Genomic DNA, 288,358 nt, shown 5'->3' on the forward strand with positions numbered 1-288,358 from the left:
AATTATATTTGTATTGTACTTGTATTTTATTTAAATTATATGTTAATTATCTTTAAGGGTAATCATAACAACGTATTAAATTTGAGCAATATTTTAATGAATTCATTGATTGTGAGATTAGTAATTGTTGTTAATTATTTTATATTTTTATTTTATTTTTTGCTTTATTGCTTATGCTAGAATTTCGAGTGAGCTATGTATGTAAATCTGTGAGAGTTGTGCTGGTTGAGGTGTTTAATCTATTATTTGTATTATCATTACTAAATACATCAAAATAAATATTATTATATTAAATTATTATTATTATTATTATTATTATTATTATTATTATTATTATTATTATTATTATTATTATTATTATTATTATTATTATTATTATTATTATTATTATTATTATTATTATAAGTTAAAATTAAGCATTTAAATTAGAATTATCTACGAACGAAAAAATCGCGTATTTCCGCTATTTGTGTCAATCATTCATACATTTAAATTCAACGAAAACAATCACATTTAACTTTATTATATATATGTATGTATATTTTTATAGTATATAGTAAAAAACATATACATTTCCGCTCGACATGCCATACAAATGAGCAATAAAAATCTTTTATTTAATTATGCATTTTATGCGAAAATTAGCGCTAATTGCTGGCGAATTCAATAGGATTTCAGCTCTGGGCACGATCTCATCCTTGCATATTGGCTAAGAGCCAAAATCGATTCATTAGTCAAAAACTGTTTTGATTTGTGGCCATTTAGCTGGTTGCCCTCGGGCAAGCCATAAATTTGATATTGGAGTTCGTCTCGATCTGGCCATGGATCAGTCCGCTGGCAACCTGGCTTATGTGGATCAGGTTAATTAGTTACCCCAAGCTGCAGCTTCAGCTTCAGCTGGCAATCATCTGAGTCGAAGAAAAGAAACAAGAAACATTCAATTTGTGATCGCTTCGACAGCAAAAATATAGTTGGTCGTCAAAATGGATGGCTATAAGTTATTTTTGTGCGGTTCGTAAAAGATTTGTGATAATTGCTTAATTTAGTTAATCAACTTTACAATGGGAACTCATGCAATAAGCGCATAAATCACTTAATTAACTATGCCGATCCCTGCGACCTCTGCATCATCACAGATTCATAGAGCGTCATATAAATGTGATTAGCATTTGTCTGTGGCTACAATCACGGATCCGGCGACAGCCTCCCCCACGTCACATCAACAAGCTGCTAACTCACCCCAGCCCAACCCACTCCAGTCCACCCCACTCCACTCCACTCCACTCACATTTCACCCCAATTACCTTATCGGCAGCGCGGCACTTAATTTAGAATGTTTAACATGAATGCGCCGCAATGCCTGCCCAATGTTCCATCCATACCTGGGAAATCCACCCTGTTTGCTGCATATTTGTGGCTCATAGCGAACACCACCAAGCATTCCTACCACCATCATCAGCGCTGGCCGAGATTAACGGCTAAAGTCAGCGCCTCTGCCTCAGTTCTACCCCTGCCTCAGTCTCAGCCTCTGGCCTCCTCTGCCTCTGGCTTCGACTCCGTCCTGTAGTCCAACCTAGGCAATTTTTCGGTTGGCGTTTAAGTGTTCCCCAGGGTGAGATACATTTTCGTCGGTAACAACAACAACAACAGCAGCAGCATCAGCACCAACAACAACAACAATAGCAACGAGAACGACTTTACATCATTTTCATGGTCGCTTCCATTTTGTTGTTGCGGTTAGAGAGAGAGAGGGAGAGAGAGAGAGAGATGGCGCGAGCAAGCATGCCGTCTCTATGCTGCGCTCTGTCAAATATTAAATTACGCTTGTTAAATTGTCTTGTTAAAATCAACTCCGTAAAATAGACGCAATTTATCATATTTTAATGGGGTTCACTTCAGGAAAATTGCTGCTTATCGCCAAGTACTGGCTGAACAAGCTATCCGGGAATTGAGAACAGTGCGCTCGATGCTCAGCTCCCTCCTCGACCTCCTCGTCCGCTCATCTCTGCCACTCGAACTGTTAGATGTGGCTGATAATAATGTTGCTTGGGAACCTCTCTCTAACACATACACACACACACACAGCCCTGGCTGGTCGGCACCGCATGTCGATGAGCAATGAGTTGTTGATTCCATTTGTAATGGACTTTTATTTCATTCGCCCAACGCAGCTGTATAATTTTGGGGAGCTACTCGCCCGCCTGCTCGTCCACATCCACATCCACATCCACATCCACGTCCATGTCCATGTCGCTCCTCGTCTGCACCTAATAATTGAGCAATTGAGTTGCAACACGAAAAGCGTCTTAACATTTGAACCTAGCCACAGCTCCACTTGGTCCACTTGGACCACTTGGACCACTCTCCGCCTGATCCGAAATTCGGTTCTGGGTTGCAAAATTTCCGCAGGATATCAGCGCATGCTTATTATCACATTACGGCCATATAAATTATTCATAGACAGCACCAGCAGCGGCAGCAGCAGCAGCAGCGGCAGCAGCAGCAGCAGCGGCAGCGGGACAGGAAGAGCTTCGCTTATTGCAACTTTATGGCAGCACGATAAACGCCAGTTCCGCCCAAAAATTAGACGAATTATGAGTATGCGAACTGGCTGTGCAAAGATAGAGAGCTAAAACGATATAGTTAGGGTTAACGATGTGGCATACTTTCCCTACCCAGTGGCTCTCATTAAACAGAAAGTAAACTAACGCTAAAACCACATGCAAAGCAGCAAGATACAAAGGAAAAACTATGTTAAAAGACGCAAAATAGAAAGAGAAATTATACTATCTGGGATATTTATTGAGAAGCTGAATAGGGCTATAGTATGTGAGTAGACCAAACATCACAGTCTAAATATCATAGTCAAGGCAAAATAGTGTTTATATTGAGCTAAAGTGAATTGATTCTGCATTTTATTATACTTTTACTTTTTTATGTGCCTTAAATATATGACATAAAAATATACTTGATATAATAATTATGGGAATCCCAATAATCTGAGCATGGGACTTCTAAATAATCTAGTGGATTCCGATTTAAAGCTTGACTTAATTATTTTTAGAGTTAATTGTGATATCGTCATCGTGTATATATATTATATATGATTTACTATGTATATACATAGAAACTAACAAATTGGCAAATCAACAGCAGCTGCTTATTTTATTTATTTTTTCTTTTATTTCTTTTAATTTTAAGGTATGCCAACAGTGCTTTATTGAATTATTGCGCTTAATTTACTTGCAATATCTTTATCGCCAAATATACGAGGCAAATCGGCAGTTCAATAAGAATCACCCCCATTACCAATGGACTGGCTACGCCCCTGTATATTATAATATGTAAATCATTTGCGAATAATACTATAATTCCTCTTTATAACAAGATCTTACACTGATAAAATGCGTATTTGCAAGGACTGTCCCACATTTTAAATGATTGAGACCATAAATCTGAATAAAATAAAAAAATATATATTTTTTATCCTATTCGCTCATCATTCTATTCACATTTTGTTATATTTTTACAAGTCCTATTATTTTTACCATTTCATAGTATATATGTTTACCTTCCCTGCCTAAGCCTTGCATATTTATAGCTCTGCACATCCAGGACTGTGTTGACATCAATTTATTGGAACTAAAGAGTTTGCTTTGGTAGCTCCCATGTCAATCATTATTTGGCCATCAACATTTCCACACTCTGGCCAGACTCCAAAAAGAGAAAAAAACGCGCCAGACTTGGGCATATTTAAATGGCTCTTGGGGTATTCGCATATATAATTTGAAGACCTTCCACTTGAGGCACGCAAAGTCTAATTTGGCTGCTGAAATTTTATGCTTCTCGGTTCGATTTTGCATCTTTCGTCTTTTTGCTGTTTATTGACGACAAATTATAATTAATTGCATTGATCACGAGATGGAGCTCGAGCAGCCTGCAGACACATTTCAGCAGGCGCAATTTGTACCTGTACTGCAGGTGTGAATAGACCACGCCATGGCCGCAGGGCAGCCGGTTGCAGGATTCGGCTGGAGGCTGCCTGCCTGCCGAAAAGTGCAACAAACGCCAGAAAATGCCTTAAGACAAAAAAAAAAAAAAAAAAAGAGAAAAATGAAATGGCAAATATGCTGTATACAAAACATGCAACTGCCCAGCCCGTTGAGCTGGGGGCTGAGGATTGGGCACTGGGGAGCTGAGGCTGGGCGAGTGTGGACGACATGCCGGTCACAGCAGGACTCTTCGCAATTCAGAGTTTGGCCAGGCAAACGCTGCACAAAATTATTAACACGATTTAAAACACTTTTATGGCATCGCCCGCTGTGAATGAAGTTGTTATGCATTTTATCGCGAGATTTCGCTGAAACATTATACATAGTTGGTGGCGGTCGCATTCGAGGGGTCGGGGCGGGGGACAGGAGCCAGAACCCGTTTCTCTATGCATATGCACATTTGTATATAGCTGTCTGGCATGCAAATCCAAATGAAATTAACGCCCTGTCCGGCAGTTTTAGCAGCATTTATTTAGCCATTTCGCAGCCACGGCCAGGGCGTGCAAATCAATTTTGCCAATCGACTTTGTCTCTATACAGAGAAACACGCTTTGTAGTGAGAGAGGGGTAGAGGAAGGCTACCCTATTGACTTTTGTGAGTGCGGCTTGTTATGACTGGCGCATTTGACGCTTTAATTCCATAGAAATCGCACCCCGAGCTGCGAAACAATAAGGACGAGCACCAGCACAGGCTGGCAAACAGGATCATTTGGCAGGACAATGGCGAGGCATTCAATTCGAAAATTTGTTTTAATTGTTTAGCTATTATGCGAGTGTTTTTCTTTAGTTGGTTTTTTGTTGACGCGCCAAACAAAATGTGCGAAACCAAAGCCGTCAGCTCGCTTCCAGCGAACCAAACAAAGAGCTCAAGCACTTTGGATGAGCCGGCCACAATTTTCGTTCTTTTTCTCTTCTTTTATTTTCATTTTCGATTTTTCGTGTGAAATCAAAGCGAGGTACGAGAAAAAAAGGTGGCAATGGCAAGGCAATAATTGAGATATAGTCACCAGCAGGAGGAGCCGTGGACAAAGGGCCGCCTGCCAAAGCACGCGTGAATATTTGTTATAAATTTGTCAAGCGGCAGCCAGACAATGCAGGCCACTGCTCCTTAGCCACCGATGGCAGCTGCAGGAGTCGAGCCGAGACTCGAGAGCCGAGAGCCGAGAGCCGAGAACTGACAGAGATCCCAAACACGGATAGCACAGGAGGTAAGAAGTCATTGCATTTCCATTAATTAAAGCGAGTCAACTTTATTGGGCATAGAGCTGTGCTGGTTGCGTGCCACGCCCACAGTTGTCGCATTGTTGAGCCTTTGTTGGCCGCCATTGTTCGCCTAAGTGGACATCGTTTATTGCACTTTTGTTGGGCCTCCATTGAAAATTAGTTGCGCTATTCACTCACACACACACACACGCACGCACACACGGACAAATCGAACTGCAACTGCAACTGCGTCTGCGCAACTGCAGCGCTGTAAATTACCCAGCCGCTTATCCACTTCAGATGTTGATTGCACCCACACGCTCCATTGTCCATTGTCATGCCGGGCCATGCCTGCCATGCCATGTGTGCTCCCTCGCAATGTGCCCAGGATTGCCATCGCCTCTGCGTCTGCATTTGGCACATGCGTTCTGTCCCCTCGTTTAGCAGCTGTTGCCATCGTCGCATCGACCTCGCTCTGGTAGCGAAATTATGTTAAATGACTTCATTTATTATGTTTGCTTTTCCGTTTGCCAAAAATGAAAAAAAAAAAAGAAAAGACTCAACCGAGGGAGGCGACGAGTAATCCAATTGTAATACGATTCGGCTGCGGCATTCGTGTGATACTCTCGCAACATGTCACTTGAGGCTCGCGTGAGTCTCTGTGTGTAACTGTCTGATTAATTAACAAATTTATATACTTGCACCGCAGTTGATAAGCTGAATATACTACACAGCCGACTGCTGTGCTAAGCAGAGGTAAACCAGTTTTGAGCCAACATGGAAAGTGAATAGAGCTCCCATTTAATTCTTTCCCTAAACGGAATGTTTAATGAGACCTGTTGCAAGGAGCAACAATACATATATGAACTGATCTGAAAATAGTCATTTCATTTATAAATTCAAATTGTAATCAGTAGTGGGGTATTGGACAGAACAAGTTGAAAGTATGTATAGACATTATATTATATTCAGAATATATTAGTATATATTATTATATTAGTATAATTTATGCTGATTCAAGACTATTTTCCATATTGGGGTCTTCAACGTAAGTTGATTTCAATGTTGTACTGTTGTACTATTTCATAATTTTAAACATTACCTATGATACATTATAAGAGCTATCATAGGGTGACACACCAAAGAGAAAAAATTTCTAATAATTTCTAATATTCTAAAATTTCTAATAATTTCTATAGAATATTTACATTTTTAAATTGCCTTGCCATGACTCAATAGTCTAATCATCAATGAATTATCAAATTAAATTATATGAAACGAGCGTTTCCTTATATTCAATTCAATTCATATATTATGATATTCTTATAGTCACTCTTATAAGCTTATATTCATTGGATACTCTGGTATTCTAAAAGTCTTATATTCTTAAATTCTTCCATTCTTTTACTTTTATAGTCTTGTAGTCTAATATCCTTTTTTATGAAATTGTTATAATCTTCAGTTACTATATCCTTATATCCTTATTTTATTATGTATAATCTTTTATGCTTATAATCTTAGGCTTTTTTATTCGTATAATCAAACTTTACCCAATGGAACACAACGATCAATTTATAATTGCCATAACCCCTAATACCAGACCTTGGATTTCTTTGCATTGAGCATCGGGCACGTTATCTGCAATATCATTAAGCGCGAATGCGCCAATTTCCTTACAATGTTTCAGCAACGGAACGCACCTGGCGGCCAGGCCGAAAACAACTGGCGTGTCTTCGAGCAAATCCCCGCCAGATCGCCGTGGCTCATTTCCCCATTGGCAGCGGCGGGCAACAAGTTACCAAGTTACAAGTTGTCAGGCCATTAAGCTGATTGAGTTGAGTTTTCGAGCACATTTCCCCATTACAAGTTGATCAGTTTTTGTTCAGACTGTGGCACTTGGGGCACCAAGGGGACGAGGAGCGAGCGCCGCATCGCTTTAATTTTACTGCTTGTTTGCTTTCACACTCTTATTACAACAACAACAACAACAGCAGCTGAAGCAGGAGTAGCAGCGGCAGCAGCAGAAGAGCGAACGGCAGATCAAGATCCAGATCGAGTGCCTGCTCCACTTTTGAGTGCAGCCCTAGCAATCGCCTCTACCTCACTCACTCACTCTCTCTCTCCATCTCTCACTCTCACACACTCTTTTCTTCCTCTTTCTGTCTACCTGTTGCGACAGCTTCCAGCTCCGACCTCGACTCCAACTCCGCTTTCCCCCAAACGCATTTCCCGTTCGCAATTTTCACTCGCTGCCCGTCTGATTATTATATTGTACGCACATGTTCCGCCATTATGGAGTTATTATGATCAATAAGACAACTTAAATGCTGCAATTAAGTGGGACCAGCGTTTTTTGTATATATATTTTTTTTGTTGATCGTTTTTGTTTTCGTATTTTTTGTTGTTGCCTTTTGGTCTGCTTCTTCTTTCTGATCGCGTCCCAAATTTGAGAGTTTGCTGCGCCAATGGCAACGGCAACATATTTTTTCCTTTGCTGCGCGTAATTGGCGCTTAATTCTCCTGCGGGATCATTTAATTTTACGAGCCCGGCCAATTGATTATAATGGACGCCATCAGACTTTTACAACATGCTAAATGCGCGCGTAAACAGCGCGACCAGGTAGAGCAGACGAGGGGGGGGGGGGGGGCAGGCAGCAGGCAGGAGGCAGTAGACTGAAGCTTGAGGCAGGATCGGTGGCAGACAGAGTGAGAGGGAGAGACACAGAGAAGCCTTGGACCACAGATCGTCTCTCTGTCAATCAGCCAGACCAGATTGAAGATCAAGATGCGTCCAGCCTCTGGACAGCAACTGGAGCAGGAGAGCAGCAGAGCAGGAGCCCAGCAAGCGCTCAGCGTTTGTGTTGAGTGGCCGTCGCCATTAGGCAAATTCAGCGATCGATTGTGGTCTTGCGGCAGCAACGCGGATGCGTCGCGAACGCTGCGCGGCTGCTGCCACCAATTTGAGTTTTATCGACGGCAGCAATTTGCAGTTACTTGTGAACTACCTGAGAAGCCGTTGCCAAACCTGGCCAGAGCCACGATCTTCACAGAGGCAGAGCCAGAGCCAGACACGCATTTGCAGTGCCAGACTTGGTCTCGAGTCCTGGTTCCCGTTGCAATGCGCGGCCTCCGTATTAATAACCACAAAAAATAACGATCGATTGCGGTTATTAGAGGCAATTTGGAAAAACAAGATTTTGGTCTGGGCTGCGTTTTGAATTTTTTGATAAATTGCACCAAATTTATTGGTTAATTAAATGTTATTGCACTCGCGCCTAAGTGGTTAATGATAGGCATGAGCGTCCATCGGAAATCTTAACCGATGCACTACAACAACAGCAGCAGCAACAACAACAATGACAAGCGATAAAGCCATGACCATCGCTAGCCGTTTGGCTCGTTGGCTCTAAGATGGCAACGAATTTGATTTTAATTGACAAACACGTCAAACGAGTTGCAAACAAATTGGCCCACTCGATCCTCGATCCTCGATCGTTGAGCGCTGATCGCTGATCGCCGATCGCTGATCGCCGATCGCTGATTGTCGACGATCGTCGCTACAACTTTATCATCTCAACACACACAGACACACAGTGATACACATCTTCGACAGATCGGGAATATCTGGCGCTATGGGCGGCATCCTAGCTCCATTAGCCAGCCGAGTGACGGCCTCAAGCTGCGCCCGCGCTGCATCTAAGTGTTACCGAATGGGCCAGAAGCTGTTGCCAACTGCCAGCTGCTGTCCTCCCTCTCCCTCTATGCACATATCTCCCTCTCTCACTCACACTTCTTGACTGCCTTAATGACACTTAAATGATCGCCGTGTCTGTCCGCTGAGGGGTTGCATCGTTGCATTTGCAAAACTGGCCAAGCGAGCTGACAATCGAGAGCAGACAGAGCCTAGTTCAATTTCAAAGTGCTGCACACTTCAGTTTTTGTCGGCTTGTCGCCGCTTGACCGCTGCTCGTCCCATTGCTGGGGTGTCAAAGGCAACCTTTTGACATTTATACCCAATGACAATGGCCACTCATTTATTAAGCAAACAATGCGAACCCAATTGCCATTCCCAATGCCATTGCCAGTTCCAATGCCAGCCGCTAGCCCGAGGACTCTTAACAAGTTCTTCAACAACGGCAGCAACAGCAACAGCAGCTGAGCAGCAGCAGTCGAGCATATTCAATAGGATCTCTTGAGGTATTTAAATATAGTTTAGCCTAGAAGTGTGAAATTTGTGGCAGTACTTTGTCTGACAATTGAGAGATAAACAGAATTTCAGGTATGTTCAAGTGTTATGCATAAGAGATTAACAAGAGTAACTCCTAGATTAACAACTCTAGCTCAATAAATTTTAATAAATAATAATAATAAGGGTTTCTTGTACAAAAGAAGAATTGTTTATTAAAAATTATTATTATTTTTATTTTTAATATTTTATATTGTTATTAAAACTTTGTAGGATTTCTTTAGCAATTTAATATTATTTTCATTCGCATTTACAATATTTTTATTTTAATATATATTTTATTATTAGTTTTTTATTTATTTACTTTTTTTGTTAATTTAATTTCTAACTAACTTTTTATATTTTCTTAAGAAAGTTTCTTATTTATTATTATTTTTTATTTTGAGCTTTTTTAATTAAATTTTCAGCAAGTTAGTGTGATTATTATTATTATTATTATTATTATTATTATTTTTTTTTTTTTTTTTTTTTTGCTTTAAACTTTATCAAGATTTCTTAAAAGTGATCATTTTTATTTAATTTTGTTTTAATATTTTGTTATTTTTTTATATATATTAAAAATTTGTATAATATCTTTAGCAAGTTTTCTGCCTTACTTAGTTTATGTGTTCTGCCATCAGCTGCAAGCAGAAATGATCAAAAATGATAGAGTAATCAATATTTTATATATTGAAAAAGTAACATTTTTACAACATTAAAAAAAATACTTAGAATTAATATTTAGTATATGCAGAAGGTATATTATTTACAATATTTACAAAAATCAATATTTACAAATCAAGGGTTCTTATAGGAACATCGAATATAGAAAAACTTGCGAAGAATTATTATTGAGAATAAGTGCTTACATAGATACATAAATGTTAAGTATTATGCATTTGCTCACGTCTGGCCAAAAGACCTGTTTCTCGTGGCGATCATTTGGGATCGTGTCGGTAAATACATTACACAAATTAGGCCCGAACCCGAATTATAACTGCAAGCAGGCGAAGCTTTCCCTTATTGAAGTCCATGAAAACTTATTGACAGGCCGACGCAATTACAATTACCCAAAGAGCTGGCCGAGCCCGTTGGCGAGCACGCACCGAGAAGCTGGACGAAGAGGCAATTCAGATTTGTTGTTTCTCTTGGGTTTGGGTAGCTCATTAAACTGCATTTAACGAGTGAGGCAACGTGCTGGCAATTGCCAGTTGCCGGTTGGTAATTGACAATGACTTCGATTTATGAACGCTAAAGTGAAGCTCAGCAAAAAAACAAAAATATAAGGGTGGCCCACGAAGCACAAACTGGGCTAATGAAAGCGTTAATTCAGCCTGACTGAAGCGATGGCAGAGATATGAATATCAGAGTCCACATATGTACATACATATGTATGTGAGCCTGGTTTGAGATGTGGATGTGAATGTGGATATCGAGGACTGTCTGCTATTTGTTTTAAATCATTTGGCCAAATGCCAGGCATATTTCATGCTCGAATATGGTGCATACGCCTCCATGTGCCACGTAACTCACGGCCAGTGCCAAGTTTCGTTTCGTTTCGTTTTGGGGCCATGTCTGCTGCGCGAGGAATTTGAATTTGAACGCCAGACATTTGGGCGTTGCACGGTTGTAAATTCATTTGTTAAACGATGCGCTCATAAAATTTGCGCCCTTTTTACGGTGCTGGCAGACGGGCGGCTCTCGGCTCTCGGCACTCGGCTCTTGGCCGCGACCTCGATCTCCACTGGACTCTGCGCTCTGTGCTCTGTGCTCTGTGCTCTGCAGCTTAGGAGCTTGAGAGCTTGCCAGCAATTGCCCAGGACACCAAGGGGCGTGTCTCGCAATCGACTCTCAAGTCCAACTCTGTCAGCTCTTGGCAGTGCCATTCGCTCTGGCCATTCTGCCCAACCTCCGCTCCTCCAACCCGGAGGCACTGAAAGTTCAACAGCAGCGCGATTTATTTGCCAGCCGCAGACGGCGCCAGCTGAGCCCCTTTAGTCCGGTAGGGGCTTACGCTTACCACAAAAACTCAACGCTAATTATATGTTTTGCACTCTCAAACACACACACATACTCATGCATGTATATATACATCAAATGCAAATTGTGCTGAGCTAAAAGAAATTTCAGCTAATTTGCCAAGCATTTAAATACAAACAGCGCTTAGCCGTGCATGTGGTTGCCCCATAAGGTTGATGTTGTTCTTACGGTTGCTGTTGCTGTTAATCCACATTCACTGACCGATCGCAGCTGCCTCACATCCACATCTACATCCACATCCAAAGCAACAGCAACAGCATCTGAGCGTGTTAATTCGACATGTTTTTCGCCAAAAACCATTTAGGGCCAAGTATTTGCACTGCGTGCGGCTGCTGCTGCTGCTGCTGCTGCATCCTTATGTGAAGCTTATGTGGATTTCATGGAATAAAAACGCGCGTAAAAAACGTCAAATTGCAACACCTCGAGGGCAAAAACAGCGCACAGCTAAAGCCACAGTCAGAGCCTCAGTCAGAGCTAAGCTCAAGCCGAATGTCCAGAACCAGAACAGAGGCAGCAGCAGCAGCAGGAGCAGCAGGCAGGGTCCGTCTGCAGGCAGAGCTGAACTGACTGGACAGTCCATAAGTCAGGGGCAGTGCACGTTTCTCTTGCCCTGCGCCTGGCCCTGTCTGCCCTCATAATAATTGCGTATCTGGCAGATGCAATTTATCCGTGAATTTGTTTTTAATTTTCAACACATTCGCTAATTTGATTTTTAACTTCGTTTCGAACACTGCCTCGGTCTCAATCACAGGCAGCCCGTCCAAATTGCTACACCTAATCGTGGACGTGGATGCTGCTGGGATGCTGCGCTGCCACATTGCGATGCTGTTCGCCTGTGAACGGCGTCCAACACCCGCTTTCATTTATAATTTTCTGCAACTCACTTTGACCAGAGCTGAGCTCTGCAGTGCACGGCCATTGCAGCCAGTTCCCAAGTGCCCAGCCGAGCCGCTCCGAGTCTGGCTGAGCCTCAGCCTGAGCCTGAGCTTTGTATCTTTTTTAGCTCTCGGCCAAGTTGGCATTGGCTGGCTGCACGGGGCGCTGCTTGTTAGTCGCGTAATTTATGTTCCAGCAGATACTCGTTGGCGTTGGCTTGAACCATTTCGCCGTCGTGCCTCAGCGCCTGTCTCTGTCCCTGTTCCCCGTTCCCCACTCCCCGTCCGCCTGTCCAGCGTCTGTGTCCCTTTTGGTGTCTTTGCTTATTTTCTTATCCGTTCTTATCCAGGGGCCGCGTTGTTTGCGCAGGCGCAACCCAAACAAATCGATTTTCAACGCAATGCGACGTCCCTCGTTACCCATTCCCGCTCCCGATGCAGTTGCCATTCTTCATGCCTGGCTGTCTGACTGGGCTGGCCGGGCAGGCTGGCTCTCGGTCTCGGCCTGTGCAAATGCACAGTGAGCGTGAAAGGATTAGCGATTATTAGTGGCAAAGACAAAACTGTGGCATATGCGAAATTGGGCAACTCCACTTAAAAGCCAGCTAAATTTTCAGTACTAGATCTAATCTAATATGATCTGATCTGATCAGCTTCTATGTGCACTTTATCTCTATGTGGAGTATTATTTCGCTTAGCCACAAAGCATCTCCATCACTCGGTATTCGCAGTGGCCAACTGGCTAAGCTACCAGCCAACTATAATCCACACCTTGGCTTTATTGCCAATAATTTTTAGCATCGGCCGCAAGAACACGAACCGGAAACATAACAAATCATAAATTAAACCCTCGTTAAGCGAACTTATTGCACTTGCGGCCCATGCCGGGCGTCTCGCCCATGCGCCAGAGCCATGGAACCGGACCAACTCCAGGCCGACCAGGCCAACTCGGCCCTGGCAGCATTTGCCGCTTTTTTTTATGCCTTATGCCTTTCAATGCGTTGCTGTGAGTTTTATTTTATGTTACTACTTGTTTAAATTATATTGCGCTATTAAGCGAATTTAATGAAAACGCTGCAAGGCGAGCGTGCGAAAGGCTGAAACCCAAAAGCATAAGAAAGACAGAGAGAGGGAGAGGGAGAGTGGCGGCTCACCTGTGCTAGAATGAGACGGGCGTTTTATGGCGGACAGGGTAGGTGTAAAATAAAATAAAATTTCAGCAAATCAAGCTGCTGAACGAGGGCTGGGGAGGGGGCGGTCAATTGTTTAACCAAAACGAAGAGAAGAAGAAGGAGAAGAAAAAGAAAAGGGAGCTCTAGAGTGGAATTCGGTGAGTGGCACGGATCAGTGAGACCCGCTGCATGCCCCATGCGGAATGCCGCATACCGCACAAATTGCGCTTAATCCATTGGCATTTCATTATTAAGCAATTTTCTGGGCTCGCCGCGAAAATCAAAAACTTTTGCTGGCCAATTTAAATTTTTATGCAATTTGTACAAAAATGCTGTTACTTTTGTGCAAAAGCAGCATAATTATTTCCGAGAACAGGCTCTGCCAAAAAATAAATAAAATAAAAATAAGAAGAGAAGAGAAGAGACAAAAACCAAAACATGTCAACCAAAATCATTGCAGACGACACATTATCCTCACGGCGAAATGATGCTAATCCATCACAGACCCACGTCCCGCAAAATGTCACTTAAGCATGCGAGCTGAGGGCTGAGAGCTGAGCGCTGAGAGCGGTCAGTGAATCGATTCTCCAAGGGATATCATTTAAAAGGCGAATTTGTGTTCGCGGCGAGCCGGACAAGCTGATATCCCATTGTACTCTGCCTTGTATGGAGCGTTAACCAAGTGCGATCGACGATCAGTTATGAGATTTGAACAAAAGAACTTAACTGTAAACGAGGGCACAGATCAGACAGAGCGAACAGAGTAAACGAAGCGAGCCCAGATAAGAGGCTGGAGCCCTAGCACGACGCAAAGTCTGGCAAAACGTGAACGCTGATCGCTGAATACTGAATCGATCTCGTACTCGATCGGTGAATTATGCGCGACATCATTTTAAATCGTTGTAGCGACGTCAAAGCTAAACACCGATCAGGTCAGCAAAAACAAAATCGCAATGCCCATTGTCTGCTGAGTTGGCAGTCGTCGGGCTACCGCCCTAATTGATGCAGCACGGCCATAAATTGTGATCTGGCTCAACGATCGTTGAGCGGAGCATCGCTGCTCGTTCCGACTTCACCCAGATCGACGTGTTGGCCTTTAATGCGAACTGCCCAAAGAACGCCCAAATATTGCCATGAATACATCAGACATCAGACAACAGACATCGGGACATCGGGCATCAGACATCAGTCTCAGGATTCGCCCCAGCATTTACCCTTTATTAAGTACAATGTTTTACTTGCTTTACTTGACTGCCCATATGCCCAGAGAGAACTCGACGCCGCGCGGTGCAAAGTAGCCAAGGATCACGTCCAGCCGTCCAAACAGAAGCTGTTGTTCCTTGATCACCAGGGGGTCGTCCTTCAGAAATAGGATTGTTTGCATCATGTACGTCCTGGGCGCGTTTGGCGCAATCGAGAACAGCTTCTGCAGCTGGCCCTTGGCATTTCTAGCGGATATGTCAAAGTAGAGCACGCACCCAGACATCTTTCCACTTTGCTTGGACTTCATTTTGATCTCGGCTCTCTGGCATTCAATGTCATCTTGAATCGAACTGAGGTCCACAGATAGCACCAGGCACTTCTCTGTCATCAACGATTTCTGATTCACATAGTCGTCCCACAATAGCACGTTTTTCTCAACGGCCAGCTCTCGATCTAGGGATATGCCCTGTATATAAAGATTGGCCGCACTGGGAAAGATTAGGCCATTCTTCACCAGCCACTTATCACGCGCGTATAGCACCTGGCAGAATAGGGAGTCCGCAAATAGGGCATGCCTTCAATAGATAATAACTGAAACAACTGTAATTGATATCTATAAGACAAGAATTCCTACCCCATCCACTCGGAGACTATTATATCCACTTTCCTCAGTCCACAGGGCAATACGACCTGGGTAATGCAGCCAGTCAGCGGCTCAAAAACCTCCGCCTTCTCTCCATTCTCCAAGACTTTCGAAATACCTTTGGCACTTTGCATGTTGCCAATGGCAAAGACCTTCACAGCACCGGCCTCAACAGCCAAGATGCTCAGCAGGCCACTACGACAGCCCACATCCAGCACAATCTGAGGAAATTTTTTATGAGAACTGTTTTCTCTCAAAAGACTTTAAAAGACCTTATCCTTGAATAGCATTTGATTCTGCTGGAAAAACTGGTTGTAGACATTGGACACGAGCACATCCGATAGCATGGCTTCTTGAATATTCCAAGAGTCCTCCATTGTCCTCTGCAGAAGTTCTATTTATTACTAGAGTATTACGACTTAACAGCAAACATAATTTTAATTCGTAAGCAACACAGGGTGATTCATCAAATTGCTAGAGTTGGGAGTAAAACAAAATATGCGCTACTTGTCACGAGCTATCGGTACACACACAAGCTCGTAAATAATAAATAATAAATTTTATAGATGTAATAAATAAAAGTAACACTAAGTAATAAATATTAAAATTAAAAATATAATATATAAAAATAAAAATTAAATATTATATATTCTTTCATATTGAAATAAAATATAATTGATATTATGAATAATATAGAATGAAAATAGATGTAGGAATGAATATTTAGACTTAATCTATAAATCTTCAAAAACATTCCCCAAGCAATTTGTAGTAATAAATACACATGTATTTATTAAGTGCTACATCCCCAAGGAACATGCATCCAAATAACATCTTATCAGTTTCCCAGGATATTGGAGCTGACAACAATTAGTTATGAGCCAGTGAATGGCTTTGATAACGCGCGATCTTGAGCTGTTTTATCAGCAGCACTTGTTCCCAGATGTTCCACACACTCACCGACTATCTAACAAGCCCTTTATTTATGAAAGACCTGACAAATGCCAGCAATTCGATACCCAAAAAACTGGAACAAGACTAAGGATAACAATGTACAAATTGAAATGTTCTGGGCTGTCCGCTCGGCAGGCTGCTTCAATGGCTTTGCCATTGTTTTGAAGTTGGTTAATGTGCGCCACAGGGTGTGCATAGGTGTTTGGTGTTGACCAATATCAAAGATTGGATCGGTCTAGGGCTCATTTGGGTCGCCTTTGTCTGCGCTAGATACTCCCCAATATATTATAATAATGTCCAATATTGTTGTGCATATTAATATCATGGTCTTATAAAGCGATTTTATGGCATTTTAAAAACGGCCATTAACAAGATACATACCATGCACAAACACAAAGAGAGCTGACACCAAACTACCAGGGAGAGAGAAAAGAAAGAGAGAGAGACAGATACAAACAAGCTGAATGTCCAAAATTATAAATAGAGTTATAAGCGCATAGAAGGCGTTCATTGTGGACACCAAGGCGATGGCTTTCACAATTTTTGTATGGGTCTATCAATTAATTGGTGGATCAGACGCGACAGTCACGTTAACAGTTTCACTCGACTCAACTGAACTTTGAAAATCCATCTAGCTATCTATCATGTCAAGACTTGCCGAAGCCCAGGCCCAGACCCAGACCCAGACCTAAACCCGAAATGCCGAATGCGTGCCGAAATGAATTTGTTAAGAATGCTGTTAACATTCACAAATTTTATGTCCACTTTCTAAGACGGCTGTTTTTGGATGCCTCGGGCCATAATTCGATTGCCATTTTACGAGCTGTTTTATGTTAGTTATTAGAGATATTTCAACGCATTTTATAGCACTCAGCCATAATATATGCATTTGTTTATACGACCATGCTATTGAGTGTTCAACACGCAAATGATTGCTGTTAACTATTCAGGTATTGCCCATTATAGTTGTTCTGAATTAATACGATCCGAAGTCATGTGAATACCGTTAACAGCTAAGAGAAACATCCGTAGCTACCATGAGGTCGACACACTAAAATTTTACAAATTATATTATTAAATTATTATTATTTTATAAATAAAAACTGAACAGAAATAAAGAAATGAATATACATAATTGAGTAATATTTTATTATTTTACTGTTTTAATCCCTTTTATGAGTTGAGTTTTGAGTGCGATCATAAAAAGTTTTCGATTATGCCGCCCATATACCAAAGTGTTAAACAATAGCTCCGCCTAAACTGTAATATTTATGGTCTAAATTTAATGACTCCCAAAAACCACTTTCACTGTCAGTCCAAAATATAAAATAATAAAAAATAAATAAAAACAAAAATATACAAACATGAATTGCGCAAGTTTGGCCGCAATATTCAAAGTTCAGGCAAGCAAGATTCATTTAATAATTCCGGATATTTCTCTGAGTGTATCATAAAAATTCTCCGTATGCTATCGACACAAATAAATGAGTTCATTAATCAATTTTGTCACAAAGTAACCATAAAAAAGAGCACCTCAGATGTCAATATATGAGCATAATAAAGTGAATATCATTTTTAATGTTGCAAACTTTTATGTTAATTTGCCATTTGGGGCATAACTTAATTAGCCGAGGGGACGGGGGCGCGACGCACGGCCTAAAAAGTTGTTCGGCTTTTGGCACAAATCAATTAATGTTTACAGCCAGCAAAGTATCCAACGGAATGGGAATGGGACAAAGACTGTGTCCCATTGTTGATGCCACCCACTGTGCGCACGAGTGCAAATAAAAATCGTAGACGCTTTGCATATTGAATTCGTTATTTCTCGTTGGTGTGGCATGTTTTTGATGGCAAGCCTTTGCTTGACCAAACATCCAATTATGAATGATGACATCGAATCGTGTCGTTTTCACCTGCTGACCCATAGAAATTTACGACTTAACTGCAATGTGGCCCGACGTGGAATCGATTGCGTCTGTGACACATTACATGACAGTTATGAATTGTAACAAGCGAACAATGGGCACTCAGGGGAGGGTAGATCCCCATTCATTTCCAATAGGGGTTGGCTTCCTGTAACCGCTAATAATCGCATGTGTGTATGGCCGTCAAAAAGGCGCAAAATTAAGTTCCTGATTGACCTATCAAATTTGTTGTAGTTTATTATGCTGCGAGTGGTTACACTGTACAACAAAACAGGGGATTGGCTGGAAATTAGCTGATGGCAAATGTTTTCAGTATGCAAACAGTGTTGCATAGTGCGCCATAAAATAGGGATGTGTAATATTTTGAATTTACCTATCGTTGACTACCAATAGTCGCTTATTAAAGACTATCGATTAATCTTAATTATACTATTTATTTATTTGGTCATTAAATGTATTTTAAATTTTATTTATGGCTATTTTTTATTGTTATGCTGCCCAGTGTTCAATTCACTATAGAATTAATATTTCGAATCCACCCAACTTTATCCAATTAGTTATCGTGTTTGTTTTCCCCCGAGTCTGCATTCTGCGATCTCTAATCCAGGCAAATTTAATTGCCAAAATTTGATAAATGTTCGAGGACCAAATGAACCTGCAAACACTTGGGAATTTTAATTAAAATGCTATTGTTTTGCTATCATTTATCGAGCCACCCAATTATGCGATAAAACAAATATACATACACATTCACATGTACATTTGTGTATGTATGCACAGGCTTCCGTTTGCATGTATTGTATGTACATACATACATATACATATGTATAAATTCTTATATTCGCACAAATTAGCTGTCCATGTTGGTACGATTGGAAAACGTCTGATAAATTAGCAAATTTTAATTTGATTTCCTAAGCAAATTTCCGCCAAGAGGCTTTTGGCATCTGGGCCGTTTCGTTTGGTTTTCCGTGGTCGCCGTGCGGCTGCAACGAATAAACAAAGTAAATTTATGGCCTCGGGCTGTAAGGCACACGTGTGCGACATGCCCACACATTGACACCTTTTGGTGGCCAGATCTGGCTGCCCCTGGCCCCTGGACCCTGGCAGCGCTTTCCTGCTCCACGTCCGCCGCACCGTGGTCAGCCACCTGCCATCCAGTTTTCTACAGTTGCAGGTCCCTTGGCGCGCTTTGTTTTTGTTTATGCTGGGCAGGCACAAGCTGACAATGCTCCATCATGTCCAGCGTACGTGCGGCCAAACAAATTACAGGGGCACTGCGTCACCTGCAGGAATTTCCAAGTCTACATTGTCAAATGCCATCAAAAGTTGTTGGACATGTCGTAACATTAATTTGACATTTTACTGCCCTGGACGTGGGCCAAGGGATCGTGCGAATGAAAATCCATAGCCAAAAAACAAAAAAAAAATACCGAAAGGAGAGTGGAACGAATTATGCGTAAATAGTCAACTCCTTAAGAAATCTGTCCAGGCATCGTCATGCCCCCAGGCGCCCGACCGCAACGACACAGGACAGCTGTCAAGGATGCTGCAGACTGCGAAACATATCGCAGGCAGATGATGCAAGCTGTTGGACGCACTAAAAGCTCCACAGCATAGCTGTTGTTGCTGCCAAATCTCGTTGCAGAGCTAGTGAATCTGATTTGCGGTCAACTGCAACAGCAGTTGCAGCCACAGCATCCGCCTTGTTAACCCAAATATATATCTGGCGAAGCTGCCACCACAGATGCTGGCAATGTAACAACTGCGCAGCGATTAATTTGCTGCGGTTCAGATAATTTGTTAATATTAAACACAAGGAACACAGCAGCAACTGCTGCCCCTCGCCCTTAAATTCAGCACGGATCTGGCTGCTTGATGGCCAGCGCACTTTTTACGATAGCCATTAAGCTAAACTATGCCCGCTCTGCAGGCTGAAGCCCCTGTCCACAGGGTGACTCGGACTCTGCTGATGGCGCACAATTTAATGCGTTGCCATTTGGGCGGGAATCGAAACGTGTATCAGACGCTTTTTGATTAACTGTGCAGCGCACACACACACACACAGATTCTCTTTGTTTGCGTCACGCAGCGGCCATTACGGGCGCAAACACGCCCACGCGATAAACGCAACAGCCCCGAAATCCTTAATTGCCACGTGACGCCGGATCGCCACAAAATTGCCACGAAGCTGCTGCAATTACCGAAAAAAGAACAGAAAACAAAAGAACACAAAAATAAACTGAAAACATGTCCATCTGTATGTATTTGATAAATTCCATTTCAACTTTGTGCAAACTTAAAACAGCGTAATTCAGGCGCTCTAGTCCGAGTCGCCGGTTATATGTGTGAAGGGCACAATCGCATCGTCCGTCTTCTTCTTCCTGGACCTGGTGGATGCGGTGGCCTGATTGCGGGCGCTCTCCACCTTCGCCTTGAAGTAGCCGTCATCCTCACGTGGCCGCGCCAGCGACTTCTCTGCATGCTCCATGGCCTCCCGAAATCCGCCGTATTGCTTCTGCTTCAGCTGGCCAAAGCGCACTTTGTTCGCCTCGAAGTCGAACAGCTGCGAGCCGCGCACCCTGGCGACGTTGCAAGTGCCGTAGAAATACACCTGGTAGATGTTGCCGTCCTCCTGCAGCACACGCGCCGGCCAGGCGCGAAAGCCACGCACCTTGGCGAACACAAAGTCGCCCACTTTGATCTGCTTCGGCTCCTTTGTCTTCTTGCGACCCATTTCAGTGCGAATCAATTGTGGCGTGGGGCAGAAGCACGTGAACTTGCGCGTTGCATAAATCTAATTGCGTATCGCCGGCTTCTGCTTCTGCTTCTGCGTAGGCGTTGCCAGACAGCTGACTCGCATGCACTGAGGCATTTTTAAGCTTTTTTCTCATCTGCTCTGGATTTTTTAAGATCCGACTGCGGCAAAAATTCGAAAAGAGTGGCAAGCTTTCAGAATTGAAATGGCTATTTTTCAGGCTTTTTTTCAAAATTTTTTTTAATTTCTGTATGTTTACAATTAATAGAAAAAAATTACAATTAAATATAATCGAGCACAAAGAAAGTTTAACAAATTTACAAATGCTTATTTACTATGCATTTATTACATACAACGATTTAGCCTTTTTTGCTTGCCTTTCGAGCCAGATCTGGCCTTCTGTATGCTGGAAAACATGGCAGCACTGCTCGCATGCTTTCGGCCAGTGTTGGTAAGCGCACGCCAGCTCGAAATTTGTATGCCAACCGAAATTTGGGTCAAGCCGAGTTAATGTTTTCTTAATAAGCTGATCAAGCCACAGCAAACAGGCAACAGGCATTGCATTCGCATTCGCATTCGCATTCGCATTTGCATTAGCGTCTATTTGCGCACACATGCGTCGGAATCGCTGGGCTGGACAATTCTGTTTAAGGTTTTCGCTCACGTTTCCCGTATTATGTGCAAATTGGCTTTTTAAATTGTCGACTTGGCTAAGCCAAACGCAACTACACTTTATGGCCGGGCTTCGTGCTGCATTTTAAACCATGCGAAAATTTCCGCAAAAACCTAAAACCGAGCTAGCCCCATAACTACATAGACCCTTCAACGGTCGCCCCCTGCCCGGCGGCTTGTTAACTCAATTATAATTGTTGTTATGGCAAAATTGCATTATTTAACAGGCGTAATTGGCACTCTATTAAGTATGTAGATTAAACTGTAGCTAGGCGAGAAGAAAGCACTCAAATGATTAAGACTTTTCAGCTAATGAGCACGATTCGCATTAATATTTAGTTTTATAATCGACTGACTGATAATGATTATTCATTCACAGCTGCCGCTGCTGCTGCTGCTGCTGCTGCTGCTGCATCTGAAATCCATTCTTGCACGGCCGAGGCAGAGGCCCACACCCACTTGACTGTCACTCGGCGTGACAGTGCCCAGAATTCAATTAGGAAAAGCAATTTACGACCCAGCCACGGGACATAATACTAATACCAGCAGCGACGACGGACACCGTGCCGGCTGGACATGAGCCCAGTCGTAGCCCGCCACAAAGCACATTAAGCAAACAAGCTGAAGGCGGCACGGGGGCATAAGCTACGCATGTAATTTGTAAGTAATTTTTTCAACTATCAACGTCCCAGACAAACGACGACAACGACAACGACGTCGACGACGTCGACGACGTCGACGACGATGACGGCCACGCATTGTGGCAGCCATAACGCATTACAAGCCAGGGTGGGGCAGAGCTGGGGGCATGATTCAGGCAGGCAGCGAGGCAGGCAGGCACAAGCCAGTACGCCAAGTTGAAAAAATGAAGTAACGAAAGCATTGAATGACCAACTGAATGACTCTGGCAATGCGTATGGGAACGGGAATGGCCATGGCCATGGCCATGGCAGGGACAGCCACAAAGCTAGGCATAAATTATGAATCATTTAGACGCTTCCTTATGACACCAAACCGAAGAAGCCACCAGGCTCTTGCGTCGTGGCCAAGGCAATTGCCCAGCTAGGCGAGCAGGTGATTAACAGACGACTGCAGCTCCAGCTCTGCTCCTCACCTCGCTAGAGGGGCTAACGCATATTTATGGCATCGCCTCGTGCCTAGAGACCCCTTGCTTCAGTTCTCTGCCATTTCATTGGCCTGGCCATACTCAAATTGATATCAGAGTCTAAATAGATGTATTCCCAATCAGCAATAGTCTATATTCATATTCTTAGTAAAGTTCTGCTATTCAGCAGCTAGAGGATTGTTTTTACTAACGTATTTTCAGGCACCTTGCAACAAAAGACTTAAGACACGAACTTGGCCCGCAAGTCACATTTCCTGCGCGGCACGCAAAGTGCGCGAACTGCGAACACCTTCTGCATAAATTGCAATAACTGCAACTAAAGACAATTAAAAAACTCTCTAATTAAGTGATTAAAACCGCACACAGACATCATATTATGGAAATATGCGAGTCAATAAAACGCACACACACACATACACAGACGGCCACTACACACCGCCTGCCCCTCTCTGCACCCTACGCCCTGCTTATGGGCCATATGTGCTTGCAGTTTTTCCAGGAACAAACACGCTTTTGCATTTTAATGCCATACAAATGAGGCGACGAGCGGGCATGGCAAACGAGCCGCAGCGGCTCAAATGTGTGTCGGCCATGTGGAGGTGTCGCTGTGCGCGTGTGTGCAGGTGAGTGTAGCCAGCACGCACACACACACACACACACATGCGCACACGCATTGGCATTGGCTTGTTTCTGACTAATAAATGCCTTTTTAATGAATAAATCACTCAGAGATAAGCATCTCTTAATAACGTTCATTTAAAGCAGCGAAAACAAAACACACTCCAACAAATAAACAAGCCACGCACACACACTCACACACACAGTGACACAGCTGCTTATGTGAATCGAAAGCAGCGCCCAAAGACTTGACTTGGCGTTGACTCTCAGCATTTACTTTGAGCTACTTAGAGAGATTGGCGCTAGAGACGCAAGACCTCGCTCGCTCTATCTCTCTCTCCCTCTTTCTCTTGCACAGTGACTGCTGTAAGTCACCCACTGCTGGTGTCTGCAAGTGCCACAAATTTATTTGTATGTCTTCTTCATGTCAGTCCACTGGCAACTAGCGACAAGGACTAGATGAGTAGGCCTGACATAGGCAGCTCGGCTGTCACAGTGCTCCGATATGATTTTTAATAATTTCTAGCCATGCGGAGCACATTGCCATGCCGAGCACGCTGCACAGGTAGCCAGGCAGCCGTTCTCAGAGTTGTCCGCTGCCGCAATCATCAATGTCAATTAAATGTTAATGCCAAATCGGAGAAGCGCGCTGCGTGTGGGTGTTGAGCAGGATATGGGCATTGGAATGCAAGGTGTCTGCAGCAAATGAAGCTATCGCCATTCCAGCAATATACTATATGCGCATGTACACATATGGACAGGGTCAGGACCCCGGGCCTTGTCTATGGAAAGGCTGCCACAATTCACAATTCATTGGCCGGCGCGTAAATCTTCAACTAACGCCTCCCCAATGCAGAAATCTACATATTAACGCCACAGCGAGGCTGGAGCCGGAGCCGGCTCAATGGCAATGGACAGCGCCACAATTGCCACAGACTGGCCGGGGCCAGGTCTGCGACCCAAAACGACGATCATTTACTTTATGATCACTTGAAAACCAATCAAGCATAATAAATAATATCGGCGAGTGGGCCAAGTGGGGCGCGGGACAGGCAGCTGGATTGGAAATTGCACTCACACACAGCAAGAGGCAGCCAGAAAAAGAAAGAGATAGATAGAGTGAGAGAGACAGACACAAACATATTAAATTATATTCACACTCTGGCCCCCAGAAAATGAAATGGTTTTAAATATGGTGGAAAGCCAAACAAGCCAGAGTCATGAAGCTGATCGCGCCGAGATCAGCAAACAGTGCAACAACGTCAATGGTCAAAAAAGGAGGCAGGATGCGTTCTGGCCACAATCCCATCCACAGGCCATTAAGCATGCCTCTGCATTGGCAGACACACAGACCCCAGACCCAGGCCCAGACCCAGTCCCCAACCCAAACACAGACCCCACTCTCTCCACTCTGCACTCTCCAGCCATCCACAGCTCCGGCCAGAGGTGAGACCTGAACTTGCTCTCGCTCCGCGGGCAGCCTCAGCCCAGCACGTTCGACATGGTCCGTGCAACGCTCGCTCGCTTATCATCATAACAATAATGTTAAAGTGGCAAAATGGCAAACGTTGCGTAAAATCCATAAAATTTATTTACACTCGCCCGAGAATCACATTTGTATCCCCACACGATTGTACTTCCGCTCGATATGCGATCAACTGTTAGGATAATGCGCACGGCCCAGGCTCGGCAGCATAAGCTAATTTCAATTCTCTGCCTGTCAAATATATTGGGAATGAAGCGGCTTAGGGCTAAGTATTTATCGTTATAATTATGTTGATACTCATAGATGCATGCATATACATGATGATGATTGATATGTAAACCATAACTACAAACATACAAAATTATAAAAAATGTATATAAAGAGTCTCGCTGTATAAGAGAGATCTGATTTGAGTGAAAAACAAGGAATGAGAGAGAGAGAGAGAGAGAGAGAGAGAGAGAGAGAGAGAGAGAGAGAGAGAGAGAGAGAGAGAGAGAGAGAGAATGTGCTACAAAAGTACCTTTCTTATAAATTAAAGTAGATTTATTATGACCCTCTACAAATAATATGTATTGTATATGTAGACTTATACTTATAATGGAAAGGAACTACAAATAATGTGTATATGAAGATATGCAAAGATTCTCCAAATCAATAGATTAAAAATATTCAGTCATATAACATAACCTAGAAACTTTTATCTAAGATTTAACTACTTTAAATTGTTAGCTTTAACAGTGCCGATATTTCTTGCGTTAATACAGAGAAGTGGAGACAATATAAAACTCTTCTTTTTGCTTACTATTTTTTAACCTATGAAAATTAAATTGTTTGTATGGTATAAAAAGAAACAATAAACTATTTTATTTATTATTACTATTTTATTTAGCAATTGGAAGCAATTTTTAAATGAAATCAATCAGTAAATGTAAACTTTTCCATTAAAAATATTAAAAAAGTAGTGGATAAAAACAGCGATTTATGGACTTCAACCAACGCTATAGAAGATATCAATTCAATATAAAATATGTATAACTAATGTAATGTAATAAAAATAAAAAACAAACTAAAATCCTTTAAAGGAAAGGCGAAGCATTTGTCCATATCAAATCAGGTTGTTATTAAAACCCATAAGCAGAGGCAAGCTAGTGTAATAATTATAAATTTCATTGAAGCAACGTAACCTTTCTCAATTGCAATGCCTGGTCCACGGCTCAGATACTGCCACTGCCACTGCTCTGCTGCTGCTGCGAGTGGGTGCTGGGCTCCCACCAGATGTGGAGCCAGTTGGCAATTGCGCCAATCGAAAACTGGTAAAGACAAGTTCTATGTTCAATGGGTAGACATTTTGCAGCAGACTCTAGATGCCGTCTGGCTCTCTCGCTCTGGCATGCAGCGCTAACTTTGCGGGCCAGCAAGACTTTTTATTGTCACCAAGCGTTTGCAGGTTGCAGACTACTTGGCTAATTAATGGAGACGTGGCGCAGTTCGCTGGCCTCTTGAATTGGCAACGCCCCCAAGTCAGAGTGGCAAAATTAAGATATTAAAGGCAGTTATCAACATTGTCAGTTTTGTTGTGGCATCTATTTAATAATCCAGTTAGCATCAAGGCGAAAACCACACAGAGATGATCAAAGCCAAGCAAACTTGTAGAAACAAAATTATTCAAACTCGTTTGGAACACCTCAGGGGAGGAGCCGTCGCAGCTTGGCCATAACAGAAATCAAGTCACAACTAATTTAAATATTTATACACAAGGCAAGATGCGACGACTGGCTTATATTTCGTTTTTGGCGATTAATTAAAGACTCATTAAGAATTTGTTTAACTCAAGCGATTAATTAAAAGGCTGTTAGACTAGGCAAAGGGTACACAAAGCATTCGAACAGAGCCACGGCCCCAAACATGTGTAGCCATGTGTAGCATATCTCAGACAGCCCTAATGAATAGATTTGTTTGAAATTCGCTTTCGTTATTTGAATAGGCGCTGCCCTCTTGTCCAAAGTAAAACAAAAGACTTTGGCGACAAACTTGCTGCGGCAATTACAGCAACGCCAACATTAGCATATGTTTGTTAATACCCTTCTCGAGAGCCTTTTAACTCTATTATGAAATATGTTGCTAATAGAAGTTGAATTCGCTAATAGCGTAGAGTATATGTATGTGTATTCAGTATGCAAATCAAGACTTAAGAAGTTCTATTGGAATGTTTCTTAAATTCCTTCATTCCTAATTTTATTGTTGAGTTGACAGCCGAATTCTTCCCAGTGTTTTTTATGGCAATATAATATTATAAATTGACGAGATTGAATTTTTATATCCGAATTTCTGCATTAGCACAATCTTACATAATACATATAAATATTCGAGTTTATAAAAATATATGTATAAAGCGTTCAAATTTAAGTCCAATGAACACAAAAGCACAAGTATGATAGGGATTTTTATAAAATGTTAAGGAATTTCATGATTACATTAATTTAAGATTATATTAATTTAAGATGCATAAGGAATACAAATCGTTTGCTTTATAAGAGTTCATTAGACTTAACTTGGTCTGAGCGATTTTCACATACATCTCATCTAAATCAAACATATTTTAATATTCTCTATGTTTAAATGGACACATAATCCATTTTATTTGACTTATATAAAGATATGTGGTATAAGAAATATAGATTACTTATTATTTTGAGCAAGCCAACTTAATATACAGTTAACTTAAGTCCGTGAAGATGACGAATACTTCAGCTCGGAGCTGCATGAAATGAACAAGGCTTGAAAAATCGTTTGCCAAAAAGTTGAAGCAGCGAAAGAAATTGAAATGTCAAAAAGAGTTAAAAAGTTGTCCAAAAAGAAAAACGACATATGTTGCAGCGATTGTTGTTGTTGGTGCTGTTGTAGCAACCCGCATAAATATTAACACATTATAAGCAACGCGTGCGTTTGAGTGAAAAATTAGCTCAGAGAGAATCCTACATGGTTGTTGTTGTTCTTGCTTCGGCTGCTGTTGCTGCTGCAGTCGCTGCGTGGCGTAAATTATGCAAAGTCATCAAGTCAACGTTATCCAAACATCAATTGCTCGGCCTGGACTCTGTATGCGGCTGCTGCCTGGGAAAATTAGCATAAGCCAAGCGATACACGAATAACTTGGCCCGTAGGGCACTCAATTCTGTTGCAGTTCAAGCGGGGCGTGGCATGGGGCAAGGGAAGCTGGCATTGCAAGAATGCGTAGTCGTTGCCACATTGATGCAGTCACTTTGATAGCGCGACATTAGCAGCAATTTATATGCAAATGCGCCAATGCAGGCGCTGGGATGCGGCTGGAGAGCTGATTGATGATCCCATTTCATAAGATGATAGCGGAATGAGTGAGCGAACGAGACAGAGCATCATTAATGCGAATCATTAGCGGTGCTCGGCGATAAGATCGGGTGCAAATTGAGCAGCGGCAGCAGCTATGGCTGCAGCATCATCATCAGCACCAGTCGTAACAGCGCTCGTTCTTCTTATTCCGCCTCGAACGTGATTTATAAATTAGCCTGCACTCGCTAAATGGGGCGGTGAGTGCGTAATTATTAATTGCCAATTAAAATTGGTTCAATAAAGATGTGATTGCCACGACAGATCCTTGGACACAACTGAATATTTAGCCTTGGCATTTAAAACTGCGTTACGTAAAATATTATTAATATTATCATTGCATCCTATGGTGCACATTTATACAACTATTTTTATGCATTCGATCTTATTAATTTACTCACAAAATTAATATTCAAATAAAGTTACCACGAGTTGGCAGTGCCGAAACTATCGTATGATATCGATATATTTAGTTACATTGTGGCGGCCGTCGATGCCCGATATACCACAAATACCAGTTGTCCGTCTGCATCTGAAGTGAAACCTTAAAAGCGAACAAAAACGATAAAAGTATGCAATAATAATTAAGTTACTTATAGAGATGACGGAGAACATCAACTTGCTTCGAGTTTTAATGAACTGTGCAGAAAAGGCAGCAAATATTGCCCGCGTCTGTCGTTCCAATGAAGATTTATTAGCGCTGCTCGTTCAGGAGAAAACTGGAGCCGAGGCCAACCAACGTTTCGAGCATGATTTTAAGACACTGGCCGATGTGTTAATCCAGGAAACTATAAGGCATGAGGTTGGCAAACTGATCCCAGAGATGCGCGAAGCTATTCTTGGCGAAGAATCGACACACTTCACCAACAAACTTGGCCAGGAAATAGTAATAGCCGTGGGCGACACAGCAGTCGAAACTGCTGCCGGCCTGGAAGCGGTACTTGATGGCCATACGAAAGCAGCCGAAGCATTGGCGGCCGAGGTGCATCGGAACGTCGACTACGATTCAACCCTGGAAAACATTCCGGACCTACCTGAAACACTCGACTATAGTAATTTAGGCATTTGGATAGATCCTATTGGTATGGTAAATATTTTAGCCCCTCCCACAGTGTTAATAACAATTGTTCAATTTCAGATGCCACTGCCGAGTACATTTCCGGCGACTCCATATTTACTGACTTCCCTGGCATCACTTCCACAGGCTTGGACTGCGTTACCGTATTAATTGGCGTCTATGAGCGTGATAGCGGTGTGCCTATAATTGGCATAGTCTCTCAACCATTTGGGCAGAAGTTGAAGGAAAACGTGTACAGTTCCTCCTTAAATTGGGGAGTCTGCTTGCCCACTCTGAAGTCCCACAACTGCAAGTCAGACTCAAGCGAACGTCGCGCGAATAGAAAAATTGGCATATTCTCCACATCCGAGAAGGCCGAAATATTACAACACTTTCTCGATTTAAATTATGAGCTGGCCTTTTCAGCGGGGGCTGGCCACAAAGCGCTAAAAGTGATCTGCAATGAAGCGGACATCTATCTACTCAGCAAAGGTTCTACATTCCGCTGGGATACCTGCGGTCCCCAAGCTATTCTTCGCGCACTTGGAGGCGATGTGCTCGACTACGTTGCCAGCATCAAGCAGCAGCTACCTGTGCCAATAAACTACATCGACAAATCAGAATCAGACGCAGATTGGAAGCGTAACTCAAACGGGTTGATAGCCGTGCGAGATTTGGCGATCTTAAATGAAATCCTTAACAAATTTGCTGAGAACTGAGTGTTGTTATCAATGTTTATCCTCTTTGATATTGTTGTTGTAATTGAGCTGTTGATGTTTGTACCTTATAAAAGCTAAAACTGGAATGCTGTTCAGTTATCGCAAACGGCAGAATTTAACTATCTATACTTGTTGCCCCATAAATGGGTGGATTTAACGCATTCTATATACAGACTTATTTATTTTATTTACCAACCTGTTTTAATTTATGATACATTAAACCATACTATAGATGTACATACGACATATGTACATAAATTATACGCAAAATTTTATAGTCAAAAAATAAAAATGTATATTTTCTTTGAAGTTTCTCAGAAACAAAAGTATCGATACTTTCCAGTTACTTATATTATAAACATAATTAAGGCTTTTCCATAGCATCCATAAGATAAGTTTGTAAGATAGATACGGAGTAGTTTAAATCAGCTCCTTCGACAATATTTCATTCAATATCGGAATTTTAAGGGTGCGTGAGTTTGGCTCCGGTCCTTCGAGCACATCACACAAAATCTTATTTGCATCGGCTAGATACTTCTCAAGATGCACAAAAGGTTTGTCCTTATCGAAACCTATAAATAAACGGGTATTCGATTATTGAATATTGGTTGATTGATAAGAGCAACGGAAACTCCGTTTTGAATATCATTTACCATCGATGAAACATTTTGTGGCATACACACAGTGAAGAAGTTCGCTTGAAATTGGTTTGATCTGTTCTACGGGAACCAGTTCTACGTTTCCAAAGTCACAATACAAAATAGAAGCTTTTTTCCCAGTAATCCGCTTGCAAATACCTCGGTACCAGGAATTGTCTTCTGAATACAAGGTAAGACACAACTCACCAACCCTGTTCGAAAGAGACCAATTGAAATAATTGATCAGCTGGCTACATTGCATAACTTACTCAGGTAAAAAGCCAGGCTTCAGTTTATCGTCGTCACTTCCAAGCTGGGCAACAAGATTAAGAAAGTTCTGCAGACGTTCAGCCTCCTCCTCGCTGTCGAAGAAACAAGCTGTAACGTATCCCAAGTTTTCCAATCCAACAGCATTTAAAATTATAACTTCCATATTCTCGCCCAGGGGCAAGAGACGACGTTCCAGGTCATTGAAGTAATACCGTTGGACCTGCTTAGGGGACTTCTCACTATTCTCACTCTTGTCAGTCGGTGGTGAAGTTGGTGGTGAAAGTGGCAACGGAGGTAGACTAGCCACCTCAACATTTTGAGTAACTGACGATTTGAGTAGCTCTCGCTCAATTGCAGACACCTCAGGAAAGTCCTCATTCAAAGTGGCTGAGGATTTCATTAGGTCTTGCTCCATAGTGGATAAACCTGGTAAGGCCTCAGCCGGGTTTAGCTCGACTGCAGTAGGAGTAAACAACACTGGAAGCATGCGAGTCATCAATGAATGCGGCTCGGCCGTTAAATCAATCAAATCGACAGTATTTCTATCGGAAATATCAAATTTCACAAGCATTTCCATATTATTTTCATACAGCCTCTTCAGTATCTGTAGGGCAACTGAATTCGGCGGCACTGCTTCTGGCGGTATGTTGCAGATGGTTTTAATTTTGACTCGGCAGTGGCTAACAGGTAGATTCTCAACAAATCGACAAGGCCTGCGTAGATTGGCGCCTACCACGAGATGCATGGAGCCAGTGTCGATGTTTCGAACACCAAACTTAGTGTTGTCTAAAGAAACAATCTGCAATATATAATACAAATGTTGGATCGAATACAAATTGAGAAATGTTGTTATTTTTAACTTGCCTCGGCCCGGTAGTTGCAACGACTGGTGCATACAACAAGTACAACGTCTCCAATGCGTATCTCTTTAAAGTCGTCGACTGGCAGACATTTGGTTTCCACGCTATTGAATATATTTCCGTATTGCTTGCAGTGCACAGAGCTAATGCAGACCTCCTTGTAGTTAACAATGTGCGAGATATACACCAAGTCGTCATTTTCAATGGGCTGCCGCCAATACTTGAGTCCGATTAGGTTTATTAGGCCCAGGAAGGACCTTGCGCGCACCGCGCACACCTGCTTATTCTTCGAGTACAGCGCTGCCCTTGCAGTGCGCAGCTTGTCTTTCTCCTTCCCCATCAGGCTGTCATTGTTAAACTTAATAGATAGATCCGGACCGCACTGCTTTAAGTGATTTTCTAAGGTGCCTGCCTGGTTATCTTCGAGGGTGACGGAAAACACGCGCAATGGTAGGCCGACTAACTTACTGGGAATGTGGCACACCTCGCTAGTCAAAGAAATGCATCCCTCGTCCATCTCGTAAACCAAAAACAACCTAGGCTCCTCGATATGGTCTATCAGTAGAGCACGCCGATAGCCTTGATTAGTGCGAGCTGCCATATGGATGGTCGACGCGTTCTGTGAAGGGATTTCCTTAAATACCTCGCCAGGCAAATTCTTCAGGCTGGCGTTTAGCTCATCATTTATATTACTCATTGCTTTGAGTTGCAGCAAAGCTACTTGCGGTTCCTCGAGCAATACGTTACGCTGAAGAATCTTTACGACCCTCACTGCCGGTTCCACAGCCATCAATTCAAAGGGTAAGCAAAGGGGAACCATCAATTTCTGCTTCAGTTCTGCCTGCTCTATACCATCGACTGTCTTCCTACCCAGCAAACGCAAAGTCAGATTCTTGTTGATCTGCACGCCCTTGTTGTTGGGCAGTTTAACCCGGAATGAATGAGCTTTGTATTGCGACATTCGCTGCACTGCCCGATAAATGTTCTGCGACATGCAAGAAACCACTGTGCCGTAGTCTATGAGACGCACGTCAGCATATTCAGCGGACACATTCACCTTCAACACCTCAGCCCTATACATTTTGTGGTCAACAGCGGCGCCAACCAAGATGCCTGTAGATAGATCGTGAATTGAGAACGATTTCTGCTGTTGCATGCTTCGCGCAATGTTGTTGGTCAGACGCTCCAGGCTGTCAATATTGGCCACATCCATTACCCAAATGGGCCCTTCCGGTTCCATGCAAGTGACGCGACACTCGAAGAAATCATTTGTTGACGGCATCATAGAATTACGCCATTCTTGACTCCACTGACTTCCGCTTGATTCTCCAAATGACAATTTCCTTACCATAGATGCCAACTGTTCATTGGGATATTCCTTTGGAATCATTACGTTGTGGGCAGCAGCCATATCGTGCGCCACAGTCGCCATTGGTTTGATGGGCCTTATGCTCACTAAAGCGCTACAAAAAATCAGAAACATTAGCATTAGTTTAAACTTTAAAGATGGTAATATTGAATTATTTAATATTTTAATAATGTGGGATTAGCTCATCTGCAGTTGTGGGTATAAAGTATAACGTTTCTAATTTCTATTACAGTAATAAATTACTCATTCCTTGCTATTCCAGGAAAAGTAGTTAAGATTAACATTTCTAGAATTGCATACATACATATGTTTGTTTGCATATGTATGTATTTTGAATGAATTTTTTTCACTTACGGCATCAAGGTGCAAATATACTTATGACGCTGCCAATCTTTGCGCTGGCACACGTCGTTGCAGTAGGGCTCTCCGCAACGCTGGCACATTAAATTTGCAGAAATGCCGCAAATTGTGCACAGCAGTTTATTAATGTCTATATCCATGATGGTTGCGAATACCCGTGATGCACAGAGAGAACGTTTCTGAAGTAAGAGACAAAGAAGACGTAGAAAAAGAATATGGCCGATATAACGGTTGTTCACGTGACACAAGCCCGAAAAAATATGTATGAAATTGGAAGCAAATATCACGATGGACAGAAATTGTAGAATGTGCACTACGCACTGTATTTTGAGTAACTGCACTCAGTTATATTTTAATTTAAATGCAATTTCTGAATTTTCGACAATCGGTGAATACAGAGACGCAGAAAAAGAATATGGCTGATATAACGGTTGTTCACTTGATGCGAGCCCGAAAATTAATATTTATGAAATTGAAAGCAATTATCAACATGGACACAAACTATAGAATATGGACTGTCCACTGTGTATTTAGTTATATTTTATTTTAAATATTTAAATGTAAGTTCTGACTTTTTCACGGTATCAGATAATTTATTAAATTGCCGCAACGCTTCTTCTGTAGCTTTGAAGCATTTAAAGCGTAAGTAATAATGGCAAAGTATCGATACTCTCATTTTTTCGCCCGCAATCTTTATACATAACATTTTACTCAACTGGCACTGTTTTAGACAGCTAACTGTTAGCGGATTCTGTTATGTTATAATTCCGCCGAATTATTAACTATGGTTAGTAGCAGAATGTAGGTATTTTAAAATGCCACTGTAAATGATGATTTTTAATTATGTATAATTAATAATTAGTATTAATTTGCATTATTTAAAGTTTAAGTTTCTATGACGAATTATATTAAAATAACTTTACTTGTTTTACGCACACTCAATAAAACTTTTTGGATTGTAAAGCTCGAATGCTTGCTAATAAAAGCATCTGGCAACTCTTGAATTGCAACGGCTGATACAATTGCTTTGGAAGTGCTTTAAGTTTTCAATTCAAATCAGACTTACACTCCCCTCTGTTATTCATAACTGGTCAACCTAGTAACGGGTATATGAAAGCCACAAGTTAATTTGGCTCTTCTTAATTGCCTGATGGAAAGGAAGCGAAAAAGAGAGCGTGATTGTGTGAGTGAAATGCTGTCAGGATATTGTGTTGTTTAAGCTCTGTGTTCCTCTACAATTAAGGCTGTTCCAGTGGTGACAAATTGTTTTTGGTGGAAGCAGTCAACAAATAAGTAATTTATGAACACACATGCGCATACATACATCTGCACATGTATAGTCGATGATAATTGCAGGCATAAGCCTGGTGCATGTCAAATTAACAGAAAACTGTTGTGCATATGCGTTATTTCTTAGGTATGTATGTGTGCGGTGTTTACAGTATGCGTAATTATTCATGCATACTAAAATTACATTTATATAAATGTGTGTGTGTGTGTATGTATGCATTGAATTCGAATCCCTGCATTCCTACATATAAGCACACGAATAGCTGGACAAAGTGTTATTAAGTAGCTTTCCATTGGTTACAGCAACAATGCGCTAATGATCTGTACAAACCGCGTGAGCTGTAGAGCTGCAAGAGTTGATAAAGCCTTCGGTTAACTTAAAGCCGAGCACACAAATACACATGCACGCACACGCTCATGCACACCGACACGATGGTACACACACACACACACACACACACACACATACACGCACGCACAAAGTCGCAAACAAACAATACACGTAGTGGCTTTAATTGCCCTGCCTCTGAGCAGGCTGTGGCACTGACTGCGCCAGCGGGGTGGGGAGCTGGCGCTGCCTGTCTCGTTCGGCGTCGCACGTTTAGCAGGCACTGTTGCTTGGATGGGATTTATGTTTGCTTTACATGCATGTTGTACAAACAATTTACTGTAACTGTGACATTCAAATACTAACACACACACAGAACCATACACACATACATATACGAGCACCCAATTGGCGACCTCCATTTAACACCAAACGTGTCATTTGTGGCCATTTGCTCGTTGATGGTCCTTTCTTTTCCCCGCCTTCTCTGTCTCTTTTTTTTAGCATTTGCTTTACGGAGTTTTGCAGCTTTTGCGGTCTATTAAGTGGGCCGCAAGAGTAAATCAAAATGTGTACTGCATAATCTTTTTGTGGCCTGTGCAGCACTCGACGTATGGGTTATTTGAAGCTCATTATGTTGCCCCGAGTGTGCAACAAGCGTTCGTATAACATTTTCTGCTCAACTTTCACAAAGTGCTAACAAACAGATTTATGACCTTTAAGCAAGCAATATAAACTGAAGTTCGTTATAACTATAGGAAAGGAGCGGGAAGCGACTCTCACAGCAGCCAAAGGACATGCAACAGTGCCAGCAACAGATACCAACGCTACATTGGACAAACACACAAAGTAAACTATGGCCAGAGTATAAGTTTTATAGAGTTACAGGTTGATAAATGAGCTATATATATGTTATGTACAAGCAAACTTTCTTTTGCTGCAGATTATCGAGTATTATTATTTGAAATTTAAAGCATTTTTATATGATCACATTATGATAATTCAGTTTATTATACCTTGATAATTTTTACAGTGCATCCGGACACGGGCAAGAAATTGTTCATATACATTGGACTAAAGCAACAGGAAGCCGCAAGGACAAACAATTACACAAACACACACATATATGTATGTAGACAGTCATGTGTGTGTGTGAATGGATAGGTTAGGATGCGTGCCGCAGTGCATAAAGCTGTCTATCTAAGACTCTCTGCCTGTGTGTGTGAGTGTGTGCGTGTTCGTGACTTTGTTCGTTGGGATATGGGATGCTGAGCTCGTATTAAAAGCCCATAAAAAGTAACGTTTAAAAACCAACGTGGAAAGGAGCATCGCGACGCGCAAATAAACAAATTAATAAAAGCCAAATAAAAAAAAAAATACACAAAAGCACGACAAACAGAACTGAGGAAAACACACAAGAAAAACACGAGTCATAAATTAAATAGAAACAACGAAAATTACTTACCCAAAAAGAGGCCGCCCAGCAACAAATGTGTCCCCTTTGCTTTGGCTGTCAATTTTTTGTAGCATACACACAGGCGCGCTTCAAAAGGAGTGGGCGCCGGTGCTGCAGGGGGCGTGGCGGGACGGTGCGCCGACTGGCTGCGGCAATGGGTGCCAGCACGAATAATCTACTAGCGATTTATTTGTTGCTGCCATCGCAGTCAACGTCGACATCGCTGCCATAGCCGCTGCTATTTTTGTTACTTCTCTTTCATATTTTTACTTACTTTCAACTAATGCCAAACGACGCTGTGGCAATGGGCCATAAAGCAACTGCTGCTGCTGCTATCGCTGCTGTCGCTGCTGCTGCTGCTGCTGCTGCTGCTGTGGCCGCCTTTGCTGATGCTTTAGGTATTCGGCTTTTCTAGCTCGTCACCATCAGCGTTGGCGTCGGCGTCGGCGTTGGCTTTAACGTTGGCGTTGGCGTCGTCGTCCTCATCGGCGCCGTCGTCGTCGTCGTCGTTCTCGTCGGCGTCGTCATTGTCGCTGTTCGTGTGGCACAGTCGTGCGTTATCCTTTGCTCCTATCGGTTGTGCACGGTTGTGCTTGGCAGCTGCCTGGGCGCCTACTACTCGCCAATTTGCTAACTTGGACGCGCGACACGTCCAGCGCGCACACCTGTGCGCGCCACTAGCTGCTGTTGCTCCGCCAGCTACTCGCACGGCACAAGACATTTTTAATTTGCACCCAAACTGCTCGCAGCTCGAAGTTATCTGCACCAAATTTGGCACGCGCGAAGTTTCTGTGTTGTTGTTGTTGTTGTTGCCCTCTGCCCGCGGACTCTGCTGCTTTTGTTGCCGCCGCTGCTGCTGCTGCTGCTGTCGAGTGATTTTTTGCTTGAAGGAAGGGGCAGAAAAATACAAAAAATCTCAGCTAAGTGTTTTACAACTTGAAGGCATTAAGTTGCCCCGTTCAGTGTCCTGCGGCCACGCTACAAATCTTGGTAAGCATTTCTGTGTTCTTCTCTGGCCCAGAGCCCTTTAATTGTTCAAAACTTTTTGGTTTGAAATAAAATTTTCATTGTTTACATGAAATATTAAGCGTTTATTAAACACTTGATACACAAAACTCGGCGTGTAAGCACTTAAATAAGTTTTCGCTGTGCGGTTTGATGGCTCGCATATACATATATAAATATATATTGTATATAAGTAAGTTTGTACAATATATATATATATAGGCTGCAGCCTAATCTTAAAATCTATTTTGGTGCTCTCTACTCAAGTATGTGGTTGGGATTTGTGAAATTCATCCCTCGAGCTAACGATTTGCTGCCTTTAAGAAACTCCAAAGTATCCGAACTGACTTCCACGAGGCGTCACCTTGTGGCACCTGCTTGCTACCTTGCGGCGACGACAGCATTAACATGTTCCTTTGCTAAGCGCCTGCTGCTCGGTGCGTGGGTGTAGGCCGCTATCCCCGCTCTGTCTTTCCACATTCAAAGCAGTTCCGTTCATTAGGGCGGCTCCTGTTGTTCTTTCTCATTTCCCCGCATAAATTTTAATAGTTTTCCTATGCTTTAAATGGCCCGCAAACATAATGTCAGTCTCTGTCTCGCTCTCTTGCTCTCTTTTTCTCTCTTTCTCTGTCTGTGTGTCTGTCTATCCACATTATTTGCCCTGTGTACTGTCTGCTTTGAAGCTTGCCCACTTTAGCTGTCAGTAAGTTTATATTGTGGTCAGTGCCTAAAAATAGCACACGCCATGCACTTATCCTTGAAATGGAATGGAAATTTAAAAATAAAGCATATACAATTCAAAATGCCAAAAATAGACACGTGTAACCACACTTATACACACATATATAGGTCACAAAACGAAACCAAAGGAACAGATAAGGCGGAGAACATGAATTACATTTGATAACTTTGTTTACTTTTACGAATAATTTCTGTATAGATTAAAGTTTAAAATAAAATAAAATAAAAGCTGTATAGAAAAAATGTATAGAAAAGTGTAAGGAAAGAGAGCGAGAGTGAGAGAGCTGAGGATAAGAAGAGCATAATGTATACCAAGAGCCAAGAAGGAATAGCTAATGAACAACTAATTCTAAAAATGAATGAACAACTATAATGAACAACTAATTATAAAAAGCACTAGAAAATTAAGAGCCTCACTTTGAACGCAATTATGTATATTTAATTAAACTCCTCCTGTGGTCACTTTAAAAAATAAATAATTATTGTAAAAGGCCATAAAAAGGGCATAGTGCATAGTGTTTCTTAATTTAGGTCTGAATTAAAATATTTATCCACATAAAACCAATATTAATAATTTGCTAATGCAAAATTCACTGCCTGAAAAAAAAAGAATTACAAATATATGCATCATTATATTGAACTCTTTACCGTTGAACGCGGTTGTCAAATAGAAATATGTTTACACATATAACGCATATAACGTAAGACACATGATATAACAAGCACTTAGTATGTTATTACCAGTATAAAATAATACCCATTGTCAGCAATTCCAATCAGATTTTCCTCCACTAATCAGCTTTTGTAATTTATGTAGTAAACGCTTCTATTCGTGCGCCTCGAAGTGTGTGACGTGCTTATCACTTCATAATTGGCTGCTTGTGTGTGTGTGTGTGTGTGTGTGTACGAGTGAGTTTTCCATTAGTACTTTTCATTTTAATTAATCTGGCAAGTGTTTTTGCACTTTCGTTCGATTTATTTTGCATTACGATTAAGCAACGTGCTCTAATTCCACGCATCCCTCTCTCCCTCTTTTCCCCTCTCTCTCTCTCTCTCTCTCGCACTTATTGAATTTTATTTGAATGTTATTTACCTGTGCTCATCGACAGACCAAAAGGTTGTTGAAAACCTTAACAAACTTTGTAGTTTTTCGGGCAATTGACTGCCGCTTAGCCCAGCAAACATACTCACACACACATACTCACACACACGTACTCACAGACATATACACACGCACACAAACTGGGAAATTCAACTGCAAAATTGTTCGCCCACCTGTCTGCGTGCTCTACCGCAACCGTGCTCCACTTTTGTTGTTGTTGCTAAACAACCTGAGAACCTGCAAATGTATTTGACACGATTCGGTTGTGTTGGTCAAAATTCAAGTTTGAAGCAAACAATATTTTGTTTATCCACTTGCAAATTTACCGACAATTGCATCCAAATGCATCCACTTATACGAATTTTCCAAACTCTATTTAAATGAGCTTTATCGAAATTTATATTTACAAACATTTGCTTGTTATCGCCACTTCGATTTATATATGTATTTATTTAATCTACCGGTTGACGTTGTCAGAAAATCATATAAAAGCAAATATCAAGTTACGGTTAAGTCTTAGAAGTTTTTTACCGTTTAAATGCTATGAAGTGTAGAATCTGTATATAATTTTTTTTTTCACATCACATTTTATATAATTTAACAGTATCTGCTAAAATTGCTTTGAATTAACATAAACACTAAAAAAGAAATATAAATAAATAAACACTAAACTAAAACAATAAACACTAAAAAAGAAGTTAAGATAATTTCATATTGTATTTTAACTGTAGGCAACAATTAATCATTTTATAAATTGCTCATTGATTTTATTTAAACTTGACTTTCGTTTTGTTTATTTTTAATAGTCTGAGAGTATATATAATAATATGATAAAAGTCAGTGTTTCTTAAGAGCTACAAGATCGGCACATGATCTGATATTAAAAGCTTATACTAGGGGAAGCTCTTAGAAGAAATATATGTGTTCAATAGTGAACCCCGTTGCTGCCTAGGCGATTGTTTATCTTTACTCATGTATGTATATAAGCTTCTGCGAATTGTTTGAAGCAGAAAAGATCAACTATACAATATAAATGGGCAGTCCTATTTCATAAAGTTGATATCCATCAATCTTAAAAAAATAAGTTTCATAAGTTACAGCTATCTAATCTATATGTAAAACTTACTGTTATAGAACAGTACAGTTTAAGTCAGCTATTTGACTTTGTCTGACACCTTTATTACACTAATGAAGATATTATGAGAAGGAAGAAGCATAATGGGTTGCCCAGTTAAGCTGGATTTGTTTGAGTTGCTGCTGCCAATTGTTGGCTCTGAAGTAGTTAATTAAGTGATTGGCTGATTGACGACTCGCCAGTCATTCCCTGGCGAATCGAGCAGAAAACGAGGATGTCTACGTCAGCACGAGTTGCTGATTTGATTTTCATTGTATCGAGTATTTAGTAATTAGTTCGTCTTCCTTGGGTTTTTAATTGGCCACAACATGAAAGAGGAAGCGCTCTAACAAAGCTATTAGCCAGCAGCGAAACAGCAAAAACAACTTAAAGCTGTCGATCCAGGGGACTTACGAGTGAAGTGCTCTGTCGACTGCAAGTGCCAGGGTCAATTGGGAGACCCATAACGAAATTAGCCTTGATAAGTGTGCACTGCAATGAGTGTAAAATATGCAGTGGCAGGAGCAGGACAGCCGAGGAACAAGCAGCTAGCAGCCAGCAGCCAGCAGCCAACAGTGGCTGCAATAAATGTGCTCCCTTCTTTGATTGATGGCCGAGCCAAGTGCAAAATATGACAAGGATAACAAGGTTACTTGGGGCACAGCGCTGCACATATTGTTGGACTTGTGCGTCGTTTAATTCAATATTATGCTCCAGCTATAAATAGACACAAATGTTTATTCAATAAACATGCAGCGTACATCGTACGTACATACAAACATCGTATAGCTAGCGAACATTCCTTAGTGGTCAAGTGCACTGGAATGGTGCTCATAGAAGACTGCGTTCTTTGGCCCTAACTAATCTATTTATTGTCCAATTACATTAAATTGTTACTAACTGAACTAAATAATTGTTGGCAGGAGTAAGACGTATAAAGCACTCTAGCTTATAAACAAGAAAGCACATATTGAAAATCTTAACCCGTGAAATCTTTATAGTAAACATTGAGTCAAAGCAGAATATTCTATCCTCAGATATAATTTTGATTTTATGTTTTTAGGACAAAAAAAGGTTTCCAAAATGTTGTCATAAAACGTGCAAATAATCGTTAGCTCGGGTTAATATTGATTTTCATGAATATCTGGCAAAAGCAAACTTAACATTCACGTGCTGTCTGTTATGAGCAGACAGACAGAGGAACGGACAGGGGAGTCACACTCAGCTCAGGGCGAGGTCTTCTGCCTATTACAAAATACCCCGAATTCCCTGAGAATGCTTTGATGGTAAACATTCCGAAGCTTAAGCTAAGTAATCTTCCTAAAAGCAAGCCGAAATATATAATTTTCTCAAATATATCTCTATTAAGCTAGAGTCTTAAGCCAAGTGAATAATTTTTCAAAATGCAATGCGAATCAATCAAGGCAGCTTGATAAGTCTGCTGGCTAATTAGTAAAACAGTCATTTCTGCATTTTCATCAGACAACTGACGAAGTTCCCACAGACCAAAATCGTGCTCTTAGTACATACATAATTCAGAGCTCATTTCGCATAACTCATACGCACGGCAGTCCACGACATTTCGGTTGGCATTCTTAATGTCGCACGGGCGCAGACAGAGGCGCAGCCTACAAAATGGCTGGATGATAAGCAGAGAGGGGGGAAGGCACAGAATGTGAACAATGCGATACTCGGAACCCATTGTAAATGTGTCGCCATGGGCGTCCGTGTCGTATGGCCTCTTATGGCTGCGCAGCCAATGGTTTGTCAGTTTGAATTTGGTTAGTCAAACGTTTTGCAACATTTGCTGCACGTTTCGGTTTTTGCGTCGATGTGCTGGCTCCTGGCTGCTGGCTGTTGGCTAAAAATACAAGGCCATGGCGCCATCATGTTTGTGTATCTGTGAGAAACACTTCATCATCGTAGCTAACCTGGCGTATGAATGAATAGCTCGACGGGCTACCGTGCCTGAGTAAAGAGATAACTAGAGCAGCGATCTGCTGTCGCATTGTGAGTAGCAGCTGGTTGACTACGAGACTGACTGACTGACGGACTGGGTAACTGACTGACTGATTGAGCAGCAGCGTTCCTACTGCTGCGCTTATCTAATTATAGCTTCATTAAGGCAGCTGTGATGAACTTAACGAGCAAATGGAGCGAGCCTTCGTAGGTAGCTGAGCTCAGCCAGCCATTCTCGACAGGCTGTTGTTGCTGTTGTTGTTGTTATAATGGGGCTGGCTATGAAGCTCGACGACATGTTGCTAGCACTAGCTACCGACTCGACTCTGGTAACTAGGCAGTTTATTTATTTTCACCGTTATTGCTGGCAATATGACAGCAAGATAGTTTTATCCCAGCTCTGACATGCATACCCATTTCACTGTATGATATGATGCTGATGACATTCTAATGATATTGTAATCAGGCTTAGCCTCAGCCCCAATTGCTGTGCCACACAAATAGTCAAATAATACTCATTAAATAATAAGTCCATACTTATAGTTGTCAGTCAACATAAATTGGCTTCGTTACCTTATGTGTCTGTGCTTTGTGTGTGTGTGTGTGTAGTTGTGTGTGAGTGTGTATATATATTTTGTTGCCATTGAAATTTCGATGTCATAAGTATTTGCAGTCAGCCATCAACAGCATCAAATTGAAAGCTTTTTCTCACCTTGGCTACATTGGCAACTGGCAGCTCAAATGACGGCTGACAGCGCATACAAACACACATGCACACACCCACGTACCCACCCACACTCACACACACCTGCAATCGCTTGTACTTGTGATATATTTTTTCCGTTCTTTTCGTGCTTTATTTTATTTGATTCACTCTCATATATCACAGACTCAGCTGCTCAGCTGCTCAGCTTTTGGCTTTTATTGTTAAATCGTTGGTTCAATTTTATTTGTAGCTTTATTCGTCTTTTATTTTTTTTTGGGTTTTGGCGCCTCGCTTGACGCTGATTGAATACAAATACAAATGCAAATAGGAATACAAATATAAACAAATGTCGCCCACCTGCATGCAAATATAAACAACATCTTTAATATGCCATCAACAGCAACGACAACAGCAGCAGCAGCAGCAGCAGCAGCAACAGCAACAGCAGCAATGGCATGTCTGGGAGCTGCTGTTTCTTCACCTAAACAAGCGATGCGAGCAAATTCGATTTTCAATAATTTTCCGCTTTTTTCCCCACTTTGCTCATGTTGTCTTTGTTGTTGTTTTTGTTGTTGTCTGGATGGTGCCATCATCTGATTTTGCTATACTCTGCACCCAAAATTCAAAACAAAATACTTAATGGCTCGTTGACAGCTTCTGCTGAAAATACCCTTTAAAAAGACAACTTAAAGCTTACCTTCACATTTTATGCAAAATAAATTTATATCGTATATTCGATATTCTGACTGAATTCCCTTTAAATTTCACTTAGTTTTTCAATATTCTCAAAAATTTCTCATTATTTTTAATCAATAAAACAAAGCACTTAGCTGTTGTGTGCTCAATGAACTGTTCTTAGAAATGGAGTATGCAATTTACATTGAAATTATAGGGTATTTCATTGTAATAGTTGTGGGGAAAGCTCTTGGTCCTCGGGCGTTTGGCCAACTCAACAGTCATTACCTTGAAATTCCCCATGGAGCATTTGACTTTAATGGCGTTGGGAGTTAAAGTATATTGACATGTTATGATGCGTGGCCAAAACAGCGGGTGTTTGCCCAGCCCATACCCCACACATGCACACGCACACACTCAGACACAAGAACACTAACACACACATACGTTGATTGTGTGGCGCGTGTGTTGCAGACATTTTACAAGCGCTGCGTGCGTTGCTTTCTAACGGTCGCTCAGCTCCATGGTGCGACCCATTGATCTGGTTTTTAGTCAGTTGGTCACATTTTGCTTTTCTTTTTTCTGTCTCAATATTAATTTAATCACTTTAGTTTCACAAGCCATTTTACGCCACGTGCATTCATCTCGCTCTTCTCTTTCTGTTTCTTTAAGGCAACTTCCATATCTCAATTTGCGGTTTTGATTTATTTTGTAACAGGAAATAGCGAGCGCCAATCGAATAGCAGAGAAAAGACATCAGCCCAGCGGGTCTCCTGCTCGCCTGATATATGTTTGTATTGACGTGTATTGTTCGCTTTGCAGCTGAGAATAACGTGATTTTTTTCTTGAAGCTCATCGTTGCCATCAGCCATCAGCCATCAGCGTGGCCTGTCAGCCAAATAACAAATATGTATGTATTCTCCTCTTACAAGCATTTTGCACAAATGCTGCTCTGTCTGCGCTCAATATGCTTGCCAGACCTTGCAAGGTCGAAACAAATAGAGTACGGGCGAGTGAGGCGGTGCGGTGGTGAGGCGGTGGAGTAAGTTAGGCATGACCTTTGCTGACAATCCGAGACCGAATCATATTATATACATATACGGAGCGCCAATAAAAGTTAAATTGTGCGCCGTATACCGAGCATTCAATATGGGATTTCATATTTGTGTCCTTAATATTTCATCAGGGCCGTGAAAAGGGTAGTTACCGAACACCGAACACTGAACACCGAACACCGGACACCGGGCACCGGGCACCGGACATATCGAAAGTTCAAATTGCTTTCCCCTCATGGACAATAGACACCAAATTAGATTGAGCTCGGACCACACAAAGAATTCAACTCACAAAATTGTTTTGCTTATTGAATTTGTTCAATCTTTATGGCATTGAAACTGCCCATATTTTGTTACATATCGGATAGACTCTTGCGCATTCCAATAAATTTTGAAAAGTGTATAATAATTTTTTATATGCATTTTGGCAACAGTCGTGGTATAAATTTCAATATTGATTTCAAGTGCAGAAGTTCAGTTTTCGTTTGGCTTTATATTACTTTTCAAATTATAAATAGAGGCAAGGAAGAACTTTTTGGGTCTGAGCGGAGCTGTTGGATACTTTCTATATGTCATATAGAAATAAAATTTAATATACATATATATTAACATGAGTAGGCTATAAATTATTAAAATTGATGCAGGAAAATAAAATAATAATAATTTCAACAGAGAATAAAAACTGGCGTAATGAAAAACTTTTTTCTTATTAAATCCAACAGCTATACGATATAAACGAAATGCGACAAAGAAAGAAAATTCATAAAAAAAAGCTATAAAACTTTTCCAGACAGTTGCTGACAGAAAATTAGCAAAAAATAAATCCCATATTTTAATGCTCCATCTTAATGCTTAATATATTTGGGAATCTGATACAAGCATATCAATATTATTTATTATTATTTCATTATATCATTATATAACCAAATAGTCTTTTCATTATTTCTATAAATTATTCAATTCACATTTGTATTTATTTTTATTTATGTCAACGTTTTATCTGGCAATGGCAAACAAGTTTATTATAGCTTGATACACTGACATTGACATTAAGCTCACATGTCTTAGCCAGAAACAAGTAGACAAATTGAGATAGAATAATCCGTTTTTATTTATGTTTGCTATTTTATTGCTGAAGCGCAGTGCAATTGATGCTGTTATGCTTTTAAATATGAGATATAATTTTATAGAAATTGAGTAATCTGTAAATATATATATGTAAGAAACTTCTTGCAGAAAGATGAAGGATAAATTTCAATATATATTTATAGTATGCGTATTTATATATAAATTTATTGTATACGGGTTTATATTTATATACTTTATAATTTTGACAATTATATATATGGTAAAATCTTTCAATTTTACCTTGGTGAACTAAAATTAGAAAATTTGAATTTCCTTCATAAATTTCCATATTGGTTAAACACTTCTCTGATAATAAATTGTATAACTTCGTTAGTAAAACAATTAAGAGCATTTAAACATTTTTAGCTGATGGAAAACGTTTTTTGGAAAACTCATCAACTGCAAATTTAATAGACACAGTTTAGGTCAGGCTCTTTTATTATTTGTTCGCTTTTTTACTTTCGCTTAGTCAGCATTTTTGGCTTATTAAATATGCTATTTATGTGTAAACTGCGTGGGCTGTGCTTATTGGCTCTGGTCATAGTACGAAACACACTCTAATATAATCAAAAACATACAGATATTTACGCACACACACACACCTGCATATATATTGGTATTTATAGGTATGTAAGTACTCAAGTCGATAATGTGCTCAATTTGGCAGAGCCAAAATAGTCGAAGGCGGCGTATAGGCGCTTCTATTTAGCTGCCAGTGGGCTTGAATAAAAAATTAAATATTTATTGAAGCGAAAGAGCCGTAATCAAATTCGATTCTCTGAAAAATACGTAATTGCCGCTAATGGCGGCAGACCGAAAAGCAAGAAGAATCAAATAAAAAGGAAAGAGGCAGCAGTGTGAGGGCGGCAAAATCAGCTTCCAATCAGACATTCATATATGAACATACTTGGCATATGCGAGCGCTCGTATGAGTGCGCGTGTAAGTAAATAAAATAAGTATAAAATTGCAGTCATATTAGGCATCAAAATGCCATAAAATGTGCCGGAGTTCACACACTCGAGTGTACTGAGCTACGTTCCGCAACAGCCATAAAAAGGCCATTGCGGAAAGAACAAAAGGGCTCCCAAGCTGGGTCGAGCCAAGGCGCACAGGGCATACGTTTTATTTTTGTTTTTTTTTTTGGTGGAAAAGGGAGGGGAGGGGAGGGGTGTAGCTCACTTACATTTATAACATATATATAGTATATATATAAGCGTATTTGATGTGCAATGCAAATGGCAATTGACATTCCTTTCGACCGGCAGGGGAACAATGTCAAACCCAATCGAAGCCGAAGGTCGCGTGCCCTTGCCGCCATCTGATTGACTTGAAACGAAATCCAGACCGTTTCGTGTACGTGATGCCTCGATAATCATAGTGCCGCTGTAGCTTAGCTGCATCAACAGCTCGGCAAAGTTTTGCGAAGCCAGAACAAACCAGGACAAGCCATGTGGCGAGCCAGCACTCCGCACTATTTGTCTGCTTTGTGGTTGTCTGCAATTTTTCGCTTCGTTTGTCAATGTCGTCGCGGTAACTTTGTCCTCGCGTTTGCCTTCTTTGGGGCATGTAATCAATTAACACTAATGAAGCTGAGCATGCTGTAGCTGTGTCTGTGTTAAAGTTCTTGTTTGTATTGCATTTGTATTTGTATTTGAGGCACTGCAATCAGCTGCAGACCGTCTAAGCAGCGCCGGCACTGAAGGTCGTGGTCTTGGGCAAAAAACAAAAGCCAAAAAGTGTGTGCGCCTGATAGGCGCCCGTTCTCGGTCACGTGGCACAGGTGGCACAGCTGCAGTCAGGTAAGCATTCCGTCTGCAGCAGCAGCAAGACCAACCACTCGTCGCTTCCTCTATATACGCTACCTATGTACCTCTACATGCACTCTCACACAGACACACACGCACACACACACACTCGTACACACAATCAGCAGCAAAGTAACAACAATTGAGAAAAGTACTTTCCTGTCCTAGCTAGAGCTGTTTCGCTCTGCCATTGCCAGAGATCCGCCCACATAATAAGAGCAACAGAGACTGCGACTGCGACTGCCGCTGTTGCTGCTGCTGCTGCTGCTGCTGCTGCCTCAGTGTGCAATTGTTTGTGTCCTTGATGCGGATGCTTCTTTTCTATTGTTAGCATGGCATTTAAAACAAAATGCTTTCTCTTTGGTATTCACATTCAAACCCAGCGGCTTTTAAAGTACGAACAGGTCTGCCTTGCCTGGCTCCGCCCATCGCCTCTGACTGCACCAGTGCATTTAAAAATACAAAATCATGCGGAAGGCAGAGTCAGTGTGGCGGACACATTGAGCAGGGCCAGCTGCTGTTTTGTTGCCCTTGTGGCCGTGTATCTGACATATGTATGTACATATACATATACATAACCATATATATGGGAATCCGTGTTAATATTCAGATGTGACCCTCACGTGGCCAAATGATCCGTCATCCGATTGCCGCTGAAATATTTCCGAGGCATTCACACTGAGCACACAGCACTGCGGAGAACGTTTCTGCAGTCGCTGGAATATCATAATTTCCAGCGCTCATCATCATTTAATGCAAGTAATTTCCTATGCATTAAATTTCACAAAATAAACCTTCGTGCGTGCGCGCGTACGTGCGTAAATTTTGTGGTCATAGACGAAGCGTGCTGTTCAACACAACAACAACAATAACATCAACAAAATGCAAACAATACAAAAAGGGAGGAGCCGTAATACTAAATTAAACATTGGCATTACAGCACAACAACAACGACACGGAAGGTGTACAAACACCTGTACCTGACACAGTGTCCGGCGTCGACTTCTTTGCACTTTAACATTTGTCAAATAAACTATGAATGCCGCCGCTGGCCGCTAAATATGTATTATACAAATTACAATGGCAAACAACAAACAACACACTGAGGTGGCCCAACAGCTCTGGGAAACGCGTTCGCGCTGTCCAGTGTACTGGACCCACACACTCAGCATAAAAACTGCAAACAAGCTGAAATATTCAACAGCTTGCGCGTTGGCACAGAAACGCCGCCCTCGAAAGTATGCTACGAAAAAAGCTAACGGCCCCGGATAGAGTCCATGCGACGTATGCGCAATTTTCCAGAGTTGGCCAAAGTTTGTGCTGGCACACGTTACACGGCACACGGTGCACGATATTTCACTTACCTACCTTACTTTTACTTTTACTTAATAAACATTTATTTTTCGAGTAGAAAAATATTTCTCTTCTTTTCGCCTGCACGCATTTATATGAATATTCTGCTCATCTCTAACAGAGATGTGGGCTCCAAAATGTTTTGGTGTGGCTGCAACAGGCGATATTAATTAAAAATTGCACAAGTGGCATTTTGTTTAATATTTAATATTAGTTTAAAAAGGACAGTGCAGGTCAACCACGCACGACTTTAAGTTGTCCTTTCGCAGAGCTTTGTTAAAAATTCAATAGCATTTTTGCAATTGACAGCGAGTAAAATTTTCACGTTTGTATAAATATTGTTAAACCTTTGACTATAAACAATTTTCTGTCAGCTCAGCCATGCCTTGAGCTGATTAATTATGCCATGTAACAATACGGACTATAAAGAGAAATGTCATTTGGATTTACACAACTGCTAATATTTGTTAAATTTTTATTGAGAATAAAATTACTACGCTACTTTCTTTGGCATAACCCATAAAAAGTCGTTGTCATGCGAATAATGTATACTTTATAAATATTTAAATATTTATTTATTTTAGTCTGGCTGTCGTTGCTGTTCTTTGATGCGTTTCAAATGTGCATATAGACGATAAAATAAGTCAATCCAATTTGTTATGCTAAATACTAGGTGGACAGCTTTTTAAAAGAAATAAAAAGTGGTACTCAATGCCTATACTTCTTCAAAATGCAAAAAGGGTAGATTAGTTTTATATAAAATATACACATATATTTTTTTTAAGATTATCCTGATGAAGTTACAAACTGGATCGAATGACCTAATTCATTTTTTAAAAGACCTATTACTGTTTCATTTTGGGCTTCATTTTGAAAATAAACTTTAAACCCTCGTTAAAAATACATATGTAACTGTAGAGTGGATATGAAATGAGATAATATTTAAGTTTATTTAGTGTAGTTGTACGTAAAGAGTACAGCTATAACCCAATTTTGCTTTTCCATATACAAATGAGTTCATATCATCTACCTCTCGCCCTTCAATTGAGATGTAAGAGTTTTCAGCATGCGCTCATTTCTCGCTCTTCAATTTAAATTCAAGTGTTTCCCTTTTATGCACAGCTTTAAATATCTTGTTTATTTAATCCTCTGGTCCTTGAATCCTTTTTCTTAGCATTAAACGAGCATTATGCAGTCGATAGGGAGCGACTGCAACGTTGCTGCTGACTTTTTGTTTGTATTTTGTTTTTGTTCCTCTGCTGAAAGCCTCTTCTACTTGCGATTGGTTCTGTGATGCTTGTTAAGCATCGACACGTGGGCTCGTTCATGCGTAGCAAGTTCAAATGTCACATTCACAGACACATTTGCCAACTGTAGAGCGAAACTGATTTGAATTCGCTGTTAGCTTTGCGAATGAACTTTACCTTCAATAATTGTCGAGCCTGAAATCAATCATACGTAGAATAACCTAAAGCCAAAACGGGTTGGCACAGCAAAAGTTTTGCCCTTTGCAGCAGTAGGGATTCTCCTTAGGTCCTTATAATATATATCATATTGTACATTAATGCTCAGCTGACATTTGATTTGTCAACTGTCTGATGTCACTAAAATATATATGTGTATTTAGCTAAAGAAACAATCTCCTGGAAAAGGTAGTTTGGTTTTCTATACTAAATATATATATTTTTTAATACATTTGTCATATACATACATGGTGTCCTTTGTGCCTTCCTGTCACAGTGAGAAACAGGACTCACTGCAGGACTTTGTGCTGCTTTCGTTGTCATCAGACATGCGATAGTGCTAAGCCACTGAAATATTTGCCTCAAAATGTTTCAATGTCTTGTTCAGCACTGTGGATTTGTGCGTGTGTGTGTGCATGTGAGTGTGTGTGTGAGTTATGTAAACTAAATTCAAATTGTGTACAAAAAATGTTACCCAGAAATTTGTAACGCGTCCTTGAGGCCATTTTGCTGGCAAATGCAAATATACCTATTGCTGCAATTTAAAATGTAAATGCCCGAGGCCAAGGAGATGGCCAATTTGCAGTTGGTCAGCAATCTGCATGCTTGTGTGCGTGCCGTAGATGCCGTGCCCCATGTTGCATGCGGCCCCGTCATAATCATGCAAAGCAGCACAAACAAAAAAAAAATAACAACTGCTGAAGGGTAGATGAATAATTGAACTGCTACTTCCGCACTGGCAGCTGATTGCCCGATCCAGTTCGCAGCACTCGCAAGGTCAAGCGGCACACACTCCCACACACACAGATAGAGAGCAACACATACGCCATGTGCTGTAATTCTTGTATTTCATGGGCAGCCCCAAGTCTCGCTGTTCCCTTTTCAATTTGATTTATCAAATGGTCGCCATAAACCGAAATTTCTTCAACTTGTTCTCTTTGGCTGCCGCGACCTTTCGGTCCGCTGACCACAGCGGCTTTATCTTTACATATTTCAAGGCGCCCAATTAGTTTCGATTCGTTGGCATTCGATTTGTTTACGCTTTCGGTTCGATTTGCTGTCGTTGGTAAGCAAAAATGTTCGCTTGATTTCATCTGTCCTTCTGCTCGTCCTTTTATCTGGCCTCGCCCTTTGTCTTTGCCATTTTTAGCACTCAATTAATTCGAATCTGGACAAAGACTTGCACAATATATTTGAATTTGTGTGCCCCCGTTCCTCTTGCTGTCGCCCACATTAATTCAGCTGTGATAAATGACCCCAGTTCGAGGGCTCTGGGCGCACAGCTTGATCAGTACTTGGGTACTTTGCCAAATCGGTCTGTCAGCTAAGCCCCACTTTTGGAGTAAAATCAATTAGCGTAAGCAAAATCAGACAAGAGAAATGGGAAATTCCCTCAAAAATCTTGTGGTCTACATAAATAAAAAGTTAATTAAAATTGTCGAAAAGTATTTTTAAGAACCCAAAGACATCGACACAAAGAAAGTAATTAAAGCCTAATATAGAGCCGACCAAAAGCGTTTCGGTATCTTTGAATATTTCTCGAGTGGATCTGAAGATACGCGTGTGTATGTGTGTGTTTGTGGGTGTCTGTGTTTAAGAGAATTGCGCCTGATATCCAACGCAAACAGCTGCTTCGCCCAATGCTCACCTGTAAATAAACACCGGCATATTCAAATAAGCAAGAATAAGTACGAATAAATAACTTATAAGCCAGCACGAAAAAGAATATCCAACAATTGTGGCGCAGGTACCCACCCAGGTATCCATTCAGGCAGCCAGCCATTCGGCCAACCAGCGAGTCATTCTCCATTGCACCACAACAATGGGCAGCCCGTGCCGCAGTCGGAGCCCAAGTGAAATGAATCACTTCCCGTCACAATATGAATGGCGCTTCGTGTGAACGACCCACTGACCCACCACTGCCCAAAAACTCAAGAAAAACCCAACACTCGGGGCAAAAAAAAAACTAAATTAGTTGTAAAACTAAACGTATAATATATTAATATAAACTAGTGGATATTTACAATATGTTAGGGTAATTATTTATTATTAAATAGAGATTACTACACTTAAAAAATAAAAATAATAATATTAGAGATTGACGTCGAAATAAAAATTATTATTAAAATAATTTAGAAGAGGATCCCATTTAGTCCCTTTGGTGGTCACACATATGTTTTAACTATGAAAAAAAAAAAAAAAAATGCTGCTGTACTTATTTATATCTTATGCAGCTAATATTATCCTAGTCTGCACTAAAAAATACTTATCTGTGCCATTGTACATTGACCTTCTATACATGGAATGAATGAATCCCTAAAGCAAACAAGCTCTGCCAAATCCCAGATACTTTAACAACAAATAAAACACGAAAAGTAAAAAAAAAAGGAAGGAATGGAAAAGAGAAAGAAAAAGAAAAGAAAGCGTAAAAAGCGTTCGCGAGTTGGCCAACAATCTGGACTAGGACTGGGACAGCGACTGGGACCACGGCCACGGAGTGAGTTGGCTGAGTCGAGCTGGTAACTGTGACTGTGGTATATCCTTACCTTGGGCACTCATGTTGGTGTTGTATGCCCAGGTCTGGGCCTGCGAACGGCAACCAATCTCCATCGACTTCATATATATTCCATTCCTCCGGCGACAACTCGCCTCTCCTCCAGATCCACTGGGCACTTCTGAGGCAGCTGCAGCTATTATGTTGTTCTTCCCGTATTGTTGTGAAGCATTGTCATGTGGTTGACAAAAGCACTTGGCAAACCACAGAGCACCACCGCGTGACATATTTCAAGATTTTCATTTCGGTACTTTTTTCTTTTTTTTCCTTTTTTTGTTATTGATTTAAAGTTCACTTCAGATGGGGAAATGGGAAATGGAAAATGAAAAGCGTGCGCGCGCGCTTTTGTGTGCAAGTGTCCTTGTATGCGTGTCGATACGAAACTCATTTACCTAAAGGTAGCAAGCACCCAAAACACATAACGCATTCCCATCAGCTTTATACTTTGTTAGCTAACAAACACAGACACACACACACAGACACACACTCCGAGTCTGTCCTGTTTGTTAAACTTCAGGGAGTTCCAAGTCAAAGCCACAAATGTTTGCTTAACCGGAAGTAAATCAAAAGATACCCCACAAAAGCACACACATACACATGCACGCACTAAATCACTTTTGTAGATGGCAACACTTTAGCCAAGAGCAATAGGATATTTATCTAAGAGGGTCTTGTCGGCCTACAACTTGGCCTTCTTAGTCCCTAATAACTTTTCTTGTATGTTTTATTTAAAAACCAACCAAAAATCACGCATTTCCTCGATTTTATCGCTTCAAAAACACATCACATTAAATTTAAAGGGTGAGTCGCAAATTGAATACATATTAGTCAAATTGTCAAGCAAATTCCGGATGTAGATTGAGACTTATATTTTTCAAAATATAAAATATAAAATATGAAATATGATAAATTATAAAATGTAAAATAAAAAATAAAATAAAAATATAAAATATAAAATATAAAACATAAAATATAAAAAATGGGAAATAAAAAATTAAATATAAAATATGAAATAAAAAATTATTGCGTCTAATTACTTTTCTTTATTAAGCATTAAAATAATAAGCGTGCTATACAAGTAATGCGGAGTTTAATTTTATGATCTACTACAATTCACACCTTAAGCTAATTTCATTTCATTTAATTGCGTTACATACTAATTCATCGTTTCATTCTTCAATTTTGTGGGAATTGCTGGCAAAATTAAATTATTCATATTTCGCTCCCCATTCCCTGGCGGAATTTAGAAATTTCGCAGAATTGATTACAAGCCAGACGCTTGGCGAATTGCAAAAGTTTACATACGAGTCAGAGAGTTGAAGTACGAGTATGGTAGATAATTTGAAAGTTGACGCACGCTAATGATAAGGATAAAATATTGACAGGCAACAGCTGTCGGTAAGCGGTAAGCGGAAGGAAGTGAAATTCGGTCGCTTTTGCTGGCGCCACACAGAATGCTGCTGCCAGCAGACACATTGGCGCTATTTATGGCAAATTAAGCCAATTGAGTTGAGAGAGATTACGCTGGGCGTTTGTAGACCACGCCAGCTTCGACAATTTGAGATCTTTGTGTAGGTAGGAATTTCATTGGCTGCTCTCAGCCGAGGCTGAGCTCGGCTCAGCTCAAGTATTTTTTCCATTTTTTTTCTTCTTCTTTTTCGTCTCGTGTTGTCGCTGTTGTTGTGTGCGAATTGGGTAGAGAAATGCCCGGGGGGCTATAGAATTTACACAATGCCATCAAAGGCACAAGGTGTTTATGGGGCTGGTGTACCATTTGCATGTTTCTACAAATTGTGGGCGTCTCGCCAAGTTCCCTGCGCGATAAATTGTTGGCACGATGTGCTTCATTAAACTGGCACAACAAATGCCAAATTGATACAAATCGAATGAGGATAGTACAAACGTAGAATTCACTGAGGAAATAAATGAAATATGAGCACTAATAAATCGTTGATATCATTTCAATTGCAGACTTGCCAAGCGAACTTCTCTGTCAGCAATAAAAGGCAACAACGACAAATGACAGTTACAATCAGCATGTCCTGCGCAGCGAGCGCCCCTTACTCTGTGTATGCCATAGGGCAACGAGTCATCGGTGAATGGCAGGCCAATAATTGCATTGCATCCAAGGACTAAGCTCGGCCCCAACACCAGCCAGGCGACAGCCACAATAACGACTTGCCCCACACCATGACACTCATACGCAGGCTAACGGCGACGGCTTCGACGGCGGCAAGGACGCTGCTCGAGGATGCGGGCGCAGGGACGAAGTCACAGCCCGTTTACATGCCGCTGCTCCTGGAGGCAACGGCCACGCTGCCCTCAGCAGCGAGATCAACCTCGGCGGCTGCGGCAGCGGCAGCAGCGGCGGCTGCTGCTGCGGCTTCCCATGCGAGTTATTTGAATTTCGTTGCCGATGGACTCATCGATGTGGACGATGTGGACGGCAACGGTGGCAGCAGCTCAGTTTCCCTGGAAAATATTGCCGGCGGCCAGGCGCCGGACAATGGCAGCTCGGCCGCGACTGCCGCCGAAACGGGCAGCGCGCACCTGACATTCGTCATCGTCAAGTGTTTCATTATTGGTTTCATCATACTGGCCGCCATACTAGGCAACATGCTGGTGATTGTCTCCGTCATGCGGCACAGGAAACTGCGGTGAGTTGTAATCACATAGCCATAGCCAGGTGTTCACAATCACAATCACAAGTCTGATAGCTGTACTCAAAGTTCTCTATACTGCGAGTAGGTGGTTGCCTACTTTATGTAGGAGTAATTCCTTGAAGAACTTAAAATTATGGAATTGAAGGCCAAAGTTGCGAGATGTGGGCGAGAAATGGCAATCCTCAAAATATTGGATTTGCCTGACTTATTGGGATTGACTTGAACCCCTTCAACCGAACTGTTGCTCAGAAATTCTGAGTCAGAATATTATATTTAGTTTTCTTTCAATCTTACAGGCGAACACACACACAAGCATTAATACATGCACACACACACACCCACATATGCAAAGCCCGCAGTCTTATAGGTAATGAATATTTAAGTGATTTCAGTGTCCCTTGCCCGATCTTCATGAAATATTCCGAAATCAGTCGAATGACAAAAGGTATAGTTTTGTTCGAAAATCTTCAGTCAATGTTATAAAAAAAGAAAAGAAAATATCTATCTATTGTATATCTGTCTATACATATGTATCTATCTCTATACATTTTAATCTCTGCTGTCTTTTCGTTATTCCTGTTGTAACATTGTTAAATGCACACGCTATTATTATTGAAAAAATTTGCGGGTTATACAATGTACCTATTCAAATTATCTTTAAGTTGTTTTTCGTCTTATAATTAATAATAATACTTAACATAATAATTGAGGTAATTTCGATTTCATGTCTGATTAAGCACAATTGACTATATCTAACAAATAAATGGAACTATATTATCAATCTATGGATAATATTACTTCCTTAGCCTCTGCACACTGTTAATAGACTCATGGCTTGGTCGACTGTGCTGTTGTCCAGCCTGGCAACTATAATATATTCTATAATGCTCAGCTTCCTCTGTGAAGAGTGAATCGAGGTAGCACAATAGCAGCAACAATACAATCCATTCTCGAGCGTGTTTTATTCATTTCCTTTTTCAATGGTTCGACTAGCTCGAGGCGCGCTTTTCAATACTCGTTTGCTTCAATCGAACAGGGTATATTCGTTTAGTTGTTTGCTCGCTTTTACGTCTGCTCAGGCTGGGCTAGAAAGTCTATATATATGAAATAATATATATATATGAAAATAGTATAAGTTCTGTTCACTTTTATAGCTGCAATAAATTCGAACGAGTATGGCGGCGTCAATGGCACCCGTTAGTAACGTGCTTCCACGTTTATCATTGAATTGTTGGCCACAAAGCGCCATTGTCATCATTGTCAGCGCGCGTATCAAGGACATGGCCAGGAATTTGTGTCTATGTTGCCTTTTTCGCACAGCCTTTGACCGCCGTCAGGGCGTTAATCCTGTGCGCCTTAGCGTCCATTAGTTTGCCATCATTTATCATATTTGGGCGGTTGCGTTGCGTTGCGTGTCAAGAAATTTGTCAACTTTTCTGCTATGGCTCGCACCCATTACCATTCCCATGCCATTCCCATTGCCCTTACCCATATGCTGGCTGACTGGGCTGGTGTCTGCTTTATAACTGAACCGCCCACCCGTTGGCATACTTCTGTGCGGCACTGTCAAATGTCGAAAACGTGCGTAATTACATCGAATATGTTAATAAGATGAACGCATTTAAATATTGTGGCCTTCTTAAAAGGGCGCTCAGACAGACGTTGCCGGGTTTGGCATTTTATTTACGACGGTCCATATACATTTGGTTTTTTTTTTTTTTTTTTTTTTTTGGCAGCTCCAAAAAGCCCCAATAAATAAGAGGAGAGTGTAGACGACTAAGAGTTTCGCTAAATGCAGTAGACTTTACATAAGCAGCGTGTAAATAATTCTACAAAATTTAGTTATTGATTTTATTTATTATTTGAATAATTGTAGAAAATTTAAAATTTCATTCTACGTATAATATACGATAATATAAATTTAAATGTATATGTGTATTTCTAGTATGGAAAATAAGGAAAACTAAAAAATTATATTTACAAAATCGAAGTCGAAGAAAGTATCAATACTAATGTATAATAAATAAACAAATATTTAAATAATTATAAAATATTTTTAACACATAAACTACGCATCATACACTCACATCTCCTCATTTATTGAGATCAGGGTATTTTAACAACAATACTTACTCAACACTCTCTCATACAGTTGAAGATGTCACCCTGTGTGTGTGTGTATGTGTAAGTGTGTGAATGTGTGGGTTACGACAGTTCTTCATAATTTCGTACGTGTTTCAGGCGCAAATTCATATGCTGTATTTGGCTGGCATTTAAGCTACATAAAGCGCACACACACTCACAGTCACACTCACACCCGCATACCCACTGAACGGTCACGCTCACAACCACGCCCACACAAGAAGCCTTAGGGCGCTCAATGTCAAGGCATAAACCTTTTAAAGCAGCCCAGGAAAACGCTCACCTTGGCGACAGCCCAAGCAGACAGACAGAGAAACAGACAGAGAGACAGACAGCCACCTGACATTTAAGGGGCTCATTTAACTTTCGTAGCCTGCGAAGCTGCGTAAATGCTGTTGCCAGGCGAAATGCTGGTGTAGGAACTGAATGAAGGTAACGAAGCTCCCGAATGACTATTATTGCTAGCTGCATAAAAATTTGTATCTTCCCTGATGCTGTGCCTATGACCCATTTCAACTGTTTTGCGCCGCTGCGCAGTTTAAATCATTATGGCAAATTAGGCCTAATTATGCTTGACATGCATTCCTACTTTATCCTCTCGCCAGTGTAAATGTGTGAGTGTGTGCGTGTGTGTGTGAGCGTCTGTGCAAATCTCAGGTGTGTGTCCAACTCAAGGCTCGCATTAAGCAAATTTTCATGCGATAATTTGAGCCTCATTTAACTCAGCCCCCACCTGTGTCGGACTCCGCTCGTAGCTCAGCCTTTCCCAAATAGATGGACGATTGTGCGTGCGCGCCCGGCTGACTTAATATCCGGTCCACTAATTGAACCAACTTTCGCACAGCCCATTAAGGTGGAGCCAACTAAAAGTTCAGCTTGTCGAAATAAGTCCATATAAGTTATGTGCAGCGCCAAGATAGAACGCACCCCAATATATTCTAATTACCATCGTGGTCTGACTGCGCTACAGAATTTATGCCTAAATTCACTAATTATTATTAAATATATATGAAATACTTTATACTAATCAAGCAAAGCCTAATCCTTTGTCATTATTGTCTATAATCTTAGCAATTCATTATAAGAAAATTTCTATAAATAATTGTTTAGCAGCTTAAAACAAATTACTTTCACCATTCAATACAGTTTACTTTGTTGCAGTCTTGCCTCTGGTATGAAGCCATTCACAGTTCACAAATTATCAACAATAAACTCAATATGAAAGCAAAATATGAGCAGGCTCTAAGCTAGTTGACGTTGACAGTCATAACAAGTTTCCCCATCAATGTCTGTGTTTGGCTAATGGCCAATAACAGTGTGTACTTTGGCATTTTAAAGAGCCACGTTAAAGTGCTGAAGCTCTGAAGCTCTGACAAGCTCATAAATCTAATTAAACTTGTCATCTATCGGAATCGACATGGCTCCGTTTGCAACTCTTCTGGGCTGCCCTCGTCTCCTCTTGGGTTTTAATCGGATTTAAAGCGACGCCTCTCTTTGCTACTTATATTTTCAGTTCTGTTGTTGACGCTGATGTTTTGCCTTATGCCTGGCCTGGCACATTTCTGTGGTGGTTAAGGCTTGCCAACAACTGTCCGTTACTTGCCATGGCACTGCCCTCGTCCCGCACTCACCCTCCATGCACTCAGCCATCCCTGCCTTCCGAATTCTGGCATCACGGCTGCGGCTGGTTCCTGTGGGTTGTAATTAAGTTTGTGCCGGTTTGAACGTGAAGCTGGTTCATTGGCCTAGTGTAAATTGTGAGATATGAAAATGTAATTGCCTCTCGCTTCAAGTTCTGCCCATTAAAGCTGCAATGAGTTTTAGAGTTGCGCATACGCCATGTGTGCGTAATTGAGTTGAGCCTGGAGTCTGTGGGAAGAGTTTGTGGCATTCCGGCGCAAATAAAGCATATTATCAATTAATGCATTAAACTCCGACTGCACTCGCATGTTGCCTACATATGTGTGTGTGTGTGTATGTGCGAGCAGAAGTTTCTGCCTCATAGCCACACAGACGAGCTATTAAGCCGATAAGCTGTGCATGTGTATAATACTGACATAAATGTGCATTGCGCCAGGCTGATGATTTGCAAAAGTTTTCAACAATTTGTCAACATTTCCCGCTGGCATCCGCTGCTGAAGTTAGTCATGCTCGTCTCTCATTTACAGCATCATTACCAACTATTTTGTGGTTTCACTGGCGGTGGCCGACATGCTCGTTGCGCTTTGTGCAATGACTTTCAATGCTTCCGTCGAGATATCTGGCAGATGGATGTTCGGGTCGGTAATGTGCGATATCTGGAACAGTTTCGATGTCTACTTCTCCACCGCCAGCATCATGCATCTGTGCTGCATTTCGGTGGACAGGTGAGGCGGCAATTAGTTAAATATCATTTGGCAGACATTCGCCAAATTATTCTCATCTCATTTCAGGTACTATGCCATAGTCCAGCCACTGGACTATCCACTCATAATGACGCATCGTCGGGTCTTTATCATGCTCCTAATGGTCTGGCTATCACCGGCGCTGCTCTCGTTCCTACCCATCTGCTCGGGCTGGTACACCACGAACGAGAACTGGAAATATCTCAAGTCCAATCCCCATGTAAGCTGACAATATATTTTCTTAATTTTCAACTGCATCACAATTCAACATTTCAACAGTTTCTACTATCTATGTGTGCGTGTGGGCGTGTGTCTGCATGTGTGTGTGCGTGTTTGCCAGAGGCTGGCATGCCAGACATGCAGTTTGCTTGCCTCTACCACACATTGGCCACAAGGTGTGCCATAAATTCGTGCCAACAGCTGCAAGTGAAGCTGGCACATTGACTTTGGTTTAGATCCCAGACTAGAGCTGAGCACGTGCCCAAATCTCCTTAACACGAGACAACGCGCAGCAGCTTAATACTAAATAGTTAATCAGGTAGTTGGACATACATAGAGATATACACATATATACATACATATATTTTGAGTAATACCACAAGCTAAATATTGACATTTACATCACAACTTTATATAGACGGTGGCAAGATAGTGGAATTTATAATTGAAAATTATATGAATCCCCTGAAACATATGAATAGAATCTTCTCATGCTCTTGCAAGTTCATTTACCATTAACACTTCTTCTCCTTCCATCTGCATACTTATAAGAGTCCAACTTGCACTTTTGCCATATCGCATACTTCCATTACGTAAGTCTATAATTTATACTTTTTTATCTCCGCTTCATCCCAGCCATCCTCTCAACGCATGCCAATTAATTCACTCTCATACTCTTTTCTAGTGTTTTTCTATTCATCTCTTGCACAATTCTTTTAATATTTTTCTCCGTCATTGTTTTTAAGCTCTCTTCTGAATGAAACCCTTAATAATAAATGTATGTTTAGTAAAAAAAAATGACTTGGCATCTGTTGAGTTAACAGGAATATTTCAGAATTTATTCTATCACAAGAAAACGACTTAATCCATTAGTATATTCATTTATTCCATTTAGATCCTATCGATGAATTCGCAGAAAGTGAGAGCAAAAGACAATGTATATGTATAATCAATCTAGGTAGCTTTTAGATCTTTCGACTCAAGTGCATTTGCACCAATCAAACGATTGTTAGTTTCTCCTTTCTAGCACTAAATCTCTTAAAATGCGAATCTCTTGAGTCAATTTCTTGCAATGCTAGACGCAGCATTGGCTGTTGAGCTCCCCAGTCGCAGTAGTAGATATATGAGAGTATAGCATATTTATGATTTATTTTATTTATTTATTACACTTAATTTTAAATTAAAAGTAAGTTAAGATAAAAGACTCACAGTAGCTAGTAGCTCCAGTAGGGGCCTTCCTTCGCCAATACGGCGTATGTTATTACAATACAAAATGGAATATAGCCCCACGTAGGAGTAATCAAGGGTCTCATGAAAGTGCTCTAGCAATCTCGTAGCAATGTTCAAAACTTGTGAATCCAATTCAACTATAATCTTACCATATTCTTTTACCACTTTATCAATGACAGTTCAGGAATTCAGCTACTATTTTAGCATATCTATTTCATTTGAAAGCACTTCTAATCCTTGTCTGCCAGAGTATTTAGTTATAAATGAGCTGAACCTGGACCTGGTTCAGTCGAGCGTAACTCTATTTGCCTCACAAATGTTTCACATTCAACTCAAATAACATTTACACGCCAGACACGGCACGACACGGCGTCCAGCTCTGTTAGCTTAGACTAGGAGACTAGGAGTCGCTGCAAGGAAAATTGATTTATGGGGGGTGGGGGGCAAAGGCATCTGTGGTGTTTTTACGCCTTTTTAGGTGCTCAGTTGGCATATTTATTACCGGGTCTGCTTTATTGGCCATTTTGCGACATGAGCACGTCCTGGACCAGCTAACATATTTGTTAAGTTTTCAAGCAGCGCCATGAACGTGAAATGAACGTGGCTCAATACCTGGCGCTGCTCCTGCTGCCCCTTCTGCTGCTGCTGCTGCTGCAGCGGCGTCTGCCTAACAACTGTTGCCAGCTGCTGATGTTGTTGCTGTGCGTTGTTATTGCGCAATACAAATGCTAATGTATAAATAAATGTAATTATATTTGCGTTTGCGGTGCCTGGTCCTGCTGTCTTGGGCTTGTGCTTGAGCTTGGGTATGAGCCAGTGCCAATGCCAGTGCCAGCGCCTTTCCTCTGCCTTGCCTCTGCCTTTCCTTCTGTCACTGCCTCTGCCTCTGCCTCTGCCTCTGCCAGGGATTGTGCCGCCTGTGCATAATTTTCGACTTCACACAAAGCGTCGACTCATTGAAAGCCCTTTGCATACATTAGGCATTCAAGTTGAGCTTTAATTAGTTTAACTTAATGTGGTTGTCATTGTGCTTGTTGATGTTGCTGTTGTTGTGGGTGGTTGTTGTTGCTGATTTTGTTGTTGTTGTTGTTTTTCATAACTGACGGCGACAGCACCGCGTCAACTCTCACATAAATCTGATTAGATGGCCTTGAGACAACGTTAAGTGCCTGGGGGCGTGGCAGCCTGTCATATCATAGCTTTAATGCATGCCATAATTGCTTCGCTTTTTATTGCTCTCGCTTCAGTACAATAATCGTATTACGCATACGCAACGTTGCCACAAATTTTACCATTGTCTGTGCCATTCCAGTTGCACTCGCAGTTGCAGTTGCATTTACAGTTAATTGACTGCACTTTGCATATTATCACATATCACATACATTCTAGTGCTTATGGCTGACGGCTGCTGGCTGTTGGCAGCCCCATCAATTTGCCGCCGTTGTTTTATTTTATGAGCTTAACCATGTATTTAATGTGATTTATTTGATGAAATTACACCGTTTGAATTTCAATTGCCGCACTCAATAACAATGGGCGTACCGTAATCTAATTGAATTGCAGATATGTGAGTTCAAAGTGAACAAGGCCTACGCCATTGTGAGCTCGTCGATGAGCTTTTGGATACCGGGAATCGTCATGCTGTCCATGTACTATCGCATTTACCAGGAGGCCGACCGGCAGGAGCGTCTGGTGTACAGGTAAACCAATTAATTTGTTTGCCGCAATTCACGCTAATTACATGCTCCACGCAGATCCAAAGTAGCCGCCCTGCTGCTGGAGAAGCACCTGCAGATTAGCCAAATACCCAAGCCGCGGCCCAGCATACAGGTGGAGCAGTCAACCATAACGACAATGAGACGCGAGCGGAAGGCAGCCCGCACACTGGGCATCATAATGAGCGCCTTTCTGCTCTGCTGGCTGCCCTTCTTCTTATGGTGCGTACCGGATGTCAGCAGCTTGCGAAGATTTCCCAAATACAAATACATACATATATACATAAAGAAACAAGCAATTTAAATATCGAGCCTCATGCGAAGTCCTCTACAGCTCTTTCTAATCAGCAATTACACCTGCAACTCACATTTTTAATTTATGTGCTCATTGCCTCAGGTTATGCGACTCTAAAACTGTGTTGCTTTTTCTGTTTCGCCTAAACTTATGCAACGTTTTTTTTTCTCGCTTTCTTCTTAGCCAAGTCAAGAAAAGTAGCAAAGCAAAAGTTGCCAAGAAAAGTTGCTCGGTTCGGCTTTATGAGTTCGCAATTATAAGCTAACTGGCCATTGGCAGGGCAAGGTTACTTAATAACTTGAAAGATAAAAGAAAGGAACTAAGAATACACTATGCATATTAAAGGCCCTCTGAGTGTCTTTCTGTGTAAGTGGAAAGCCGTTGTTTGATCCGGGCTGCTGCCTCTGCGAACAGAATATAAATTATTTCTGTTTAATATAGAATAATACAGTATGAAATAATAACTTTCACGAATAATTATATAAATAATAATTATATTGAAAGTCGCTGCAGATGGCAACGAAATTTTACTAGGAATTCGTCTAATAGATGTGCTATCAAAGGTCAAAGGGCACATATTGCTGCCGTTTTAATTTACGTCTGCCAAGTTTTCTTTTTATATAAACTTTTACTTTCCAACTTTATTATTTTGTTTCTCGAAACTTATTTTGCTTTAAGGGCAGTGAGCGGAAAGTCTTAAATTTTCTTATTAGATTTATAATTATATCTACAATATATTTATTCCCCTTTCAGGTACATCACATTCACTCTCTGCGACAGCTGCAAAACACCGCGAATCGTGGTCGGCATATTGTTCTGGATTGGCTATTTCAACTCGGCGCTGAATCCAATAATTTATGCATATTTCAATCGCGATTTCAGGGCCGCTTTCAAAAAGACGCTCAAGGTAAGCTCACTGGGGTGGGGGCAATTGGTCCTATTTATATATTGATTGGTCGGGAGCTCTGTGTTAGTTGGCCATAGTCAAGTAAGACCTCTTATCAATACATATTGCTTTTAAATCAACCTTCGAACGAAATACCCAAATGCCGCTCGCCGTTCGTCTTTCGCCCCTCGCCCAAACTTAGTGAAAATCAGCTACGGCAGCAATGGGAAGCACAAGTGCAACGGCAGCAGCAACAGCAACAACAATAAACACAGCTGCAACTGCAACTGCAACTATACAGCGCCAGCATTCAGAGAGACTTAAGCCAGACTGCGCATACTTTGGTAGCTATATGAGTTTACTTTGAGCTGCATTGGCAACTAGTGCCACTTAGCTGTAGCTTGAGCAACTAAAACTAATACGTAGCATACATATTAGCTGACTGAGTCGACAGCCAACTTTAAACTGTCAACTGCAACTGCAACTGCAATTGCAACAGCTATTGCTTGTCATGTCCTTGCCACATTTTTTCATTGCTGCGAAATTAGATAATGCCTGATGAAGATTTCTATGCACGACCTGCTTGCCTGAGCTATCTATGTATGCCCCTCTGCTCTCTCAACTGTCTTCTATCTCTCTTAAAGCAATTCCATATATATATATACATATATCTCTATCAGTTTCTCGGACGTATCTAATGTACATACTTACATATAATGTAAATTGGTTTTCTATCTCTCTATCTTTAATCTCATCTATTCATCTTTTCCATGCACAGCTGGCTTTTGCCCTTCTAAAACGTTGCCTAACGCTCAACAAATGCTAAGAATGCCAAAATAAAAAATAAAATATTAAAACAAAAACATGCAAACAAAAATGTAATATTCAAATTGAAAAGCTTTTGGCTGATATAAGTATATCATACATAATATGTACATATCCAAATGTGAGTGTGTATGTATCATACTCTTTCACACACACACACACATTGCCCACACAGAGCACCTGTTACGAAACGGTCGCCACACAAACAACAACAAACACTTACGAATGCGCATATTTTGATGCTCCGAGTTTGTTTTGGGTAAAATGTGGGCTTTGTTTCATTCCCTTTTTTTCTGTATTTCACAGACTACTCTTTAACATCGCACACACTCGCACTCACATCCACACGGGGAGTCCTACTTGTTAAATGAATGCGCCATTTTATTTTGTATTTCACTTGGAATTTTCCCTTTTTTTTTATTTTCGTATTTTTGCATTTTTTTATTTTTTGTCGTTTGTTTTCCGCAAATAAACTTGCCAAAGACATGTGCCCAGCCGACCACAGCCACAACAGAACACGCCCCACACAGCCTCAGCCCCCAACCTCCAAGTATGTGCAACTTTGTCTCTCTGTCTATCTATTTATCTCGCTCGCTGTGTCTGTCCCCGACGTCGTTTAAATACTGCCTAACCTTTGACTACGTAGCTAGCATTCTCTCTACGCCTATTTACACTCATTTGGCTCTTGTTTATATATGTGCCCGTTGTCTTTTTCTGTTTTTCTATTTTTTCTCCTGCAGAGCTGTTGCCCCAATGCGCTCATCAATTGTCGCACCAGTTTCCGGGCAGCTGGAGGCGGCCACGGTATAGGCGGCGGCCAGAGGAGAGCCAATGGTGCCCGGAACGGATCCGCTGAGCTGCCCAACTGTATGAACTCGACGGCCTCGTCGGAGATACAGATGAACGTGATGCGTGCTCGACAGTATGCGGCTGGCACGCCCACAACGACCGGCGGGGATCCGCTGCAGCTGCATCCGCTCTACACTAATTAAAGCATTTGAGCCCTATTCGCTCTATCAGCTCTTCTTCAGCTAAGTGTGTGCGTGTGCAGATGCTCAACCCAATCCATGCCTAAAGGCAAATAGGTATTCCGTATATGTTTTACTAATCTATGCCCGAAAACTATGACCACGCTAAGCTACAGTAAAAATGGGTTCGAAACGAACACGACAATCCCACAGTAAAAATTGAGCCTTCAAAAGAAAACAAAACAAAACAAAACAAAAGAAAAATTAATGTGCAAATATATATATATATATAGATATATACATATAAACTAAAAGGAATATGAAATATAAAATATGAACACGTACAATAAAGACAACAAATTGAAATATTTACAAATTGAATTTAAAGCAAAATTGTTGGGCAATACCATTGAAAGAAGAGAATTGCAAATTCCTAGAATTGCCAGCAACGATTTCAAAAGCAACATTTGATTGGCATTTAGTGCAGTGTTTATATATAGTTTACCTACCTATTTAATATAAATATATATAAATAAATATATATATATATATATATACATACATACATAGTGTATTGAATGTTTGATATACGTATTGCTATTTGATGTCCCATAAATATTGATACATACGTGTAAAATGAATTAGATAAGCGAAGAATGTCTTCTAACAGTACATGATGTTAACTAACTGTTCCCAAGTGAAGCTTAAATATACGGAAATCGGGATAGTGCATGTACTAAATATATAGATATATACATAAGTACTACATACATATATATATATATATATGTATACAATACCATATTTGTATGAGTAACATATCCACTGGGTCTATTAGCCACTGTACTTGTAGTCTCTGACAAAAACAAATATATATATAAAGTGTGACTTAAAGTCTCATCAAAACAAAGCTGTTAAAAAATATATATACATATATATATATATATATATATATATATATATTTGAGCATGTCGCATTTTTGAGCGCATTAGTTAATTGTTGTAGAATAGTAGCGCTCAAATACTAAATTAGTAAACCTTTAGCAGTTAAGTATATAAGTACCAGACGGCAGACAACTGTCGATACTCTACTGCAGGCTATTTACATTCCGTTTAACAACTCGTTTCTTAAGCAATTTGCAAATATTAATTTAATTGCAATTTTTTTCTACAGCAAGTTTTTCTATCAATTTACGTATACACTCGTATACTTCATATCTTAAACATAAAATTATGTATATACATAAAAATAATTAATTTCTTATAGTTGTACTAATATTCTTTTTTATATATGTAATCAAAAAATTTATAAATTCATTTTATAATTTTTTTTTTAAATTATTTTATTATTAATTTTATATTTTTTTAATGATTATTTTAAATAATAAAATATTTTTGTAGGCATATACAATTTATAAAAGAAATTAGAAAACATTAAAATTTCTATCATTTTATTTTTGCTCACCTGCTAAAATATATTATTTTTTTATTTTATACAGAAAATAGGTATTTTAAATATTTTATATTATTTTTTGGATTTAATTTTATTGTTTGTATTATTTTGGGTTTTAGTAATCTATTTATATTTTATTTTGTATTTTTCACTTCTATATCGAAAAATATTTGCAATGCCCAGACAATCTTATCTATATATATTTTAGATTATCAACAAAAATTTAAGAAGGTGGTGAACTTCATTTCATTTCTCTTGCGGCTCTCCTTCTCGCTTGGCTTTCATTTTCAACTGGCAGTCGCGTTCGCTTAGACCAAGCAAAGCAATTATTTACACAGTTAGGCTTATCAAAAACTCGCTTTGTTTGCCTTAAATATCAGATTGCTGTTGGTGTGTTATATAGATTTAATGCATGTACATTCAAATGTATATACCCACTTATATATCGTGTATATATATATATATATATATATATATATATATATATATATATATATATATATATATATATATATATATATATCTTTGGCAAATCATTGTCATTATCTAAAGCGCCAGATTAACGGCTCAACGCAATAGACAAATGAGTCTCCCATCCACCCCTGCCGTCCTCTTCTCTGCTGTCCGCGTGCCTGTTTGAATACTTTAGTCAATATTTATTTTATTTAACTTTGACACTTTGATTAAACATAGAGCCACCCATTCGACCTGTTATTTCGTTAAAAAATTAAATCGAACGTCAACTAAATAAATGTTTGCAATAAATTCAAACTCTGACTAATTGAATGGTGTCAATTCAATTAAAAGTGCAAAAAAAAAAAACATATTGCTTTAACTATTTATCTATTACACATATTATTTTAAATTGATTTATACTCGTAAACAATGATTTGCAATTTTCAAATTACCAAACTGCAGCCAAATTTCAGCTAATTTTTTTTAATTGGCCCGTCAACTGCTATTATTAACTAACTATTGACTAAGTATTGACTAACTATTGTATTGTGTAACTATGCATATATCAACCACAGCAGATGTTTATCAATTATATAATTTCCACTTATTTCCACTTGCCTAAATCTGACATTATTTATTATTATTTATGCATATATATAAATTTTACGAAATGTTTTTATAATTTATGGCAAATGGCAGTTAAAATTTACTTACTTAAGCTTAGCAGCTCCTTTATCCTAACACAGAAGTAAAGCTATGTATTATAGTATCCGGCTGCGCTTCCAACTTATGACTTCAATTAAGTCTCTTTGTTTGCCTGCAAACAATTACTCATCTAATAAGCTCTCTTAAGTTTTTCAGCTCTTCAACTTTATGTACCCAAACACAGAAGAAAACATATGTATGCTCTCACTACTTGTGACTTATATTTATTGCCTTTGTCTGTCTGTTCAAACATTGTCTCCAAACGCTCAGCAGCTTTGTTATCTTTCCCCCTACAGCTTTACTTTTTCCTACAACAACAGTATTATTATTATTAATATTCACTTTACATGAAAAAGAAAAAGCAATCTTAGTGCCATAGCATATGCAAATATTTTATATAATATAAAAAATTATTGATTATCCCATTTCTCCAAAAACTCTTTCGTATTTCTTGAAGACCAGCTGCTGCTGCTGCTGCTGCTGCTGCTGCTGCTGCTGCTGCTGCTGACCTTAAATTTAACGCATTGGCCCCTATATTTGCTTTGGACAAAGTAGGAGGACTCTCGACGCTCAAGCGCATTGGCAAACACTTTAAATTTGAAAAGTCGATTCACGTGCTTATGATATCAGCTTTACACAGCTTTTTCACAAAGAGAGAAAGGGAGAGGGACTAAACATTAGCGAGCACTAAAACCCTTATATTAATGTCCAGTTTTAGTAGTCAGCGTTTATTACCCGATTATCATTAATTTGCTCGAGTAGAGGGTATACCTAACGCTGTACATTAATTATTCACATGCAAAAGTGCAGATGTTTGTTTCCGTCTCTCAAAATACCCAACACAGGCCCTGATAACTGTTATCCGCTGCAAAAAAAAAAGCGTTCTCTAAATGGATTTCAACAGCAAAAAACAAAACTCGTTTTGAGTGACACATAACTGAGAATTTAATGCAATACTCTGAGCAATTGCATAATCCACGACGAAGCCGATTGCGTGGAGCAAAGACGGTAAAACATGCGTGTGCTCATTCTTATTCTATTGATCGAATCAGCTGGTTAATAGCAGCAATAACAAAGACAACAACAACAATGATAGAAACAACAATAACAACTGTCACAACAATATTATTCTTATTGTTTGTTGGCATGTTAGCTGACAGTTGCGCATGTGACTTTCAGTTATAAATAAAATATTTTGTGCAAATATGAGGGCAAATAACTGAGTTATGGCAAACACACACATACACACACACAACTAACATACACTGTGAATCGATCACAGTAAAGCTAAAAAGTATGCGCGCCGTCAGTCAATTGATAAGCACTGTCATACACTTTTCCTTGCTTTCAAAAACAATTATGTTAAGCCTTATGTTAACTATATAAATATTTTTCTGTTTTTTTTTTTTTTTTTTTTTAAGTTATTAGCATTTGTATGCCCTTATCATTATCGTTGTCATTACCAGTATCAATATTATTTTAGGCTAAACTAGAATTTTGCAAAGATCACATGCTGGTTTATCACAGCTACGCGGGCAGCTGGAGTTTGATTCATGGCAAATTTTAAAGGGAATTTCCTTATCCCATTGCCCTTATATACTCTCAGTGTCAACCGCTATGGAAGCATACACAAAAAAAAATCAAGAAATAAAATACGAAGAGAGAAAACTAAGCCAAATGCAGTCGTAAATGTCCAATAGCTTACGTGCAGCATAGATTAAAAAAAAAAAAAATAAATAAATAAATAAAAAAAATTAAAAAGTAATATAATTACCAAATACGGAAAGAAATAAAAAAAAAAAAATTGTTAAATGTGTTTATTGTGCAGAATTGATGATAAACAGCCGAATATGTATATGAAGAATTTATATTAAACAAAAATGAGAACAAATGAAAAATGTTGAAATAATGAAAACTGTAAACAGAAATCTTAATCATGTAAAAAAGCAAACAAACAAACAAACAGAGAAACTTACCACATCAGGTCAAAGTCAAATACATATAGAATTTGTAAATGTTTACAGGAGCAGCAGGAGTAGGTCTCAGTTGTGTAGTAGCATCGGTCAATTTGGGAATTGCGATATGGTCGAGTTTTAGATAAACATAGGAGAAGGTATTGAAAATAAGTGTCTAGCGCCTAGCTGTAAGATAAATGTGTTAAAACGTGCGTTTCTCTCAGTGTATAATTGATGTTGATACTCGGATAATGCAAAACATTGTGTGTATGTATTGTATTTGTATATAAATATTATTTATGTATGTATATCAAATACATATGATACAAACTAAAGAAATGAAGCAATTACAATCGTATATTATATAATAATAAAATAAAAAGTTCAAAACATCAAGTGTATTATCGATGTTAAAAACTCTTTTGATATAAGTACGACGTTAGCTCTCCCCACAGGCTGATGAGAGGATGACAGAGTGGCAGGAGTAGAGATGATGATCTTGGCGACTGGCGACTACGTGACGCAACGGCATTACGAGTGATTGCCATTGGTGTAAGTTTCTTTAAACTTTTTCTGTATTAGCTGATACGCGTTGTACACACTTTATATATATTGATAGATTTACGGCCGGCGCAGTGTGATAACAGCAAATGAATCCAAACAAAGCGGGCCCATAAAAGAAATCAAAGTTTAGTTAAATTTCACAAGCAACGAGATTACGAGTGTGATCAAAGCTTACCGCTCTTTCGCCGCCTTGAAGGACTTCTTGCGCTGTTTGAGACACGTCGCGTTCTGCTCGGTATCGGTTTGAGGCAGATCGTTGGGAGATATCATTGTAATATTGTCTGGATGGCAGAAGAATGCAATCGAGTGCCGCCCACGGGAGCGTATGTGCTCCTGCTCGGGTATGACGACGCGGTGTTGCTGCAATTGGAATCAAAAGAGTTCATTTAATTGAGCTGGCATATTCGTGCAGAGCTGTTGGCTTACCAGTGCGGGATATCGTTCCCTTGTCCATATGGACAAGATCTCGCCACAGTTGACTAATATGGCACCCGGCAAGTGACCCACACGAGTCCACTTTTCGCTGCCCGGCAGCTTCACCTCCAGGCCGCCCTCAGAGTCCTGCGCCAGCAGCGTGAAGGTGCCGTAGTCGACGTGTGCGCCACAGCGGATCACCTCGCCGTTGGGCAGCTTGTGCTCGGCAATCTCGCCATCTTTGCCATTGGTTTGCACGTTGTCCGCTTCGTCCTCCAGGGGATTGCGCTCGGGCCGGAAGTCTGGCTGATCTGATAAGCAACGCTGGTAGCTGTACTGGCAACGGCCCTTGATGACCTCGTTCTGGCCATGGCCAGGCTCGTCGTCCACTATGGGCGGATAATAGAGCATGCGCAGAGTGGTCATGTTGTCGTGATCGCCGGACATCATGCGTGAATGCTTTTCGAGGAAGAATGTGGGCGGAATGTCCAGCGAGACGGCCAGCGCCTGCAGTATAAAGCTGGCCAGGGCCTTAAAGTCATTGGCCAGTGCGCTTATATGATCCGTAAAACCGGGCAATGGCTCCTCCGGCAGATTCTGGACATTCAGCGTGCAAATGTTGAATGCATGTCGCAGTTCCGGTGTTTTGCCATCGAAACGCTCGTTGCCCGGACTCACATAGCCGTGATTGTCGCCATCGCTGCGTATGTAGAGCTGCTTGACATCCGCTTCCAGGTCGACAAAGTCATCCAAATGGTCCCAAGCCGTTTTCAGCTAAAGAGAGTCAGACAGAGTCAGATTAAGCATGACTGAAGCAACTAAGAATTGTAGCCACCTTTTCGTCGGAGATGCCATGGTTGACCAGCAGAGCCATGCCCTTCTCGGACAAGGCCTTCTGCAGCTGATGGCCCACGCGATTCACCACCGATTTGACGGGCACCTCCTCGGTACCTGTAATTGTGCAAATCCCATTAGAATCATGAGTTCAAAGCGTGTACGAATTGGGGGCGAAATTGCACTTCCCTGAACAAACTCGTTGGCTTTATTTTTAGATGATTAGCGTGAATAATTTCGTAGAATTTTTAAAACTAATAACAATAACAGCTAAAGCTTCGGCCAGCTGCTGACAATAACCATAAATAAAATTCTCGCACATCGCCAACGGTTTTATGATCCCCCATTAAAGAACAAAAAAACTCAAACGTATTAGGACTATATGACGAGCCCCAATAAATACATTTACCAAGTGCCACACGCCCAGTAACGAGCAATCCACGTGCCAGCACAATAATCGCTAATTCGAATTTGTAATTAAGTCTTACTGCGCGATAAACAGAACGAACGAAAGGCTGACGGCTGGCATAATGGAATCAATATAATATAAATGCGATTCAAGCAATCGAACGAATAGTTGAGTTCATGCATCACACTCAATGCGGGCAAATGCAATACGAGCAAATGCAATAAAGGTAAATGCAATCAATTTCAATGCCGCTGCAGCGACAGCGACTTGGTTTTTCCAGGCGGAAAATCATGGAGAAAAATAAAACTGCCTTTCATAACAACCGGATATCTGCGGCACGTCGAATCAGCAATACCCTTTAATATTTTAGAAATACTCGATTATGTATTACATTATATGAACATTTCTATAGGAGAGGAAAGTTAGAATATTTGAGATGACTGTCAAGCCTTTAAAGAATCTAGAATCTGTATAGGATTGCCTTAATTTATGAATGATGGATGACATGACATGAGCTCTCTCCACTTATAGTACATATAGAGAGAGTATAGAGTATATATATTTTCAGCTAGCTCGCTCATAATACGTAACAAAAAAGTTTTCTCCGACAAAAAGGTATAAAAATGAGCAAACTCGAGAGCGGAAATCAAGTGGAGGGGATTCTTTATAAAGAGAATAAACTCAAGAGCTTCAGGCAGTCGAGCAAACACTGTTCAGCAGCTTAGAGTCCAAAGTTAATGCTAAATCTTATCTCATTATACAACAAAAGAAACAACAGCAATCAGATATGAGGAGATATTTTGAATTTTAAAATTTCTATGTACATATATATAGTCAGATAGTGAAATTGAGATAGGGAGTGGGAGAGAGAGAGAGATAGGGAGAGAGTAATACAGCAATATGCTAATTGCTCATTCAGCGCCATGAATGAATATTAACAATTGAGAATATATTTCCACACGTTCACGTTGGCGCACACGGCGTATGAGCAATCTATAAATAAATAATTGTCAATTTCAGTTGAACGCACAGCGCCGCCGCCGCCCGCCCACTCGACAACCCGAACAGCCCAATCAGCCCATCCAGCCCAACCACCTCGACCAGCTCGACCACCCAGCTGGCCTAAGCCCCTAACGTAAGCCCCACAGCACCCTAATCAACACCATGACGCACTGTTTTTCAGCTGATAAGCAGCAGGAGAATTCACGGTTAATAGTAATTACGTTGTATGCCAGAGTTATCAGTGCGTGTCGTGCCTCACTTTGGCAGAAAACAGATTTCTGTCACCAGGCGACAAATACGTACAGTAGTACATTTTAGTACATTCCATGGAACTTTTATTCAGTTCGACTTACATTCATGTACTACATGATGATGAGATAGCTATGCGAGAGGTCGTCAGGCAGGCAGCGTGTTGAATGGAATCAATTGAAGCGTAACGACGCCTTTCGATTTCATTTGATTAGATGTACAGAAGTGTATATACACACATACATATATGTGTATATAAGTACATATACAGACCAGGCAGCGACACAGTCATTGGGGCCGACATTTGTTGTTTGCATGCACTTCAATTAGGCGCCAACTGTATTGTAGGCGCTTTTCAATTTGCGGCTGTTGGCTGTTTGCAATTTTACAATTTCGTACAGCTCACATGCTAGTAGCTAACTTGCTGCTAATTTATCTATATTGAGGCTAATTAATTGAGTCAGCAGTCGGTAGTCGACAGACAACACTGAGCTTTTGGCAGGAGGCCGCTTGAAGATCATCGCATTGCCACATGAGGCAATAGGATTTTTGATTTAGCTGGCTTTGAATTTCTATTTCTAAACACTTGATTGGCATTAGAGTTCGATCGGTTGCCAAATTGTTTGTGTTTACAAATTGCTATATGCCATAAGCATTTTCGATATTTATGGTCTTTCAATTCGCTTCGATCTATAAACAAATGTCGATGCGTTTCGCTTTGTTTTCCACACTCAGATTATTTTGTTTGTTATTTGCGGAATTTCTATTGGCAACGCGCCGGCTGTTTTTAACAGATACCCATTGCAGGCCGCTTTAGTAAAGGGTATATACATCTATTTATATATATATATAATTATATGTTTGTATACTTAATGACTCTGGCATGAGATATTTCTCTGCAGAGTTTACCTGAATAGATTCATTTGATTTTATGTGTGCCACTTTACTGGGTATCTGGCATTTGGTCAATTGAAAAGCTAAAAATTGATTAGCTTCGTGTCTATTTTCAATACACGCATTTAATTAAAAATATATGCTTGTATACAGCGCAATTTTATATGTATACCCTCAAATGTCTGCACACAGCTAAATAGAATCGATTCAGTCGAGGGGGAAAACCACATACACACAACTCTGACGATACTTATAAAATATTTAAATGGACACAAAAGTTTGAATTAGTCGAAATAATGATGGCCAAATAGCCGAGAGTGGGTAAAAAAAATGATATGAAATATTATGCCTTGATTCACTGAAAAATGAACTAAATCAAATGTATAATGGCAAAAAAAAAGGAATCGCTAGATCAATTATTTATTTAATTAATTAATGCAAAAAACAAATCTCTACCAAATGGATTTCGAGCATTATTTTTTAATATTTCCTACAGCGCTTTGGTGCTCAGAGCCAATATCGATACTTCGTATAAATATTTAAAGTGTTTGCTTAAAAACGCTGAACACAGCGAGCATAAAGAATATTCTGCGTAGAAAATTTGAAAAAGAAATACATAAAATTTATTTCAATTTAAAAACGAAAAACAGATTCTATTTTCAAACATTTCAAAATTATAAAATCGAATTTTTGACGTATTTGATTGTTAGATAAGACACAGACAGATATGCCAAGCCTTTCAAAGTCTTGTCCAGCATTGATATAACATTTTGGCATCTGTTAGGCAACATATGGTTATTGCATTCCAGGCAATTTTTTATCTTTCAGAGAAGCCAAATGTCTAAATACGAAAGTTGTTAAAATTTTTTTGCACGTTGGCGATTTTTTTTTTTTTTTTTTTTTAAGGACAAACCATTTTGTCATTATTTTTTATAGGCGTTTGCAACATTTTATCTATCGTTGCTGATAACATTCTGCTGCTGTCATATGATAAATACCCCATTAAAAATATTTATTTGAATTGCTCAGCAAGTACATCCGAACTAGACCTTTCTATGAATAGGCATATCTATAAGGGGCTTTCAAAAAGTTCACTTTCAAAAATTTAGATCAGTTCTGAAAGTCTTTTTATATTAACTAAATCATTTGCTCATATCGTGCAGCACATTAACCTTCTTCGCTTATGCGAAAGTTCTGCCAACAGCTGTTTAACAATTGGCCGAAGTGAAATAAATTTCATTCAACAGCTGCCCAATGGCTACAGAGATAAAGTTGCTTAGTTAATCAAGAATACAGGTTAAAGCTAGATTTATTTGGATTTGAAGCGCGGCGTTAATAAAACGACCAGTTTGTTGTTCATATTATCGTTGTTGTTGCTGTTGTTGTTGTTGCTATGGTTGTTACTTGTGATGTGTTTGCCTGGTACTCAGCTGTTGTGACGATGCCGCATGTTTCAATTAAGTTGACAATGGACAGTGTGGACGCGGGCTTGGTGACGCAGCTGGGGATTCACTTGCCAAATGCGTCACTTTTCCGCTGACGTCGTTTGAAACGAGCAGCGGGCTTGTTTGTCAGTTTGTTACGCAGCTTGTCTTGAGCACTGTGTAAATATATAGCAGTCTAAACAACAATTCGAACAATGCTGTCAAACCACTGCACCGACCGAACGACCGCACGACCGTCCGACCGAACGAATGCCCTCCCAGCCCCTACCCACTGGCAGTAAGTAAATGCAGTGAAAATCGCATTCAGATATACTATATAAATATGTCAACACAAAATAATCAATTCAACGACTGCCAAGTCGAAAGCTAAATACGCTCGCTAGCAATCTGATAAGAAGATAAGTTTGAACGAAGACTTTAATCGACACATTTTGAGCATTCTAAATGTGCTGGGTGAATCATAAAGCTGTAATCTTCCGACAGCCAATAATTAATTTTAAAAATAGCAAAACTTTCCATGAGAAACTTTTCATTTATTGATTTTTCCATATAAACATAGCACGAATTATTTATTTATTTACATCTCCATGAACAAATATACATATAAGTAAAATACTTAATGCAAGCTGATTGAGATTTAAGAGTAAACAAAAATAATTTTGAAAACAATAATTGGGATTGTTTAGGTATGGAAATATTTGAAGTTGATATGCAAGTTGATTGCATGATATATAAGCTCAGCTCCCCTAAATCAATATACGTTTTAGTGGATTACAAATATTTTCCATACGCGTTACACAGTGCACGACAAAAGTTAGGTACCCTTAACAAGTGCTTAATAAATATAAATATAAATGCAAATAAAAAAACCAAAGAAATCAAGTTTCCCAAATCAAATCGTAATAAAACTTGAATGTAAATATTGTGATGCAGCTTGTTTTAGTTTCCGCACAGTTCGAACGAAGTTAAATTTGATTGCATTGGCATTGACTAAACTATGGGGACTACTTGATATGTCTTATGCATAGTTCAAAAACCTCTCAAGCTCGAAAGCAATTTAAGTTCCGTTGACACAACTGCGCTGCGACTGACTATTTACTCGCTTTTTTTTTTGGGGTCAATGGCTGAAATGTTTGGAAACAACGACGTCGCGAGAAGGTCAAGTGCTAAGCCCAAGGTCAACTGGGCATCGCTTGGGCATGGCGCGGATGGGAGCTGCGTGTATAGCTCCCCCAAGCACATAAGCTGTCAATTTGTCTAGCAAAGAATGCGTTGGACGTGGCAGCACCCAATGTGCTAAATACATGCTCAAATCGAACAGATAACTTATGTGTTAACAATACCAATTGGCGTGCTATCCACCTGTAATAAGTGACACCCAGATATAAAGCATATTTATGTATATAATTTTTCTTATTGGGACTCGAAATATGCGTCAGTTTCTTCCATCAATTAGGCGTCAAATCATTTTATATCACTATCTGTCAAATAACACTTGAGATGTCAGCTTGAAATTCTTCAATTAATCTTTGATTAATTTGATTTTTATACTCTGGAAATGGAAATAACAGGCAGAAGGAGGCGTGATAGACCCTATAAAGTATATATATTCTGGCATCTGACATCGATTCACTCCGTCCGTTATCTCCACATATAATACTGATACATGATATATATTTGAGCAATAGCAATATGTATTTATAACCTCTTTGGTAATTACAAAATATCAACACAAAAAAAGATAAAAAAAAAAATTTCCTGGCATTAAATTTATACACAAATTATAGTAGTTGTATAGCCGTTGGATGATATAGTATATCATATACGTGCTACATATTTATGATAATATTCCTAGATAATATGTTATTTGTTGTCCACATTAATCACCGACTATCAAAATTCACCAGCCATGACATAAAAATAATTGTGAGCCATTAACATGCTAAAGCCGCTTTAGTGCCCCATAAAGGTTTTGTGACTTACTATTTTATCGCCTTTATCACTAAGCCTTCTGATAAACATTTGCAAACTTATGAATAAAATGTTGATTAGTCATTCCAACAAAACAAAATATTGATGTTAAATATTTTGTTTTGTTATGTTACTTTAACATTGACTTAACATGCGGCATAAATTGTTGTGAGGTTTCAGGTGGCAGTTGCTCAAGTTAATAAATAAACCTGACTGCAATCAGTAGAAGCGTTGAACAAATTTAGCAACTGCAATTACTAGATACAGAGATCATTACGAAAGAATCTCAACCGCAACAGCAGTTGCTAATTATCCAGCAATGAGCAATGAGTCAGAGGGCAAGCCATTCATTGTTGGAGCTGCTGGAGCGTGCTTAGCAACAACAAATTTCGAGGAGATGATTAGAGCGCATTGTAAATTTAAGTACATGGTTAATTGCCATGGGTGAGTCGCACTTACCGCAATGCGCCAGATCGATGATAGGCACTGCAGATCTCGAGAGCAGCGTATCCAGCTTATCGTCGCTTGTTTTTGTTTTCAACATTTTGCCTTTCTGTGTGTGTGTGTGTGTTTTATTTATTTATTTTATTAAGATGTCAAAATCTTGCAGTTCTTTGGTTTGGGATTTCCCGCTGAATAGCTCTAGGCGCAGTTTGTGGTTCACTTTATCACTAATTTTGCTCGATTCTTTTCGATCAACTTTTATTGTGTCTTGCTCTCGCTTTGATTATTATGGTCTATGTCTTTGACTACCGAGCAACTGTAGTTTTACTATAATAATTTTAATGGTTATTACTATAATTATTAATATTTTTATTATTGTTGTTGGTCTTGTTGTTGTTTTGTATACGCCTCGCGTGGCTGTTGGCCAGCCTCACGTCAAGAGTTGGCAATATTTATGATATAGATAAATTTATATATACATATAAATATATATTTTCAAGAGGCTGATATCAAAACGAAAATAAATCCAAGCCAATCGTAACGTATGGCTATCAAATCCAATTGGAAATGAGCGAGGGGCGGGGGCGGGAGCGGTAATGGGAACGCGTATCGTACGCCTCGTGAAAAATCGCGCGTGTTTGCTGTGAACGACGCCAAAACGAATATCAACGTTGCGCTCACGACGCGTTTCTCTGCTCAACTGATCAGGTATAAAACCGAGTTGGCGTTTTCTTGAACATTCCCCCAAGTTGCTGCGTCGCAGTCGCTCTGTCTCTGCCTCTGTCTCTGTCTCTGGCTGTGCTTATCGCACCTTTTGCTTTGCTGCTGAGAGAGAACCTTTTGATGAGAAATATGTGTGTGTGTGTTGTACTCTTGCATGTGCGCCGTAAGTAGATAAAATTTAATCAAATCAAAATTGTGATAAGTAAATTAGCACCTGCCATTTGTGCAATGCGGACGGCGGAAAACAGACGGCAGACAGTGCGGCGGGCGAGGTGTGCATTGGCTAAGCACGATATTTGCACTGAGATTCGCATTGCCGAAACCACAAGCAGCAGCGAGTGGCCTCAGAGTCTCATGTCGCATCAACAGGTAGCTGACAACTAGCTTGCGAATCGCGCTACTCAGGTACGCGCACACACACATTTGAATGCTCAAGCACACACACACACATACACAATGGGCGTGTGTGTGTGAGAATGAGTTTCTTTGTGTATTTCTTTTTGTGATATTTATTCGTATGGCAATACAGATACTATTGTCAAGGTGTGTGTGTGTGTGCGTGCTCATGTGTGTGGTTCGCTAACACTGATGCAAATGTATCTGACAGATCTCGTTTAACGGCACTCGCACACTTGGACTCAGGTGCTGCTGCTGCTGCTGCTGCCCCTTGGCGGCGACCAGCTGAGCTCAAAACACCAAGCGTCGTGCCTTTTGGCTCTGATTTTGTTTGTGCTTTTGCTTTTGCTTGTGTTTTTGTTTTCGTTTGTGTAGCGTCCATATGTGTGGCTCAGCTTGGTCTGGCTGTTGCCAGGCGGCATCACAGGAAACGCCAGATGAGCAGATGAAACGGCTATGCAAAGTCTGCAACGGTTGCATCTAGAGGGTTGGCAGCAGAGACAGAGGGAAAACTCCTCTGATGTGTGTGAGTGTGTAAGTCTCGCTATATGTATGTGTGCATTTGTGCATGAGTAAGCGTTTCTTTATCATTCGTGTTATATGAATACACAAAATTTATACAAATATATATTTAAAAAAAATCTATTTATAAACAAAACTCATACACTCATTCATATACGAATGGGCTGATTTGTTTGGGAGTTGTTTATTTATTTTTTTTTTTTTCAACAAAAACGCTTTCTTTTTCGCACAGATTTCATTTAACTGGTTCCAACGTCACCAAAACAATACAAAGCAATTCGATAGCAATGTTTTTGTTTTGTTTTTATTTCAGGTCTGAGCATGTGTGTGTCTCTGTGTGTGTGTGTGTGTGTGTTTCTTTTTTAATGTGTTTTACTTTTCACACACTTTCCAACATTTTGTAACACACACGCGAACGCGAATTTAACCTAAATACAGTACAATAAAATGCGCACGCCAAAAGTTGAGCCAAACGAAAACCTATATACTACCTGGCAACAGCAGCCAGACCAGCAACAACAACAGCAACCGCAAGAGTAATAGCAACAACAACAACAACAACGTTGTGTCACTTACAACAAACAAAACGCAAACGACAACGCGCCAACGAGCGGAAGGGACGCGTCTGTACTTCACCACATTTTCGCCAACACTGCGAGGCGAGTTTTAGTTTGAAATACAATTTGCCTGCAACTTCAACATACATACAGATAGATACGTACAATTGTAAATACATATATATACATATTTACCATGTATCATACATACATATATTCAGATAAATAATTTTGCTGGCATACTTTTAGTCTGTCAATGAAATGGGCTCTATGGCTATGAAACGGAATAGAAATATATATAGATCGAAATATAATTAATCAATTAATCAGTATAATTAATTTAAAAAATGCTCAAAATTTATATTTAAAAAATATCTTACGATAATGGATGCTATAAAAATGAAATTCATTCCTTTTTGTTATAAAATACTTTTCTCCAAATGTCTGCTGTATTATTCCACCATAAAAACAAAAACATTTAAAGTTTAACGCGTGTTGTTTTGTGCATTAAAAATAAACTCTTTTCTCAGAAAATTAAATTTAAATACTTATACAAAAATCCCATCATAAAACTCGAAGCAGTTTTTTAAACTGGCTCAGCTACACACGCACACGCCATCTAGCGAGAATATTCAATACTAGCTGCACATCCTTGAATATCGTGTAGCATACTTTCAGGCATGCAGAAATGCATACGATTTGATTAAATTTTTTTTATTGTTTTAAAATCTATACATATTGTCATATTTTACACAATTAAAAAGTTTCTCAATGTACAATTATATATTATTATTTAAAAAATGGCAAATAAAATTGCTGATAGTGACAATTTGGTGTAATGCCATCTGCTGTATGTCTTAGAGTTTTATTGCACGCCAATCAATAAAATAAAAACTACATACGTTTCGATGAACTAATCTACAATATTTGGTTCTATTATACTTGGCCAATACGTCGCGTGCCTTGTGATTGCACTGCGCAATGGCGACTGTACAAAGACTGTTCACATTCTCATACTTGACTTTAAATACTACGACGAAACGAAACTTAAGAGCTAGAAAATGTAATATCCAATGTACAGACACCCAACTTGATCTACGATATACCCAAAAAGGGTGTGAGCTATGCCCCTTGAAATGGATCTCTTCACAGTAGACGTGTACAGGCTATAAACCTAACTAACGATTGCCGCATTCGCATTTGGTGATCGTGATATTAAGGCAAAAAAATAAAAGCATCAACTGTAATCCTTTCTCTAATCCTGCTTGGCCGCCAGCTTGGCCTGTGCCGCCAGCTTGGCCTGTGCCGCCTGCTTGGCCTCCTTCTTGTAGTTGTGCACATAGAAGGAGCTGAACATGTAGGTGAAGAGGCCGGCATTGAAGGTCAGTAGGGCTGCAATCGATTTGGGGAAGTTGCAGTTTGGCTGGAACTGGATCTGCAGCGTGTGCACAAAGATGATGAGGAATTGCACCTGGTAAGCGGGGGAAGCGAATATGGTTAATAAAAAACATATACTTATTCAAAGCTAGAAGCTTACAATCTGGAGGATGGTGATGTACTTCTTCCACCACAGATACTTCTGCACTTTGGGTCCCATGGCCGAGAGCAGATAATAGGCATACATGATGATGTGGATGAAGGAGTTGATGAAGCCCAGCAAGGTGCCGTGGCCTCCGGCAAAGTACTTGACGCCGATGAAAGCGCAGACAGGCATCAGGGTGTGATGGTACAGATGCAGGAACGAGATCTGACGATCCTTCTTGCGCAGCACAAAGAACACCGTGTCCAGCAGCTCCGTGATCTTGGCAATGTAGTACAGCCAGACAGCACGCGCCATCTAAATAGAAACCGAGGATTCAGTCTATGACAACTAACTAAATAGCTCAATAAGAGCTTACTCTCATGGAGATGGGATCCGTGGCATAGGTGACGGGCTGGCACCTGAAGTTGTAGTGACCGCCCCAGCCGCCCTTGTAGCCCTCGTAGAAGAGCACCCAGCTGAGCAGCACCTGGACCGCATTGTAGATGAGCAGCGTGTTCTTCAGCTCGAACGGCTTGCGATCGCGCATATAACGCGGTCCGGCATACAGGCAGAAGTACAGGTAAGCGCCGAGAATCATGAACAGCGGTCCAGGTGCATTCGAGAGGAACCAGCTCTGTAATAAAAAAAAAAAACAAAAAAGAAATATATATATATATTAAAGTTTTCAACTTATCCATTCAACGACTTTTACAGACCTTTGTGCGCAGATCCTCGTGCTCCACGAAGAAGTTGACCATCTTGTCAACAATGGTTTGTGTCTCGTTCAGTCTGACCGACATATTGCCAACTGCAAGTACGATATGGGAAACACAAATATCATCAGACAATTCTGCTTAGGATTAGCTAACTTATGCAAATACCGAGTGCTGTAATATTAGCACCTGAACTGTCTTTGAATCTATTTGATAAACTGATATACAGCGGACTAGCACGTTAATCATAAAGGTATACAAAAGTCTGACAGCCAAGGCGAAGCCGCGCCCTCGCTTAGCCCATGCGGCGCTATTAATGGGATGTTTGCTATAAATAAGCATCATAGAAATATCAATACATATAAATGTTTATGATATATAAATATGTGTTTACTGCACTTGAGTGCACATTTTCTAGCTAATAAACGTACATGTAAATTAGGCAAAACGTGGCCAAGTTTTGTGGCATTAACCTTACTTGATTTGTGCTTAATCAGTCCTTTTTATTTAATTTTTTTTTTTTTTATACACTTTACACTCTACGTCTGTCTCAGCATTATAAATGAATTCTGTTTTCCCATACATTGACAATGTTTAAAAGCTTTTTTGTGGTTGTGGGTAAAGACTAAAGTTACACGCTGCCGGGAATGCAAGCTGAACAAAACCAATGAAACATTCAAGAATATGGAGCTATACTCGGCAGAGCGACGGGCCAATACCCTGGCTTTGAATAGTTATAATGCCTATAATACTCATGGCTTCGAATAGTTATAATGGCTATAATACTCCTTCTAATACTATATATATAATACTATAATACTCCTATAATACTATTGCTGTTGCTGAAGATAATTGATGGGGATTTGATGGCATGACTTATGCCGCGAGCCATTCAACCCTTTTGTCATAACTACTGGGTATATACACATAAGTTCATGTATATAGCTCGAAACTGGTTTGCACTCGTATGCCAAATTATCATTGTTGCTGCTGGACGTCGATTTTTATTGTCATCTAGTTTTTGTGTAAGCTGGGGATATTCCAGAAAAGCCCGCCAATCGTGGCAGAAGCTGCTGTCAGGAGCAGGATAGTTCAAGGACAGACAAGCTGGAGGCATTGTTCCCAGCGAGAGTGAGAGACAGATAGAGGAAGAGAAAGACGGATGGGGAAACCAGTTAGTGGCACATCTATATGTGGCAGAAGGGGCACGATAATTATAAGCTAGCTAGATGCAAGATAAGAGCTCAAACAGGTCCTTTGTCTCGCTGACTCAACTGCTTTGATTGCCTGCAGTTTTGCACGCACTGCGGTTAGCGGCCAGCCTGGCAATTTGCGGTGGCAGAGCTGCAATCGGGCAACCAAAATTGAGCTTACCACAGCCTTGAACTGTTTACTCATTTTGGTTTTTTTTTTTTTTTTTTCATTTTTTTTTTTTTTTTTTGTTCTTTGGAGTCGCACTTTGCATACCATGCCATGGCGCAATAGCTGCACACACACTCAACAATTGCCATGTATCTTTGGTAAACAGCAGCTATGACAAGTCTTTATTATATTTGCTGAGAAATTATCATGCTGATGCCTGCTGCCTGGTGCCCGATGCATGGGGCTGCTGCTGTTTGCCGTTCTAATTACGCGGCACGCTCATTTGCCGCCTGCAACTCGGCTCTTGACACTCGGCAGGCGATTCATGCAAATCTGCCCGTCATTCTGCACTAACTGAAACGTATCAGACCGTAGCCCAATCGAAACGAGTTGGCCCCCATTTTTGTGTCCAGTCATCGTTTGTTTGGCAAGCCGCGAGAACTTTGTTTTCGTACGCTCTCAGCCCGACCCGACACGTGCATTGTGTCTGCATTTCGCCTGCTGCCACAATGGCGTTTGGTCTTCCATCGGATATCGACAGAATTAAGCAGCCTATATCGAATCAAATTTGCTGCGCTGCAAGCACCTCGCGGCTGGCCCACAGTTCAAATCATGTTTGGCAAGAGTTAATCGATAATCAGTTAAGTGTTGCGAAAATACCCATTCACAAGAGAACACGCCTCTATGTATTAATAGCTGTCGACTTTTTGGACAGTGTGACATATGTGTGCTATCATAGGCAAACCGGAATACGGATTAAGCATTGTCTTCAAGCTGTTTTTATGCTTCTACATTAAAAACAGGCGTGGCTGTGGCTGTTCTCACATTTGATCTTTAGCTCATTTCACTGCATTATAAAGAACAAATAAGATGAACTGAAATGAAGGAAATAACTGAAGAAATGAAGAAATTAAATAAAAGCATTATTTAAATCTTGGTGTTAACTGTTCTAAATAGAAGTTAATCATTCGTAAACTGTGCTTTAATCAATTTACATATTATCTCCGTTATGTTAAATACGTTCATGTTATCTGTTCACATTTCACGACTGCCAATTAGAGTAAATGCGAATCTTTACTTGGACAGCAGGATGATAAAATAAGGTTGGCAATTAGTAGGATATAAGTATACTAATTATTGCATTATCCATAAATACGTATTATTTATGTTAATTCAGTTATCATAATATATCATTTAGTATTTGCCAAACTTGTTTTACCTAAAATCCAAACAAAAAAAGTAAAGGGTTCTTTTTATTGTAGATTGCACATCTGTGCAATGGAGTTTATTATTTTCCAGAAAATTGTATTTTCTTTATTACTCTTTTTACTTTATTTCTCCTATAAAAAAATGCTATACTGACTGAAGGCGTATCTTTAACAAATATTTAATAAAAAGGGAGAAAGAGAGAGAGGCCTAGTATTTACTCGATAAATTGCCTTAATAGGTATTGATATTGAATACATATGGGTAATTCTCTAGTGGCGAATGTGACATTCGTACGCTTTTGAGTTAAAAAAAAAAAAAAAAGAATGCCAAAACATTTTTTTATTTTGACGAATAGTGAATCCTGTAGCTCTTGATTAGCTCTATAATTGGTGCTAAATCTGATTTTAGGCAAATGTTAGTTTTCAAGATAATCACAAAAAACCAAAAGGTTCGCAGGCTACAAAAAACGTAAGTCGCTTATTAAATGAAACCTGAGACAATTAATATTTTTAAATTTAATTTTAAATTATTAGAAATTGGCACATCTTTGCAATATTTTTTATTTGATTCAAAAATATTGAAGAGTTTTTTTTTTTTTTTTTTTTTTTAATAATAAGAATGTCAAATGATGATTGCACAATAAAACCGAGAATGCTAAATCTCATTGATTGCCAAAAGCTTCCAGGCGTTACCATTTTGCACATGCAAAGCTGACCGTTTTCGGGAGTGGACCTGTCTTGACTTGCCTTTCAGCTCTTTAAAGGCATCGTCTAAGCTATCATTGTATAAATCAAGTCTAAACCTGTCCACACACAGGTACATATGTGTGTATACATATTTACTGCACACATTTGTTGGTAAATATACAAAATGATGGCTCATTCTAGGCAAACACCTCCGACAACTTATGCTGTAAATTTTGCATATTTATTTATTTGGCTATTAATTTCCTAAACCTGAGCAACGTTCACATGCAAATTAGTTTCCATGTGTGTATGTGTGTGTATTTGTGTGTGTACGTTTGTGTTTGTGTGTGTTTGTGCGTCGTTCCCGAATACTTAAACGCCTCAAAATAGTTAAAGCTGCTGCTTTGCATATGAATTCTATACTTTGCTCATCCCGATAAATGATCGAAAGGTGGTACCTAGGGTACATGCGCTAGCCCGCCCACCACACCATGCTCTATAAATATTTGCAGGTGCTTTGCATAATGTTGCAAACAAGCCACGAGGTGATCGCGGCCTAGAGATTGGTCCGTCAATTAGCGTGGCTATTGCCTAATCTTGAAAATGTAAGTAAATAGGAATTTTGTTCGATACCAATCTGCTCGTGCTCGCTACTGTTGCTGCGGCTGCTGACGTCATCAGCGACGTTTCTTATTATGCGATAACCAGCCGGGCTTGATACCGAGCGATAAATTCTAGACACGCATTCGCACAAAAGAACCAAACCTATATTAATATTCCGATTTTTTCCTCGTTTTCTCGGACTTTTATGTACACTCAAAGCGTGCTGCCAGCTTTGGAAGTGGCGCACATGTCATATGGCTTTCAGCCATTCAGCTCTGATGGCGGCCCAATGCTCAAACCATTCAATTGATAAGAGGTCGAAACGAAGGCTGCATAGCTGTTACATGCGTCGCTCTCTATTGATACAAAAACTCGTCAAGTCATTGGGAGTCGATTTTTTGAATAACATTAACAATAACAACACTGAGTATGTGTGAGCTGAAGATACCCAGTAATTAGCGTTTTGTGGAAGTCTTATATAGTAAATTATTATGAGACGAAAGATACATAGGGTGTTGACTAGGCAGAGAAGATATCAGAGATGCTGCTATACACTGAATACGCTCTGCTTACCATTTGTACAGGGTATAACACAACAATCAACAAAATGAACAAGTGCAACGCATAAAATTAATCAGCAGACACAATGTCAGTGTCGGCTCCAGCAACATATGAAACGATCAAGAGGCCAGCCAAAGATTGGTGCTGCTGCTGTTGCCGTTGCTGCTGCTGCTGCTGCCATGCTGCTATGGGCAACAGCAGCAACATCAACAGCCGCACCAGCAATGGCAACGCACTAAAAATCGACCACAAGGTCGTACATTTTTGAGGAAACAAAACATAATCGAGACTAACTGATCTGTGTATATGTCTCCCCTTGATGATGTGTGGCCAATGGTCGTTTGCCAAAGATAGCTCCATCGTTAAGATCTCCCTTTAGCCATTATTATTGATATTTCTATTATTTACAACATCGTTTTAAGCCATATTGCAGCAGCCTACAAAGAGAATCCAAATTTATTGACAACGGCTCTATGCAAATTTTTGACGTCTTATTGAAACTTGATTTTTATAGCATTTACTATATAGAGTAGTTTGATTTTTTCTCTTTTTTTTTCTCTATTTTTATTGTAGCGCGCTGACGTCGCCTTGAACTAGTGCGTATACGTTGACTAAAACTAGTATAATAAATAATAATGAATTAAGCAAATACCAACATATCTTTCACTCATATATCAGTCCATAAACGATGTCAAGTGTTAACACTTCCGTGTGGGGTTAAGCAAATGCAACAATCTAATCGTATTTTTTAGCCAAGTAAGTATCTACTACATACGCTCTAAATGGTATTTATAATGAGCAGGAAAAAATTCCTAATAGATGCAAGGTCTCTCAGCTGTTCAGTCAGCGTTTAAATATGTTATTTATTCATGTTTCACTAAGTGCCTTATATGGCTAATTCAGTAGAACGAAGATTTTATTGTTGCCGGCTACGGTAATCTAATTTGCCTTTTATTTATTTGGCTAAATTTTACAGCTACCCATCGTCTCCCCAAAAATTGAAATTTATGCAAGGAAACTGACGAAATGTCCTCCAATCGACTGACGACATTGAGTTCTCACTTCCGCCTTCCAGTCTGTTTTTATTAAAGCTAGTTTGAAGCCTATATCATAAAGCTGTCAATCGAACGATCGGCTACAAATCCAGTTTTTACAATACATTTTACAGAATATATTTCAGAATAATTTATGTATGTTCTTATCAAAATCTGAATATAAATGACAAATCTTGAATATATTTTTTTTTTACAGAAAATTAGCTTAATTATTAACCCACTGATCTACATAAGTCGCAATTGAGAAAAATCTGTTGAAATTCCTCAACTCTTAATAGAGATCTCCAATCTTTGGCCTGCCAAATTTTTATTATATTTTATTTATTTATCTTTGCTCCCTGGCTTTGTGCTTCACTGTAATTAAAAGCAATTTGTTAATAATGTTTGTCACCTTCAAAATGAATTAAAATGTTAATTTGCATTCATTATTTATAAAGTGAGCCCCGTTAAATACAAATATTTTATGCCCGATTTTCAACCTATTAAAAATTGAAGACGTCTCGTTTGATAAAAAAAAAAGACAATAATTATAGAACCTTATTAATTTTGAATCATTGCTTAAAATTTAAAAAACTTTCTATTCTCAAAAATATATTACGCCTTTCATTAATATCCAATCAATTAACATTATGGACATTGCGCATTCTCAACAAGTTCAGAGTTCGTTGCCTCAGTCTTTCGTTTAATATTGGCTAGTTGTAAATTTGCATAAGTTAACAGTAAATAGCTGTTAATTGCGACACAACTAAAGGCAAACATCTAGAACCTACAACCTACAATCAATTATCGCACCGGCACTCAAACAGCAGAGATGTGCCTGAGGCAAGTATCAAAATAAAACACAATTATTAGATGCTCTAAAGGGACTGCGAATGCAAAGGCAAATCGCAGCCATAATCAAAAGGTGGCTTTAATGAACAGTCATCCATCTGCTGGCGACATCATCACCATCAACTCTTATTATTATTATTGTTTAATATTATTGCAATGGCAGTTGGCAGTTGGGGTTTTGCAGTTGCATTTTGACAAATCATTTGCTCAATACCAAGGGTGTAGCGATTGACCGAGTCATGCGCAGTACGTAGCTAAATCAAAGGGGGTGGGGGGTAATGTCAATATATAAATAAATATATATTAATATATGCTTTAGACATTAGCCAAACTTCTGGCCTCCAATTTTTGGCGCTGTCATCGTTGCCGTGACGTTCTGCCCAGCCAGCTTCCCTTGCTCTCTTTGGGTGTTTCACCTTGCCATTATTGTCAAAATGTTGAGCGACGACCGTGGCCACTTAAGCAAATGAAGTCAAATTTGAAAATCAGCCGGGCACAATAAAAAAATGAATTGAGAAACACAAACATAGTTGAAATGCAGATGATTTCTGCGCGAAGGTGTGACCGACCACGCATGTGACCCCAATTGGACGCAAAATTAAAAATACTATGTCACAGAGTCGGAGCCAGACCCAGAGCCAGAGCCAGAGCCAGAGTCGGAGCCAGATGTCACCAAAAAGACCACAAGCTACACATAAGAAACTGTGTCGCCCAGCGCTGTACTTGGCCAACGTGCGAACGGATGTGCAGCACAAATCTTGGCTGTTAGCTATTTGTTTTCGTTTTCGGTTTCTCTAGCTCCCTCTCCCTCTCTCTCTCTCTCTCTCTCTCTCTCTTTCTGGGAGTCTTTCTCTCTGTCTCACCCTCTCTGCTTGATAGTAAGATAATTTAACTAGCCCGGCAGGTTGACGGTCGTGCTGTTTGCGCCAAGACAACAGCTATAAAATCATAAATAAATAAATTGCGCGCATGCGTTACCAACGCGACGTCAGCGCTGAAGCTGAAGCTGAAGCTGAAGCAGAAACTGAAGGGCACTCGGCCGATTTTACAAATATGAGAAATTGGTTACAGTCCGGCCAAAAAGTTTCGATTTCATATGGGGGTACAGACAAGACATTCACGCATTTATTTGCGTACTGAGTAAACAGTGTATCTTGCCGTTTAGCACTTGCTGGCCGCCTTTTCACAAACCTCGACCAGATTGCTCCCAAAAGAAAGATATATACCCACATATATACATATTTTGTCGCTTTTCACGATGATATAATGAATGAAATGAAATTTGCATCTGCCCAAATTATGTGTAGTATGTATTTACAACATTAACATCAAGTTGTTACTGTTGCGTGGTTGCATCGAGATAAGTCAACAATCGACGATCGACGATTAACGATCATCTGCCGCAGCTCATTTCGGTTGATCAATCACCGTAAAGAAAAAGAAAATCATTTACATATCAGTGATTGACTTCAGTGATTGACTCGGCTGCAGCTCACGACTCGGGCCCCATATGTATTACAACTAAAACTTTAGTTCATGTTGTAATCTGGTTTCGGTGATGCCCAAGCTGTGTTATTTTTGTTGTTTCTCTTTTGTATACAATACATTTTCATGGGAGCTCGAAATTGGTCCACAAACACGCGCGACTCTTTCGCAATGAACCAAAGAAAACAAAACTGGCTCAGTTTTGAAACATTGTTGATATGAAATTTCGATTTAAACGCATCTCGTATTCATATTAAATTCATATTTTGTAAAAATTAATATAAATATTTTAGGTTTTTCTTTGTAAGTTCTGCACTTGCCTTTTGCTGTATTCGGATTATTAATATTATAGACTATATATGTGTATATCGATTTATATATAGTGGCACGACACTGCACACGGCACTATTTGAGAGCACAGAGAATCCTTAAGCGCGCGTTTCGTTATCCTCGCACAATATTATATAAATTTGTTATATCTATTCTAAATTCTATGGAACACGCGGCGCTTCACAACAACAGCAGCAATATGAGGGAATTAGTTTTGCCAGTGGGGCCAACTTCACGCTTTTGCGCTTACTTTGCGGTTAAAGCGCCGGCAACAAACTAAGCGACATCCGGACGCGACAAGCCGTCTTCTATGCGCCGCTGCAAACACAGACACACAGCCACAGGTGCACACACATACACGCACACACATACAGACTCGATCGATCGGACACGAGACGAGTGCCGAAGCCGATCGCCGATCTGTACCAGCTCGTTAATTTAGCCACAAGAATGTATGTGGCGATCGCGTCAGTTCTGTATAAGCGAACAGGTAATCATTCGTGTGTATGTGTGTGTGTGTGTATGATTGTATAATAGCTCATGTGTGTGTGTGTGTGTCTTTGGTTATGCTATTGGCATTGCATGTTTTTGAGGGCATGTGTTCTAGGATTTTATAATATTAATCGATCGGACCCTAAGCTGCACACAGTATTATAAGGTAATTATCGATCGGTGATTAGCGTTAAGTATATGCACATACATAAGTTATTATTAGAAAGCAATAATTTCTATCTATTGTTGTCGAACATTGTAATTATCAACGCCTTCAATGAGTCTGTTTTTTTGTTTTTTGTTTTTTTCGTATAATTTTATTGCAATTTTGCTGGCGTTTGACTGATTGGGTATGGCATAACTTTGTCATATATCTTCGCTGACAAAGTAGCAGCAGCCAGCTTCCGAGCCCTACTCTTGGGCTGGAGTCGAGTGGCCCAGGCAGCGCCCACAGGCGACCCATATGACGCTAAGTGTGCAAATTATTGTGCAATTTAATGGCACCAAGAGGCCTCAACCACAAGACCAAGCCAAGCTGACGCGACTAGGTGAAACCGCAGACAAGGCAATCCAAAAACTTCCAGTGGCCACTTGCAACTTTAAGCAACGTCATCATCAAGCTGGGCCACGGTGTCATTATGTAGGCGCTGGCATGAATATGACTGCGACTCGAAGTGCTCAGGCCCTGCCCATTAGAAGCTAGCACACTAGAAACAAAGAGAAGTCCACAATGGCTGGCATTTGCCACCAGCCAAAGAGCCAGACCCACAATGCGGCGCATGCTGCAATTCGGCACTTGCCGGAGTTGCCTTGGTACCCGTTGGTGTTAATAACTCAGAGAGCTCAGAGCGGCTGCTAATTGATGTGATGTGTCGACTTCACAAATAAGAATTTGAATGCATTACTTTTAATTTCGATTTCATTAACGATTCATTCATAGATTTTTGAGCAGCGCCCAAATCGGATTTTGGTTACGTTTCAGCTTCCGCAATTTTGAAGGTGAAGCCCGAGTTAATTATGCCAGGCGCGTGTGTGTTGTTTTGCTAGTAAGTGTCTGTGTGTTTGCCTAGCTCAGGGAGGAGGGGGGTGGTTCGTTGGCGTTGTACATGCGTTTCATTTCAATTACCAAACAGCTGCTGGTCACACTTTTGTCGTCAATGTGCGCATAATACCATATAGAGGTGAACGAATTTTGACGCGTGCCTCAGCTGCTTAATCAGTGCGCCTAAGCTTAAAGTGTGCCGCTAGTAGCATCACTAGACCAATAATAATATCATATAAGCCTGATTGAATCATCTAAACTGGTCTATGGCAACTCGAATTGGTTTAAAATCGAAAATCGCTTACAGCATTTGCATATGTTGTGCTCTTATCGAGCATCAATTAAATCAGTTTTCAACTCAATGTCACACGTTGGAAACAAAAGACTTAAGACACAAACTTGTGTACAAGCTACCATGTGTGTGTACCATGTGTGTGTGTTTTTTTATGTGTGTGTGTTTGTGTTTTTTGTACCCCGCTATAACGACTCATACGATTAGTGAGTTTTTTTAGTTTATTTAAATAAACACACACACATACAAACATGTGTGTACACCCATATATCTTATAGCATCTTTACAAAACATCGAATCGGACCAAAATTGGCAGTCCGCAAGCTGCCAAGCTCAAAGCAGCTCCGAGGCGTTTTCTTTTTACTGCTCCGTCCGTCTATTATACGCTTTTAATGTTTTTGAACTTGAACCATAACTTGACTTCTTTCCCATTTGATAATATGAGCTCACTAATTGAGATTATATTAAAAATCTATTTATGAGCCATATTAAATGGCGGGATTCAGTGGAGTGAAAAAAAAAAAAATAATAATAATAATAGAGAAAAAAGTAACTCGCAATTGTCACGCTGATTAGAAGTCTCACACACACACACACACACAGGCACGCATGCAACGACTTTGGGGTCTATTCAGCCTTGACCATAACACTTATACGCCAAAAACCTTGAAAGACACAAGTTGATTACCGTTGCCTCTGACTGTCTGTATTATTGATTTAGACGCATGAAATCGGCTGAAGAAAACCCATTAATAAAATCATAAAATCAATAAAATTCAGAGGGTCTTGAACTCCATGCACAGATACCGACATTGAAGATCAATGGAGCTTCCGAGTTGCTCAGAAAGCATATTCAATATAAAAAATCAATTAGAATTAAATACACCGAATATGCAATACCCTGACTGAATAAAAGACCATAAAAGATAGAAGTAAAACATTGGGAGAAAATTGATATGATTCAATTGACAATTGATATGCTTGGGTGCCTAGACCTGCTAATTGAGTTACTAATCGACCTGCTAATGGATTTGGTCATCAAAAACATCTGAAGTCATCTTGATTCAAATTTCATCCCATTCACATTTTCAAGTTACACGCATCCAGCATGTCTAGCTCTTGCTACCCAATGCTAGGTCTATATAATGATCCCATTTGATTGTCGCATTAAATATAATGAACAAAATTATAGCTCACGCGTATCACGTACAACTTAATTGAAAGTGAAAGCCCAAAATTGTTGGCGATTGCCATGTGTTACAACTTACAACATGGACCAGCACGAGATTTACAATACAATAGTGAGCTACAACTATTATAGCTATAAGAGACCGAGAACAAGTTCGCCCTTCGCCGCAGGCGATGTCCCAGATAAGATCAAACACGACTCTAAGTTTAGCCTCATGTTTGACCTGTATGTAAAACCGAAAAGAAATACCTAAACGCCAAAACGAAAATGTTTTATGCATTTATAAAGCTAATCGTTTGCAAAAATTTTAATCGGATGAAATAACTGTAATTTGTAAACAAATCTCATATATGTATATGAATAAGCATTCAGCATCTGTTTTCTCTATTTCTCTTGAATAATTTATACTGAACTTGAAATATAAAAGAAATACAAACTAAATTCTTTAATACATAAGTAGCTGTTACTAAGACATTAATAATTGCATAATTAAGAATGGGGCTTAAAAAAAAATTATATATATATATATGTATATATGCTTAATGATCTATCATAGTGTCAATATAGACAAGAAACTTGAAGTAGAACCAAAAAGAGCTGAATAATAACAGACTGGCAAGTCAGATCTAACGCAGTCGATCGAGTCGATCCGGCGGGTCAAAGTCAACTCTTGAGCCAAATTTCTGCCAGTCATTAGCAAGCAGCGCGTTGCCCTCGCTGTCTAACCCAAGACCAAAACAAACAAACCGCCAGTATATGAACTAAACTAGTAACCCGGTCGCACTTGCCGCCAAAGATTTCGATATGACGAAGCTGGAAGGTGCGCATTAAACTGAAGTAATGAAGAGCATCAATTAAGAACATCAGCATTAGATGAGGAAACTCGCCTGCGTTCTGGCCCGTTGCGATTTCACGTGAGCCAATATGTTTGCCAACACATCAGGGCCTACTTCACCTTGAGAGCCTAAGCGACTTCAGTTAGAAGCAAAACCGAACAAAGCAAACCAGCTTTTAGTCAAAACTCTTTTAATGCATGCAGAACGCAATATTTCCATGCGAGTTATACTGACAATAGATAATAGAATGGCATGGAATAGAATCTAATCAGACACATTGATAATAAATAAGCAACGCCTTTTATAACAATGTTTATTACTTTATATTTTGATTCACGGAAATACTATTGCTTCAAATATGATTTTTTTTTTTTTTAATTTCTGAATTTGAAGGCTTAAAGTTAAGTTGCTAGCTTGATAATATTTATACCCCTGACCGCAACGCATGTTTAAATGCTTTCTTAAATTTTCTTTGCGATATCTCCAAATTGAAAAAGAAAAGTAAAATATCAAATTACAGCATTATCAGCAATGTGTACGAAATATTCAAAGATTATCGTATAATTCTAAAAAATAATATGTAAAAGATAAATTTTATAAATAATTATATTAAGCTACTGCAGATTTCATTCGATTATAATAAATGTGGTTTTTCTAAGTATTTAATAACGTAAGTTTTGCAATCACCATTCCGGAAATAGATTATTCTTCATCCATCATGAATGTTGGCTTTTTGTATGAATCCAATTAACAAAGAACAAATGCGTACCGAACGCTAAAATGGTTGCATTGTCAAACGGCGCTACGTCTCTCATTTTTGGTGCCTGTATGTGCAGATGGTTTGCTTTCTCGCGAGTGCGCATGTATGATTGTATGTGAAGATTGTAGTTTTTGTAGTTGCTAGATTCTTTAGAATGTTATAGGCTCGATTGGCACGGTGCATTCGCCGACTGTGACACGATACATAGCCATTTCCGAGATGCCATGGTAATGCACAAAGGCTGCCGCTATTACGAGCACATGGAAAATTTGATGTGACTGAAACTGTTAAAGGAAATTCATTCGTGAAACTATCAATTAATATATATAAAACAAAATAGAAAAGAAAGCACACATACCCAAATATCAAACTTGCCGGGGAACCAGCGCTCAGGGACGCGAAGAGCATATAATAATGCACCCAGTATATAAAGCAGGCCTGAAATCAAACAAAGAATTGAGTAAACACATTAAAGAGTTACCATTTCTATTACTTACCCATTAGTATAAGCCAGCCAAGACTAGCTCGGCTAATTTGGCTAAGCCAGCCCTCCATGATGCTATAGTGAATGGCCGGAATGACGCCAGACAACCCAAAACTCATGAATACTCCAGCACGTAGCGGACGCAAAGCGGGCTCCGAAAACTTATCCCACAGCGAGACAATGATAGACAGGCAGCCGAGCACACAAACAACAGACAAGTATATCACCTTTGGCTGGTAGTGACAATAAAAGCCATAGTAAAGCCACGGTACAAAGGAGCCCATTATGAGTAACGCAATTCCACAATAGTCCAGTCTTAAAATTAGAAATTAAATTTCAATTAATAAATATTAATAGATAAGCGAATGTCTCTGGGGCTTACTTGGAAAACAGTCTTCCAATCTCTACAGAATGGCAACTTAATGTATGAAAAGCGAACGAGAATCCCAAGCAAATAATGGCGCCCATAAAGAATGTGCCGAATACCAATTTTTCTTGAAATTGTATCTCAACCGTGGGACGAGACACAAAGTAGAGTGCGACGCCAATGAAAGCAATGCAACCAAGCAGATGTGTCCAGATGTTGCCAGTCTCTGTGTGGACACGGAATATTGATTTGAAGCATGCGCGGAACGAGGGTAATGGCGGACGGTGACCGCGATGCAGGAAATCATTGTCCTGCAACCATTTGGGCAAGTTCCTGTAGTGGCAAACCTTCCAGCTGGCTTCCCAGACCTGCGAACAAGCAAAATGTTTATGAGCATCACGAAATTGCATTGCAAAAAATATATTTATATAATTGATTTATACTTATTAAGCCAATAAGACTGAAATAAATGAGAACAATTTGTTAACAAAGATATTAGTATATTTATTTAAAAATTATGTGAGCTTGCGTTAGTTCCATGTGTAGATACATGATGATTTAAATATACATTTGAAATGAAATGAAACAATAAACAGCCAGTTTTTATTTGGTTTAGCCTTCAGCTTACCTTGCGCACAAACTCTTCGGCCTGCTCGGCGGCATTGTGGGCCAGCGCACCCAGATCGATCTCATCTGAGAGTACGCCTGCCTTTAAGACTTCGGTCATCTAAAAAATAAATGAATGTGATTAAGTTCTAGCACGATCGGAGACTGATTAAAAGCCTTAAAATTAAATACATTTAGCAATTCGACTAACATTGATTTCGCTTGATTTTAATTCATTCGAGTCTTCATAGGGTTCTTGCTCAATTGATTCAGACTCCTGCGTTCCGCTCACGTTAATGACAGCATCAAATTCAGCCCGCGACTGTGCCATTTGGCAACCAATAAAATTTGATTCGAAATAATGAATAGAATATAATTTGCACAAAAAGGCAAGTTTGTACTTTGACGCGCTTCTCGCTCGCCTACTGTTTTTTAAATATTGTGAACAAACTTAAAGCGGAACCAGAGAAATGCGAACGAGGGACGCGATAAGATAAGAGTGAGCAAAATTGATAGATGAACGCAAAATTCTTATCTGCGTCATATTTGTTTTTGTATAGCTTTTTTACGTTTCTGTTTTTAGCTTTTTTGTACCTTGTCGGCAACGAGCGCCCAAATCTAGCGCTCGTAGCCCAATGCGCACCTGAACCCGCAAGGCGTGCAGACAGCAATAAGTTATAAATATATATATTTGTTAACTGTATATACAGGTGTGGGTGGGTGTTTCGTCGAAGAGAACACACAGGTGGCTGCCTGGCGAGTTCAACGATATGATAAGCTCGGTCGCGGCACTCAAAGTGCGAGCAATCGATTGCAATGCGAATGCTCAAATACATACGTATGTATATTGTTATATATTATATATATTTTGTATAGGCAACAGTGGCCACTGGGTCAGACGGAGATAACAGAGCGCGTGCTGGGGCAATTTAGTTTTGCATACAGCTGATTGTGGCTGTGACATTTAACTTACCTCGGCCTCTATCAGCTGAGTGTCCTCTGGCGTCGAGGGCAGCGGGCAACCGGCATCATCTTCTTCAACGAGCTCATCGTCATCCTCGAGCAAATCCAGATCAAGACCACTGGGACTGAGAGAATCCTGTGGTCCCCAGCCACGTCGTTTGCGCAGTATCATTGTCACCTGTTCAAAAATATCCTCATCCACATCATCGCCAGCGGCGCTCTGCGCCACAGGTGTATTCGTCATCTCTGCCGACGAGGCCAAACCAGAATCTTGATCGTTGCCGCTGGGATTGATGCTGTTGCTGGCCGTCTCCTTATCGCTGCCAGTGCTAATGCGCTCCAGCAGATTTGTAGAGGATTCCATCACAATTGTCTTAGCCTCTAAACGAATGAGCTGAAGGAAAAACAAAAAATTATACAAATATAGGTATTATTAAAATTTAAGACAAACTTTTAAATGGAAAATTTTTTTTTTTTGAAATTCGTATACACAGAACACACATATAAAATTTACAATAATATCAACAGACTAAAATTTACATCTTACAAATATCCGACTAATTCGACCTTTGTTCCGCATATAATTAGTCTCATCCGTGAATATGTATGTATGTATGTATACCAGTGCACGTGTATGTGTGTATACACCTGTATTGTTGTTAGTTGAACATTTAAAATGTGGTCGGGGCGGGCAGGAAAGTGGAGTGCGATATGGCGAAAGCAACAAAGCACAAAAGCTATACTGTTGTAAGCAGTAGCACTTAAGTGGCAATTAAAATGTTTAAACCTTTATATAAGACCCTCAATTTTCATCGCCAAATGCGTCAGGTGGGCAAAGAAAATTTTAGGATGAATAGAATCACCATTACTGGCTCGAAATGTATCCACTTTTGTTAACGTCATTTAATTAATATTCATTAAATTTTTTCATCTCATATGCATATTTTCAAGGTTTTTGTGTGGATACTGGATATTTTTATCACGTTAAGGGAAACTTCGTCGACTTCAAACCTGAGCTCTGTCTTAATACTTGAGCTTATTGATAGAGTAACGTTTATGTGTTTTTCATCAACTTACCTTTTTCCTCACTATCAAATATGAAGGGCTAATCCGTGGGTGAAACGATCCGTATGGAGTGCAAACGGAAAGTTTTATTAAAAAATTAGGCCAATTTACGTTTTTCTCCTTCTACAATATAACAAAGAGTGTGGCCATACATCAGTATCTGGTGCAGCTTATTTATTTCGACTTCAACTTATCGATGGTCGGTCGGTATCTACTAAGCCTTTTCCATTCTGAACTAAATTTGTTTTATACACCTTATATGCCATGCAAATTATGAGCAAAACCTGAACTTGAAAGCAAATATTATGAATTTAATATTAAATAATTTACACCGCATTGCCTTTCAGTGTTGGGAAGTCTAATGAATGTTTTCGGTATTTTCCACGTTCCAGTTTGCGGCCCTACTCAGCTCAAAGAAAAACAAAGTGGCTAAAAATAAGATATACTACATAACAAATCGTACTTCCTAACTTATGTGATAATCTTGTAAAATATGATAGCATCAAATAAAGTCATCAAACACATATGTAATTTACTCTTTGTTAATTTATCGATTTTTATTTAATATGCTAATTGTTAATCGAACAGCTGTTACCAACAACCAAAACAAACATTAAAATTTCCGCCATTTCAAAGAGAGTTCCCGCTCTTTTACTATTTTCGATACGGATCGTGATCGGTCGGAGGCGTGTTAGTTCGGGAAATCTGTCTTACTGTACAGCAGCTGCATTTCGTTATTTTTGCAATTTCACGAATAGCTTCGTTTGAAGATCTGCATATAGATTTACTTATAGAATACATATATTTTTAACGCACAGATTCTAGTTTGGCAGCGATGATGGCCACAGCAAAAGGAAGCGCATCCAATGGCCGAAAGTTCGCTGAGGGCACGCAGCCTTTCACAGTGCTAATTGAGGGAAATATTGGCAGCGGCAAGACGACATTCTTGAACCACTTTCAGAAATATGAGAAAGACGTCTGCCTGATCACAGAGCCCGTTGAGAAGTGGCGTAATGTGAACGGTGTTAATTTGCTTGAAAAAATGTACAAAGATCCACAGAAATGGGCCATGCCCTTTCAGTCATACGTCACACTAACGATGCTTCAAGCCCACACGGCAGCCACTGACAAAAAATTGAAAATCATCGAGCGCTCCATTTTCAGTTCACGGTAGTCCGAAAATGATTAACTCTAATTTGAATTCCAACTAACTTTATTTTATTGTGGCAGGTATTGTTTTGTTGAGAATATGTATCGCAATGGATCCCTGGAGCTTGGCATGTACAATACGCTGCAGGAGTGGTACAAATTCATTGCCGAGTCGATACACGTGCAAGCTGATCTGATTATTTATTTGCGCACTTCGCCTGAGGTTGCATACGAACGCATACGACAGCGTGCACGCTCCGAGGAGAGCTGCGTACCCCTAAAGTATTTACAAGAATTGCACGAGCTGCACGAGGATTGGCTAATACACCAGCGCCGTCCACAACAGTGCAAGGTTTATTAGAGACGAATTTATTCACGTGGTCTTAAGAGTTTCTAAATGGCTTCTATTTTTCTAGGTCCTTGTGCTGAATGCGGATCTTAATCTAGAGAACATAGGCACCGAATATCAGCGCTCTGAGACGAGCATTTTTGACGCAATCTCTGGTGCGCAACAGAACCAGCCGGCAGCTGTGCTCGTGTCGCCCAGCAAACGCCAAAGGTTATCCAGTTAACCAATGATTTAACACGAGTTGGCTAATGACTCCATTTTAATTTGTTAGACCGCGATAAGTTAAATGCTAGTAAATGGAATCGTAGCTGAAATTCACCGATTCTTTCAACGTAGAACGTAACTTTCCTATTTCACATTTATTTGTAATTCCAATATACATACATATGTACGTTTCAATGTGTGTGTGTGTGCACGCAGAAGATAGTTTAATTTGTAATTCAATTTATGACGCCTGCAAACCTGCTTCGCTATACGAATATGTAACAACTGTATGTTTTATAAAACTAAACTCTAGTCTAAGCTAAACTATTTAATAAAAATATATTCGCCTATTAATTAAGGTCTATGTATCTTTATGTTATCACAAAATGTATCTCAATTAGCTGCATCTATTTAACAATCGATCTCTGCGCCGCCGTTTTTTAGAACTGCCTCCACACGCCATGCCATCGTCTCGTATAGCTGCTCAATCTTGTTGACCAGCTCCTGATCGCTGTGCCAGATGTCGTAGAGCACCGATCGAAATTCGTTGACATTTTGAGGTGCCTGATCCTGTATTTTGGGCTGTATTATGTTCATTAGTTGCTCCAACAGATTCAAATCTTTGCAATCACCGCAGTCTGGGCCCAGCAATGTGTCCACATATATTTCCTTGGGCATTGTGCCCATCGTAGACTTGTGATCGTCCATATTGAAGATATTGCGCCAGTCCTGCACAGTCCACTCCGCATGAGCGCGCGCCCATTCCAAGCGCCGTTGCCGAACTGTCGCACTCAAAGTCCCGTTCTTTGCCGGAGACTGGCGCGCCCTAATCTCACTGATGCGTCGTTGTAGAGTGCGCCGACTGACCTCAATGCCAAATTGATTCATAAGCTCGCGCTGCACATCTATGGACGTGTAGTGTGGATGCTCACTCAGCATCTTCTCCACCAATTTGCGATTCTCGAACACCTTCGGCCGTCCCACCTCTCGTCTATTCTGTAAATCCGGCAACGGCCGCAGCTTTAGCTTTGGCATTTTGCTATTGCTTAGCTCCGTCTCCGTAATGCAGCTGACGACGCTCTCCACATCACACTCCAGCATTTGTGCGATTTCCTCGTAGCTATAGTTATCCTTCAATGACTTTACAATGTTCCTCGTCACAGTATCGAGCACCATCGCGACTTGTTGGTCGTGCCAAAATCAAAGATCGACTGCGTTAGCTTCAGACTCAGCGGCATCTTTATATATACATACATACATATATCTGTTTGTAGTTGCAGGTAAATTTAAGTTTAACATGCATCTGCTCGGGTTTATGACGTGCAAGCTGTCGAGGATTAACTACATGTTTTATGACCCACATTTGCAAGCAGGTATTAACGGTTTCTACTTGACCCAGCTAACGCATACGATTTTTCAGAGGTCCGAAACTTGGACAATATTTTTGTCCAGATTATTTTTGGACCCTTGTATTTTCTGCCCAAAATCAACGATTAGATGTTTAAGTCTTCCATCAAATCAATTATCTCCTTAGAGAAAATCAGCATAATATTAACGATCGAAGTGTAACTACATATATCTTACTCAACAACATTCTTGCCTGATTCATACAAAAAGACTCAGATTTGGAATTTCTTTTCCGTACTTGCCATTTAATGTGAAGACGATTTCATGTTGACGTATTCGTAGAATTACAAAAATAAATGTAAAAAACTTGTACATGTGAGTTAGTTATTTCTACAATAGGAAATGCATCACTGCCAAATGTCAAATATTTTTAAAAATATATATATATATGTGTATATATGTATGCATGTAGGCCAGTTATGTCTTTTTATATTCACACATTCATTTGCGACGAATGCCATGCGAAGTACTACTATTCATATTGTGCCAAAGGCCTCAAGGCCTTTATAGAACGTATAACATAGGGGGAGGGCTGGCTTTTAGCTGGGCACTAGTGTGTGTTTAAATATAAATGGAGGAAAGGCAACCACATAAGCTCTTAGTGAGCCCATCTATATGCCAATGGGTGTTTGGGTGAGGATTGTTAGGGTTAGTAGCGGTAGCTCGATTGGAATTATACAATTTAATAAATAACGATAAAGTATGCCTAATTGGATTCCTACATTCATGTGGCTAGGTTTTGATTTGTTTTTGTTGTTTTGTTGTTTTTTTTTTTTTTTTTTTGATTGTTTTTGTCCCGGCGCAACCAAGTACCAAGCAGCTGTGTTTGATAATATTTTGTCGTTTGTTGTGGGCGCCACGTTAGTCATCAAGATCAATATCGGAATCATCGGAGTCATAGCCGCCGCGTATTGTCTTTTGTGCGCGATTTATGAACGGTTTGCGCTTAACATCTGGTGGTTGCATTAAGTCACCTTTGTACTCAATGGCGCCTGAGTGGGCGATGCGCCATTCAAGCATCTCTGTGGAAAAGTCATCGCAGTTACCCAAATCAGTGAAGCCTACGATGAAGTCCTTGGTTTTACTATCCTTAACCAAAGCTATTGTTGGCAGCACTTTGATGCGTAGACGTTGTGTCAAGAATGGAGTCTTCTCGGCGTTCACCTTGCAGAATTTGGCCTCTATATGCTTGGCAGCGAGTATTTTCAGATGCATGTCGACAATGCGACTGCGTTCAGAGCTATCTCTATAAAAGTGACACACAATATTTGGCGACTTCTTGGAAACCTCGAAGAACTCCTTCTCATCGGCTAGCTCAGAATAGGTCCCGTGACCCTAAAACAAACATAAAATTAAAATTAAAAACAATGAGATGGGATTCTTTTAGACTCACGTTTCTTAACCACTCCTGCTTTTTATTGTTTAACTTTTTCATTTCCTGTATGCGCTTCTCTCGCAGGGCTTTCAAATCATCCGAGTCAAAGCTGTCCAGACGATCGATCTCCTGATCCAACTGTTGCTCAATCGCTTGCGCCGCAGCAAACAATTGATTTTCCACTATTTGCGCCATGTCTCCAATGTGTGTTCGACTGTGTAGGAGGTGCACTTGCTGCTGCTGCTGCTGGTGGCGACTATTTTGTATCTATTTTGACTGCTGATGCCTGCTTGTGCTTGTTTGTGTGTGGTTCTGAGCAGTACGCACTGCGTGTTTACGTGTGCGAGTGTTTTACAAATGTTGTTTGGTGTATGCGTGTGCATGTGTGTTCATGTGTGTTCATGTGTGTGTGTGTGCGTGTGTGTCCGGCATAAATGAAAGGCGTATCCAAATGCAGATGCGTCATGTTTTGTTGAAAATTCAATAAAGTAACCAACATTAATACAAAAGAACATTGTTTGTGAGCTGAGGTTGCCATAAATCATACACGGAGCAAATACTTACATTAATTTCACACTGATTTCATTGATTTTTAGAGAAAATTCGAATAGCTTATTTATTAGCTGTGTGGGATGTCGATTGTACAAGTGAATCGATTATCTTCACAATCGGTGTGGCTGCATTCTGAAAACATAAAAATGTCCAATTAGTTGTATGACAAACAAGAAGTATTTAGCAGTTAAAGACGGAATAAATATGTCATGCCAGCCCAATCTTCATGTTGTTTTACACCAAAAATTAAGCAGCTAAACAGCTATTAGAAATTTAAAAAAAAAAAAAAATAATAATAATAATAAAAACGAAAAGCACTAACCGCACCAAACAAAAAATGGATTTGATATGAGCTCACTAATATTTGCCGATTTAAGACGACTTGATGATTGTTTCTTTATGCCGGTGACACAAATCTCCCTTTGAATTTAAACATGACCTATTTGAAAATAAAACTTGGTATTTTTATATACATTGCATGAATATAATAATAAATTACTGCACATTTAGTACGGTAAATACAAATACATTACGAATATGTATAATTTTAATTTTTCAACCGTTACCCATTTGAATGTCAAAAATTCGAAAATTACATTAGTCCTAGTTTTTTCACGTAAGCTCAAATCGGGGTGCCGACTGGAATCTTAGAATAATTGTCTAACTTTAATAATTGTTGATCACTTGCACATAAAATTGCAATTTTATTTTATTATTTATTCCATTCGCTTGGTCAACTTGTCTAAAGACACTTTAAGCCCGATTGACTGATAGAAGGTCTGTTGAGTTAATAGCGAGACGCATTTTTTAGTGCGCGTTTTATTTAAATTTGTATAAAAATGAATCACGTTGATAAAATGATTAAAAATTAATCCCATTTATGAAACTTTGTCAAAGTACAAGTATTTATATATTTTTTCTTCCATTTAATCAAATATAATATATATAGGTTACAGTTAAGTATAAATTGTTTGATGTATTGTATTCGAATGGGGATGCGATTGGATTGTCTACTCACTCTCCTCATTATCTTCTACAGACCGCTCCAAGCGATTGGCTAATTTAAAATAAAAATTAATAAATTAATAATGAATACATATAACTAATTTTAATTATTTTTCATACTAAATGAGTTTGTTATATCCTCACGAATGGCATCTGTTAAATTGGTAGCTGCTGCGGTAAGTTTATCGATCACAGCTGAAATACAATTCAACATATCGTTTCGTTGATGTTCAGTCAATTCTGAAAATAAATTTAGTTTCGAGTCCCAGAAATATAAAAGTTTTCCATTCTTGCCATTCGGTGCCAAACAATTCTCCAGCTCTCTGAACATCTGCAGAAAAAGAATGAATTTGAAAAAGTATATGTATATTTAGTGATATGTGTATAATCCTCACATCGATCAATATTTCATGGAGTTGTTTGGTTTTCCAATAATTTTTTGGCCTCGCATCTATTTGCCAGAGTAGTATGGTTTTGATGTAGTAGCTCTTCATGGTGCTGATATTTTGCTTTGAGTCGCGGAACTTCTTCATAAGCCTGATAACGTCCTTTAGTTTATAATTGCCTTTCAGCATGGCGCATTCGGCCTCATCGTAAGAAGCCCTAAAAAACACATTGTTGTTCTGGAATTGCTTTAAGGGCTTCGGAATCGCGCTCCAATGGGAGATATTTCGAAAATATTTCCTACGCTCTTGGGCCAAAACATTTTGCTCTGCTTTCAGCCTGATGGCTGGCACAAAGTCCACAGAGTACTTCATATTGCGCTCATTAATGAACAGCGTAAATGCCGGTCCACATCGCCTATAGACGAGTGGCGTCACTTTACCATCGACTTCGATTTGTTTATTCATCTTATTCAAAGCTCGCGTCACAGCGCCGTTTATCAAGTCCTGCAACTTGTTCTCGACCAGAAAATTTTGACGACTCACGATGTTCTTCAAATTCACGAGGGTGACTTCATTATGACGTTGCTTGTGCAGCGCTTTCAGCACATTCGTCATGTCCAGGATTACATGGCCAGCTCTAGTGTTGTTCTTTCTCACAATAATCTTGTCATTCTCTGGAAATGTCAAGTGCAATACCAAATCAAACTCATCGGGCTTGGTCACTTTCAAGTTATCTGCGTAACTTCCTGTGTGTGAAATACATAGAGGAGACATAAGGTTAAGGATAAGACGAGAAGGTCATCAAGAGATGATAAACGTTTCTATAGACCACGCACCACCTAGCTTATGTCCGCATAACCATTTCCCCAGTGGCTCCTCCTGCCTTAGCATGGAATAAAGCTGATCACGTAGCCTGCCATAGTGATGGGTGTACGATCTTCGATTTGCGTCAATATTTATAAACTTGGCGTTCAATAGCTGTAGATGTTGCTCCAGATTGGCCATTTTTGACACGCCGATTGCCTATATCGATCCTCACTTGAACAAAGCCAAATGCGGACTAAGCGCGGCTGGTAAACAAAACAAGAGAAGTATCAAATATGAGTGCTCTATTCGAGACTGCTCGACTGTGAGCCTTGCTTGCATAGTAAACAACAAATACGCAGATCGATTGACTTTCATGCCCTGTTCAACATTATTTATACTTCATGGGGTCTGTTTCGTCTTCCTTCCTTCTCCAATTTGGCATACATTTTCATAAACCCTATACCCTGATTCCCATTTTGAATGGGTTCGGCGTATAAGAGCAGTTATTGTTTACATACGACATAAAAGCTATGAAATGAATATAGCTTGCTTGAGCTTCACTGGAAATATTAACAAACATAACAGAAATATGAATAACAATTTTAAATAGTAAACATTGAGTATGAAAATCAGAGGCTACAACGGTAAAATCTGTTGATGGCTAATTGGGAATCCCACCAGTTCTGTTGAGCTTCAATACGCCTCTGTCAGTCATTGATTCACTCAGTCAGTCAATCAGTTTTTTTCATTTTCAATATATTATTGATCGAGTTCATTCACAAGAAAAGCAAAAGCCAATGCAAATACAAGAAATGCTTTTGAAATCTGATAATTGATAAGAGTATGAAAAAAACAACAGATGCGTATATACACACATGCATGTATGTATTCACATACATATATCTCTGATAAGCCCATTGATCTGTTGAGGCCCCCCAGAAAGTACTTGAAGATGTTTATAAATAAAAATGTTTCAAATTCTTTGCATACAGTTGACATTTTTATGAGCGCTCTTTACGATGCCAATTAGAGATGCTTATCCGGGCTTTGAGCGGATTTCGCTGGCATAGACTCCCCGTCGCAGTGGTCCCCAAAATAAACAAATTAATGTTATTATTATTTGCGTATACATGGGCTGCGTGTTGCCCTCAAAATGATAACGTACGTTGGGTGGCAGCTGAAGAGCTGTCGTAAAACTCTCCGTTCGATAATCGGGATCCAGATAATGGAGCGGCCTGGGAAATATAAGGCCTGCACACAGCCTGGGGTGCACATAGTGAAAGTGAAATTGACGAAATGATGAAGTACCTGCTAAGCGCCGTACTCCTTCTGGCCATCGGTCTGCAGCAGATCGAGGCGCACGGCATGATGCTGAGCCCGCCGAGTCGGTCCTCGCGCTGGCGCTTCGACGGATCTGCGCCACAGAACTACAACGACAACGAGCTCTTCTGCGGTGGCTTATATGTGGGTCACGCAACCAGCCGGATAAATGCTCCCTGCCCAAAACTCACAGTCTCTACTTTTCACTTCATCCATGCAGACCCAGGCAAACAATGGCGGCAGATGCGGCCTGTGCGGCGACAACTTCTCGGCTGCACAACCGCGCCCCAACGAGATCGGCGGCCAGATTGGCGGCAATGGTGTCATTACCAAGAGCTATCCAGCTGCCAATGCCATCACAGTTGGCGTCAAGATCACCACGAACCACCTGGGCCACTTTGAGTTCCATCTGTGCAACTTGGATGCCTTTGGGGGGGAGTCCGAGGAGTGCTTCAATCAGCATCGCCTGCGCTTTCCCGACGGCAGCGATCGACTTGAGATCGGCACCAAGGCTGGCGAGTTCGATGTGACCGTCATCCTGCCTGAGGGTCTCACCTGTCACCACTGCGTGCTCCGCTGGACTTACGTGGGTGGTAAGTGTGCTGCTCTGCTGCAGCTATATCATAGATATACATATTTGTCCATTGAACATCTGTGCAGCCAACAACTGGGGCAACTGTGGCGATGGCACTGGCGCCCTGGGATGTGGTCCCCAGGAGACCTTCAAGAACTGCGCCGATGTGAGCATCTACTGGGGCCGCAACATGCTAAAGGAAATGGCCCGTTCCGCTCCCGTTCCTGCCGTGCCAGAGGAGATCGACTCCGTAGAGGCTTGAGCAAGGCCAATGCCTGAACATTTTGTACTGAAACGAAGCCAAATATTCAATTAAACCAAAGTCGTTCACGGCCAGGCTACATATATTTAAACAAACTAATTAAGATGATAAACGACTTATCCAAGACATGAACCGGAACATCAATTGGTACATTGACCTAAATGTTGGTATTTTATTTATACCTTAGAGTTCAATTGATTACCCCAGACATCCACCGGAATTCTAGATTCGACCTATCTGTCGTTCTTTATACCTAAAATTTAACTTGCATTGAACTGCTTTCTTGCGTAGCCAAGACACACACCCTAATTATTGTATAAGCAAACTTGCTTATCCAAGACATAAATCAATCATACGTTCAAGGACAAGCTTAATAGAATGTCCTGACTCTTTATTTATACCTAAATTTGCTGATTTCTTCAGGTACCCAAGGCATACACCAGAATATAAATTGAAATTGGAGTAAACGAATTTATTGCTTCTATTTCCTCCAATTATTTCTTCTAAATATTTCTTCAAAGTATTTCATCTAAGAATTTCTTCTGAGAATTTCCTCTTTGATGCTTAGCTGAACGGACATTGAATAGTTGCCTACACTTCACTTCACTTCACTTCACTTAACTTTACTGCACTGTACAAATGACCCCCACCAGACCTGGGCAACTGAAGAAATGCTGCCGCTGCAGCCCTTTATATAGGGAGACTTTCACTCAAACACTAAGTCGACTTCAAATGTTGAGCCCGGTGCCAGTTCGGGTTCGTTGCAGCCGAGCCTTAAGTGACCAATGGGAACACGCTCTCCGGCTGCTAGCAGTTCGTTTTACTTAAATATAAATACGAAACAAATACAGCAGCACATTTCTGTAGTCCTTCTGTGCCTCTTTGTTTTATTAGCCAGAGAGAGAGAGAGAGGGAGGGAGAGAGAGAGAGAGGGAGAGAGAGAGAGGGAGAGAGAGAGAGTGAGAGAGAGAGTGAGAGAGAGAGTGAGAGAGAGAGGGAGAGAGAGAGAGAGGGAGAGAGAGAGAGGGTGAGAGAGAGAGGGAGAGAGAGAGAGAGGGGGAGAGGGAGACGGAGAGAGAGAGAGAAAAAAAAACGGAGAGCCAAACTGTGAGATGGACAGGGAGACAGCCAGAGAGTCAGATATGCAGACAGACATACGAACAGATCATAGAGATCAGCTTTAAGTGACCAATGGGAACACTCTCTGCTGCTGTGAGCATTCTAGCTTTGTTATACTTAAATATAAATACGAAATTAATACTGCCGCATACATATAGACAACTTGAATGATCGTCTTTAGTTCTTCTGCGTCCCTTTCCTTTGATAGGCAGACAGAGAGAGAGAGAGCGACTTTTGTAGAGTTCATCAAATACTTCTTTACATGATGAGCAAAGAGACGCAAAGCTTTACCTCTATGCGTGTGCACACATACACTCAAACAAGCATGGGCCGCTTTCCATGTTGGTATGCGTGCATTCTAGCAAATTCCACGAATCACAAATGATATTGAATATTATTTGTATTTGCCACTGCATTAGTTTCTTGTTCCCTTGTCAAGCACCCCGACTAGAATTTTCTTACTTTTTTTTTATTATTATTAATTTATGATATATATAAATATCATATATGTAAAGGGGAAGATGATCAAGCGACTCAATTCGCAAATGGGGCAAAGCCATAATGATTTCTTATTCATATGTATGTATATAATGAAATCACAGTTATAACTCGCTTATCGACATTGGTGGCAATTAACTGTGAATATTGCTTGAAAACATCAATAAAGAGTTATAAACTAAACTCTTATCTCAGGGTCAGTTATATAACTCTGCGAACTTTCGCTGAAGCCTTGAACCGAAGACAATATAGCCATTTAGTAAAGCCAAGGCAAATTAAGGTCATATACCTCATTTTTAATTTATCAGCAAGAGGGTACAGTAAAGACTCGCATGGATAATAGGCTGGAGTTGGATAAAATCTTTGAATGAAATAAGTTTTTGAAATTCAGAAATAATATTAGTTAAAATATGAATTATATCAATAACAATTTCTTCTCTCGAATATCCACTGTACCTAATATAACCCAAGGCTCTCCTATATTAAAGCAATTCGAAAATGTGAAATCATGTCGCAAATATTTATTTTGTTTATATGTGTCATCGTTGTTTTGGAATGGTTCCTGTTCCCAGATATTACGATTCTGCAAAAATTGGGCGATTGTAAAAGCCGATAGAAGACACCGATAAGTGGCCAATAACGGTTATACGATCGCTTTGACGGTTGATAACAGGTGTACCAATTAGAATCAGAAGTCTTCACAGACGATAAGGCCTAGAAATGTGCAGATATATAAGACTCGGTCACTGGGACTCGGAGACCAGTGAAAAGAAAAGTTGAAAGTGAAAAGAAATGATAAGCCCCAAACTGATTTCCACTGTCGCGTTGATGGCGTTGCTCAGTTGCCTGGTGAGGCAGGCCGAGGGACATGGCATGATGCTGAGTCCAGTGGGTCGATCCTCTCGCTGGCGCTACGACTCCTCAGCGCCCAAGAATTATGACGACAGCGCCTTGTACTGTGGCGGCTTTTGGGTAAGTGGACCTCAGCTCTGCTCCAGCGCCAGCTATAGATTCCCTTTTACAGAAACAAACCGAAAACAATGGCAACTGCGGCCTGTGCGGCGACGACTACAGCTTGTCCCCCCCACGCCCCAACGAACTGGGCGGCAAGTTCGGTGCTGGGGTCATAGTGAAGAGCTACATCGGCGGCGGCGTCATTGAGATAAACGTGCTGATCACGGCCAACCATCTGGGCCACTTCAGCTTCCACCTGTGCAGCCTGGACGAGTTCGGCGCCGAGTCGGAGCGCTGCTTCGACAAGTATCCCCTCCAGTTCCCCGATGGCAGCACCAAGTACTACATTGGCTCAAAGACCGGCAGTTACGATCTGAGCGTTCGGCTGCCCAGCGGCCTCAGCTGCAAGCATTGCGTGCTCCGCTGGACCTATACGGCGGGTAAGAGTTGCCATTCACATGTAGAGATATAGACCTTCTTCTTCTTCAATTCTTCTTTTATATGTTTTCAATATTTGTTCGTCTTTCTTTAATCTTTAATCTTTAGGCAACAACTGGGGCATCTGCGAGGACGGCAGCGGCGCCATGGGCTGTGGTGCCCAGGAGAACTTCAAGAACTGCGCTGATATCACCATCTTGAGCTCAGCTCGAGGCATCATTGAGGACTTGGCGCTGCCAGTCATAGTGCCTGAGGCTGAGCCAGAGCCAGTGCTAGTGCCAGAGTCTGTGGCATAGCCAGCTGCTGCAGCCATATTAGAACTGTAAAATCTCAAAAAGTTGTTAAGTTTCTTATATGTATATAGAGAGGGATAGACCTTTGTTATGAATGCATTTATCATTTTATTCAATAAATCTTTTTTTATAATATATGTATGTATATATATACTATGTATAAACTTTGTTGCATGTGAATTTGTTTCTGTTACTGAGTTCGTCTGTGTGTGTGTGTGTGTGTGTGTGTATGTAGGTGTCTGTGTGTGTGTATGTGATTGGCTTATGCGAGCCGTTTTTGTTAATTTATAAATTTTGTTACTCATTTTGGCGGCTAACCCGTGCATCTAATGACTGCAGCCTGTTCCTGTTCCTGTTCAAATGCAAATATCCTGCATCATTTTGTTGTACATGAGAATTGTGAATGGGAGGAGCTTGGAAAGTGTGCAAAGGTCGCAGAGGGCACTTGGCTCTCACTCTCTGCCTCTGCACTAAATATTCAATATGAAATATCCGTATGTATGCTAATGCATAGTAGATGTACATGTATGTATATATATGCCATTGTATATATGTATATGTATATATGCATATGTATATGTATATGTGTGTGTATGCAATACTTGTAACTTGTTTGCTCGCTTACAACTAGGTTCACAATAACTGCTTAGTAATTAGGTTCACAAATAAGTTCTGTAAATGTTAATGTTAATGTTAATGTTAATTCTTTCTTACAAAGCGTTCAGGTCGTTGGCAAATCAAAGAATCAATTATCCATAATATCCATTAATTCAATTAAGTAATTTCGCTACTGTCGCATCCTCGACTCGAGTGCCTCTGCTTAAGAATTGTGCAATCATTCACTTAATATAAGCACACGTCTGCGGCTAAATATATTTGTTTAACAATTAACCAAACAAATCGCAAACAACATTTTGCAAAGTTTCTCTCTTGGGTCTATTCACTATTATTATTTTTTTTTTTTTCATTTTTTTTTTTTAATATTGTATTTTATCGTTTAAGGATTGCCACTAGTAATTTCATCAAAGTGTTAGCTCTATGTAGATTAATGTTTGTTAAAAACTCTTGTAACCCCAAAAAACTACTTAAGTACATATACATTTCCAGATTGTTAAAAACTATCAAAACAGCTCGGCTCGTATTTTATTCTCTCCTCAACTTATCTTCATTGAAACTGTGCGAATTGTTCACAACTGAATTATTTTTACTTATTTCTCTCTCTTCCTTTCTTTCATAATATTTGTTGTTGTTTTGGTTACGAATGTTCTTAAAAGCCCTTTTAAAATACAGTTTTTGTTTTTGAAAAAATATAGTACATATACATACGTATGATTTATACACATCCAAATCTGGTTTCTACAATAATTTTTGTTGTTGTAAAAGCACGTTGTAAATTTTGAACAAGCTTATGTATAGTTTACTCACATTTTCTTCTTATTCATTTTTATGTTTTTTTTTTTTGTGATTTTTCTTTTTTATAAATAGTTAAATATTTTATATTGTTTTTTAAAAAATTTAACATTATACAACACTATTTGTTTTTCTTTTATACCTGAATTTTAGAATTTTGTATCCGAAACGCCATTTTTGCTTTGAGTGTGTATGTGTGTGTGTTTGTGGGTCAACTTCAAGTTTTGTTACTTTGTGTATTTTCTGGTAAACTTCTTCTTAAAAAATTTTGTCAGGTCGAAATTGTTGGTTGCCAAAAGTTTCTATTTATTCCTTGTATACTTTATGCCTTGTATTGTATAAGTTCTCTTCTTCTTATTCTTCATATTGTTGTTGTAAACTAGAGCGTGTCAAAAGTTGATTGGTTGTGATTTATTTATTTTACTTTCGTTTGTTTCTTTTACATTTTGCGAATTGCCAAAATATTTGCGGCTTGCACTTATCATAATTGACGAATTTCAATGCCGACAGAGTTCTGGAAGGATGTTGATTGGATTATCCGTAGGTTGCTTAATTCTTTTTCCTTTTTTCCTTTTTTTGTGGATTGGCTCTATTAAAATAGCTGGTTTGTATTTTACGTATTAAGTTTTAAGTTGTATTTTGTATACATATATATATACATATGTATATATATTTGATAATATTTAATCATTGGCACAAATTCGCTATCTGAGTTGCTGTTTAGCAGTTGCTTGTTCATTAGCCTGGGATTATGTATATTGCAAAGTTTTAACAAAATTATTCAAATTATCTTGCATATATTTCGTGTTTTTTAGTTTGTTTTCGCCAATACGAAACACAAAGTGTAAGCAATATATTTGATGTTGTTGTTGTTGCAGCTGCTGTTTCACTGTAATAATTCACACGTCTCGTTTGATAAAAACTTTGTTTTATTTGTTTGTTTTGTTTTGCTTTTTTTTTATATAAACATTAACACACTAAAATTTAATTATTTTATCATATAAAATTTTGTTTTCAACTATATTCATAAAAAAAACATAAAAGCTAAACGAAACTAATTTGTAAATTATAAGTAAGTGCGGCTTTAAAAATTTGTAAATCAATTCAAATTGGATTTTAACCTTTCTTCTCTTTTTTTATATATATATATATATTTTTAATAACTAACTATTACACAAATAAGAAAGTGTGTGTGTGTGTGTGTGAGTGTTGTGAGTTGACTGTCAAATTGAAAGAACTGATGCAATAACTAAAGCAGAAGACTTTCATTGTAAATATAATTATGCTCTACATAAGATTGCAACCGAAAGGCGCAAATTATCCCGTGACAGTTGCAACAGACACAGCACGATAAGTTGAATGCACACACACCAGATAATACAAAGTTGCTGGCATTTTGCGTCTCATAAGGTTGGGCCATTTGAATTGTGATTTGTTTAAAGCTTGTCTACGAACTAATTTTACAAACTAAACAGATGTTGGTATTGGTATTTGTTTCTGTTTTTTGCTTTTTGCTTTAGTTTTCGTCTCTGTTGAAAGCCAGATGAATATTTAAAATTAATTGCAGTCACACACTCTATTTATAAAATAATATTAAATAAGCGACGCTACACGGACAACTAAATTTAAACATATAATTAATAGTAATGGTAATCATAAAAACAATTAAAACATTCATAATTCAAGTGTATATAGATATATATATATATATTGCAGCAACAGTGGAAGACAGTTTTCTCTTGCTTTTGCTTTTCCATTTTGTTTGTTTCTTTTCTTCATTCAAGTTTATCAATTTGTTGATTTCTGTTTCATTATTGCTTTTTGCTTTTGCTGTTATTCTTGTTGTTGTTGTTGTGGTTGTTCTTCAATATTTATTTTCTGTGTACAATTTAAACATATAAATTTCATGTAAATCATAAAGAAACAACGATCTAAACTAAGCTAATTAATTATATAAATTAGATTTGTTTATTCAAAATTAAATAGACAACAGTGTAAAAAAATAGGGCCAGATTAATAGTAGAATAATGTACATACAATTTAAAAAATGAAATGTTTCCATGAAAAAAAGCTGACAATTTAAAAGCATTTTTACGTGCGGTTTTTGTTTCTCTCGAAAACCTTTAAGACTAATTAAATATATATATATATATATACATATACATATATATATACATATATATATTTTGTATAAATATATAAGTATGGTACAATACAACTACAATTTCGCCACACCGCTTACAAATTGTGTTTTGTTATCGATTTGTGTGTTTTGAGTTCATTTTTATACAATTCTTTGTTTTTTTTTTGTTTTTTTGTTTTTTTTTTTTGACTTGTGCTAAATACACTTCAAAATTAATGTGCAATTCGTATTGGGTTTGTTTTTTGTTCTTAATAATATTATTTCTTTTTGCTTATATTCATTGTGTTTGCTTGTTTATTGTTGTTGTTGTAGTTGTTTGTTGCTTGTTTGCCTGTAAATTAATAACTAAGCCATTATACAATAATGTTTCCATACGGTATGTACTTCATATATTCTTCAAAAAGTTCTATCTTCCAACTGGTAACCTCTTCAATTCTGGATTTATTAAGCTGCTTAATAAATTCATTCCTACTCTCTCTCTTTCCTTCTCTAGTGTCTCTCTGTCTCTGTTACGCTTGTAGTAAAAATGCCTATTGCAATTAAAAATTTTAATATATATTATTTTGTTTTTTGTTTTTTTGTTTTTTTCATCTCTTCGATTTTGCTTTGCTTCAATATAAACTATTTCTGTTGTTTTTTTTGTTTGTTTTGTTTTTCTTTCACATGTATCTCATACATGCGCAGTATCTATGTTTGTGTGTGTGTGTGTTTGGATTATTTGTGTGTGTGTGTGTGCGCTGCTGCAATTATAAATTTTGTTATTCCTATTTCGTTTACTAATTTCAAGTAATTTGTCACTCGCAGCTCGTTCCACTCAGATCCTGTTATCCTGCTAAGCACCGACCTTTGAGCTCCTTTAAACGCTTCCTGTGTTGCAGACAAGTTTATGGCTGTGGTTGCTGTTTCTATTGTTGTTGTTGTAGTTGTTGCTCCGAGCGTCGTTGTTGCTGTTGATGTTGCCTTTGTTGTTTCTATTAGTGTGGCTGGTGCATACCTGTCGCATAATAATACGAAAAAACATCTATACAATGTTTTCAGAATAGAAAAGGGGAATTCAAATTAACAATTTACAATCCAAATCCAAATGGAGAGGGCAACGTTAAATGAGGAAGAAAACTGGGCTAAGTTGGGAATACTTTTTAAACGTTTTTTTTTTTTTAAATTGTGATATAATTTTGATTTATACAGAAAGATTTAAAGAAAGGAAAAAAATCTATCTGAACTGTCTTCATTGATAAGAATATTCATATTAAGGCATCTATCCACAAATTGAAATGAAAATCGTGTAAAAAGTAAGTTGAAAGGATATTGAGATTAAGGAATCTATTAACAAAACAGAGTTTGAAGAGTAAGTTGAAAATGTTGGCATGTCATATAGATAGAACTATATACATATAGTTAAAAGATAATTGATATATTCAAATATTACATTATTTGCAGCAGATAATGAGTAATAAATAATAATAAACTACTATCTATATTCTGTTCCTTCAACTGTTCCTTGACTATGAATATTACATTCTCTAGTGCTCACAGATCTTTATATTCGTTTACATGCACTCTCTCAGTGCTCAGGTGCAGCATTTCGTCAATTACCTGCAGACCCTCCAACGTTTGTTTGGCTGTTCAGATTGGCGCTCAGCGTGGCTGATGAGGGATTGTTGTCGGATGGCGTGTTGGGACCGGCCGAGTGCGGCGTCCTGGGCGGATGGCCCATGTTCTTCTGGCGCACCTCGCGTATCTTTAGCTGCAGGTCCTGCTTGCGTGGGAACACATCAATGTGTTTGGTCTGTAAGAGATTCGCAGCTTTAGCATGAGATACAAATGGTATTTCTCTAGTTACACACCTGAAAAGCAATGGTTGCCTGAGCGGATGGGAAGACGCCGTGCTCGTTGAACAGCTGCATGACCAGATTGCGACGCGTTTCGAGGACCTTGCGGTGTCCCTTTTCGCTGACATCGGAGCGTGCGCTCTGCAACGGCGTTTTGGGTGTGCGCGGCGAACGGCCCGCTTGATCGCCGGTCTCCAGTTCTGCAGCAAATGGATGATTAGTTCCGGTTGCGTTTGTGTAAATGTGCGGACTACTTGGTCTTAGTTTACCTCTCAGATCATTGTTGAAGTCGGCGCCAAAGAAACGCTGTGTGGTTGTCGGCGGCGCCGATGCAGGCTCATCAATCGAATCATCCTCGCCAGCTGAACGATTCAAAATTTGTATTAGAATATGCATATATGACTATATAAGAGAAGTCTTCCTAGCGCATACGTACTTAGTTTCTGCACCGGTGCCTGCACGGCATTCTTTTTGCGATAGTTCGTGCCGTAGACACGCGGCGGCGACGGCACAGCAATGGCGCTGGGCGATTGGCAGTCCTCCGGCTTGAACTGCGGCAGCGCCTTGTACTTCTTCTCAAAGTCCAGCAGCACACTTCAAAAGGAAAGGTTCAAGGCTTAGTTTAACGTATAATGCAATGGGCGTGGCCTAGCTTACTTGTTAACTTCATCGCTCTTCTTCTTGCGCGACACCACGGCGGGTGCAGAGGCCGGCACGCTCCTAATGGGCGACTTGGCAGCCTGACTGCTCACATTGTTGCCGTGGACCGGGGGCGACAGCGGCTGCTGCTCGTCGCTGTTGGGCGTTGTCGTCGATGAGGTGGGCGTGGGCAGGGCGGAGCTGAGGCTGCTGCTGTTCACCTCCATCATTGTGGGCGAGTGCAGCTTGCGTCCAATGTGCTGGCCATTGCTGACGCCTCCATAGCCGCCCGTGCTGCTGACCACGTTATCCGACTTGCTTTGAGCTGCATTTATGGACAGAATTGGATTACAATGGTCATTCAATAGAAATATCCAGCTGCTGGCACTTACATAAGTTCTTGCGCCGCTGCAGCGGAGCACATCCCAGCTGCGCTGGCGTCGGCGCCAGCACGAATTGCTGCTGGCCATCGGTGTCCACCTCGACATCCACGTCGGCGTCTTCGGCAGCCTCACTGCTGCCGCTGCGCTTGCCCGACGAGTCCGGCTGGGCACTGTGATGATATGTCGCCGATTTGGGCGTCGAGGGCATCGACTTGAACGAGGGCGAGCTAGCCGGCTGCTGCTCCTGGCCGTGGCCACTGGCCGGGTAGCCGTGCAGGCGCAGCGTCGTCTGTGCCACGACCGATGGCAGTGGCGGCGCACCCTGCACTCCCAGGCCGCTGTTGTGCTTCTTGAAGAGGTAGCCAGGTGCAAATGCCTCCAGCTGCAGGTGCTCCAGACCGGTCGAGCCCTGCTGGTGCGGCGGCGGCAGCAATGGATACTAAGGATAATGCAATTGAAATTCAAGGTTAGTCAACGGGCACGAGAATTAAGTCAACCTGCTGCACTTACCGGATGGCCCATGGTGAAGAACATTTTCTGAGGTGGCGCCGGGCCGCCAGAGCCAAGAATTTGCGCTGGCGCCGAGGCGGGCGGCGTGGCAATGCTGGCGGCATGCCCCAGGCTGACGGCCGCCGGCGAGTTGGGCACACAGGCCTGATGGGCTGCGGATGAGTTGGAGTTGATCATAAGAATGGTGGTGGCATCGTTGTTAATGCTATTGTTGTTGTTGTTGTTGCTATTGTTGTTGTTAATGCGTTTACTATGATTATTATTATTATTATTGTTGTTGTTGTTGTTGCTGTTGTTGCCGCTATCGACAGTTGCTGTTATGGTTAGTTCATTGGCTTTATTAGTACTATGATTTGTGGCCCCCGCTGCCCCCGCCGCCTTGGTTAGCACCGTCAGCGTGGGCGTGGTCATGGTAGCCGTTGTGCTCAATATCCGCGTATTGGCCGGCAGCGTGATCTTGTTGCACGCATTGATGCTGATGAACGACAACGGGCGCAATGTTGCCCCCGACGTGGACGCCGCAACATGTGTCTGATTGTAGCTGTTGACGTCGGTGATTAGCAACATTGTTGCTGGCTGCTGCTGTTGCTGCTGCTGCTGCTGCTGCACAGTTGTCGCCTTTATGGACACTTGTTGCTGTCGTTGTTGCTCCATCGCATGCTCAGCACTGTTGTCGTTGTCGTTGTCGCCGCCCTCGTCATCATCGTCGTCGTCCTCGTCGTTGCCGTGCAGCGTGTCCAGCACCAAGGCGTCGTACAGTATGGCTGCTCGTCCGGTGGCCTTGTTGCCATCTTGCAGTGTCAACAGTTTGCGTATTATAGACGTTGTTGTTGTTGTTGTTGTTGGTGGTGGTGGTGGATGGGTATTAGTATTGTTTGTTGTTGTTGTTGTTGCCGTTGTTGTTGCAGCAGCAGCATTATTGAAATTATTGGGAAATTGAATAAGTTGCTCGTTACAGTGACTAGTTGTTGTTGTTGTTGTCGATGATGTTGTTGTGGTGTTGATGGTGTTGGTGTTGGTGGTTGTTATTGAACTTGCTGTTGTTGTTGTTGTTGTTATTATTGATGGAGATGGGGTTAATGCTAATGTTGATGTCTGAGCTTTTGAGCTCTTGAAAAACAATGGCGGCGGTGTGGTGTGCTGTGGTGTAACGGTTCTTTGTTGTGTGCGTATGATGGTAAAATGATTTCGCGGCAGCGACGCAGCCGTCGCAATGATCGTGGACGTCGGCGTCGACGTTGGCGTCAGCGTCGGTGTTGGCACGCGCGTTATAACCGTTGGCGGCGTCTCGACGCGCCGCTGATGCAGATGCTTCAGCTGCTGGTGTGGTGAGTTCGCCGGCTGCAGCGGCGTCAGCGAGCGCACTATGGTGAATTGCTTGCGCTTGAGCACAGACGGCAGCACCGTGGGCATGGGAGTGACTGCCTTGGGAATCGCATACGGAGCAATGTCATCGAGATCTGACGTGACGCTGGCCAACTCTGCCATAAATTGCTCATCGTCTTCATCATCATCATCGTCGTCGTCGTCGTCGTTGTCGTTATCTTCTTCGTCTTCGTCGTTGTTATTGTTGTCTTCGTGGATCTCTTCATTGGCTGCTGCAGCGTCCTCGTCCGTTGCTAGATCGGTGCTGGGATTGATTATGTCTTGTTCTTGTTTTGGTTCGAGTTCAGTGGATTTTCGAGATTCTTTCGATGAAATGTGCGAGAGACAGAGCAGAGAAGCGGGCGATGTGTATGTGTATAGGTGACAAAGTGGACGTACGTGTGTTTGTGTGTGTGTGTGAGAGGATTATGCAAGCGTTTTGGAGAAATAGAGAGAAAGATGTTATGCATAAGGCTTTCGTTATAAACCAAAAACTAGAACCTCTTAACATGAGCGTCAGTCGGATGCGAAATGGGCGAGGTGAGGGGCGGCAGGTGGTTGGGTTGAATTTTGTCTTTGGCATACAATATATAAAAATTGTACTCAAATCATATAACAATATTTATAGCACACAAATCATAGTCGAAAATAAAGCCAATATTTCTGGTAAATACGAAACTAAGCAGAAACAACAACAAAAGGACTTCAACGGACTTCATTAACAAATAATAATAATAATAATAATAGTCAAATAATAATTAAAATTAATAGACAACTAAAATCGCATTTCGTCATCTAAATCTTGCTCTAGCTGGAAACTCACCTCTCACGTCTGTGGGACTGCACAGAGTGTGCGGCAAGGGATAATGGTATTGCTTCTGGCTGAGGGCCGTCGCTATTGGCACATTGAAATTGAAGATGGCGCTGCTGGGCGGCGGTGCGCTAATCACGCCCCCAGTGGGCGCGCCAGCGCCGCCCCCATTCAGCTTGTATGGCGATGGCGGCTCCTGCTTGATGTCCTCCTGCTTAATGTGCGCCTGCAGCTGCTGCTCATCCGATTTGCAGCCGGAAGAGCTGCTGCCCTTGGGACTGATGGGCATCGATTTGAAGGCGCCGCCTAATTTATTGCAAAAAAAAAAAAGAGGAGAAGAAAAAAACAGAGTACAATGAGCAACTGTCGCTTGGTCAAGAGATTTGTCTTTGTGCTTGCTCGCCTGTGGGTTGGAATGGTGTTACACCGATTGGATTCTTGGGACTAGTGTAGTGCGTGTACATGGGCATCTGCGGATACGGCAGCATGGTGCTCTCCAGTCCCGGATGCGCCTTGATGGCCTTCGGCTTCAATGTGATCTCGCGCTCTGCGCTAGACGACGGAGCGGACATTGTCTGGCCATTGCAGAGGTTTGCATGGTCTTCCTGAGTGCGCTGCAAAAGGAGAAGACAATATGAATATAAAGAATATACAAATGGAGGAAGGGGTCTATCTCACCTGTTCCGCATCCGTTTGGTGCTGTTGTTGCTGTTGCTTGCGATAGTCGTAGGGCGTGTCGTCCATGTCCAAGTCGTTGACTCGCTCGAGGCACTGCAGATCCAATTTCTTAGCCGGCTGCTCGTCCTCAACAACGACCATTTGCTCGTCCTCGTCGGACTGCAGCTCGTTCTTCAGCTGCTTGGCCTTGCAGTTGCCCTGTGCCTGGCCAGCAATGGTCGTGGGCGTCTCGTCGCACGCAATGTTATACGTATCGATGGTCAGTGGGATGATGTCGCCCTGCAGCTCCGTAGCGTGGGCGCCGCCACTGCCGCTGCCACCGGGCGTGGAGGGGCACATATCATCCAGCGAATCGGAGCCATCCACCGAGACGAGACGCTGCTTGCTATCGGCTGTGCTGGCATTGCCCGCGGCAGCGGCGTTGCCCTTGCCACCCGATGTTGAGGACTTGCGGCGATCCTTGGAGCACCATTTCCAGTCCGGATGCTGCTGGAAATGCTCATCCTTCATCGCTTTGGCCAGCTCATGATATTGGGCCTTCTCGTCCGGCTTCAGTGCGTACCACCATTCGCCCAGTATTTTGCTAACCGTTCGATTGTCCTGGTTGGGATGCTTCTTGTGCACCACCTTGCGATGCTTCTTCGAGAAAATCATAAAGGCGTTCATCGGTCGACGTATCTTCTTGCCAGCCGCTGCCGTGGACTGCTGAGGTTGCTGTTGCTGCTGCTGTTGCTGTTGCTGCTGCTGCTGCTGCTGCAGCGCACTGAGCGACTGACTACGTCGCTTGGCCGCCGACGTCGCCGGCGCACCGCCAGCACCATCGCTGGAATCATGGCATTCCTCCAATTTGCGTATGTTGCTGTTGTATGTGGGCAGTCGCATCGTTGCCGTCGCTCCCTTCTTGCCATTCGAAATAGCTGGCGCAGAGGGCGTGCTCTCGAACACATCGTCGTCCAGCTGCTCATCGGGCTCCTCAGCCTCGTCCGTTGCACTGGTCGAAGCGGTTGCTGCTGCTGCTGCTGCAGCCGCCGCTGCCGCTGCGGCCACCTTGGCATCGTTGATGGAGCAGTTGAGTGGCTTGCCAGGCGACGACAGCGGCGCGGGCACAACCAAATGATTGTTGTTGTGATTAAGTGGCGAGTGTTGCTGTTGCTGTGTTGATGATGTGGTCGACGACAACTGCTGAGGATGCTGCTGCTGCTGTTGCTGTTGTTGTTGCTGCTGCTGCTGTTGCTGTTGATGGTGCAGCATGGCCACGCTGTAGTTGCTGTTTGTAGTTGTCGTTGTCACGGCAGTCGACGGAGTTGCTTTGGTCACGGCTGGCATCTGCGGCAGTAGCTTTTGCCATGGACAGCTAGCCGCATTGTAGCCTGCAAGGACATGAAACGATAGCAGATCCATGAAAATATTATAATTGCGGAAAAGACTTTATTATAATAAGGGTCAGTCATCAGCTCTAATGCAAACATTAAAACTATGGGTCTAAATATTCTTCGGTATTTAGAGATTTGCACATTAAATATTCTAAGAAATTCTTAAAGTTTTAAAAGTATACTTAAAGTCAACAACTACCTATAGTTTTCTAAAAATATTTAAGTTTACATTATTATAAATTATATATGTAGAATTTTGGTTGGAATTCCTTAGATAAGTTCAAAATCTTAAGAGAAAATCTAAGAAATTTGCACTAAAAAAAATATTAGAAATAAATAATTTTAGATGAACATATACTTTTTATATTTTTAGTTAAACTAAAATTTTAATTTTAATTTACTCAAAATATTTTAAAAATATTTTTGTTTAATTTTTATGATAATTATTATTAACTTTAATTTACTCAAAATATTTTACAAATATTTTTGTTTAATTTTTATGATTATTATTATTAATATTTAATATATAATCAAATATTTTTAGTTAAAAATTTTGGAAAATGTTCTTAGCTTAGCTAAAACAAAAACTAAATAAATAATTTACTATATTTTGAATTTATTTATTTTTTGAGCTATAAATTATATAAATTAAATTTATATCATTTAGTCTCAGTCTCACTCAAAACATTAGCACAAACATTTAGGGAAACCCAAGATAAATTATGTATGAAATATTATTATTTCATCAAAATATATATTTTTCTTATGTAAATATGCATATATTTAAAAAAATCCCAAATATCGAAATTTAATCGATAATTATATATTGGTAACAAGGGGAAAAACAACTTTCTTATCGATCGAAATTGTATCGCCCTACTTTAATCAGTCGACAAGTTCTAGTTAAGAGTCTATTGGGCACTTACCGTTTTTTGGCAATGACTTGTCCTGTGCCGTCGTCCCAGCCACTGCTACGGATGTGGGCGTGGTTGGCGGATGTGAATGAAATGCGACCGATGTGGGTGGCAGCGGCGGCGGTGGTTGCTGTTGCTGTTGCTGTTGCTGCTGCTGCTGATGCTGTATCGGTTGTTGCTGCTGCCCAACGGAAACAGCCAATGAATTCTGCGAATGAATGTGCGACTGTTGGGCAGCATTCACAATGACAGGATGAAACGTTTGATGGCCGGCTGTGGATACTACAACATGTTGTTGTTGTTGCTGCTGCTGTTGTTGTTGTTGTTGTTGTTGTTGCTGGCTGCTGGAGATGCGTATGACGCTGGTCGCATGACCGAGACTGCTGCTGGGCGGCGCTGGTGGCGCTGGCAGCGCATTGAGATGAGCGGCAGGTGGTTGTTGTTGTTGCTGTTGTTGCTGTGGCGGCGGTGCATGCATTACCAGCGAAACGGCCGCCGTTTGTGGCGGTGGCGGTGGCGGTTGTTGACTGCTCTCCCAGCCATTGTTGTTGTTGTTGTTGTTTGCGTTGTACAATACCGGACTGGGTGTTGTCTTCCATTTGCTATCCAGCGGCACAGCAGCAACTGCTGTCACATGCTGTTGCTGTTGTTGCTGTTGCGACTGATTCGCAATGGGCGTAAAGAAATTTTGCCTATGATTAGACACGTTGACCGGGGAGTGGGCGATGGCGTTCAGCGGCGAGGCGCCGGCATGATTCACGGGTGATGTATACGATGGCGTTGCAGAGCGCGAGCTGCTCAGTGACACTGCAGAGTGAGAGAGTAGAAGGCACAAAGTGAAAGAGATAGAAAGAGTGGAAGACAGGGAAAGGGAGAGGGGTAACTGTTAGACATTTGTTGCAAGCACAAAAGTTTTCATTTATAGTTATTATTACATAAGCACTGTAAATATAATTTAGCGCCCAGCTCAAAATCCTGGAACGCATTCATATTCGCTGCTGCTGCTGCTGCTGCTGCTGCTCCTCCTCCTCCTCGTGCTCCTGCTGTTCCTGTCTACTGCGACTGCCGCCTGCCGTTGCTCAGTTAAGAACAAACACTTTGATTGGCATCACTTTCGGCACATATTTTCATTTTCTGTATTTAATTTGCTTGAAAACTTTTTGTCGTCGTTGTCACATTCGTTTTGTCTGCTGCATTCGCATCGGTATTCACTTTTTTCTTCTTTTTTTTTTTTTTGTATTTTATTTTATTTTATTTTTTGCTTTTGCGCCGCGTTCTGTCTTCTTGCCTTGCCTTTGACAGTTTTCAACATAAAATGCGACGACGGCGACGACGACGACGTCAAAAGAACAACCAGCAAGCACTTCAACTGAGCGGCCAGCGGCAGCATAAACTGAGCGCCGCTCTCTTTCTCTCTCTCTCTCTCTCGCAATCGTTAGTTGTGTTCGTTGGCTACGCTCTCAAGCACTCACTCGGTTTTTGGGCTCTTTGGGATCACGCTCACACTCACGCTCTTGTCGTCCATGTTTGTTTACCTGTTGTGTCGGTCTGTGCTTTGACTGTGTGGGTGCTGCTGCTTGTCTGTGTGTCTCTCTCGTGCGTGTGAGCGTGTGTTTACATGTGTGTGTGTGTGTATGCGTGCGTGTGAGCGCGCTCTCTCAAGTGCATTTTTGTTTAGGTAAAAACGAATCAAAGGCAGGGCAAATAACGAGAAAAGAAGAATCTGTTGCGATCCGCACGCAGCGCGCTTTTGTTTCGGCTGCGCAGCATTGTTCGTTTCAAGTGGCTGCGACGCTGACGTCGCGTCGCTGCTTCGATCGCATGCAGGTGCATTGGAATGCGTGCGCGTCGCTGTTGCTGTCCACGTCGGCGTCGACGTCGCTGCGTCTGCATTTTACGCTTGCGTGTAAATCACGCTGCGGTCACACTTTCAAGTGGCTAGCTAACGTTGTTGTTATTATTATTGCTATTGCTGTTGCTGTTGTTGCTGCACGCACACCTCAAACAATAGCACCCCTGATCAGCCACGGCCCCGAGAACACCTTAACAAAACCAACGACCTTTGTCCAGAGCGCTGTGCGTGTGTGTGGGTTTACGTATGCATGTATATGAAATGGTCAGCAGCGGCGCTGCCATAATAAAACTTTATGATAGGCATTTTTATAGAGAATTCGAAATGCATTCGAAACAATGTGAAAGTCTAGGCAACACCGACTGCTTCATTGCGCTACAAACTAGTTTGAGGTCTTACAAATTTTTAGTTTTCTATACCTTTCGAAAGTAAATCGAAATTGTTGTGATTTAAGTTAGAAAATAAATTTAAAATCTATCAATTAGTCATTAGTATTTGCTCAATTTGAGTTATAAACATTTTTTCCATTATTTATATTCTGGAATATGATATATGATGAATACGTTTTATATTCTATATAATAGATATATCTAATAACAAAAATTTGCTTTTATAAATTACATACAAATTTAAAATGTTTTCTTTTATATATAAGGTATTTATCATATATTGGATTTGTATTATTTTGTGTATTATATAAAAACATCTATTTTAATATATATACATATTTCTATAGAAATGTTTACAAATCAAATTGAGCAACCATTGCTTAGTTGATTTTATTTCAAATTTTAATTAATTCTTTAGTTGCATTACAGCGCATTTGAAAGTCGCTCGTGCCGGAGCTAAACGCATATCTGTAGAAGCCGTGGAAAGCAGGCCAGAGAACAGCCTAGATGCAGCGAGAGGCTGCGCTACACAGTGATCTTAACTGTTTTGCAGCTGTGTGGGTAATTGCGTGAACACAGGCAGATTAACAGCTAAAGCTGGCGCTCATTTGGACATTGAGAAGGAAACTCAGCTCAGGCTGGGAAAGCCAGCCTTGAAAATGAATGCGAGCTAACTATGAATAAATTTCAACAAAAAGAACAAAATAATGTAAACGTGTTGCTTTTATGATTCCAGTTCGAATGAGTAGTAGGAGGAGGCGGAGTAGGAGGAGAGTCGACAGCGACGGCGCAGCGGTGTCATAAAAAGTCAAGAGGTGTGAGTTGCACGTACCTAACATGGCGGCCACATCGGTCTCTTCCTGATCATACCGACCCGTGACCCGATAGTTGGGCGATGTTTCCGAATCGCGAGAGTTGTCCTCATCGTTTTGGGTTTTGCTGCTCGAACGGCTATCACTAAAGAGAGAGAGAGAGGTAGAGATAGATAAAGAGAGAGTCATGTTAAATATATAGAGAGAAACAGAGGGAGAGAACAGCAGCAATAGCTGAGCTGGTAAAGCTGTTAGGTTTATAGCCGCACCTGAGAAAACGACCCGGCCCCGTTGATGAGGGCAGCGCATTGTTGCCCTTCTGATTCAAATGTCTGGAACAAAAGCCGCGCCGCTGAGATTCTTTCATGCACAGCGTGCAGAGACGTCGCCATTGCTTGCCATTGTACTTCTTGCGCACTCCGGATTCCGATTCCACAATGTCGCCCTTCTTGAAGCGATGCGGCGTCGTTGCCTGAGATCTGTCAACGAAAATATTCTCCTTAATACACGTACATACACTCTCACACATTGATATCCACACACATACACCGTAGATTTGTATATGTATGTGTGCTTGTATGTAATTAATAAAATTGCGTTAAGGCAATGCTCAAAATACTTTAGCCAACGGGCTACAACCGCAGACAGCGCAGTCGACGCCAGCAGCGCTTATAGACATGCCACTCTTAATAACAAAACTCAAGAGAACATTGGCAAAAATTCTAAATATAACGGGAGTATTATTTATAGATTAATATGATTGCGGTGCGCACAGGTGCAGAGCCGCTAATACCCTGCAGCTAATGAAAATTAAGCGAAAGCTGGATTATAAAGAGATTGCGAATAAATATAGTCAAGGAAATAACAGTTTCCACAGTAGACTCAAGAGTATAGTAAATAGAAAATCATATTGGTTAATGGATATATAAAAGTATATTAAATATAGAGTGGCTCCATTCGTTAAATGATATATTCAAAGAATATTAAATATATATTTATCTATGAAAAATTCAAATCGTTGAATAAAATGTAAATATACTGAAATAATATTATAGAGGAATATTATTGAGTTCATAAAACTGTTAATGAAAAGAGTGTCAGAAACTATTCAGAATATTCTCTGTATACTAAGAAGTTACAAATGCACTTTTATAATGTTCAGTGGTAAAATAAATATTAGTGGTTTCTTCCAAGAAGTAAGATAACTAACTTCATGATAAGCATGAAATATTATGCAAATGAAACATATAAAAATATCGAAATAATAATTCACAAATTCATTTCTAGGAAACTTTCTTTAGTACAAGAGTCAAACTCTTTGCCCTTCTCAACATTACCCGCTTACCTTGGTGTTGCTGGATGAGATCGTGGTGTCAGCCTCTGATCGATTAAGCTGGATGTGCTGCCTCGACTCTGCATGCTGCTGCGCTTGCTGCAAGCGCTCATCTTCTCGGCATCCACGTCCCCGGCAGCCGGGGAGTAGTCGATGCCGACGCGCTTCAGCTCGTCATCGGAGTCGTAGTCGTCGTAGCCGCGCTGCTGCTGCTGTTGTTGTTGTTGCTGCTGCTGCTGCTGTTGCGCTGGCGATGGCACATGCATTTTCAGTTGTTGGTGGTGGTGGTGCTGCTGCTGCTGTCCATTGCTGCCCGGCGAGATCACAATGTCGGGCAGTCCATTGGCCTGCTGGTGCTCCACATGGCTCAGAGGCAGCGGCGGCGGTGGCACTGCGCCGCCCTGGAACGGCGACGTTGCAGCCGCTCGATAATACTCATGTTTCTGCAGTCCTCCATGACCAGCTGGGGGCGTGCTCGTGGGCAGCTTGCCATCGTAGCGTGTTGCCACAAAGGCCTTGGAATAGACGCCGCCGGTGGCCGGCTCCGATTTGCGTTTACCGCTCACACTCGGCGTTGCCGCTGGCGCCAGCTCGTTCAGCTCATCCCACCAGGGCGGCAGCAGCAGGCGCAAATCAGCTCGACGCACAACTCTCGTATTGGGCTGTAAGAGAAGAGCCATGAAAGGACAATAGAAAATACAGGTACTGCATATATATGTATGTATGTAGCATATATACGTATATGTAATAATATATATATAATCCATTGATATCAGTGAATCGTTTGGGTTTCTTACCAATTCCTCATTGATCAATTGCACGGTATATTGCTTGGTTCCCTGGTTGATATCCATAATGATGCCCTCCACATAGACGAAGTCGACGGTGCGTCCCTCGAGACTTTGGCGCACACAGACCCGGGCGTCCAGCGTGATCTGTGGGAGGCGGGGAGGATGCATTAGCAGTTGGTCTTGAAGTGTGTGAGTGTGGGTGAGTTTAGTACTTACATCTGCCATGGGTGGGCTGGCGTCTAGTATCACATTGTAGCGTCCCTGCTGCAGCACATCCTGATACAGTTGCTGACCAAATTCGGAGGCATCGAATTTCACGAGTATTGAGGGGGGCGTTGTCGTGGGCGTGGCTGTGCCCTCGTGCACTTGCTGTATTTTGCCAGGTGCATAGCACTTACCAACTTTGGCCAGGACACGCGTATTAGTCCATTCGCTGAGATCAAGTAGAGCAACAGGTTCGTGTTGTTGCTGTTGCTGCTGCTGCTGTTGTTGCTGCTGCTGCTGCTGTTCCTGTACATGTTGCTGATTGTGTGAGTTAAAGCTAAAACGATGTTGCCCCTGTTGGTGGTGCTGTTGATAGTAGACGGGCGTGTGTGTGCGCGAATGGTTGATTGCTGCATGACTATTGCTGCTGCCGCTGCTGTTGCTGTTGCTACCGACAACATGTTGCTTGTAAGTACTGGGCGCATGTTGCAGCGGTGAGGCGATTATAATACGTTGCTGCTGCTGCTGCTGCTGTTGTTGTTGCTGCTGTCTGATCTCATTGCTGTTGCCGGCGCCTGCACCTGTACCAGCACCTCCACAATTCATTGCTGACGGTGGACTGACAATCATATTGCGCAAAGCTAACGTATTTTGCTGCACGGCAGCAATATTGCCATTGGACAGCGCATCGCTGTTGCCATTCGTCTCGGCGGGTTTCTGTTGCTTGTACAACGTATGCTGTTGCTGTTGCTGCTGCTGTTGTTGCTGTTGCTGCTGTTGCTGCTGTTGTTGCTGCTGCTGCTGCTGTTGGTGTTGCTCATCTTTGTCCAGCTCAGCTGGATCAAATTTGCGCTTCTTGGGATGTTGGCGCGGCTGTGTGGGCTGCTGAGGTGTTGCTGCTGCTGCTGTCTGCAGCTGTAACTGTGGCTGGAACAACACATGTTGCTGCTGCTGTTGCTGAGGCTGCTGCGGCTGCTGCTGCTGTGTATCAACTGTTGCTGCTGTAGTTGTTGCTGCTGTTGTTGTTGTTGCTGTTGGTATACCGGCGGCTGCAGTCGTTGGTATAACCATTGTATTGGCGGCAACAACGAAATGTTGCTGCTGCTGCTGATGGAGGTGTTTATTTGTTATGACATAAGTTTCGCCAGCGGCAACTGCTGCTGCTGCTGCTCCGGTGTGTGTTGCTGTTGCTGCTGTTCCATTAGCAGCGCTGAGCATCGTAGTTGCTGTTGCTCTCCTCGTTGTGGTCGTTCCAATTGTAGCAGCAACATGTGTGTGGCTTCTTTTTGTTGCTGGCGTCTCGTTGCGTTTGTTCCTAATATTGGCTAGTGTTGGTCGGCTTATTGCTCTCGCTAATACAATAGTTGTTGTCGCAATTGCTGTTCTTGTTGCAATTATTGTTATTGTTGTGCAACAATGGCGCTCGCAGCATTCGCAACATCATTTGGCATCACCGTCTGCAAATGGAAAACACAAATTGTTCATTAATCATGTGAAGTACTGTGGCAGCCATCCGACTGGCCGAAAACCCATTTCATAATTAGTGCAATTCACATCCTGACAATTCTCTGACATCCTTCGACCATTGGCGCCTGTTGCCGGGTCAATAAATTTCAATCTCTGACCAAAAATACGCTGCGATACATACAAATATACATACACATGTATAACTTGCTATGCCTATGTTGGTGTATGCGTGTGCAAGTCATTGTGTGTGTGTGTGTGTGCGCGCGCTACGTCGACAACGGAAACATTTTAATTTACACAGTCGTCCAGGCGTGGTTGGGATCCTGGCGTAGGACCCAGTAGGCGTTTTTTTCCTCTCGCGCAAAGAGTAAAAATAAAATGCTCGTATAAATGATACTTGAAACATTTTATACCAATGCCCATCAAAACGCCCATACACACGTACACACACACACCCACACACACACACAGACTCATCTGCACAACAGCTCAGTACAGTTGCATACAAAGTCCAAATCATCTGGCAACCCCGCACAAAAAGAAGCAAACAGCTAAAAAGCTCGACAAACCAACTTGCCAGACAGTCAGACGTTGCGGACGACGTCAAGTACAATGGACCATTTGGTGGTATTTTTGTATAAAATATATAAAATTTGTGACTTGCAGTTAAGCATAGGAAGATATATTTTACATACCGATAATAGATGTATTTATATATTCACAATCAATCAATAATAATCGATAATTATTTTCAATCTATTTTCAAATATATTTTCGATTTTAGCTAATATTTTTTAACTTTTCATATTATATATATATTAGGGATTTCGATATATTCATATAAAATTATATATATATCTATGATGATATCGTGTTTTTCGACTAATATTTTATATAACGTAAATAATTTCAGCAACAACGCAAGCTCAAATAATTTATGTCTTAATTCGAATAGTTAGCCCCACTGTGCTTCGCTGCTGCAGCCTCGACTTTGACGAACTTGTGCGTCAGACCTTCGACGAAACGCCAACCACCGCCCACCGCCTACCGCCCACCTGCCGGGTAAAGAGTGGGTCGACAGAGGCCGGTCGACTTATATTTAGATTATTCGGTTGCACACGCCGACGCCGATGTCGATGCCGATGCCGACGGCGACGCCGACGCACAGAGTTACCAAGGAGGAAAAACGAATTGTGGTTTTCACATAAAAGAATATGTTCAATAGAGGCAGAATGCCAGTAATCAGTGTGCCGATAAGAAACTAGTTATTCAAGAACAAATCGAAAGGACAGGCGCGTAACTACTTGATTGACTATTTGTTGCTATTTGCTGACTTAAACAGCAGCCATTATTAAAATTCATTTGAATTAATATGATATAATAAAGTGGATATCATTGAATATCCCTGCCTATCTAACTTTTTCACCACACACTCACACATTTAAATACGAATATCTGTTGCATACTCCCAGGCTGTACGTAAATATCTCCCACTGCACGTGCATGCATGCATGTGTGTGTGTGTGTGTGTGTGCATGGACCTTACGTAAGCTGCTCGTTAGACAACTGCAGCGTTACCGTATTTTCTCAAAACCTGTGCAAATCGGTTTATCATTCACTTCACTCAAAACATTCAATCTTTCTCTCGCTCTATCACACTCGCCGCTGAGCTGTGTGTGTCGGCGTAATTGACGGAAATAACTGCCACGCCCATTGTGGGCGATGTGAATCAGCACGGTAACAAGGTGAAAAAAGTGTTATACAAAAATATAGATGGAAAATGTAACATGGCAACAGGATCTATCGCAAGACGTTGTTGCTGCTGCTGCTGCGGCTGTTGCTGCTGTTGCTGCTGTGAGGGACAAGTGCAATGATTGCTTTATTTTTATTTCATTTCTCTCTTTGGCTTTTTACAACTTTTCTTTTCATTACTGTTGGTTGCCAGGCTCAATCGCCTTGCAGCTGTGTGGGTGCATAAGAGAGAACGAGCCAGATAGAGAAAGAGAGAGCGTTTCTTATGCTGCGACTGCTTTTCATTCTCATTCTCTCTCCGTCTCCCTCTTCGTCTCCCTCTCTCTCTCTCTCTCTTTCGCTCTGCCTTTATTATTGTGTTTTGCATCAGCTATGAAGAAGCTTCTCCGTTTTATTGGTCAGCTTTCATAGTAAGAACAGCAATCTCTGTTGATTTTCCATGCCTGGGCGGGAGTTTGCTCTGCTTTGCACTGCAACCGATGCGTGCTTAAGTAAATCTACCGTACGCCCGACTGGCTATTTGGTGTGACCTGCCCGGCTGCACTCCGCCGCCTTCTTTTCGAATGTGTTCAGTGCAACCCAGCCCGCTCGTCTGCCAATCATTCTGGGCTTTGCGTTAGCCCAGCTTCTGATACACTGCCGTCCAGACAGAGTTGACCCGCCCCCTAACTGTTTGCACACGCTGAGCGAGTGTATTGCATTTTAATAAAAAAGCCTCTGGAGGAGCCCATGTTTGGCCTGCATTTAACGATTTCATTGTGGCCCCCCAAACCATTCTATGTGCGTAATAATTGAGGAATGATATACGTGTGTGTACATACAAAGCATGCTTATTTATTTGGCCACTTCTGTGCCTGTTTGTGGCTGTGGGTCACTCACAGTGCGCTCTATTCATTTCATGTTTTGACCACAGACCAAATTGTGATTTTGTCTGTGTGTATTATTACAATTATCTATTCATTGTGCTTGGCGCCAGTCCAAAAAACCTGCGCTTGTCAATGTAAGTCGCTTCTATGCTCTGTAATTACCTAATATGATGACTGGATGATTGGAAGATTTCCTCCGTGGTAGAGAGAATCAAAGAAATCAAGCAGCGCGTATTGAATACTCCATGAATATTAATATTCATTTGATTTCAACTAAGTAAAAGCAAATGTAGAGTATACAGGGTATCTTACAGCACGGCATACTTTACTGTTATAGCATTCACAGTCATTATACAACTGCAGTTGACATGGGTTCTTTGTTGCTTTTGCTGTTGTTGTCTATAGACATATTCAGATTTATGATATATAAATGCACTCACGCTCGTTACGAATGTGCGATTGATCTCAATGCAGTCATGATAAATTCTAAGCAAAGCAATTGCAGACGAAGCACACGCTTACACACACACTCACGTACACGTGCATATGTGTGCACACATTGTGTGTGATATTAATTTGTTATGAGTCGTATGAGTCGTAATTAGACTAGAGAGTTCTTTGAACCTTAACGGTAGTTGTTTTCGCATCTTGTTTTGGCGCCAAACGAAAGCGAAGCGAAGAGCAAAAGTGTAAATTGCACTCAGATAGACGCACAGACGGAGAGACGCAATCGCTGCGCAAAAGAAAAACCAAAGCAGAGCCAAAAAATGCGAGCCGCAAATTAAATGCAGACGAAGCGGAGCGTGCGTTGTAGGCGCTGCTGCTATCGCTCCTTGCGTCCATCCTCCTCCCCATTTACACACTGCATTCGCCGCTAACGTCGCTGCGCGCACGCACTTACATTGACATCCGTGTGTATGTGTGCATACATGCATAAGCACACACTCACATACATGCATACGCGCGTGCACACGTACAGGCAGAGCAACGGTAGCAGTCTGCCCTGTGCTTGGCTGCTGCAAAGTCAGTAACCCCACTCGTTGACAGCGGCAGCAAACAGCAACAGCAACAACAACAATGGCAATGGGAGCAGCAGCAGCAGCACTAGCCGAAAGCGCGAGAGTGGGGCAGACAATAGCAGAAGCGGGAGGAAGTCAGAGAGAGAGAGAGAGGGATAGAGAGAGAGCGCGAGAGCAAGAGCGAACGCTCAGTTAGCATGCGAATTTGTGTGCTGTGATTTTTATGTTGTTGCCAACTCGTCAGAAGTCCTCCCATTCTCCATACAAACGACTGACGTAGCAACAAGACTCTTAGTCATTCAAAGCATAGCAAAATGGAAAAACTGCAGCGCAGCAGCAGCATTATCAAGTGAGAGTGAGATGATGATGATGATGTTGATGTGCTCAAATGTTTTTGAGGGACGGCGAGGGAGATCATCTACAGGCGCCGACCAAAACACACACCACGCTCGCCCACTCTCCGCATCTACACCACCACCTTCAGCTCCTCCACGAAATCCCCCTCCCAGCATCAGCAGAGCACACCCCACCCTTGAAAACAGAAAAGCGACAACACCGACGCCGCTCATTTGCGTAGAGTAAATGCAAACAAGTCGTGTATTATTCGTCCCATACGAGAGCCACACACATGCCCACATACACACGCGCACGCATGAATGCAATCCGCGGCGGCGGCGGCACAGCGAGAGAGATAGGGAGAGAGAGAGAGAGAGAAGTTACTTTGGCGCGTGTAATGTTATGGTTACAAACAGTAGCTGTGAAAAAATAGTGTATATGCAAAATCAGAGTGTTGTGGTAATCAATATTCAGATTAGCCATACTCCTAAGTGATGTACGTCCAAACTGTTATTGGGCCCGTAAACTCTTCACATATTGTAATTTTAACACAATTAAGTCGTCACAGCGGACACAAATATGTCGACACGTTTTGTTAGCCATCAGTGTAGGTCAACTCGTTGCCTGTGAGCATGCAGTGTTATTATTGCTGCCGCTGCTGCTGCTGCAGCAGCCTTTTACTCATTTTTAGCTTTTTGCCATTGCATAGCGTAAATTATTCGTATGCGCTGTGTTTGAGCTTATGTTGTAGTTGTTGTTGGCAAGTGCGGGCGTACAAGTCGAAAAACAGAGGGAAAAAATTGGAAAAAAAAATAAAGCTGTATAGAAGAATGAAGACTGCCAGGGCGGAATGCGACGCTGATTAGAGGAGCAGTTTGGGGGTCGCAGTGCACACACAGCCGGTGCATGTATGTGTGCACATGTATGCGTGCACAAGCGCATATGTATGTATAGGCGTGAGGGCTATTTTGCGTGTGTGTGCGCTGGTCGGCTTTGCCTGCCTGGTAACGAGAACCGCGAGGAAAGTTAAGTAAAACTTGACGACAACGAATATGGCCGTATGGGAGACGTACGCGAAGTGCGATTTGTACAACCAGCCAAGGATTGTGAGCGGACAAAGGCAACGACGACGACGACGATGACGATGGCATTTGAAGGTGTGCTGTGCGAGTTTGCTGATTGCAATGGCTAAAGATGAGATGATAAGGAGAGAAATGCAAAAGAAAATGTCATTCGTGGAATACTCAACAATTGAGCAGACTAGAGATACCCATTGCTAATTGCCTACATATCAAATATATTTTTAAAATAAAAATCTGCAAAATAGTGTGCAATAGTTTATTAATCATGTTTTAGTAAAATTTGTAGTGATAAACCAAATAAAAGCGTATATAGTTTTACTGTATATAAATATTGTTATATAATCATTGAATTTCTAATCTGTTTTTTTTTTTTTTTTTTTTTTTTTTTTTTTTTTTTTTTATATAATATATATAATTAAATAATATGACTACACTTTTATTTTGATAATTTATTTTCGCTTTATATATCCTACAAAGACATTATTGATATACTGTTTTTCTGTATATTCTAACAACTCTAACTAACTCATCGTAAAAACAGGGTATTTCTATGAGCGTACTCGCAATCGCGCGTATATGAGAACTTTAACGGTAGCGATGTCTACTCACAAATTCTCTGAATCTTGATTACAATTACAGCAATGCGGAGAACAACAACTAAAATAGCAACAACAACAAGAAATCGTTGCCGTGGCGCTTGCTTGTTCATCCCCGTCTTCCCCTTCTGCTTCTGCTTCTTCTTCTTGCTGATGCTGCCCGTTCGTTGCTCTAATTGGCTTTAATGCATTTCGATTAATTTGCGCTGATGTAGCTCGAAACTGTAGCGCACATACTAATTAAAATTGTTGTCCTAGCGCGCAAAAAAAAAAGAAGCAAAAAATCATTCTTAATAGCAGATCGCATTGTGTATTGCCTCTCATGACCGTCTGCCGCCCGCTCCATCCCTAGATATTTCCAGTTAATTGCAGGCAATGCCATTTGGTACATTAAAACCCAAACAGCACTTGAGAATTATCACACTTGAATTGTCGCAACTTGGCTATGGATCATAGAGCTATAAATTTTTTATAGCTGCACATTTATTCGCAAGTATATACAAATGCATGTGTGTATATGTGTTTGTAAATATGTTTTTGACATTTATGATAAGTATTTAATAAGAGATTGCAACATGTTCACTGGTTCGTCTTCTTTGATAGGATGGAGCTCTTAATTTGAAAAAAATACACAGTTGTTACATTGAATAGTAAAGAAATACATAACCAAATATATATTAATATACTCATAGTTTTTATGTAAAAACTGTTTGTTTTTATATAAAAAGTAATACATAATTTATATATATTATAATTACAAGTTATAAATAAATGATTATAGGTAGAATTGAAATTTTTAATAAAACTATTATTATTCTTATTGTTTACTGTACTAAAAAAAAAAAAAAATAAAGTGAAAAAATATTTACAATTTTAAGAATACAGCTCTCAAATTATTATTAACGTAAAACTTTAAGCGCAATTCCAAATTAGGAACAAGTGATTTTAATGGTCCATTAATAAATATTAAGGCATCTTAAGTATGCACTTTATAAACACTTCTAAGCCACAAAGAGAAAATAAGTCCATAGCGTTGCGAAATGCATTAAAGAAAATAAGAAATTGAATTAATGACGATGCGAAAGGCGGACAGGAAGAATGTCAGACGATGATGCAGATGACGATTTATGCTGTACGTTCGTATATATAAAGGTTTATAAATTTAAAGTGGGAAGAGCGAGAGAGCAAAATATGGCGCATAAAATTTGCATTAAATCATTTCATATGCCTTAAACTGAAACGTCAAACGGTAGCCAAAGCCAAAGAGCTCCACAAATTGGAATGTGTTGCAAATTTCAATGCAGTAAAAGCCCATGCCGCGGCGATGAGTCGAAAGAGAGGAGCAAAAAATGCGAAAGAGTTGAGCGCAAAAAAAAAAAGTATAAAGATAAACAAAATAAAATGAGTTCGACAAGAATAAACATAGTTGCGCCGTTTTGCTTTTGCTTCAGCTTTTGCAGTCGCCGTCGACGCCGCCGCTGCTGCTGCCGCCGTTGACTGGTCTGTTGACGTACTGAGCGAGCAGCTACTGTTATGGATGCTAGTGTGCTGCTTACCGTATGCCTCTCTGCCGCCGCAGGCATCGACGCGACGTAACGTTGACGCTGTCAATAGCTGAGCCACAAAGCACAACTGGAGCTGTGCTTGAGCTCAGAAGGAGCGAGTGAGAGCAACAGAGAGAGGGAATGAATAAAAAAAAACTTTGTTTGCAGGCGACAACCATAGAAGCAGCAGAGCAGCAGAAACAACAACAGTGCAAACAAATGCATTAACTGTCCAAGTTTCGCATTGTTGTTGCTGCAGTTGCTTTATGCTGTTTTCTGCTGATGAAATTGATTTTAAATAGGACACAAAACGGATCAATTTTCCATTAGCCCAAGAGACAGCAAACAATAATCAATAATATAGCCGAGATATTCTGCCTGCCCGAGATACAATCACCTGTGCTTAATTCAAATCTGGCTAAATATGAAAACGTGCCTCATTGGAGAGTTACGTTAATACTGAATAAAAGACATAAAAAGAAGATAAACAGCTTGATCTTATTTTGAGCTGCAAATTCAGCTGAAACGAATGCTAAATTATATATTTGTTAAACTTAAGCTCTATATTTGACTGGCATTTCAAGGCATAGCCATAACTCATTGTCAATCTGAAATGTTTGGATAGTTTCAATGGCTTTGGAGTAGTAACTGGAAGAAATTCATTTAGAATTAAAATTGGTCTTAACTACGGCAAAATGTGCAGGCACTTAAATAATTTCCCAGCCATTTACGTTCAGGTGACTAGGGAGGGAGAACCTATACAATTACAATTAATTATAATGCTAGGAATCGGGAGTTCAAAATCGATAGCTGACGAACAAATGTAGTCGAGTCGATTGGCTCCCACGCGTTGTGGGTGTGAAATGTGACTGGTAATCTCAGGTATTATGGCTACTAGTGTTTAAATTATTAACATGGTTGTTTTTAACCGGGGTGGCAGCTCTGGTCAATTCTGTTAGCACTCTTGCATTTTAGCAGCACACTTATGCAATGCCATTAAATATTTATGAAAAACAAGAAAAAAATAAAACAAAAAAGAATACAAGCCCGCAAAGTTTAAAATAAATGCGTTTCGTATATGATTTTTTTTTTCACTGCTCGTTTTTTACAACATGCAAATTGCATTTGATTGAGCTCTAAATGCAAATTTCTTGCGCTGCTGTGTTTTGATTTCATTGTTATAAACGCGTGCGCGCTTTAAATGAATGTGCAGCAGCAACAACAACAACAACAACAGCAACAGCAGCATACGGGTATTTATTTAGTTTTTATTTCTCCTATTCTGTTTGTATTTTTATTTTTTACTTCATTTCCTCTCTCTAATATTTTGCATTGTATAGAAAATGTGGCCACGCCATATCTGTGTGGCTATATGTATAAATAAACGAACGGGCGGATGGACAGACGTGTTTAGATGGCTCGCTGGCTGATGGGCTGGATGATGCCATATGGATGACTAAACGAACAAGCGAATATACACGCCGAGGCTTTTATCGCACACATCGATTGCACACGAAAAGCGCCGTTTAAACTCAAAGTGCAAAATACTGAAACGAAAAGCCTAGGCGATTTAAAAGGTTCTAATGAGTCAGATGGAGAGAGAGGGAAAGGGAAAGAGACAGAGAGAGAGAGAGACAAAAAGAGGTAGAGAGAGGAGAGGGAAAGGAAGAGAGAGAGAGAGAGAGAGAAATAAAGAAAATAGAGAAAGAAAAAGTGGAGACAGAGAAGAAAGTGTAGGGACACACGAAGATAGAGAAGAGAAAAAGAAGGGACAGAGAGGGATAGAGAGAGAGAGAGAGAGAGAGAGCAAGTAATGCATTGAATATATATAAGTACATATACAAGTTCTTCTTCTGTAATAATACAAAATTAAATTAAAAATTAAAATATTCAGTCATTTAATTATATTTAATGTTTTATAAACATAAAAACAAAATAATAATTACATAATGAGTTAACATTATACAGATATATACTTGTATATATATATTTGTGATAATAACAAAAATGACAGGAACAATTCTTTTCTCTTCTCTTAATGTCAAAATGAATTCCTAGAAAACTTTGGAATTTAGTTTATGAAATTTTTTAGATATGGCATTTAAAGAGTAAGAGAATAGTTTTGGAATTGGTTAATTTGTTTGCATTTTATGAAGGGAAGAAGGAAGGTTTTAAACATATTAAGCGTTGCGTATATATAAAGTTGAGGGAAGAATATAAAGGGGCACCCTAGAGCTATTTTACTTCAGCACAAAGTGTACAGAGGAAAATGGTCAGGCTTCCATATATTCATAATTTTTACCAAAAACTTCATACAAGATTTTGTAATTCTTTCTGTTAAAGTTATATTTAAATAGATGTCGAGTCAATTATATTTTATCGAATGCGAAAGAGTTATCAACGATTTGATATTAGAAGAGGTGGCCAATAATAGAAATATATATTTATCTCCCATTTTCAGGTTATAAAATATATATTTATAAAAATATGTTAATTCACTTAACAAAAATAAATAAGTAATGTATTTAAAAAGATTTAAATACAAATACAATACAAACAATTAGAAGTTAAGTATGGCCAAGTTCATATTTATTGCTAGAGACAACTTTCAGAATCATGAAGTACTGTGGAAACTCTCGCATTCGTATACATATAAATATTAAAACATCTTGTCTCCACGCCTTAAATACTGGCAGGATGCTCAGTTTCGTCTCGCCCTCGGGAACATTCCAGATGTCCACGAGCATTTGCATAAAATTGATTTTTTTGTTAGCAAATTAGAGAAGCAAATTGCTAACAGGATGGCTCTGGACCAATGCGCCCCCGTTTGGGACCTGTCAACGGGAGCCAGCAGCAACTTGGCAGCTGACTGGCCTGGCTTAAGAGCTTTCGCATTGTCTGTATTGTCTGAGCTGTATTGCGATTGTGGCTCCATTGAAATATTTTAATAATTGGATTGACTTATTCAATTTGGCAGCGACATGCTCAACGGCCTATAAACTTTTCTTCACCGCCGCCCACCGATCGGTTTACGGCTGCATATGTTTCAATTTACGCTCAATAAATAAATCAATAAACCCTCTAGCCAAATCCGGCACAAGCCAAGCCACGCCCCCGCAACGAGTCACGGCTACACTTTATTAAAGTTAAAGTTCGATAGACAATGCTAATGAGGCGCATGGAAAGAAAAGTTGCGTCAGAAACTTTCAAATTATCGAACAGAGGCGTCGAGCATTGTTTATGTGTTTGGCTTTATTTCTATGTATCTGTGTGCAAAGGTGCGTGCCAGCTGCCCTATAAGCTCGTAATACAAAAAGTTGCTGCCTAACAAATTGTTGGTTAAGCAACACTGGACTATAATTATTTTGCCACTACTGAAAAGTGATATGATTCGAAGACGTAAAGTTTTAACAAAGAAGGCTTTTGCACTTAGATAATTTCAATTATAGTTGGATTAGACATATAGAAGAACATAAACGCCAATTCAGCTTTAATGTAGCCTTGGTTTTAGCACGAAGTAAATATAATCATTCTATATCTATTATTTTACATTCTTCTGCTTTCATATGTTCTAGATTATGGTCAATCTCTATTTATTTAAGTTCAAGTAATTTTAATAGCCAGTTTTTGTGGTTTTAGTTAGATATTAAAGCAAAAAATAAATAAAGTATTATAGTGGGAATATAGTAAAAGTATCTATTATAAGGATTACAAAATTATACTACCTTATCAATCAAAGAAACCAAAATATATGATGTATTTCTTATTTCAATAAAAATTATATTATCATAAAGTTTATATTAAGACAAACATTACTGGGAATCATATTATATTCCTATCATAATGTTCATATGTATTAAGACTAACATTACTGGGAAGGGAATACTAATAAATAATCAACAGATTAAATTAGCAATTCGAATTAGAGTACTAATGATAATAATATAAATTTAAGTAGCAAATCTGGCCGAAAGTTAGGAGGGACATTTTTCAATAAAAAGATAATAAAAATCAATAAAATCAATTTTTTATATTTTTTTTATGGTATCCTTCTTGCTTTTACAGATAAATAACGAGTTTCAATGCCTCTGCACAAGCTTTTCAGCATTCTAGCAAATTACAAATATAACTTAATGTTGCACATAAATATTTACTATTTAGTTGCCTGTTTAGAGCCTAAATAGGATTCGAAAGTAATTTGTATTGATTAATAGTGACTGACTGGCTAAGCATATTAAATCGAACTTAATATTTAATAATATCGCCTATGCCCATTTAGTGGGTATTTATGTTGGGGCTCAAAATGGTTTCTGGCTTTGACAAAATATTAATGCGCAATAGCCTTAAATATAAATCAAACCCTCTCTCACCAGCTAAAGAGCGTGAAACCCTCCAAGAACACGCCGCAACATCAAACAACCCACATACACACACACACGCACACACCCATAGTGGTTGCATATATATATGTACATTCCTCGCGCACACACTGACATGAGAATCATGCGACAAAACATTTTATGAGGCCTATATATAAATATATATACACACACACATTTATATATATATATATATATGGAAAAATGTCAAACTTGATATGTACATAACAAAATTGTTGTTGGGGCAGCTCTGAAATGCGAAAAAGGAAGCAAAAAGCATTTCAATTGGCAAGAACAACTAACAAGCACACAGACAAAGGCGACGAGGGCGAGGTAGAGTAAGGAGGCAAAAGGTATCTTTAGAATTCTTTCTTAAGTAACCGCATAAAACGCTTACACAGCAGCCGTCTAAAGCGATGGGCTGGCTGCAAAAGCTTGAAACCATTTGCAATGATTAGGGTTACCATCGCACATCGCCCATCGCCCATCGCCCATCGCCCATCGTCATAGCCCCTGGATGGTTGCTTGTCGAGACAAGTGTTAAAGGCAGGCGACAGCCCCAGTGCACATTGGGGGAATGAACTATGAACTACTTTGCACTCTTCTGTTCACATTAGGGAACCCTTGGAACCCTTTCGCAATTGATTTACATAGCACATGCTTTAGCACAAGCCTGGCAGTGGATGATTATGTAGCGGGTAGTTTTTACTAATCACACATGCATATAGATCAATTTCTTTTCAAATTTATTTAGAGCACGTGCTAAATTGGGAAAAGAAGAAGCTGAATAGTTAGCAATAAATATCTGTTCAAGTATTGAGGGTCTTATTCTCTAAGGAGAATCATACTTCATTATCTATGACTAAGAATTAGACTCATACTTCATTATTTATTATTATTATTATTAATAATAATAGCTACGCTTCAATGTTCAGCTCGCTGATTACTCAAAAACTAGAAATATATATAGGGAAAAATCCAATTGATCATTTATAACCTTTTTTGCCCTTAACCTCTCTGAAAAAACGAAGTTAGCAAATTTCCGCAAGCACCTTTAATGTGTTAATTGCCTTAATGTTGCTGCGCCTGCATGGCTAGGGGCAGGAGCATTCTCAAGGTCCTGCTACTAACATCCGGCCATTGACAGTTCTTGTGGGTATGAGTGTGTGTGTGTGCGTGGTAGGTAACTAAGTTACCGTTATAATTGCCACAGTGGACAGGCATAGTGCCAGTTGCAATTAGCTATAAATAACGCACACGACGGGTCCAGAAACTTGGCGAGGGTTTGGTTCAAATGCTACTTAAAAAAAAAATAAATACACAATTATGAAGTAACCTAATTAAATAGGACCATAGACCAGTAGCCTTGGGCAGAAATTTGCTCCAGTGAGTGATGCGAAAAACAATTTCAAAGTATGTAAACGTATTATAAGTGGCTAACGAACAAAATATTTTATGCAGCTGGAACATAAACTAATATGCTTCAACTTCATTAATTCAAGCTTCCGCATTCAAAAAACAAATAGATTTAAAAACCGTTAATTCTCGCACATTCGATATGTAATTATACGAAAATCTAGATAACAAAATATTCTATATATTGATACTTATATGCTTTGTATGTTTAGAGATTACATTGCCATTACTCAGAGGTCTATCTCTCTCACTCTCTCTCTTTCTCCCTTGTGCAAGGGCAGCTAGAAAGCTACAGTGAAGCAGCGCTCAAAAGTCAAAGTGTGTAAAGGTAAATAGAAAATCGAAATATAATATCATGTAAATATTTGACACCACTTAGCAAATGCGTGTGCGCACTTTGTTCGTTTTGTTTTTGTGCACATTAGTATACCCTTGACTCCAGAGAGAGTGCGAGAGAGAGAGAAAAGAGGTTTATGTAGAGAGTATTCGAATCTTAACTCGAAAAAGTTGTATACGTATTTCTAAAGCGTAAATTTCTGTTTTACAATTTCAGTTTTAAGCTCTATTTCAGCAAGGGTATTTAGACTTCGGTGTGGCAAATTAAGCTAGTTCTTTTGTATGTTACTTTTTGTTTTGTTTTTGGTTTTGTCTTGATGATCTATGGAAGATACATATAAAACTGGGCGAAACAACAAGGAAAACATAAAAACAAATTGACGCAAAACCTGTCACTGTGTGTGTGTGTTATGTGTGTTGTTGATCCAACTTTTTGTGTGTTCGCTGCTGCTATTTGGAGGAGCTGTTTCCCTGGGGCTTGTCAGTCTATATATTTTACCACAATGAAGTGAGAGGTGAGCCTCGTGTGATGCCTCGCAGTTGTTGTTGTTGTTGCTGTTTCTATGTCTGTTTCGGTTTCTGTTTATATAGCCACTAATTGATTGTGCCTTATCTTGAATTTCAGATCGGAGCACGAGGCACTAAAAGTGTTTGCTGCTGCTGATTTCGTTCAAATGATGCGTCGAAAAACGAAAAGAGTTCAGCTACAAAATAATAAATAAGTCAATCGGGTGTACAATTCACAAATAGGGAAGTATTATTGCCTTTTCCGTTTGTTTTGCTAAGAAAAATAAAACAAATAGTTTAAGCACCCGTCACAACGTGATATACATAATAATCTCTAGCTCAGCTATTTAAGTGCTATAAGAATGTCAAGCAGATCCCTTCAAATATAAATGGACTATAGATTTTTAGAAATCTCTGCCATTTTTTAAAGGTATTTGTATATGCTGAGTTCTGAGTAGATATCCGAATGTTAAACAGCACAATTCAAATATTTTTTTTTTTATAAGAAAAAGTTTCATCTATAGATATTTTATCTCAGTTTTTACGTTTGTTATCAGAAATCGTTTCTAAAAGATATTTTACTGATGGCTCAAAACTCAGATTGAGTCGATATATAATAGAGCAATGAGATTAGATTTTCGTTTAAATAGAATATAATTATTACAAACATTTCTTGGATAGAATAAACATATATGTTTTTAATAATTCAGCAAAAGCATATACTACTACATACTTTAATTAATTTTTATAGGTATTTTTTAAATTTGCTTAAAAAATTTTTTACTTTATTTTATCTACCAAAAATTTGCTTAAAATGATTTTCTTACTTTAACAATTTATATATTTAAGCTGTACCATTTTATTTTTTTTAGTTTATTGGATGACCCCAGGAAAAGGCCTAAGCAAATAAACGCGTCGAAATGGAAAAGTCAAAGAAAAATACATACACACTATATATTTGTATACAAGCTTCCCTTGGAGTTAATATTTTGTGAGGTTTTGCTCTTTTCTGGCTGAAGTTGATAATGTCAAAGGCCCATAGAAAGTTGGCCATGAAGGACGTTGAAAAGGTCAAAGGATAGCTCATTTGATTTGCGCAATTTCGACACTTGTACTAAACGGCCGACATTATAATTGTCAGTTAGTAAACTTGATTTGAGTCACGCCAAGTCTCGATTACACAAAAGACCTTTTTGACATCGTGCAATAGGTGAAAAACTTGTTCCACACGTGGGTGAGTCAGTTAGCCAGTTAATCTTGGCCAGCCATTGTGGATGGAGCCCAGACGCTCCAGCCAAACGTCGCGACGCGTTTCGATTTCACAATCTCTGGAAATTGAAATTGAGCTGCTGTTCAAATCGAGTGGGTTACGATACGATAAAAGTATGTTGAAATTGCTTTGCTGATTGAATCGAATGAATACATTATCACAGACCTTGACAAAGAGGACTAATCAATTATGAGAGATGTATATATTTACCTATGAGAGCAGTAGAGTATCTGTATACTTCGTGTAAGTAGTATGAATACAGCTGTCAAAATTACATGTCGAATGAGTTGTAAATTTGTTTTTGAATATATTGGCAAAGTGAGTTAGAGTAAGTCATAAAAATCCAATTCATTTATGCATACTCAGATGATGCTAGAATTAACCCAAAGTATTTGAATTTTAGGTAAATAACTAATTTTGTATGTTTTGTAATCACGTTCTAAAATATTGGTAAAACTTATTTTATATAAGTTTTAGACTAATGGGAATATCAAAATCTCTTCAAAATTTTGTATAAAGGCTGAAACTATATCTCTAAACTTGTTATAAAATATCCACATTAGCAAAGCAAAGTAAGTACAAATTTTAATCAGACCTGAAACACACTAAAATATTTATATAAAATATGATTTTGGCTCCAATTTTTTCATTTTTATACGATTAACTCTTAATTAATTTGAACTGTAAGAAAGTATAATTATTATTGGAAGTGGTTGAAAGTAATGTACTTCATTTAAAAACGGTCGTTGATAAATGATTCTCCTGTTCAGCCACGATTATACTTTTTATTTTTGTTGATGAAAACTAAATGTATTTAGTTAATAGCTTCTAATTAAGAGCTTAATTAATTATGCAGATTTTGTTGTGTAAGAGCATATGCATAATAAAAATGAGCCAAGTCATAAGCAGATTTTCAGATTAGCCTTAGGTCATTCGATCCCTTTTCCCAAATTCGCTCACCCAAAACAATAAAACGTTAACTCCAAAAACCTGCGCATACTTATGTATGTCAATGTGTGTGTGTGTGTAAATGTATGAGTAAATCAGCTTCTGCTGCTGCCACTGTTGCTGTTAGCCCTGATGGAGGCACTTGTCTGGAGCCCACGCTTGAAGCGCAACTAAGCACTAATTAATTTCATTGAATTTAATTTCTTAAGCTCTCATGGCATTGTGCTAATAGCATAGATGATTCCACTCCCCTAGCCTGCCCCACCACGCCCCCAACCGGCTTACTATGCCACGTATACCCTGTTTGTCGTGTCATAGTCACAACATTTTGTGTAGGCTGCTCTCGGCGCGCCTCAATCTTTGGCTTGGCTTGGCTTGCTCTGGGCTCGGTTTGGGTTTGGATCTGGGCCTGTCCGGGGTACCGGTTCATGTGCATGCGTGGGCCGGCCGGTTCATATATTAAATTACAACAAACGCATACACATAATATATATGTATATGTACACACATATATATTTATTCTCTCGAGAGAATTGTGCATGGGGCCACATACTACAAACGTAGTAAATTAAAAGTGCAATCACGAAACCCAAGCACGCCGCTGGCAATGCTATAGTAACTGATTAGCTGGTTAAAAAAATGTGCATGTGAAAAAAAAATAAAGCAACAGAAAATATTGTTGATGCATGTGAAAAATACAATAAAAAAGAATGCAAAAATAAATCTGACCGAAAAGCAAAAAAAGAAAATAATGTAAAAAAAAAATGAGCAAAAAAAATAGAGTCAACAAAATGTGCACGGAAAATCAAGGTTGCACTTGAGCCACATAAGGAACGTGCCTATGTAACTCCCCAAAGTTCACATAACTTTAACTGAAGTTCCACAAATTGTATCCGAAAGATAGAAAAAAGTAAACTCTTAAAGCTCTTCAATTGCAAAGATTCTAAATATGAGGCAATAGATATGCATGTCTAATCGAATTGTAAACATTAAAATATAATTTTAAATAATATTTTAATACAATTTGTTCGGGTATATAATACCTATAATATATGGTTATATATAGCGAATGTAAATTTTAATAAAAAATTATTATTCGCATGCTATTTGATTAGATTACGTGTAAACTTCAGACCTGGATTTAGTAAATCTGCTCATCGAGATTTCTCGACTAGCCAGTCTGCTCTGTCTATATATTTTATATATATATATATACACGTATATATTTATTTTCAGTTCAGCTTATATAAATGAACTTAGCTCTATATTCTAGACGAATAATTGATTAATAAGCATTTGCTTTATTTTCTTTATATTTTTTATACATTTGTTTTCATTTTTAATCGAAAAAGTTTAATCATCAGCAGATTGAGCTCACTGAGCATCTGAAAATAAGCGTGTCTTTCTTTAAAAACCAATTAATTCACATTTGCCGCAATTGAGTAAGAGTAGAAACCAGACTCTGCTGCTTGTCTTGGTAACCTAATATAAATATATTAGAGCCAACGATTCCAGCTTGAAGAAAATTGAATTTTGCAGAATGTTTTTAAATTAGCAATACATAAAAAACTAAAAATAATCTACAATAGCATACAAGCATTAGAACCATTTCAAAAACTACATAAATGAAGCTAATCTTAAGTATTTTTAATTTATGAGTAGCAAAAATTGTATAGCGTTTTACTCTCAATTTTTACTAGCGATAAAATACATAGATATAGGCATCGTTTTAGATCAGATAATCCTCTATCGATGCAAACCCACAAGTTCCGGTTCAGAGTATATTTTAAAAGAGCATTAAAAACATCGTTTTTTCGATTTGTGAACAATAATATAATTGTTTTATAGTTAAATCTTTGATCTGTCCGCTGACAATCAATTCCCATACAAAAATTCATTGAATTTCCAAATAATATTAAGTATACTCAACCCACTCTCTTGGTTTATCCAAAAACAGCTCGAAAATGTCATTAAGTTTTTCAATAAATTACCTGAAAAATAAAAGAAAAATATATTAATTAGTAATTTATGGCACATATAGTTCACAATGCGCTGGAATGACCAGCAATAGCTTAACAGTTCGACATATTGTTAATTATACTACTACAGCACAAGAGTAGTAAATTGAAAAGACAAAGTTGTTTTTATTGGTGACATTCTGGCGGCAATATTTATATATTTATGTATGTATATATACGTTTTCTTTTCCTTGGCTGGCCATCAAAACAAACCGCAAAATACCTTTTAAGGCATGTTTTGTATGGACTTCCAAGAAATTTGCAAAATGACTTTTGCCGCTTATAATTACAGGCTGTGTTGATTTAAATACTTATGTATGCATATACACATATTGTATTTATGTATGTGCAAATGTATATGTATGTATATATAGTTATATTTTGTAGATTTTTGCATACTTCTCATATAATAAGGCAGCAGCTGTGGCTGGCATATCGTGTGCCTGAGTGAAACTTAACACAGCTAAATTTGGTCAAAAGACATTTGACGGGTACAACAACAACAACAACAACAACAACGGCAACAGCAACAAGAACGAGTACAACTATGTTATAGATATGTATGTCCGATACATATATTTAATCTTTATATAAGTTATGCATACACACACACATGCAATGCAAATATGAACTCTGACTGATGGCGACAAAATGACGCCTTCTCACTAGTAGTGTAATTGAGTGGCGCCAACAATGTATAGCGTGTAAAAATTATTATTCACAAATCCCACAAGTTGTAAAAGACTGTATTTTATTACACAACCAAAAAAAAAAAAACAAAACAATTTAATTTTTATTGCTTTTTCAGGCAACCAAAAAGAAAAAGTGGAAAAATATGTTTCAAGTATTCATAAATAGCCAGAATACAAATATTTTTACCACTCACTGACTGACCAACTTTCAGATAAATACCAATGTAACCATAAACATGAAAGTAAAAATAAAAATTCCTCAATGTTTACTCTCCATAGAATCATTTCGTTCAATCTGATTTACTCTGATTTATGAATTTCGCAACAATATTTAGACATCAAATTTAAATTTTGTTTTGTTTTTAATATTGACATATGATAGCGTATATTTTGATATCTGGGTCGGTAATAAAAGTGCAACAAATATGATCTTTTTTTTCACTTGACTGTGAGAAAATGAAATTTATATTTGGGAATTTTAGTACACAATTACTATATATTTTTGATTATTATTACTATATATTTTAAATATTTAATTTTGCAATAGTGAACTACATTGTATACACAGGTTCATGGGATATTTACAATTCAGTTTGTCATAAACAATTCTGATTGGTCACTTGTTTATGATCGACTGCTGAATAGGTCTCAATATTATACATGTGTATATTCATAGCAGAACAGCTGATCAACTCAATAGAACGAGTCGTTTATAAACGTCTGAATAAAACAAATCGTTCATGAACGATTGAATAGTACGCAATTAATATTATTCGTGATCGACCTAATCATTCACGGATTATCGAACAGGTTCAATGGTTTATAAAAGTCTATAGGAAGTTAATTTAAATATATTTCAAATATTATATCAATTATTTATGTTGGAAAACTTTGCATTCTGAGCCAAACAGAAATAAAAATTTAATTAAATTGCAAATCAATCAATTATTGAATTTAAAGTACATTTTGTGTTAATAATGCTATAATGGCTAAGTAGTTCATGAAAGGAATTAAATAGGAATTTTGTATACTCGCGTTGAGTTATTTTTCCGGTATACAAAAATATTTATTTTCATCAAAAGAAACCAATATTCAAATGAGGGAGAACAAAAAAAACCCTAATTCAAGCGAAATAAAGAATGAAAATATTTATGTATTAATTTATTTATTTATTTTCTTGTATCGCTTGCCTTAATTTGTGTCGGAGAGAGAGAGAGAGAGAGAGAGAGAGAGAGAAAGAGAGAGAGAGCGTGGGGTCGCGGCAATTGTTTCGTTGGCATTATTTACGCAGCATTAAAATGTATTAAGAATTTTGCTTAAATATGTACCCACCAGGTGGGTGGGCGGTGTTCGGTGGTGCCGCTCCGCGAGTGTTGACGCGTGTAGCGCGCACAGCGCACCATCAAAAACAGACGTCAAAGGAAGGCAAAAAGTGTGTAAATTCTCGCATATGTAGCTATGCACACACAAATATCGGCTGTTTTCAGTGAAAATATATATACATACATACATCATATGTATATATGTGTGTATATATGTGTAAATACTCGCATTTGTGCAAAGATATTGAAATGTTTCGTCCAGCGATTAGCGCATGAATGAAAAATCACACGATCATTGCTCGCACCGAGTGTTTCGGCTTTGATTCTACTGTTGCTGCAGCCTTAGCGATAACGCTAAAAAGCGTAGATATGAATGGCTACAGACATACACAAATACATACATATATAGGCCAGCTATATCATTAACAGTTTTGCTATTACTTTTCTAGTTTCGTTTCTTGGTTGCTATTCGACTATGAGCGAGTATTACGCTGTCGGTTGCACCTGTTCGGCAACGTTTCTGCTTTTAATTATTTCATCGCAAATTTTCTTTATACATTCACTGATTATGTGCTTGGCGTAAAAATAAAATCAATATACGCTATACGGAGACATAAAATAGAATTGAAAATGATTCAAGATAAAATGCATTTGTTGCTGTTGTTGATTATTTAGTTGTTTTTTTTTTCGTTTTTGTTTTTAGCAAATTTATAGATAGACACACGGCTCGCCGGCTGGCGTAGATACATATAGTCATTAAGAGAGTGTGTGTTTGGCTATATCAAAACAAATATAGTTATAAACAAACGAATATGCCATATGCCATACACAAATGTGTGTGTGTGTGTGTGTGTGTTGTTTGTATACATATAGAAAACCCACACACATACAGATACCACCGTATATATAACTATGTGGCTCTATGTATATTTTGTAAAAATGTTTTATTTTTCAGTTGCTATTTTATTTTTGTCGTCGTCGTCGTCGTCTGGCAGCTTGAAATAAGTTTCATGAATTAAAAATGAACGAAACGTGTTGTACGTTCCAGATATACACATTAAATATATATAAATACGTATATATTATTTATTTATTTTATTTATATTTTGCACGTACATTTTCGTAAATCGACAATATTATTGAGAATATTTATTATTTATTTTGTTATTATGTGACTGTCATATATTTATTTTACTTAACGAATTTGTTATTTTTATAAGACTTCAGTTAATTTGTTAATTTAATTAATAAAAATTACTGTTAATTATAATTTGCACACATTGATTATAATTCAATTCATAAAATGTTGAACCAAAAGGTTTTTTTTAATTTATTTGGCATATTCATTAGCTTTACATAACTTATTATATTTACTTTAAGAACACTGTAAGCTTTTCCCCTTTATTCTGATACAGTTTATTTACGATTCGAATACTGCGATAATAGCCATAATTGATTAGTTTAGTTGTGTTTCGTTCTACCTTAACGGCTACCACAATTCGTCATGCTGATCGTCGAAAAATTTCTTGAATTTCTTGGCTTTCTGTGCAATTCATAAATAAATAAGTTTTAAAACCGGTTGCACACATACACACACATATATATTTTCAGGCAAAGAACGCGTCGTATCAACTAAATCAAACTACGAGAGAGCCGAATCAAAGAAATGCCGGATGACGTTGTTCCTGTTGATGTCTCTGGTGGACTGACTGACTGCACAATTGTTGGCAATAACAAAACAATTTTTATATAAGTATTACGATAAAATGTGTGAGCATGTGTGTGGTGTGTGTCTGTATGTGTCTGTGTGTGTGTGTGTGTATCGACTCTCATTCCTTTAACACATCACGCTCACGCAGACACAACTCTTTGCAGTGCTTTTCAGGTTTGCTTTTACGTTTTACGCGCGCGCTTCTAAAAGAATTTTTACGCATACGCTGCCGACGATAATGATGATGTTGATGGCGATGATGATGATGATGATGCGAACGAAAATGATGGTGGCAACAACAGATCCCAGTGCCAGTCCAGAATCGTGGAGCTTCTCCACATTGCCGCCACGCCCCCCAGAGCCACAACGAGGCGTTGTGGATGCGTTGCGACGCGCATGTATCTAGATAAGCAGACAGGGCAGCGTGCCACAGCGAAGCAAGCAAAAGAAAAAAAAAAAAAAAAAAAAACATTGAGCAGTTGTAGACGGCAATGACTGACTAGCAGCTACCCTGGATGCAAAGGGTATATACATATATTTGTAATACACGCGAATACATATAGAAATATCAGATACCATATTATTCGACATTTTTACTGTAAAGATTGTTTAATTTAATGCTTGCAGAATCTGCATATCTATAGGATTTTATTGACTTTCTTTAAAACGTAATTCCTACAGCAACTATTGTGTTTTTTTTTTCCACATTTCTAAAACTATTTTGCCAATAATATTATAGTTTGAAAATATGGCTATATATTGAGACATAGCCGGCCGATCTGACAAAGAAAATAGCACTATTATGCTATTATTAACATATATTTCTGTTTCTATTTCTGCTATAACCTTAATTTCGCCTTGTTAATGTATTTTAAATAAATAAATAAATTTTTTTTAATTAGAGAATAAAAATAGATTATACTTTTACAAAATAGATTATCATATTATTATCGAACATTTAAGGGAAGGATTTTTTCTCTCATGTTTGCTTCACAACAAAAAATTCCCTTCATTGACATAATTTCTAGGGTATCACAGCAACAGCAAACGACGGGTTGCTTGGGTCCACTAACAACACTAACGATGCCTGCCTTCTGCTTCTTGTTGTTGTTTCATTAATACATTTTTTCCTCTTATGTTGTTGTTGTTGTTATTATACGTTGGCTTCTTCATTTTCTTCTTATGCTTCTTACCAGGCAACCAATTTTTGCTGGCCGTGTGTATTTTTTACGCGCATTTGTTTACTATAGATACACAACAAACAACACACAGACTATACACATGGACAGCGATATACACACAAATGGCCAAAGTTTTCGATGCGCTACTTAATATATGTACACACACACTTGCACACATGCACACGTATATACCTGTATACATTAAGCTTAAATAATACCAATATAAATAATGGTTGAGCACAAATAACAACAAGAGCACTGAAGAAGAAGAAGAAGTACAAGTAGTAGAAGAAGTAAAAGAAGAAGAATTGTATGATTTTGTTGTTAGTTAAAAAACAAAAATCCCCCCCCAAAAAAAAAGTATCTAAACATGTTGCAATCGTTCTTCAGCAGATACTTTGGAGTATTTACTGCCGCATTTAAGTGAGTTTTGTGTCCATTACATAAAACCGAAAGTTAAAGGCCAACTACGATAATAGCCAAGGGGTACGCTATGCGCGCGTATATGTGTGTGTGTGTGCGTAGTTGCTACCGTTTCGAGAAAAAGTACACACACGGCTGCAGTTGGTTTCGAATGGAGTGGGAGGCTGGTCGGCACATGGGCTTATTTACCTTTCAAGTGGAAAAGCAGGAGGTGGTAACTGTATATATGTGTGTCCACATACACTCGTATGTGTGTGAGTGTGTTCACTTAAGTGTTCCTCATGCTTATTGTTTACCTTACGATTTAACAGGTAGCCCGAAGCAGTAAATTGTGTGTGTGTGTGTGCACTACTACCCAAAAACCCCCAACTGACGGGTTCATGCTAAGGAACTTAAGTCCATACCCTAATTAGATGTATAAACCTTACAAATGTCGACGGCATATGGCTACTGAGTTGGCATGGAATGTGCAGTCAATCGTAAAAGTGCTCTAAATGGAATTAACACTAACCTTTGGATAGAATAACAAAGTATATTTCTTATCAAAATACACAAATCGAATCAGATGTCGTGTACAACTATTGGGTGTTATCTCTAATCTTAAACTGTCATAGTGCCGATCATCTTTCTTATATAAGATGTATCATAGAGGGGTTTTATATTCTTTGATAATTCCATTAGTAACTTAATATTACGAGAAATCTCAGAGGTTAAGTAAGCTGTAATAGGTCAACAAGTTGTTAATTTAATAGCTTCAAGTTTATGTACTCAGCGTTTCGAAAAATTCCCTTATTCACCCACACACCCAAGCAACAAGATAATCTTATATAGATTTCATTTTCATTACTAAGATGTGTACGAAAAAATATTGGAAGCCGAAAATGTAAAGCAGAAACGTGTCTATTATTATTGGTGCTTAGCTTTGGGTTGACACCACTTTGTCTTGATATAAAGTAATTTATTATATGATTTATTGGCCACTTGATTGATGAAGTCGTTTCGAGTTGATTGCACGATAATTTTATTGCTCGACTCATGCATTACTCTGTTTGCGTTCGAAACCAACACGGCTACAGCCAAGACCCGATACCTAATATATAGTTCGCTAGCTCAGCTCAGCCCAGAGTGATTAATATTGGGAGATTACTTAGAATCAGCAAGCGCTTAGAGAAATAGTAAACAAATGTGTGTAGCAGAATATTGCATACGAGTTAAGTGGATGCTCCTATATATAACTTCATTTGTGAAAATCGAAATGTTAATAAGTAAACTTAATTAAAGAAATTGTTTAAAATAAATAATAAGAATATTTCATTAATTCCGATTGGCTAGAAAATAAATATATTTATTTTTAACCTTTTAATGATAAACATATCTTACATATAATATTAAAAATATACATCTTTGTTTTATTATGATTTAAGACTCTTCAACTCTATAAAAAAAACCCCTTTATATAGAGTACAATGAACTTTTTATCAGTGTACAATTATAGCTGCAGCAAGAAAGCAATGCAATTATAGTTTTCAACCTCAAGAAATTGATTGCAACGCATTCAACTAAATAATTATAATATTTCTATGTTTAGAACTCAATGCAAGTTCTTGGTAGACATAAATAAAATTAATATCGAAAAAGAGCTTGCTATAATAAATAAAAATACTAAAGTAAATAGATAATCGTTATAGAAGTTCAATAACAAAGTTGAAATTAGCTCTTAGTTTTTGCTTTTGTATCTACAATTGTTTATATACAGATTATCTTACTATATGTATACATTGTAATCTATATAAACACCGTTATATGATATTCCCTAACTACATACATAATTTTGGGCGAATGCCATACTCATTAATACCCTAAAAATGTTATGAAATTATCAGAAAGTCATTAAATAAATTCTAAAAAGAAAAAAAAAAAAAGAAAAAACCAAAAATGCTTTTTTTATTTCTGTTTAATTTTACGCTTTAAAAATACATTCAGTTATGGAAGTGACAATCAGCCTATAAATATATTTAGAACCATAGAAAACCACACCTGATTTATGTAGATTGTCATGTTAGAACGGAAATCAATAAAAATGAATGGGCGGCGAGGGGCGTGTGCTTGAAAAAGCCGTAATTCTAATTGTTGTTAAACGTATTTATTGCCATCAAATCGAAAAGAATAAAAAAAGAAAAACTTGAATATGGCGTGAAGTGGGGGAATACAATCGAGAACTCATAATAGAGCCAGTGCTGCATACACACAAACACACATACACACATACAGACACACACACAAAGTTTTGCAATTTTCATAATGATGCACAATTTGCATAAGTGAATTTGAAATAGTTTAGTCACCGCGTAAGAAATGTTGTTCGATATCTTTAGAAATTGCATGTGTTGTGCACACACAAACATTTAACATGTGTATACTTTGAGCACTCACTGTATAACAATTGACATCCAAACAACTTATTAATGAATAACTGGCTGCCACAACTCGACTACAGCGACAGTTTAAAGCTTATTACCGAGCAAAATAATGTACAACTACTGCCGGCACTATAATGGCTTTTATATATACTTATTTATTAATACGTACAACAGCCCGTACTCTAACATATGTATATACGAATGTATATAGCAAATATATACATACAAATAATATATATATTATATATCTCATGAGTGTGCACAGCACTTGAAATGGCAAATGAATGACACCGCTGCGTACAAATGAGCGACCAAGTGACTGACTGACTGACTGACTGACTGATTGACTGGCTGAATGACTGACTAACTGACTGACTGTTCGTCCAATCAGACGCCACGCCGCACGACAGACGGACGAGTTAAGACTAATCAGGCCCCCGCGCCATATATGTATTTATAATACTATGATATGGCAAGGCAACAACAGCAACAATAATGCTTTAAATGCCATATCAGCAAAGAGTATTGCTGACTACAAATTATACACTGGCGAGGGCTGTTTAGCAAGTTATGATTAAAGCAATTACTGGCACAATCTAATCTAGTTGACAACGAAAACAACAACAACAACAACTGAGACTATCGAATTTTTACTGATTGAGATTCATCGCAAGAGATTTCGTAATTCAAATTAGTGTAATTAAATTATCGAGCTGAGTATTTTGTGGGCTTGTTCAATACAATCTGTGGAATTGTATTGAACTTGTATTATACGTATTAGTATATATGTATATATATTAAAAGAACAGTTTTATTTCCGCAAAATGCCATTTAGGATATTCTGAAATTAAATTAATATTAGTTATTTTTTTGGAATACTGTTATTTGAGTATAATATGATGGTCAAATAAATTAAATTCATATAAAAATGTGTCTAACTTATTTGCATTGATTAGGAATTTATGCAAACTAAATGATTTAAAGAAAGTTTACTTAAAGCAAAACGGAATAATATTTAAAGTAAATATATTTGTATATAAATATAAAAACTTGACTTTAGGTATGCGAAAAAAAAGAATTGACACTAAATCCATTTGATTCATGACTTAGTGATCCACACATCAGTAGGACAAAACGTACCGCTACTCAGTTCAGACAAACACACACACATACTCTCTGTCACCATTAACCGCACTTTTATAGATAAAGTAACAGCCGATTCTCAACGGCACCCAACAACAAAAAAAAAAAAATTAAAATAAAAAAAAAAAAAATATATATATATATATATATATATATATATATACACATACATACATATCTACACATACACACACACGGCAAGATACTCACAAACAATCACACAACGATAATCGAGCAAAGTTGTTGTCAACAAGTTTACGAGGCAACCGCTGGAGTCTTTACCGAATTAGCCATCTCCCCCGCCCAATCACCCCCAATCGAGCCCCATGGCCCATAACCATGTGCGAGTTTCTTTTGCTTTTTAAGCATATCTTAATTTCGAGTTATCGCTGAAGCTTCGTTTGTATTTAGTTTTCGTTTCGTTTCGTTTTCGTGTCTCTGCGTGTGTATTTTAATATTTTATTTATATTTGTTGTGACGTGCCGTGAGTAATAAGTATAGATATGCTATATGAACCAATATCCATATACATATATATATATATATTCTATACACAAATATAAATATAAATATATATATATATGCATGTATGTATGCATGCATACCTGTATGAAACGTGTAGAAACCCGTATACAATTTTTTTTTTTTAGCACTGTGGCGCTTTATAGCACGCACAACTCGGCCAAGACGCCAAAATAGTCAAGGAAATCGCTTAAGCGCTCTGTAAGCTAGATATACATATAGATATATATAGATATCTGTTTCTTTATATTTATATATCTGGGCATTTGTATGCACAAAACTGATGATCAGTCACTAACGAGCAAAGTTACCATCGAAATCATTGAGGTTACTTTTGTACAGCATTTTATTGACTCTTTGCATGGCTAATGCGTAAACGCCTTATTAGAATTTCAATTTAGTTTAAGGCATTTGCTGATTTATAATCTTTGTTGAATTTTATTATATTTTTGCTTGCAATTGAATTCTTCATTCGCAATTAGAGATAGAAACACAATTGACTAGATTTTCTTTAAGATCTTGAAGTCCATTTCGAGTTGTTTAAATTAATCTATTATGAAATTAATCTGACTATAAATTATGTTCGTTTCATTGGAATCATTAAATTATCATATAGTCTTCTTAGAAGCTTTCAATCTCAGATTTGCATACCTCAATTAATTTAATTTGATTTGGAATTAAAACTATATACATTTTGACATCAACTAACATTTGCCAATATTTTCCTCATTTATATACAAATTTGTATATATAAAATTTAATTTGATCTCCGATCTTTGACTTAAAAATATATACATTTTACCATTAATAGATTTTGTCGCATTTTCATCTAGATCACACGAATTTCTTAATATATTCAATCTAAATTCACTTCAGCTGAGTGCAAAAGCAGATTGGATATGAGAGTCGACGAATCTAATTTGCCTGAACGAATTATTGATTAAATAATGAAAACTTGTTTCAACAATTCTAGAGATTCGTATAAAATATTTACCAATTCCACAGTTTTAATGAATTTTCATTAGCAATTGTCTAGCAAAATGTGTTTATTATGAAAAGAAAAGGTTAGATAATTTAATTGCATGTCTTACTAAATGATTAAATCATTTTTCTATTGCAATCCTGATTTATGAATCCTTTTAACAAATGGAATATAAAACTTGCAATTCAATTGGTGAAATCGTTTTCAAGTGTTTGATGTAGGTGCAAATGTTTAATTGTATTAATAGGCGTTTATCTATATATAGGACAGAATACACTTAATACTTGAAAATGGAATTTGCCGTCTCTGTTCAGAGTTGAAAAACTACTGAAAACAATAAATTTTATGACCCGAGCGCCTTTCATTCATTCCGCTACAGAGCAGATAAAACGTTATAATAAATATATGTATATAAGCACACACATACACACATATTTATCAGTAGATGTGAGCATGTGTGTGTGCATTTATATATATATACAAGCGAGTGAATGATGTGCTTTTCATTAAGAATGAATGCATCGCATGTGTGTCTATATGCTTAGGTTTGTTTGCATTTGCTAACATAGATACAAATGTATACACGTTTATATATATATATATATATATCAAATATATATATTTATATGGCAGGGTATAGAGTTAAAGAAGTTGAATTATATTTATAGACAGAGAGCGCAATTCACTTACCCCAACACTTGGAGCTTAATCACATTAGAATTTGCTGAAATATATACGAATCTTTGTATCTTAATTCTATGTAACATGTGTGTTGGAGTTGGCATGGGGTGAGAAATGCAACCAGATACAGCCATGTCAACGTATTTCAATTCAGAGACTCTGATAGCAGAAACCAAATTGATTGACTGATTGACAGAATGACAAACAATGTGCCAGTATTAACTTGATTTTCCGTCTGTCTTCAATTGAGCATCGTAGTCAATAAAAATCGTTGTACACACGGAACACGCGTCCATACATACGTGTGTATATATACATATATACTTATCTTTATACATACACTATACCTATGGCACATATGTATGTATGTATATACATACATACCTACTCAAAGTGTTTGTGTACCGGCAGCTTATCACTATAAAATACAAATTTAAATTACATACGAACTTATCAGCGTGTTTTCTTTCGATTGTTTCATTTGCTGCCTCTATATAATTCTTGATTATTTCATTTCATTTCACCAGTTTTTTTTACCTCTTCTTTTTGATTTGTATTCATTGAACATATGCCATATACACATATGTATGTAAATATGTATATGTAGTATATATTTGCATAATGAGCCTTTAAGGCAATATTTGTTTGTGCGTATTTCTTTCGCCCAGGCGAAATCTCTATAATCGAACAAAACAAACATCTGCTAATCTGTAAAACTATTTGCCAAATCGCAGAAGTGTGTATACTATAATTAATTGGGTGTGTAATTGAATGCCTTGAAATAAGTACCTCGTAGTGGTTTATTTGCTTTTTTTCAGAATTGTGAAAACTTGCGAAGTCACAGACTCGTTAATGAGTTTTCTATCCACCTTCTGTCGGTCCTTAAACCGGTTTAATTGATTTTGCTGATGAAAGTGTTAATAATATTTAATGGTTTAACTCGGCTTTATACAATTGCATGCAATATAATATTAAATATGTATATTCTTTTGCAATTCATATAGCTCAGAAATAATTGATGCCTTTTTTTCGACTGATACGAACCAAACTGCTCAAATTTAATAAAATGTTTAAAATTTTGTGCACATATATAATATTCAAAAATATATCATAAATTGGAGAATATATAATAACTGAAGATAAAATCTTTCAAGTTGAGAGTTGTACGAAATAATAAAAGAAATAATGCATCAGTTAATACTTTACTTACATATACATATATCTAGAATAGCAACTTACTGATTAATTAAAAACCATTTAAAAATGAACATTTTCTGCTTAGCTTATGAATAATTCAAGGCAATTTAAATTAGAGATATAGCTGAATATGAAGTTCTTATTCTACTTTCTTTACTTTCTACTGTCTTTACAAGGGAAAAATTAGAATATAAATTTAAATATTGACATGGGTATTTAATGTAAAAAAAAATTTAATTATATCCATTTTAGTTTTCATTTTTATATATTTGTTCAACTTAATTTGTTTCCCCTTCAATAAATTTAAAATTTAATAATAATAATAATAATAATAATAATAATAATAATAATAATAATAATAATAATAATAATAATAATAATAATAATAATAATAATAATAATAATAATAATAATAAAAACTATACTCAAAGTTCCTTTATTTTAAATGCAGAATAATTATTCTATAGCTTTCATCAATTTAAATCACAATCCAGAAATTAATGTAAAAAATTTATTAATGAAATGCTTATTTAGTATTTTACCACTTGTAGTTATCGATTACCAATTTTATAAGCCAAAAAATGGTGTTCATATTTAAGGCATAACCTGAAAGCCTCTACCCAAATTTTGTTGTTGCTTTATTATTTGGCTACCGATCAGATCGACGATTTCCTGTATGTTTGTGGATTTATATTACAGCACATTAGACGAAGACCGGTTTGTGAAGAAAACCAAATTCCATAATTTATGATATTGAGCTGGCAAACATTGATTTTTTGTTTCGTATTATTTGGAGCCGGCATTTGAAACAAGTTTCGCGTTTATTTTGGGATATTCTAGGAAATGTGCTGCAAACTCGAATTGAAGCTCAAAGACAAGACCCAGTAAATGCTGCCTTCTGATATACACTTTGTTTTATTTATTTATTTTTTAATTTTATTTTTGAATCAAGTCCCTACCGGCTTATCAACTATACAAAGAAGTATGCATATATATATGGAGAGAGAAATAAGAGAAAACAAATAAAATAGGGGCTTTTAAGTGTTGTGAATAACGCTCCAATGCTAATGAGGGCGCGCGCTTACTCATCGCTGAGCAGGCAGGGGCAAAGGGGAGCCGGGGGAGCAGGTCAGCAGCCAATAAAAGGAGAGTATAAATAGGCACAAAGCATGCCTTAAATATTTATGCGTACGATTTATAACACAGAGAAGCAGCGGCTGCAACTGCTACAGCAGCTTAAAATGTTTGTAGATAAATAAATAAGAGAAAAAAATAGTTAAGCAGTGCAGACTCAACAAATGCCCTAAGTGCCAGAGAAGGCGACAGATATACATGAAAGAGATTTTTATAAATTTAATTAGTAGTGAGTTAGCTGGGTATAACCTGATTCTCTGGATCTCTGCGTGATTATATTATTGAAATTCTGGTAAAAAAAAAAAGTATCGAAGTTATAGCAGTAACTAGCAAACCACTTAATACATCTTCATAGTTACAGGGTATCAGAGGCCCAGCCATTAATAGAACTAAAGAGACTGCAACCAATCGCAAGTTGGAGTTTGACTCCAGTTCGAGTTCCAGTTCGAAGCAGACAAAGAGCAGCCTTTGTGCAAACACATAAGCACACACGCTCACACACACATACATATATTCTAATACGAACGTTGCGCCGATCGCAATAGAAAAGACGGAGACTATGTTGGGATCGAGCGACAATGGAGAGCAGGTCTGGTCTGTCCTCTCAGTCAGTGAGTGCCAACTTCTAGTTTCCTTCTTCAATATTCCGGTTCTGGCTGCCAGCCATAAGAGAAGAGAGAGAAAGAAAGAGAGCGAGAGAGAGAGAGAGTGAGGGATCTCGCAACAGAATTATTGGACGACAGAGTCAGACGTAATTAATGATCCCGAAAACGCTGACAGCAGCGCCGACTGAGATTGTTGGAGACTGCAGAACGCATGATTCGGGTTATGTTGAGTGAAGTCTTTAGTCTTTAAAATGGAAAGATGATACGAAATACAGGTGCGGATTAGGGTCACTCAGCATGACGGAGACTGAGGAGCACCATAAATTGTGTGATTGAGTTTGAAAACAGTCGAGGACTTGAATAGGGAAACAAAATAACAATAAATACATAAACAACAGTTGCATTGAATTTGATATGAACTGCACTTTAAATGCTAATGAATTGCCACAATATTTACATATGAATGGGCAAGATGATTTGGAAGACGCTAAAAAGCTGATATAAACCAGGCTTTTAGTATATTCCTGGTTTCACTTTTAAATGTGGCATAAATAGTTTCATTAAACTCTAATCCAAGTTGTAATTCAAAATATTTATTCAAGGAATTACATTCATTAAGTACTACAAGGGCAATGAATGGAATCACCGTGGCTCAAAACTTAAACTTGAATCAGAAGTAAAACAACTACGGAGGTTGAATGTAGACTCATTTCTGTAAAGTTCTGAAACAATATTGCTTAAGCGTTTATAAAATCAAAAGTGTTGATAAGGGGGAACTATGACTGATGCTGATGTATCTCAACCGGTTCTCTCGGTGCATAATTTGTTAAGGTTTTCTGATATTGTGAAATTGTTATTATTACTTCATTGCAATTTATGGAAATCATCTAGAATTAATTGAAAGAGGAAATGAAGCATCATGTTGATAATTTGCTATAATAAATGTTTTCATATTTTGATATATCTAAAAGAAAACTAAAAGCCACGTCTTTTATGTTTATTCAAAGTAAATTCTTTAAAATAGTTTATTTTTCATATTCTGGAAGCTACAATTTTGTTAACATTCTCATTCTAGTATATTGCTTTGCTTGAAACATATATATATATTTACACACACATACACACACATTGGAGACACATCAAGATTTTTGTGGAGAAAAAGAAACACATTATTTACAGACTCCAATGGTCGAAATGTGGTATAAGAAGTTGTAATACAACTCGTTGCTGTAGTATTTGTAGAATGCTGCGGCGGCCAAACGAGCAACAACAACAACAACAAATAAACGTATCGACAAGTTACACGTACTACAAAACAACAACAAGAATGTCAGGAGCTACAGAAAACGGCAACTAACGCAATGTGAAACCGGTTCAAACTTACACAAACACGAACGTGTGTATCTGTGTTTGTGTGCAGCGCACAGATCCAAACAAAATGACCAAAAGCCAACAAGAAGATGAAACGAAGAATAAAAGCACCAAGAAACAGAAGTGCGAGAGGCAGCGAAGGCGACGCCGACAGCGCTTACGAGTTATACACGCTCATATGTAATCGCCGCCAGCGTCACACACACGCACACACATATGGGCACGTGTGTGCGTGTGTGTGCGCGTATATATAAACACTAAAGTACACAGAGAGCATGCGTTGGCAACATCATATCGGCAGTCGGCTACCTTTTTTTTTTCGTTTAGTTGATTTTACGCGTTTTGCTTTTCATATTCTTGAACTTCAAAAAAGAAAGAAAAAATAACACAAAAAAAAAAAAAAAAAAACAAAAAGAGGCAAAAAATCGAACAAAAACCAGCATAAAACAAATAAAAAAACAAAGTAAAAAAATCATCAACAACAACAACAACGCGCGGCGTTGTCGGCAGCCAAGCTGTCAGACAGCTACTGGTGTTAAACGTACATAGTACATACTATACTATAGTATGTAGTAAACCAACAGCAACAACAACAAAAGCAACAACAGCGGCAAACACAATGGCGTACAAACACACTCTGGCATACATACATGCATACACCTACATATAGACATACATACATCGAAATGCCCAGAGGCAAAGGCTCACAACGCTGCGTATACGCTACGCGATGCGTCGCTGCTTATCGAGACCGTTTTTTTTTTTCTACTTTTTCTTTATTTAGTTTTTTTTTTTTTTTGACTGCTGCTGGTTTTGCCGTAGTCTCCCCATAGCTGATGTTGCTATCCGCAGCTTACGATGGAGCTAACGCTGACTGCTGATTGTGGATGAGATCCGCGCAGAGACTTGAGGGCCCAATGTGCCAAGAGATCTTTTGCTGTTGCCCTCCAGCTATAGACATTACAAATGATACTCAAATCAAAGAGCTATAGCGGTGACGCCGCACTCTTAAATACCCTTTCCCAAGTGACTATTATATATTTTTAATAGCTAATATTATTTCAGTCAAACTGAACATGTTAATATTCCAGCTGGAACTATAAAATATATCTTATATCATAGTAGATAAACTAATATCAGAGCAGAAAATGTTCAGCAATTCAACTGTATGCTTAACTCTTATTTTATAATTTTCTTTTTGTTATGTTTTTTATTATGAGTTTACCTACTACACTACAGATCGCATATACCCTTTCGCTATGGCTCTTAAAGAATGCATCATTTAGTTGATTTACTACTGTCTGCCTTTTGCTGTCGGCTCGTTGCTTCGTCTTCTTCTTGCTGTGCCTGTCCATATGATGCCATGGGCATTTGGACTCGAGCATGAAGTTTTTTTTTTCTTTAGAGTCTGAACAACAAAGCTCATCATACACATACACATATACCATAAGACCATTACAAATGCTTTTCTTTTCATTTTGTGTTTATATTTCTGTTTTATTTTTCTTCTCTGTCTGTCCGTCTGGGGCCTGCGTGATCTTGTTTTGCTTGGGATTTAGGCAATTTCGAGTTTTTTCTCATCTGTGATGGATTGATATTGAAGTTAGGCATAACATATATGCACGTATATATGCATATATATGTATACATATATATTTGCTTTAATGATCTTGTGTTGGCAATGTAAATAATAATCTGTTGTCGAGGATTATACGAGACGCATTGAATAAATATATATGTATATGTTTTTGTAGGTCTAAGTCGACAGCTCCAAGGCTTTAACTAGATTGAACATATCATAAATCTGTTTATATATATATTGACATAATTTAAATAACTTGAGCTATAACAGTTAAAGGCGTAACTAAAATACGGAAATAAAGCTGGCAATGTTGAAATTTTTAATTGGTTCATTAATTTGAGACTCAAGGAAAAAATTTAAAAAAATAAAATAAAAAAAAATTAATAATAATAATTAATTTAAAATATTAATGCATAAATATCAAATATCATATTTATTCATTTATTTGATTTAGCAATGTGAGTTCTAATTTGTTTAAGTGTAGCTGGGAAACTTGCAAGAGACCATAGACCATAAGCTAAGCACTTGTCCTGCCATAAAAGGCTCGAAAAAAATATAATACAAATAAAGAAAAAGAAAAAATAGCAAAACGTGCGCCGTATAATAATCTCTTTATTTTTTCAATCACGTCAAGTTAATAGAAGAAAAGAATGTTTAAGTAAAATACTTTTTTATATACAAGATGCAAGAAAATGTTATAGGGTACTTTCAAGTCGTGCGCTTTCAATCGAATCGTTCTTGATTTTTTTTTTGTTTTTTTTTTTTTTTTAATAACTTTTTTTATGCAACGACGACATCGGCGATTGCGCCGAGTGTCGCTGTCGTGTCTGGCGATTGTTTTAAATTTTTATCAATGTCTGTGAGTGTGTGAGTGAGTGTGTATATGCCAATTGTGTTTATATGAAACAAACGGTTTTTTTGTTGTTGCGAGATTCATTAAAATTCCTAGAAACTCGACCACTTCGAATGTTCTCTAATTACAAACGATTGCAGTGTGGCAACAACATAAAACGAATTGTTGCAATAGTTTTTTGTTGCAGTTTAATTTTCATGTATTTTTATTTTTTATTTTTGCATTGCCAAACAAAAGCAGCAATCAAACACACACACATACACACTGAGAGGCATTCGTATAAGCTCACAGAAGAGTCAATCAAAATAATTACAGCAGCAACAAGAATCCAATTGGATAAAGAACCAGTGAGAACAAAAACTCAAATAATAAATGTCAATTGAGCACGCGTTGCTTGCTTGCCGTAGCCTGATGTACATATATGCTGTTATTTGCCACTGGATTACTGTCATTGTTGTTGCTGTTGCTAAGTGCATTTGATAATTTACTGCTAATTATCACTCACGCACAATCAAATGTAAATTAGAAGGAAGACAGAGTGAGAGACAGAGAGAAACGATACACAGAATTGATGCAGTGTGTGTGTGAGTGCTAATTATACAAGCACTTGCACACACACACACACACACACACTTGCACACGAAACGATTGAGTGAGTTGCACAGTGGTGCGTAGGCTGATGAACAATGATGAACCCACACTGGCAGGAAATCTATTTGCATTGGCCTCCAATTGCGCTTTTATGCTTTGTTTTGCTAATTTGAAATTTATTCTAATGAATTGTCACTGTTGTTTCACATGCAAATATATAGAAATATACACATCTGTGTTAGCAAGAAGAATTAAAATAACTGACTTTAAGTTTCGGTAGTTGCTTTTAATAGTTAATCGAATATTCACCGTTCTTCGTTAAATATACGTATGTATGTAGATAATCTGTGCATTGGTTCCCAGAATTTTTACGTTTTTATTTTATTTGCTTTAAAGCTGACAAGCTGTTGCGGCTTTTGTTTTCAGCACAATATTATGCGAAAATTGTAAAACGAAAAAATAATAATGGGAGACAACAACAAATGGACAAAAATTAGTATTGTTACTATAATTTGTATGTTAATAAAACACGGACAATCGCAACAACAATAATAATAACAATAGATTAGTTAGAACACCAAAATCGCTATTTTTCGGTCTCAGTCTCTCTCTCTCTCTCTCTCTCTCTCTCTCTCTCTCTATGGCCTGACCAGCTACAACACAAAGCAGATGCACTATGGTCACTCTATTTTATCCAGCATGAGTGAGCAGACGAGCGTGAGAGAGTGCGAGAGTATCACTATTTACGCCTGCCTATGCGTGTTTGTGTGTGTGTCGCAACGTAGAAATGAATGAAGCGAACGCTGTCGACGTCGCTGCCGCTGCCTGTCGTAATAGCAAGTGCAAGTTCCTATGCTTATGTGTGTGTGTGAGAATATTTTCGCGTGTGGAAAAACAAAGAATGAAGAAATTTTCCAATTGGCAAATATACAATACAAGCCCGACCATTAAGAGAGAATAACACAGAGAGAGAGCTGGCGCAAGAGAGACAATTTTGACTGAGCATTTTGCTTACCGTTTGGCTTATTGACGTAGGCGTCCGTCTGCTGCTGCTTCTGCTGGCTGCGTACACTTATGTTAGTCTGTATTTGTGTGTGTGGTTTTCGTTTTCCTTCTTTTTTTTATATTCTATTTCACTCTTGTTATTAATTCTGCCCAGGGGCTGCGAACGTTGTGGGTTTTGTTATGCAAAATGATAGAGAATCATTTTTTTATTTTTGCGTTTTCTATAAATATTTAGAAATTATTTAACTTTGCTTCAGGTGCTCCCGCTGCCACTGCAAATCTGCGCGAACACACTGCTGTACAGTTATAATAAATAAAAATATGTACTAGGCGTGACAGTTTGTTTATTTATAATTTAAAACTGGATGGAGAGGTTCAGCACATATATGATATTTGTATTTTTTATTTTTATTTGTTTGACTGCGCCGCGCTGCTCGCGTAAACAGCAAAACAACACGACTGCGACTGACGCAGCGACGACCACTTTACCGTGAAAAATTTTCATTCATTCAGGAAAATTGAAGTGAGCGAACGAACGAACGAGCCAACCAGGCGAAATAGCGAGCGAGTGAGCAAGTGAGAGAGAGAGGAACGACCACGACACGCAGCATGGCTACATGTGACAGTATTTGTTTGTGCGCGTGTGTGTGTGTGTCTGTTTGTGTTTGCGCTCGCTAACCGTGTTGCCAACTCAGCAGCGCTCACAAAATGCTCCCAAAACGAGGCACAAACATTTAACATGCAATTTATATCAGAATTAAATGTTATTCTTCTTATTCGTTTATACGCCAAGCGGCAAGCGGTACTCTCCTCCAAACCCAACACTCACACTCGCACGCACACATTCACGCACATAGTGAGTGGGAGATAGACTCTTCACTCTAGCCATTAAACAGACGGCGCGTCGACACTGGCAGCGGCACGTGTATGTGAAACGTAGATGTGTGTGCGTGTGTTTATCGTTTGCTTTAATTTTTCTCTCTCGCTCTCTTACACGCTCATTTCGTTTTTGCTGCTTCGATTCGATTTTCTTATTGTTGTTGTTGTTATTATTTAAATTACTTATTAATTCAATATTCTGCGATTACCCACTGCATTAAATAACTTGTCGTTAGCTGTTTTTGCTCAATAGGAGAGTAAATTCACACACATACTCATACAGGCACCACCGCAATATTATATTTTCTTGTTGCTACATTTTTCACTATAATTCTGCTTTCATGTTGCGTTTTAATGTTCGTATTCTTTACACTCGCACGATACTGTTGCTGATATGTACATACTTTGCTATGTATGTATGCATATACATATGTATTTTGAGTTGCCAAGTGTTAGCACAAAACTCAATTGTTGCTAACTACCACACACATACGTATGTTCACACCACGGATGTCTCTAGCAAACTGAATCGCAGTGGCAACTCTAAGCCGACGTCATGTAAGAAACAAGAAACCGAACTGAAAATACCAAAAACGCGTCAGAATATACTAAATGCATAAATATTTAACGTAGCCCTGGAATATCTAAAAATATTGAGTATATTATTGAAATTTAATTAACAACGCAAAATTAAAGTTTTAAATTAAATGTTATAATTAAAGGTATGCTATGGAACGTCAAAAATAATGTTAATAAACTGTTTTGTCTGGCAATGAAATAGAAAATGAAATGTGGCAACGCTGACAAATCAAATATTCTGGCGGCATATTTAAATGTACGCATATTTAAGAATTTTTGTATTATTTGTGCATATTTAAATTATATTTTACATCAGGAAATTCTAGTTCGAATTTCTGTTTGATTATTTATATGATAATTGTGGAATAAGATATATTTAAATGGCAGCTCGTTAGGTAGAAAAAGTATGACCGCTTGCCGAAGCTCGAAGTTGAAAAGCTTTTAACCGACATCAATTCAAATAGTTTTTGTTTTTCCTAATGGAAATTGAATACTATTTGTATTTGTAATTATTGCTAAAAGTAATTTGAAAAATGCTATATTATATTTGTCATTTTAATTTGAAATTAGAAAATATTAAATAAACAATATACGGAAGAACCGTTCTAGCTTTCTATCAATGTCTGTCTTAGTTTCATTTATAATATATGGCACCAGGCACACCTCCTTCTGCTTCTTACAATCATTTGGATTAGAAAAATATACCCTGTAATAAAATGTGCAGGGTATAAAAAAAAAAATGCTTAACAATCAAGAGCTACGCATTCGGGTGTAATCGACTGACATAATATCCACTGAAGTCCCGAAGAAGAAAAGTTTAAAAAAAATCATCTGTGAAATATTCATTTGGACTCTGTGAGCGGGTATAAAAACAGATTCAACTCATCTAGACGACAACAATTGCTTAATACTTTTCTTTTAAGAAAACTTTTTGATCTTCTGTCTGGGATGAATTGAACTTCGTCGTCGGCTTACCTATATATATATATATATATATATTTGTATATGTTACACATGATATCGGGCATATCGGGTGTGGTTGGTGCAAAAGACATTCATCACATTTGCGGGCAAAAGTTTTTAGATATTTTTAAACCACTTAGGCGACCCACGCAGCTGCTGCCTTCTATTGTACTTTATGCTTCAGCTCGACATAAATTGCGCATACGTCATGTAAGCCGTAGGAGAATACACAATTTTACACCTTATGTGCATTGTTGTTGTTGTTGTTGTGAAACTTTTGACTTTTATGCGGGCGGCAAAGTCAGTGCAAAAGAAAAAAAAATCGCAGCTATTAGATGTAAAATTTAATGACTCGCATCGAGTAAATTGAACGCGTGAAGTTGTTGAAAAATATGTTGAGCACAATTAATTAAATTAAAATTATGTGCTGCAAATTACAGCAGACATCTGTGCAGGGGAAATGTGTTTATGTTACGTTGTTATATTTAATATTGAAAAATTAATACTGATAAAATTAAAGTATTCAAGTATTTAATATCTGAATATAATCAAAAATAATTCAATATTTATGACGAAGTGACTGTTAAATATTAAAATATTAATAATAATAAAAAATTAAACTATGGGAATGATTAATATATGAATAACAATTAATAAATTAAATATTAATTTTACATACTAATTATATGAATGGAAATTTGCGCTCATAATATTTTATTTTAATTTATATATTTTATTTGATATTTAATTTATATAAATTATATTTTAAAAATGAAATAAAAAATTATACAAAATGAAGAAGAATGAAAATGGAATTAATTAAAACGAATGATATAAATAATTACAACACGAAGCCTTTAAGAAAAATGCAAATTCAAATTATTTTTTAAGTACATAGATACTACAGTAATGAATTGAAGATATATTTATTTACCTCGAAAATATCATCTGTAGCAATGAGACCCATAAAAGTGTGTACCATGTCTATGTGACAGGTACCATATAAGCCATTGCTTTAAAAGCACACAGGTGCGGTTTTTTATCTTTCAATTTAAATAAAACTTTCGTCCACTTGGGTGGAAAAACAACAATTTACATAAAGTCATTTCTTCCCACGGAAAACACGCTTCAGATTCTCCCAGAGTAGGTCTGAGTCTGGTCTGCCTCATCTTGGATCGGGCGCGTAAATGTCTGTGACTTCAATACTATTCGAGCAATTATCTGTATCTAATCCACGTTTTGCATGGCTCACCACGCCGTACAAACAGATGAAGGAACTGTTTATATATTTTTTTTATTTATTTATTTTTTTTGTTTGCTTGAGATACAAATAAAATAAGAAATGATGGTGGAATTTTTGTAATTTAATTATTGTTTACTGGAATTCATATGGAATTTTAGTGTTTTAGAGTTTAAAACATTCTCAGCTAAGCTTATCTTTTGTTTCTTTAATTCGCATTTTCCTCGTATTTTTCGTATGTTATGGCGGTTCAACTTTGTATATTAATTATCAAAATAAATATAATATAGGTATTCCTTATATTCAAAGAAAAAATTGCTGACATATATTATAATGTAAAACGTACAGCTTCAGCTTATTCCACAAATAATAATAATAAAAAAAGATAAATAAATAAAAATAAATAAAATATTTAAATTTTCAGTGATTATAGGAAATGTTTTTATAATCTTTGTCTACTTTCTTGCGCATGCTAAAAGTGAGCAAACAAACATGTTTTGTTATTGCAAAGTAAGGGGAACTCAATAGACCACGACAAAAGAAAGTTAAATAAAACAAGTTGAAAACTAAGACATACTCTTTTCCAACCCATTCAATGCCAGATTTCCACAGTATAAATAAGAAAGTTTTCCGCCGAGAGGGGGAACATGAAAAGCAAACACAAAAGCAAATTGATGGCTGGCTAGGGGTATTCATGTGTGTGTGTGTGGGTATGTGTGTGGGTATGTAGATAGTAGGAGTTTGGTATCCCGACTTGGTATTTAAAATAATAATCATAATTTGCTACACCTGTCGTCAACTTTTTATGCGTGTCATTTACAATGGCAACGACAATGTTTTTGCATAATTCTCATAAAAAGTAATTTGGAAAATTTCCAACAATAAAACATTTAGAATAAAAAGGTCCTAAGTGTCAGCTTGTGTGTGTGCCCAACAGATCGGGAGCGCGAGCGAGAGGCAAAGAGAGAGAGAGAGAGAGAGAGAGAGGGAGGGAGAGGGAGAGATAGGAATAGGGGGAGAGCGCTTTTATCCAATCGTAAAAAACTCATATTAAGAACTAACGAGTTCCCCTATAAGTCGGCTCATCAAAATTACGGTATATCTGCTAATTAGTTGAATTTTCAAAATTCACAAAATGATTGCGTAATACGTTAAGTCGGCAAATCACAAAAACTTGCAATGAAAATTAATCAAAACAAAGATAGCAATAGAGAAAGAGAGAGAGAGAGAGACATAATATAGGATGACTTGAGAACATGAGAGAGATATGGAACGAGGGATACAAAGGTAGATGAGCGACAGAGAGATAGGGAGAATAGGAGAGATAGAGACAGAGAGTTATAGAGTGAGACAGATAGGGAGGGACAGAGGAAACCAGAAATAGATAGATAGATAGAAATAGATAAAGGTAGAAAGAGAGAAGGGAAGCCAGAAGTGTGAGTGAGATACAAATAAAGAGAGAGAGAGAGAGACAGGCAGAGAGATAGAGAGAGATACAGGCAGAGAGATAGAGAGAGACAGAAAGAGAGAAAGATACAGAGAGAGAGAGAGACAGAGAGAGAGGAAGGCAGAGAGTGATAAATTTAGCAAAAGGGAAGGAATGATGTAAGTGACATTGATATAGAGGAAAAGAGTAAAAGTGGATGAGGCAAATAGGGGGAGAGAGACGGAGAATTAACAGCTTGTATGATTCAATTCATTTTATGAGATATACATTGAATCGATATTAATTATTTTTTAGTTAGTCAGATATATTCAATTTTTCCATTACCTTTTTGGGAAACTTATTTATAAAAGAGAGAAAAATAGGGAAAAGTACCTAAAGAGTAAACAATGCCTGGCATAAAATTGCAGTCGCCTTCTCTATTTATTTAATTATATTTAAAATATTGATGCTGATGTAAATTAAATGTAAACAATGTTTAATTTTAATTGAAATAAATGTTAAACATTATTATAAATAATTGAAAAATGTCATACGGGTATATCCGTTGATTGAGATATTGGTTAACATCAAATATATGTATATACATCTTTCATAGTTCTTAGGGCCATGAATTCCAAGCTTGACGGCTTCCTTAATCTATAAACAAATTGAAGTTCTCTTAAAGCGTGAGCGAGTATTATGCAGTCATTCGCACCCGAGAGCAGCATTAATTCTTGTTGATTTTTTATTTGCTATGGGCGAAACTCATTCACAAAGATGACAAGCAATCGCAATAATGAATACCTTAAAAAAAATGGCAACATAAACATGAAAAACGTTGTTAAATTATATAACAAAGTAAACAGTAACAACAATAACAATAACAAGTGTTGAAAAACGTAAAATTGCAACTTTATTTTAGATGCGGAGCATCCATTAAAATGGCTCAACATATTTCAAGTGTGTTTAATTTTAAATTAATTATGCCTGCAAGCAAGCATGTGAGAGTGTATGAGTATGTGTAACACACAGACACACACACGCACACATACACATACTCTTACATCAACACAATTTAAATATGTAATGAAATTTGCGCATAAAACTTTAGCTTTGGCAGAGCTTAACTTTCAACAAAAAAAGAGAAAAAAAAATATATAAAAACAGCAACAAATAACATGTAAAGCAGACGCCGAGAGAGAGAGAGAGAGAGAGAGAGAGAGAGAGAGAGTGTGTGTGTTCGACTAGCTAATACTCTGTATATTGATAATGTAACATAAATTAGAAATATATTTGATAATATTTTAAGGAATTTGTATGCCTCACCAAGAGCTAAAAGAAAATGAAACTTTCATATATATGGGGACATTTAATCATTTAAATCTAAATCTGTGCTCAATTTATTACTTTGCTCTTATTTCATTATTATTGTTATTAGTTATAAGCTTGAGTACTTCAAGGTCTGTTGCATACACTGCTTTAATTTGATTATACCCTGTAATTTGCCTGCCTTTGAGGGTTCAGTGGGCAAGCGAAAAATGGGAGAGCTAACATAATAATGTTCGTAGTCTCTTTGGTCATGTCGCATGCAACAGCAACAACAAACTAATCAGCAAAGCCTTTGGGCTGAGGGCCAAAGAGACAGCAACAATAACAAACAGTGGGCCATTTAAAGTGTTTTCTATATACATATACATACAGTGTATATGTATATATGTATGTATATGCTTAAATTGCATTTTTTGTTAGCGGGCAATTTAATTGGAATAGTTTTGGACAAACATCAACTGACTGGGGCTGCTGCGGCTACGGCAGCTCCATGGCTGTCCACTGAGCTAAGGCAAAGGCATTTCCCGCCAGGCATTAGCCGAGATTCAACTTTTAAGGCATGTTTGCATTCGCCAGCTGAACTCGGCTCAATAATGGTTGCCATGCCCTTGGCAACCTTGAAAGGCATGCAACACATGCACCTATCTCGTATGCCCCTCTCCCTCCTCCCCACAATTGCCAACTCATGCTGCTACCCATTGTTTTATTGGGCACATAAAACTTTATTTAATAACCGCTGCATGCTGCGAGCCGAGAGCTGCGAGCTGGCCATAAAAAGCAGCTATTAAAATTGCAAAACAGAACGAAAAGCAGCGAATGAATAAACGAAAACATTTAAAATAAAATCATGCCTGAGCCCTTTTAGTTGGGCGTGGCAATGGACGAAATTTATGGTCTTACAGGCTTTATGCATTCTCTCTCTCTCTCTCTCTCTCTCTCTTTCGCTCTATCAGTATGTCCTGCCCGCTCTGATGTGTCAATGAGGACATCGCCTGGCCGAGTGCTGTGGCGAATAATGACGTCAAGGTTTTGATTGAAAGGATTATTGTTATGATATTTTCATTTTGACTATAAAACATTTGATTTATAGACTTGTTTTTCGAGAAACTCAACTGAAGTCCTGATGGCAGCGGATATAATCAAAAGTTTTGCATTTTTTCTTAAATAGGTCGCAGAGGCAAGACCTTAATAAGGAACTACAGACTATTAAAGAGTTAAGGTCAGCTTCATTTAGATAACTGCTTTATGAATACATCCAATTTAGACTTTATGTTATCTATATGTATATCCTATTTAAAGAAGGACACGCATAAGAAAATTGAGAGTTGATTTTATTATCAATATGATAATTAGTATTATCATAGCCACATGGTATATAGAATAGTATTACATTATAATTAACTATAAGCTTTAGCTATAGTTTAGCCAGATGACATATTAGTATCTCGTTAGTAATATCAAAGAACTTAGCTCTATTATTTATGTATAATATAGATAAATTCCTTGATCTGTTTGTTTGTTGTCTGTCTCTTCTCATTGGCTATCTTTCGTAAACATTAACTACAATACCAAGCTGACCTAAGTATAGCCTATTTCATTAATTATTATGCAATTTATACCATTCGCAATGTGCAGCTTTATCAATACAAAGAACAGCTGATTTACTGTACTCAGGTAGAGGGAGAGCAAGTACAAGGGGATCTCTCATGCCTTACAATTAATTGTTACTGTGATATTGGTATCGTTAGCCGTTCCCCAAAGTTGTCGACCATATGTCCTCATGAGTAATTCCTTCTATATGATCGGCTTACTGCTCAATGCAAATTAGAGCAAAACACAAGGCCAGGACTTAGGATGATAGACAGGAGTAATCGACGATATTTTCATTTTATAAAGTAAATATAAATATAAATATGAAGATGATCTTTTGTTATCTTGGCAAATTAACTTGAAGATTTCTGGCTCGCAGGATCAGGTATATAGTTTTAGCTAAATTCCCACATAAGAGAGATTTTTTTTTTTTTAGCCTGAAAAGTAAAGTAAATCTTAAAAATTTAAGTTGAATAATATTAATTCATTAATAAATACTCGTTCGTTTCATTTGTTTATTTGATGCACTTTTTTTTTTTTTATTAATTCTTTATTTTGGGTTTACGTTTCATTATTAGGACTTAACATTATAAATTTGTTATATTTGTAACTAGACGATTATAAATTTTGCCGTAAGTACATTTATAAATATATATATATATTTATATATATTTTTTCATTTTATTTTCATTTTAATTGAAAGTAATAGAACAAGCGAATGAAATGTAAATTAAAATATTAATTTTGAGTGATTAAAACTAAGCTCTTTTTTGTTACCGTTAGTTTCATGTATGTATATGTATATGAGCAAACAAGAAAAGTTAATTTATAAAGTTACAAAAAAATAGAGAGAAAACAATCATGAATGTCGCAGTCGGGCGTTACCGACTGTGGAATACTCATTCATGGCCAAAAATTGGCCACACTTTCAATGTTTTTGATGGGAATAAAGGAAGTTAACAGTAATTTAGTCGTTAAATTTTCTCAAGCTCTAATCCCGATTTGCCACGCCTGCAATTGGAGATCTATATCTAGAGCCAGAACAGAATCTCAGACGGACAGAAATGTAGACATTGCACGCAATATACTCATTTCACTTTCGTGAATGAGTATAACAAAAGAAATGCAATAAAACATTTAAAATTAATTCATTATACAGACTAAACACTCGAAATGTGTTTTAAGCACATTTTATATAATATAATTAATTTGACTTTAATCAATTTTTTTGTTCATATATTTTTAATATTTATAAATTAATTGCCAAGCAAAAAAGGTAGATAAATATATGTAGAGCCTGCTAAATTGATTGCCTGTTATTGAAGTTCAAATTAGAGCGAATCATAAATCAATTAAACACAGCTTGAAAACGCTAAAAAAAAACTTTGTTTTTATGCTTTTGAATGAGACAGTTTTTGTTTTCTCATTAAATAATGAACTATTCATTTGCTTTGATTTATTATAATTTTATTATTACATGAATTGAATGCAGTTTGCGCTGAGCTTTTGTTTAATACTTTAATTGTCTGCATTTGGAATTTTTTAATATTCATTTTGCGTTTCTCTTTCTGTTTTTTTTTTCTTTTTTTTTTTTTTACTTGAAGTAAATAATACCACATTTTAGTTTAAGTTTTCATTATTAATTTTTGTTTTTTTGTTGTTTTTATATACACTGATCAATTTCGATTAAGTCAATGTGCTTTCCAAATTTTCCATCATTATCATTTATCGTTTACATTTATATATATTGTATATATTAGCTAATTACTCTTGCTGAATGGTAGAAAAAATGGTGTGCTACACTTAACGATAAAATATTCCGATTTATATATGTATGTAGCTTGAGAGACACGCCATATTTTTATATTCAAATACATGTATTTATATTCATTAAATTCACAACGGATCTAATTGTTAACTAAACTAAACATTGACTAACATCGCCCGCTATTCCACTATATATATTTACAGTAACTTATCAACTGACATATTTTAACTACATTTTCTACCGCAATCTTATGGTTCGCTTAACAATGATTTGATATAATTTTTGTTTTTCTTCCATTTTTGTTTCTCTTTTTTCCGCTATTATGTTTTGCTTATTTCGTAGCTCTCAACCGTTGCTTAAACTATGAAAATGTTGTCTTAAATCTAAACAGAGCTTAGGTGCAGTCTAGTAGTTTACGAGTACTTTTCGGCCTAATCCGAGAAGTTTTTCTCGTCGGAGAAGCGCACATGATGCTGCTGCTTCAGGCGAATGCCGGCAGCGTTAGCACCCGAACCGCGCTTTTTCAATGTCGCCATTTTCACAATCACGTTTCCGTTTCCGTTGCCGTAGCCGTTTCCATTGCCGTTGCCGTTGCCGTTGACGTTGCCATTGCCACCGCCAGAGGCTTTCGCATTGGCACTTCCAGCCGTCAACGTTGGCGACATAGTCGCCGATGTGGTCGTGGATGCGGGCGAGGGCAAGTTGGTCCACTGTTCATCGCAGGAGCAGTAGCCGCGCGCCACATCCCCGCCCTCGAGCGCCAGAGCGTGAATTTCTCGCTTGAACTTGAGTCTCCTCAGCTGTAGCTTATGCTCTATGCCATTCACTGCACTAACGCCACCGACACCACCACCAACACCACCACCGCCACCTTGTCCACCTTGCCGTGCCATAGTCACTGTTGTTCCGTGTGCTGCATTGAGTTGGCTGTCATCGGGGCCGTTCAGTTTTTGCGCCTCTTTGAGGGCATAGAACTCCTCAGGCGTTTCGACACGTAGAGTCTCTATGGACCTGTAAGTGGCAGAAAAGTCAAAAAGAAATACGTATAAAAATCTGTGCTAGGCAAAAAGAGTGGTTAAAGTATGTTAATGCCTGGCTAGCAGATGCTTTGGACTTGCATCTGTGGGCTAGAGAGTAAAGACTTTTGCTTTAAGGTCTGCCAATGTAAGTTTACAGTATTTCAGCAGTTCAAGCTACCTAACAAACACTCCAGCTAGTATACCCTATTTCACTAATTTGCAATGGGAAAAGCCTTCAAAACGACTTCGCCTTTGTATAATTGCAAACCCTCACTCAAATGGCAAACCCTCCAGCAGCTCTCCAAAATTTGTTTGGCTCCGTGAAAACGTTAATTACGAACGAATAAAACATAACAGAAATAAAATATATGTATACAAAAATATAATAAATATTAGCTACGATTGCAGCACGGGCAAACGAATTTTAATAAGGGTCATCAAAACTGCAGCTAATTAATTATATTTCTAAAAAAAAAAAAAAAAAAAATAATAAAAAAATAAATAAAACTACATGGCTAAATAAATATGTGTGCATAGAATATTAAAGGCAACCATTTTCGCTTATTGTGATGATTTGATTTTTGTACCACATTATTCAATTACTAAATAAAACAAAAATATACATATGACATACGCCTAAACATTTGTTAATTATATTTGCTGAATTGCATCAAAACAAACATTTAGAATGTTAAACAATTCAATAATGATAATAATTCAAAGCGAAGTATTCCTGAATATTCTAAAAAGCTCACCCACACTCCCCTCTCTCCCATTGGGAAAATTTCCGTCAACAGGCAATATCAATAAATTATTTGTTATATTGGATTCACTTAATGCATCTTTCTTTTCTATAAATTTTATTTTATTTAGCTATTTTATACTTAATTTAAATTTTATTTTTTTGTTTTGCATTAATATTTATTATTTAGTATTTATATTTGTTTTTAGTTTGACGTAATTCAATACCATATTAAATGATGGCATCCTGTTTTTATAATAATTACTACATTTTTAAATTTATGATTATTATTATTTAATTTTAAATATTAAATTTATTTTTTATTTTATTTATTTATTTATTTATTTATTTAGTTTTTTATTTATTTATTTTTTTTTATTATTTTTTTTTTAGCATCTTTCAAAGTTGGCCCTCAGATTATATTATACAGCATATTATTTGTATATGTTATATAAATATATGTATTTATATTCACATCACAGATTTTCAATACACTTTCTCAGTTTAAGTTGATTTTATAACTCGAGAGTTAAGAATGAAAGCTATATCTAGCTGTGAGTCCAACTCAGAAGTACACAGCTATATATACATGTATATGTATGCATAAATAGTTCATAGGGCCGTCGTGGCAACTAAGACAAATTTCTTGGTCAAAGTTTCAACAATTTGTGAGTTATGAAACGCTGACGCCATTTAGCACTGGGCTATGCAAAGTAGCCTCTGAATAAGCACAGCTCTTAGGTATCTCCGATGACCTTTGAATTGTTTGCTGTTTTGCTGCAGGCCCACTTCTCTGTGTGTTTGTGTGATGCTGTTCACTGTTCACAAAGTTTACGAGCTATGTTTATGCACAAGTTGCCTTGAGAGCTGCCATTGCCACGCCCACGCCCACACCCAAAAGACGCGACTGCTGAACCACAGACTCAGTCAGCATCGCATCACTCTGTTCATTTGTGCCTGTCCCTGAAACGCTTTGTTCTTGCATTTGTATCTGTATGTATGTCTGTGTGTCTATGTGTGTGTGTGTGTATATATATATATCTCTATCTGCAAACTAGTCCATTTGGCGCTGCTTTGCATCGCATACTTCATTGCGCTCTGTTGGCGTTTTCCATTATGCTTTTGTGTTTGGTTTAAAATTCAACGGGAAATCTTGTACAGCAATGCATCTATCTAGTTTGTCCCCCAACGCCCATTCCTGGCCACTTCTCCCACACCTCGCCCTGCCTTCTTTTTTTGTGCGTGCTCATTTTTGCACTACAGTAAACTCAGTTTGTGCCTGGTCGCGAGAATTTATGCAAAGAAAGCGAAAAGTGCAAACTAAAGTGCAGCTACAGAATGCGCGGCTGCCTTTTGTTTTGTCCGCCTGCTGCCTCTGCTCCTGCTGTCGCTGCTGCTGCTGCTGCTGTCAGGATGGCATTTTCCGACGGCTCCTCGCATCTTTCCCAACTCTCCTGGGGTGTGGCCTGCTGCTGTACGACTGAGCGCACAATTTGCCGCAGATTGCCAGCAGGGGTGGCAGAAAGGGGCGGGGCTAAACTATGTAGGCGTTCGTCGGTGCGCTCAGACTTGACTTCAGATACACTAAAAAGCTGCAAAACTGAGCAATGCCCGTAATGCAAATCTTAGCTACAATGTGTGCATTGTTGAGGAACGGGAAAGAAAATATTCAGCATTTGCATGTGTATGTGCATGCGTGTGTGTGTGTGTGTGTGTGTGCGAGTGTGTGGACCATCATTAACGTATTACACGCGTGTTTGTGCAGCCACTTTGCATATCTTGTGAAGAGAATAACGAACATAGACTAAGGAAGAGGCATGGGCTCAATTTAAAGCTGTTCACAGTGAATCCGTAATAAGAAACTCTTTGGCAAATTCATGCCGACATAGCTGAGAAAAGTTTTTACAATTAACTTAATTGAAATGTAATTAGCTTGACTTGATAAATACATTTAAAATAGGACTTAATTAAATTGAAAGCTCGTCAAAATGGAAAAGAAAATATTCAATGAATTCAAACAGAAAAGGCATCAATTTCTTTTATTTGTGACACTTTAATGAAGACAGCTTAATGGATCAGGAACTATTTGATTTCTATAAATGAAGTAGATTGGAATTGATGAAGTCATTCAATGCAGCTTAAGAAGAGTGAACGAAATAGATTTAATTAAAATAAAAAAAATTGGCATGCTGTAACTTGGCTATTTTTATTAATTAAATAATAGAGTATTTAAAATTGTATGTACATATTAAAAATTAAATAAATAACGAGCCTAAAAGAAAGTCTGATACTCATATAGAAGTATGTATAAATAACCACAACTAAAAAGAATAAGTAAAATATGCGAGGAGTAAATTTTAATTTAAAATGTATATAACAAATAAACAAACATATGTATATATATATATATATATATATATATATATATATGTATGTATATATATATATATATATATATATATATATATATATATATATATATATATATATATATATATATATATATATATATATATATATATATATATATATATATATATTAATAAATAAATAAATATAAATAAATAAAATAAAAGAAAAAAAAACGGTGATACAATTTTCAATATAATAAAATTATTAAATTTTGTTTACATCACATTAGGTACGAATAAAAATATATACATATTTTATAGAAAATCCTTTATTCAATAATTTAGACAAATTCACTGTTACTATAATCCTCTATTTAGGGTAAGGTAACGTATATTTAATCGACATTCTATTATAAGCATACGTTAATCAGGCAACTCCAGTTAGCTGAGTTGTTTCCTTTCATTCATTTAATACCTAGCATGTCGGCCAAAGTCTTTGCAAACTTTTGCACTAATTACCAAACACATTTATCACACAAGCTAAATACATACCTATATATGTATGTATATATATATATTATATATATTTATTTTAATTAAATTACAAAAAACTTTTCACCACATTCCTATGAGTCTCATACAAACTTTGGCCGATAAATGTGTGTGCTATTAAATATATGTATAATTTATAATGAGAGTATATGATTTATACATGTGCCTTTGTACAATAGCTTATGCACATTAATTTGTATTTACATAGCTAATGCATTGGAGTATGCATTGCTGTTTGTATGACTGAAATGAATCGATATGCTTTGAAGACGATAATTCTAGATGAATTAATTAGATAAATTTAAATTCTAATGTTAATCACCAAGCCTGCAGACTTTAACTTAACTAAATATATACCTATGTATATTAAATATTCAAATAGCTTAAATTAAGTCGTTTATTTATACAGATTTATGTATGCATAAATACAGCGAGCGAAATGCGAAATGAATCTTTTCTACTAATTGACGTTGATGACGACAACAAACTCATTCAGCGCTGCTACAGGCCAAGCATGAATTTCTTGTTATTTGATATTCACTCAGAAAATAGAATTCCTTTGAATTGAATTCGATAAACGTTAAGGTTGGGGTTGTTGCATTGTGAAGATGTTGCGGTAAGTCATAGCAATTGATAAATCAATTAAGCTTTAGTTGAATTACATTTGATTAAAATGTGTCTTCAATGGGAGCGAGCTTCACTAAGTGATAAATGAAATGCTTAAATTAGAGCTGACTAAAATATGATTAAAAAAAAATGGAAATTGATGCTCAGAAATATTCGCTGACTTATTTAGTAAAGATTATTGTCTAATAAAATATATGCAGTATTAAAATAGTTCAAGAGAAGTTGAAGCAAAAAAGAATGATTTTATTTCGCTAACTATTTCCATATTGGAGAGACTTTGCTCATGGTATGCAGACCCCAGGGATTCATATACAAATAAGAACTGAGAGAGTCTGCAAATAACTGTCTTTTCTAAACACTCTAAGAAAACATTCAGTGAGCAGCCGAATCGCCGATTGGCGGAGCAAAGAGTTTGCTGCGTATGTATTTGGATAAATACGAGAGCTATTCTCGCTAAAAACACATTGATACCGTAAGTGAATTGAGTAAGTGTAATTGTATGTGAATATGAACCGCTTGCATTAACTTTTAAAGTCACTTGGTCTTAATCTCACTGTGTTAATCGAGAGATGATGATAAATGATATTCGTGAAAGGAGCGAAACGTGAATATTTCAACTCAAGTCGCTCAACAAGAAATGAAACCGAAAATACACGAACAGAGCCTTGTATAGAGCGTACAAAATTAAATGGTCCACTCCTATTTGCAAGCTCTGAGTCATAGTTAATAAATTTCATTGAGAGCTTTATTTTTATACATGTTCACAAATTGAAATGAGTATATTGGTGTGCAGTATCTCACATGGTATTCACGAGCACCCTCTGACGCTCTCAAGTGGGTTGTGGGTGGACATTGACGTCAACATAATGGAGTGTATATGCGAAACACACTTGAGATTGTTTAGATTACATGCCGTGGGAAGCCATGGCAATAGACATATGCTATTACTCAAGAAATTCTAATAAAAGACATCACTCTTTGGAGGGTAATGTCTCTCTCCCGCTCTCTCTCTCTATATATATATATATAAGGATATTGTATGAAATTTTAAACATATATGCTCTTGAGTGTTCTCGTTTAATTAAGGGAGTGTCAAGATTTTCATTTAAAAATTTGAATTATATATGAATAAATTTAATTTAAATTTAAAGTTTAAATACGTTTAATGGATACAAAAATATTATAATTAAACTAGTTTCGTTTATTGATACAACACTATATGAATTTTAAAGAGTGCTATGTGAGAATATAAATAAGGCAGCATATATTCCCTCATGTATAACTGCATTAAAAGGCAGCGCTTTAACTTTATTCTCAATATAGTATATTTTTTTCTGGTTAGTCAATTTGAAACCTTTGCATCCCACTAAAAAATGACTGTAACTATTTTAGATTTTTTCTTTTGTTTCTATGCTTATCAGGGAAGTAGCTCTTTGTGTAGCGACCATTATTTAAACAAGTGCCAAAATATGCACAGCTGGCAACAGGAAGAGCTGAAACAAAGTGTAAGAAATAAGGAAAATTAATGTTTATTGTGCTCTTAGCACATATACACTTCGGCAGAGCTGGTCCAAAGTTTCCGCTGCTCGTACACAAGTATACCCAACACTATGTGTGTATGTGTGTGTGTGTGTGTGTTGTGTATTTGTGTGTACCCGCCATATATGGTGGGTGTAAATTTACATAAAGGTTGCCACTTGCTGCTGTTGCTTTTTTCTTTGGCAGGAAAATTGCATTTCCCCGAGCACAAGAGCAAAAGAGAAGAGCGCAAATGTTAATCAGCTAAAAGTCATGAAGGTGGCTGCTGCTGCGTGGACTACAGCTACTTTTGGCCAGGTGTAAGCAAAATGGGGCAAGAAAGAAGCAAAAAAAATGCTGAATGAAATGCAAATTTAATTGTATGCCAGCTGAATTAATGGGCAGCGCACAAACTTGAGCATCCGCCAGCCCAACAACAACAACAAGAACAGCAAGCACAGCCACTTTTCCGGTCTATGGTAAACTTAAGTGGACAACGTGGCATGCGGTTAGGGTATCTGGGTTGACATATGCCCATTGACTACCGCACGTCTGGCTGGCTTTGATCGGCCAAATGTCTTCTGTATCGATGGCAACCGAATTTAAAACCAATTTTTATTCATTTATTCAGCATTTCCGCTATCATTTTTTTCAGTGGAAATAGTTAATAAGCTATGTAGAAGGAAATTCTTTATATGAACTAGCTAGTAGCTACAACGTTTGCTATCAGGATTATATGTATATATACATATATAATGCTAAAACTAATGTAATTGAGTTCAATTTATATTTATAGTAGATTTATATATTTTATATTACTATTGTTTATTGTATGAATATTTTTATTGCTATTTATGTTGATAAATTTATTATATTATAATTATAATTTATATACAAATTGTATTAATAATATTTTAGTTTTATGTATTTTAATTTCTACTATTTATTTTATTAATATTTGTTTTTTTTTTTGCATTTAAAAATTGTTTTTTTTTTTTTTTTTTTTTTTTTTTTTTTTTTTTTTAAATTATTTAGCATATGTATTTCTATTATTTATTTTATTTAATTATTTATTATTTTACATTTAATCATATTTTATTACTTTTTTATTTGGAAATTAATATGTTTAAGCTATATGAAAGCAAATCTGAAATCTGGTAAAATTCTAAAATAATTTGAAGTATGTGCTGAACATATTTTGTCAATGCTTTTAAGAGCTGAATCAGTGCCACCTTTCAGTTCATCTTAATTCTTACTTCCGACAACCTGCTTGTACATGTTTTATAAAGAGCAGACGCTGTTAATTTTTAATTTGAATCCAGTTATTTTTATGAAATCATCGAATGATTTTCATATTTGATTTTGCTTGGCATGGCACAGTTATATTTTTGTTCAGCTGTATGCCTATTAATTTGGAAAAATTTAAAACAAGGAACTGAGAAAAACATTAACTTTTGTTTTGTATTCTTTGGTTTGTTGCAATGTCAAAGTTCATTCGACTAGGCTGTCAACTTGTCCCTTATTTAAACGACTTTATTGCGATTTTTTTTTAGCTGAAGCGTTTTTTGTGTTTTTTATTTATTTTTGTTGTTGCTCTTCACATTATTCCATGTCAGCAGCTGTGACATTTGAGTAAAGGGCATGTATGGGAATTTCAATTCAATCTCTTTTATTTTCATTTATATGAAATAAAAGAAGAGAATTTCCATGCATCCACATGCGTGTGCCATGCCGTTTGTTATATTTAATCAGCACAGGGGACATTTTATTTTTTTCCACCTTCATGTCAACCTTGTCAATTGCCCAACCATAAGGGCTTAACGTTTTTGTCATATTCGTCGGCACAGTTGGCATTTTAAAGATGCACGACGAAACATACATATATGCATATGAAATATGCTGAAATATTTAAAAGAATGCCGAGACCATTTCATTGTATGGGGTTAACGTATTGAATGTATATTTATGTATATATATGTATGTATATATATGTATGTATATATTTGTATGTATATATTTGTATGTATATATGTAGTATCGGTGCGATTGTTGAAGTTACCAGGGGATTTCTTGATGCAATAGTGTTGGGAAAAACTGGTAGTTTGTATTGATCGATTGATTTAGTATTTTAGTGACAATTAAACGATTTATTTTCACTAAGACGGAGACAACTATAGCTGTTGCTGAACGTGGTCCCGGCTGTTGCTAAGTGTGAGCGAGAGTGGTAATTATGTCTTTCACAAAGGGTCGCTATGCTTTCGATCAACTAGACTATGTGACCAGCAATAGAAGTTTTTATAGAAGAGGTGAGAAGCTTTGGTGAAAGAATTAACCGGGAACTCGTTGGTAAGCACAGTTGTAATGGAAGGCAAAAAACGTAACGGCACGACATACATATGTATATGTGTAATAGTTTCACTGATGTGGACAAATTTGAAACCCAGCATTGAGGAGCATAAAGTTACCATAGACATTTCTAGCAACTATTTAAGCTACGATATACAGGCATATCCGCACTCTGAAACTACTCCAAAAACATATTTTTAACAAATCAAAGAAAAACATGACGAAATACACATATGGATATTATCTGGTTGAGGCCATGAAGGAGCTGACTCCACCCACCCATTTGTATAAAATAGTGGCAAGAGCTCTCAAGAATATCAATTGCAAAGGGAAGCGCAAATACAACGAAGAGCAATTGTACAAAGCTCTGGATGTTGGACTACGATTTGGCATTATACGTGAAATCGACAACAAGTATTACCTATATGAGTACGGGCGTATCAGTGCGACAGGTGAGATCATGTATGACTTCAACAAGAAACCAGTCGACGCTGTGGAAGCTCACAGTGAATCTGAATCTGGGCACAAACTAACATTTCCAATGAAACGGAAGTGTCAGGACGATGGTACCGATTCTATAAAGAAGTCGAGGCTTTGTTAAAATTTTGTTTATTATATTATTTTCGATGTGTAAAAAATTGTTCAATGTTTAAAATCAGAAATTAAACCACTTCGCTTGAAATTAGATTACCAGTTCAATGATATGTAAATTAAAAGAAAACAAAATAAATTAAAATTAATTATTCAACTTAAGGCAAAAGACATAGCCTTTCCAGATTACTCTTTAAAGTACTCGTATATCAGCGGCTTAAGCTGGTCAGCCTAAATATTAGCTTACGTCCACCTTTGTGTTGGCCTACATGCAGTGGCAGTAATTATGCCAGCTGCAACTAGACGCCTGTTGCTTACGGTCAACTTACCCCGTTGATGACTATAAGTCCAACTCAAAGACCGACACCTATCAGACGCGCATCTCGTCGATGGCTGCCTGTGGCACTTGCTGCTGTTGCTGCTGCTGCTGTTGTTGCTGGGACGCCGACAATGTGGAGCTCATGGCTAAGCTCTCGCCGTGGGCGCTCGACATGTGACCGTGCGAGTGGGCGTGTATGTGTCCCTTGGAGGAGCTGGGCGCACTGCTGACTCCGCTGCTGCTGCTGCCGCCCGATGGCGTCTGATCGAGCAGCATATTGCCACCGGGCCCGGTTGCACCCATGCCAGAGTTGATGCTGCTATTGGTGGTGGTCGTTGTCGATGAGGAGGCAGTACGCATCGGTGGGCGTGGACCACGTATATAGTGGGGCTGCATGCCCGTCAGCACTGCCCCGTTTGGCTGATGTTTACCAACCTGCTGCTGTTGCTGCTGCTGTTGATATTGTTGTAGTTCTGGAATGGAGATAGAGCAGGGAACTTGTAAGCTACTTATGTCGTTATGCATATGTCGGCATATTATCGAGCAAATGTTTGTAGACGAGCGGCGAAGCTAGCAGCAGCAGCGAATGCCACAGGCACAGCTTCAGCCACAGCGACAGCCACAGCGACAGCGAGAGCGACAGCCGCAGCCCCAGCACCAGAACAAAAGTCAATTTGTGAACAACAGCAGCAACAACAAAAACATCGTTAAACATTAAACACACATCGTCATCGTTGTCATCATCGTTGCCTCATTGCCATCGACAACATCATTGGCTCTGCTCCGCTTTTTATGCCATTCAATTGCCAACCAGTTATTCTCCTCTCTAGCCCGCTACCGCTTTCACTTCCCTCCCTTTCCCTGCTCTCTGCTGCTGTTCCCGTTTACACTTCATGTCGCTCCACTCATCGTTCAAAAATGGCAAATGTCTGCAGTTATTGACGCTGCTAATATTTTGATGTTTTCCCTTGCCCTGCGACCGCATGTCAATAATGTGACACTAAACCCTCAAACCCCCTTCCAACCCACAATGCCCACTCATATTCAATATAGACTACCATCACTATCTCTTTCACTCTGTGTGTGTGTGCGTTCGTTAATTTGTTTGCTTGCTCTATAAATAGAATGCGCTTTTATTGCTGAGCTTGCGAAAATGTCAAGCAATATGAAACGTCCTGTCGACTAATAAGCATAAGCGACAGACAGTCGCGCGCTGCATTATGAAGTTGCTGATGCTAAACTAACTGTAGTAATTAGTTGCCAAGCACAAGTAATTAAATAACGCTGGCGATAATTTATAAATAGACTACCGTGTGTATAAGACTCTTGTAAAGCAATTACATATGAATGATGATGTTAGGAAAAAAGAAATTATAATAAAATAAAAATAATAATAACGTTTAATTTGTATGTCATATTTAGGTATTTCTTCTTATTATTTTATACATCTGCTATTTAGTTTCTTAAATAAAAATTAGTTGGGCTGATTAAGTTAAAAATGTGATACTTTCAATTATTTATAAATCATATATTATTTAATTTTGCTCATATATATATTTTATATATATAAGGTATATACAAAGATTTTACGTAATATGAAATAAAATTAAATTAAAATATTTTTAGAACTTCTATTAATTACTAATAATGAGCTACGCTAACTGTAAATATATATAACTTATTTCAAAATGAGTGAAAAAATATGAAATTTATTTTTCATTATCTTAAAATCATGTAATAATGCTAATTAATATATATTATAATTATACCTATATAATCATTTTATAAATTCTTTAGTCAGCCAATGATATAAGTAGATAGAATTACTAACTGAAATATTTGATTTGGTTATTTGATAAAAACCATAGCCATATATACATATTAAATGTTATAGCCATCATTATTTCTCTGCGGATATAAAGTAAAATCGTGGGTTACAGCCATGCCAAAATCAACGTATCACAGTGTGTGTGCCTGTGTTGTGTATCTGTGTGAGAGCTGTTTACTTTGAAATGTATTTGTGGGTGTCTCTCCAAAGGCAAATAAAGCCTTAATAGCCGCACCTTAGAGAGCTGTCCAATTAAAGTCAATGGATACTTAAGATGAGGCTAGAAAAGGCGGCCAAAGTGGATGCTAGCTTAGCTTAGATCAAAGCGAGCAGAGGCTTTATATAAGCAGTAGGTAAGTAGTGGCCATTTTCTAAAATCTACGCCCATACACACACCCACACATAAGCACACACACAAGTACACTAAAGTAGAAACACGTGCTGTTGCCCAAAATGCATAATAGAGTGGATGGTCAAAGGAAGTACTAGTTAGAGTGGCAGTACGAGTACAATTTCATTTTTGGGGCCCGGCGAGAGTTGCCATCAATTCAGAATATGAAATTAACAACGGTGCGTATGCGTAATATGCGCAATGAAGGCAAACGGCTAAACTACGTGTGATTCTGTCTGCCTGACTGTGCGTGTGAGTGTATATAGGCGTGTGTGTGTGTGTGTCTGTCTGTGTGTGCCTTCATGTATACGTGGCATGCAATAAATTTACAATTTCCCTGCATTTTGTTACATTTTGTTGGCCAAAATGCGATCCGCGGCGAAGCAAATATAATTTCCATGCGCGTCACTTACACGCATTGTTGTGCAAGTGCAACGAATTCGACCCGCATGCAATTAGAATGCAAATGCTGCAACAAATGGCTATAATAGAATTGAAAATATATTGCGCTTTCGCTTGGCCCAGCACAAATTCAAATCTGACAGCTATCGTGGGTGTGCCTCACCCCCACCACCAAAATAATGTACTCAAATTTTTTGGGCAAAAAGTAGTTAGCGGATGTTGATTAGTATGAAATGACAAAGCCGGATATGCTGCATACATAACGCGATGAAAACAGGGCCGCACGCAACGCTCAACTTCAATTGGCAAACGTGACATGGACATGACACATGGACTCAGTTGACCACCGCGCAGGGATTTGGAGCAGCGCACCACTGGCCATTAACCACTCGCCGATGTGGCATTGCGGCTTGCCAGCGCCCTTCGCAACTAAGTGGCCCAGCACAAGTGCAGCCAATTGTGCATTGTGTGTGTCCTCAGAGGAGCGCATGTGTCTCATGTGTGTGTGTGTGTGCGTTTCGCATTAATGAGTTGTGTCCAGTAAATTTGCTGATATCTATTCTTGTTTTCTGCTTTTTAACTCTGAGCTTAGCCATGCGCTGCCAGCAGACTGTACTGTACATCAAAGGGGACCAAGACGTGCAATTTATGGCAAACTATAGTGAAGCGGACGTCGAACAGCTGCGCTTAATGACCAACAGCACTAGAGCTCAGATGTTTTATGTCGCTCGAGTAGCCTGAGTAGAGCAGAAGCAAATGGAATGAAAAGAAAATATAATCAGTGGGATCAGCTATCAAGAGTTAAAGGGAAACCCAATCGAAACTATGTTTTACATATGTAGTGGATACCATGCGTCAGTTCTACATATATGTATTTAAATTGATGTTTCTTAAATATGTTTTTGCAAGTAATATAAGTTGAGCGCTCCCACACTAGAGTACTAGTGATTAGGGACGCTGTGTTGGGTTCTTGTGAATATATAACAACTTGGTGTTCAATGAAATAATATATTTTATATAATTTGGAATAATAGGTCTAATATATTTTATATAATTTGGAACAATAGGTCTAAACTCTCTCTAGTCCGAATATAAACTGAACTAAATCTGTTCTACTCGTTAGGATCTCCCCTTGAATGTCTGACTGGACTCTTCAGCCTCCTTAGATTGTCGATAATCTTAACTTATATTATATTATATGCTGGTGGAAAAACTTTTTTCTGATCTACATAAAAGTTTCGTCGGTTAAAGAAGATATTTTTGGTAAATGTCAAAAATGATTTTGCCAGTAAAGTTAAGGAAGCTTTACTTTTTCAACAAATTATTTTGAAAATTACGCCGTTTGGTTTTTATTTAGTTATGGTATTCGTGATATTTATATATGTTAAATTTTAGGTTTAAATATTTAACACAGCGATAGCGTTCGTGTATGAGACTGTGAAAGCCGATGGCATTGATTTTATGAGTTCGGTGCGGAGTTAGTCTGACTCTCATTGTGCCAACGCTAATCGTAGCTCTCCCTAAACGATGTTCCTTCAAAGCAGGGACCGTAACGATTATAACTTTTATAGGAAAAAATTAAAAAATAATTATTATTTTTTGATAAATTAAAAAAAAATTCTTTTTAATAATTAAAATTGATTTTTATGATAAAAATCAAAAATAATTATTACAAAACAATTTTATATAAAAATCAAATCATAAGTCTTATATTTGATTTTTATTATAAAAATCAAACATAAGACTTATGATTTGATTTTTATTTTAAAAATTGAAAATAAAAATTGAATTGATATATCTCTTGAAGTAAAGGAGCTAGATCATATATCGGCATATATATATGATCTACGCATTATTACCTTTCAGATGATATATAATATGTATGTAAATATGTACATGTATGCGTACATATACATTAATTATATACTTAGACGCTTTCCCAGGGCACTTGCGCTGTGCACTTGCTCGTACCTATTCAGCAGATAATGTGAGGGGGAGACAGATGTAGATAAAGCATAATCACTGTATATATGTACATACATATGTTTATATGTATATATACGTATTATTGTCACCTTTCCCTGCTCCCATAGATAAAAAATTTACTTTAGGCGCAAAAGAGTGAAAGAAATAGATTGAACTAGAGCATAATGACATACGCACAGTGGGCATCTATCGGTCAATGCATTTTATAAAAAATAATACCAAACCTAAAAATTGTTCAATATTGTAAAAATATCCTAAAACTTTGAATTCCCAAAGCACATGTTCATTTTTAAACGCCTATTTGAACTCTATTGAGGTTGCGTCTGACTGTGAAGAGTCTGAGGAAGAGGACGAACCGGAACTCAAATTGGCTATAACGGAGAATTATGGATATTCCCCAAAGCCAATAGATTTAAACGTGGATATTATGTGCTATTGGGAGGACAAAAAGTTCACATATCCACGATTGTACCGTCTTGCCAAGATAGTTCACTCGGTGCCTGCCACGCAGGTTTCGGTGGAAAGGGCATTTTCTGCGCTTAAGCTTGTGCTGACAGAGTTAAGGTCTAACCTAAGTGCAGACTCTATAAAAAAAATAATGTTCTTAAAACTAAATAAATAGTAAACTTATACCAAGTGTTATATCTATGGGAGCAAGGAAAGGTGACAATAATACGTATATATACATATAAACATATGTATGTACATATATACAGTGATTATGCTTTATCTACATCTGTCTCCCCCTCACATTATCTGCTGAATAGGTACGAGCAAGTGCACAGCGCAAGTGCCCTGGGAAAGCGTCTAAGTATATAATTAATGTATATGTACGCATACATGTACATATTTACATACATATCATATATCATCTGAAAGGTAATAATGCGTAGATCATATATATATGCCGATATATGATCTAGCTCCTTTACTTCAAGAGATATATCAATTCAATTTTTATTTTCAATTTTTAAAATAAAAATCAAATCATAAGTCTTATGTTTGATTTTTATAATAAAAATCAAATATAAGACTTATGATTTGATTTTTATATAAAATTGTTTTGTAATAATTATTTTTGATTTTTATCATAAAAATCAATTTTAATAATTAAAAATAATTTTTTTATAAAAAATTACCAATAAAAGTTTATCCTTTTTTTGAACTCGCCATAAAAAAATATCCTTATGTGTGTTTTCCTCTCTCTTTTTGGGAATACTTTTGAGCCTCAATTTTTTTAAATGCGTAACACTTATTTGCGGTCCCTGCTTCAAAGAATATCACACGAATAGTTCAACTCAAACCGCTCAACAGAAAACAAAAACGAAAAGAACCGTAGGTCGGAGCAAGAATATATGATTAATTTGCGAGCTATAATTAAAACATTTGTTATAAAAAACTAAAGTCCATTATAAAATCTCTAGCAAACAAATATGCCTATGTCATAGTCTTAGTATAAACTATACTATATATTGTATGATATTGAATAGCAGAAAGTGTCAATTGACTGTGGAGTGCCATTATTGAGTGGCTTGATTGCGAATTGATGATATGCTGTTATTTAGACCGCACACATAAACGGCTAATGACATTCAAATTATCAATCGCTCAGTCAAAGTGTCAAATGAGCTAGCCATTTAAAATCAATTGGAGCGCCAGCTATACAAATGGCCCAGTGCCAGGCCCGATTAGCATACAATTTCAGGCTTCTCAGTCAAACATAAATCAGAGCGAGTGACTACTGACTGGACGCGCCGAGCACAGATACAGCCACGTAACAGGGCACAACATACGCTTGGCAAGTTCCTGCCAGTTGGCAGAAAATTGTGCGTAGTAAATCAGTCAGACAAGGTGAAGCTTGACGATGGGCCCGGTGGAGCGGGGCAGTGCGGCAGCATCAGGCGAAAGCAGTATAAAACATCTATTTTTCAAAATGCAATTCGAAGAAATCAAACGGATATCGAGGGAAATTTATGTGCGTCTATTTAGCTTTGAGCTGGGCATTGAGCGCACGACCGAACAAATATTAAGTATACGCAGTGTGAACGTTGTCAAGCGCTGTATGTGTGCGTGTGTTTGTGTGTGTGTGTGTGCAGGCAAGTAAGCAGCACAATTAAATTGGATTTATGGTGCGCGTGATTACAAAATGAAGTTAATGTGCATGTACGAACACAATGGCCAAAGAGCGAACTTTGAGGAGCTGGGCGCCAGCAGAAGAAAAATGGTTCTCGAACTTTTTGAGTGCACGGAAATCGTACCTTGTTTGTCATGTCATCAATAAACTACACGACGAACGAGCAGCAGATGAACAAACCCAGTCAAGCCAAGCCAAGCCAAGTCAAGCCAAGCTATGGCAGGCCAAGCCAGGCCAGCCAAACAGATACAGAGGCGAAAGCAAATTGAATGAGCATATTAAAAATAAAAGGAAAAGTAATATACGAGAATATTTTTGCGAGGAAGTGCCAAGGAAATGGAAGTCTGCACGCCCAACTGGACATATTTCACTTATAAGCAGCAGCAGCGACAACAACAACAACAACTACTACAACAACACAAGCAACAAACTGAGCAGCGAAGCGCATCAATGAAATATTTATGAGTACCCCATGTAGATTTATGTATGTATATGTTGCCTGAGTGTCCGAACGGCGAGCGAATTGAAAAATTTATTAGCTGGATTAGCCGCTGGGCTGCGCTGTGCCACTTGGGTTAAAGTTGTTCAAGTCTGCTTGCCGTGTGAGCTTTACGGAATATTTGATGCGTCGACAGCCGCACAAGCTGCTCTTAAATGTAACTACATGTAGTTAACTTTTGTAAAATTAACCACAAAAAAAAAAAAAAAAATAAATAAAAATGAAAATCATTAAATTCACAACATCAGTTCAGCTTTGAATAAACTCGAATAAATAACAAGTAGTTCTTAGCATTCATGTACATAAGCATATTATGTATGATAAAGCTGTATTATTCTGTAATTCTTTAACTAAATTATTTTATTTAAAAGTATTGAAATTGATTTAAAATTCGCTTTCAGTTTGCTTTAGCGTTTATTTCTTCTTTTATTTCTGATCAGTTATGTCAAATATTTAGGCTTACGTTATTTATGGCTAGCAACATAATTTTCATTTAATGATAATAACTGAATATTTTTATTTTTATTATTAAAAATTTTAAGAAAAGAAAAGTCACTTTCATTTTTCTTTGAATACAAATTATTTAATTTAAATTAGGTAAATATATAAAAATAGGTAAATATAAATTATTTATTTTTTATTAAAAAAAAAAAAAATTAAAAAAATCATGAATTGATTTAATTAATTAATAAAAATACTATAAAAATAAAAATAATCATAAATTACCTTACTTTAATTTAGCTATTAAAATTTGAAAAAATTATAATATATTGCAGTAGAGTAATTTAATTTAATTTAAATTTAATTTCATTGCAAAATTTTTAAATAAATAATTATCAATAAATCTTTTATAATAATTCTTTTATATTATTTATGATTATTTTGTATTATATTCTATATTTAAATTGAATATGTAAAACAGCTTCATCGATTTAAAGTAGCTGAACATAGATATAAAAACTAGAGCTTTTTCTTCAAGTTTCTTTCAAGTTTAGTTGCTTTGTTGTTCCTCCAATTTGGTGCAGTAAAAATGCTATGCTGTTTGTGTAGTAAATGAGAGTAGTAAAGCTGCTACTGAAAAGTACAATACAATCCAAGTATTTGAGGCGTACAAGTTGACTGGCTGAGCTGGCTCATGGCTAAAGCCGGGACCTTTATTACATCAAATTGTCTGTCTTACTCAACCACAATGGAGAAGCAAGCAGAACAACCGGCAGCTTCTACTGACCACTAAGGATGCGGCAACGCACTGTGCCGAGGCAATAAAATAATATTGTTTTATCTAACTAGCTGCGCAGTGCACAGTAACAAAGCAGAAAACGGACAAAGGGACAGCGAGGAGGCAATGAATCGGGGCGGCCACCCGAAAGGGGGGTACAAAACTAACATCCCTTGGCGAGCGAGTAGCGAAAACTACATGTATAGGCAAAGTGACATTTGTATGCCCGCAGCTCCATCGTCTGTCGTTTGGCCGAAATCATCAAAGCGAAGACCAAATAATAAAACTAGGGAATGCGAAAGGAGAGCACAAAACTGCGGAATCAGAAGCCACAATGCGGCAAACAGATCGAATAATGCTCCGCAGCCGGCCGGGCGATGGAGTCGACTTTGCTTTTAGGCTGAGACTGAGGGCAAACATATGTTCATGGCGTTGGCATAAATAAGGCTGAATGCGGCTAAGAGAGGCTGAGAGAGGCTGAGTGTATCCTACTATATGCGCCATGCGGTTGGCTTGCAAACAGATTTTTCATCATTTATTTTTGTCTTCTCTGCGTGGCTCGCACGGCGTATGCGTGATAAATGCTTTCCATGTATGTGTGTGCTGTGTGTCTACTGTTGAAATTTCAATAATAACATTTGTATGAAGCTGTTTATGTCCTCGTGCTGGCAATGCTGGCGTTGCTGCTGATGGTTGACAATGTGGATGACAATCACGTCACATCTGGGTCTGAATTTAGCTACCCTCATTGCTCTCTCTCTCTCTCTCACTCTCGCTGCCTGTGCTTCTCTTTTTGGCTCGCATGTGTACTTGCTTGTACTTACTCGTGTTGGGCTTAGTAGGCGAGTCGCGTTTGCCTTTTGTTTGCTGCTTTATTTTTATTATATTCATTCGCCCCACACTCACTCCCTCTCTCTCGCACCCACACCCGTATGCCCACACATGTCAGCAAAAATCGTTTACGCTTCATTGTTTTACTCAATTTGGTTGATTTTTGCTGGCGGCTTTTTATTTATTTTTTCTTGCGGCTGCTCGTTTTGGCGTCTTTTGAATTTACTGTGAATTGTATGCAAAGTTTTTGCCACGTTTCCAACATATCAATTGAAAAGTGTTAAATAAGAAAAAGAAATATGAAATAGCTTCGCTTTCAGTGCTTGACTATGCAGCTATCTCGCCCATTGACCGAAATGATTATGGAGCCAAAAGGCAGCCGATGGTATTTCATCGATTGATTTATACACAAAGAGCTGACTGTTGAAATCAACTTTTCGGCTTAGTGCTAAGTCGATAATCAACATTCTTGCTTAGCCCAGCAAATAAACCTCTGGCTGTCTTAACTAAAATAAATTGGATTTCTTATGACTTAAGTCGGGGTTTTAATATTTTGAATATGCATTCACTCGATAAACAAAATATGACAAAATGAATGGAGACACAGTGTCTAGAGTTTTGTATATGAATGTGTTTGATCTTAAGCCTCAAATATAAGACTGCTCTATCGTAACTGAACAAGTAATCAATATAATGAAATTAATTTTCTTGTGCCATGATTTCTTCCTTTTAACAACTTGAGCTTGAGTGTAACAGAGAAGGGATAGTGATAATAATAAAAATGTGAGCTGTCAACGTAATATGCTTAGTGGATTTAATTATAATGCCAAATGCGAGCGGCTCTCTGGAATTATAAACATAATCTCTATAAATGCTTTACGCTTGAGCGATGGTTGAAATCGGGCTAGTTCGAGTCAAGCCACTAAGCCTAATGAGGCATTAAACTGCCGTTAAATAACATAAGCGCTTTATATAATCCAAGGGCTTTAGATAGCAACAACGACAACAAATATTAATGCGACACTTGAGTGCACAGAGTCACAGGAAAAATAAAAAATAAAAAAAAAGAGACAAGAGAGCACAAAAATCGAGTCAAGACGGGCCAAAATCTCGGGACAGGCATTAATTACGCGAGGATTTTCGCGCAGACACAAGCTGTAGTTGACTTTAATATTTATGGTCTGCGCAAAGAAGAAAAATGTGCTGCTTAAATAAATAACTGGCTGGAATGCCGAGCCGAACCGAGCCGTGCCGTGCCGTGCCGTGCTCTGCCGATGGCAAACAGCTGGCGGGCAATGGCGAGGAATGCGCCCACGCATAATTATATGAAAATTCGCAATAATTATAAATAATGCAGAGCGCGCTGAAAATGTTAACGCAGTGCGAGCAGTGGCAGTCGCCACATCCGACAATGCCAGCACCTGCTGCCAGAGTCAACGATAATGGTGAGTTCGGCCCATCGGCCAGCAGCATCCCCAACACCCACGCCACCCGAAATCAGTGAACTCCCACTCAGCAACTGCAAAACATTTCCGGTTCCGTTAAGGCGGCACGAGCTTTGGCTGAGGCGCGTAAAATTAAATCAGCCTTGACAGCGCCAACAACAAGTGAACACGAGTGGAAAACACGCTGCTGATTATGTTTCCCTGCAATTTCGCTCAGGTTGACGCAGTGGCAAATTCTATTTGAGCTTTTCACAATTTTCTCAGTGCTGCGCTTCTCGCAATAGCAATTAGAGTAGAGGATCGAAGTGCATAAACCTGTTCAAGTAGCTAAAAGGCGAACCATTGCCCCATACACAGTAACGAAATCTCTGCACGCTTTCTCAACTGGAAGCCAAGGATGAGAGCTCTCGACTACTGCAGCTGCTTTAGCCTGTCGCTGCAACCATGAAATCAGCGAAATCAAGAATTAAAATGTCAGATGACTGTGACTCCAATATATATTTTAACCTTAATGAAGCTTATCGAATCGCGAGCAGCAGATGCATATATCTCTTAAGGCTTGGGCTTATGGGACTTTTTAAATGTGAGAACGCGTGAAATTTAAATAAATTAAATGAATTATGAATATATATAAAATTAATATATATAAAAAGGAATATGAGGCTACAGTATTTTAACTCTTAATGTGAGTTGGTTTCGTCTTCAATATAAATTTTGTAGATATATCAATATAGTCTTATAGGTATATACAAAATAAATTGAATGCTTGTACATTCAATACAGAAAAAGACGATTTAGATTGCTTGCAACTTGCAGTGGCCGACTAGGAGATACCCTGTATATAGGCTAATATATTGCATAGCTTGCTACCTTCAGCATTTTATTTCTACTTCTTTTAGCTTCTTCTAGCCATACATACAAAATCATACTCAGTTACACCTGCAGCAGAGCACATATATGGACATATGTATGCATTCACATGCCACGTCTGTCCCTTTCATCAGCAATCAGACCTGAGTCAACACGATTTCACTTCTTATCGATACCTCTGTCGTTGCAGCTACTTCGTAGTCTGTTCGTAGGTGCTGTTGGCTGCTATCAATTCAAACACAATTCAACTGTAATTATGATTTCAGTAGTAGAGCTCGCAATGAATGTATATGTACGTGTACGTGTATTAACTACAATCTGTGATTGTCTTTTGTCAATTGACCATGCGTTTCAGTTCATAATTTCTGTGCCATTAAAAGAAGTTCTCTTACATGTTCTGCATCTATCTGTTAAACTGAATGAATATTAATGAATATTTAATTAATTTAAAATAATTTTTTTTTATGTTTAAAATACAAGCGAAATGAAACATATGTAAACTATACATTAAGCTTAATGCAAAGTACGCTCTATCTATATACTTTTTTTTTTTAAATTTATTTTTGACTGAATTTTGATATATTTTTGAATATGTTGACTAAATTTGGCTATTGTTTTTAATCGATTGGGAATAGCTACGGATTATTAAAAACAAACTTAATCTTCAGGCACATAGAGCGGGATTGACTCGATTGCTGGTATCAAGCATACTTCACATTCGCCCACATATCCTGTTTGTTATATATTTACACTAGAATATTAATATTTACCATGTTTCATGGAATTTCGAGTAAATATACGCTATCTAATAGTTTGTCATAAACAGAACTTTATCATTTAAATTGTGCGCATATGACAGAAAAGCGAATCATTTCTATTTTCTTCCACCTTGTTGTTTTTTCACACGATTCAATCTCTGTGTGGATTTAATAACATTTTCTGCCACAGTGCACGGAGTGCCGACTCTGTTGGCGGTAATTTGATTGCCGTGAAACAGACACATCCATAACAATACAATAAACAGATACACACACACACCCACACACATGCGTGTAAGTCCACCCACTGTAAAAAAATCTGTTGTTTTGCTTATCGCATGACCATTTCATAAACAGTCGATAAACAAAACAAAAAAAGAAAAAATTGCGAATTGCCCACTCGGCCGTTACCTGTGCTACGTATTTGTTATTTGTTGCAATGGATTGCTGGAATTTTATTTATGACTAAAAATGTCAACGCCAGATGCCCAGTCCGCCGTCCAACCTCCACCCCAGGGCGGGTCGACCTCTGCGGGTGCTATAATAAAAATAACATAATACGCTGCACAGAGCTACGGCACCCGTTGACCCCGCTGCTCCTTCAGGGCCATGGCCTGATTGCTGGCTTCGCTTTCGTTTTATTATGCAAGGGTCGCGCATTAGACTTACAACAGTTTTATGCGGCTTTTTATTGTTTTTTATGCGCAAAGTAATAGCCCCAACTGTAAACGTTTCATGACTCACTGTCTAGGCAGAAAACTATATAAACAGCATATCGGTAAAAGGGCTCCTGATCGAAATTGAAAATCTAAACGTAAAAGCACGCCAGGCTACGTAAGCGGAATGCCGTCCGCGGCATTTATCGGACCAATCAAATTTATCAGATGTCACGGCAACTCAACTGAAAATTTATTGTTGCGGGCATATTTTTTGAAGTGCCGTCACGACCTCCATGGCGTGTCGCTCCAGCGTGGAACTGTCGATAAGTTGCGGCAACTGCACTTCACCATTCTTCATTTAACAGCTCATCAAACAAAAGCAAAACAAGAAAAGGCTTTGCAGCAAAAAAGAAAAAAATGGCAACTCTCGACTTCCGACTGTTTGCTTACCGATAGGCCGGTTCATGTCAGCCATAAATATTTGTGTTATTACAGTTGTATGTTTATGTTTAATACAAACTGTATATATAAATAACAAATGCCTCAAATATGCATATACAGATATAAGTACATAGTTAATTCAGACCCAGCTCGCCAGGTGTATTGCTAAACTAGACTGAGCTTCATAAATACTTCTCCATATAGTTTGTCTACTTCGAAATATGTGTATTGCTTTTAAATTCCCTGTAACGCCATATAAAAATCAAAAGGCAAAAAAAAAAAAAATTTTTTTAATTTACAATTAAATTTGAGATCAGAAAAGGGAGTACCACATATGTCTTAATAAAAATATATTTTTAAAAAAATATTTAAAAATAGTATACAATAAGCTCACAAAGCGGTTGTTGGAGTACCTCATATGGCTTCAATAAACATTATTAAATATAAATATTAAAAAAATAATTGTATAGCATACTTTTATGGGCATTATTGGAATGACGCTCTACATACGAAGCTAAAATCTATATATACATATAGATCAATATACATTGATATTGAAAATTGGTTATACATTTTTATAGCATCTTTTGTGGCAGCACTAAAATTAAGCTTAAAATATTTATTCTGCAGCATACGCGCAGATATAAGATAAAATAAAAATAATTATAATAATAAAATTAAAAACAATTACAATAACAATAATAATAATAATAATAATAATAGTATTCATAATCATAACGTTAGCATACCCGCTAGCCTCTCAGCCCTACAGCGTATATTTCCGTGAAAAACTTGGCAATCAGTGGAGCATAATTTGTACAACAATTTCCGTCGTGGCCACCATCAGCTAAGCAGGGAATTGGATTGGACTGAACGGATGCCAAACTAAAGCTGGTTCCACTACCAAAGCCGTAGCCGGACACACGGATGGGCTACGGGCTTGGAACGGCTCGTTTACTGTCTGCCTGCAAAACTGTGGTCAGAAGTCGCAAGTGCGTTGAACTTCAGCGATGCGTAAATGTTTTCTCCGCCTTGGATTCTTTCTCTGTGTATGTGTGTGTGTGTGTTTATTCTCTTTTTGTGATTTTTGGCTGTAGTTTTGCGTTTTGCGCCGTAGGATATTTGGCTTCCCATGGACAGCGCAAGAATAACTTTACTTTGGCTCTGTGGCTGATTAGTACAATTTCAATTTTCGCGCGGACATATTTGTGCATAGCCAGGGGTTCAGTTTATGGTCTTGTCAGACCCCGTACAAAGGTCACTTTTGGTTTGATTGAGCAATATTTCTTTGTTTCCTTGGGGTGATTTTGCAGGAAATTTATGTGTAGCTGGCGTTCCTTCACAATGTTGCCCCGTCATTCATTTTTCAAATATTTCTTCCTCATCTTTTTTTGTTTGCCTTTTCTTTTAGTTTTCTTTTTCTCTGTTTTTTTTTTATTTTTTATTTTTATGATGAGCAACCTAACAAGCAGCCATACCACCAGCTGTGTTTCCAATAGCATATTTATAAACGTTAGGTATACGGTGTATGGTATAAATACATTCATATTTATTATGCGAGTCATTTCTTAGTGTCAGATTGAACGCTGAGCGTGCCTCTTTTCAAAGCTTAAAGATATATTCTTAAAGGCTATACTCTAAAGGCTACTGATTAGAAAGACTGCGTGGGTTTAGCTTCTATAACCTATTGGTCCGAAGTTCGATTATTTAAAAAGCAGCAAAAATCCTCTGTTTTTCTCATGTTTTGAATATATTTTAAATTTACTTATTTATTTTTTTAATGTTAATCAGAGCTCAATGACCTATACCTTAGTCTTTTAAATTTAAATTATATTAATTTTTTATGTGTGTCAGCGTTATCCTCAGAGAGACCTTAGAAGTATTCATTTGAATATTTATAATGCCCACGTTTGTAAATCTCGGCCATGTATTTAATCGTCTTTTATAATTTCAGTTTGAATTATTTATATTTGATTTCCCAGGTGCATTTTATGCTCTTACACACACGTGCTCTTCTTTGAAATCATAAGCTTATTCAATCACTTGGTACAGAAAATATTTTCCTCTCACACTCCCTCTCCCTCTCCATCACCCTCTTTCTCACGCTCTTCCTGTGGTTTGTGCTTTCATTCAATTGGAGAATGTGATTTATTATATATACCGTTTTTTAATCGAAAATAAAATGCAAGCTGTGCGCTTTTCAGCCAGCAGCAGGAAGACGTGCGCCCGCAAGTAAAGTGGAACAAAAATGAAAAACAACTCATAATGTAATGAAATCTTAACGTATTATGGTCTGATTGCTACCTTGGTGCAGCATTGTTTGGATGCCCTATGTTCCCTCCCACCTTGTGTGTATTCGTGTTGGTGTTTGCATTTTTGCGGCGAATGCTGCACGTAGCATTCGAAAAGAAAAGCGAAAACGTGAAAAACCAGAAAACACTTTCATCTTCTGGCTGGGCTGGACTGGACTGGTCTGGGCTGGGCTGCATCAAAAAGCAATTCGTCCAATTGCATTTGCAGCTTAAATCTGTTGCGGGCTTCACGAATAAGTTAGTGCTGAACTCACCTGTAGTTGGATTGTGTCGATTGAGATTGCGTGGCAGTGTCATGCAGTCGGTAGTGGCGCCACCAGGGCTGGAAGTGAGGAGGACATTGCCGCGGCTATCCACCAGGGCGGTGCCGCCGCCTGCCAAATTTAAGGCGGCTGTGTTGTTGCGTGCATAATTCAGAGCTCCGGAATGATGCAATTGGCTTGCCTTGGGCAAAGTCATTAGGCCGGGATTGTAGCTAACGCTGCTGCCTGACACAACAACAGAGGCGCCACCACCGACACCGACACCCACCGCTGTGCCAGTCACATTGCTGCTGTTGCCAGCCGCACCGCCAGCACCACCGCCTGAGCCGCTGCCGCGTCCAAAGGTTTGGGTGCCCCCACCACCACCCATGCTCTTGATTTGCATATGCTCGCGCTGTTGTTGCTGTTGCTGCTGCTGCTGGTGTTGCTGTTGCTGTTTGGTGCTGGTGCTGTAGGTGACATTGGCCAAGTTATCCGAGGGCTTAGCGCCATCCATGGCCATATTATTCAGCATGCTTCCACTGCCGCCTGCCTGTTGTGCTTGCTGTTGTTGTTGTTGTTGTTGTTGCTGCTGCTGTTGTGTTTGCAAGCCCGTGTTGGCGCATATATGTGGCGGCGGTGGCTTGGATGCCTCGTTGGCTGCTGCGGCGGCAGCGGCGGCTGCCTGCAGCAGCATGGCGGCCTGGCCACTCTGATCCTGACCATGGCTCTCGACATCCACAATCACATTGGCGCTCTGCGAGTGGCCCATGTGATAGTGGGCATGCTTGATGGGCTCCGGCGGATATGGTACCTGCTGATGCATGCTGCGCTGTTGATACTGCTTCTGCAGCGTCTTCACCTCCAGCCGCGTCTTGTCGCGCTGGTAGTACACGCCCGCAAATATCAGCACATTCAATATGAGCAGGCTGCATCCGATGGCAATCGTTACGCTCAGCGCCGTCGAATACGCCGCATACCCGGCTGCCTCGAAGCCGGATGCCACGGTCTCCGTTGAGGCGTTCGCAAGTGTTGTCGGTGCATATACGCCGCCTCCACTGCCCGTGTAGTTGCCGCCAATTGGTATACACGTTGTATACATATTGTTCGGTTCAACGGTCGTAACTATAGTAAGAGAGAGAGACAGGAAGAGAGAAAAGAGAGAGAGAGAAAGAAGTCATGAGTAATTGCGTACCATTGTTGCATATTAATATGTTGCTGTTGTTGCTTCTTGTTTGTCGCATGCAGAGAGACAATTACAAATTAGCCACCCAGTGGCTCGCATCGTATGCGCAATCTAGTTCCCTTGGCTTAATAAGCATACGACGCGTACGCCTGTCTCCAGCAAATGTGAATCAAGACGCATTGCACGCATCATGCGCCTCTTCATATTCAAATTTGATGCCTTACAATGTTATTTGAGATTATTAGCCTGAAAACCAAAAGCTAGAGCTATATATGTATATACTAGCTGGCCCGGCAAACGTTGCATTGCCCTCTATATTATTTCTAGGTAAAAAATTGTTGAAAGCTATGTTGTTCAGGCTGGGATACACTGATAAATTTATTAATCGGATTTTCATTCAAGCACCTTGTTGTAAACGACATTCTTCGTTTTTTGGTCGGGTGCAAGAACAAATAATGCGGATCGTTTGCCAACACGTGAGCATGCCACGTACAATTGACCATGAGAAAAACACGCATTTTCTAGATTGAGGCCACAAATAGTCAAAGATTGGCCCTGTGACTTGTTGATCGTCATGGCGAAGGCAAGACGAAGCGGGAAATGAATTCGTTTAAATTCAAAGGGCATATCTGTTGAGCTCATCGGAATCCTAGGAATAAGAACTTCCTCATCTTTAAATTTTCCTTTGAGTATCAACGCGTGAATCACATTGCTCATCAGTTTTCTTATCACCAAACGCGTTCCATTGCACAGTTTTGGTTGGTTTAAATTTCTAAGCATGCAAATCATGGAGAATTGCTCTTTTCATAGCTGTGTTCATTTCTTGACGCCGGTCAAGTTGTTCTTCCATATTGCCCATGAAGTATATTTGCAAGAATTTTTGCTGTGCATCTTCAATAGGTTGCAATGATCCAATGCGATGGCAAATCTGGCCTTGAATCTTTAAATTCAAAGCCATAGTTATAGTTATATTTACAAACACTATTTACAGAAATCTAACAAACTACATTATTCAAAATTTTTTTTTGGCAGTCATAGAAAATAAAATTTTTAACGTAAATTACCTTAAATATCCGTCTCCAATATTTTCCGCCCCAAATTATGTCATTTGGAAACAGGCATTGTATTTTTGAGTGTTCGCTAGAAAATGTCGTGATTCTAGTGTTTCGCCATAAAGCAGGGAACGCAATGGCTATGGTGACCGCTAATGGCAATGTCACTTTACCACTAAGGCAGCACAAACCGGGCGTTTCACCAGCAAACTTCAATGCGCCACAATGCTAGCAAACAACGTCCATTGGACCAATGCAAACTAAACGATTCAAGCTGTAATCAATGGTGCAATCATATCGAAACGCTGCTCGATTCAAATCAATCCTTGAACCATTTCTTATTGCCATTTCACGGGCTGCCTCTCTTTGAGAAGCACGAATTAAGGCCCTTCTTCCCTGGGTACTAACGCGGAGCCTTTCTCGGGCGATTTCTCGCTCTTCGTCAGATAATTGACTCGCGCTATTCCGTTGCCTAATTGCATTATGGGTCCGCCGGGAAAGATTAGATCTTCTAGGACGCGGCATTTTTATTAATAGTAATACTGCCCTCGCACAAAACCATATAAAACAATCGAGAAATATAAATATAAATAATTTACACAAATTTATGTTTGAGACAAACAAATACCTGAACTTTCGAGATATTTAGCTTTTGTAAAAGTCCAAAAATACAATTTTTAATAATTAACTTTTTTTTTTTAATTTCGAATTTTGAATTTTGAATTTTTTATTTATTTTTGATTGTTAGGTTTTAATCTTTTGATTTTTTTTTTTAATTTTTGCAGATTTTTGATTTGAAATATTTATAAAGTTTAAAAGTCCGAAAATATAAAAAGCCAAAAATACACTTTTTAATAATTACCTTTTTTTTTTTTAATTTCGAATTTTTAATTTTTTATTTATTTTTTGAACAGTCAGGTTTTAATCTTTTGATTTTTTGCAGATTTTTGATTTGAAATATTTTTCCTTTTGATTTGAAATTTTTTTTTTTTTTTTTTTTTTTTTTTTTTTTTTTGAATAGTCAGGTCTGCTCGAGGTCAGGAGACCGTAGACTGACTGACTACATTTGTTTATTTACTTCTACACTATTGTCAAAACTGTCACTGTTACCAAGCCTACTGGGTATAAAAAAAATTTGAACATTTGGGGAAAAAACCGCGTTTTTCAAGTATTCGGCAAATTTTTTCAGTATTTTTAAGACCCTATACTAAACTCGTTGCGGAGACAAATCCAACAAATCAAAAACCATGAAAATTGGTTCAGCCCAAATCAAGTTATAAGCAGTCTTCACTTTTACACAACTTTCTTTTATATATATAGATTAGTTAAATTTTGCTAGCCCCTTAGCTACCTTAAGATATATGTATGTATAAATATGTTGGTCGACAATCTAAGTAGTTGTTTAGTAGTCAGTTAGTTTACTAAAATAAAATAAATAAATAAATAAATAAATAAATATGTAAATAAATGAGTAAATAAATAAATATATAAATAAAAAAATAAATAAATAAATAAATAAAATTTCTGTCTAATTTAAAGCCGAAAAATAAATTTTTATTTGTATTTATTTATTTTTTTATTTTTGTGCGCTGTTTCTCTGATTGTATATTTTAAAATTAGAATATTTAATTAATCTTCCTTCTCTCTCAGACCAGAACGATTCACTCTGCGCAGCCTAATTTTCCATCGTGCTCTCACTCAGTAACACCTATGACTACGTGCAGCTACTGTTAAAATTGTTTTTCTTACAGAATAAGACTCTGCATTATCTGTATCACCTGTATCATGCCAGAAATGAGTCACGCAAGCTCACTCGTATTCTATAGAAAATTAAATTCACATACCAATGCTACTCGCTTCACCAGCAGCTTGTTCCTGGTTATCTAAAGTCGAACCTCTTGACAAATTTTTAGTGTTTGTAGGCTGCTGCCAAATTTATTTACAAATATTTGAGCCCCACTCTTTCTTGATTAAAAAATTTTAATTAAATTGAAGCTGGCTTTCAATCAAGCAACTATTCTTTATTCTGTTACCCAAAAAATACTAAGAAAAAAATGTCGATTTTTGCAAAGGCATATTTGAATATTCACACGTATACTATATATATTTTCCCATCAGATATCTGCAGCAACATCATACTATTTTTCGTCAAGTAAATATTTGATTTGCAGTTTTCTTGTATTCCGAAAAAAACTCTTAGATCTGCTTCAGCTGGCAATACGTTTGTATTTCTTTTATGTCAGGCTGGCAGGTAAGTTTTAAATTGAAATGCAAACACCTGCGAAAAAGTGATGTGCTTCACTGCTTTTGAAGTTCACTTCCTTCAAAATGTGTTTCACAATGTGCTCGAGTCTTCGAGTATTGTTTTGTTATTGTTGTCGCTTTGTTTGTTGTTTTCCTCTTGCTTTGTGTCTGACTGTCTCGTTGATGTGCCTCAAGTGCTATCTACACTTGGCATTGTTTTAAGCCAAGACTATATACACTCTCTGATGCATGTGCCTGTCTTCGTGTGTGTGTGTGTGTGTGTGTGTATTGAGTGTCGATGTCGTCTGTCTCAAAAGTTTTGCCTTTCAATTTTGTGCATATCAAACAATTCGGCAAAGTTCTGCACGAGATTAAAGACTTGGGCACGTATTTGCATAAATATTTAGACAATAAAACAAAGTGCCATAATAAGCATTCTCATATTGTTGCCCTCTTTTCCAATATTTCGTGTGATTCTCCACAGCTGCCAAGTGGCAACTGACTGTCGAGAGCTTTTCAATTTGCATTTCACAATGCCATTCAATTTGGCAAGTTTTTGTTGTCGACTCGTCGCCAAATCAACTAATCCGATTTTCGAATCAATCAACAGAAGTCAGTATCTGTGCTATGGGAACATTATAAAGTTTATTTATTTTTCACACCTTTTTTTGACTCACTCATATTTTTGTTATTAATAATTGAAATCATTGAAGTTGTATTTCCTGGAATTCAATTTCAGCCGAAGGTGAATAAGCAAGTCGTTTACTATTTATAGCCTGACATTTGCCCCTAGGGCATTGAGTATTTACAATTTATGATTAGGTCATTCTTGGAATATAAAATTGAATCATGAAATTATTGAAGAACATAAAAGAGCGTACACAGCCGGCTTGGTTGGCCCATTTTAGGGAAAAATAACTAAAAAACAGCTAGGTATTTTTGGCTAAAGTTCATTATTTATTATTTTTATTTATCTTAACAGCTCAGTACAGTTATTTGAACTACGATAGTTCTTAATTAGTTCTATAAGTATATATTATATATATAAATTATATTTATATATCTCATATGTAGTAATTTTCTTATTTTTGCCAACAGTATTTCTAACCCTAACTTGTCTATGCACAGCGTCAATGGCCATTTGTGGACACTCAACCTGTCACTTGACAGACTTAAGGAGCAAACACTTTCGGCCCCAGCATCAGTTCGTTTGCAGTTTCATGGCTAAATGGCCTAATCAGATAGCTTGCGACCCCAGCTAGAAACACATACATAAAAAAAAAAAAAGTCGAGCTATCGTAATTTGTTAGAGCATTTCTAAATGGACCTTAACTAAGCTTTTTATCAAAACGCCTCATTTTGCATTAATTTTCAAGTTGAAATACGCTCCTTTTGCCATGGGTAAATGTTCTATTTTAATTCCTTTTAATTTTAATTTTAATTTTAGCTTTCGTTTTATGGCAAGCACCGAGCGCTCGAGTTAAAGTCACAGTACAGAGGACAACAGCCGCCGCCCGCCTGCTCTCTCAAGGACCCTAGATAATTATGTACGAGGACACACGGCCGGCGCAGCTTGAGTCAGATAACCAAAAGCCCGAAGCCCCAAACAGAGATTGCCTTGGCCTGGTGCAGAAACAGAACCAGTGCCAGAGCCGGAGCCAGTGCCTAATGCCTAATGTGCCTTTAATTAGTGGAATGACAAAAAACCAACCATAAAATCAACTTAGGCTGCAAGTGGCCCGCCCCAGCTGCTGCCCCAGCCCTGGCAAGTGAAATGCTCGGCATGCAAAATGTTCGCAATGCTGCGTAGCCTCAATTAGATGACCTTGCTTCAATTAAATATCTGCCCGGGCAGCTGAGGCGAGCGACTGTCGTTCCCCCTGAGAAAGGGGCGGAAATATCTAAACATTTAAGAAGCGATTACCTCAAGAAACGAGCAACCAGCTCCGAGGCGTTATTTCAATTTGTGCCGACTTAATCTAGCTTAGAGTTTGACATTTCATCACCGAGCGCCACCTGAAAGTTGGCTAAGCCTTGACCTATCAGCCCGGGCCGTATGCAAATGTCAAACTGAACAACCAGCGGCATTTCGTGTGTTGTTCTTGCTTTTTTTTCCAGCTTAGCTGCTCTTGGGCACTACAAACTTTTTGTGATATTCTGCTGCTATCTTATATATTTTCATTTTCTCATCTGTATAAAGCAGGGACCGCAAATAAGTGTTACGCATTTAAAAAAATTGAGGCTCAAAAGTATTCCCAAAAAGAGAGAGGAAAACACACATAAGGATATTTTTTTATGGCGAGTTCAAAAAAAGGATAAACTTTTATTGGTAATTTTTTATAAAAAAATTATTTTTAATTATTAAAATTGATTTTTATGATAAAAATCAAAAATAATTATTACAAAACAATTTTATATAAAAATCAAATCATAAGTCTTATATTTGATTTTTATTATAAAAATCAAACATAAGACTTATGATTTGATTTTTATTTTAAAAATTGAAAATAAAAATTGAATTGATATATCTCTTGAAGTAAAGGAGCTAGATCATATATCGGCATATATATATGATCTACGCATTATTACCTTTCAGATGATATATGATATGTATGTAAATATGTACATGTATGCGTACATATACATTAATTATATACTTAGACGCTTTCCCAGGGCACTTGCGCTGTGCACTTGCTCGTACCTATTCAGCAGATAATGTGAGGGGGAGACAGATGTAGATAAAGCATAATCACTGTATATATGTACATACATATGTTTATATGTATATATACGTATTATTGTCACCTTTCCTTGCTCCCATAGATATAACACTTGGTATAAGTTTACTATTTATTTAGTTTTAAGAACATTATTTTTTTTATAGAGTCTGCACTTAGGTTAGACCTTAACTCTGTCAGCACAAGCTTAAGCGCAGAAAATGCCCTTTCCACCGAAACCTGCGTGGCAGGCACCGAGTGAACTATCTTGGCAAGACGGTACAATCGTGGATATGTGAACTTTTTGTCCTCCCAATAGCACATAATATCCACGTTTAAATCTATTGGCTTTGGGGAATATCCATAATTCTCCGTTATAGCCAATTTGAGTTCCGGTTCGTCCTCTTCCTCAGACTCTTCACAGTCAGACGCAACCTCAATAGAGTTCAAATAGGCGTTTAAAAATGAACATGTGCTTTGGGAATTCAAAGTTTTAGGATATTTTTACAATATTGAACAATTTTTAGGTTTGGTATTATTTTTTATAAAATGCATTGACCGATAGATGCCCACTGTGCGTATGTCATTATGCTCTAGTTCAATCTATTTCTTTCACTCTTTTGCGCCTAAAGTAAATTTTTTATCTATGGGAGCAGGGAAAGGTGACAATAATACGTATATATACATATAAACATATGTATGTACATATATACAGTGATTATGCTTTATCTACATCTGTCTCCCCCTCACATTATCTGCTGAATAGGTACGAGCAAGTGCACAGCGCAAGTGCCCTGGGAAAGCGTCTAAGTATATAATTAATGTATATGTACGCATACATGTACATATTTACATACATATTATATATCATCTGAAAGGTAATAATGCGTAGATCATATATATATGCCGATATATGATCTAGCTCCTTTACTTCAAGAGATATATCAATTCAATTTTTATTTTCAATTTTTAAAATAAAAATCAAATCATAAGTCTTATGTTTGATTTTTATAATAAAAATCAAATATAAGACTTATGATTTGATTTTTATATAAAATTGTTTTGTAATAATTATTTTTGATTTTTATCATAAAAATCAATTTTAATTATTAAAAAGAATTTTTTTTTTAATTTATCAAAAAATAATAATTATTTTTTAATTTTTTCCTATAAAAGTTATAATCGTTACGGTCCCTGGTATAAAGTTTAAATAGTAGATTAAAAGGAAATTAAAGTAGTTTCAAGTATGAGAATACATATTTAAAGGCAATCTTGAATCAATCAATATAAGGGGCATTTGAAATAGGCTTAGGGAAATCTTTTCGTATTTTATCCTATTCAAGCACATTTCTAGTACAAGTTGTCGATTTTAAGCTGCAATAGAAAACATTCTTTTACAATGGATTTTCCTGAAAATCCATCACACATGCGTAGAAATGTGTGCGTCTATCTGAAGGCACGTAATGCACAATTGAAAGAGATTATTTTTTAAGACATGCCCACGTGAACAACTTGAATAGCACAAAGATAACAATGACAAAGACAACAATGTTCCTAGTAGACTACTAGGCAAAGTGTTTAAGCGAGCAAGGCTCGACTAGCAGATACTCTATAGTCAACGATGAGCTGTCATTGAACAATAATGAAATCAAGAAGTGAATATCTTGAAGTTTTGCTAGTAATTTATTAAATTGTATATAGATTATATACCACCAACATTCATATATTGTTATTTAGCAACAGCATCTAAGACTGCTAAAGACCGAGCGTGCGTGTGGGTAGACCCTTATAAATCCTATGACAGAAGAAACTTCTCTTCTTCTATAATAAATTCGAGTTTTACGACTTGTATTCTTAGACAAACAATTATCGTTGCCATTATCAATTTAAATATATTTTAGGCACTACACATTTACTTAATTGATTGTATTGTATTTTATTTCTTAACGACAGCAAATCACTATCCACTATCCCCAATAATACTATCTATGATAGAGTCATTGAAAGCTAATTTTTAAGAGCTGTTGACAAGCTATGCAGAGTTTCTGATTTGTTAGAGTTATGAGCGCTGGCTTAGCACGATTGCGCCGCTCCGCCCAGAGAACCAACAAGAATGCAAGGATACGAGAGAAAAACGAGACTGCAAACTCATTGCAAATATAAAATCTCTTACAAGACCCACTGCTCTTAATCAGAATGTTCAAGATAATAACAAATTAATCGCATAAATATTTTCTTTCATTTTAAATTCTCTTATTTTCTACGTTACAGTCGCAAATGTTTGTTGTCTTCAAAGAGTGTATAGCATACCATGTGCTTATCGCAAAACTTTTTTTATGGCCCATACTAAAAGTAGGAGGAGAAAAATGTGCAGCGCGTCAGTTCAACACATTTTTCATGCTTTCGCCACCGACTTCAACTTCAGCTGTTGAACTGTTTTTGCAGTCTTTCGTTTTGTTTACCGAGACTTTTCTTTGTGGATATTTTGGCCTTTAGTTGCATGTTGGCTGCGCGTGTTTTTATTTTCATATCGTTTTTGCATTTTCGCATCAACTTTAGCTCGCTTGCGTTTGTCTCTGGGCCAAAGTCACGATGCTGAGGTGCCAACAACAACAAAAGCAACAACTACAACAACAACCACAACAACAGCAATGATAACGGCAGAGACAGTGACAAACCAAGGCGCACAGTTGGCACAGTCAGCGTAAATGAAAATCATATCATAGTGTGTCGCCATGATACTGTTGCTATTGCTATCTCTCTCTGTCTCTGTCACTGGCTCTTTCACTGCCGTGTTCTGTGGCCTAGCCTGGCTTTTAGCCCAGCCGCCAGGCGCTGCGTCCTGCACTGTCAAGCTGACAGCTGTTTGTCGCATTTCAGGCATTTCAGTCATTTTATCATCTTTTGCTGCTGCGTTCGCAAAGAGTTTGCCTCAACCCTCTCAATGCTTTTTCGTGAGTTTATTTTGATGGGGCGGATTTAGTTTTGCAGCCTTTCGTCCTCCCGCACTAATTGAAAAGAACATTTTGTGTATTCAGACTGCTGGAACACCCTACTCGCACCCTCCTCGCACTCACCCAACCACAAGTCCTTTTGGGCGTGCCTCTGCTGTTTGTTCTCTCTAGATATTTTGTCTCTATGCCGATGTGGTTGCTGCTTTGCCTTCAAGATACAATTATAAGTTTTTCCGTTTAGCTCAAATTTAAGTCAGGCCTTGAACCCAGCTCGTTTCTTATTTAGAAAGACCTTAAAACGCAGCTTTCTTGATTGGCATTCTAAAACATGTACATTATGAAAGTACATTAGACCCTCTATCGTTCTAGTTGGATTTGCAATGAAGAAGCAATTATCTATTTTGTTTGACTATTGCAACTTTGATTGCCATATTTTGTGGGACGTCAAAGAACGCTGGCACTTCCTAAGGTACCCGCAAGTAATTTGTACAGCAGCTAAGCCAACACTCCGATAACTTTTAATTTGCACAACTTGATGGCAACTGAGCCCCAGTGGAAACTCACACAGCTGCCATGCCTGAGGCAGCGGCACTGTCAACTAATGCATATTGCATTAACCGACTTAAGCGCACAGCGAGCAGCGAGAATTTCTCTTAAAATTGACTGTCTTTAGTTTTAACTTTGTGATGGGCGACACGGGCGGGGATGGAGCCGTTGCTTGTTTGAGTTGCATTCGACTTGCAGCGCTGAGCAGCAGAGCTTAACTCGAGCTGCTGTGTGGACAGCGAGCGTATGAAAAACGCAGAGACCATCAACAAAGTTTGCTGTTAATTTAGGGTAAGTGTTGAATAAGTTTCCCAGCGAGTTTTAAATAAACTGGCCTAATGAGTTTTTATACCCTGAACCCATCGAATTGGGTTAACATAGAGCATGATTGTTACTAGAGTAAAATTACTGAAAATTCTTATTTACGTCCAAGTCTGGATAGCTTGACCAACAGCTGGCATCGACGTTTAGGGTATCTTTTAGTTGAGCATTTTCCAGTAGCTCAGCTGGGGCGGAAAGTAAATAGAAATAATGCTTAAGTAGTTTGCGTTTGCAGCAGACGCGTCTTCAGATCAACACAAAGGACAAACCACAAAAGCAATGTAAGCCAGCAAATTGTTGAGCCTTTGTCGAGTGCGATTCGCACAATGGACCACATGAGCGTTGAGAGAGAGAGAGGGAGAGAGAGAGAAGAAATGATACTCGGCTACACTGTAGACAGTGGTAGCATAAACAGAGAGCAGCTCGAGCAGTCACATACTTAATACAGATTACAGTTGAGTGCATTTTCAAAAGTCAGCACTCGACACAATATAAATTCAAAAGCCAAAAGCAGCCCGCCCGGACACAATTTCAATAAGCAATGGCACAGCTGGGGGTCGAGAGCCGGGTCAGTTGGTCACACAAATGGAAACGTCATGGCTGAGGCTCACATATACAAAATGCCAACTTTGCAATTTGCAATTTAACTTGAGGGACCACAAGCTGAAGTAAACACAGCCTCACTTGTCCCAGCCGCCCTTCAAGTAAACAACTCCACACACCTAAAGTGTTGATTTTGAACGCACTTAAGCTAGGGGGAGCGCCTGAAAAAGAAAATTTCAAGCATTTTAGGCAAAGATTGTCCCCTGAATTTCGCATTTGACATAACGTGCACAGCCCTTCGCCAGGTCTCACATGGCGTATGCGTAATATTTGATTTGTTTCCCTTACTAGTTAGTTATTAAGCTGTCACATGTGCGCACAGCTCAGACATTATCATTTGATTTACGCAAAGGCTACAGCTAAAGTTAAAGCAGAGGGCAATATTTCCAAAAACAAATTTCATTGGAAAGGAAAAGCAATCTCCGCTAGTCAGAGATGATTTAAAATGTAAAATCTTTAAGAGTTTAGTTTTTGATAAATCCCCTACTCAGTTGCCAAATTGATGTTTATTACTAGAAAGTAATTTTAGATACCAGAATATTACAGTTATTAATAATAATTTTGTCTATTTTTAATAACCCGATTCTCCGCTTTAATAAATGGGAAGTGTGATTTGTCTAATTGTTTACCTATTGACTCCTATGGAGTCAATTTAATTATGTAATATGTATTACTCATAATCATCGCCTTTCATCATATTCGTAGTTAGTTTAGTTATTTTCCATTAATGTATTTATAATCTCAATAATAAAAATATGTATATATTTTAAAATTATATTAAAATATTAAATTGCTAAATGCGGAACATCTTAGGGCAAATTAATAATAGAATGTGCACAATTTCGTAATATGATAGAGAGAGAGTAAGATAGAGATTACTTCATCTCTCAGTTGAATTTAATGTCGAAATTGAACAACCGTGAGTTGTATGGATCATATTTCAATATTCCACGTCGATTCAGCTAATTTAATTTAAGCTGCGTTGGCTATGTCAGGTAGCAAACTCGGAAACACATATATTGAAACATCAACTGACTTCAGGTCCGATGCACAATTGTATCGCTACAGCTTCGGGCGCATTGCTTTGTGTACCTTTGTCAAATTTACTTATTAAATGCCAGCTACAGCAAGCACAAGGCAATCCGCATGAGTTGAGTGGGGTGAGTTGTGATCGATTTTGAAATACCCTGCGGGAAAATTATTTCAACTAAAATGACGAATAAATAGATTGCATACAAATTTGTGACTTGACAATGCCTGCAGCAAGGGTTAGTAACTCCCGCTATCTATGGCAATGTAAATTCAATTTAGATGTTTTAGATTTAGGTGGGCTGCTTCCGCCTCCGGGCACAAGGTTTCACATGCCAGACATGCCTTGAATATAATTCGCTGATTTCTTTTTGCGCCTGAGAGCGGATGACAAGCCCAGCATTCTGCTTAATGTTCAACGCTGTCTGACTGATTGTCAGAGATAACCCGTACGACCGTTTGGCATTCTGCTTGCCACTGACAATTACAAAAGACGGCTGTTACCCAGCAGATGTCATGGTTGAGTCAGTTGTTACTTACCCCCCAGTATGCCATTCAGATACGTCGAACCATTTAGGCCGCGTCCCTTCTTCATCATCAATTGCTCGTCGATAAGCAGCAGGCGCGACGAGGAGGACGATGAGGAGCCGGATGAAGACGATGATGTTGCTGTGCCTGCTGAGAGACCAAATGGATCTGGCTTAACGGGTCCCTCGTACAATTCCATATCGTCGTGATTGCGAAACAGATTGTGCCGGGCTATCACATCCTCCATGCCAGCACGATGTAGTTCGGGTATCAGTCGCAGCCAAATCGAGAGTTGGTGAGCCCGAAAGTGATTCTTAATGCGCGGCTTCATGCCTTCAAGATGGCCACGATACGAGGGCACCAAAATAGAAGAGCAAACGGGAAACAAAAGCGTTAATATACACATTTTTATTTCTATGTCATGGGCGGCATTCATGCATACAAATTCCAACCGGTGTTAACTACGTCGCCTACACCACCACCCCCCACATCCCCTCGTCGACCGGCAACTGTTGCTGTTTTGTTTGTTATTGAGGGGCACTTTCAAGACATTTGCATGCTACTAGCTGAGCTGAGCCACTTCGCAATTGAGGACACCTCTCATCCGCATTCACCTGCTTGTCTAGTTGGATGTCTTGTTTATTTAACTGACTGAGCTGCTTAATTTTTGATGCCGTCAGTTGGGTCACACGCTGGCGTTTGCTTGGGCCCGTCTTAGCCTCTTCGCTTTTCGATTTTGTTTTCATGTTGCCTCCTCTACGGCTTCCGTGTCAGTTTGTTTATAAAGCAATCAAATGATATGAAATACTTACGGGGCGTTGCCTATTTACAGGGCTGAGCTCTTTGATAAAACTACTTAAAAGTCGCATTGACTACGAGATGAAATATAACATTTTAAGAGACTCTCAATGTATCTGCGCTTGGCCTTTAATTTATATTTTATTTAAGCCGCATTAATATTCAATGGCCACAGCAAAACATAAGTGCGAGGATGAATAAATAAATATATGTATGTTATATATCATTTAAATGTATTGAAAGGATATTCGTGCCACTTTGCATATAAAAAAGAAGAGGATAAGAAGCATACGAAATCTGTGCAAACGATTCGCTCCACTGCAATTGACATGTCGTCTATAGAAGTCGCTGAATAAATATGGATGATGCATAATTTACGCAACAGAACTTTCAACTTTGACTTCAATGGAATGTGTGTGTGTGTGTGTGTGTGTGAGTGTGTAGGTGTATGCGCGTGTGCCAACAATTTGTGCGCGTGCAGCTGTTCGCTGTGTATTCACATAATTCGATTTCGATTTCAGGTTTTCAGCATTTCAAATCAAAATTCACAATAATGCGTGGTCTTTGACAAACCTCGTGCAACTACATCCTTTGTGCGTATTGTATGTAACAATGCCAGAACGTTCAAAACAAATTCCAGCAAAACACCCTTGAGCGTGGGCGTGCGGTGGGCGTAGGTGGGCGATATGGGTGAGATGGCTTGAGATGCCGTGTCTGGTCTTGCGTTTTCAATTAAAATCAAACAGAAATCGAGTTATATTTTTAAGGGCGCAGCGGGGCGTGTGCGTGCATGTATTTGCCAACTACACTTAGGTGGATTTCTGTGACATGGATGTGGACTAGATATGAAGTAAAATACACGTGTGGGTCTCTGCAACTGATTTCCATACACATTTTATCGAAGCCTTATGAAAGAAGGAACTTCTTTATTCTCTTTTCCGGCAGATACACAGATACCATCTGGATAAAGGGCTTTCAAATTTCATTAGAATTGCTGTGAAATTTTGCTGTATAAAATTTGAATGGCTGTCTGTCTGGGCTGTTCCTGATGATAGACACCCACAACGTGTGACAAATGTGAAGTTAATAACATTTGCGCACATTTAATATGACGCGATGGCAACATTCTTAAGGGCACAGACAGCTTTATATGCCCGACATTGTCGGATACCCTACCAAAGGAAATAGCGGGCATATCAGCAGTGCAGAAAATCTAGTTTCATGAAGTTTATTAGGAAAATCAAAATAATATTGCAAATATTTTATAAATTTGAATTTAGTAATATTTTTAAATGTCAAATTTATCTAAATTGAATACAGTAGAGTTTATTTATTTTTTTTTTATTTACACAGAAATTTAAATTATCGAAAATTGTTGAGAACGAATTCCTTTCAGGGGTAACTTTTTTCGATTTATCACAATTTTTGATTTAGCTGGGTTCGAATTATCGAGACTCGACTATATACATAATTTTCTAATACATGTAGAGCACATTTCAGTCGACTTGCATTGCCCGTTGCTCTCATTTGCTGTGATTGCAGGTGCCCTGCTTGTGTTGTCTTCAGCAGGTAACATTCAACTGCCACTCAGATATGGCCTTGTTTAGCCGTACATTGTACGCCGTGCACCATACGCCGTCTCGCACAATTGTAATGCTGATTTTTTGCGCTGCCACTTGACACCACTTCCACCATCCACTTCGCAGTAGACCCGCCCGCCGCCCGCCGCCCACCGCCTGTTCGCCTGTATGAGCTTTATTTTTTGGCTGCTTTAAAATTTAAATTAAATTTGATACGCGCTTGCGAAACGAACATTTTAAAGTATCAATTTGTCGCTTTTATCTGGCCATTCCAAGAATTCCATGTTACTGTGTTAATAATTTTTTATGACACTCATACATTGCGTGCCATTTGCGTCAATTTTATACCCTATCAGCATAAGGCAGCCGTAAAGGGCATATGGACTAATTTGAAAATGCAAGCAATAGCCTTTCTGTTTATCGTCAATGTCAAATTTGTGATTATTTAAGGATATTTGATATGGGTGTATGGGTATGGGTATATGGGTATAGGATCTGTGATTGCTATCTATTCATATTTAATTAAAGATTCAAAATTACTTTAGCCCCCAGCATAGTTTTTCACAAATATTAATACCATTACTATACAATATTAAATATATTTTATTATATATTAATATGATATACGATATTGAATTTTTTTAAATAAGTTGAACAAATTTATAATTTTGTATATTAAATATTTATATATACAAATAATAAATAAAAACAAATAATACATTAAAAATATTAAAAAGAAAATATATATATAATAAAAATTAATTACAAATTAAGTAAAATAAATCGCTAATAACTATAATAAATAGTAATATTTATGCACACCTAATCTATAATTTGTAACCTATGAAAATTGCCTCTCCATAGGCAACATTTGTTATTTTCTCACCTATTTCCAAATACTTTTGATGCAATGGATCATAATTCTCCCAAGTGATGCTGCGAAAGCGATTGCGTTCCTTTGAGACGGGCAGCACAGAGTCCTGGCGATGATGTTCGTTCGGGTTGCTAAAATCGGAAGAAAAGTGGAAGGGGAGAGGGAAGACAAAGATGCACACTTTAGTTGAGTATTTCAGAGAATATTCGTTGCCCGCTCCGGGCATTTTGATGTCTAGGGGAAAAGTCTTCAAGTTCGGTTTGTTCGCTGCATAGGTAGTCAGGCAGCAGGTGCCGGAAAACTGCTGCTCAGCTGTCCATGGAAGCACTTTCCTTTACTTTACTTTCCTTTCGCACGGTGACAATCAGTACTAAGTGATGCACACGAAGGAGAAGTGTTTAGAATAGCAGAAGCACTGTCGCTTGGATGACTTGAATTACGGTAAGTGGCTAAGCACTTGGATGCTGTGTGATAGGGGCGGGGGAATCGGACAGGCAACGGCCAAATGCAACTACTTAGCTTACCCGGTGCGCGCAAAATTCGTCCAGTATATCATGACGGCCTCTGACAGCGCCGTCTCCGACTTGGTGTAGTTTTGCGGAAAGTGGCTGAAGCCATCGACGAGCGGTGCGCCGAATATGTATGGCAAGTCCTCGCCATGCACTGTGCCCATGCGCTGGGGATAGTCCCCATCCTTGGTCTGATAGTCGAACACATAGAAGTAGCAGCGACCCGCGGGCTGCGTAGACGCCGCCAAGGTCGAGGCGGCGGCACTCGCCGCTCCACTGGGCGTCGCCGAGCTCACCGGCGGTGGCGAATTGGCCGCCAATATATCCCCAGTGCGCACTATGGGCGCCACGAACTGGGCATCGGATAACGCGGCGACAGCCGTATCGCGCGTGTTAATCGGATGCTGTGAAGTGCGATCCCAGTCCGTGTACTCGTTGACAATCTGAGAAGCAGAGATGAAATATTGAAATTGAAATATTGATGTCAGTTATTCAAGCAACTCAATCACCATTTGCCTTTACGCTGGTTATTTTCTCATTTTCTTTAGAAACAATTTATTTCTGATATGCAATTGTCTTCCAACATATCCATGAGTATCTCGATATATAGTATTAAAATTGATTATAAAGATTATTGCCTACAAAGGATGAGCCATGATGTATTGATGTCTGACACTTGAAAAGTTTTGCCTCCGGTGCAGTTTTATAAATATTTCGTTCTGGTTGCCTACTCAGCCCCCGAAATCTTATGCCACATCCGAGCGCGCCCCAGTTTGAGTAGATCTGCAAACTATGTTGGCGTAATGCATGCACAGTTCTGCTTGTACAGCAAGTCAAATCCTGGCAGGATTACAGCCGGATTTCTGCTGCTGTTGTGTTTTGTTTTCTGTGGCTATTATTATTTTTGCCACGATGTGTGTGGCTTTTAAAAGGGATCACACAATGCATATGCGAAATCGATGTCATGTATAATTTAAAGCTCGAATTGACACAACTATTTGGTTTTTTGTTTTGAATAAATCGTTTGCATTAGTTTATATTCTAAATTCATATTTAAATGGAAAAATACATATATAGGAAATAAATTATGAACGTACATCAAATATTTGTTTGCGTTTTATTTGATGTATAAATTGATTCATTATTAAAGTAAATTAATGTTAACTGAATTTCAAGTATTTCTTAATATCAAAAGATACAAAGTAATGTAATCAGTCAGCAAATTAACAAATGATAAAATATTCTTTAGAATTTCCCTAAAATATGCCTTATGCAAATACATCTACTCAAAGTGTAGTCATCATATACATATTAAGAATTCCATATATGTATATAATTCGGAGAGTTTTGCATTCACATATTCTGCCTACGAATTGCTGTTAATTCATCTCGCTGGCAAATACTTATATATATATATATATAGAGGGGAGAATATATCATTTCTGCAGATTCATTTCTTAACCCTCGGAGCAAAGTGCTTGGCGTGGTATTTACATGAATGCTATATATGCCATTACTGAATGCATTATAAACCTCATCGCTGAATTGCAGCGAGCTTGACATTTGCCGGCGGCAGCGCACGGGTATAAAATGAAGTAAAATAAATACGAATGGTGTGTATGGTGTGTGCTATAATCGTGATATATGCGTTGGCAATTTACGGCTCCTTGATGTATGCATGTGTGTCTGTGTGGGCTTTAAGTGCAGCCACACATACAGAGAGGCACGCACACACACACAGAGAGACACGAATACTTGGTTTTAATATGGCAAATGGTGACAACGTCGTCTGGCGTTGATGATGTACCTAAGGATGAGGAGGAATACGACTGTTGTTGTTGTTGTTGTTGGATGCTGCTGTAACTGCTTTCACTGATGCTGCTTTTGCTGCTTCTGCTGCTGTTGCTGCTGCTGTTGCTGTTGCTGCTGCTACCGTGATTTGGGTTAAGTGTAGTCTGTATGCTTTTAAGTAGGTGTGTGTGTGTGTGGCACATATATAGATATACATATATACATCTACATACAGATACATGGCTATGTACGAATGCAAGCAACAGTGTCCTTGTCAATGCTTACACAAATACACACACACCCCCTCCCACACACTCACACACCCACACACATACAAAGTTATAACAGCCTTACACATTTGCCAAATAAAGCGTGTTAATGTTTTGGCTGCAATGGCGTGTTAACTGCCTTCCATTTCGCTCGCTTGCGCATTACAAAACAAGAAATGAAAAAAAAAGAGGGAAGAAAAAAACAAAAGCTCATATAAAATAAAAACAAACGAGATATGCAAAAAGAAATAACAACAAAACACAAAATAGAATAATATTTTGAAAAGCTGCAGTAACACAAAGTAAAATTCAGCCTCCATTTGTGTTTATATGCTGTTGCGAATGTTACTCATACGCACTGTGTTATGTACGGGCACTTATAATTACAGTTACACCGCGCAAGCGAACATTTTAATAGACGTTTTTTGTTTTTATTTTTTATTTTTATTTGCCTCACTTATGCCTATTTTTTGTTTGTTTTACGTTCTTCTCTTTTTTCGCTGTTGCTGCTTTTTATGCAAAATGTGTTTATATCGTGAGTTTTTCACGCTAGTTGAAGGTTGACCATGGAGCGATATCTTCATTTAAATAAAATGGGTGATTGACTAACGACAATGTTGAACTTTATAAATGTTTCTCTCGTACATGAGTGTACTGGTAATTTTAACCAGTCGAATATTATCTCAAAGTTTTTAAGTCTTTCCTCCTAGCCTCACTCTTCAAGCTCTCAGACAACATTTTGTATAAGTTGGGATCAAAAGTCGGCAAAGTTTTTGGTGAAATAGGAAAAAAGGAGTAAGTCCAGCAAATAAACAGAAAAGTCGGCAACAATCCCAAGCGAAAAGAGCCACGTAGTAAATAAGTAGTCTGGAGATAAGGTGCACCACTAACTGATTCCAAAAAGCGCCTGTCGAGCGAGCCCGAACAGGGAAAACCACTGGGAAGCTGCAATCTGATTACAAGATTTATGTGACGGACTGCAAGCCGCAGACCTCGAGCTGGAGCCGGAGCCGGAGTCGGAGCCACAGCCGGTTCCGGTCCGGTCCGGTCTGGCAGTTTTTGGCAAGGCAAATGGTGAAGTTAGCTGAGGATATTTATAGGCAGAGCGTACTTACCGTATAGAATATCTCATTGAGATGGTAGTTGTAAGCGTTGCGCACATAAGTGCGTATAATTTTATCTCGTCTCTCGCCCTCGAAGCCATTCTGTATGTCGTGAGCGCTGAAGCGCCAAATGGACTCGCCCGTAACAACGCCGAAGAGCACATCATAATGGCCACCAATGTTGGCCGTGGCCGCGCCTCCTCCAAAGTAGCCAGAGCCACCGCTGAAAGCGGAGCCACCAGCGCCGGATCCGCCGCCATTGCCGCCGGCTGACTGGGCGCCAGCATCGCCTGCAGAGCGCTTCGAGTTGCGCGTCATTAAATCATCAATATCGAGATTGGAATGTCCGGGTCGTATGACAACGCCATCAACCTAAATTAAAATTGGGAGCCAGAGGGAAATAGATGGAAAAAAACGAAAACAAATGAGAAAACCAACAGACAACAAAAATGGGCAGAGAAGAGAGCATTCAATTGGTAAACCTTGCAGAAGCAGCCCAAAGCAAGTGAAGTAAGTAATAAAGTCCATTTAGGCGAACAGATGATCGAAATCAGCGTGAAAAAATTTCAACTTAACACACACAAAATAACACAAAGGACAGAACAACGAAGCTACTCGAGCAACTGACGCAGAAGTACTGCAGCATCAGGCCTCTGACCAAATAGGCAATAGGAATACGGCATGGGATAATCGAAAGTCATATCAACTCGATTCTTTTGTGAGCGCTTCAATTGAGGATAAGCTTACATTGTGTTTAGGGTTGCTCGAAAAGTTTCTAAAACACTAACATTTTTTTTCTCTTTTCATATGTTTGAAAAAAAAAAAAAAAAATACAAATAATAAAAAATTATTTTTTGTTAAGAAATGAAGAAAAAGTCTCTTACTTTTTCTTGTAAAGAAGAAAAAAAAAAAATCATGTTTTTTTTTTTATTTATATAAAAACTAAACAAGTCCATTTGCTACCAATATAAAAATAATAATCCTTTTAAGTAGTCTCCAATAAAAGTTTAGGAGAAGCATATTTTTTTGTTGCTTAGGGCTGCTAGAAAAGTTTGTAAATTAATTAATAAATATATATAAAGTAAAAATAAATAAATAAATAAATAAATAAATAAATAAATAAATGCGACGAGATTTTATTAAAATTATCTTTAATTATAATTTGCAGCCAAACTTGTCGCCAATAAAAGTCTGAATGGATGAACTTACGGATGGGCCAAACGATGTTAGGAAGTTGGGTGCCTGTATATCGGCGGCATATAAGTCCTCCAGTGGCACATCCCGAAGGCAGTCGACAATCTGCTCGTGATGCCTGTTCAAGTCCTCGGGAATTGTGCAGTTAACCTCCTTAGCCAGCTTAATGGCGAACAGGACGGGATCCTCGACGAGAGCCCACGATGAGTATGCCGATCCAGACATCAGTATGGCGCGATGGAAGAGTCCGCGCACCATTGTGGGCGAGGTCATCAGATAATTGATGCACGCGGCGCCCGTTCCGTGACCTGCTAGGGTAACAACGTTGGGATCGCCGCCAAACTTTTGTATATTCTGCTGAATCCAATGGAGCGCTGCCATCTGGTCCATGAGCCCATAATTAGCAACACGTGCATGAACATGCGGACTGGGATTCGCATTGAGAAAGCCTGTCAGGACGACGATGACCAGGGAATTGAATTGGGGCCACAGACAGATGAATTGCAATATATATGCTTACCCAGTATTCCGAGTCGGTAATTAAGCGTCACGACCACCACTTCGCCATAGCTGGCCAGCACGCTGCCATCGTAGGGATTCCCACTGCTCCACTCGAATGATTCGCCGTGTATGAACACAATTACGGGCAGCTTCTTCTCATTGGCGCCAGCTGCTGAAACAACGGCACCAAAATGACACAGCGGCAACAAAAGCAGATTTTATGCAATAAAAAGGCATTTTTATACGTATTAGTAATGAAGCATATACCCTCTTTATGAATAACAAAAAATAAAAGTATGATTATAAATTCAGTTATTATTATAAATATGTTATTTATTCACCCACAATATATATTAGTCAGATATTATAAGAAATTTCAATTTGATTTTGTACTGCTCAAAATAATCAGCTGCATATTGAGTTTAAAATGTATTTATATGCTCACTAGAAAATACGAGCAATTTTTATTTGTATAAAATGATTCACACCATTAATTATACCCTGAACCCATTGAAAATGGGAAATCAGGGTATAATGGTTTTGTTGAAATGTATGTAACAGGCAGAAGGAGGCGTGGCAGACCCCACAAAGTATATATATTCTTGATCAGGGTGACGAGCTGAGTTGATTTGGCCCTGTCCGTCTGTCTGTCTGTCCGTCTGTCCGTCTGTCCGTCTGTCCGTCCGTCCGTCTGTCCGTCTGTCCGTCTGTCCTTCTGTCCGTATGTTTGAACGCGTCGATTTCCGAAGATATAAGAGCTAGAGACTTCAAATTTTTTGTAAAATGTTCGTAATTACAGCGCGGATATCGAGTTTATCATTAAAAATCGATAACTCATCCCAATCTTTTTTTATCGATAAAAAACCTTATCGAAAACCAGTTATAAAATTATATCTTCTACACCTTTATTGCTAGAGTCTCCAAATTTTTAATGTATACTTACATGCAATTTACACAATTTCGGTTTTTGTTAATATTTACCCCCACCCTTAAATTCACCCCCTCACCCTCACTTTTGTAAAAAGCGTATTTCAAATACTAGAGACTTGTGCTTTAGGAATTACATGCATATCCATGTTATAATCATAATCTGAAAGTTTCATGAAGATCGTACGTCCATAAAAAAAGTTATTAAACAATTAAGTTCTCATAGTAAGCGCACACTGCAGCCCATGCGTGTTTATGCGTGGGTGCTTGTGTGTGTATGTGTTTGTGTATGTGTGTGTATGTGTTTGTGTATGTGTGTGTGTATGTGAGTGTGTGTATGCGTTTGTGTCTGCATGCGTGTGTGTGTATGTATGCCTGTGTGTGCGTACGTGTTTGTGAAAGACGCGAAAAATTATTGAAATAGCTAACACTCCAAGGGTTCAGGGGATCTCGTAGTCGAGCAGTCTCGACTAGAGCTTTCTTACTTGTTTTTATTATATATTAGCCGAGTCCCTATAATTCGAAATCGCATGCCTTTTTCGACTTATCGCAATTTTGAAATTATTGAGACTTGACTGTAATACGAAAATTGACGCATCTACATTAGAGACTTACCATTAACAGGCGAAAATATATTGAGGTATAGGCAATCTTCGGATTGATTTTCTAAAAATGGCAGCAACCTTTTCAGGTACTCCAGGCGTCCCTTTGGCATCTTCTCCAAGGCGGCTGTCTCATTTTGTATATTGGGCAACCGTTGCGGGCAAACGGGACTGTATTTATCGGAGATACGTATTCCGTCCCACGGTGCTGGAGCACGAGTTGGACTGAATCTACAGTGCATATCGAGAGAGTTAAGAGAGAAGGCTTTAGATCTTTAAAATTCCATTTACTCCTTGGGGCACGTACCGGTTTTGTTTGATCGGAGGCGTGGCATAGGGCACGCCTAAGAACACTTCCACTGATCGTAGATAGCGAAAGTTGTCCAACGGCAGAATCATTCCATGTAAGCGTCCATATCGGGTCTGCACGATCCGATGTCCCGGTCGCGCTCCGTTGTAGACATCGTGCGTGGAGGCTGTAGCGTGATCAAACCAGCCAACTGATGCAACCGATAACAGCAGCATCAAGCGCAACAGGCGCAGCTGCAGCATTGACCGGGGGCTATTCCACATGATCTGCGAGTCTCGATTCTCCTTAACGAACTTGAATATCGTGGAATTGTGTTGTCAAAGCTTCCGTGTGGAATACACTATCTATAGTCGACTACTTGACAGGCGTGGCCTTGATTGTCTGATTTCAAGTGCATAGTACTCATTTTCCAATATTTTTCTCGGAACTGAAATAGACAAAAATTTTTCATATACATTTGCTTTCAATATAAACTATATATAGTATATAATCTAGAGCTATACTAAAGACGGAACGAGCATAAACTTTTGCTGATTAGCATGGCATCAAGGCCGAGCTGACTCTTATCGGGTGACGGTTTTTGGTGAAACATTTCTTTCGGCTTCAGTTATAATGCCCAGCCTAGATCGGTTGAGCTCGCGCAGAGTTGCAATTTATTTCAAGTTATTAAAATGCTCGCTCGCAAATTTGTTATATTTCTCTCAGATGGACAGAGTTGATAGCCTTGACCATGAATATATACGATATGGGGTCTGCAACACCTTCTTCTGCCTGTTACATACAATCCTCATACCCAGATTTCCTATTTTCAATGGATTCAGGTAATAACAATAATAAGAATTTTAAGCAATTTTAAAGAAAAATATAAAAAAGAAATTATAGGGTTATATATAAGTTCTGTATTTAGTTTAAAGTCAGCTCCGAGTGCAATGAAATTCACTGCAAAATAAAAAAAAAATAATATATAAGAGAAAATAATAACATTTGGTACTCTGTCTTCTACTAACTAATTCACTTTTATACACTGATATAGCGCTAAATTATTTCAGAAATACAGTTTGTCCGATATATCATGATTCAATTGGTGCAAATATGTATATTTATTATATATGTTTATTTTTTGGAAGCCGGAAGTGTTGAATTCAGTCATTCATGGTGTGCAAAAATGTGGATGTACCCAGATCTTTTCCTTGTGCATAAGGTGCTGATATTCTTTATCATAAAGAGTGTAACGACGTTATCGACTGCGCCGACGGATCGGATGAACATGCCAACTGTGTAATTCACAACGCCACCATACGTGGAGACTGTGCTGAGTACGAAATAAAGCTATATACGGTAAAGCCCACTGAAAGTCTCAGCCATTCAATATATTATTGTTGATATCTCTTCACTGTGAAATCAACTTAAGAATACATATATAGCTATGGCAATGCAGTGTTTTGGTTTCGTTGAATTGAACAGGCAGGAGGCGTGGCAGACCTCATAAAGTACATATTTTATCCAAATGACTTTCCATGCGTCATTTGGATAAAATGTATTTATAAAAGCCAGAGACTAAACATTTTTTGCAGGCCCTATTCCGGCCACAATTGTCCATGCATTTGCAAATTGGCGAATATTCGATGCAGTTATTATTATTTTATTTGTAATTTGATTTATTTCGGGTAACATTCTTACGAATATACAAGACTGGTGGCATTTTTAGCTCCATGACGAAATGAACCTTGAAAAATTTATTAAAAATTATCACTTCCTTTTGTAGAGGCTAAATTCAGTGCTATTCTGGTGAATGCCATAAAATGGAGGATGGGCGAGATAAATCAGCGAATCTATGTATGGGGAAGGTTGGTAGTGAGGGCGACTATCAATGCGCAAATGGCATCTGGATAAGCAAGAGTCAATGCTGCGATAACAAATTCGATTGCATTGATGGCTCCGATAAAATACCGATAATTTGTGCAGACAATGAAAAATGGAAGGGAAACGCTCCAAAACCGTGTGTGGAGCCAATAAATAGGGGCCTGAAATTCGACGGTGAAACTTCATACCATATGAACTCATCGTTTCGTATATCCAAATCAAATACCTCAGTAGCAATATGTACGGCATTAAATGGGATGTATGCTTAATAACGGGTGAATGGCGAAAGAATAATACGCGATGTTCAATAAAGAAACCGAATACCAATCCAAACACGAATGGTACGAATGGATGCGTAATCGACAAATATGACGAGAATCTAATAATAATGAAGTGCGAGCCTCCAAAATGTAACACGGAAGTTAAGCCGCCCATAACTAATATGATTGTACAGTTCTCTTGCAAGGTCAATACCAAACTAGTGCCCTCCAAGGCGAATAATTCTCAATTGCAATGCGATAATGAGGAATGGATAAAAAAAGGCTTCGACGAGGATATAGATTGTAAAAGTAAGCGCGATTAAATAGGGAGAATAGGTACTCTAATTAAAAGTTCTTTTATCTTAACGTAGAGGCACCCAAATATCCTGCTACGACATGCTAGTCCCGCACTGCTCCAATCCAAGCCAAAATATGTTTTACTGTCAGGAGATGATGCCGGCCGGAACTGTTGTGACGTTCGATTGCAAAATTGGTTCGCGGAAATCGCCAAATCCGTTGAATGTGACATGTCAAGAGGATGGCACCTGGACTGACAGATCAGCGTTGAAGGACTATTGTACAGAGGTTTGCGGCAACATTGAGGCAAATTACACATTTACAAGTAAAAATGCACTTAAGCTGTCGTCTCATTTGTCACCTTGGACGGTTCCGATTCACATATCGAACGGAAAAATCTTCAGTCGTCAATGCATTGGAACTCGAATAAAAAGAAACTTGGTGCTGACTGCTGCTCTCAAATGATTCGAAAGGGGAAATGCGACATCGGTACATACTATAATGGACAAAGACCATGGTCTTGATCGAGTAGATCGCATAACCATCTATGGGTAAGTCAATATCAGCTCAACTTTTGGATGAATCTCATAATTCAATCCATTTTCAGGGGATATACTACAGACCCCTTAGGTGGGGCATTGCTCAGATTAAATTGCCGTGAAGTAACAAAGCCTATGATCCAAAAGTGATTTGTCTGCCTTGGATTTTTAATAATGATTACAATCCGAGCATGCTGCTCCACATTACCGGTGATATCGTTTCATGGGAAACGACAACTCTGACATCGTCTGCTAACCTAACCTTAGCAATTGTCGAGATAGTACCGCAAGACCCGTCGCCAATGTCGGATTTATTTACCGTAGAGCTCAGAAGTTATTCTAGTATATGTGCGGGAGACAGTGGAAGTGGCTATATGGGTGGTTTCCATGGAAGATATTCCCAAAACAGTTCCTTCATCTGTTTGTACGGCGTGGTGAGCCATGCAAAACGTGGATTAGATACAGATAATTGCTCGAATAGTATTGAAGTCACAGACATTTACACCCACAGAGATTTTATTAATCAGTATATGGAACATTACGATGATTATTGTGCTGAAGAATAATTTCCCTTAACCAATTTCACCCTCATAATGTCATGTGCACTTCGTATATTGCCAGTTTTTATATGTTTCTAATTTTCAGAAGTTCTATTGAATAAATCAAAATAATTACAGCATACCTAAGCAGTTCTTGGTGCGGGTTTGTTACAAATGTAAGCAATAGGCAGAGTGGTTCAGTTCACAAAGCGACGTCTGTCCCTCTGTCCGTTTGCCATACGGGAAACCGCTACTTGACATAATATGTATGCTTGTTTTGACGTAACATTAAATTTGAATGAAAGTTCCCAGCGCTGCTCTAATCATTATTGAAGTTGAATTTCGACGATATAGACTGCAATGCGAAAAGTACTGTACTTTCTCGACACATTACGAAAAGTGCGGCCCCTGCCCAGCACGGACACCTTAGCCAGCACCAGCACCACTAAAGAGATATTTCAGCCGTGTGGCGGGCAGTCTGCGAGCGAGGCAAACAATAGTGGGACAAAATGCAACGCGCCCGATCCAAGATATGGCAGGCCAGGCTCAGACCTACTCTGGGAGAATCTGAAGCGTGTGTTACTCATGTGCAGAGGATACCGAGAGCCGCAGGCAACCATAGCAAATTGTGAGAATAAGGAAGTCCTTGTAGATGTGCTGGAGGCGCAGCGATTTGTGCGTGACGTGTTTGCGGCCATGGATGTGCCGCATGAGGCAGCTGGCGAAATGGCCGATGCTCTAATTGCTGCCGACTACATGGGTCAGCGGAGCATGGGCATACATCAGCTGCCTGCCATTACGGTGGACCTACACAACCTTACGATCGACCCACACATGCAGCCGAAGGTGCTGAGCGAGCGAGACGCGCTGGCCCTGGTGGACGGCCAGAATGCGCCGGGGCCGGTGGTGGCCAACTATTGCATGGACTTGGCCATGGATAAGGCTCGCAAGCAGGGCCTTGGCTACGTGGCAGCATGCCACTCCAACTCAATTGGGCTGGAGTCGTGGTATGCCAGTCAAGCGCTGTCCCATCGTATGATCGGCATCTGCATGTCGAATGGACCAGCCACCCTGGTGCCCAACGGCGGCGTCGAGCCTTTGCTGGGTCGAAACTCGATTGCCTGTGCGGCGGGCAGCACTCGCGAACAGCTCCTCATGGAAGTGGGCATGTCCGCCTATCCCATTGAGCAGCTGGAGCTGGAGTATTCCAATGGGTATTTGCACGACTTGCCCGACAATGTGGCGCTCAATTGCCATGGCATGCCGACAACCTGCATCGTCGAAGCGCTGCGTGCCCAACGTCTGCGGGCCTTTACGCCCGAGCATAAGGGCTTCGGATTGGCCGCCATGGTGGATATACTCTGCGGGGTCATGACTGGCGCCCGATACGCATCGCAATTGCGACGACGCGGACTTTTTAGTTGGGAGAGGGAACAGGCTGACCTGGGCCAGGTCTACATAGCGATTGATCCCATGCGTTTTTGTGTCTCCTTCGAGGAAAGGCTCGCTGATTTCCATCAGCTGCTGCGCAGCGTCATACCGTGCGATCCTGCGCAGCCTCCATGGCTGCCAGGTGACAAGGAATTGCAGCATATGCAAATGGTGGATGATCAAGGCGGCCTACCATTGCTGCCGTGCACAGTCTCCATTCTGCAGGATCTAAGCGATCGTTTCAACATAGAGCCGCTCAGGATTAACAATGTATCGAAATAAATTTTATATGTAAGCAGACGGCTATAGAAGTAATATCAAATCATTTCACTAAAGATTAAATTTCTCCGTATAGTACGAAATTCAAAATGATTTAGAATTACACACTCCCTCTACATATATTTAGAGTGAAATAAATCATTTCAATAGAATATATTTTAATTGTTGTCAGAATCATTTTTCCAGTAACTTTTGGAGCTTGAAGGCAATTCTTGAAACAATTTATCACTGCCTTGGCTGTCCCGAAAAAGGAGTAAGTTCGTAATTCAATAGACGATAGACTTGAAATGTTAACATTCATTTATTAACTTCTGCTGTAAAACTGTAGGAGATTATTATGCGTTGGACATTTTAATAGGAGATTGTCTATATTAGTAGTATATATATCTATAGTAGTAGTATATATATACTCCAAATTTAGTCAATAGTCTATCAAAGGATAAATATGTGTCTATTATTGATGTAGTATGTAATAATTATTATTTATTTAATATATAATAAAATTAATATTATAATAAAATATATGATAAAATTAATATTATAACAAACGAATTTATTAAGTGGGTATTAAGAAATATTAATAATAGTGGTACTTTTAATATTTATTAATATTTAATATCGTCATTATTCCCTTCATTGCTTATTTTTAAACATTTTGCATTTTGAAAGCGACAGAAAAAAATACGGATTACGGTAATTTAAGCAAAATGGGAAGTCTCAAGCCCAGCCGTCTCGAATTTAAGCGAGGGAAGCAGAGCACCTGCCGTTATTAATATTGCTGTTGTAATATAAAACAAATTCGCAGAAGGCCTAATCAATAAAATGAAAAAGAAAAAGTGGAACATAAAGCATGAATAATTTGAAATCGACGCAAGCACAGCTCATTCGCCTCATCTGCTGACGCGGCGTATGAGTGATAAGCGTACGCGCGTGTTTTGGGATTATCGTAAATTATGACACCTTCCCTTTGACAGCTTGTATTATGCGCGTCGTCGATAGTCCCCAAATTACTGCTGCCTGACGCTGCCTCACCTGGGCATAGGATTCGCCGCATTTACCGCCACCCACTGATGCTGTGAACGTGACTGGGCCGTCTGGCAGGGCGGCGCTTGGACTACTCATATTGCTGCTATTACTGTCGTCGTTGTTGTTGTCGTTGTCTAGATTTACGGCATTATAATCGCTTATTATTTGTGGCAGTGACAAGTGAAAGTCGAGACGAGTCTCGGCTGCACAATATTGGCGCCTAGGCACAAACTTTTAACTAATTTATCATCCTTGAATTGATTTTAGGCCCATCGACAGTGTGGCATGTAAGAAATCAGTTGATTGATATGGTCAAATGATGATTATTGCAGTACCAATAAATGTACTTTCCCCTCACAGCAAAGAGCTACCAAAAGACGACAGCTTCAAAGGCTTTTGGGTTGATGAAAGTATACAAATATACAAAATTTAATAAACTGTTTATTTAAAGCTTGTTTAAAATAAAATACTACACAAAAACTAAAATACATGAAAAAAAGGTATAAATATTTCTTGGAATTACAATATTAATTACAATTATAATTTAACCGTAAAATCAGAATTTAATTGCAGCTATAATATTGTTAATCCATTTGAAAAAAGTCGTAATTATTTGTTGAAATTACAACAATTTCGTGAAATTTACAATTGTTATAATATTTGACAGTTGATATAATATTTTATTTATTTAAATAGATTTTTGTAGCTATTGTTAATCAGCAAAGGCTATTTCACCTAACAGGGCATATAATAATTACGAAATGCAGAGTCGACTGTTATAAACAAGCCTACATTCTCATGTTTTTATTTTTTCTGCACTTTTATAAAGATATAAATTAAGTCGAAATGTTTGGTATTATAAAACAAAATAATGCTAATAAAGTTCATACTTTTATTACCGAATTTGAACAAGGAAACAGTTAAGAGCTTATGTTTATAGCCATAAACGAATGACCTTGAAATTACTGTTAACATGAATCACATTTGTGATTCACAAAGCTCTGCGCCTAAAACAATCCATTTGGTAAATGTTTTTGACAGTGTTCTGCATTTCAATGAAAATTTTAGGTTCATTTCGCTTTGGGCTTTGTGCTCCGTCTGCTTGATTTACCTTGTGTTAATGCTTTCTCCAGGCGAACGCATATGAAAGGATCTGGTTTCTGGCCATGATGGCCATTGCTGACGCCAGTGCTTTTATTTTATGGCAGCTGTCAGACGACGTTGTTGTTGCTGTTGTTGCTGCCTTTCGATAATAGTCCACAGATCTGAGGCTGGCTGTTGTTCTTGATTTTATCAATGTCCGGTCGCGGCGATAACAATCCTTTTATATCAATTCCGCGTATCCTTATTTATATTATATTTATTTTTCTTGTGCTTCAGTTATTATTATCACTCAGACAAATATACGCACTTTTGCACACAAACACACACACGTGCAAACATATTTGAGCAAGGTTTTGTATTATGAAACCGTTTTCGTTCACTTCTTTGCTCTTGCTCAATCGCGAGAAATTATCTTTTATTGCGTTACATTTTCTTATGGATTTTTATTGTGATTATTGTAATCTCTGAAGTTAATTTAAAAGTAAATAAATATTTAACATTGTATTGCAAACAATTTTATGAATAAATAAAAATAAAAATAAACAAAATTTCTCGACTATATAAAATTCCGAACACACTTTCAGAATTGTTTAAAATACACAATAAAATATTAATAATCAATAAAGTAACGATATTTGTAGATATGATTCATTTATTTGAAATTTTCAATCAGGTAGTGAATATCCTTAGAAGTCAACTATAAAACAATCTGTAGCCATGTGCGCACAATTCTTGGCCAACACGTGCTTTGGCTGTGGCTCCGTTCGCGTTTCGGGTTGGCTGCCTTTGGCGTGCTGAGTTGTTGTCTGGGCAGCGATTAAAGTTGCATGCGAGGCACAGGAAAGCAGCACACTCGATGTGGCATGCAATTGCTTTAATTAAACGCAAACGTCAATGACCGGAAAGTGGGCTGGCCGAGTGTGTGTAAAGTGCTTAGGAGGGGGTGGACAATGCCTTTGCCTGCATACTTTTAGACGCCAGCGCGAAGACAGCGCGAGCCAGCAGCAGGCGGATGCTGTGGTGACGCGGCTTTGTTACGAAAAAGCTAACGGTAACGGCGACAGCAACGGTAATGCTAACGGTACCGGCAGTCAGACGCGCCTCAAAGCCTGAAGAACTTTTTGCCCATTTGTTTGAACGCTTTAGTCGCTCGAGCAGCTGGCCTTATTTTTTTTTCTTTTCCATTCGCTAGTATTAGCCGCCTTGTGCCCATAAACTACACACAGGCACAGATATACGTACACGCACAAACACACACACACACACAGATAGAGCAATACTCATACAAAGATACTGGGCTCATGCACGGAGGCTCAGTTGTGTCCACGACGCCCGAATGAATTCCAACGACTGAAGTTGGATTCTTGAGCCAACGGCTTCAGAGTCGACTGTCGAACGGAAGCCGCAGCAGCAGCAGCAGCAGCAGCTGGTATGTGGGTTAAGTTTCGGCGAAATTGAGAGCGAGAGTAATACGGAAGCCGAGCAGGAGAGCGCACGCACACGAATGGAAGTGGAACGTATTCAGAGCAGCGAGCTTTCGCTCTTACGCTCCACTCGGTAATCGTTCAACAGCTGTTCAGCCATCGTTTCCATTTGTTCGCCTCTTTGGCTTTGCGACCTTCTCTCAGCGATTTCCTTGCCTCGCCTGGCCTCAGCCACTTACCGATTGCGAGAAATCAGCCGTTGGGGCAGGTAATGGTTGACGACCCTCACTTGCGTTGCTTTGCTGTGCATTAAAGCATTTTTTCTGATTAATTAGACAAATCAAGTTTACAGTATGGGGATTGAGAATAGCTGGATAAATCTGACAAAATTCCATATTATGTATTATGTATTATTATGACGTAAATGTTAAATAAGGATGACAAACTTCCAGGAATAGCTGTAGAAAATTTTAGCTTTAAATATTAAAATGTTAGACAATGTTTATACTCTTACTTATGTTATATTAAGCAATATTTATATTATATATATTTATGATCTACTTTCTTTCTTGTCTTTAGGCTGAATTATGATGAATGTTTGAAATGTTAACGAATCGTATATCAATATAATTCACGCTTTGATGTATATTATGCCAGAGCACGAATAGCAATCCACTTAACCATTTCAAGACAAATTTCTATGGACACGTAAGTCCTTTGGAGCCACCTTGCCTCGGAGCAGCACTCCTGGTCAGTCATCAGCTTAAATCAATGGCAACGAATCGAGTATTGCGGGCTAAGCGTGCGTGTGATTTGACCACATTCTCTGCTCTGGCATTTTGAAGTCCTGTCAGATAGCGGACAGACAAAAAGTTCAAGGAGAATCACTGTGCGGGCTGCCAAGGACAGCACATAATTGAAAACCAAACATAAAAAGAAGGAAAGCGAACCGAAGGAAAACAAGTAAGAAAGCTCTAGTCGAGACTGCTCGACTACGAGATCCCCTGAACCCTTGGAGCAATAGATATTTCAATAATTTTTCGCGTCTTTCAGCTTACACAAGAAACACGCACACACACACACACACACACACACACACAGGCACGTACGCACACACAGGCACACATACACACACACGCATACAGACACACACACACACACAGGCATACACACACAAACGCATACACACACACACATACACACACACATACACAAACACATACACACACATACACATACACACACAAGCACCCACGCATAAACACACATGGGCTGCAGTGTGCGCTTACTATGAGAACTTAATTGTTTAATAACTTTTTTTATGGACGTGCGATCTTCATGAAACTTTCAGATTATGATTATAACATGAATATGCATGTAATTGCCAAAGCACAAGTCTCTAGTATTTGAAATACGCTTTTTACAAAAGTGAGGGTGAGGGGGTGAATTTAGAGGTGGGGGGTAAATTTTAACAAAAACCGAAATTGTATAAATTGCATATAAGCATACATTAAAAATTTGGAGACTCTAGCTATAAAGGTGTAGAAGGTATAATTTTATAACTGGTTTTCGATAAGGTTTTTTATCGATAAAAAAGATCGGGATGAGTTATCGATTTTTAATGATAAACTTGATATGCGCGCTGTAATTACGGACATTTTAAAAAAAATTTGAAGTCTCTAGCTCTTATATCTTCTGAAATCGACGCGTTCATACATACGGACAGACGGACAGACGGACAGACGGACAGACAGACGGACAGGGCCAAATCAACTCAGCTCGTCACCCTGATCAAGAATATATATACTTTGTGGGGTCTGCCACGCCTCCTTCTCCCTGTTACATACATTTCAACAAAACCATTATACCCTGATTTCCCATTGAAAATGGGTTCAGGGTATAAAAAGCAGAGTAAAAAAATAAAAATAAAAACAAGTAAGAAAGCTCTAGTCGAGACTGCTCGACTACGAGATCCCCTGAACCCTTGGAGCAATAGATATTTCAATAATTTTTCGCGTCTTTCAGCTTACACAAGAAACACGCACACACACACAGGCATACATATACACACACGCATACAGACACACATACACACACACACACGCATACATACACAAACGCATACACACACATACACATACACACACACATACACAAACACATACACACACACATACACAAACACATACACACACAAGCACCCACGCATAAACACGCATGGGCTGCAGTGTGCGCTTACTATGAGAACTTAATTGTTTAATAACTTTTTTTATGGACGTACGATCTTCATGAAACTTTCAGATTATGATTATAACATGGATATGCATGTAATTGCCAAAGCACAAGTCTCTAGTATTTGAAATACGCTTTTTACAAAAGTGAGGGTGAGGGGGTGAATTTAAGGGTGGGGGGTAAATTTTAACAAAAACCGAAATTGTATAAATTGCATATAAGCATACATTAAAAATTTGGAGACTCTAGCAATAAAGGTGTAGAAGATATAATTTTATAACAGGTTTTCGATAAGGTTTTTTATCGATAAAAAAAGATCGGGATGAGTTATCGAATTTTAATGATAAACTTGATATGCGCGCTGTAATTACGGACATTTTAAAAAAAATTTGAAGTCTCTAGCTCTTATATCTTCTGAAATCGACGCGTTCATACATACGGACAGACGGACAGACGGACAGACGGACAGACGGACAGACGGACAGACGGACAGACGGACAGACAGACGGACAGGGCCAAATCAACTCAGCTCGTCACCCTGATCAAGAATATATATACTTTGTGGGGTCTGCCACGCCTCCTTCTCCCTGTTACATACATTTCAACAAAACCATTATACCCTGATTTCCCATTGAAAATGGGTTCAGGGTATAATAAAAGAATAAATAAGTACAAAAAGAAAAGATAATAGCATCGCATATATCAATGCGAGTATTTGGTATGATAATTTAACGAAAAATAAATGTAGGAACATTTGTACGAAAACGTTGGCAGCGTTTGTAAAGGAGAAAAGCATTTGCACTTGCTTTACATTTATTACACATACGCCATGTAGTCCGCAATGCGTATATATTGTTGGCTTATAAGCGGACCCAAAACTCAGCATATATTAATGGGTGTGTGGTAAGATGTTTTGGTAGACAGATTAGGACCCTGACTAAAACGCAAACATAATTAAAAAGTTTTTTCTTTTTTGTTCAATTTTGGATGAGAAAAGCCAAAGACCATCCGGCCTTCTTAAGCCCAGAAATGCTGCGGCAGCCACATACGAAAAGGCAGGAAAAGCCACTTTCGATGACGTGTATAAATATATATATGTCCATAGCATACAGTATACACACTCATATATAACTGGGTGTGTGTGTGTGTGCGTGTGTTTCTTTAATTTATGGGCACATCAGAGCCAGGGATTAAAACCACGAATTGACAAAGTCCCTCAAGCTTTTGTGTTTAAGAAGTCCAAGTTAAGGCGGGACTCGCATTTTCTATACTTTCTTATACTATTCGGAATGTTTATTCGTGTCAAGGGAATAAAATATAATTACTTATGTGTACTATGCTATCCTATGTGTGACGATGCAAATAAATTCTTTTAATTAATTAAATAATTCGTATCTTAATTGCTTAATTCGTTATGCTAAGGAAAAAATTGTAAATCTCTTCAAATATCTGAAATAAATAATTGTACATTATATTGTTTTTTTTTTATTTATTTATTTTTTTTTTGTTTTGCGAATATTTAAAAACATAATGAATTTGGGTTAATCTTATATATTTTATAGAGATTTTAAATAAAGCCTTAATCACAAAGAACGTATTTTAATTGTTGAGTAACGGAGATTTTGCGTTTCACTCAGTTCAGTAAAATTTTGGTCATAGAGGTTCCCATAATTGATCGTATTATATTTATAGATATTTAGTATACTTTATTGATAAGTGCTGTGCTTTACATTAATAGCTTATCTTTTAGTTTGCTCCAGTATTCTGCAAAATCATATTATTATTGCAAGTAAATGTTATTTTTTTTTTTTGTCGAATATTATTAATATTATTAAAATAAGATTTATAATATTATAATTATTTTCAGTATATATCAGTCGTTCAATATATATGTATTTCTTTAACATAGGAACTCTATAGTTGTTTCCTTTTGCTTTTTTGGGGATTTGTGTTTTGCTAGCCATTGCTTGAAGGTCACCCGTAAATAGAATAATGATTATGATAAATGTTTTGTGGAGCATCTAATTAAATAATTCGTATCTTAATTGCTTAATTCGTTATGCTAAGGAAAAAATTGTAAATCTCTTCAAATATCTGAAATAAATAATTGTACATTATATTGTTTTTTTTTATTTATTTATTTTTTTTTTGTTTTGCGAATATTTAAAAACATAATGAATTTGGGTTAATCTTATATATTTTATAGAGATTTTAAATAAAGCCTTAATCACAAAGAACGTATTTTAATTGTTGAGTAACGGAGATTTTGCGTTTCACTCAGTTCAGTAAAATTTTGGTCATAGAGGTTCCCATAATTGATCGTATTATATTTATAGATATTTAGTATACTTTATTGATAAGTGCTGTGCTTTACATTAATAGCTTATCTTTTAGTTTGCTCCAGTATTCTGCAAAATCATATTATTATTGCAAGTAAATGTTATTTTTTTTTTTTGTCGAATATTATTAATATTATTAAAATAAGATTTATAATATTATAATTATTTTCAGTATATATCAGTCGTTCAATATATATGTATTTCTTTAACATAGAAACTCTATAGTTGTTTTCTTTTGCTTTTTTGGGGGTTTGTGTTTTGCTAGCCATTGCTTGAAGGTCACCCGTAAATAGAATAATGATTATGATAAATGTTTTGTGGCACATCTAGGGAGCGCAGGCAGTAAGCTGTGGGGCTAACTCAAACGGTTGATTTATGTCGCAAAAATTTGTTAGCGCGACAGCCGAGAGCGAGACTGAAATCAGTGCTGGGAAAATCAGAGCGCGAATTTAACAACCAAACGGGTTTGTTACAAATTAAATTTTTAATTAATGCCATTAATAAGAGATGGGCCACGCGAGGGGCGACAGAGCAGCAGCAGCAGCAGGAGCGGGAGCTGGAGCAGGAGCACTCTGTGCACTGTGAAAGAGGGCGGCCACAAAATGTCGACATGGAAAATTTAACGCGCAATTGAAGTTTACAGCCGCAAATTGTTTGCTGGCCTACAGCGATTTTTTGGCTCCGAGGTAGCCGGGCCGCAGTGCGAAACTTTGCAATTTGCTATAAATTGAAAAGCGCCAGAAAACAGACAGACAATGCGCACTTAATGCACAGCCACAGACTCAAATCACGAGCAGCACTTTAATTGTTCATTATGCCAATACAATTTGCTTGCAGCTTCATAAAAGATTCAACTCGAAGAATTTGCCATGGCTTGCACAGTCTGAGGCAGCAGGCAAAGATGCCAGAGCTAGCAGCCAGAATGGGTCAGACGCATATTTCGTTGCATCCACTAAAAAAAAAATAAAAAAAATAAATACAAAAATTTAATTAAGAGAGCGTGTTGCATATTGAGATGGGAGACTTTCCCCTTTTAATTATCTGAAAAGTGAAATTTAGTATTTGACTTGTCAAGCGGCACAAGCGCTTGATGCTTGACTACCTGTGCTAAGGGAAACTTTAGTGAAGACATAGTTCACCCATTTTTTTTTTTACGCCATTATTTGTTTGCATAGTCAACAGTATTAAAATATTTACCTCGCTGCAGTTGATGGTCTTAAAAAATAAATTCAAGCACAGCTGGATTTCGATTCAGAATTTATTGTGGCCAGCGCATATATTTACAATAACTGTGCCACTGTAAAAAATCAATTTTATCGTTGTATGCAAATGATATAAATTGTTCATAAAAAGTTTTTAAAGCCTTGCTTGATTGCCTTCATATTGAAAAATAAAAAATAATACAAAAATTATGCGAAAAATGGCAACACACATACAAATATAATGTACATGTATTTTATGTACGAATAAGTGAAATTGTTGTTCAACTTAAAATAGCTTTGCCCCAAAAAGTATTGGCATAACTAAAAAGTTTTGTAAATTCAGATCTTAGAAAAAGTAATTGAATTTACAGAATTTATATGGCATGATAATATACACAAATTTATCGACAATCATTTCCCAACTATTAAAATATGCAATAAATCAATATGGAAATAAAAATTATGATTTACGAGATGACAGCACAGACCGCTAACAGTTTCAGCCCCCCAGCGAGGCGATAATGCGTCCATTTCGCCAGAGTCAGAGTCAGAGTCACATACATATATGCATAAATAAATAAATATAGATGTATGTAAGCGCACAAATGTAGCATATACTTACGTCTGTCCGCATCGACATACCGACATGTGTAATATTTATAGCAGTAGCAAATGCGAAATGTTGCGTATGCAAATGGAGCCAAGTGGAAGGCGACAAGCACTGACTGTGGGAGCTCGCAATAGGCAATAGAACATGCGAGGAATTGTGACCGAATAGCGCTACGAATTCTGGGCTCAATATTGGCTAGTGTTTCCGCTGGAGCATTTGCTTATTGGCGCACTTTGCTTCTTTTACGGCTGCACGAATTTTTGAGCAGCTTCACTTCCGGTTATAGCATCCGGAAATTGCAACTGAAATGCACACACGCACACACTAGCGCACACTCACAAATTCACACACTCACACTAGCTAACTAACACAATGATGTGGCGGCATATGTATGGCATTTGTATGCAAATTTCAGGCGAATGATTTTCATATGCTTATATGTGTATGTATGTACTGGGGGCACCACGGTGCGTGTGCTCCATTCCAGCCCGCTATGCGCTGCCAAAGGCGTTTTCAGTCTATTTCAGTTATTCGTTGGCATTGCCAACCTTCGTGCCTGTTCCTATGCAAGTCTATGGCCTCCCGGACCCAGTTCACAGGCGAACATCCTGCTTGAGGGACATATAAAAAAAATGGCAAATTTGCTGGCTGTGGCTGAGTGATTTCTGGTTGCGGCCAGGTAGATTCAGTTTTGCGCCAGTATGACAAAAAAAAAAAAACACACACACACACATACACATTTGCATATTTTGTGCTGAGAGTCCGAGAATCTCAAATATCCGCACAATTTCCATGAAATCGGAATGCTTCAACCAGATGAGCCCGACTAGGAAATAGCTCTACTATATTTGCTCGCAGTTAGACTATAAATAGTATTGAATGCTAGTGCCCGAAATCCTTTAAATTGATTTACTTAAAGTTGACTTTCTATCAAGAAAAGGAGAGCGCGCATCTGATAAAGCGGAGACCTCCTCACAGACCAGCAATATACAATATTGCGCTAAATGCTCGGCGGTATGCTTACAGGAATTGACATAATTTAGAATATGGAAGAGCAGCCGGAGCAGAGGCTGTTGATGTCGAGCATGGGCTGGGTACCAGTCTGAATGGGGCTATTAAATGTCCTCCGCCTGCCGCAAGAACAAAGCGGAACAGAAAAAAGTAAATGGCAACAAAAGTAATTGTGAATGAGGCGTGGCGCGTAACGCCGAGTCGCGGCCAAGAAGAAAAAGCCGATGTCGTTGCGTCGTCAGCATAAAAGTTTTATTAAATGATTAAGCCAAAGCGGCCGCCTGAAAGTAGGCAGCGATATTTGTCAAAATTTGCTTGCACACACACATACACACACACACACAGATGTGAGGGACTTTTGAATTTGTGATTTCTGTCGCTGGCCGTCGGCCGTCGTTCCATGCCATAGCTTATTAAATTTAACACTAGCCATAGAATGCCTTCACTTTCATTTGCGTCCCGACGAGGCGAAGCGAGGCGAGGCGAGTCGAGGCGACACTCATGAATTATTCAGTGCGTAGTCCTTGATCCTTGCAATTTCTTTTGTCTTTGCGGCATCGCCTGGCCGTCAACAGTTGCCTCATTTACCCCCCCAGCCCCAGCTCCTTCCTTATATTCTTGTTATGGCTGCTCTTAATTTTCATGTAAAAAATGCACTGCAATTTATTTGAATGGGCTTTTTGTTAAAACAAAAAATATTTTCCTTCTCTGCTGGGCTGAGTTCGGTGCTCGAAGTTTTTTCTGAGCTCATAATCTTTGCATAACTTACCTGTCTCTGCCGTGTTTCGGCCGAAGCTCTGTGTCCCTTAAATTGCATTCAAATGCTGCGGAACGCTCCTGCATATATGCATAAGGCTATGTCCTTTGCGCGTCCTCGCTCGCTCGCCGCGTGCTCGGCCAAAGTTTAATTACCTTGAAAGCTTTGCATTTTCCGATGTCACATAAACTTAATTGTAATTTTATTTTGTGTTTTTTTTCTTACTTTTGCGTCCTAAAAGATGTTTAAGTTATTATACAGACTTGATTGGACGTAATTAACTTTTAAGTCGTCTAATTATACGCAATTGGCAATAAGCTAAGCAATCTCAAGGCACGTAAAAGCTGTTAAAAATTATTATCGATTTATTTATTATTAATTAATTTTAATTTGCATTTAAATTAGGTATTGACTCAATGCATTGCATATTAAATTCTGGTTTCATCTTTGCACGTAAATAAGTTTATTTTACTCAAACTGCGAGAAAAACTCTGAGAGCAAAGATTGTCTTGCTTCTTCAACGAGTTCTTTCGCGATGGGCTTTGGCCTTTTATATTATGTCGCTCTGGTTCTTTCTTCCCCAATCAGAAAGCAGAAAGTCTTAGGTATATGTATTGGTATGCATGGGAGGGTTCCGCTTTCTAACTCATCTATAGCATATGTGAATTGAATGTGTGCATGTGTATGTGAGTCTTCACGACTGTTTGCATTGCTTAGTCTGGGTCTCATTGTGAATATGTCGATCGCATATCTCCCTAACGATGTTCGTTAAAAGAGCGTCACACGAATAGTTCCACTCAATAGAAAACAAAAGCGTAAAGAACTGAAGGCCCCTGCTCAGAGCGTGAGTGAACGAAGTAAAATTAGTCAGTTGATTTCGTGAATAGAGCGTTGATAATAGAGAGAAGAGAGAAAAGATTGCCAACTATTATTTGCAAGCTTTGATTTAAAGATTTAGTTAGAATCAATTCAAATCAATGAAAAGTTGTTCACATCTACATTTACAATATTTTTTTTTTTTTTAATTCTAATTACTTTAATGATTTTCTTGTTCTTGAAACTCCAAATAACATTACCAAATTAAAAAATAAATGAAACCAAAAATGCTTGGCGAAGTTTTCTTTATTTTTATAATTTTCCTTTTTATTTATTATTATTTATTGGTTTTCTTTATATTTTTTATTTTTATTTTATGTTACCGCTTTTCCTTTTGTTCTGCACTTTATTGCCCAGAATGCTAGTAGAGCTTGATGTCTTTTATTTGCCTGCCATTAAATGAATTATATTATATTATATTATATTATATTATATTATATTATATTATATTATATTATATTATATTATAAAATTAATAATAATATTATATAATTTTTTTTGTATATATACATATTTTTAATCTTTATTACTTATTTTCATATATTTATATACATATCTTTGCTAAATTTAATGGCTGTCAAATATTTTTCATGCTTAATATAATAGAGCAAAGATCAGCCATCGTCTATTGAAAACTCTGGCTGTCTGTCCGCGTGTCTCCCCTGGTGGATATTAATGTTCCTGCTTGATGGCTGTCAAATGGCAACCAAAAGTTTAGCGCAGCGGAAACAAAACTGACGCAGCCTGAAACTTCCGCCTAGCGGCCATGTGAAACTTTGTGGGTTTTGCGTATAAAAGCGGATTGGCCCTCGTTGCTTTAGCCAAGATTAGGCAAGCACTCGAATCGTGGCGCCAGTTAACGGTGCACAACTTGAGCTTATTTCCGCTTCCGGCCGCTTGCTGACTACAATTAGCATGCGCGCCGCATATGCAGCAGCCACGCCCACCAGGGCCACTTGCTCGGGCGACGCCTGTCGAGTGTTTGGGGCAGCCAACAAAAGCCTTTGCATAAATTATGAGCAAAGCCGCCAGATAAGTGCGATAAATTATCAAACACCAAAAGAGCTGAATGCAATCTGCTGCAGTTGCCCAACCTTTTTGCTCTTCTCATACGTTGACTGCTCTCTCGATGTCTTCTCCACACACACTCGCACACAGAAACAGACACATACACATACGCTAATACACTTGGCATTAGAGCATCGCCAAGGGACTTTGCTTTGGGTGTCAAAAAAAAGGAACACAAACAATGTCCAAAGCACATACCCACAACACACGCATACACACACACACACACACACGCACACACGCACACAGATACTGTCCTTTGTTTTGTCTTAAGCAGGCTTTTAATGCTCATTGTTGTTGTTGTTGTTGCTGCTGCAGCTGTTGTTTTGTTGCTAATACCAGAGCCTGACAGGAAACGGAAGTTTCAACGCGCAGCGGAAATTATTGTTTAGCTTTATTGTTTTGACTGCTTTAGAAATTTGTTTGCCGAATCATTTTCATTCATTCAGCTTCATCGTTTCGTATTCAAGTCGACTGCCGCGCCTCCACGCTATCGCCCCTCGGCTGCGTTCCTCGTTAGTTTTCGCCGCCTAATTTTCTGGGCGTGTTTTATGCCTGCAAATTTATAGCTAGCAAAATGTGGGACCGGCGTTGCGTGTGAACATCGCCCAAGCTCACCCACGCACACACCCACACACACATCCAGCATACACAGAGTTAGTGCCTAGAATAGACTAGGCTAAGCTCATAAACATTCCGATTCATATGCAGACATGGCTTGCAGGCACACTTAATGCTCGCCATTTAAAAATGCTCCCTTATGAGCGATGAGCTCTGCGAGAATTGCCTGGAATCTTAAAAATATACGAATTTCTACACTGTATATCTAAATTATTATGGAAATAGAAAGAAGTATTAGAAGATCTACAAGACTGATATTATCTATATCATAATAAATGAGTATAGGCTCAAGATGCAGGGGACTCGTAATATAATTTTTGTATTTACATATTTTGAAAATACAATCTCTACTTTCAATAAATAGTTTATGAATGATAGTAACTAAATTGCGAGATGTCAGAGATTCTTTATAAGAAAATGATTTTCCTAGTCAGAGAATTTATTCTTTTTTGACAAGGAATCGAATATCGAGAAATCGGAGCTTGTTGATGCATAAAATATAAGAAACACTGAAGTCTGTTTTTATAATTCACTGCGAAGCGGCTTGAAAAGCACGTTTTATGAATACGTAACGTCGCTCTAATTACAATCGAGAGTAAGATGGGGTAAGACTCTTCGTATGTACATGTGTGTATACATGTGGAATTTAAATGAAAGATAGAGAACGACTGTATTCTTCGGACGCAAGCATCGAGTCGACATATTCTCATAATATTAATGTGTATATTCAAAGAATCTAGAGCAATAGTGTTAGTGTGTGTGTATGTGTATCCTCTGAAGCGAAGCTGTCGCCGAGTGTGTGTTTATAGCGAAGCTGTTGATGATAGCTGCTACTAGAAGGAGCCATCTCTCTGTCGCTGTGGCTGGGTATTAACTGTTGGGTGGGTGACTCGTCTGAGTATTGAGCGCTGAGCGTTTCCATCGCCTTCGAGATCAAAGAGTAAAATAAAGGATGGAAATGTAAAAAAAAATTTATAATAAGGGCTCCGCCAAAAATAAAGAGTCCAATCAATTGAACTGTGCTTCTGGAAAAGCTCTCTCCTTAATACTCAGAAGATACATGACCAAAGCCAGGCCTGACCGCTAGTAAAAGTGCATGAATTATAATGTAATAGTTTCTTCAATTGAAATTCAAATTTGTCTTGAGTTTAGACAAGGCAAGGCAAATGCAATGCGGAAGAAAATGAGATGCGAGATGTTCCTGATTTTTATTGGCACACGAGCGAATCAATTTCGGAGCACAGACAGTCGCATTGATTGATTGCAGGGAGGAATTGGAAAAGAGCGTATGGAGAGCAAAGAAGCTGACATTCAAGTGCATTAAACTCTAAAACTTGATTGCAATTACAGTGAGAGCCAACCGACTGAAGCTAACTGATTGTAACTGACAATGGATGCTAAATGTGGCCCACGTTCTGCATGAAATTAGTGAGCTTAATGGGCAGGCTGTCTCTCGCACAGTGCAAATTGTGAGGGAAACAGGGTCAGGCCAGAGGCAGCGAGAGAAACAGGCACGCAAACACGCTGCACTTTAAGCTATTTAAATATTTATAAAAGTACACACATGGACTTAAGACTACATTGGAGAAGCGTAAGAGGAGCAGAGAGGCCAGATAAAAGTTGCATACCCATATCCCGCTTTCCCATACTTGAGCCAAATTTCGTTTTCAATTTGTGTCTTTCGTCTTTGGCTGTGCGTTTCGGCTGTCGCAAGGAGAGCTGCACTAAATGTGACACGGCGTCCGTTCTTATCCCCAGTTCGGTTCCGGCATAGCCAGGGAAGGGTCTCGGCCCCTCTTCAAGACTAGAGCAGCCTCTACAGTGCGCGCGATTCTACCCAGCCAGCTTGACATTTTCTTCTATGACAAAGTCAGCAGTGCTGGTCCATCTCTGCTTCCATTTGTGCTCTGAGAGCTGGTCTGTCCTTTTTGCTTTGTCATTTGCACAGTGTAGCAGCCAGCAGTTGGCAACACTATGTATTTTACACCACTTGACATCTGTCTCTCTCTCTCACTCTATCTCTCTTTCTCTGTCTCTTACTGTTGGCATGGCTTACATTTTGGCCGTATTTATTTGCCATTTCAACTTGATCCAATTTAATTTCAGTGTCCTCATTTGTGGCTCAACAGTGTGATACTTTTTATTCGCATACATGTGAAATGCATTATTTAAAATCATTAAAAGTCATTAAAAAGATTTCAAATTGTACAAGTGGCAAATAAAGTGCAATCTTCTTATATGTGTGGGTAGTATTACGAAAGTAGATAAGTCTACAGGCCTTTCCATATTCGACGGACCCATCTAGCAACCCTACAATTCTGCCCATATTCGACGGATCCATATTTTCTTTAATGTTATTATTATTTTTATTTTCTTTTATCCTTTTATTTGGATCTCTGTCAAAATATAATTAGGTCTGCCTATTATTCACAATTTCCCAATAATGATATGCTACTATTATTTTATAAATTTAAGCATATATTTGATGAAATCCATAATTTAAAATTTAAATCTTATTGACTGACTAGGAGAAGCACACAGGTCTGCAAAGAACTGATATCTGATATATTATACTAGTCGTCCTCTGTACATACATGGCAAACTACATACTATATATATAAAAGAGAGATCTACTTCCCTTCAGAATTAATTTAGTTCATTAATTGATCGACCGGAGCAGAAATCCCCTTCATGACAGCAGCTTTTGCTATAAGGATGCGAGGAATGAAAACTCCATTGCATTATCTAGTGCAATTTATGTCTGCTATAAATAACATCAATTTTAGTCACTTCCGATCTGAAAAAAAAAAAATAAAAAAAAAATAGTAAAGGTCGAGCTAAACTTACTAAAGAATTCCTATTGCTGCGCCATCCATAAACTGTGAGGGAAATTCAAACATACATATGTATATATTAACCTAGTTACGGCGACAGTTATCCGCTTATTTAACTCGACGGACACGGACGTTTGAGCTGCAACAATATAATAACAGTAACAATATCAACAACAGCAACAACATCAACATCAGCAGCGCCACAGCAACACCAAGAGCTAACATGAATCTATGGCCAAGCACAAATAATGGCGTTTACATTTGATGCATATAAAATACCAAAGAGTGTGTAATGTGTGCGTTTGAGAGAGATAGAAAGAGAGTAAGAGAGAGGGAGTGAGTGAAAGGGAGAGAATGCCATTTATCCTGATACAGCATGCAGTTGTGGACGTTGGTTGCATTGTGGGTCGCTTTATGGGATTTACCTGTGTTTAAGTTGGGGCGTAAATTAAACACGGCAGCTGCTGACATGCGACGATGGATCGGCACAACGATTGCTAAAAAGGGCTGACGAGGGGAAATATTTGTGCCAGTTTTTATGGAGCTGCAGATAGTAGCATAGCTCACAGCATATGCCATAGGTAATTTATGCTCGAAACGCGTGCTGCTCCACAACCTGTTTGTGTGCATGCGTCAGGATACGTTTGTGTGTGTGTTTGTGTGTGAACTGACTTGTGTTTACTTGAGCAAAGCTATGTAAAGGTTAGGTCAGTTACAACAAATTTCCCTTACGTTGGCTGTTGTAATTCTCTTTTGCTAAACATTATTAAAACAAATGATTTTTATTTATTTCTCCTGCTCGCTCTTGTATTTTAAATTTATAAATTAATGGATAATCACTTCACAATACTAAATCGAGTCCCTACATCATTAAATATATTTTATAATTTTAAATTACTACTATGATAAATTGCTGGAAAAACTATTCTCATTCGGTCATAAAATTCTACTTCACTTCATTCACTTTGCCTACAAGATTTTTTGCTGTAAATCAACTGCTCCTCATTTAAGGCTAAGGGTTGCTGAATATTTGAATATCTAGCAAGGTATTTAAGTCCATCTGAGGTCTTCCACAGCCATCCAGCAGTTGTTAAAGAGCTAAGCTAGTGCCTTACACAATGTCACAGCACAGGACTGCAAGGACATATCGACTGCATACCAATGAGCTGTCAAGCACTTGTATTACATCAAAATCCGAGAAGGGAAGTCTTTACGGATGCAGCTCCTAAATGATGTCCTTTGTTACCTGGCCAGGGGCCGGCGGTCAGGGCGTGTCAGGTCGCTGGCTGTTGGGCGTGGTCAACGGAGTTGTACGAGCCACAAAAATGTTACACAGCCACATTGATTGCGGTCTCGCTCGTTTATTGATTTCTTTAAAATGCTGCACAGATTCCGCTCATTGAAAGTTTAGGCAACAATTTAGCCTGCAGCTTCCGTACATTGTGTTGAGTTGCGAATAAATTGAACTGTTTAGTGTTCGACGGACGTGGCTGGAGTCTCCATGGTGATGTAAACACATTGTGGGTCAGTCTGCATGCGCCAGCTAGCTGCAAAAATAAACAGAACAATATAAAACAGAGCTGCTGAACAATACAAAAACCTAACCGAACACAACAAGCTTAAACATTTATGCTTTCTGCCGCATGCGAATATGGACGATGATTTATGCATTTCTCCTATGTGCCACATTGTTGAAATCTACAAAGGACACACACACGCACACATGCATAAAGCTATATGCATTTTCGGGATACATATTCAATTCACAGACACAGACACAGAGAGTCTGCTTTATATGTATGCAAATTTATCGACATGGGTTTGAATTTGATATGAACAGTCGCCCCAATCCGAGGCACACAAACACACACATGCGCACACACACGCACACACACATTTATGCATTCTTGGAACTACATCAGCCGATAGTTGGACGCTATTCTACGCATTAATCGGCAACATTTTCAAAGCTGCTTAAATCATGTTGCATTCATATTACAAGCTTTGTGCATAAATCTCACACAGCTGATGCTCAAAATAAACATTTAAATATTGATAACAGTAAAAATATAGTTTATTTAAATATGACATTTATGATGAAAGATGCTTTCTGGATTTCAGTTTTTTTTTTTTTTTCATAATTCTAGCTCTCTAATGGTTGCGTTTTAATGCTTTTGATTTCCAAAATAACACCGATTTAAAGATTTAAAAAAAAAAAAAACCAAAAAAAAAACTATATAATCTCTGAGAGATACTGAATAAAAGCCAGATTTTTATTTTTATAAAATATAGAGAAATTTTATTTTACTGCAGGATATTTATCAATTGAATATAAGTTAAAGTGAATTTAATTAAACAATAGCCGAAGAATTTAATAGTTTAGATTCATTATGTCTTGTATTAATTAATGGTGAGAGAGCTTGCGCTAATCAAATTATTGACCAGAAAGCTGGTTCTGATTTGAGGCAAAAGTAAAGTAGAAATGCTACGTGGAATAAATGCACTCGCAGCCAGGTAATCAAGCAAACCAACCGCGCAACAGCAGCAACAACTAATACAGCTGTAGCTCTGGCAATTTAAATGCAGCGGGAAGTGGATTGCTCTGAATCCATCCACATGGCCATGGGTCGAGCTCGCCTGTTTGCTTTGGCTTGGCTTGAGACTGAATGAAATTAAAAGCAAATGTCAGGAAAGGGCATAAGCGCTAAATTCAATTTATTTAGCTCAAACTGTAGCAAGGCAAAAGGCAATGGCAAACGGCAATGGCAACATCAGCAGCAACAGTAGCAACAGCAACAGCAACAGCAATAGCAGAAGCAGCGGCAGCTGCCACTTGCCCTTAGAGAGGCTGCCTTCCATTTACTGTTTATGGGGGGGCCGGCGTGCAACTGCAACTTGGCTCGTTGTTCCACCGGAAGTTGCACAGCCCTACGCTGTACGCCAATTTGAGCTGCGCAAGGAGAGACGTAACGTAACGCAACGTAACGAAACGAAACGAAACGAAACGAAACGTGAAACCGTTTCCATCTACATAATGGGATCAATTCAATTATAAAACCAGTTTGCCCTGCTCTCACAGCGCCACATCGTGAACCATCATCCTATTCGAGTCCTAAATCTTCCATATTCAGACACTATTTGGCGTCATCCTCGTTGATGTTGCTGCTGTTGTTGCTGTTGTTGTCGCCATTGCTGTTGCTGCTGTCGTGTTGCCGTTTTCTGGATGCGGTTTACGTTAGGTGTGCGATTCTGCCGCGCACCCGCTGCCCTATGATGAATAGCCTCAAATGGATTTGATTCATTTAACTGTTGCCGCCTGGCGTTGCGAATATTTTGTCTGCTGTTGCACACAATTTGTGCAGAGCGAATCACAACGTATTCAAAACAGCAGCAGCAGAAATCAAATTGCTAAAGTTGAGAGTGTGCTGAACGGCTCGGTACCTTATAATATGATATTTGCCCGGTGTTTGGGCTTGTACATATTTTTTTTTTTTTTGAAATTCCTTTCACTTGCTTAATAATTCTATATTGAAATGAAGTTTATTATATAATTGACATTTCAAAGAATGAAGGCAGCAAACCAATGAAGTGGAGATTCTTAAATATGTACTATTGTTAAATTTGTTATATTATAATATTCACAAATATTCAAATTTTAATTCGGAAAATAAATAGTTCATATAAATTTGTAAGATATTTATTATTATCAATACAAATTATTTATTTACAAACCAAATTATTTGTTTTTGTATGTTTAAAAATTATATTAGGTTTTAATTTTTTTATTTTAAAAATAATAAATAATTGAAATAATATTTCTATGCATGATTCGTAAATACAATATTTAGTATTGCCTTAATTTAAATTAATTTATGTATAAATTCAAAACTAAATTTGCAAAATAGCCATTATAATATTATATAAATAAGTAATTAAATAAATAAATAAATAAATAAAAGTTCGAGTTCAATAATTTTTTAATGACAACAATTTTATATAAATAAGCAACTCAAGCATTAATAGAGATATCCGTTGTGAGCCATATATGTTAAGCAGATTTTAATGTATCTAAATAACGTTTTTTATAAACTTTAACATTTTCACAAAACTATTTTAATTTAATTTAATATGACAGAAAGTCGTAAGTTTTATCTTATCAGCTTTAAATGAAAAGGTATTTTATTTGGCAGACGTTGCGTATGATTAATTAACTTAAAACTCTGCTGCTGCATTGCACATACGACACGAGAGCCCGTCGGTTTGAAGAGTGTGCTTTATCCACTCTTGCCACTCTCAAATGGGCTTCAGTACCAGGCGGATGCACCATAGACCATACAACTATCAAAACTGTCTTCAGCAGCAGAAAGTTTAAACTTGCTGCCAATATGATGTTTTCTCTGTGTGTGTACAGTGTGTATGTGTGTACAGTGTGTGAGAGTGTGCTTTGAATTGCTAAAGTTTGTCTGAAGCCCTTAGCCCTGGTGCAGCCACCAAAGTTGCTTTTTGTGCGGTTGCTCAGTCAACAAAAACCAACAGCAGCAACAACAATAGGCTGAGGCATGCGCAAAAAACATTGCTCGCCTGCTTAGAAACAGTTTTCAAGTCAAGCAGCTATTTTAATTGATATGGCAGCGTCATTGTTGTATTTGTTGCTTGAACTCCAGACACACACAAATACCCAAAGGCACGCACACACACGCAGACTGGTGTATATAAATACTTTGTCACCAGCAGCACTCCCAGCCAGCTGAAAGCAGCAAGGCATATGCGTGCGTGTTTCTGATTGCTGACTTGTTTATTATAAAAATGTGATGCTGCTACACTTTTTCTCTTGTTCATCGTCTTCTTCTTCTTATTATTATTTGAGTTCAAAATTAATTTTGAAAGTTTTGACCGCTTGTGTGTGTGTGTGTGTGGGCGACGTGTATGAGTCGTCTCCCTCAAACAGAGCAGAGCCCCAACAGGGTCAGACGGCACCCCGGGTGGCTTTCACATTACGAGCATATTTATCGGCCTAAAAATTCTTGATGCCATGATTTGTTGTATTTCGTTTTCTTTTCATGTTTCACAAATTAAGCGTCTTTTCGTTTTAAGCAACAGCGCATTGTGTTCCATTTAATTAGAAAACCTTTTGGGTTGCGTTCTTATTCATTTTTCCTAGCTCTAATTTGAAATTTTATGCGCCCCCAAGCGGTGAATGGGGCGCGCATAGAGCAAACAATAAATAATAAATAATCGGCAAAGCGCACTTTATACATTTGTCGCCTAATTGGAATTCCACGTAGGTATCTCAAGTCGCACCGCACTGGCTGAGCAGTGTTGCGCTACGTGACACCGCCTTGAACAGGCTGAGTAGAGCTCTGCATTCTTGACAGCCTCGTCATGCGCGTGCCTCTCATAAACAACATCGCAAACTATTAAATTGGCTAATTAGGCGGTTGCTGCAGACTCCACCTCAAATTATGCACACACGCATCGCCATCAAGATGCGCCGCCTCTCCTGGCCCATGCATATGAAATGCTGCCCCTGCACCCTGCTCTTGGGCATAAATTCAGCTGACGCATAAAGAGCTCTGCGCTCTGCTTTTATTAGACCCTCTAGGGTCTGTCTACAATATATTTTATATGCTAGTTATGTACGTACGTAAAATTTTATAATACATAATTAAGAATATGTCTTTTGGATGTAGATAGAAATATCAGCTTGGGGACAGCACTCATTAACATTATTTTAATTAATTTTTAGTTTTTAAAAAAATATATATTATTTGTAAAAAAGAAATAATAATAATAACAATAAAATAAATTAAAATTTGAAATAAAGTAAAATTTAAAAAAAGAAAAATAAAAACAGTTAAAAATAATAAAAATAAAATACAAATAAAAGAAATTAAAAAACATTAAAAAATATATATATATTTATATTTATAATGATAATTAATAATAGAATGACAAACATTAAATCCTTAGCTACCAAAGTTAATAATATATCAGATAAAAGGTAATAATCTCCTTTAAAAATATTGATAAAATATATATTTTATATGAATTCATATATTTTATATTATTTTATATTTTATTAAATAGAAATTAATGAAAAAAAATCAAGTAAATAAATAATTCAGTTTTTGCTATTGAATGTTGGTCAATCGGGAATCATCAAGGCACAACTGACACAATTACATATACCCAAACATTTTCGGATCGAACTGCACACTAAGTTCAGCCGGAATTCAATCCATGGCCACAATTCAGGCTGCCACAGGTTCTCTTGGTCGCTTTGGGCCCAGAAAGGTAGACAGCCCAAAAAACTTTACCATGCATGGCAATTAGCACGCAATTCGGGCCGCAGCTCCCCGGGCCAATTGCACGGCCACCGAAATCATGCCGGCAAATGCGAAAAGTTGCCAAAAAGCAGCATTGGACGCAGTGACACGTCGAGAAGGCTGCGTTTATAGGAGCGCCCACTGTAGCGTTCATAAAAGGTAAAGTCAGGTAAATCGAGGGCCTGACCTGCCATAGCAACTACCGCACTTTCAATGCGGTCCCGGCTCAAGTACGTTCGCCTCGTTTGGGGCGGCCGACGCGCTCTGCCCAATTGTTGTGAAATCCCTCAGATGTAGGCCCATGCAATTGCCATTGGTAATAGCGGGTGCCGGGGGCAGCGAACGCGCATCATTTTCCGAGCCAAAGGGACGTGCTCCACAGACGAGTGGGGCGGGTGGGTAATGTAAGCCACCGAGAACCAATTATGGCCACGTGGCAGTTGAGGTGAGTGAGCCCGGTGCCGGCCAGCAATACAAAGGTCGGCACGACAGCTAGAGCCACGCCAAGTGGGCGAAATTCTCAATTGGTAACCGGAATTGCACCACCTGTCCATCCGACGAAATTGTTGATTGCGTTCGCTTTCGGCAGCTTTCGTAGCTCATCTGCCATATTGACACAGCGCACCAAACTCGATGCCTTTTGCTGTTAAATCGATAAATATCGATGTATTGTAATAGCTACAAGATTGTGAAACAATAACTGTTTATACAATATATCACGCAAATTATTGGAATATTTAAAGTTCTGCTGGAACTGGAATAATTTTCCCTAGCATACAGAGCTTCTCCTAAAAGTCTAAGATCTGATTATAAATTAACGTTTACAATAAATTGGCTATATCTTCATCATCATATCATTTATTATTTATGAACCCCTCCACATTGCTGTTCCCTTTCGAGTGAAAAATTGGTATAGATTGGGCAGCAAAGTGGATCATTAGTCAGCGTAAACTAATATGGCCTGCTTATCGCAGGCTCAGCTCTTTACTGGTTTACCAGCATTGTTCTGCTAATCTCGGTGCGAAGGAGCCAGACCTAGGGGAACTCAGCTTTTCGGTTGCTTTCCCCTAACGAAGCTAATGGCTGCGCCAGCTCCATTCAAATGCTGTGGACCGTTCACGCACTCAATCGAGCAGTGTGGCTTGACCCGGGCACCAGGACAGGTTGATTTTTGAGCCCAAGGTTGAGTGGGTCGGGTGGCCGGGGTAAAAAGAACTGTGCAAGTAAATGGAACATTGTTCGGAGCTCAGTCAGTTGCACAGCTTCGAGTTGATTTTGATTAATTTGTTTGCGTTCACTAAGCAATTTGCACGCGGCGCCAGCATGGGCCGCAGGACAACCGACTCTGGCTCGACCTGCTCATAGATGGGACAGATAGCAGATAGAGTTATAGCCAGGTGACGGCAATGGACCAGAAACAACTCTGTATGCTTAACACATTTGCTCAGCTGCAATGCGTATGTTTGCGCATTGCGTGTTGGCCAGCAGGTTCAGCAGAGGAGCTGCTCCTCTTGTTTGCCTGGCCTGGCAACTGTTACGGGGGAAGGGGGGTGGGGCGGAAGGCGTTCTGCTTTGAGCCGGGCAACTGCAGCGGTCGGAAAACGGATGTGCGCCCATTTGTTAGCTGCCAGGGGATTATACAACAAGCGTCAGAGTATTTACCGCTGCTATAAATGACCCGGCCACGCCTCTGCCCCAACTCCTTGTGTTAGTCTGCCCTGGTGCTGTTTGCCAGCTGCGATATAGATTGGGGTTTGCATCTACAAATTGCCACGGCGCTGCATGTCCTTGCCACTGCACTGACAGCAGCCTCACCCGCGTACTAGACAATTGTTAACAATGTAGTGCCACGCCCGATTTGCCCCCTCTCTCGCAGTACTCATCAGATCTGTCAAGCTGACGGAATTGAATTGAATTCACGCGCTGCAACAAATTAATATCCTATTTTTTGCACACATACACAGCTACACACCGTGCAAGGCTCTTCACGAAAATCTCTTTTTAACACTCGCAGCTGAAGCGCCAAAAAATATTCATCGATAACGTTAAGCACGGCTAAGAAATTGCTGCTGAACTTTTAAAGTATATTCTATATAAAATTTCTAAATTAAAATAGCTCGAACTCGATTGCGACATACCCTATAAACAACAGCAAGTTAATAATGAAAATTGAATACTGAAATTATATTAATTAATTAAATTACTTTGGTCTACCCTAACCGTCTATGCATACTCACATCTATATATATTTTTTCGTACAGGGTATTCTCATATTTTGCCCATGATATTGCCGTTGTTGTTGTTGTCGTGTCCAAACTGCCACTTAATTAATTTTGCAGCCATCAATTGATGGCAACACCTTTTCTATGTAAAGTTGAAAAGAAACTTTGACAGAAACAGGAACTTTTTGCCTTTAGCTTAATTTGACTTTGATTCATAGAATTTTATGCGCCGTCCCAGCTTGTTAAAGTTAATTAATTACGAAACATACGCGTTTTCCAATTAATTACGTGAAACGAACAAAAAATGTAACGTGTTTTGAATTCAAAACAAATTTTCATCAATTTTTTTTATTATTAATGAATTTGTTTTTCTTCATTTAAATTCAGAGCGACCCAAAAGACTTTTTGAAACTTGAAAATGGTTGATTAAAGTGAAGTTTACAGCGCACCGGAAAATTTCTTTAAGAGTTCCTACATATATAAATATCTTAAGGAAGCCCCGTTTATGGCTTCTTTCGGCTTAAATTTATTTCGGTGCATATCAATTAAAAATGTAATTTGGGTCAACTATATTTAGAGAGCACTCAGCCTTCCTGCGCAATTAAAATAAACTCAAATGAGCACAGATTCTTGGAACTACGACAGCAAGTATGCATTCGATATGAAGCGAAGCTTAATTTCTAGATAGCATTCCTCTGCTATAGATCAAACGCAACTGCCTTTTCCCATAGCGAACATTTCGCTAATCAGCCACAGCACATTTAAACTTTGTGGTTGTTGTTGTTGTTACTCACCTTTCTCTCTCGACCTGCTGGCCGCAGAGTAAACGCCGATAAACGCTCGTCGGAGCGCATAATCAGGTCCCGACGCAGCGCGCACAGAATGTGGGTCGTGCAACGTGCCGCAATATTTTTGAGGCAGCGCAAGAACAAATCGAGCGCTAAAATCAATGCAATCAATAAAAGTGTGCCACACCTCGTCGGTCGCCACGGGACGTACCAGCTGCTCCTCCTGTACTTGCTCCTGCTCCAGCGCCTGCTCCTGGCGTGCCATGTCAGTAGTCTGTCCACCCACTGCGCGCACTACGACTGCGACTGCGACTGCACACTGACTGCTCTGCTCTGCGTTGCCAATCAAGGCTGGCGAATGTAGTCGTATTCATTTTCTATATACTGCAGCTCTTTTGCAGGTCCTGGCAGGAATTGTCGGCGGCAGCCTGCGGCGGCAGGGCAAGGCGGCGAGCTGCGACGCTGACGGTGTGTGTGTGTGTTGGCCTTCGGTTTGCCATGCTGTTAAGATTCAGAATTTGTGTACGCACACACACACACGCACGCATACTGATGTACAAGCATATGTTTGTGTGTGTGCATGTGTAAAATACACACATGAGACAAATTTCAGGTAAACACACTTGAGTTGCCTAGCGGCCCGACTGCCTAGCAGCCCGAGTTCCTGACTGCCAAAAAAAAAAAAAAAAAAAAAAAAAAAAAAAAAAGCCATTACCCCAGCAGCAACAGTAGCACCAACAGCAGCGGCAGTCGAGTCGAAGGCGTGCCAAGGACACGTGAAGGATTCAGATTCATTTTAGCGCCACAGGGGTCTGTAAAGCCATTAGTAGCTTTGCTTATAAAGATCGTGAACCGGTTGCCCGCTGCTGAGGTCGGCTCCGACGGCATCTAAATTAAGATAAATGTGCCGTTGCCTAGCAGCTATGGCCCGCACACACCTTATCGATGTCGCCCTCCCCAGCCCCAATCAAAAGTGGCACGTGGGAAAAATGAAAATGCTAGCGTGAAATATTTGATGACACTTTTTCCCGCCTCGCAGTTCCTTGCATTCAAATTTATATAAATGTTGTCTATTTGCGACGTAATTTGTTTTGCGGTTAAAGTGCCAGCAGTACTTCAATAACCACGCCCCCCTTTTGGCATTTGCCACAGTCTTAAAGACCGCGACACCATTTTAAAGGCAGCTGCAGCAGTGGCCTCCACTCCATTTGCATTCGCATGTGCGCTGTGGCAAAATGCGTTCCAAGGATTATTTAAATATTTGTTGATTTGCATAGGAAAATGGCGTGCTGGCGGCGCTGCACACCTGGCAATTGCTCCTAGCACCTGTGGGACTGCTACACTGAACAAAGTTTCTGACTGGGCTGCAGACGGGAGGGTTCGACTCGGACATGCCTCTGACACAGGCCCAGAGCGGCTGTAACCAACACTGGAGCTCAGTTTTAAATTCAAGCACACACATACAGAGATATAAACCGCTGTGTATGAATATATATATCTTAACTAAATAAGTTAAACTATGCTAAAGAAAATTATCAGGCCAGTTAATGTTTACTTTACGTGATTTTTTAAATTCAATTAAATTCATAAATTATTCAAAAAATAATTAGCCTTGCTATGTACGTAAATGTATATTTTTATTAAATTTAATAAATTTATGATATAGTATTAAAATAATATTTGCCTTGCTTTTGGAAATAGTTGCCCCGGATATAAATATAAATTTGTTAAATGTATAGATTACAATGACGTAAAAGAATATATTGAAATTTAAATTAAATTCATTTTAATTTTTTTTTTAGAAACCTGAATATCTAAATTCAACTTTTAATTATTATCCCTAAAATATAAATATATGCATATACGTAATTTTACACAATATACTAACCATACGTATATTTTATAACAATAATTCTGAAAGACATTCCATTTTTCTCTACTCTAATCAAATGAATGTGATTTGCCTGCAATGGCTTTAAGCCAGCTTTGGATTTCTCTTAGCTGCATTTAAAATTGTCAGCTTTGGTGACATTGCATGTGTCTTGCAGTTTAAACTTGTGGATGTCAGCATTCCATGGATGCATCACGACATCCTGACATCTCTGCATCGAGTTTCATCCGCGTCCGTTACGACTGGCTGAGAAATTGTCACGCAAACTGGACACGCAGCGCGGATGCGGACATGCACCAAATACGTGCAGCTTCTATCAGTCTGTGGGAGAGTGTAGGTAGTCCCTTCAGTGCCTGGACTCACTGCCGGGCACTGGCAATGCAATTTCAAAATATTTTGCATATTTGCAAATAATTGTAAATGGTCTTGTATGCAGCAGCTGGCCAGATTTTCAAAATCGATCTTTTTACTTGTGAATGGCTTTTTTAGGAATAGAAGTTGGGTTCGAAGAAAACTCTTAAAGCGATCCGATGTTTTATTTGCTTAGTTGTATAACTATTTTTTGATTTTTTTGATTTTTTGTTTTCTTCTCAGCTATTGTGGTCTCATCTGCATTCCCCATAACAATCAAAAATCAACGTCATTCCCATGAGTTGCGCTTTCAAAGATTTTCGACCAAGCTCGTTTTGGCATCACATGCAAATTGAATGAATGTGAATATGAAACAAGAGACATTCGACGCATAACTCGAGAGCTACGACTTTCGCGAGGGCTGCCACAAATTGTATTGTATATATGATAAGAAGAAATTTTTGAGAAATATCAAAACATTTTTGTAAATAAATAAATATATGTAATTAAAATATATATATTATCAGCAATTCTTGTATTATATGAAAGCTAATATTACTCTTATATACAAATATTTTTGTTTAAATAGGGCAAAAGTTTCACAGATAAAAAATGACTGAATAAAAATTTAAATTTGTCGAACATCAATTATAGTTTGATGAATCATTGACCGACGTTTATAAAGTTTTATTGCCGCCCACTAGAATGCTGAAAACTGCTTCAACTGCGGCAACTTTTATAGCAGCCGACGCATACCAAATAGGGCCACTTACACATGCAGCTAGCTGTATGCCAAAACCTGACAGCGCAGAGGTGGAACAGTTTCGGCATAGTAAACGACTTGCATCGAAGGTTTTTGACAGCTGTCATTAGGCTAGACTTCTGCCTGGCAATCTATTCAGTTTGGCGTCAGTTCCCCGCTGCTAACTTTGCCGTCCCTTATCACAGACAATTAATTTAAGCCAACACCTCAAAGACGCAGAGATAGACAGAGAGAGAGAGTGGGATAGTTACAGAGAGAGTGGGAGGGTGGAAGGATGGGAGATAAAGCGAGCGCATTTCATTGATGGCTGAACACGAGGATTGCAACGTGCAGTGGCTTTTGATGGAATGTGAGTGATAAAACTCACTCGATGCGCTACGCTTGTATTTATGAGCATATTGGAAATCCTATTAAATCAATAAATAATTAAATTGAATTAAATTTCAATTGTAAAAACTTGATTTCAACTTCTATTTTGGAATAACTCTAGTGAATCTTGAATCTAATAAATATCTTATTAAAGACCACATCTAGCAACATTCACAGTTGTCGTTGTCGAGCCTTTTAAGCCGTTGGCATTCGCCTGCCTAATTGTCAGCCATTCCACTGTCAAGTTATCAGCGTGTAGCACAGGATTATCACGCGCGCTTGTACTTGGCTTCTTGATAGCTGCAATTGCAACGGGAAAAGCACCAACGTGCAGTCTGACTTGCCATGAAGTACTTTACCAGCTCTGCTCCAAGCAAGGGAAGCTGTTTGACTAAGCACGGCATCAAGCGCCAAGCTCTACCCTAACTAATATTTTAGTCTTCAATCCTGGCGCAGTTGCAAGTCTGTTGGGTCTGTGCGAATTTAATTCACTTGTGACTTGCGAACATGTTTTATGTCTTTGGTACGTGGAAACAGCGTTTCTAGACACACTCCATATAAGTCATATATGGATAACTTGAATATGACATTGTTTAAAAGGTCAACTCCAGCAGAATCAATTTAATCATTGTAAATATGAAGGACAAAGTCTAAAAAAATAATATAAATATATAAAAATATATTAATAATAATATGTAAAATATATATGCTAACAAAAATAGTATATAAAATATATTAAAAACAAATCCAATTAATTAATTTAGATATAGAGGTCAATCAGAATGAATTGGTTATAAAAAATACAAGTTATTAGCTATTTCGCTAAATTAGTATTCATGAAAATGTTTACTGTCAGATAAATCACAGAGAAATTCATTGAATTGACATGGGCCAAGCAATTATTAGCACATTACGAAAAGAGCAGATAAATCAATTTCAATTCGGCATCGAAAGAGCGCATTTCAATAACGAATTTGGCTCGCTGAAACAGATTTTGCCGGATGAATGCAAATGATGCTAAACTGTGTTCAGTGGCCAAGCACTGCACATGCGAGTATATTTAGAGCTGAGGCAATTGTTGACGAGTTACGAGAGCCGTTTGCACATTGACATTCAATGTAAATCCTTTTCCCCCACGTAATTACAATTAAAATAGATGAGCCCAGCTCGGCCTCGGTTGGCCGGCTTCAGGGAGGGCTCGGCGGGCGCAGCGCGTTAATTGTAAATTTATTGAGGGCAATAAATGTCAGCGGATCTTGAGGTTGTCAAGGCTTCCACCGCCTGCACATGTTACAACAGTGGCCACTGGACTCTGAATTAAATTGAATTGTGGCTTTGATTCTCAGCGAATGCCAGTCAGAGATTAAAATGAATCGATGCATCGCCAAGCAGCAGTTGCTTAAATACTTTCCATTCTGTTTGAAACTGTAATTCAATCTTAAATCAGCTGAACATTGATTCATTTTCGGGCCCATAATGAATACCTTTGTGAATACCAGAAACTCTTTGAGAGCAGACGCGGGTGCCATATGGGATACAATCGCCCGATGCACCGCAACAGCTTCAATTCTTTTGGCCAACGTTAAGCAGATTCAGTTGCAAATATCGCCGAACCACTGAATGCAATTAACGAGCTCCGAACTCCATGGAAACCCCGAGAGTGCACAGTCAATTGTAATTACGTGCAATAAGAATAACATTACCATGCACGCAGCTCACCAAATGGGATTAATTAAAATTTTTGCATGAACCGCATGTGCGTACGTTGATAACGTCAAGAAATTTGAGAACAATTGAGAACTGCTCTCCTTTCAAACTTAACAATCGAGCCAGATTCATGTATGTATATGTATTTGTTTGAAAAAAATTAGAAAAATATTCTAATAAAGAAGCTTAGACAAGGGAAATGAAAAGAAAAGGTATGAGATATATATTTCATTAGTAACTGCATTATATATTTAGTGAATCCTATTACACCAGCCAAATGGCCTACTTTTAAAACTTAAAATATATTAAGTCAACCAGGCGTTTACAGTAATTTATATTCGGTCGGGACTTAAAAATAAATCGACTAAATGAAACGAAAAAAGATATCCATAAAAATGTCAAAAGTCACTTGAAAATGAAAAAAGCCAATTTCTTACCTTAAAGCTGAAGTGCTGTGCTTTGATTATTGAAAACGAAAAGAAAGAGAAAAAAAAAAGAAAACGTCCCACGCATAAATCAAGTCATAAGCTGTCTCTGGATTATTAATATGCTCAGGAAAAAGAATTTCATGATTTATTGGCATTAGACAAACGCCAAATGTGCAGGTCCCAACTCTGCTTGGCTATAGGATTAGCAGGAGGCGGCAGCAGAATGCCACAACGGATAACAATCAAGCACACAGGTGAGTGTTTGTGCGGCCATGTGTGTGTGGGTCTGTGTGTGTGTGTGTGTGTGTAACAAGTCAATTTGTAGTGCAAATTTGCTCAGTTTATGCAGGCACAAATCATTTTTGTATGCTGCACGCTGGCCACAGCAGAACTGCGCGAATTTTAATGAATGTTCTGCCCCAAAAATTGTGTGTATGCTCGTATATGTTTGTGTGTGTGTGCTCCTGTATTCCCTGTGGCGAGAGAGCTGTAAGGCAGATGTATGCAGTAGCCTAAAAGCAAATGTAACTATGTGAATTTCTGGCATCGAAAAAAAAAAACTAGCTAATAGACATTTTCGGTTTCCTATACTTATAACATTTTTGATCGCTTCAGCTTTGTTCTGAATTTTTGATATTTTACATTTACATATTGCTTCAACCCATTTCTTTACCCATTTTCATTGGAGCATGATGGACACAGAAACAATATTAGTATGGGTCAACTAATCATCGTTGACTTTATAAATGTTGTCTGCTTTACAATCATATCAAAATGTTGATATAATAATCATAATAATATAATAATCACTTATATTACATATTATACATTATATATAGTATAGTATATAAATAATATACTCTTATCATATCAAAAATATCTCCATATTGGAGCACTTTTTAAGTTTCACCGAGGTATATTCACCCGAGCTCTCTCTCTCTCTCTCTCTCTCTCTCTCTCTCTCTCTGCTTTCGAGATTCGTAGGGCATTTGGTGGTCGGTCAATAGCGGCGTATTCAGTGGGTACATGGATTTGTTGCCTGGTTTTGGTTTTGTTGCTAAGACTCTTAACTGGCGTTTGGCGCAGTTGGAGTTGGGACAACAACAGAAACAGCAACAGTAACAACAACAACAATAATAACAACAAGAAATACAAGTGCAACCTCGACTATGGTTCCGGGCTTTGGTTGTGGTTCTGCTTCTGGGCTTATTATGATTGCAACAAGCAAGTTGGCTGGCAATTATAGCCCGGGTCGCCTGAGCACTAACAGACTGAAACGGGAAGAGAGAGAGGCAGAGAGCGATAGGGAGCGGGAGAGACAGAGAGAGAGAGAGAGAGAGAGAGAGCGAGAGAGAGAGGGAGAGGGAGCTATGTAGGTTACGAATGACTGTTTAATGCGCTTGCTTTGGTGCCATTTGCCACAGTCCCTTGTTTACAGTCCGAGGTCTCGGTGCAATTGAGCTTGAAATATGTTTGAAGTGCTTGCGCCCATTTGCAGGTCCTGGCGAATATTCGGCTTTGTGCAGATCACAAATGCGGTGCTCCAAGTGCCAGTCGCCCACAATCCGATTAAGAACTGTACGCACCTCTGCTGCTAACGCTTCAACGAAAGCGACAAAAAGAAAAAAAAAATATATATATATATATGTCGAGTTTCTGCTCGATATAAACTGTTTCATTTACTGTGCAACGAGCGGGGAGTGAAGTATCGAAATCGCTTGTAGTTAAAGTTTAACCACCGCATTGCAGCTATAAATTGTTACAAAGTTTCAGCAATTAGGTAGAAATATTTTGTGTTAGCTCGGAGCTCGGAGCTCGCAGCGCTGAGAGCTGAGCTCTGAGCTTCTCTGCTAACCGCATCACCGAAAACAACTGCAATGTGGCTAGCACAAAATAAATGCCCTTGCATGTTTAAGCCAAATAATAATAAAGAAAACAGCTGTATTTGCCATTGTATTTGTTGCTGCCATTAACTTTGGCCTGATTGCCAGCCCCTCGCCCCCTCATGCCCCGCTGCCACCACACCCTGTGCATGCCTGGGTTTCTTTGGATAATTCGTTAGAACTTATGGCCAACAAATAAAGCTTAGGCAGCCAACGAACTGGACAGGCGAAATGCTAAAAAGCACTACAATAGGAAGTGAAATTAAGCAAACTGCAGAGATAAGCCAAAATAGAAATTAAACAGATCATAAAGTGCGAGTGCTGGCATAAGCTTTCTATTAATATCAGGCCAAGTTGTTGCCAAGGCAACGGTAAATTGGAAATCGTGGCTAGAATATCCAACCCAAGGAAAAACATGGTTAGAAGCTTAAATATTAATTTGATATAGATATTTATCAATATTTCAAATGGGAGAGAAGTTTTCTTCTTTTTCTTTTTTTAATTAAAAACCGGCAAATCTAAAGGGAGTTTTGGCATTTAATTTATTCTAGTGTTGAGTAAACAATGAATGGTAAATATGGCTAAAATGTTATTTATGACTTGTAAATATTTGTGATAAATAATTGTAACAATAATGACAATAAAATTGCCAAATAAATCTTATCGAGAGAGAAAGTCAATAAGTAAACAAAATAAAAATCGTGCAACCATAAATTTCTAAACAAACAAAAAATTAATTCAAATGATTTATGACAATTTTTTAATCATATAATTTCAGCAACAATGTATTAAAATCAATTTAATGAAATAAAATAAATGCGATAAAGCGGCACTAAATATATGAATAGTAATATAATAATAGCTAAGATAGGGAAGACTAGAGCTACCCTATGTCAGATATTATAAAATAAAAGAAGTAAATGAATTAAAACTTTAATTAATTTAATTTTTAATTTTTCAAGTTTAAGAGAGAAAATAGAGGAAAACATATATGAATGTATATCGTATATACATATGTAGGTGCCTGTCTCTATTTTTATAAGGAAATGCATGCCTCGCTGCTGAGCTACAGGGTATATCATTCAAAAGCAAAGCACTTCAATGCTATGCCATCGCTATTAATAAAAAATATAATAAATTATCATTGAGCGAACAAAAAATATTACAACATAAATTAGACAAATGCAACAAATTGACCAACAGCTACATACACAATTCGTTCATACTACGCCCACACATGCTAAACACAGACACACACGGACTGGGGACAAATTCAGCAAGCGGAGAAAGTCAACAATTCTCATTGTCAGCTTCGGCTTTGAGCAATAAATTTTGCTATCAGAGAAAACTTTTGTGGAACGAGCCGAGAAGATAATAATAATTAATACAAGCACAACGTTTGCTTGTTTCTGCCCTCGACAAGTGGAAATTAAATACAATCTTCGCACGCACACACAGTTGACTGGGTCACGGTCTATCCCCCTTATTCTCCCTCTCTCTCTCTCTCTATCTATCTAGCCTTCCTAGGGAATATAGAAATTTCTCCAAATCGCCATAAGGTGGCATTACCTTTTACCAGCCACGCAAAATTTCCATTCGCTTAGCATAGCATATTTGTTTAGTCACCTTTACTTAGCTCGCTGTTGGCGGTTTTGCCCTTTAGTGTGGCCTTAAAAAAGATAGGTACACTGTTACAGAAAAAGTGTAACTAATACAGTCTCATAATTGTAACATATGCATATGATAATAAATAAGAATAGAATGGAGGCTAGTGCAAATACAACTAATGAAGCTTAGCTTTCGATTTTTTATACCCTGAACCCATTGAAAATGGGAAATCAGGGTATAATGGTTTTGTTGAAATGTATGTAACAGGCAGAAGGAGGCGTGGCAGACCCCACAAAGTATATATATTCTTGATCAGGGTGACGAGCTGAGTTGATTTGGCCCTGTCCGTCTGTCTGTCTGTCCGTCTGTCCGTCTGTCCGTCTGTCCGTCTGTCCGTCTGTCCGTATGTTTGAACGCGTCGATTTCCGAAGATATAAGAGCTAGAGACTTCAAATTTTTTGTAAAATGTTCGTAATTACAGCGCGGATATCGAGTTTATCATTAAAATTCGATAACTCATCCCGATCTTTTTTTATCGATAAAAAACCTTATCGAAAACCAGTTATAAAATTATATCTTCTACACCTTTATTGCTAGAGTCTCCAAATTTTTTATATATGCTTATATGCAATTTATACAATTTCGGTTTTTGTTAAAATTTACCCCCCACCTCTAAATTCACCCCCTCACCCTCACTTTTGTAAAAAGCGTATTTCAAATACTAGAGACTTGTGCTTTAGCAATTACATGCATATCCATGTTATAATCATAATCTGAAAGTTTCATGAAGATCCTACGTCCATAAAAAAAGTTATTAAACAATTAAGTTCTCATAGTAAGCGCACACTGCAGCCCATGCGTGTTTATGCGTGGGTGCTTGTGTGGGTATGTGTTTGTGTATGTGTGTGTGTGTTTCTTGTGTAAGCTGAAAGCGAAAAATTATTGAAATAGCTAGCACTCCAAGGGTTCAGGGGATCTCGTAGTCGAGCAGTCTCGACTAGAGCTTTCTTACTTGTTTTGTTTTTCGTTTTTGTTTGATGAGACCTAGATAGATAATTTATAGGTGTATGATATTCTATTTTCTAAAATATGAGTACTACCATTCCAAGGTCACATAAGGAGGCCCAACGCTTATAGTGCAAAATAGTTTTATTTTCTTCTAGTCTAGGGCTTAAGCCTACGAATTTCGTATTAATTTATAACGTATACATATTTGAAAACCATTTTGAATTTGAAAAAAATTTGCTGATATTGATTAATTAAATAATAAAAATACATTTAATTGAATTTTTATCCATATTGCTAACAAACTCAAATCAAGATTCTTACTGTTTTGTTCAACCCTTTCAACATAGCTGCTCTGGTTTTTGTCAGTGCACACAATCAGTTCTCGCAAAGTATACTCTGGGCATTTGAACGAGAGATAGATACAGTGAGAGAGAAAGGGAGGGAGAGAGAGAAAAATGTCCTTGACATTTCTTATGCTTATCGTTGTCAGGGCAGGCGTTGAAATTGTAATTTGTTTAATCTCAGGTGGGCAACGAGCAGGCACACCGAAGACAAAGAAATAATGCTGTACATAGCAATGTGTGTATGTATGGGTGTATGGGTTTAGATGCTGGGGTACGACTCTATTCGGATGTGGTGCTTAGAAGGTGCGATTGGGTGTGTGAAAAGCACTTAATCCGCGCGACAGCTGCGTCTGCGGTCGTAGCATGTTTTTCCTAATTAACAGCTGAATAATGCTAATCCAATGGGAAGGCAGCAAAGTACATTACGTGGCAGAGAATAACTTGATGTTTATATTAAAATTAATTAATTTATTTATTTCATAATATATAAATTACATTACCGAGTGGCCCGCGATGCGTTGCAAAAATATAAATGTACAAATCAACTTTCTTTTAACTAATTTGTTTTTGGTGTAGTTGCGTGGGTGATTGTTGACATTGGTATTGGTGTGTGTGTGCGTGTGCGTGTGCGTGTGCATGGGTGTTAATTGCCGTTTTACATGTGGCGCGTGTTGCTGAAGCCGCCATGGCCCGCCTGGGAGGCACCCTTGTTGTAGCCCATCTGCAGGTTCAGCTCGCCCTCATGGGCGCGTAGCTGCTCTTCGGTGAAGGTGCGCTCGTTCTTCTCGGCCATCTTGGGGCCCAGAGTGGGGCCAGTGAATTCGGGATGTTTTTGTGTCTGTCGAGGAGAAGTTATATTATTCGGAAACTCAATATGGTGTGCCGCTTGGCTTTCAGGCAGTCACTTACAATGCGGCCCAGGGCGTAGAGCGAAAGGGTCACTTGTGGAATATTGCGACGCTCGAAAAGATCGGCAGTTTGGAAAATCTCTTCCTCGGGCACGCCGTACTTCTTGACCGCCGCCTGGAAGCGCTGAATGTTCTCCATCAGCTGGAAGTTGGTGCCGCGCTCCTGAATCTTCTTCACGGAGCCGGGAGCCAGCTTGTTGATCAGCTTGCAGAGCCAGACGCCGTCCTTAAGGATGTCCTCATACTGGCCGCTGGGCACCTTCTCGCCGAGCACGGCGAAGACCCAGTTGAGCACCTCCTGTTCTTGTTCCTTGTTGCGTGGCTGCAATAGAGTAAAACGATGCCATTAGCTGTGTGTCTAGTGAATCAGTCTCTAGTAATTTATAAAGTAGGACAATTTGGAAACACTTCAATTGCCCGAGCCCCAAATGAAAAAACTGCGCGCAATTGTCTAAAAGCAAACAGACAAATCTCACAGATTGCCCACATTCAGCCGAAAGTCAACAGCATGGAGGCTTAATTTTGCTTCCTTTTTTTTCATTCTTTTTTTGCACTTAGCAAAAATGTGCGATGAGGCAGCTTGCGGTCTGCAGGCAGCTTTAAGCCTTGGGTGAATTTCCCTTAAGCCAAGCAACCAGCTCGGGCAGCGGGCATCTCCCCTTTGCCCACAACAAAGTGAAACACGAGAATGGAAATGGAAATGAAAACGAAAATGAAAACGAATAAATGTACATTCATTTTCCAATTAATTAATTTCGATTTTAATGGCGAGCCACGTGAAAAGCTCAAGCGATACCATAACCGAAACCGAAACCGCGGCTAGCGCGCACAGTCGTCGCAGTTTATGTGACACTTTTCGCTGACAGCCAAAGCCACTAACTGTTTAATTGAAATTTACTTTGTGCGCCCGGCTGAGAGAGCAACGCCTCGCCTGGGTCGATTTGTGACTGGCAGAGTGCGCCCGTCCTTTCCATTTGCGACCTGTGGCCCTAATTAAACCTATGAAAAGATGTCGGGGCTAAAAGGAATTCCTCGGAAGTCTAGGAGCTCTGAGAAAACGCATAACAATTATCTCTGCATAAAGCTGACCCGAAATGTATCAAGTTTTATATAAAGAGAGATTAGGAGTAGCAAAATAAAAGATCGAAATATTTAATTAAAGTAAATGTAATTTTTTAATCAATATTAAGCCATTGCAAGAAACATACAAATATAATATGACAGCCTGACGGCCTAAGATGCCTAGACAACAAATAAATCCCACTCATCTTAGATATACATATATATAAATAGGAGTAGGAACAATCAGTTTTAGTTAATATTTTAGCTTAATTCTCTGCTACAGAAACTTCAAACGACCTATTTGATGTGGACAATACTTTATTAATTGCCCAACGTCGCATAGCAAGGGAAATCTAATTAATTTGACTAATTAAACCCCCGCCCTGGCTTCATTTTCATTTTGGATATTGAAACAGCATGGCGTATACGCAACAATCGACTGATTGAACAATTTGCATTGAAGTCCCATGGCAGCGGGATTTGTTAATACATATTTATGGCGATAACGTTGTGATTTTTAGTTATTATTGCGGCCTTGCTCATTCATACATTGAAAGCTGTCATTTGATTTGCGGCCAGCCATGAAATTAAAATAAATTTTGCCAACCGCGCTGTCAAAAACCGAACTGTCCACGAAACTTCAAATATTGGGTAGGACTGACAAGTGGAAGAGATTCAATGTTGGCCAATGTTTTGCTATGTAATACTACATATATTTGTAGATCATGGGCATAAAAGTGCACAAATAATAAATGAAAAATGTAAAGCTGAATTAAGAATTCTATAATGAAGTATGTTGTTTATGTTGTCGCTATTATTATATGCATGTTGGCTCAGGCGGCACTGATGCATTACCATATTTTGCGAATATTAATGCTGCATTTCAATACTTCTGTATTATTATTCGTTTCATCTGCATATAAATACATGTATATACAATATATTTTATACATATATTATTTATTTATGGGCTTGTTTGGTCGATATTTCAGTTGGAACAGAGCCACGCTTAAATAGCCGCCAATGAAGCGAGGGCATTTTAATGAATTGCACATCAATTTGCATTCGCTGAGGCTTCGATTTTAATTTCTGCGAATTGACGGAGTTGGGCGAGTGGCTGGCTGGGGTGTTCGATGTGCTCTTGCCATTTTTTTTTTTTTTTTTTTTTTTGCTTTTAATTTTTAATTGAATATACAAACACGAAACTAACGAGAGTGCTGTTGTTGCTGCCCTGCAATTATTAATTGTTTTTCCAATGTTCAATTTTATTTCATTGCTGCTACTTTTATTGTTATTCACAATTTCACAGACAGCTTTTCACAGTGACCCGATAAGTGCAGCAGCATATAACGAGTCGTTGAATTACCGAGAATAACGCTATAATTTATGAGCATATTTATTTATTCAAGCGATGCAGCTATCGAGCCTCAAGAGTCTCATAAGAGAAGCTCAAAAATACGAAATGAAAATTGCCCAGTTAATTTTAATTCATTGATGCAATGATTAAAAGAAGACTCAGCGCTTCGCAAAAATACTATAATTAAATTTACACATAATAATATTCTCAGTTCATAAATGTATGCTTAATAAAAATTTAATTAAATTATAATTGAATTTAGTATATTAATTATACATTGCAATTATTTGTTTTTAATTTGACTTCTGCTTTGTAAAGAACCAAGTCAAAGTTCTTAGCAGTCAAATTTATATTTGAGATATATTGATTCAATAACGAATTATCATAATAATCAGTAGTCCATACCTGGCAGTTAGTCTTTAAGGTAAATCAAATTCCTTAATAATTCAACTGAGCCTTGTACATACTTAAAGTGTTTATATGTACTTTTAAGGATGTTAAATCGAGTTCAATTATGTTTAAAATACACATGTGGCTTTATCAAATTATTTCAAATAAGTTTATTTAATTCGCTTGGGAATTAATTTTGCTTTCATCTCTCTTAAATAGTCAGCACAAAGGCATGCCTTATAATTTGTACATTTTCCATAGTTTTCAAAACTTTATCAAATATGAATTCCACAGAATTCTGCACTTGACACGCCCTGTATGCGAGACAATCTGGCATTGCCTTGATGCTGGGTACATGGACAGCAGCCGTGACCTTCAAATAACCCCCAATTTGTGCTGGCTGGCGACCCGTTTTCGCTTTACACTTTTCTGTTTTCTGTTTTCTGCTTTCAGTTTTCAGTTTTTTCAGCTGTTTGCCTTTTTTCGGCCGCTGGCATAAATAAAAATTTTCATTTGAACATAAAGATAAACGTTCATTTTTGCGTTCTTTTTCTCTATTATTATTATTATTTTTTTTTTCTGGGCGCCAAAAAGTGTTGATGTTGTTCTGTTGCTGTTGCTGCTTTGTTATTGTTGTTGTTATTATTTCAATTTGTCATTTGGAGCAGTGCCAATTGGCGACCGCCACCCAACATTAACCAACCAAGCAAATGAAATAAAAATGTGCATTCGGCGCCCACACGACTAAGCAGACCGTTCAGGCCATTATAACATTGGCTTGGTCGAGTTTAAAGCGGGTATATACGATCGCCTCGAATGTGTCAGTGAGCAAATCTATTAAAGATTTATGATTCCTTTCCGGCTAAACAAATTTCATGCTTTTCGCTTAGCAACATTTCAGCCAGAGCTGTAGAGCACTCACATTATGAATGTCTATACAGAGCAGGCTCTACTGTGCACATATTAAGCAGTTTATGTCTTAACAGCCTGAATTACATTTAATGTTTGTATTAAAACTTTTTATATTGTATTTGGAATGTTGCCAATGAAATCGGCAGATGCCGGTCAATAATATTCCTGGTTCGTCCTTGCTGTGCAACAGTTTGTTTGTGAACAATAAACAAAATAAGCAAAGCAATAAACTAATTATTATACACATGTATTTAAAGTATGATGGGATCTCTTAAATACAAAAAGAAATAAAATATTTGATAAAATAACTAATTAGTAAATCAAGAATTCATAGAAAAAGTAAATATATTCTTTTTTTGTTTAAATTTTCATAATGTGTTAAGCATTACTAATATTTTAATATATTTTTGTCTTTAGCACTTAATTTTTAAAAATTTTATTTGTAGTTTTACAGCCCTTTTTTTTGTCAAGTTTATAACAACAAAATAATTCAAAAATTATTCGCAATTCTTCTTAAATTTATTTCATTACTTTTTACCAACACTACTATTTACCTACACTACTATTTACCAACACTACTATTTATCATCACTACTATTTACCAACACTACTATTTACTGATTCTACTATTTACCGATATTTACTGATACTACTATTTTCTAATACTACCATTTTCCTATTATTACTATTTATAAACGGCATATTTGATTTTCTGCTGACGCAATGACGCCTGATATGTTCCACTACGAACTCATTCAGAGAGCTAACGATTTATCTCTTCCGACTGGTAGGTGTAATAAGCCTGCAGGGGGCAGTTGCTGGCCCCAGCCCAGGGCCCAAATGTCAACAAAGTGATTTTTTATTTTCATAAACAAAAGCAAAAAAGCGAAGAGGCGCAAAAATGATATATGAGTGTGAATTATGAGCCACAGCAGCTGCCCAGTGTGTGGGTGGCTCAACATAGCTCATATATGTATGTACAAAGGCACGGGCATGGGGCGAGCAATGCAAAGGTCGCTTCTGTATTTATTGTTAATTGACTGTTTAAATATTTAATCAATAAAAGTTTTTAATTGAATTCCCAAACATTGCATGCCTTGCATTTGAGTGCGCCTATAATTGCTTACTTAATTAAACAAAAATCAATTGAAATATTCGCTTATGGTAATAATTAAATGTGATTTCGCATGCAAATTAAAATAATCAGGAGATATGACTATGCTCGATGCCTAAATGAGTGAGCCAACGTCTAGCACTATGGAAGTAAATTGAAACTAGAAATATTTGATCACTCAAATTGAAACATGCATCATTTGCATATTTAGATTTAAACTTATAGAAGATATTTCGAAATTGACTCAATAGGAAGAACAAAGAAACTCGATTCATATGCCATTGTAGTACATAGTGTATCGCTTCAACGGTTTGTTGTATTTTTAAATTGCTTACAATTTCCATCAGTACGTGACTTTAATGAAATTTAAACAATAAAGTATGCATTATATTCACATAATTGCTTTTGTGTGTAAATATTTAAATGTAAATAAGCAAAGTGCTGGCTTACAGAGGCATGATGTTTTAACTTTCAACTGATCTCACTTGAAATTTACATGCAATGTAATTAAATCAATTAATTGAAATTTATTATAATAATCGGAAATATTTTTACAAGTATTTATTCTCATATACTTATATATATAATTTATCAATAACGTAAAATTTATTGTTTATATTAATATTATATATCTTCCACACTTTTAGTTATTCATAATATTTAATATTAAAATAATGTAATTATTCAATTTTGAGAAAAGTCTAGAAATTTGTGTCCAGACTTATATATTTGATTTGTGAGTATTCACTAAGGCGATTTAGTAAACTTCAAATAAACCTTAATTTTTAATTCTTATACAAATGTCCACTTATATATTTAAAACTGACATTTTTAAGATCGATGAACTAAAAACAGCAACAGCAACAATTATTAAAAATCACACTCGAATGGAAAATATCAATAAATTTGCATATTATTTTTTTTTTATTCGTCATTATTTTATATATTATTATTATTATTTATTTATTTTAATTTAACAAAATTTTATTTCGTATTTAATTTTTTTTTTTCATGATATTTTTTTCTAATTTCGTCCATAATAAATAATTTTGTTTGTTGTAACACTTACAGCCATTGTTCTGTTTGGTTTGAAAAATGCAAAATTGAATCTGCTGAGCTATGCGCGACTTTTGCGATCAAAATTGAATTTTCGACTGACGCAAGTTGCTGAAACAGTTTTCCATTTATCCTAAGAGGCCAGAGATAATTTAGGAAAATGCTGAAAATGTTTTTTTTTTTTTAGGTTAGCCTAATGCCACTGGCAGCAGCGATGCTGATAGCGACGACGCGACGCGTTGGCAGCGACGCCAGCAGCGACGCCAACGCCAACGCAGTGCTCGGCATTAGACGCCGATTCGACTGTTTCTCGAATGCCAAAATCGCCAGAAATAAAGCCAATGTAGGAGGCACACAAGGCGGACAAACAAATATAGATATGAGCAGCGGAAGCTCTTTATGACGTCACAGCCCCAACAACAATAGCAATAAACTATTACAAAAATATGAAATTATGTAGAAGTGTGGCAACATCTAGTGCCAGAAAACGAAAACTATTTTCCTTTCGCTTTTCTGCCCCACCCACAAATCGACAGCAATTTGCCAACAAATTGCCAAGTACTGAGTGCTCATTTGTATCTGATAGATACTGGGAAATGTTTGCGCGTGGGCGCCTCTGTCGGATGTCAAGTTCAGGTATATTATACATATATACATATAGTATCTGCTGCACCATCTAACTAATTGCATATATTTGATTAATTAGCGCACGTTTCTCACACTTGCAGCTAATTTCAGAGATGACGTTGACTTTGAATTCGTATATTTTTATGGCACTTTTTTCTTGAATGTCACTTAGCGAAAAAATGCGTCAATTTGCTTTTTGCTTATGGCAAATTTCTTGCTGTTCACGCTTCATTTCAGCCAAATGGACGCGCCCCACATGAAGGCCGCGCGAATAAAATCGTAATTTCAATTAAAAGTTTTCTCTGACATTCAGAAATGCCAACCATTTCGCTGAATGTAAACATATTGCAGAGGTGCTTGCCAGCCAGGTCTACACACACCCACACACTCACACACACAGAGAGCAGGCATGCCAACGAGGTGCTGGAACTTTGTCATTCCATTTGTTTATTTGAAAGCAATTAAATTATCTAGCAAAACATTTTGATCAAGTTCAAGTTGAAGTGCGCCGCCATTGAGCATATTTTGAGATACTTTCACAAACAAATATAAACAAAGCATCTGGAAGCACATTCGTTTCATCTACCACCTGAAGCACATAAATTTTCACACCTCTGACGTTTATTTTCTATGCCAAGCAGAAATATATCTATTTGCTTGCTGTTGGGCGCCGGTGGCACGCAACAATTTTTCAATTTCAATGAAACATCAAACTGAACCGAGGCGAAATGCTGTTGATATAGTTGTGAGTGGTGAGTTCTAGCATTATGACTTGATTCATGAACATCATTTTATTTTTTATTTATTTTTAATTGAAGATAAGGCCATCAATGAACCGCAGTGCAAACTAACGAGCATCTGCTTTCAAGTAAATTCAGATTGGGTTTTTCAGCTCGAACGAACTCATATATTTATTTACATATTGAGATGAAAAAAGTATTTATTTATAGCATATATATTTACGTTAAGCTCCAGAGATTTCTACTTGAACAATCTCCTGTTTCTTACATAAAAGCTTAAGAGTCACGTCAAAGGATTACATATATTTACGAGTTTAACTGGGGTCTGTTTTAAAGTCTTTTGCCCAAATGGAATTTTCTCATGGCAATTTTCATACATAGATTGTGGCCAACAGCTGCCAAGGCTGCAATCAAAATTAATTGAGCGACTCAGCGCTCAGTGCCAGCTCATGTGTGTGTGAAGATGTGTATATGTATGGCTATGCACAGCTGTGTGTGTGTCAAACTGAAGGCGTTCACGTGGGCGACCTACAAAAATCTCTATATATACACATACATACATAAATTTATGTATGCCGATCTGACAAGTGGCGATATGTCTGTCTGTTTGTTTGTTTGATACGACCCAAGAAAGCCAGCAAAAATATTTTTGTAAAAAGTATTTGATTTATAAAAACATTAAAAACTATGAATACAGTATGAATATATTCTCTAGTCTGACTATGCAAATACTCTATTTTGTTTAATGTATTTAAAAATCAGACATCAGAATTAAGTAGATAACTTAATTCTTTATAAAATAAAAATAAATGTTTAAATACTAAATTTTTAACTCCCTGGAATATTTCTTGCACATATTTCAATTTCGATTATGTGAAATGTATCGAAATACTTTTAATCACTCCCTAATGTCAGGGTATTTAAGTCGGTCAGCAGCTGCTTTGTGCTTTCGCTTAATACAAACAACTATTGCTCATAAATATGAGAAGAAATTGGCTATACAAACAAGAGACGGAAACAGAAAACAAAGCCCTGCACAGCGCTCGCCCCTCCAGTCTCTCAGCAACGATATTTGTCGATAATTATGCTCAAGGAAAACCGCACTTGTATCGAGGTCAATTGAGCAAGGGCCAGAGTCTCAGATATTTTTGGCACCATCTGCAGAGAACTGAATATACGTTTTCCATTTTGTTTTCACAACGAGTCGAAATATTTATATTTGTTGAAAATAAAGTCTATTAAAATTCTTAAATTTAACTATTTGGAAAATTAAATTAAATATTGAAAGGACTCCAAATTTTGTATTCAATAGAAGGAACATAAAAAGTGCCAATAGATCAATTGAGTAAATAACAAACAGCTTTTAAATGGCCCATCAAACGGCAGAGCTTCCTTTTATATATATCTACGAGAAACTATCACATTATACAAACAGCTGCGCCGCAAGGACCAGATAGAGGGCATAACGATTTTGCCCTGTCCAATATTTGGCATCAAGATGCGAATTTAAATTCAAGTAAGCCCCATAGCTGTTGCTGCTGGCACTATCTGCTGACTTATGCAGTGTGGCCTTTTCTTTCGAGCAGAGACTAAATAATTCCCCCCCTCACCGCTCTTCTCTCACTCTGCTGGGTGCGAATGTTTATCTCTGGCCGGCGCCAACAACTGCAAGACGTAAAATTTTCAATTTGAATAATTTCGCGGGCATATCTGGTGCGGTATTCGCATACCCATTGAAATTGAATGGGGAATGGAGCATACTACACAGTTGAGGAACATATTTGTGATTGACAGCTGACAGCTGACAGATTGCCAAAGAAATTTATTCTGAATTTTAATAAGAAATTCATAGTTGAGAAATAAAATAAATAAAATTCATATTCTAAAAATATATATGATTTATAAATAACAATAAATATATATTATATAAATAAATAAATCTATTTTTTATTTTTATATATTTCTTTTTTTTTAATTTTTTTAATTTTTTTTTTTTTTTTGTCTGAATGAAATTTTTTTTTATATATACCTTATATATTCTTTTATTTATTGTTTACTTCAATCAGGACTTACAGGGTATCCTCTACTGTAGCACTCACAGCTAAGCCACTTTTATTTGTTAGATTTTAGTTTGCGCTGCTGTTTGGCTCTCTTCTCAGAGCTGCAAGTCCAGTAAAATAGTTGAATAAATATTAAAAAATATAAAAGATAGCTGCAATATATGCAAGCTGCAGGCAACACGCAAACAATTTACGAGCTAAGCTCATATAAATACATAAATATATATACATATACATGTATATGTGTATGTGTGACACACGTACACACAGATATTTGTGTTTGCATAAATTAGTGTTTGCTCTGTTGCTTGAGGCAACATTTTCCGTATTTGTATCTGTGTGTGTAAATGTATCTGTATCTGCTGTTCGGCCAGGCCTTTATATTAGATTTTACCCGAGGCTGTTTACCAATAAGTCGCACCATTTGCATTGTAGATTTGGGCCGCACTTTTGTCTCCCCATTCCACGAAACTGCAGCGTGTAAACAATTTGTTGTATCATGTTTTGGCTATTAGTAAACATTTTGCTGTGTTTATTCTCAAAATTTGCCACCCATTTCCGCCGCAGGCCCACGCACAGTTCTTTCCATCTTTTTTTTATGCTCTAGCACAATTTTCACGACAGCTGCCATATGTTGCCCACTGGCTGCGGGATCAATAAATACAAATTCACTATATTCGCGACATGCATATACATGTGTCTATATATACATGTTTTGTTATGCTTTGTGCCAATTTAAAAAGTAGCTAATTTTATTGTGTATCTGGCTCATGTGTTTTCTTTTTATTAACTTTTCCGACACACTCTGTGGTTTATTGAATTGTGAACTGGAATAAATACTAACAGATATTAATTTAATATTATACTATAACTATACACGATTTTTCGACACTTTAGTATACATAAGCATATATATACAGATTTTTCCAATTAGTTAAGTCTTTGATCCTGAAGAAGAGCAAACGCACAGAACGAAGCGCACAATGAAACATATGTGCGTATGCAAATGAAATTTGCTTGTCTTTTATGCAAGTGCATTAAAATATAAACATGAAAGAGCTCTTTTCTCTCCCAGCAGCCTGCCTGCCGTGTTGCTTCGGAGAAGACCCTTCTTCGGGCTGGCATCCCACTCTCAGTCTAGGTGATGGCGACTCAGCTAATGTGTGTGCGTGTGAGTGTGGGTGTGTTTGTGTGTCGTCTTTGTAATCACTTTATTTTGCATATGTGAGCGCAGTTAAGTGTATAAGCATTCGTGTGTCTGTGCGTGTGTGTGACAGTGTACTTTGTAAATAAATTGCAAAAATATTTTAAAGGTTGCCAGAGCGACGTCGCTCTCGCTCTCGTGCCTCAGCTCCGGCTCCAGTCGCTTTCCGAAATGAAATAAAACTGAAAGGACAGCGGCAACAGAGCTTGCCAAGGCAGGACAGGGCAAGGCAAGGACAAGACAGACGAAGGCTGGGGATATCAAGTTGTTCAAGGATTTGTAAAATTTATCGTAGACATCATTATGCGACTATTTCACTAGCTCCCGCCCACACTCTCGCATAGCCTCCTCTCGCTCGCTCTCGAGCTGGGCAACAGCAGCTGCAACATGCAACTGACGCTCGTCGGCTGAGACGGGGGGCAGGTGCTGGCATTTTTGCATTTTACATTTTACATTGGCAAAATTGTTCTTAAAATGTAAAAAAGAAAAAAAGACTACCCTAAATTATTCAAAACATAAGCCATGATATATAATGCGCACAGTGGGGCGAGACTGCGGTGGGCGGGCGATGGCTTGCATGCTTTCAAGTCATATGCTCCTCTGCAGCACCCTTCAGCTGGAGATATTTAGCATATATGACATTGTGAGAATTTATTATGCATTATTTTCTCAATATCTAAGCTGAAATGATATCATCTTTCGAGTTAGTTAAGCCTTGAGCTGTGATGTGAATTCGCAGCTGAAATCAAATATTCATAAATTTGATTTAGGGGACTACAATGCATTTGCCAAGGCTTTTATTTGTGAAACTTTACTTAAATCAATTTTAGCTTTAAGACTGCCCCATGTTAAAAGAAAGACATTTTCTTGCCTAGGTTAAGTAAGCCAATCAATCGATCGGAGCGTATTTATTCTCCCTCGATTTTTATATCGAACGTTTGTCGAGTTGATTAAAAACGATAACAAGGAGCACGTGCTGCTGACTTTTGGGAGCGCATGTAAAGCGTATTAGAATAAACGCAAATAAAATATGGCCTGACCTGGAGATCTGCAAGACGTGAAGATAATACATTTGCAACGACTGCTGCGGGTCCCTTCTCAGTGCTTGGCAGCCATAAAAACGTGCAAAATGAATCATTATAAATAACAATAAACGAGACGTAAGCCATATTTTACCCATAATAGCTAATAAAACACACTGAAAGTGGCCAAGAGCAGGCCAAGACTGGCCAACAGACCAACAGACTAGCCGACCACCAGATCTGGTAATCATGGAAGCATAACAACAGCGGCATCTCCATGTCCGACTACATTTCAAATGATAAAGGAATGCCACAAAAAGGTTGTGCGCCTAACAATAAACCGAGTCGACATGAAAATAAAAGCGAGAAAAGCAGAAGAGCAAAAGAAATAACAGAAACAAAAGCAGAACACAAAACAGACTAAAAGCTGAACAACGCCTTGACATTCAAGCCGAACAAGAAAAGGTGCCTGTCCAATGGCATCCGCAAAAAATGACCCACGATTCCTTTTTGTGCTCGCTCAGGCGCCAAGCCATGCGTCTTTACCTTCCGGCTGGTCACGTGGCCAGGACGCCAGGACGCCAGGACGCCAGGATGCAATGACCGACCACTGCTCCACTCTGATCCGCAGTGAGTGCGACTGTTGCTCGTATATTTCACGCTCGAAAATCTTTGGGGTCACACAAATCCGATTTACATGCAAATAAATAAAATTCATGTCGAACCTCGAGTTGCAGACAATAAATTTTTGAGTGCGCTTCACCAACGCCGCTATCCGAGAGAAATATGAGAGGGAGCAAGGGAGGGAAAGCGAATGCTTAGCTAAGGTTAAGCTTGAGGGTTCTGGCCAACTCTGCTCTGCTTTCATTTGTTGACTTTCGCTTTCAGGTCAGCCCTAGCTACGCACTGTGAAATTGTTTCTATAATGAATCAAATATGATTTGCCGATTTTCCACATCCCTAAATAGCTCAACTCCACTTATTAAAAGCTTTGCAAATAAATGGAAAACCGAGTGCTTGAAAATCCCAAAATATGAAATTTTGGCGAGTTGGTAAGTGCTTAGCTCATATTATATTTTTATATTTTTTTTCTTGATGTATGTAAAACAGAAAATTTAATGGTAGAAAGACAAGCTAAATTTATTTTCAAGCTGATTTCCCCATTATTTACTTCTCTATTACCAACTCGTTTTCCGCTCTTTCAAAACAATTCCAATTCAGTTTATATAAAAAAATTTTTGCTGTTGACAAATTGCGAATCTGGAAATTGTTATTAAACAATTTTGATGTATTTCTCTTGCTTTTATTTTCAGTTCATGAGCGTAAACTCTTCATTAAGGCAGAACGCAATAAATAATGCAAGCCATTTCAATAAACTCTCGCAATTCCTTGGGCGCCGACAAAAATGTGGGTACTGAAATTTATGCGCCTAATTTACCGGCAATAAAATGCGAGGCAAACTACGGTAGAAATAATAAAGATGGCAAAATGCTGAACTACGCCAACTAAAACAAAGAGCAGAAATAAAAGAGAATAACGGGCCAACAATATAAGAAACGATTATTTTTTATTATTTTAAAATTGTCTCCAATGGAGAGAAGCTGCACAAACAGGCGAGCAGGCGAGCGACAGTTGACAGCGCTGTTGCTATCTGCACGATTTTTGATGTTGCTCAGGTAACTGTCTCTATGTGTCTGTGTCTGTGTTTGTGTGTGCTGTGATGAGAATGTAAATTACCCGGAAAATGCGACATATACAGTAACAACAGCAACAGCAGCAACAGCAGCAGTAGCAGAAGGAGCAGCAGCAACAACAGCAACGCGCATATCGCATCAGCTACAAGGAGAACTAGCAGGAGCAGGGTTATGGCGGGCAGGCGTGGCTGTTGCCACAAATGGCTGCCGCTGTCAACTAAAGTGTAAAAAAATGGCAGCTTGAGCGCTGAAAGCCCCGGAAGCAGCCCACACTGGTCTCGAGGTCGAGAGCTTGGCTTCGCCCTCTCCCTGCCTCTGCCTGCCATGACTGCCACGCTTGCCCCGCCTTCCATGGCAGACAACAATGTAACATAATGGCGGTAACATTGAGTGCCTACATAAGTCCTTTTAATTTGAATATTTTACGGTCGCAACTTAGGCCATGGCACCCGCATGTGTGTGTGTGTGTGTGTGTGTGTGTCCCTGTGTGCAGGTATTGGAGTGTGTGCTCGAGCTGCGCCTAAAACGTGGCCAACAATATGAACAACTAAAACAGCCAAAATCTTGAGGACGTGTTGCAATTGTCAAGTGTCGGAGCCAACTAGAGGCAACTCAGGTGTGTGATCCATGCGCGTATTTGTGCGGCGCAGCGACAGCCGGAAACGGATACGGAAATGGCGGCATTGCGCACAACGTGAGCTTCTTGTAATCACCAAAATGAAATATCGAAGTTATCGCGGTGTCGCTAATGTGACGTCTGCGCCTGCACTGCCCTGCCCCACCCCACACACCCCCGCCCCTCACTGTCAAACGACATGAGCCCTGTTTTTATCGTTAAATCTTCAATGCGTATATGAACCCCCTTCTTTCGTAAGCCCTAACAGGATTATATATTGAGCTTACATAAATGTCTTTAAGTGGGAAAGCAGATATTACAACATTTTTAAAGGTAGATAAGTTTTTTTTATATATTTTTATTTTTATTTATTTTTTGAGTCTATTTCTAAAGAAAATATTCAAATATTGAATAGATGAGATATTGAAATATCATAAATACTATATTCAAAAATAAATATAAATATCTAAGCTATTTTTTGTTAAATATTTAAAGCTATCTCTGCCATATTTCTTACGTACCTTAAAGTTAGACTGCTAATTCTTCAATTTGAATTGAATTTAAACTGACAAATGAATGCGTATAAAAAGCCAAAATGTTTTTCTAGCAGATTGACGTAAAGTGTCCTTTGGCAGGAATCTTGGATATCAGAGCGACCTAAAATCAAAGTCAGTTGGTTGCCAGAGCGACCTGGTTGGGAATGTTGGCAATTGGTTTGTGAGGCTCTAATGTCATTGAATTGGCAAAAATAACAAGCTCGGTCTATTCATCAGGGTGAGTGCTGATATGTGGGTGCGTGTGGGTGCATGTGTGTGCGCAGGCTTTACATATCAATACCCAATAAACGTTAGACAAACAATGTGGAATGGGATCCAGCGGGAATTCAGCCTGCTCGTCCAACTGCAAATGAGGCATGTGAGGACGTTGGGGAATCAGAAATTGCCACGCAACCAATAAACGTATTCATCATACGCCACGTAAGCCGGATACACAATAATAATAAAAGAGCAAAGCCCAAAGAAATACATTGAAAAGTCAAACAGCCAGCGTCAACTTTCGCCCGCACTCCCCCCACGACTGTCACATTTTCGTTGTTTGCTACGGCTGCCGGCTGTTTGTTTTCGACTGCTCTCTTGAAAACTGTAAAGTGTAATAAAACGTGTTGCGAGAAGTCTTTCGAAATGTGTATTTAATCACCTAAAATTCCATTGCCTTTACTTAGACTAGTAAATCAGAGCTCGACAGGAATAATTGATTGATGGACAAATATTTCACTATATTTGAGTATATGTTTTAAATAAATTTAAATATAAGCAAATTCTGCTTTAAGGTGCTGATTCAATTCGATCAACTACGCAATTGTGCAACATATAAGATTTATTGCGTTGCCAGGACACAATTGTTTAATCAGGCTTACGACAATAGTCTTAAGATCTTCAGTTTTAAAATGCGCTTAAAGCCTTTCTCGTCCACAGTTACCGTCGCTGGTATTCTCTTTAGTCTTTAGTCTAGTTTCTTGTGTGCTCGCCCGAATCAGTCTTTCTGTAAATATTTTCAGTTACTCTTTTGTTTCGGGCTTGAGTTCGTATTGCCCAGCTGTGTTGCCTAGGGCTCGAAGACGTTTTAAATTGTATCCTTTCGGCGATTCGCGCTAAGATGTGGAGGTAGAAAAAATAAAAAAAGAGAGAGAAAAACAGAAAGGAAGTGGGAAAGGGAAAGGGAGAGCATAAGAGATAAAGTAAGAGGGCTAAGCATTTTCCGTTTTAACTGTACGTTTTCAAGAGTTTTTCGTACACGCGGCGTATATGCAATTTGGTCTTTGCCTCCGGCCCAACTTTAATGACACTCAGACTGAGTGAGTTTACGTTTACCCTCTCACGACTGCGACCCCTCGGCTATAACTTGCGTACGCTCATTTAGCGCTTAAATACATTTCGTAGAGGTTAGTAGAAGCCGCTGATTAATTTTCCATGGTATTTTCCTCTAGTTACATTTCTCTGCGCTGCCTATGTGCATATCAACTTGGTCTGTCTGCGAACAAAATAGCACCTCAAGATTTGTTAGTTGTAATTAGGTTTTTTTCAGGCATTCATAAAGTGTAGCACTTGTTTAATTAAGAAGAGAATGCCTGAAAACAAGCGGGAAATGGAAAAGTCTCCCTGCAAAAGGCTAATTGAATAATAAACAAGATATTGAAAGCTAGAAAATCAACTTTAATAATTTCAAAAAATTCTTTTGAATCTTTTCAATTTGTCTTTAAGCTTCACATGGAAAGTGTCGGAATTTGTGGCCAATGATATTCAGCTGGCCGTATATCAAGTGAACAGGAAAGAAAGTGTAATCAAACAGAAGCTCGACATAGACGCAATGCAACTGGAAGTGCATGTGCTGCAAACAGGAAACAATGCCAAAAATGCAAGTGTAGACACTCGGCTCTAGGAGCGATTCAGTCAGCTGCGAAATTTGAAAATAATTTACAGAAAAAACTTCATTGCGACAGATGTCGGCCAGATGTGGTCACCGAATATGTGCAAATGCATTTGCCAGCATTGGATTCGAAGGTTCGAAGGCTAACAACAGTCAGAAACTGTCAGAGCTCAATGAGCCTGAAGTGTCCTTGATGCCAAGCAAGTGACAAGTGTTTGCCTAGCTAAATGCATCAAAAACATTTGGGATAAAAGCTGCACACGAATTTCTGCTTCTTACATATTTCAGAGTGAATTCAATTTGATATAAATACGTTTGTGGGAATAGTTGATGGTCAGCTTTTTAGAAGGGAATGTATTTATGTTACATGCATGCAAGCTTAAATATATGTATACTATATATTATAATTTATTTGTAATTTATAACATTTTCCCACTTTAATCTCCTATTTTACTACACATACATATAAGTTTACGTAAAAAGGTCAATTTCAATTT

At 38.5% G+C, this 288,358-nt stretch overlaps 19 protein-coding genes, 3 long non-coding RNA genes and 1 pseudogene across 51 annotated transcripts; 10 read left to right on the forward strand and 13 right to left on the reverse strand.

Moving 5' to 3' along the window:
• Nucleotides 1-14,758: 14,758 nt before the first annotated feature.
• Art9 (Arginine methyltransferase 9) lies at nucleotides 14,759-15,912 on the reverse strand. Its single transcript, XM_018001318.2, has 3 exons — nucleotides 15,686-15,912; nucleotides 15,405-15,634; nucleotides 14,759-15,345 (listed from the first exon to the last, which is right to left on the reverse strand). Exons 1-3 carry the CDS (start codon nucleotides 15,788-15,790, stop codon nucleotides 14,811-14,813), a joined length of 870 nt encoding a protein of 289 aa, XP_017856807.1. The 5' UTR covers nucleotides 15,791-15,912; the 3' UTR covers nucleotides 14,759-14,810.
• Nucleotides 15,913-19,304: 3,392 nt separating this feature from the next.
• On the forward strand, nucleotides 19,305-19,887 carry LOC108619959 (uncharacterized). Its single transcript, XM_089462182.1, is given in 3 exon segments — nucleotides 19,305-19,328; nucleotides 19,370-19,594; nucleotides 19,596-19,887. Coding segments are annotated over 3 exon segments (357 nt in total). The 3' UTR covers nucleotides 19,704-19,887.
• A 643-nt stretch (nucleotides 19,888-20,530) lies between these two features.
• On the reverse strand, nucleotides 20,531-21,162 carry LOC108609606 (hepatoma-derived growth factor). Its single transcript, XM_018001330.2, has one exon. The coding sequence runs from the start codon at nucleotides 21,027-21,029 to the stop codon at nucleotides 20,616-20,618; it is 414 nt and encodes a 137-aa protein (XP_017856819.1). The 5' UTR covers nucleotides 21,030-21,162; the 3' UTR covers nucleotides 20,531-20,615.
• A 7,644-nt stretch (nucleotides 21,163-28,806) lies between these two features.
• Ipp (inositol polyphosphate 1-phosphatase) lies at nucleotides 28,807-30,278 on the forward strand. The gene is made up of 2 exons (XM_018000857.2): nucleotides 28,807-29,397; nucleotides 29,454-30,278. The coding sequence occupies exons 1-2, from the start codon at nucleotides 28,917-28,919 to the stop codon at nucleotides 30,089-30,091; spliced, it is 1,119 nt and encodes a 372-aa protein (XP_017856346.1). The 5' UTR covers nucleotides 28,807-28,916; the 3' UTR covers nucleotides 30,092-30,278.
• An 83-nt stretch (nucleotides 30,279-30,361) lies between these two features.
• Nucleotides 30,362-34,303, reverse strand: Kots (Kotsubu). Of its 2 annotated transcripts, none has more exons than XM_089467229.1 (6): nucleotides 34,161-34,303; nucleotides 33,583-33,767; nucleotides 31,864-33,322; nucleotides 30,999-31,798; nucleotides 30,745-30,941; nucleotides 30,362-30,663 (listed from the first exon to the last, which is right to left on the reverse strand). In XM_089467229.1, the coding sequence occupies exons 2-6, from the start codon at nucleotides 33,726-33,728 to the stop codon at nucleotides 30,512-30,514; spliced, it is 2,754 nt and encodes a 917-aa protein (XP_089323355.1). In that variant the 5' UTR covers nucleotides 33,729-33,767; nucleotides 34,161-34,303; the 3' UTR covers nucleotides 30,362-30,511. The 2 variants fall into 2 exon arrangements, with proteins under 2 accessions (XP_089323355.1, XP_089323359.1); XM_089467233.1 differs by having other exon boundaries at nucleotides 34,091-34,258.
• Nucleotides 34,304-37,217: 2,914 nt separating this feature from the next.
• Octbeta1R (Octopamine beta1 receptor) lies at nucleotides 37,218-79,772 on the forward strand. Its single transcript, XM_018000314.2, has 8 exons — nucleotides 37,218-37,652; nucleotides 55,295-55,980; nucleotides 60,297-60,494; nucleotides 60,561-60,732; nucleotides 63,525-63,661; nucleotides 63,716-63,898; nucleotides 64,725-64,878; nucleotides 66,423-79,772. The coding sequence occupies exons 2-8, from the start codon at nucleotides 55,514-55,516 to the stop codon at nucleotides 66,672-66,674; spliced, it is 1,563 nt and encodes a 520-aa protein (XP_017855803.1). The 5' UTR covers nucleotides 37,218-37,652; nucleotides 55,295-55,513; the 3' UTR covers nucleotides 66,675-79,772.
• On the reverse strand, nucleotides 71,469-81,807 carry LOC108608767 (uncharacterized). 7 transcript variants are annotated; one of them, XM_089476411.1, is made up of 6 exons: nucleotides 81,663-81,750; nucleotides 79,461-79,772; nucleotides 73,033-73,148; nucleotides 72,210-72,971; nucleotides 71,959-72,143; nucleotides 71,469-71,820 (listed from the first exon to the last, which is right to left on the reverse strand). In XM_089476411.1, the coding sequence occupies exons 2-6, from the start codon at nucleotides 79,543-79,545 to the stop codon at nucleotides 71,751-71,753; spliced, it is 1,218 nt and encodes a 405-aa protein (XP_089332537.1). In that variant the 5' UTR covers nucleotides 79,546-79,772; nucleotides 81,663-81,750; the 3' UTR covers nucleotides 71,469-71,750. The 7 variants fall into 7 exon arrangements, with proteins under 7 accessions (XP_089332537.1, XP_089332538.1, XP_089332540.1 ...); XM_089476412.1 differs by having other exon boundaries at nucleotides 79,461-79,796; nucleotides 81,663-81,734; XM_089476414.1 differs by having other exon boundaries at nucleotides 81,578-81,718.
• Nucleotides 81,808-82,341: 534 nt separating this feature from the next.
• Nucleotides 82,342-92,293, reverse strand: LOC108608768 (very long chain fatty acid elongase AAEL008004). The gene is made up of 5 exons (XM_089476417.1): nucleotides 91,991-92,293; nucleotides 83,882-83,973; nucleotides 83,542-83,799; nucleotides 83,181-83,480; nucleotides 82,342-83,114 (listed from the first exon to the last, which is right to left on the reverse strand). Exons 2-5 carry the CDS (start codon nucleotides 83,963-83,965, stop codon nucleotides 82,899-82,901), a joined length of 858 nt encoding a protein of 285 aa, XP_089332543.1. The 5' UTR covers nucleotides 83,966-83,973; nucleotides 91,991-92,293; the 3' UTR covers nucleotides 82,342-82,898.
• A 4,146-nt stretch (nucleotides 92,294-96,439) lies between these two features.
• On the reverse strand, nucleotides 96,440-100,408 carry AdipoR (adiponectin receptor). 4 transcript variants are annotated; one of them, XM_018018053.2, is made up of 7 exons: nucleotides 100,109-100,404; nucleotides 99,042-99,425; nucleotides 98,091-98,189; nucleotides 97,478-97,830; nucleotides 97,109-97,410; nucleotides 96,970-97,049; nucleotides 96,440-96,895 (listed from the first exon to the last, which is right to left on the reverse strand). In XM_018018053.2, the coding sequence occupies exons 2-7, from the start codon at nucleotides 99,393-99,395 to the stop codon at nucleotides 96,761-96,763; spliced, it is 1,323 nt and encodes a 440-aa protein (XP_017873542.1). In that variant the 5' UTR covers nucleotides 99,396-99,425; nucleotides 100,109-100,404; the 3' UTR covers nucleotides 96,440-96,760. The 4 variants fall into 4 exon arrangements, with proteins under 4 accessions (XP_017873542.1, XP_017873540.1, XP_089332535.1 ...); XM_018018051.2 differs by lacking the exon at nucleotides 100,109-100,404 and adding an exon at nucleotides 99,483-99,613; XM_089476409.1 differs by lacking the exon at nucleotides 98,091-98,189 and having other exon boundaries at nucleotides 100,109-100,408.
• Nucleotides 100,409-100,466: 58 nt separating this feature from the next.
• On the forward strand, nucleotides 100,467-102,152 carry dnk (deoxynucleoside kinase). The gene is made up of 4 exons (XM_018018059.2): nucleotides 100,467-100,623; nucleotides 100,915-101,266; nucleotides 101,327-101,597; nucleotides 101,662-102,152. Exons 1-4 carry the CDS (start codon nucleotides 100,590-100,592, stop codon nucleotides 101,815-101,817), a joined length of 813 nt encoding a protein of 270 aa, XP_017873548.1. The 5' UTR covers nucleotides 100,467-100,589; the 3' UTR covers nucleotides 101,818-102,152.
• LOC108620994 (uncharacterized) lies at nucleotides 102,153-103,276 on the reverse strand. Its single transcript, XM_018018061.2, has one exon. The coding sequence runs from the start codon at nucleotides 102,972-102,974 to the stop codon at nucleotides 102,210-102,212; it is 765 nt and encodes a 254-aa protein (XP_017873550.1). The 5' UTR covers nucleotides 102,975-103,276; the 3' UTR covers nucleotides 102,153-102,209.
• Nucleotides 103,277-103,948: 672 nt separating this feature from the next.
• LOC108620997 (phosducin-like protein 3) lies at nucleotides 103,949-104,775 on the reverse strand. The gene is made up of 2 exons (XM_018018064.2): nucleotides 104,599-104,775; nucleotides 103,949-104,540 (listed from the first exon to the last, which is right to left on the reverse strand). Exons 1-2 carry the CDS (start codon nucleotides 104,773-104,775, stop codon nucleotides 104,067-104,069), a joined length of 651 nt encoding a protein of 216 aa, XP_017873553.1. The 3' UTR covers nucleotides 103,949-104,066.
• A 111-nt stretch (nucleotides 104,776-104,886) lies between these two features.
• On the reverse strand, nucleotides 104,887-108,552 carry LOC108620992 (cyclic GMP-AMP synthase-like receptor 1). Of its 2 annotated transcripts, XR_016271646.1 has the most exons (6): nucleotides 107,360-107,879; nucleotides 106,533-107,269; nucleotides 106,258-106,468; nucleotides 106,151-106,189; nucleotides 105,145-105,264; nucleotides 104,887-104,906 (listed from the first exon to the last, which is right to left on the reverse strand). XR_016271646.1 is itself a non-coding variant. In XM_089476416.1 (4 exons), the coding sequence occupies exons 1-4, from the start codon at nucleotides 107,526-107,528 to the stop codon at nucleotides 106,143-106,145; spliced, it is 1,164 nt and encodes a 387-aa protein (XP_089332542.1). In that variant the 5' UTR covers nucleotides 107,529-108,552. The 2 variants fall into 2 exon arrangements, 1 of the variants encoding a protein (XP_089332542.1); XM_089476416.1 differs by lacking the exons at nucleotides 104,887-104,906; nucleotides 105,145-105,264 and having other exon boundaries at nucleotides 106,143-106,189; nucleotides 107,360-108,552.
• A 34-nt stretch (nucleotides 108,553-108,586) lies between these two features.
• On the forward strand, nucleotides 108,587-109,648 carry LOC108620996 (uncharacterized). The gene is made up of 3 exons (XM_018018063.2): nucleotides 108,587-108,794; nucleotides 108,871-109,243; nucleotides 109,311-109,648. The coding sequence occupies exons 1-3, from the start codon at nucleotides 108,627-108,629 to the stop codon at nucleotides 109,484-109,486; spliced, it is 717 nt and encodes a 238-aa protein (XP_017873552.1). The 5' UTR covers nucleotides 108,587-108,626; the 3' UTR covers nucleotides 109,487-109,648.
• A 2,061-nt stretch (nucleotides 109,649-111,709) lies between these two features.
• Nucleotides 111,710-112,923, forward strand: LOC108620995 (uncharacterized). The gene is made up of 3 exons (XM_018018062.2): nucleotides 111,710-112,075; nucleotides 112,128-112,497; nucleotides 112,604-112,923. The coding sequence occupies exons 1-3, from the start codon at nucleotides 111,896-111,898 to the stop codon at nucleotides 112,789-112,791; spliced, it is 738 nt and encodes a 245-aa protein (XP_017873551.1). The 5' UTR covers nucleotides 111,710-111,895; the 3' UTR covers nucleotides 112,792-112,923.
• Nucleotides 112,924-114,721: 1,798 nt separating this feature from the next.
• Nucleotides 114,722-170,624, reverse strand: cic (Putative transcription factor capicua). Of its 14 annotated transcripts, none has more exons than XM_089476404.1 (19): nucleotides 170,551-170,624; nucleotides 169,189-169,399; nucleotides 130,240-131,684; nucleotides 130,030-130,167; nucleotides 129,245-129,894; nucleotides 128,169-128,378; nucleotides 127,920-128,044; nucleotides 124,859-125,653; nucleotides 122,560-123,929; nucleotides 122,285-122,495; nucleotides 121,894-122,187; nucleotides 119,706-121,393; nucleotides 119,205-119,634; nucleotides 118,831-119,137; nucleotides 118,610-118,767; nucleotides 118,443-118,535; nucleotides 118,189-118,373; nucleotides 117,938-118,130; nucleotides 114,722-117,362 (listed from the first exon to the last, which is right to left on the reverse strand). In XM_089476404.1, exons 3-19 carry the CDS (start codon nucleotides 131,443-131,445, stop codon nucleotides 117,316-117,318), a joined length of 8,100 nt encoding a protein of 2,699 aa, XP_089332530.1. In that variant the 5' UTR covers nucleotides 131,446-131,684; nucleotides 169,189-169,399; nucleotides 170,551-170,624; the 3' UTR covers nucleotides 114,722-117,315. The 14 variants fall into 14 exon arrangements, with proteins under 14 accessions (XP_089332530.1, XP_089332527.1, XP_089332531.1 ...); XM_089476401.1 differs by having other exon boundaries at nucleotides 170,462-170,607; XM_089476405.1 differs by having other exon boundaries at nucleotides 169,189-169,335; nucleotides 170,462-170,594.
• On the forward strand, nucleotides 125,832-127,795 carry LOC149270322 (uncharacterized). Its single transcript, XR_016271647.1, has 2 exons — nucleotides 125,832-127,353; nucleotides 127,517-127,795. It is a non-coding gene; the product is annotated as an uncharacterized LOC149270322 (long non-coding RNA).
• A 9,196-nt stretch (nucleotides 170,625-179,820) lies between the features above and the next one.
• On the reverse strand, nucleotides 179,821-237,416 carry Nlg4 (Neuroligin 4). 5 transcript variants are annotated; one of them, XM_089466664.1, is made up of 13 exons: nucleotides 237,297-237,416; nucleotides 236,018-236,474; nucleotides 228,670-229,099; nucleotides 228,376-228,593; nucleotides 226,853-227,005; nucleotides 226,348-226,781; nucleotides 225,151-225,510; nucleotides 221,991-222,418; nucleotides 221,479-221,597; nucleotides 218,227-218,547; nucleotides 205,047-206,159; nucleotides 189,028-189,490; nucleotides 179,823-179,963 (listed from the first exon to the last, which is right to left on the reverse strand). In XM_089466664.1, exons 3-12 carry the CDS (start codon nucleotides 228,933-228,935, stop codon nucleotides 189,069-189,071), a joined length of 3,834 nt encoding a protein of 1,277 aa, XP_089322790.1. In that variant the 5' UTR covers nucleotides 228,936-229,099; nucleotides 236,018-236,474; nucleotides 237,297-237,416; the 3' UTR covers nucleotides 179,823-179,963; nucleotides 189,028-189,068. The 5 variants fall into 5 exon arrangements, with proteins under 5 accessions (XP_089322940.1, XP_089322790.1, XP_089322898.1 ...); XM_089466772.1 differs by having other exon boundaries at nucleotides 226,853-227,002; nucleotides 236,979-237,376; XM_089466609.1 differs by having other exon boundaries at nucleotides 236,979-237,376.
• Nucleotides 206,567-211,715, reverse strand: LOC149270323 (uncharacterized). Of its 2 annotated transcripts, XR_016269718.1 has the most exons (3): nucleotides 207,901-208,603; nucleotides 207,285-207,814; nucleotides 206,567-207,160 (listed from the first exon to the last, which is right to left on the reverse strand). It is a non-coding gene; the product is annotated as an uncharacterized LOC149270323 (long non-coding RNA). The 2 variants fall into 2 exon arrangements; XR_016269706.1 differs by having other exon boundaries at nucleotides 207,285-211,715.
• On the forward strand, nucleotides 230,475-231,722 carry LOC149270324 (uncharacterized; annotated as a pseudogene).
• Nucleotides 232,329-234,034, forward strand: LOC108620989 (uncharacterized). The gene has a single exon (XM_018018050.2). It carries the CDS (start codon nucleotides 232,531-232,533, stop codon nucleotides 233,881-233,883), a length of 1,353 nt encoding a protein of 450 aa, XP_017873539.1. The 5' UTR covers nucleotides 232,329-232,530; the 3' UTR covers nucleotides 233,884-234,034.
• Nucleotides 237,417-265,541: 28,125 nt separating the features above from the next.
• On the forward strand, nucleotides 265,542-285,764 carry LOC149270325 (uncharacterized). The gene is made up of 3 exons (XR_016269774.1): nucleotides 265,542-266,083; nucleotides 277,659-278,107; nucleotides 284,438-285,764. It is a non-coding gene; the product is annotated as an uncharacterized LOC149270325 (long non-coding RNA).
• On the reverse strand, nucleotides 271,120-277,644 carry LOC108609174 (myophilin). The gene is made up of 3 exons (XM_018000896.2): nucleotides 277,485-277,644; nucleotides 271,582-271,902; nucleotides 271,120-271,510 (listed from the first exon to the last, which is right to left on the reverse strand). Exons 1-3 carry the CDS (start codon nucleotides 277,488-277,490, stop codon nucleotides 271,328-271,330), a joined length of 510 nt encoding a protein of 169 aa, XP_017856385.1. The 5' UTR covers nucleotides 277,491-277,644; the 3' UTR covers nucleotides 271,120-271,327.
• Nucleotides 285,765-288,358: the final 2,594 nt, after the last annotated feature.

The sequence above is a fragment of the Drosophila arizonae genome, chromosome 2 (genome assembly GCF_054131065.1).
Source record: "Drosophila arizonae isolate 15081-1271.41 chromosome 2, UAZ_ARI_1.0, whole genome shotgun sequence".
NCBI classification, from domain to species: Eukaryota; Metazoa; Arthropoda; class Insecta; order Diptera; family Drosophilidae; genus Drosophila; species Drosophila arizonae.

Coding starts and splice junctions, on each gene's coding strand:
- Art9 (XM_018001318.2), bottom strand. CDS start 15,790: ATGGAGGACTCTTGGAATATTCAAGAAGCCATGCTATCGGATGTGCTC. Junction 15,635..15,685: donor AAATGCTATTCAAGGATAAG/GTCTTTTAAAGT, acceptor AAATTTCCTCAG/ATTGTGCTGGATGTGGGCTG. Junction 15,346..15,404: donor ATAGTCTCCGAGTGGATGGG/GTAGGAATTCTT, acceptor TATCTATTGAAG/GCATGCCCTATTTGCGGACT.
- LOC108609606 (XM_018001330.2), bottom strand. CDS start 21,029: ATGGGTCGCAAGAAGACAAAGGAGCCGAAGCAGATCAAAGTGGGCGAC.
- Ipp (XM_018000857.2), top strand. CDS start 28,917: ATGACGGAGAACATCAACTTGCTTCGAGTTTTAATGAACTGTGCAGAA. Junction 29,398..29,453: donor CATTTGGATAGATCCTATTG/GTATGGTAAATA, acceptor GTTCAATTTCAG/ATGCCACTGCCGAGTACATT.
- Kots (XM_089467229.1), bottom strand. CDS start 33,728: ATGGATATAGACATTAATAAACTGCTGTGCACAATTTGCGGCATTTCT. Junction 33,323..33,582: donor TATATTTGCACCTTGATGCC/GTAAGTGAAAAA, acceptor GATTTTTTGTAG/CGCTTTAGTGAGCATAAGGC. Junction 31,799..31,863: donor GTTGCAACTACCGGGCCGAG/GCAAGTTAAAAA, acceptor TATATATTGCAG/ATTGTTTCTTTAGACAACAC.
- Octbeta1R (XM_018000314.2), top strand. CDS start 55,514: ATGACACTCATACGCAGGCTAACGGCGACGGCTTCGACGGCGGCAAGG. Junction 60,495..60,560: donor TGCTGCATTTCGGTGGACAG/GTGAGGCGGCAA, acceptor ATCTCATTTCAG/GTACTATGCCATAGTCCAGC. Junction 63,899..64,724: donor TGGCTGCCCTTCTTCTTATG/GTGCGTACCGGA, acceptor TTCCCCTTTCAG/GTACATCACATTCACTCTCT.
- LOC108608767 (XM_089476410.1), bottom strand. CDS start 81,792: ATGTATGTTGAAGTTGCAGGCAAATTGTATTTCAAACTAAAACTCGCC. Junction 73,149..81,662: donor TCGTTTGCGTTTTGTTTGTT/GTAAGTGACACA, acceptor GCACAATTACAG/GTACCGAGGAGGTGCCCGTC. Junction 72,972..73,032: donor ATGGCATCTCCGACGAAAAG/GTGGCTACAATT, acceptor GACTCTCTTTAG/CTGAAAACGGCTTGGGACCA.
- LOC108608768 (XM_089476417.1), bottom strand. CDS start 83,965: ATGTCGGTCAGACTGAACGAGACACAAACCATTGTTGACAAGATGGTC. Junction 83,800..83,881: donor ACGAGGATCTGCGCACAAAG/GTCTGTAAAAGT, acceptor TTTTTATTACAG/AGCTGGTTCCTCTCGAATGC. Junction 83,481..83,541: donor CGGATCCCATCTCCATGAGA/GTAAGCTCTTAT, acceptor GTTTCTATTTAG/ATGGCGCGTGCTGTCTGGCT.
- AdipoR (XM_018018053.2), bottom strand. CDS start 99,395: ATGGAATCCTCTACAAATCTGCTGGAGCGCATTAGCACTGGCAGCGAT. Junction 97,411..97,477: donor ATTGGAAGACTGTTTTCCAA/GTAAGCCCCAGA, acceptor TCTAATTTTAAG/ACTGGACTATTGTGGAATTG. Junction 97,050..97,108: donor TGGCTGGCTTATACTAATGG/GTAAGTAATAGA, acceptor GTTTGATTTCAG/GCCTGCTTTATATACTGGGT.
- dnk (XM_018018059.2), top strand. CDS start 100,590: ATGATAGCATCAAATAAAGTCATCAAACACATAT. Junction 100,624..100,914: donor TAAAGTCATCAAACACATAT/GTAATTTACTCT, acceptor TTTAACGCACAG/ATTCTAGTTTGGCAGCGATG. Junction 101,598..101,661: donor GCCGTCCACAACAGTGCAAG/GTTTATTAGAGA, acceptor CTATTTTTCTAG/GTCCTTGTGCTGAATGCGGA.
- LOC108620994 (XM_018018061.2), bottom strand. CDS start 102,974: ATGGTGCTCGATACTGTGACGAGGAACATTGTAAAGTCATTGAAGGAT.
- LOC108620997 (XM_018018064.2), bottom strand. CDS start 104,775: ATGGCGCAAATAGTGGAAAATCAATTGTTTGCTGCGGCGCAAGCGATT. Junction 104,541..104,598: donor AGCAGGAGTGGTTAAGAAAC/GTGAGTCTAAAA, acceptor TGTTTGTTTTAG/GGTCACGGGACCTATTCTGA.
- LOC108620992 (XM_089476416.1), bottom strand. CDS start 107,528: ATGGCCAATCTGGAGCAACATCTACAGCTATTGAACGCCAAGTTTATA. Junction 106,469..106,532: donor TCCATGAAATATTGATCGAT/GTGAGGATTATA, acceptor CTTTTTCTGCAG/ATGTTCAGAGAGCTGGAGAA. Junction 106,190..106,257: donor GGATATAACAAACTCATTTA/GTATGAAAAATA, acceptor ATTTTAAATTAG/CCAATCGCTTGGAGCGGTCT.
- LOC108620996 (XM_018018063.2), top strand. CDS start 108,627: ATGATGAAGTACCTGCTAAGCGCCGTACTCCTTCTGGCCATCGGTCTG. Junction 108,795..108,870: donor TCTTCTGCGGTGGCTTATAT/GTGGGTCACGCA, acceptor TCATCCATGCAG/ACCCAGGCAAACAATGGCGG. Junction 109,244..109,310: donor CCGCTGGACTTACGTGGGTG/GTAAGTGTGCTG, acceptor ACATCTGTGCAG/CCAACAACTGGGGCAACTGT.
- LOC108620995 (XM_018018062.2), top strand. CDS start 111,896: ATGATAAGCCCCAAACTGATTTCCACTGTCGCGTTGATGGCGTTGCTC. Junction 112,076..112,127: donor TGTACTGTGGCGGCTTTTGG/GTAAGTGGACCT, acceptor TCCCTTTTACAG/AAACAAACCGAAAACAATGG. Junction 112,498..112,603: donor CCGCTGGACCTATACGGCGG/GTAAGAGTTGCC, acceptor TTTAATCTTTAG/GCAACAACTGGGGCATCTGC.
- cic (XM_089476404.1), bottom strand. CDS start 131,445: ATGCTCAGCGCTGCTAATGGAACAGCAGCAACAGCAACACACACCGGA. Junction 130,168..130,239: donor CCAGCCCACCCATGGCAGAT/GTAAGTACTAAA, acceptor CGCCTCCCACAG/ATCACGCTGGACGCCCGGGT. Junction 129,895..130,029: donor AATTGATCAATGAGGAATTG/GTAAGAAACCCA, acceptor CTTCTCTTACAG/CCCAATACGAGAGTTGTGCG.
- Nlg4 (XM_089466664.1), bottom strand. CDS start 228,935: ATGTGGAATAGCCCCCGGTCAATGCTGCAGCTGCGCCTGTTGCGCTTG. Junction 225,511..226,347: donor TAACATCGTTTGGCCCATCC/GTAAGTTCATCC, acceptor ATTTTAATTTAG/GTTGATGGCGTTGTCATACG. Junction 206,160..218,226: donor TCTGAATGGCATACTGGGGG/GTAAGTAACAAC, acceptor CTCTTACTATAG/TTACGACCGTTGAACCGAAC.
- LOC108620989 (XM_018018050.2), top strand. CDS start 232,531: ATGCGAAAAGTACTGTACTTTCTCGACACATTACGAAAAGTGCGGCCC.
- LOC108609174 (XM_018000896.2), bottom strand. Junction 271,511..271,581: donor TCTACGCCCTGGGCCGCATT/GTAAGTGACTGC, acceptor TCTCCTCGACAG/ACACAAAAACATCCCGAATT.